This window comes from Saimiri boliviensis, chromosome 2 (genome assembly GCF_048565385.1).
Source record: "Saimiri boliviensis isolate mSaiBol1 chromosome 2, mSaiBol1.pri, whole genome shotgun sequence".
In the NCBI taxonomy this organism is placed as follows: domain Eukaryota; kingdom Metazoa; phylum Chordata; class Mammalia; order Primates; family Cebidae; genus Saimiri; species Saimiri boliviensis.
The window spans coordinates 123,075,711-123,334,641 of NC_133450.1; the positions used below are offsets into that span (position 1 = coordinate 123,075,711).

General features: G+C 40.3%; 2 protein-coding genes, 1 non-coding gene and 1 pseudogene across 4 annotated transcripts in view; 3 read left to right on the plus strand and 1 right to left on the minus strand.

Moving 5' to 3' along the window:
- NEDD4 (NEDD4 E3 ubiquitin protein ligase) overlaps positions 1–23,164 on the plus strand; it is a 153,635-nt gene extending 130,471 nt beyond the window's left edge. Inside the window, exons 19-29 of one of the 2 annotated variants that reach the window (XM_003935602.3) lie at positions 4,418–4,647; positions 5,693–5,814; positions 5,903–5,973; positions 7,439–7,534; positions 7,856–7,929; positions 8,173–8,233; positions 12,482–12,541; positions 12,632–12,739; positions 13,686–13,782; positions 17,223–17,295; positions 17,814–23,152. In XM_003935602.3, coding sequence (XP_003935651.1) covers positions 4,418–4,647; positions 5,693–5,814; positions 5,903–5,973; positions 7,439–7,534; positions 7,856–7,929; positions 8,173–8,233; positions 12,482–12,541; positions 12,632–12,739; positions 13,686–13,782; positions 17,223–17,295; positions 17,814–17,916 — 1,095 coding nt within the window. In that variant the 3' untranslated portion in view covers positions 17,917–23,152. Of the gene's footprint in view, positions 1–4,417; positions 4,648–5,692; positions 5,815–5,902; positions 5,974–7,438; positions 7,535–7,855; positions 7,930–8,172; positions 8,234–12,481; positions 12,542–12,631; positions 12,740–13,685; positions 13,783–17,222; positions 17,296–17,813 lie in introns of both variants that reach the window. The other variant, XM_010346122.3, reaches the window with a different exon arrangement.
- A 71,738-nt stretch (positions 23,165–94,902) lies between these two features.
- On the minus strand, positions 94,903–95,441 carry LOC120361337 (large ribosomal subunit protein eL19-like; annotated as a pseudogene).
- Positions 95,442–99,457: 4,016 nt separating this feature from the next.
- PRTG (protogenin) lies at positions 99,458–226,061 on the plus strand. The gene is made up of 20 exons (XM_039462893.2): positions 99,458–99,615; positions 101,728–102,030; positions 154,959–155,103; positions 156,394–156,527; positions 159,174–159,311; positions 159,578–159,736; positions 160,547–160,706; positions 162,553–162,800; positions 164,885–165,049; positions 167,541–167,846; positions 168,589–168,777; positions 203,949–204,044; positions 205,397–205,583; positions 207,007–207,134; positions 208,354–208,524; positions 216,543–216,725; positions 218,078–218,198; positions 220,095–220,257; positions 223,586–223,690; positions 224,088–226,061. The coding sequence occupies exons 1-20, from the start codon at positions 99,522–99,524 to the stop codon at positions 224,340–224,342; spliced, it is 3,450 nt and encodes a 1,149-aa protein (XP_039318827.1). The 5' UTR covers positions 99,458–99,521; the 3' UTR covers positions 224,343–226,061.
- LOC120361408 (U4atac minor spliceosomal RNA) lies at positions 102,894–103,019 on the plus strand. Its single transcript, XR_005577608.1, has one exon. It is a non-coding gene; the product is annotated as a U4atac minor spliceosomal RNA (small nuclear RNA).
- Positions 226,062–258,931: the final 32,870 nt, after the last annotated feature.

A 258,931-nucleotide genomic window follows, 5' to 3' on the forward strand; every position in this document is an offset into this window, starting at 1 on the left:
AAATTAGCTGGGCGTGGTGTCGCACGCCTGTAATCCCAGCTACTCAGGAGGCTGAGGCAGGAGAATCACTTGAACCCAGGAGGTGGAAGTTGCAGTGAGCTGAAATCACTTCACTGCACTCCAGCCTAGGTGAGAGTGAGACCCTGTCTCGAAAAAGATGAAAAAAGAAAGAAAGAAGAGTAAAAATTTCCCTGGAAAAATTTCTGCTTCTAGACTTTGGGATTTTAAATGTTTGTTGATTTATTGTTCTGGTAAATATTTTCATTCTTAATGAGAACATGCTGGGGAATAGAAGTACTAGCTTCTCCATTTTTTGCCACTCTGAATGCTTGACACATGTTATAGTATCTGATTGTTAATGTCTTCCAAGCAGCAGGCGATGGGAGGCAGTCCCATTACAGGCTACAAAATACAGAAATACAAAATACAAAAAAAAAAAAAAAAAACTTTAAAAAGCACTGATGGCCGGGCGCGGTGGCTCAAGCCTGTAATCCCAGCACTTTGGGAGGCCGAGGCGGGTGGATCACGAGGTCGAGAGATCGAGACCATCCTGGTCAACATGGTGAAACCCCGTTTCTACTAAAAATACAAAAAATTAGCTGGGCATGGTGGCACGTGCCTGTAGTCCCAGCTACTCAGGAGGCTGAGGCAGGAGAATTGCCTGAACCCAGGAGGCGGAGGTTGTGGTGAGCCGAGATCGCGCCATTGCACTCCAGCCTGGGTAACAAGAGCGAAACTCCATCTCAAAAAAAAAAAAAAAGAAAAAAAAAAGCAGTGATATTTATTCATCTCTCACTGCATGCCAGGCATTATTCTTAGAAGTTTACATGTTATTCATTTAATCTCTACAATAACTCTGTAAGGAAGGGAGTACTATCACATTTCACAGATGAAGAAACTGAGGCACAGAGAGACTAGGTAATGTGATCAAGTCCCATGCTTAAGTAGAAAAGCCAAGTGGTCTAGCCCCAGATCCCGTGTTCCTAACCAACATGACATATCATGTTAGTGATTAAGAAAATTAAGAGAGAAGTTAATTTTTGTGGAAATGACCCAGAATGCAACAAAGGTATGTAAGGGATAAACATACAAAAGAAAGGTTCAAAGACATGAAGTCATTCCAGAAGGAGGGGACCAAGATCATGAGGAGGAGAAGGCTAAGAATATGAATTCTCACATTAATAAAAGGGCCCAAGCAGGATTTTAAGAATCTGTATCTAGACACATCACAGCAAAAGAGCAGAACATTAAGAACACTTAGAATGTCACAAAGTGTGGCACCAAAACAGAGATAAAGAATATTAAAAACACCAGGTACAGTGGCTCATGCCTGTAATCCCAGCACTTTGGGAGGCTGAGGCAGGAGGATTACTGGACCTCACGAGTTCAAGGCTGCCCTGAGCTATAATCATGCCACTGCACTCCAGCCTGGATGACAGAGCAGTACTCTGTCTCAAAAATAATAATAATTAAAACCAGTGATTGAAAGCCATGCGCTGTCTTTAACCTTTTCATCTTCCTTATCCTCAACATTTCGTAGGAATAATGATAGCTAATAATTACCATGTGCCAGATACTGTGTAAGCATTTTTACATTTTAATGATGCGAGTAGCTATCATTATTATTCCTATTTTATAGTTGAGGAAATTAATCCTTAGAAAAGACATGTAACCTGCCCAAAGTCTCACACCTAGTGAATGGTGGAGTCAGAATTTGAACACAGGGCCAGATTCCAGAATGCATGCACTTGTCTATTACTCAGTTCAAACACGGAAGTTTCTCCTGTAGCCCTCTCTTCTACCGCCGTTGCTCCTTCACACATCCCTTTGTGTTCTCTCACTGAGCTGTTCCAGGGGTCTTTTTTTTTTTTTTTTTTTTTTTTTTGAGACAGAGTTTTGCTCTTGTTACCCAGGCTAGAGTGCAATGGCACGATCTCGGCTCACCGCAACCTCCGCCTCCTGGGCTCAGGCAATTCTCCTGCCTCAGCCTCCTGAGTAGCTGGGATTACAGGCACGCACCACCATGCCCAGCTAATTTTTTGTATTTTTAGTAGAGACGGGGTTTCACCATGTTGACCAGGATGGTCTCGATCTCTCGACCTCGTGATCCACCCGCCTCGGCCTCCCAAAGTGCTGGGATTACAGGCGTGAGCCACCGCGCCCGGCCCCAGGGGTCTTTAACTGACCAGTGTGCCTGTTGTTTCTCCTTAAAACTGTTCTTTATACCCTGTCCCATCAGCTTATGAGAACCCAGCGATCTGAACGTGTGGCTCCCCTGCTCAGAAACTCTCTTCTCGACTGCATTCACACTGTCCACCCTCTCCCGTAGACTACTTTTTCACATTTTTTTCGCTATAATCCCTGCTTTCTTTCCCTTCCTTTCCCTTCTCCTTCTGTACTCTCTAGGTATTAAATATATCAGACCCCTCATGTATGCTGTTCATCCTTCCCTCTTTTTCTCTCTGTCTAAAGACTTCCTCTCAAAGCCTTCTTGATTGCCTCATTTCAAGTCAATAGCTCAGTCTTTTATGCCCTGCAGAACACTGCTTACATCTCTATCATCAGCAATTATTCTCCTATTTTAAGTCTCAGAAATAGAAGCATTTACACTTGTTTTTCACATATGCACCAGATTAGAAACTCCTTGAGGAAGCAACATTTTACAGCCAGTTTGTATTCCCTTTATTCCCCATCCCTGGCTGCTACAATACCACCTGGCCCAGAGTGGGCCTTTGATAAATGCTTACCTGCTCCCGCTGCCTAGTATCCAGTCTAAAAGTGCTTTTCTGCAAGCTTACCATTTTTTAAATGACATAAGCAGTAGAGTAAACTGCTCATATCATGCTTATGTTGCTTATATCAACTGCTAACACTGTCATGTCTCTATAAGGCTTCTCATTTGCTCTGAATAAATTGAGAATAAAATTTTTTTTTTCCTTAGAGCTAACCTTCTTTTTCGGAGGTGACAGAATGTTGATGGCATGTTTTCTCTTACTAGTTTCCCCTGGAAATTTGGCCATGAAGTACAGAGGAATGAAATATTTAGACGTATCTTTTGTAAAATTTACAGTAAGGTCTGCCTAAAGCATAGTTACGTACATTTGTCATGTAAGCAAAGAATGTACGAAAGATTAGTGAGGCAATGTTGCTCCATTAATTAAGAGCACAGACCCAGGAGTTAAAACTTTTCTTAAGTTGTCTTCTTCAGTTTTATGTGTAAAATGAAGACAATAATAGTAGCTTTTGCATAGTGGTGTTGTAAGGTTAAAGGAGTTAACCGCCTCCCCGCCCGCCGCCCCGCGTGCCTGGCTGTATTCGTTTGTTTTCACGCTGCTGATAAAGACATACCCGAGACCGGGCAATGTACAAAAGAAAAAGGTTTATTGGACTTACAGTTCCACATGGCTGAGGAGGCCTCACAATCATGGCGGACGGCAAGGAGGAGCAAACCATATCTTAGGTAGAGGGCAGCAGGCAAAGAGAGCTTGTGTAAAGAACCCATCAGATCTCATGAGACTCATTCACTATCGCGAGAACAGTGCAGGAAAGACCCGCCCCCATAATTCATTCATCTCCCTCTGGGTTCTTCCTAAGACACATGGAAATTGTGGGAGTTACAATTCAAGATGAGATTTGGGTGGAGACCCAGCCAAGCCATATACGGCACAATCTGTGAGTGTCAGCATCTGTGAATGAGTGAAAGAGGATAGACTCCAGGGAGGAAAGGTAGAGATAGGGAAAACCCTGAACAGATGGGCAGGTGACAACTAGCAGCAGTGGCTATCCTACAGGCCACAGAATGGCGTTCACTGGAACTTAATATGAAAATGACTATTAATGAAATGGCTTCATGGGGGCATTACCATCACCATCAATAGCTTCTTTAGGCCGGGGACTGTGGCTCATCCTTGTAATCCCAGCACTTTGGAAGGCCAAGACAGGAAGATTGCTTCACCTTAGGAGTTTGAGACCAGCCTGGGCAAGATGGCAAAACCTCACCTGTACAAAAACGTTAAAAATTAGCCAGGCATGATGGCATGCTTCTATGGTCCAGTTACTTAGGAGGCTGAGGTAAGAGGATCACTTGAGCCCATGAGGTCGAGGCTGCAGTGAGCCATGTTCACACCACCGCACACCAGCCTAGGCAACAGAACTTTCTCCAAAAAAGAAAAAAGAAAAAGCTCCTTTAGATATAGAGAAGTCTATATTAGTAAGTAATTAGAGAAAATGCAAGAACTCTCTCATACCATCGAGGAAAGCAAGACAATATACCTAGTTGTGTTTGCCCTGAGTATATTACGTAAGGAAAAAGAGACTTAGACACAGGGTGTAGAGGCAATGTTATAATTTTATGAGAGACAGGTTTGTTACTATGTTGAACTGATTTAAACCATAAGTCTCTCCTCTGGGTTTTCAGAATGACATTCCAAACAAATTTGAAATGAAACTTCGCCGAGCAACTGTTCTCGAGGACTCTTACCGGAGAATTATGGGTGTCAAGAGAGCAGACTTCCTCAAGGCTCGACTGTGGATTGAGTTTGATGGTGAAAAGGGATTGGATTATGGAGGAGTTGCCAGAGAATGGTTCTTCCTGATCTCAAAGGAAATGTTTAACCCTTACTATGGGTTGTTTGAGTATTCTGCTACGTAAGTAACTTTAAAATGACTATATGCAGAAAAAGAAAAATCGTGGTTTTAGAAGTAAGAGTCATGCAATATGAGGAAAATGTATGTCATGCCAGAAAAGGGCAATTTTAACTGATGTTTCAGAAGTGACTTTAAAAAGTTGTGGTAAAATACACATTACATCAAATTTATCATTTTAACTATTTTAAATACACAATTTAGAGTCGTTAACATACATTCACATTGCTGTGTTGCCATCAGCACCATCCAACTCTAGAACGTTTTCTTTTTTCATCTTCCCAAAATGAAACTCTGTACCCAGAAAGCACTTGCTCCTCATTCCCTGACAGCCACCATTCTACTTTCTGTCCCTATGAATTTGACTTTTCTGGGTACCACACATAAGTGGAATCATTCACTATTTGTCGTTTTTTGACCAGCTCATTTCACTTAGCATGATGTCTTCAAGGTTCATCTATGTTGTAGCATGTATCAGAATGTCCTTCCTTTTTAAGGCTGAATAATATTCCATTATTTTTACATATAATACTTTGTTTAGGCCGGGCACGGTGGTCTCACACCTGTAATCCCAACACTTTGGGAGGCCGAGATGGGTGGATCATGAGGTCATGATTTTAAGACCAGCCTGGCCAACATAGGGAAACCCCGTCTTTACTAAAACTGTGCAAAAATTAGCTGGGGGTGGTGGCAGGTGCCTGTAGTCCCTGCTACTCGGAGGCTGAGGCAGGAGAATCGCTTGAAGCTGGGAGGTGGAAGTTTCAGTGAGCCGAGACCATGCCATTGCACTCCAGCCTGGGGGGACAGAGGAATACTCCATCTCAAAAAAAAAAAAAAAAAAAAAAATTGTGTAAACATTCATCTGCCAAAGGACATTTGGGTTGTTTCCACTTTTTGACAGAAATTACTATTTTTAAAACCATTAAATCCAGTGGAGGAATGTGGTTCTAACACTAGTAAACAATTCTTAAAAGAGGAAGATTTTTTATAATTATTTGTCATATTAAAGTTTTTCAAATGGAGTATTTAAATGGAATTGTCTTTACAGGGACAATTATACCCTGCAGATAAATCCAAACTCTGGGTTGTGTAATGAAGATCACCTCTCTTACTTCAAGTTTATTGGTCGGGTAGCTGGAATGGCAGTTTATCATGGCAAACTGTTGGATGGTTAGTATTAAGTCTAAACTTTTTACAGTGTAATTACCTGTTTTCTTTCACTTGGTAATCATCCTAAACGTATTTGGTTTTTTGCAAGGTTTTTTCATCCGCCCATTTTACAAGATGATGCTTCACAAACCAATAACCCTTCATGATATGGAATCTGTGGTATGTCTTTTTTGCTTATAGTATAGAGGAAGCATAATTTAACAAGCAACTTGAGCATTTTAAAGATTTTTATTTTAATGATATGGAAATTAATAAATTATCATGTTCCAAAATACAAATGAACTTTTTCCTCAACATTTTACTATGAAAATTTTCTAATGTATAATAAAGTTGGAAGAATTTTACACTGGACACTTCTATATCCACTACTCACAATTGCATTGTTTTCTAGATTTAGTTTATCACATACCTGTCTGTCTATCCATCAACCTATCTTAGTTTTTTCATGCATTTCAGAGTTACAGTTATCAAGTTATAGGTATCAGTAAACATAAATACTTCAACAGGTTATACAAGTTATGTATCTTTTGAATTAGTATTTGAAATATGATGTTTTAGGATGAATGGTGTGTATTTTTTAAATGGCAGTCGAAAGGCAAGGCATTATGGTTAGGCTCCTAGAAAGAAACAGAAGCCCAAGGATTCCCCCCCGACTATAGCCAGGTTGTTTCCTGTGCTGCTGAATAGCTTCACACAATGTGTGTTCCCATGAATTCTAAGGCATCTTCTTTAGTACCAAGTTCATTTTTTATTCTTCGCTTGTTACATATTTACAGCACAAACAATGTGATTCTTTATTATTCTTAAGATTGCACAGTTATTTGATTTGGTTCATTGAGCCTCTATATTTATTTAGAGATTTTTCTTTAACTCTGGCTGGGTATAAATAATGGCCTCCTCATAGCTACTTAAACATTTCACACACAGGGCTGGACACAGTAGTGCACGACTATAATCCCAGCACTTTGGGAGGCTGAGGTGGATGGATTACTTGAGGTCAAAAGTTTGAAACCAGCCTGGCCAACATGGTGATACTCTGTCTCTACAAAAAAATACAGAAATTTAGCCGGGCATGGTGGTGCACGCCTGTAGTCCCAGCTACTTGAGAGGCTGGGGTAGGAGGATCACTTGAGCCTAGGAGGTCGAGGCTGCAGTGAGTGATGATCACGCCACTGCACTCCAACCTAAGTGATAGAGTGAGATCCTGTCTCAAAACAAAATTAAATTAAAAAATAAGAATAAATAAAACATTTCACACACAGTCACATAGGCATGTGAGGAATGTGCTAAGTGCTCCTGGATATCTACAGAAGTTAGGTTTTATCTGAAAACTTTTTGATTCACTCCTTTAACTGGATAATAAATTCTGTGCCTCCACTGCTTCCACATAGACATAGATTCTGAACTTTTAAGTAGGCACCACTTGATTGATTGATAAATACATTTTTATTCTTGCCCTTACCTGTCATCCACTCTTTTTGTAATATGTGCATGTGTGTAAGGAAAGGATGTCCTTCTGACCTCTCATCTTTTACCCAATTATTCAGACCCTGTGCATACTGGTTTTTGCAATTTCAGGTGTGTTATATATATAAATTTTAAATTTGTAATTTTTTCTATCTAGGATAGTGAATATTACAATTCTCTAAGATGGATTCTTGAAAATGACCCAACAGAATTGGACCTCAGGTTTATCATAGATGAAGAACTTTTTGGACAGGTTTGTGAATTTTGATGAGTTAAAATGGCACATAAATTGTGAAACAAATGTTTAGATGTTAATACATATGCTTAATACTTTTCTGTGCTCTACTTTTACACTTAGTTTCCAGTAACAAAAGCTGTCTCTCAGCAAGAATTTGCGCTTTCTTTGACATTTGACTCATTCCATATTGTAAAATCAATATTTTAAGTTTTCTTAGCTTTTAGCTTTTGACTGGACTTAATTTAAAACACCAGGTTTCTTGTATAACTACAATATGTATACTTTAAAATTTTTTCTCACTAAAATAACATACTAAGGCATTGTGTTTAATTTTAGACACACCAACATGAGTTGAAAAATGGTGGATCAGAAATAGTTGTCACCAATAAGAACAAAAAGGAATATATTTAGTAAGTATTTTATTGGACATAATTTTATACTTTATTCCGAAAAGCCTCATCTTACCATCTTTCTCTGTCCCATTGGCCAGAATTCCAGTGTTCTTTTTCTCTCTCTATTCCAATTTGGTAGCAAGCACTCATATTCCGCTTTTGCCTTGGGCTCAGCTAGTCTTTGGTTTCTGTTTCTAACTGGAATAATTGTGCCTCCGAATTTTGTCTTGGTTCACATGAAAATGAAATGTTTCTTTTTAGTCTTGTAATACAGTGGCGATTTGTAAACCGAATCCAGAAGCAAATGGCTGCTTTTAAAGAGGTATTTATTTTCTTTTATTTGCTCTTCCATAATTTCACAGTATAACCCATAAGTTTCAAATATTAGGGCTCATCACAGCTGAGAAAAATAAGCATATGGCTTGTTTTGTGAAATCATTCTAAATTATATTTTTGTATTAACTAACTATTCCATTCATTCATTCAAGAAGTCTAGACAATAGACATTGAAAGGTCCCCTTCCTCCAGGCATTTTCCCAACTCCATTCCCTTCACTGTAGGACAGCAAAAGAACAAGAGTGCTGTAGGGATAGTGTAACATATTTGTTTTTCTAAATAGGATCACCTTATACATTTTGTTTTGTGAGTTACTTTGTTGTTTTTTGTTGTTGTTGTTGTTGTTGTTGTTGTTGAGACAGAGTCTTGTTCTGTTGCCAGGCTGGAGTGCAGCAGCCCGATCTTGGCCCACGGCACCCTCCACCTCCTGCATTCAAGCGATTCTCCTGCCTCAGCTTCCCCAGTAGCTGGGACAGGCATTCCCCACCATGCCCAGCTAACTTTTTTTTTTAATTAATTAATTAATTTTTTTTTTTTTTTTGAGACGGAGTTTCGCCCTTGTTACCCAGGCTGGAGTGCAATGGCGCAATCTCGGCTCACTGCAACCTCCACCTCCTGGGTTCAGGCAATTCTCCTGCCTCAGCCTCCTGAGTAGCTGGGACTACAGGCACGTGCCACCATGCCCAGCTAATTTTTTGTATTTTTAGTAGAGACAGGGTTTCACCACGTTGACCAGGATGGTCTCGATCTGTTGACCTCGTGATCCACCCGCCTCTGCCTCGCAAAGTGCTGGGATTACAGGCGTGAGCCACCACTCCCGGCCACTTTTTTTTTTATCTTTAGTAGAGATGGGGTTTCACCATGTTGGTCAGGATGGTCTCGATCTCTTGACCTTGTGATCCACCTGCCTCAGCCTCCCAAAGTGCTGGTATTACAGGCGTGAGCCACCGCGCCCTCTGCTTTTTTTGTTGTTGTTTTTTTGTTTTTGTTTTTTAGACTAAAAGGACTAGATTGATTGGCCACTCTGTCGCCCAGGCTGGAATGCAGTGGGGAAATCTCGGCTCACTGCAACCTGCACCTCTTAGGTTGAAGTGATTCTCCTGCTTCAGCCTTCCTGAGTAGCTGCAGTTAACAGGCACCCACCACCATGCCTGGCTAATTTTTGTATTTTTAGTAGAGACAGGGTTTCACTACGTTGATCAGGCTAGTCTCAACCTCCTAACCGCCTTGGCCTCCCAAAGTGCTGGGATTACAGGCATGAGCCACCGTGCCCAACCTACTTTCTTTTTTTAATCAGATATTTATTGGGGATATTTACATGTGGAGACATATAGCTGCCCTTTCTATATGAGGAGGCTGAGGCAGGAGGATCACTTGAACCCAGGAGTTCAAGACCAGCATGGACAACATAGGGAGACCTTATCTCTACCAAAAATTAAAGATTAGCCTTGTGTTGCGGTATGTGCCTATGGTCACAGCTACTTGGGAGGTTGAGGATGGAGGATCACTTGAACCTGGGAAGTTGAGGCTACAGTGAGCTATGAGCTATAATGGCACCACTGCACTCAAGCCTGCGTGACAAAGTGAAAACTTGTCTCTAAAAAAAGTGTGTGTGTGTGTGTGTGTGTATCACTTTTTCATAAATTCAGTATTGAATGCTGTGTGTATGGTGCTGTACCAGGCCAAAAGGCATAGGTCCTGCTATCAAGGGATGTATGCTGTAAAGAGTGAAATGGGGCCAGGCACAGTGGCTCACGTCTATAATCCCAGCACTTTGGGAGGCTGAGGCAGGCAGATTACAAGGTCAGGAGTTTGAGATCAGCCTGACCAAATGGTGAAACACCATCTCTACTAAAAGTACAAAAATTAGCTGGGCGTGGTGGCATGCATCTGTAATTGCAGCTACTCAGGAGGCTAAGGCAGGAGAATCTCTTGAACCCAGGTGGCAGAGGTTGCAGTGAGCTGAGATCGCGCCATTGCCTTCCAGCCTGGGCGACGGAGCAAAACTCTGTCTCAAAAAGAGAAAAGACAAAAAGAGTGAAATGAACAGAGGCAAGCATAAATGCTAGGAGAGCACAGAAGAAAAGTACAAATCAGGGAGGGGCAAAGGAAGGAACAAAGAAGGACTAGAGGGGTTGGCCAATCATGGAGAGGAGGGAAATGCAGTTCTAAGCAGCAGGAGCAGCGTGTGTGAAGTCTGGCAATAAGGTAGGCTATACCCACAGGCAGTTGAGTATGCTGGCTGAGAGAATGCAAGAGGGGATCAATAAGCCTGCAGAGCTAAGAGACCAGCTTATAAAAGGCCTGTGTGTGAATCAGTAGAGTTAGGAGTTTTCTCTGAATTTCCAAGGAAGGTAGCATTAAAGGCTATTAACCAATAAGACACCAGGATTCAATTTATGTTTTAGATCATTCTGAAAGTGCTATGTAGAGGGAGTTAGATGAAAGCAAGACTAGCAGCAGACTTCCCAGCAGAGTTGGGAAAGTGCTACAGTAATCTTGGTGAGAAATGGTAAGGAATTAAGGGAATGGTGGGGGAACTGTGATAGGAATGGTAAGGGAATGAAGATAGTGGTGCTGATAAGAGCTACCTGTGCATTTGACTGTCATTCAGGAAGGGAGACTTAGAGGGTAGAGATGTTTGGTTTTGGGGATTATCTGCCTATGCGTAGTGAAGCAGTGAACTCGGTAAGATGGAAAATGTGAAAGGGCAGTGAAAGTGGATGGCCTCACATGTGGAGAGAGACCTGGGAACACCAGCATCTTAACTCTTGTTTTGAAAGGAAGGTTTATGAATGGACAGTTTAGAGCATGGCAGGGGGGCGGGCCGGAAAGGAAACAGCAAAGGAAATTAACAAAGGCAGACAAGGGTATCAAGAGCAGACAGGGTTTCAATAGCAAAGATGTTCTTAATCATACTGCAAAGAAGTCAAATACGATAAGGAATTAAAAGTGTTTATCAGATATACCTACAAAGCTGTCCTTGACTTTTTCCAGAACAATTTCAAGGAAGCTGTAGTGTAAAGATCAGATGGCAGTAGGTTGAGGGTTAGGTGGGAGGTGAGTGAGTGGATTTGGTAACTGCATGGCATTGCGAAGAACTTGGCTGTGAAGGGAAAAAGAGTCATTAGGGTTTTTTGTTTGTTTGCTTGCTTTGTTTTAACAAATTTTAATGCATACAGAGTAAGCCAATAAAGAGAAAGAGATCTAGTAAGATGACCTCCCTGAGGAGCAGGTGAAACACAGGTGCAGGCCTAGCCCGAAAGAGGAGGTGGGACCTTTCTTTTCCAATGCAGTGGGAAGGAGGCCACGATGGGTGTTGGTGATGGTTGGGACGCAGGGATGGAGAAGCTTGAGGGAGTTCCATCATGCATACTTGCTTCTCTTTTCTTTTCTTTTTTTTTTTTTTTGAGACAGTCTCACTTCGTTGCCCAGGCTGGAGTGCAGTGGTGCGATCTCGACTCACGGCAATTTCCGCCTCCTGGGTTCAAACGATTCTCCTGCCTCAGCCTTCTGAGTAGCTGGGGTTACAGGTGCGTGCCACCACACCCGGCTAATTTTTCTTGTATTTTTAGTAGAGATGGGGTCTCATTCATGTTGATCAGGCTGGTCTTGAACTCCTGACCTCGTGATCCGCCCACCACAGCCTCCTAAAGTGCTGGGATTACAGGTGTGAGCCACCGCACCCAGCCACTTGCCTCTGTTTTCTCCCAAATAGAACTTATCTACTGTAAAGAAGGGGTGATATGGAGGCCTGAGAAGGATGAGAAATTTGTTTTTTGTTGTTGTTGTTTTGAGAAAGGGTCTCAGTTTGTCATCCAGGCTGGACTACCTCAACCTCCCCAGTAGCTGGGACTACAAGTGCACATCACCATGCCTGGCTAATTTTTGTATTTGTAGAGATGGGGTTTCACCATTTCCCAGGCTAGTCTCAAATTCCTTGACTCAAGCAATCTGCCCACCTGAGCCTCCCAAAGTGCTGGGATTACAGGCATGAGCTTCCGCGCCTGGCCATAGAGTTTGAAAACAGCCACTTTGAGGAATAAATGAGAGAGAACAGACTGTGCACATGTACATTGTCTGACCAATATTGAGATCTCAGGGAAGAGCCCGTGATTGTGTAGTGGTAGAAACTTGTGTGGATGTGTGATTCCTCCATTGGAACCCAGAAGCTGAAACACAGGAAAGGCCATTGGCCCTGCCCATCAGGTTTTTAAATACGTTTTTCTTCTAGGGATTCTTTGAACTAATACCACAGGATCTCATCAAAATTTTTGATGAAAATGAACTAGAGGTAAGATATAACATTCCTAACATTTTATGGTAAAAGAGAAATTTTGAACCCATTATTTTCCTTGTTTATGATTTGACATTCCTTACGTAGCTTCTGATGTGTGGACTGGGAGATGTGGATGTGAATGACTGGAGAGAACATACCAAGTATAAAAATGGCTACAGTGCAAATCATCAGGTTATACAATGGTTTTGGAAGGTAATTGGAAACTTCTATTTTTGTAAATTACTTTTTGATAGATTTAATTATATCTAAGTCAACTCTTGATTCACTGTACTGGTATATAACTGATACAGAAAAAATATATAGACCATCAAAAATTATCTTTCCTTTTGTACTGTATACATGCACCTGCTGGGACTATAACTATTACCAGGTAAGTAAAATGTTCAGAAGGTAGTAAGTAGAATGACAGGCAGAGACAGTTGCTTAGTTTCCTACTAAAGTAGGGACTCTGAAAGAACTTGTAATAACCTGCAGGATATTCCTAGGGACTCTTGGATGTCTCTTTTAAAATTTCTGATAGAAAAATATGCATGCCATTCAATAATATTAATATAATGTGGTTTTTGGGTTTTTTTTTCTTTCTGAGACAGAGTCTTCCTCTGTCTCCCATGCTAGAGTGCAATGGCACAGTCTCAGCTCACTGCCACCTCTGTTTCCCAGGTGCAAGCAATTCTTCTGCCTCAGCTTCCCAAGTAGCTGGAATTCCAGGCCTGCACCACCATGCCTGGCTAATTTTTGTATTTTTAGTAGAGATGGGGTTTCACCATGTTGGTCAGCCTGGCATCGAACTCCTGGCCTCAAGTGATCTCTCCGCCTCAGCCTCCCAAAATCCTGGGATTATAGGCATGAGCCACTGCACCTAGCATATAATTTTTAAAAGCCTTGAGTCACATCTGAAAATAAATGTTTTTAGTTCACTAGGTTATAATCCCATTCTAAGAAGTTGCCATATAGCCTTAGAAATAAAATTTTCAAGAACTTTGTAAGCCACCCATAAACAAAAATTTAATTAAAAGAAATATGCAAATCTAGTAAGGGATTATTAATATTCTAACTAAATTCCAATTGCTTATCCTAAAATTATTTGTTTACCCTTTTTTCAGTGCTGTTCCCTAAATTATGTTTTTATCTTATTCAGGCTGTTTTAATGATGGATTCAGAAAAAAGAATAAGATTACTTCAGTTCGTCACTGGCACATCTCGGGTGCCTATGAATGGATTTGCTGAACTATATGGTAAGGATTTTCCATAAATCATTAAAAAAGGGAGTGATGCCTATTGTCTTTTTCATGGCTGATGAATCCTCAAGCTTTTATCATTTACTAACATTTAGCTTAATTTTAAAAAGAATTAAGCTTTTAAAAGTGATATCATTAGAGACAGTGGAGTAGGCTAATATATAGTTACACCTTCTAGTCAGATAATAAAGGAGAAAACTGGAATCATCAGATGACTTGAGTCACTTTCTGTTCTTTAACTTCAAATTCTATGCCCAGTATGCTTCAGTTACAGAAAAAGCATTGCCTTGGCTGGGAGGCATGGCTCATGCCTGTAATCCCAGCACTTTGGGAGGCCAAGGCAGGCAGATTACTTGAGGCCAGGAGTTTAAGACCAGCCTGCCAACACAGTGAAACCCAATCTCTACCAAAACTACAAATATTAGCTGGGCTTGGTGGTATACACCTGTAGTCTCAGCTACTCAGGAAGCTGAAGCAGGAGAACTGCTTGAACCCAGGAGGCGCAGGTTGCAATGAGCCAAGATCGCACCACTGTACTCCAGCCTAGGCAACAGAGTGAGACTCTGTCTCAAAAAAAAGAAAAAGCATGACCTCTAATGTGGTAGTTCAGGATAGCATTTGAAGTTCCACAGAATGTTCATAAGTGTATTGAAAAAAAAAAAACAAGAGTCATAGTAGAATACCTTTGAGGAAATGCTGTACTAAACAAAGTTAAATGGATTTCTTCAGGACTATGATAAGCTTTACTGTCAGAAGAAAACAAAAGCAATGTTTTCCAAACTTATTTAATCATGAAATCTTTTTTTGTTTTTTTTCCTTTCAAGTTAGGGGTGGAGAATCTCATTAGGCAACAGTTTTTCATTTATTGGGAGAAGCAGCAAGACTGGGCATAAGACTGCACATATCTCTTGATTTTCAGAATAATTAATGTAGTTTTCTATAAAGTAAGCTTCTATGTATTCTGTCAAATTATTTTCCAGTTGATGTATAAAACTGTAGGTGTGTTTTGTTTAAAAGTGCCATTTCTGGTATAGATCACAGCAACTTTTCTCACATTGATTCATACTCTGTTTATATTGGAATGATACTTGTTTTTAAGGACACCAAGAATCGAAGAATAAATCTTTAGAAAAGATGTAGCTAAAGTGAGAGCCCTATTCAGAACAACGAGTAAGATTAGGATTGTCCTGGGGACTAGAAGTCGGGGACTGTTGCCTAGGAATTTGCTAAACTGAATTTTTTAATGTAAATAGAAGCTGGCCATCTGATTGCTAAACCCTGCCTTCTCCATGTCAAATCTGGTCAGCTTGCTAAGCTTCATTAATGTGTGTTTGCAGAACCAGTCAAGCAACTGCTCCTTGTCTACGCAGAGTAACGATGCAAAGTGGCTAGCTTTGCCACTAACCAATTCAGTCATTCCTTGCCTAATTGGACTTCATAGCCTCTTTCTTTTTCATGGTTTCACTGGCTCCCCTTCCTTTATCTTCTCTACCTTAACCAGTTAGTAGAGAATAAAGGCAGGGCAAACAAATGCTCTTTTCCATCTCTGGCCTCTTCCTTCTTTGATGTAACCCAGGCCCATAACCCTCCACTGATTTCATGCGCCGTTTCAAATTTGGGACAAATATCCCACACATAGTGCCAGAGTTGTTTGTGTTAAAATATAAAGTCAAATTCTTATATATTTATAGAAAGAAGTAGAAGTTATTTCAAACTGTTAAAATTACAATGCAATATTAGATAGCCAATAAAAAGTATTTTAAGTCGGCTAGGCGCAGTGGCTCACTCCTATAATCCCAACATTTTTTTTTTTTTTGAAACGGGTCTCACTCTGTCACCCAGGGTGGAGTGCAGTTGCACAATCTCAACTCACTGCAACCTCTGCCTCCTGGGTTCAAGTGGTTCTCCTGCCTCAGCCTCCCAGGTAGCTGGGATTACAGGCACCTCTCACTATGCCCACCTAATTTTTTGTAATTTTAGTAGAGACAAGGTTTCACCATGTCGGACAGGCTGGTCTTCAACTCCTGACCTCATTATTTGCCTGCCTCGGCCTTCCAAAGTGCTGGAATTACAGGCATGAGCCACTGCGCCCAGCCCTTGACATATTTTTATGCAGGCATGCAATGAGTAAAAATCTCATCAGGGTAGATGGGGTATCCATCCCCTCAAGCATTTATCCTCTGTTACAGCCAACCCAATTATACTCTTTTAGTTATTATTAAATGTACAATTAAATTATTTTCTACTGTAGTCACCCTGTTGTGCTAGCAAATAGTAGGTCGTATTCATTCTTCTTAACTATTTTTTTGTACCAATTAGTCATCCCCACTTTCTTCACTCCCTACCCACTACAACCTTCCCAGTCTCTGGTTTCCATCTTTCTATTCTCTGGGTTTTTGTTTTGTTTTGCTTTGCTTTTGAGACAGAGTCTCACTCTGTTGCCCAGGCTAGAGTGCAGTGGTGCAATCTCAGCTCTTTGCAACCTCCACAACCCGGGTTCAAGCAATTCTCATGCTTCAGCCTCCCAAGTAGCTGGGACCACAGGCATGTACTACCACACCTGGCTAATTTTTGTATTTTTAGTAGAGACAAGGTTTCGCCGCATTGGCCAGGCTGGTCTCGAACTCCCGGTCTCAAGTGATCCGCCTGCCTCAGCCTTCCAAAGTGCTGGGATTATGGTTTGCTTGTTTGTTTGTTTGTTTGTTTAATTAGCAGGGCTAACTCATAGGTAGTATGCCCAGAGTCGGCCAGATTATTTGTATAATTCAAAAAAAAAATTAAAGCTATTTTCAGTGGTACTCAAAAAAGAAAGAAAATGCTTATTTACTCTTTACCTATGAGGGAAATTGTATATGGAAATGTAGTGTGTATAGAGCTAGGATACAGCAAAAGCATTGTCAGACATGCCACTCCACGTGTGATATGAAAAATGAACTGATAGACAAGGAATCCTAATTTCATGGCTGAACAATGAAGCCATCCAGCACAAGACTTCATCTCTTGAGTTTAAAGAAACCACATTAGAAAGCTAGGTATGGTGGCTCATGCCCGTATTCCCAACACTTGGGAGGCTGAATTGAGAGAATCACTTGAGGCCAGGAGTTCAAGACCAGTCTGGGCAACATAGTGAGACCCCCCCCCCATCTCTATAAAATCAATTTTTTATAAGTTAGCCAGGCATGGTGGTACACCCCTGTAGTCCTGGCTACTCAGGAGGCTAAAACAAGAGGATCACTTGAGCCCAGGAGCTTGAGGCTACAGTGAGCTTGAATCATGCCACTGCACTCCAGCTTGGGTGACAGAGGGATACCCCATGTCTAAAATATAAATACACTGGATTAGTTCCTTGTATGTGTAAGTTCTACACCAGAAAACTTCTGATACGCCCGGACATTCCTGTAGAGAGTAAATGAAATCAAATAAATGTTTCTTTATAGGTTCAAACGGACCACAGTTGTTTACAGTTGAACAGTGGGGTACTCCTGAAAAGCTGCCAAGAGCTCATACCTGGTAAGCAGTTGTTTGGACCTTGATAGAACAAAGCCTCAGAGAGTGAGGTTCCTCTGATTGTTCATCTAGCTACAGCAGGGCTAGTCTCCTCTGTTACTGGTGGCAGGTATAGATTATGGATAAGGAGGAGGCGGTAACACTAACCCAACGAACAAGTGTTTTGTTACCAAGTTGGCCGGGGCTTGAAATCCAGGTAGCTGAAGATCCGAGAGGCCCATTTAAACTGAGTGATGAGTGATGGGCCGTCCCAAGGGGGTCTAGAACATTCCATTTTGGAGGTTGAAATGGTAGAGGAACTCAGCCATTTGGAAGACATGGTAGAGGCAGGACTCCACAAGGAGTCGTGTGGAGCATCCATGCCCAGAACCCAGTCCTACATCTTACTTCTAGCCCTGATGAAAAGACATCGTTTGGTGTTGTTGGAACGTACTCTTCATGAATAGCAGTAACTGCTGTTTGCTGTGGTGGTACTTGCTTTGTCAGTGTCTTTGATAACCAGTTCCTCTCTGTTCTTTCAGCTTTAATCGCCTGGACTTGCCACCTTATGAATCATTTGAAGAATTATGGGATAAACTTCAGATGGCAATTGAAAACACTCAGGGTTTTGATGGAGTTGATTAGATTACAAATAACAGTCTATGGTGTTTTTACTGCCATAGTTTTATAAGCCAAATCGTGACTTAAAAGTTTCCAGGGAACTACTAAAACCTGGCCACTGATTCTTCCCAGTTCTTGAAGAAAATCATATAAAAAGCATTTGAAGAAATAGTATGACAACTTTATTTTAATCACTTTTAAATAATGTGTCGCATTTACACAGTTGTTTCATTTTGTCTTTAGAGTTCACACAATAGGATATAAGTCCTATATGACTTAAATGGTGAATTTTGTCCGTAACATTTACCTCTTGTATAGTATCTGCCAGGCAGTTTTTTCTTAAACTACTGAGATTATAACTGTGAAATATTTGTGATAAGTGTCATGTGTGAAAATGTTGATGCATTTTGAGATGGAAAACTGAAATTTGGAAAAAAAAAATACTATTGCATAAACTACAATATATTTAGTGCTACTTGCAGCTGTTTATTATTTTATAGACCTGCCTTATGCACCTTACTGCCTAGATTTTGGAAAAACCTTGGAAAGTGTGTTATCTATTTTTCTAGTCAACTAACTCACAGAAAAACAGTTTACTTCTTCACTTTCAAAGTATTTGGCTTTTTGTGAATATGCAGTTTTTACTAAACAGGTGATTCATAAGACATGTGAAGCAAGTCATTTTTGCAATGGGCAAAAAGTATTAAGGCCTTTCTCTTGCCTGCATATCCTTATGATCACTGGTGTAGTCATCATTTTTTCATATTTTAGTGTAGTTAGAAGAATTCCTTCTTCAAACATTAAAGATCCATAAAGCAGTATTTCTAAATATACCTTGAAGAACTAAATGAAATGTATATCACTTGCCTTTACTAGTCATTCTTTACACTTGTACAATTATGTAGTAAATGTATGTTTACAGGGTTTATTATGTTTACAGATTAAGCTAATTTCTGTAGTCGCATTTTTATATTTTTAGTATCACTCTAGTAAAAAAAAAAACCACATGATTTGTTTAAAATAACCAAAGAGTTGATATAATGCATAATTTGTATTAAATTTATTACTATATTTCTTATGCCTTTTGAAAATACTGTTTACTATGATGACAATGTTTTATTACTAATCCAAAACTCTGTAGGCAAAATGCTATAGGTTGAATCCTCCTTTAACCAAACTGAAATACATAAAGACCATGTGCATGCATTCATCAAACGTTTACTGAATGCTATATGCATAGTGCTGTGCAATGCCCTGGGGTAATATTTGTCAGCTTCAGAGATATTTGGCTGAGTCCTGATCCTCAAGGAACTTACGGATGTGTCAGTGAATCTGTAAAACAATCAAAAGTAGGGGTGAGCAGAAGAAGGTAAAAGGGAAAGTGTTCTAGGTTCCAGCGCACCTGCAAAGATAAGTGTGCCAAGACTGTATTTATATTTCGTACTTATATTGTTTTATCCTTATATTGGCATGATCATATAGAAAATGAGTCTTAAAAAGATGAAGCCTATTTCTCAGTATGGTATCTCAGTGATTTAGGAATAATTGTAAATATATGTTATGAATCTTCTTAAATATATATATTATATATGTTTTATATATAATATACATATTTTATGTATTTTATATATATATATATATACACCCTGTGAGAACTGTAAAAATTACTTCAGTTTCTTGGTTTAAGTTTGTTGGGCTATAACATGATGAGCACTCATTAGCATCTGTTAGAAATCTGAAATGTGACAGTAGCAAAACCACTTTTGACTTTCCAAACACCACATCGTCAGCATGGTTTAGGGGAAGCAATTCACAGATTAATGCACCCTGTATTTTGTCTTCACCATTGTTAACCAGCGGTCAGGCAAGAGCACCAGGTATAGTCCTGGTTTGATCTCTCACCAGCTGTGTGAACTGAAGCAGCTTACTTAACCTCTCTGGATTCCTGTTTCTTTATCTGTCCAATGAGAATAATCATACCCACCCTCATTGTCATGCCAGACTGTCATAAGTTCTAGAAAGAGGAGAAAGCAAAAAGTACGTTGTAAATTGTCACACAATCAGAAGGTGCTTTGTGCTGACCATCAGATTGTGTTGTCAGGTGTGCAAACTGACCAGGCTCCCAAAGAATCATCTAAAAGTAAAGTGACTTCTAAGAGACAAGGAAGTAGGAACATAGCCGATAATAAATACATAAATATCCATGGATACACGTGTCTATATATGGATCTTACCATCATAATTCGTTTTCTTCATATCAGCAAAGTAATAGTATTGTGGGCCAATGCATTCTGGAAATGTCCTCATTATGTAGAATGGAATATGAAAATTATTTTTGTTAAAACAGGATATTGCCACAATTGTTTAACTATCATTTTTGTGAAATATCAGAGCATAAGATACAAAGCTTTCTTTTTATCTGGCTGATGTTCATTTGGATGATTAAGTGAGTCATAGAAGATGGTGTTAATGAGAGTCACTCCCACCCTTCCCCAGCTGCAGACCTTCATCCCCTTCCTCTCCCACTGGGGGCTCATGGTCTGGAAGGAATCTGTATCAAGCAACATAGCCCCCTATCCCACATAGAAAAGTGTCTCAAATGCGTTCTACTGCTGGACAGTCAGTAGGATCATTTTCATAAAGCAAGGACATTGTATGTTTCTAGAAATTCTAAGCATATAACTTTAGCCTACAATCTCTAATTTAAAAATTTTAACATAAGACTGTATTACAAACGCATTTCATCAGAACTCAAATTTAAATGGTATTTGTTTTAGTTTTTTATTTATAATGCTGAAGTTATTCCATATAAGTATCAAGTTAAACACAATTCATTTTGATTACAAACTATTTGACTTTTTACAATCTTCTGATATGGTAAATATATATCAAGATTTATTGCACACTTTAAAGTATAAAGTCATTTTTTAAAATCTTGAGTCCACAAATAAAATTCTATTCTGATTAAAAAACAACAACAATGTGGTTCATTTTTAAATAGAAATGTTCCCGAGTCAGTACGCTGGGGGATGTCTTCTGGTCTAGTTCTTTACAGCAACATGTTAAATTATCAAGATGATCCTAAACGTATTACCTGATGAACTAACATGATTATAAACTCTCAACTACAGATCATCAATTTCCACTGTATGAAAAGGTCATATTCCAAAAGTCTGGCTTTAGTGAAATATCCAGAAGATAAAAATGATAGTTATAAATGAACTAGATTTTGGGCATCTTGCTGCTCATCAAAGAATCAAAGAAGCCAGTCATGTAGCCAACCACTATTTATAACATCATTTATATGCGAAAAAGAGTTATCAAGTATTAAATCAGAGCAAAGTGTCTTTTCCTCTTTCCTCTCAGGCATGAGAACTAGTTTCCCAGTTAGAAGGGAATCCATGCCCACCCACTCAAGCCAGCCTAGGAAGGTGCTGTTCCAGCCCCTTCTTTCTGCCGCAGTCCAGACCATAGCTTTTAATATTGAGGGCTCAGGCCACAGCCCTCTCCTTCCACCCTTCCTGTTCTAGCCAGCTTGGGCAGCAGCTAACCCACACCATGCCCCACCTGTACAAGAAGTCCTCACTTTGCTGTTCATCACAGCAGACATTTATTTTATAAATAATATTAAACTAAGGCATTAGAATGTCAGGACCTCACTATGAAGAAAGAGCCTCTGGATATTTTTGTGTATTTTCTTTGAAAGTTAAAGCCTATTACTATATTAGCCTCCTGTTTGTGTTCCACTCATCTCCATCACAATCAGTGTTACCTTTTTAGCACACAGATTTGATCAGGTGACTCAACTGCCAAAAAAAAACCTAAGAGCGCCTCAGAGCCAAAAGCCGGAAGCACAAACCCATTAGCATGGAGGTTCGTGTGGAATGCAGTCTATCCTCAGCCTAAGGTCTCAGTTCCACCTTCCATCATCCCTCACTCAGGCACCCTTGGTTCCCCTCCAAATCGGAGTCCTTCCAGCCCCTAATCACTGCAGACTCTTCGGTGCCGCCTGAATGCTTTCACTTCTCATGTCTGCTTGATAAGTTGCTCCACTTTCTGGACACAGCAGAAAGGTGCTGTGGCCTCAGCGGCTGGTCTATACTAGTGCGGATGACATTGCATTACAATTCTTTGTTTACATAATTCTGTTCTACAAACTTCTGGGCAGTTTGAGGACAAAGACAATTTTGTATACATCTTTTTCATATGTTCATTTCCCAATGCAAATATTTGATGAATTTGAGCTTTAAAATACTGTTTGTGTGTAGACTCCATTTGCGAGCACATATCATGTGCCTGGAACAGCAATAATGTGCAGGAGCTCTGTACTTAGGTGGACATTGTGGACTACATCAATATTCAAGCAGAGGTAGAGCTTGATTGAGATCCTGCTGAGTGCTGGGTTCTGCAGTAAACACTTTATGTGGATCTCATTTAATCTTCATAAAAACTCAGTGAGGCACGTTTTATAGGCTCAAGGACAAGTAATACAACTAAGGCCACACAGCTTGTAAACTCAGTGGATTTATGAACCACAACAAAGAAAAGCTATGGAATCCAACAAATTACCAAGATGTATCCGTTTTCTTGGGCTGCGCAACAAATTGCCATAAACTTAGCAGCTAAAAACAATACCTGTTTATTATCTCAGAGTTCTGTAGGTTAGAAGTCCACATGGTCTTAGCTTAGGGTTCTCTGCTCAGGATCTCACAAAGCCAAAATCAAGGTGTCTGGGCTGTTACCTGTGTTCAAGATCTTTCGGATTATTGACAGAATCCAATTCCTAGTAGCTGCAGGTCTGAAGTCCTTGTTTTCTCGCTGGATGGCAGCTGGGGGGCAATCTTAACTTTCGGATGTCACCCACATTCCTCATGGATTGGCCCTCTAACTCTTCAAGACAACAATGCCTCTCATGCTTCTTCGGCTGCCCTCTTCTGCCACCAGACAAAGGAAGTGCTCTGCATTTCAAGATTTATTTGAATAGATCAGGCCCACCTGAATGGTCTTCCTTTTCAAAAATTGACTGTATCAGCTGGGAGCAGTGGTTCACGCCTGTAATCCCAGCACTTTGGGAAGGTGAGGCGGGTGAATCACCTGAGGTCACGAGTTCGAGACCAGCCTGGCCAACATGGCGAAACCCCATCTCTACTAAAAATACAAAAATTAGCTGTGCATGGTGATGTGTGCCTGTAACCACAGCTACTTAGGAGGCTGAAGCAGAAAGTCTCTTGAACCAGGGAGGTGGAGGTTGCAGTGAGCCAAGATCGTGCCACTGCACTGCAGCCTGGGTGACAAAAGCAAAACTCAGTCTCAAAAAAGAAAATTGTAGCTGGGCGCGGTGGCTCAAGCCTGTAATCCCAGCACTTTGGGAGGCCGAGGCGGGTGGATCACGAGGTCGAGAGTTTGAGACCATCCTGGTCGACATGGTGAAACCCCGTCTCTACTAAAAATACAAAAAATTAGCTGGGCATGGTGGCTTGTGCCTGTAATCCCAGCTACTCAGGAGGCTGAGGCAGGAGAATTGCCTGAACCCAGGAGGCGGAGGTTGCGGTGAGCCGAGATCACGCCATTGCACTCCAGCCTGGGTAACAAGAGCGAAACTCCGTCTCAAAAAAAAAAAAAGAAAGAAAATTGTACCATAGGCAGAACACAGTCATGGGACCAAGATCTTATCATGTTCATAACCATCATAGATTAGGAGGATGAGGTATTTCCTAGATCATTTCCGGAAAATCCTGCCTTTCACACAAGGTAAAGGTTAAGGATAGAAAAGTTAAGGATTATGGAGATGTGCCTTGAAAAACACTTAAAAATATCTCATTTTATAATGCGCACTTCCATTTTCCACTCTTTGTTAGTGAAAGGTCTGCTAGATAAATTAATGCTAACCACAGCCAGTAGGATTCCACTTCAGCAGCTATAAATTCACAAGTCACTGCTCTCAATATTTTTCTCTTCATGGTATTTTTCTCAATACATCAAGGTTGCATTGGCCTGAAATTATATTCAACTTATCCTTATAATCTTGCTTCTTATATAAAGAGAAATGAAAAGCCATACTTGCTCCTTTTATTGGGAAGATTGGTGTCTTTCCAGTGAAACCACGGTCAGGATTATGAAGTGGGTTCAAATCAGACTAGAGCCGTGAAGGGAAGAAAGCTGTCCACAGCTTAGAGCTAGTGATCATTCTCTGCAGATGTGTTTAGACCTACTCTAAATCTCTGGAGAGAAGTGCAAGGGAGGGCCTCCAGATGCCCACGTAAGTGAAAGTTTCTGTGCAATCACACAACACTGAAACTAAGTTTTTTCTCCTGGTGAAATTAACCAAAGATTAAAGCTATAACTATAGATTCATGAGTTATACTCTATTCATTATTATTATTATTTTTTTTTTTTTTTTTGAGTTTCGCTCTTGTTACCCAGGCTGGAGTGCAATGGCGCGATCTCGGCTCACCGCAACCTCCGCCTCCTGGGCTCAGGCAATTCTCCTGCCTCAGCCTCCTGAGTAGCTGGGATTACAGGCATGTGCCACCATGCCCAGCTAGTTTTTTGTATTTTTAGTAGAGACGGGGTTTCACCATGTTGACCAGGATGGTCTCGATCTCTCGACCTCGTGATCCACCCGCCTCAGCCTCCCAAAGTGCTGGGATTACAGGCTTGAGCCACTGCGCCCGGCCCCTCTATTCATTATTAAGATCCTGACTGAAGTTCTCTTCTGAAAAATAATCAGTTATTATCAAGGTAAACATCAAGTCTTCCTGAAAGTTGTTTTTCTGTAACAAGAATATTTTATAAATGAGAAATTCAAGCGTATTTTCTCAAACTAATAAGAGGTAATGAGCACAGTGAACTAAGATAATCTCAGTTTAAACAAACAGGATTTTCACTGATGCTAGACTTGAAAACACTATCCAGATTAATGACCTTGTTAATACCCAGTCACTGGGCATAAGTCCAAGTGTAGCATAAATATTCTTCTAGACTTGATGACAGTGAAATATCCTATGTTTGGCCCTCTGAAGGGATAACCAAGTTCTCAGTGATTAATGGATAGCAGCCAACTGGGTTTGCTTTTTTAGTATTGCTGTTTGTTGGAACGGGATCTTGCTTGTGAATAGATGATGATGGTGTGTGGTTTTATGAGGAATTCTGTAGTGGTTTATTCCTGACTACCCCTTGAAAAGAAGTGTGAGAAGAGAAAAAAGAAAGCTCTCTTAACTCAGTCACTACCGGGACTCTGGAATATCTGTGCTTCCCCCAGGGCCTCAATCTATATACTTGCCCATCTCCGTCTGGGGACATTGTGAAATGGAATTTGGGATTTACTGTCAAGAACTCTAATTACTAATATAGGCATTGACAAGGTAGGGGAAGGGAGTTATATGTAGCACATACTGCAAGCCTTTGGAAGATACATTAAGACACAGTTGAGGCTTCAACTGTATCTTAGGACTAGGCCAGCACTATCTAATAGAGATATAAAGCAGGCAACATAATTTTAAATTTTCTAGTAGCCATGTTTTAAAATATAAAAAAATAAAATTAATTGTAATAATCTATTTTATTTAACTCAGTGTATTCAAAATATTATTTCAGACCAGGCATGGTGGCTCAAACGCCTATAATCCCAGCACTTTGGGAGGCTGAGGCAGGTGGATCATCTGAGGTCAGGAGTTCGAGACCAGCCTGGCCAAATGATGAAATCCTGTCTCAACTAAAAATACAAAAAATTAGCCAAGCATGGTGGTGGGCACCTGTAATCCTAACTATTCAGGAGGCTGAGGCAGGAGAATCACTTGAACCCAGAAGGCCGAGCTTGCACTGAGCCGAGATTGTGCCATTGCACTCCAGCCTGGGCAACGAGCAAAAAGCTGTCTTTAAAAAAAAATCATTTCAACATGTGATTAATATAAAATTATTAATGAGATATTTTCAATTTTTGGTACTGTCTTCAAAACCCATATGTACCTTATGCTTATAGCACATCTTAATTCAGACTAGCCACATTTCAAATAGCCACATATTGCTGGTGCTACCATACTGGACAGCATTGGAATCCGTGGGCCTAAGGCCAAACTTCCACACAACATAAAGGAATTGAGATGCAGCTACAAGTGGCTCACCTGGTGGTATTGCTAAATTATTTTGCTTCCTCCAGGGAACCCCAGAGATTAGGAAGAAGTTCTTCCAGGAAAGCCAAATGTTGAAATTCAAACACCATTCTAACTTAGTCACTTCTTGAAATTTAAAATTTACCCTTAGAAATCATTTCAACCATTGTGGAAGATAGTGTAGTGACTCCTCAGAGACCCAGAAGCAGACATACCATTTGACCCAGTAATCCCATTATTGGATATATACCAAAAGGAATATAAATCATTCTATTACAAAGATACATTCCAGCGTATGTTCACTGCAGCATTATTCACAATAACAAAGACATGGAATCAACCCAAATGCCCATCAATGATAGACTGAATAAGGAAAATGTGGTCCATATACACCATGGAATACTATGCAGCCATAAAAAGAACAAGATCATGTCCTTTGCAGGGACCTGGATGGAGCTGGAAGCCATAATCCTCAGAAAACTTACGCAGGAACAGAAAACCAAACACCATGTTTTCACTTATAAGTAGAAGCTAAATGATGAGAACACATGGACACATGTCGGGGAAACACACACTGAGGCCTCTCAGTAGGGGCCGGGGGTAGGGAGAGCATCAAGAACAGCTAATGGATGCTGGGCTTAATACCTAGGTGACAGGTTGATCTGTGCAACAAACCACATGGCACACAGTTACCTATGTAACACACCTACACTTCTTCCTGCACACGTACCATGGAACCTAAAGGCTGAAGCAAAAAAAAAAAACAAGAAAATACACAAATGACCAACAAACATATGAAGCAATGCTCAGACTTAATTTACTTATTCGGTGTTGAAGATTGGAACTACTTTCACAGGTCTTCTGTTCCCCAAAGGTTTGTGCAGTACTCTGGCATGTATTTAATTGTTAACTCTTTTATAAAATCAATGTCTTCTTTTGAAACCACCTCATTTTTTTTTTTTTTTTTTGAGATGGAGTCTCACTCTGTCACCCAGGTGGGAGTGCAGTGGGGTGATCTCAGCTCACTGCAACCTCTGCCCCTCCAGGTTCAAGCGATTCTCATGTCTCAGCCTCCCAAGTAGCTGAGATTACAGGTGCCTACCACCATGCCTGGCTAACTTTTGTATTTTTAGTAGAGATGGGGTTTTGCCGTCTTGGCCAAGTGGGTCTCCAACTCCTGACCACAAGCTATCTGCCCACCTCTATCTCCCAGAATGCTAGGATTATAGGTGTAAGCCACCATGCCCGGCTGAAACCACCTCATTTAAAGCCTCTGTTTTCTTATAGTTTCTTTTACCTCTTTAAATTTTAAAAATCACTTATTCTGTTTTATTTGAAATGGAACATGTACAAATTGTAGAATATTTCAAAATTACATGTGAACAGCAAGATTAAAATGCCTACACCAAAAATAATATTTACACGCAGAAGCTTAAGGATAGTGGTCTGGTTGGAGGAGGAGCTGTGTTTCCACTGTAAGCACATGACTTTCACTTAGGATATATGTTTACTAGGGGTGGCTCGGGTAAGAGGTTGATGTGGATTATGTAGAGGTGGGCTAAGCCCCCAAGTCACACCTGAGTGTGCCACTGTATCTCCTACAGAGGCAGGAAGTCTGCTGAGAGTCACCCCCCATGCTGAGGTGGTCCCCACAATACTGAGGTGTTCCATACTGAAGGTCATGGAAGCTGTGGGCAGAAGCAAACGTTGGGAAGAGCTGGGAAGCAGCATCCAGTATGAAGTGCTGGATCTAGGACCTTAAAAGATCATCACCAGAACAGAGGAGGCAGACAGGCACTGGGGTGGTTTATCAGAGGGTAACAGCTGGTAGCTGGGCATGGTGGGGCAGGCCAAGAAGTCTCAGCTACTCCAGAGGCTGAGGCTTGAGGACTGCTTGAGCCCAGGGATTCGAGGTCAGTCTGGGCAACACAGTGGGACCTTGTCTCAAAAATTTAAAAAAGGGAAAAAAAAAAAAGAAAGAAAGAAATGGCCAGAAATCACGAGCAGTGTTGAGACAGGACAATCGACAGGGTAAGGCCACTGCAGAGGAGGTCCTAGGGGGTCACCTGGGAGCCAACCTCTGACACTGAGGGGAAGGCACAGACTGTGGGAGACGCATCTGTTTGTTTTTTCTGGTGCAAGGAGAATAACAAAATGCGATCAGAAGGGCTAATAGACTGCAGATGGAGCTCAGCCCAGCTGAAGGCTTTGAACTGGAACCAGCCCTCTAATTTTCAGCAGTGCGTGTGGCCCAAGAGAAAGAAAGAGTAAAATTAAACAAGGGATCATCAGAGACCATTGTGAGTTACTCTCAATGGGTGAAACAGCAGATTATTTTGAGAGAAGTAGGGATTTGACCGCAAAAGGAATCTGATCTGTATCCTATCAACAATGGGAGAACTATTCAAAAATTACAAGTCAAAGGGTGGTATGATGGGATGTGCGCTTTAGAAAGCTCATTCTCTCTCTCCAGCTGCAGCAAGACCGGGTTCAGACATTTGTTTGGCAAGCATTCCAATGACACGGGGTAGAGACGGTGGTGGTCTGAAGTCAGCATGAAGCTGGGATGCCGAGATGCAGGGAGGCCGAACTACCCTTGTTTTTGCAGAGGGAAGGGCAGGAAGGGCACAGACATGAGTGTAGACCCACACCTCTAACTGGGGCGGCTGGATGAGAGCTGGTGCCGCCCCTGAAACAGCAACAGGATCATGGAGACGTCAGAGGGGAGGCTGCCAGCAGGCGGCTGTGGAGCTAAAGGTGGGTAGAGATATGGAGGTTATCAGCAAATGATCATTCGCCAGTGGGGAGACCCTATATATGTGCAGCACGCTAAGAAAGCTGATCAAATTACCAAACATTATTTCTGATAAGCAAATTCGAATATATTTTATATTTAATAGAATAAGTGGTAAGTGGGGGAAGACTGTAAACGGTGTCATGGGAAGTGTTTTTTTAGCCATAAGGAAGCTTTTAGGTTTTTCTTTTGCCTCTGTTAGGTATTCCGAGGTCTAGAGTTATTGCCAGCAGCGTACTCTGGCGTCCTGTTCCCCTCGGGTGAACTCCTGCCCACACCCACACACGGGTATACACAGCTGTAGCCTGACGCCTGCTGATGACCTGGCTCCCATTCCCAATCTCCGTGGTGCGAGGCCCAATTTCTCTGCAATCAGTCTCACCTGAGACCCTGCCTGTGCCTTGCGCTGTAAAGTGTTCCTCTTGCTGCTCTTCAGTTTGGCATCTAGATGCTAGAAGGTTGAAAGCTGTGGGAGCTCTGGCCCCCGTGTCTGTGGATAACATCGCTGCTGGGTAACAGCCCTACGACCTCCATAAGGAAGTTTGGGTGAGTGGGGAGTGGGGAGACTGCGGCCGACCAGGTGGCCCTGGGGAGGGAGAAGAAAAATGGGGATGGGCTCTGAGGCCCTTTAGGGAGTCTTGGAGAAAAGGAAAGAGAGACTAGAGATGAGCTAGGGAGGCCTAGAAGAGCTCGAAGGACGTGGGATGCAGGCTCCTTGGCGGGGATTGGACCAGAGTCTGTGTGGTCTCAAGGACTACCTGGAATTAGCCCCAGGTAGCCCCAGGATGGCCGACCAGATAAGGCAGCAGACCCTGGAGGAAGGTGAGAGAGCCCCTCCTCTCTGCCTTTGTATCCCAAATAACAAGTGACCCTAAAGTCTCCTAAATGACTAAATGTTGTTCCCTCTCGGGGCTGGTCCCCATAGCAGGAATGGTGAGGTTCAAGAGGAACGGATTATGTCCCCACCTGTTTTCTGATGACTGAACTTACCTTAATAGCAAATAAGGCCTTTCACTTCCATACTTAAAAGACTGAAATTTTAATACAAAGGAAAAGACTTCTGACCCCAAATGTATTCATAGTAAAAGATAAGAGCAGGCCAGTGAGGGGGCTCATGCCTGCAATTCCAGCACTTTAGGAGGCCTAGGAGGGCAGAGTACAAGATCAGGAGTTAGAGACCAGTCTGCCCAATATGGTGAAACCCCTACTAAAAATACAAAAATTAGCCCGGCGTGGTAGCGTGCGCTTGTAGCCCCAGCTACTAGGGAAGCCGAGGCAGAAGAATCGCTTGAACCCAGGAGGCGGAGGTTGCAGTGAGCCAAGATCGCACCACTGCACTTCAACTTGGGTTAAAGAACAAGACTCCGTCTCAAAAAAAAAAAAAAAAAAGCTGTTCCAGTATTGATAGAGGTTAGAAAAAGGGACACTTCTCCTAAGTTGGTAAAGCTGCCTGAAATAGCAGACCAAGGGCCTAGACCAGTATTTCCAGCATTGCCATTTTATCTTAGGCTCTGTCTACCTGGAGCCAATTCAGACCAAGAGAAACAGCTGGAACAGTTTCCAGTGTGGGCAGTGATGGTTTTTGTCACAGCATAGATCATTGTTTGAATTATTTTATCTGCATAAGATTTCACTTGGGGTTTTGTGTAAGAGAATTATTTCACAAATCTCTATGTCATGAAATACTTCCAAGTGTCAAATTATCCAAACGATGCTTACTATCCATGGGCATGAACTCAGAGAACAAATATGCTTACAGCAAGAGGGACAGATGAAAATGTGAGGTTTTCCTTAATTATATTGGTTCCCTAGTTATATATAACAGATTCTACTTCTCTGAGTCTACAAAATCTTTTCCAAAGGGACAATAACTTTTCTCCTTTGACTCATCCTTAGCCCACTCTACCAGCCACGTGGGACAGCCACAATCTGAAGCCTGTCTGCCAAGTTATGGGAGCTTGGAAGTCTTTTCAGCTTGTGCAACAGAGGGTTTCCCGGCTCTTTTAAAATGATCTAACTTGCATACAACAGAGGTTGGAAGAGTGACTCAGCCACGAAGTGAGTGGATACTTTTTAAATCTGTGACAAATATGTTTGAAAGCTATGTCATCGTTCATTTTTTTCCTAATTAGAACATTGAAGAATGCTGGAACACAATTCACTGAATCCCTCTTACATTTAGATAGCACTTTTAATTCAGTTTAATGCATTTTCACATTTATTGTCTCCTCTTCCTAAATGCCAGAAATGTAGGTAGGACACACATCATCATTCTCATCTGAGAGCTCTGAAAGGGAAAACAAGACACAGCAAGGGTTTGCCTTTGGTTGCACTGCAAATTAGGAGCAGATCTAGAAGTGGGAGTCAGCCTCTTTGGGTGGTCTTTTGATCCTACAGCTTCAGAGCTTGTGTCTAGGATTAATGAGCTCACCTAAATCTTACTCTGCCTGAACTGCAGGTGAGGTTTGGAGGCAAACCCTCTATTTGGAGCATCAGTCATATAGTCAGTGTTCCTTTCTCTCTTCCAGACACAATGAGTGCAGATAAACGAAATGCAAACTGTCCATCCCTGCCAGGGACTCATGGGCAGCAGGACCTAGCCAGATTTGCATTTTTCATATAGCCCTCTCAGATCTTTAAACTAGGACTCGCAGTAAACAGTATTCTCAAAATAATTTGAATATCAGCAATAGATAAAATTTCCTAAATAGTTAAATGTTACAACTACTTAGAAATCTAATGTACTGAGATGCTTTTGGCTCAGAACACCAGACTTGATTTGAAGAGGAGGCCTTGGCAAAGATTCTCTAGCTAGGGTGGCTTACTGAGGGTCTTTGTTCTATATCGCTCAGTTCTTTGTTCTCTATGGCTTGCTAAGGTTTTTTTTCTGTCATCCCCTCACTTGTGTGTATGTGTATGAGGGCAGAAAGGGTGGGTGTGTATGTGTAAATTCTCTGTAATATAGCCAACGCCTGATCTATTCCAAGGGCTTTCTGTCCTGGCTATAAACACTTAACATGCTTACTTCTTCTCCTTCACTTTATTCTGACAGTTTTTATCTCAGATCACTGACACCACTGGTTATATCAGCCTCCCTTTCCCTCTCTTCAAGAAGAGAGAAACTGTTTATCTTAAGAAGTTTTATGGTTTAGGTGGGAAAGATCTGGCTTCCTGCAGAGCACTGTGAGGAAGATCCAAAAAAGAAAATAATCCTGTATCTCTGGCATTTCCTGGCTGCCCAAAGCATCCTTCTACAGCTGAGATTGATAAAAACTTCATCAAAGGCACTGGTCAATCAGGATACAGGCTTTTAAAACATTACTTACTATGCAAGTCAGATTAGCATTTAAGATATTGGTCTTTTTTCTGCAGACAATGTGACATACATTTTATCCAGTTTGTATAGTATCATGTTCCAAAAAACTCAGTACAGTCCCTAAGTAGTTAAAAAACAAGCACATTTAAAAATGCAATTTGACATTTCTGAAAGACACAAAAACTTTCTTGAATAAATGGAAGGGACAGCTCCTATTCTTGCATAGGGTGACTCAACAATATAAAGATGTCATTTTTGCTAACTTAATTTAAAACCTAATGTCATACTAATAAGCTTTTTTTTTTTTTTGAGACAGAGTCTGGCTCTTGTTACCCAGGCTGGAGTGCAATGGCGTGATCTCAGCTCACTATAAGCTCCACCTCCCAGGTTCAAGCAATTCTCATGCCTCAGCCTCCCAAGTAACCGAGATTACAGGAACGTGACATGACGCCTAGCTAATTCTGCATTTTTATTAGAGACAGTTTCTCCACATTGGTCATGATGGCCCCATCTCAGCCTCTCAAAGTGCTGGGATTAGAGCAACAAAGCCCCACCCACTAATAAACTTTTTTAGATGAGTTGATGTCAAAGTTTACATGGAAAAACAGATATCCAAGAATAGCTGGGAAAACAATGAAGAAAAGCGTAAGAGCTGGGTAGCTCTAGAGGACATTAAAATGTATCGTACTGGCTGGGCGCGTGGCTCAAGTCTATAATCTCAGCACTTTGGGAGGCCAAGGCAGGCAGATTATGAGGTCGAGAGAGCGAGAGCATCCTGGCCAACATGGTGAAACCCTATCTCTACTAAAAATACAAAAATTAGTTGGGCTTGGTGGCGCGTGCCTGTAGTACCAGCTACTCAGGAGGCTGAGGCAGGAGAATCAGAGCTGAGATTGCACCACTGCACTCCAGCCTGGTGACAGAGCGAGACTTGGTCTCAAATGAAAAATATATTGTACTATAAATCTTCTATGTTTAAAAGTGTGATAGTACCACATAAATAGACCAGTAAAACAGAATAGAAAGCCCCAAAATAGGCCTGAGTACATATCTAAAATTTAGTAGATTTTAAAACTGGCATCTAAATCAGAGAGCAAAAAATGACATTTTTCTAAATGGTGCTTTTAGCAATAGGCAAAAATTGGAAATTGCCCACTTGTCTATTGCCTAATGAACAGATAAACAAAATGTGTCTATTCATACAATGGAATATTCAGCAATAAAAAGAATGAAATACTGGTACATAGTACAGCATGGATGAACCTTGAAAATGTTATGATAAGTGAAAGAAGTCAGTCACAAAAGAGCATATGTTGTATGACTTCATTTATATGTTATGTCTAAAATAGATAAATCCACAGAGACAGAAAGTGGGTTAGTAAATGCATAAAGCTGAAGGATGAGGGGTAACAGGGAGTGAGTTCAGGGTTCCTTTTTGGGGTAACAAATATGTTCTAAACTCAGATTGTGTTTGGAATCTGAATTCTGTGAATACACTAAAACCATTACGCTTGAAAGGAGTGAATTTCATGGTATATTATGACACTGATAAAGATGTTTAAAAAGTAATGAAGGGGCCGGGCGCGGTGGCTCAAGCCTGTAATCCCAGCACTTTGGGAGGCCGAGGCGGGTGGATCACGAGGTCAAGAGATCGAGACCATCCTGGTCAACATGGTGAAACCCCGTCTCTACTAAAGGTGCAAAAAATTAGCTGGGCATGGTGGCGCGTGCCTGTAATCCCAGCTACTCCGGAGGCTGAGGCAGGAGAATTGCCTGAACCCAGGAGGCGGAGTTTGCGGTGAGCCGAGATCGCGCCATTGCACTCCAGCCTGGGTAACAAGAGTGAAACTCCGTCTCAAAAAAAAAAAAAGAAAAAAAGAAAAGTAAGTAAATATACTGTTAATATTGAAAGCCACATTTCTCAAGGTTCCAGAAGGAAGTTACCAATAAAAAAAAAGGGGGGGAAAGTTTAGAAGGATCGCTATGGTGTTGGATTAGATTTGCCGGAATAACAGTGAACTTATGGTTTGTAACATATATAAAGATAGCCAGAGAGATAGATAGATAAATCTATTATTCTCTAATAAAAGGAACGAGGTATCTTTGGAAAATAATAGTTGAATCCAGGGCTGAGGCAGGAAAAATGAAAGATGAACCTGGAACATCTTCTGATTACAGAAAGTAAGCAAGTACTCAGAAACTGATAAAGGAACATCAAAAGGATGCAGGCACAAACCTGAAGGAGCTCCTGATAGAGAAAGCTAGAACAAATTGAGCAAGAAAATAAATAATGACAGTATTAAGTTGTGACCATAGAATAAAATAAATATGCATGAGTCCATACTGGTACAAACAAATAATTGAATAAATACCTGGAATCACAGCACTTTGAGAGGTTAAAGCAGGAGGATCCCTTGAGCACATGAATTCCATGCTGCAGTAAGGTATGATAATAACACTGCACTCTAGCCTGGGCAACGGAGCAAGACTCTGTCTCTATAAAAAGTTAAAAATTAAAAATACCATATATGGGATGGGCATGGTGGCTCACACCTGTAATCCCAGCACTTTGGGAGGATGAGGGGGTCAGATTACGTGGTCAAGAGATCAAGACCATTCTTGCCTACATGTTGAAACCACACTCTACTAAAAATACAAAAATTAGCCGGGCATGGCGGTACATGCCCTGTAGTCCCAGCTACTCAGGAGGCTGAGGCAGGAGAATCACTTGAACCTGGGAGGCAGAGGTTGCAGTGAGCTGAGATTGTGCCATTGCACTCCATCGTGGTGACACAGCGAGACTCTGTCTCAAACAAACAAACAAACAAAAAAACACATATTGGGTAGACTACTCTTCCTTACAGAAGAATTCCAATTAATGTGAGAGGAACAAGGAATTGAAAATGCATGATTAGGCAAAGACTCACTGATGGATGCTAAAGGTGGCAAAAGTGAGGAGAAAATAGGACATGAGCATATTCTCAATGCATCTCTCCGAAGATATTAATTATCAAGGAAAAGTAACTTTATGGTGAAGGGACACTGCAGACACCATCTTAACCAAGGGATCAAGGTTAACTTGAACAGTAATAAGCCATTTTGACATCATACACGGCCCAACCTGATATGGGGCACTGAGAAGGACATGGCATCCCTTGCGGTCTTGTTGCAAAAATGCATAACCTCACTCTAATAAGGAGAAAACATCAGAAAAACCCAACTGAGACACAGTCTGCAAAATAACTTACTCTTCAAAAGTGTCAAAGTTACGGAAGACCAGAAAAGACTGAATAATTGTCTCAGATGGGTGCTGACTAAAGATATATGACTGCTAAATGAGCTATGGGTTCCTGGGTTGAATCCTAGCAAAGAAAAAGCATGAGAGGGGAAAAAAAAAAAAAAAAAAAAAAAAAACTAGTGAAACTCAGAGAGGGTCTGAAGGTTTAGTTAATAGTAGTGTTTTGATGTTAATTTCCTGGTTTCCATCATTGAGGTATGGTTATGTAAAATGGTAACATGAAGGAAATCTGAATGAAAGGCATATGGGAAATCTCTGTACTATTTTTTGCAACTTTTCTTTCAATCTAAGATTATTGCAAAATATAAAGAAAATAATGTAGTTCGAAATTTTTATCAAAACAACTATTCTACCCTCAAAGTTTTATTTTCCTTATTAATAACTATAGACGGGCCGGGCATGGTGGCTCACGCCTGTAATCCAAGCATTTTGGAGGCCAAGGCGGGCGGATCACCTGAGGTCGGGAGTTCAAGACCAGCCTGACTAATATGGTGAAACCCCATCTTTATAAAAAATATTTAAAAATTTTAAAAAAATAAATAAAATAAAAAAATATAGACAATATTTTTGCCTCTAATTTTTTTTTTTTTTTTTTTTTTTTTTTGAGATGAGTCTTGCTCTGTTGCCCAGGCTACAGTGCAGTGGCTTCATCTGGACTCACTGCAACCTCCCTTTCCCGGGTTCAAGCAATTCTCCTGCCTTAGCCTCCTGAGTAGCTGGGATTACAGATGCCCACCACCATGCACAGCAAATTTTTGTATTTTCAGTAAAGATGGGGTTTCACAACATTGGCCAAGCTGGTCTCGAACTCCTGACCTCAAGTGATCCTCCCACCTCAACTTCTCAAACTGCTGGGATTACAGGCGTGAGCCACCCTGCCTGGCCTCTGTTGACCATTTTTATCACTGTAAAGACAATCCCTTTATCTCTTCTTCCATTTACTATAGATAACATTTCTTGGTTTCTTATCAGTACCTCTGTTTTTATTCCTCTAGCTGGTCTCCTCTCATTTCTTCCCCTATAATACTGTTCATCCAAATTTACTTTTATATTTTGAAGAAGTATAATGGTTACATTTTGCTCTGAAAACATAACTTAGTCTTCTTTGTATTGCTTATTGGTTAAGCTCAACAGCTAAATATCAGTAAGCCACAATCATTTTTATGACCAGGCAATATTGTTCTCTACTGATTCAAATAGCATATGCACTATAATTGAAGTTTTTGGGTTTTGGTTTTATTGTTTTTAGATGGAATTTTGCTCTTGTTGCCCAGGCTGGAGTGTAATGGCGTGATCTTGGTTCACTGCAACCTCCACCTCCCAGGTTCAAGTGATGCTCCTGCCTCAGCCTCCCAAGTAGCTGGGATTACAGGTATGAGCCACCATGCCTGGCTAATTTTGTATTTTTAGTAGAGATGGGGTTTCACCTTGTTGGTCTGGTTGGTCTCGAATGCCTGACCTTAGATGATCCACCTGCCTCAGCCTCCCAAAGTGCTATTATTACAGGTGTGAGTCACCACACCTGGCCAATAATTGAAGTTTTACCTTTGTTAAGCTTTCTGTTTTTTTCTGGAATTTCTCATTAGCTTTCCTTTATGTTTATTCTGTCAATTGCCTTTTTTATATTCCCAATTATTTCTAAATTCTTCATAACAAATATTAGGTGTCCATTTTCCCTGGAGATCTCTTTCTTGGGATTCCTGTCTTCCTGCTCCAGTTTGGACTACTTGCTGAAGGAATCTCTGGGATCCCTTAACTATTCTCCTACATTGAATCCACTATTGCTTAGATCTTATCTTTTTCCTGATTTTGCTCTTCATGTTTCTAGAGCATATCTGAAAGTAAATTCCTAAGAAATGGTTTGCATGAAATCCTTTTGAGTCTTGAAAATATTTTGGCTTTACTCTCATGTTCAAATGATCGTTTTGTTGGGTATTGATCTCTTGATAATCATTCTCACAGAATTTTGAGGTCTTTTCCACTAACTTCTAGCACTTACAGTTGCTATTGTTATTCTGATTCTTGCTTCTTTGTAGATGTCCTGTTTTTTTCTCCTTTGGAATATTTAGGATCTTCCTCATTTTCAGTATTGTGAACTTTCATGCTATATGTAGGAATAAATCTATGTTCTTGACTTATTGTGCTAAGCACTCAGTACCTCATTTTAATTACAATGTCATTCATTGCCATTGTAATGTTATTCAGCTTCAGAAAATTTTCTTATATTCGTACCTTTATTATTTTCTTTCTTCCATGTTCATGGTTCTTTCTTTCTGAAATGTAGGAGACTGAAGACTGAATCTAGAGTTCCTTGATTTGTCTTCTTTTTTTGTAGACAGAATCTCACTCTGTCACCCAGGCTGGAGTACAGCGGCTCGATCTCTGCTCACTGCAATCTCTGCCTCCTGGATTCAAGCCTTTTCCTGCCTCAGCCTCCCAAGTTGCTAGGATTACAGGCATGTGCCACCACATCCAGCTAACCTTTGTATTTTTAGAAGGGACAGGGTTTCACGATGTTAGCCAGCCTGGTCTTGAACTCCTGACCTCAAGTGATCCACCTACCTCAGCCTCCCAAAGTGCTGGAATTACAGGTGTAAGACACTGTACCCTACCAGCGTCTTCTATGTCTTTACTTTTTCCTGTCTTTGCCTTTTTTTTATTTTCTGAGAGGTTTCCTTGTCTTTATTTTCTAATATCTCAGTTTAGTTTCTATTTCAGCAATCATATTTTAATTTCTAATTCTTCTGGATTTTTTCCTCTTTTATAACATCCTGTTCTTATTTTATGAACATGATACCTTCTGAGCATACTATGTACAGATTGGTGTTTTTGTTTTAAGTTCTTCTCTTTAACTTACCTTTGTTTTCTAGAAGTCAATTTTTCTTTTTGTTTAACCTTTTCATTTACTTTAACCAACTGTCTGGTAATCCTTGTGCTTCTGTTTATGTTTAAGAATAAAGAGTTGTGGCCAGGCATGGTGGCTCACACCTGTAATCCCAGCACTTTAGGAGGCCAAGGCAGGTGGATCACCTGAGGTCAGGAGTTCGAGACCAGCCTGGCCAATGTGGCAAAAACTCATCTCCACTAAAAATCCAAATATTAGCTGAGTGTGGTAGTATAGGCCTGTAATCCCAGCTACTCAGGAGGCTGAGGCAGGAGAATCACTTGAACCTGGGAGGCCAAGATTGCAATGAGCTGAGATTGCACCATTGCACTCCAGCCTGAGTAACAGAGGAAGACTCCATCTCAAAAAAAAAAAAAAAAAAGAATGAAGAGTTGCTGGGTGTACTGGCTCATACCTGTAATTCCAGCACCTTGGAAGGCCGAGGCAGGTAGATCACTTGAAGCCACAAGTTTGAGACCAATCTGGTCAACATGGCAAAACCTCATCTCTACCAAAAAAAAAAAAAAAAATACAAAAATTAGCTGAGCTTGGTGGTGCATGCCTGTAGTCCTGGCTACTTGGGAGGCTGAGATGGGAGGATCTCTTAAGCCTGGGAAGTCGAGGCTGCAGTGAGCCAAGATCACACCAGTGCACACTGCATGCCAGTCTGGGCAACAGAGGGAGACCCTATCCCAAAAAAAAAATAATGAGGAGCTAAGGAATATGAGTAGGAAAGAGACCTGTCAGCCAGCAGATGATAGAGGAGGAAGCCAGCTGTACTGAGCAGACCCTAAATGCTAGAATCCAGAGAATTCTAGAGCTGCTCAATTTCATTAGGAGAGAACTTCTAAGTATTTTACTCTGAGTGAATAAATCCTGGCTTCCAAGTTTTGTGTATGAGAGAGAGAGAGAAGAGATTATGGGCTCAACCAGTCTGCTCACCTTCCTCCCACACAGCCTGGCACAGTGGAAGGCTCCAGGCTGGACTCAAGCCCTGGTCTCTTCCTGGGACACTTTGAGTGACTGCAGCATCACAGGCCCGAGTTTCCTCCAACTGCAGGTTCCACGGGGACCTCTACCCCAGCCTGAGCAAGGTCAGCTGGTAAAGGCAGCTGCTGAGAAGTGTTCCCTTTGCAGCCATAAGCCTGTAGAGCTGGGCAAGCTCTATAAATAGCAGTGGTGATTACAGAGTGGTGCTCCTTTTAGATGCTTGCACTTTATAGCTTTCCATTCAAAACAGTCCCGGCCCAGTGTTTAGTCTCTCTGGGGGGCAGCTGTAAAGGCCACCTTGTTTCACAGCTAAGGAGAGGTTACAAGGCAATTAAAATATTTTTGTCTCTTCTCTCTTTTGATGATTATTCCCATGCAGTGGTGGCCGCTAGAGAAGTTGCTGCCTTCCATTACCCACAGGGGAACACGAGAACACTCAGTGGCAGCCTCCAGCCCTGACGCTGGGCTGGAATTAGGGTTTCAACCTTAATCCTTGCCTTGCTTTTCAGAGATTTACAAGTTAAGGTCAGAAATAATGGGGTCTTTGAATAGCCATAACCAAGCAACTGTAATTTACTTTAAAAGAGCGCATTTCTCCTTTAGGAAGATATAATCGTACATGCTTCTTGTGCCAGAATACTTACATGCTCTAAATTCTCTGTATTCTCTATCACAATAAATGCAGTAGTTGCACAAATTATATTTTGTGAAGATACACATGGAAATAGGTAGATAAAGACAACATTCCACATTTACAGAATTGTAATAATAATGATAGTCTTGATCACAAAAATTATAATCATATGGAAAGGGTGGTTACCATAATCTTAAAATTGATCCTGATATGCATAGCCTCGTCACAGTGTTAAACCTCAGTGCAACCTCACAGGGTGGGCTAGGCAGGGCAGGGGGTATCATGACCACCCGCATCATACAGGTGAAGACATACAAACCTGAGATGTCCTGACACTAGTCAGTAGCCTCTGCTGGGTTGGGCTCATCTTGGTGTGGCCCCTCCCCCAAGCTTGGTGGACAGTGGGCAATAGCCCACACCACAACTCTTGCCCACCTCCCACTCTCTCTCTGGGCACCCAAGCGATGGAAGCTGGTGTCTGGGAGTACTTGTTTTTGCAGTGACTGGCCTGAAGAACGGCTGACAAGTGGGAGTACAGGGAGGAAAAGACAGATGACCTGGAATAATAAGGATTCTCCAAGTCAGCTGGAATATATTCTGCAAAAACCCCTCTCCTCCAAAATTACCTCGAGCAATTATGAAAAGTATTTTCAGGAGGAAAAATATTAAAATGCAAACGATGTGCAGTTGTGACTGTAAATCACTGAAGAAGAATGCCATTGCTGTTTCTTAGAGTCCAGTGTAGGCACTCAGCACTTATGTGGTGATGCCAATAGGTCTTACCTCAGACACTGAAAGGACCACAGAGGTAATCAGGTCCAGATTACATATGAGAGCCTGTTTTACATATGAGAGCCTGAGAGGAGAACAGCTCATCATTTTCGCTAGAATTAAGATGGCATTAGTAAACAATATTCACAGAGCCAGGTACAAAGCAGGTACCTGTATCCATTGGGAAAGTGTTCAGCTGCAAGTAACAGAAATCTGGCTCTACAGGTTTATGTGTCTTACCTGATCATCCAGAGGTAGGCAGTGCTGGGACTGGATGTTCCTGGGCCTAAACAGAAGCCAAGCTTCTCAGTAAGCAGGGTAGGGTTCTGGGGACACAGTGTAACCATTAATAGAGGCTCTATGGTGAGAAGGGAAAACTTGTTGAGGACCTATGGAAGAAACCAAGGAGACTCAGTTTAAAGAAGAGAAGTATAGTAAAAACTTGACCACTATGACGTAAAAGACAAACAATATAGGTCCTGTGTTGCCTAAGAGGTCATAGTTAGGACAAGGAAGTGCAATTGTTGGGTGACAAACTGACTCAACAACAGGAACAAATTTAATAATAGGCACTTAATAAAAATAGGTCACCTCTAAAACTGGTGAGTTTCCTGGAGGTATTCAAGCTGGACTACAGATCAAGAATTGGAAGTGAGCTGAGTGCAATGGCTCACGCCTGTAATCCCAGCACTTTGGGAGGCCAAGACAGATGGATCACCTGAGGTCAAGAGTTTGAGAAAAGCCTGGCCAACATGGTGAAACCTCATCTCTAATAAAAATACAAAAATTGCCGGGCGCGGTGGCTCAAGCCTGTAATCCCAGCACTTTGGGAGGCCGACACGGGTGGATCACGAGGTCGAGAGATCGAGACCATCCTGGTCAACATGGTGAAACCCCGTCTCTACTAAAAATACAAAAAAAATTAGCTGGGCATGGTGGCATGTGCCTGTAATCCCAGCTAGTCAGGAGGCTGAGGCAGGAGAATTGCCTGAACCCACGAGGCGGAGGTTGCGGTGAGCCGAGATCGTGCCATTGCACTCCAGCCTGGGTAACAAGAGCGAAAACTCCGCCTAAAAAAAAAAAAAAAAAAAAAAAAATTAGCCAGGCATGGTGGCTGGTGCCTGTAATCACAGCTACTCGGGAAGCTGAGGCAGAAGAAACTCTTGAACCTGGGAGCTGGAAGTTGCAGTGAGCCGAGACAGTGCTATTGCACTCCAGCCCACTGCACAAGAGCAAGTCTTCATCTAAAATAAATAAATAAATAAATAAATAAAAAATAAATAAAAAAATTGGAAGTGTGTGTGTGTGCATGCATATTAAAGAAAGAAGTTTACAGCATTGAGTAAAGAAACGAGGCCAGGTGCGGTGGCTCACACCTGTAATCCCAACACTTTGAGATGCCAAGGCAGGTGGATCACGAGGTCAAGAGAGCGAGACCATCCTGGCCAATATGGTGAAACCCTGTCTCTACTAAAAAAAATACAAAAATTAGCTGGGCATGGTGGTGTGCAGCTGTAGTCCCAGCTACTCAGGAGGCTGAGGCAGGAGAATTGCTTAAACCAGGGAGGTGGAGGTTGCAATGAGCCGAGATTGCTCCACTGCACTCCAGCCTAGTGCCCTGCAACAAAGCAAGACTCTGTCTCAAAAAAAAAAAAAGATCTCCAAATTCCCTTCTGCAACCGTTTATTTAAAATAAAACTATCTGTTGAGTTTCTGCTGTGTTCTGCATAAGGACCCTATTTTCCAAATAAGAAGCTGGTCTGACATTTATGAAAAAACGAATGGAGAGAACAGGGTGTGGGATGTTATTTACTGATTGACTTCTCAGGAACCACCTGCCTTCTCAGGATGCCATTCCATTGCTCCCTGGGGAACCCCAACTCCACAGAACAGGGCCTGTTTTCATGCAGGCTCCAAGGACTCCGGAGAAGGGCAGTATGGCAGCATTTTTTCCAGACACATTCCAGCCTGAGTTAATATCTGTTGCATGTGACATCGTGTGTCTTAAAGGTAGAGATACCTCTGTTACTTATTAACCATCGCCTGCACCTCTCTGGTCCTTACTTTTCTTACCTGGAAAAAGGGGCAATATATGTCTTCCTCGTAGAGTTGTCGTGAGGATGTAGTTATGCTTTGCACAGTTTTCAGCCTTTAGTAAGGATTCAGCAGATGTTGGCTCATTTCGTTCCCCCGTCTCAGCTCACAGATTTTGTCGTGTCCCGTTTCCCGGCCTCATTTCCCTTCCTGTAAAACGACGAGGTCGAACTGGAACCAGCCCTGTGATTTCTCCCAGCGTTGAACTTTCTGGCACCCAAAACAAAATGGCTCCCATGTTTTTCCCAGCCTTGGTCTGAAAGTCGTTTCTGCCAGGAGGTGGCACCGCTGATTCATGTTTCCAGCAGGGAGGTGGGCTGGCCATTAGTTAATCTCCCCTTAGCTTTGAAAAGGAGCCCAAAAACTCACTTGCTTAGCTGCCGCCTCTAAACTACCCTTTTAAATCCTGTTGATGTTGTGTTGATGTTTCTCGAATGTGACTGAATTTTTCGCTTTTTTGCTTGCTCCAAGCATATCAAAATTGTCTTCCTCAGTTCTCAGTATTTAGTCCTCAATATTTAGGAAAGAGGTAAGGAGAGAAATGGGATTGGTGAGGGGCACTTCCCTACTGTGGTTTTTTTCCCCTTTGCTCAGAAGCAAAACTGCAGATATCCAAGAGCATGTGCTGCTGAACTGCACCCACAGTCAGCCATTTGCATGCTATTCAGAAGGCACAAATGGCCGCTTAGGCTGGGAAATTGCCTAATTGCCACACAGAGGATCACAGATACAATTTTGCAGCCTCAGATCTCTGGCAGCAGCCAGGCTGGAGAGGCCCAGAAAATGTGGTTTTCTAGTCTCCTCGAGTTACTGTGAGCAGAGCAGGAAAAGGACTTAAGGCCAAGAGGGCCAAATTCTTCACTTTACCCAACGCCAGTCCTGGGGATGGAAAGTGAATTTAAGATGGAAATTCCCTAACTGTAACCTACCCTTTGAATTTTCATGAGAGTTTAGGAAACAGAAGATGTAGGGAGCAAGAGAGGAAGAGAGAGAGAGGAGGAAGATAAAGGAAGGGAAAGGGGAAGGAGAGAGGAAGGAGAAAAAGGGAAGAGGAGAGGGAGAGGAAAGGAAAGAGGTAGATTACTTGTTGGAAATAGTTAAGAATCAAATCAATTATTCTGCCTTTTCTCTCCTCAGAAGCAAATTTTAAGATTTAAGTAGGAAATATAAATGTATTATTTGGTCTTTGCTTCTTGCTTGCTCTATCTCCTTTACACATGTAAGCTCACTAAACATGTATTAGCTGTCAGCCTGGATTTTTTTTTTTTTTTTTTTTTTGCCTGGATAATTACGGAGCTAAATCAAATCATCCTATGGACTGGTTCTGACCTTTTGAATGTTAGGTTGTCAAAACTTTCTTCTCTAATACTAGCCTCAGCAAAATGATTTAAATATTTCCCTTCCGAAGAGGAAAAATACTACTTTGAGACACCATGCAAAATTTTTTTACTGTCCAAAAAAGCCACGGTGATTCCTTGCCAATGGTGAAGGAGGCAGAGCAGGCAGAACAGAATTTCCTCTCTGGTCCCTTCTGTTAGAGCTAACCTGATTATTTTAAGTTGCTAGAGAAATCACATCACATACCGTCAAGTCCCATTGATGATGGTGTAGATCTTATTAAGTAAAATCATTTTTCTTCATTACTAACTAACCAAGGGTTTGTATGTGGCTGTGAAACTTACATTTAAAAACCCCTGTCTTTTAAGTCTTTCAAGGTTCACAAGGTGGAATGGGCCAAGGGGATTGTCAAAATGCTGGGTCTGCAGTTTCACTGCACTGTCTCACTGGAGGCTTGTCTTTTGGCTGGGTGGGGAGGTCAGAGGTTGCTACATCCCAGAACATTCCCTCCTCTTCTTGCCCCTACTTCATCTGCACAATGGGAGCAGATGACTGTGGGCAAGAGCATTATCAGGGCTTCATCTGTTGTTGCTTATGGAAAGACGACAGCCCTGTGGCGGGATTGGCTTTCCCCTGGTCTAGTGAATAAGATCTACTCTAAAGTCAACCAAGCATCTCAGGACATCAACAACAAATGAACTCTAACAGGGAATTCTGTAGCAGCTTTAAAAAAATTCTATCAGTACCATGCACAGTCCTTACAAAAGGCAGTTCCTTTCTCCTGCTTCCTTTCTCTTCAGCCTTCTGGTGTACAGTGCCTTTTGTGGCAGTACGGGAAAGGCAGAGCCCTTTCAGTTTTGAAAAACAAACTCAGTTGAATTGGTAAGAAACTGGAAGGTGCTTTAGGTCCTGTTTCCTTTTTTGATACTTTCCCCACAGAGTGGAATGAGGATCAGGAAACCAATTCAACAGACTCTTTTAAGTGGTAGTGTTTTATTAATGCCTTTGGGCCAGGCAAGGTGGTGCATGCCTATCATCCCAGCACTTTGTGAGGCAGAGGCGGGTAGATCACCTGAGGTCAGGAGTTCGAGACCAGCCCGGCCAACATGACAAAAGCCTGTCTCTACTAAAAATGCAAAAACTAGCCAGGGGTGGTGGCATACACCTGTAGTCCCAGCTAAAGCCTGGGTGACAGAGGGAGACTCCATCTCAAAGAACTTAAAAATAACATAAAATACAATGCATTTGGTCCGGGTGCAGTGACTTATGCCTACAGTACCAGCACTTTGGGAGGCTGAGGCAGGCAGATCACCTGAGATTGGGAATTTGAGACCAGCCTGACCAACATGGAGAAACCCCATCTCTACTAAAAATACAAAATTAGCCGGGCATGGTGGTGCATGCCTGTAATCCCAGCTACTCAGGAGGCTGAGGCAGAAGTATCACTTGAACCTGGGAGGTGGAGGTTGCGGTGAGCCAAGATCGTGCCATTGCACTCCAACCTGGGCAACAGGAGCGACACTCCATCTCAAAAAAAAGAAAAAAAAGAAAAAAATGCATTTGAAGAGACAGAAATCAAATCAACATTTGATTCCATTTATTGAAAATATACTCTAGAGGTGACATTTAACAATGATGTCAACTGCCTCACTTAATCCTCACTACAGTGTATGAAATAGGTTTTGTTAACCCATTTCTTAGATGAGGATACAGGTTCAGAATACCTTGTCACACTGCTTCTAGGTAATGGAAAGATAACTGAAATCTAGGTCTGTCTGGTCCAAACCCTGTGCTTTTTGTTTTGTTTTTTTATTAATTCCATATGAGTTGAAGTTGAGTGCTGCAGAAATATCAAATGTTGTTAATCATTTCTACAACATTTTATATGCGCTAGACACTGTTTTAAGTTGGAGGTGGGGGTGTTGAACTGGGGTCCTTGGGGAGTGACTGCCCACACCTAGAGAAATGAATTAGGAAAACAGGTGCTGGGGATTTACCAAAGGAAGCAACAGTGGCATCCAAGGATGATTCACAATGCGGAGCGTTAGCTGAGGAAGGAGCAGGCAGTGTGGTCCCTAGGGTTGGCTCTATGCCAGAGGATTATTGCAGATGAGACTCAGAGAAGCCTGAAGTAGGGGAAGATAATTCCCTCTCTCTCATGCTGCACTGCTCAAAACTTTGTGAAAATTTCAGGTAAACATTGGCTGAGAAGATTGCAAAACATTGTGATGTGGACCAGCTGGAGTGAGTTTTACACCCAGTGAGTGTTTTTCTGGCCACATTCCCTCTAAGCAGTGGAGTTCTCAAGAGCGTGTCTTCAGCAGTGGGACCTGGCTTCACAACTCAGTTTCCACCCACCTGCTATGTGAACTTGCACCTCCGTGTCCATCCCTAACAATAACCACTGCATAGGGTTATAGTAAGGATGGAATACGATCGTTTACAAGATGTGCGGAGCACAGTGCTGGCAATGATTTCAGCATTATGCACATATCTCCTCTAGGATTTGACATTCTTAGTTAACCATCTCCCCCTGGCATTTTCAAACTATCTCTAACTTCCTCCCTTCAGTCTGAAACCATGTCCTAGTCTCTCTTACTTTATTTTTATTTTTTTATTTTTTTGAGACAGAGTTTCATTCTTGTCCTAGCTTGAGTGCAATGACACAATCTCAGCTCACTGCAACCTTCGCCTCCTGGGTTCAAGAGATTCTCTTACCTCAATGTCTCAAGTAGCTGAGATTACAGGCATGCACCACCACACCTGGATAATTTTGTATTTTTAGTAGAGACGGGGTTTCACCATGTTGGCCAGGTGAGACCGGGTTTCACCATGATCTCGAACTCCCGCTGGTCTCTCTTACTTTAAAAAAACAAAACAAAACAAAACTTCCCTCAACCTGTTGTGGAGCTACCTTCCCAATTCTCCTCATGGAACCTCCAGTCCTCTTGAAAGAGGATTCATAGGCTGCCAATTCCAAAGAGTAGGGGCCATGTCTGATTCGTATATTGTAGTATGTCCAGTGCATAGCCCAGTGCCAGGCATAAACATAGTTGGCATTCAGTTATTGGTTAAATAAATGACTATCTCCATTTCCTCATCATACTTTCCCAATTTATGTCCTTGCAGTCTGGCTTCTGCTCTTACCACTCTTTCAAAATTTCATTCCCAGACAACCTCTAACTTGATCACAAAAGCTTGAGGTTATTTCTCTATCCTCTTCTCTCAGAATTCTATATAGTCAATGCAATTCTTTAAAACAGGATTCCACTGTGCACTATTAGGTAAATCCAAATCTACTTCAAGAGACATACACAAGGCTAGGTTCTCCAGCTGCTTAGTTATCTACTTAGTTAGCAATATCCTTTGAAGTCTTTCGGGGTCACCTCTCTTTGATGGGGGTGAGTGGCATAAGACAGTGAACATCCTGCAAGGCACCTTCCCTGATCTCGACAGCTGGAAACAATCTCTCCCTCCTCTGACATGCTTTACTAAGCTTTGTCTGTGCTTCTCTGATGGAACTATTCCTTCCCACTTCAAGTAATGGTTATTTATAACCCTGTCTGTGTCACACCTAACCCACCTTGTGTATGCCTTTTGAGGGCAGGAAGCAGGCTTTTCCTCATCCTCTCCTTCTAGCTCAGCCTGTGGCACATACAAAAGGCCTTATAAAAGGACCAACTGAAAGAACTAATAGTGGAAAGAAGAAAAGACCTTGAGCTGTTACGGAGTTCCTGTCCACAGTGAGTTTTACAAGAACCTCTCTCCTTCATGTTAAAATTGGTAAAGCCCTGCAGTAGGCTAGCCCTGGCCTGGATAGAGTGGGAAGGATCAAATAGAGAATAATCCTGGGAGCACAGTTCTTACTTACAGTCCAACTGGGACAATCAGGTGTGCATGCAAAAAATGTAAACAGCAATTCAAAAATGCTAGAAAAAATGAAGAAATATGAGCAACATGTAAGGAACAAACACCTGTTCAAATTAATGTTCATTAGGTAGTATTATAATTATGTGCCAGCAGTGCATTATAGGATTGAAAGGAGCTAAGAGGAAAATCCCTGAGGTAGGCAGGGGTGAGGGGTGGTTTCAAGAAGGGGCTAAAATGTATGCTGAGTACTGTTCATTATTTGGTTTAATTTGCCAAAGAACTAGGTAGGTAGGTATGTCCTTGCACTAAGTCCAGTCTATAGACTGCAGGCACTGAGGACAGCCCTCTCTAAAGTCCAGATGTTTCCAATCAAATAGAGTGATTAAGAGTCTTGCTCCAGGTCATTAAGACCTAGGTTTGAGTCCTGACTGTATGACTTTGGCAGAGCACCCTGATGCAAGAGGTGGGTCTCCATGGTCTTGGGTAGCTCCACCCCTGTGGCTCTACAGGGTACAGCCTACCTCCCACCTGCTTTCACAGGCTGGCATTGAGTGTCTGTGGCTTTTCCAGGCACATGATGCAAGCTGTCAGTGGATCTTCCATTCTGGGGTCTGCTGGATGGTGGTCATCTTCTCATGACTCCACTAGATGGTGGCCCTGGAGGGACTCTGTGTGGTGGCTGTGACCACACATTTCCTTTCCACACTGCCATAGCAGAAGTTCTCCATGAGGGCCCCACCCCTGCAGCAAGCTTCTGCCTGGGCATCCAGGCATTTCCATACATCTTCTGAAATCTAATGGAGGTTTTCAAACCCCAGTTCTTGACTTCTGTACACCCATAGGCTCAACACCATGTGGAAGCTGCCAAGGCTTGGGGCTTGCACACTCTGAAGCCACAGGCTGAGCTCTAAGTTGACCCCTTTCAACCATGGCTGGAGCAGCTAGAGCACAGGGCACCAAGTCCCTAGACTGTACACAGCACAGGGACCCTGGACCCAGCCCACAAAACCATTTTATCCTAGTGTTCTGGGCCTGTGATGGGACGGGCTGCTGTGAAGACCTCTGACACGGCCTGGAGACGTTTTCCTCATTGTCTTGAGGATTGACATTTGGCTCCTTGTTACTTATGCAAATTTCTGCAGCCAGCTTGAATTTCTCGTCAAAAAATGAGATTTTCTTTTCTATCACATTATCAGGCTGCCCATTTTCCGAACTTTTATGCTCTGCTTCCCTTATAAAACTGAATGCCTTTAACAGCACCCAAGTCACCTCTTGAATCCTTTGCTGCTTAGAAATTTCTTCTGTCAGATACCCTAAATCATCTCTCTCTCAAATTCAGAGTTCTACAAATCTGATATCAGCCTTATTGTCAATATTACTATCAGGCTTTTGGTCAAAGCCATTCAACAAGTCTCTAGGAAGTTCCAAACTTTCCCACATTTTACTGTCTTCTTCTGAGTCCTCTAAACTGTTCCAACCTTTGCCTCTTATCCAGTTCCAAAGGTGCTACCACATTTTCAGGTATCTTTTCAACAGTGCCCCACTGTACTGGTACCAATTTACTGTACTAGTCCATTTTCAATCTGCTGAAAAAGACATACCTAAGAATGGGCAATTTACAAAAGAAAGAGGTTCCACATGGCTGGGGAGGCCTCATAATCGTGGTGAAAGGTGAAAGGCACATCTCACATGGTGGCAAGAGAGAGAAAGAGAGCCGAGTGAAAGGGCTTTCCCCTTATCAGACCATCAGATCTCACGAGACTCATTCTCTATCACGAGAACAGTGCAGGAAAGACCCACCCCCATAATTAAATCACCTCCCATGGGGTTCCTCACACCACACATGGGAATTGTGAGAGTTACGATTCAAGATGAGATTTGGATGGGGATACAGCCGAACCATATCACACCCCAAATCTAAATTTCAGCACTGTGAAAGAGAAATTATGGCCTGGCATGATGGCTCATGTCTATAATCCCAACACTTTGGGAGGATCACTTGAGGCCAGGAGTTTGAGACCCAACTGGACAACATAATGAGACCCTCTCTATAGAAAAAAAAATTATCTGGGCATGGTGGCACGTGCCTGTAATCCCAGCTACTCAGGAGGCTGAGGCAGGAGGACAACTTAAGCTCAGGAATTCAAGGTTGCAGTAAACTATGACCACACCACTGCACTCCAGCCTGGGCAACAGAGTGAGACCCTGTCCCTAATTAATAAATAAATAAGAAATAGAAGAAAAAAATCATAATCCTATCTCTCAGGTATTGTACAAATCTTTATTAAGTACCTACTACATGCAAGAAACTGCTCTGTATATTAGAGGTACAGCAGTGAACACAGCAGTCATGTTAACTGCCTTCGTGGAACATGAAGAATGAGATACATGCAAACTGCTAAGCATAGTGCTTGCCACACAGCAATTACTCCAAAAATAGTCATGATGGTTATTCCAGACATCTGATGAGGCTGAGTTCTCACTAACCAGGCTCCATTTAATTTCCAGTTACTCTGGGGTGCCTTCCCTACCCTCACTGCAGTTACTGCATCCTTTGGGATAGTCAGGAAACTATTCTTTATACCCACGATAGGTGCCTAATCACAAGTTGTCTTATTATTTTATTGCCTCACAGCTTAATTTGGCCTGAGTGAGCCTGGGAAGTGGAGCCCTTTTGAAAAGGGAGGAGGAAGGTGGTCTAGTTCATCACTGCCTGGGAAAGTCTAGGAAGATGGCCAGATCTCAGCTGGCCCCAGAATGAATGGGACACTGGGGCTCCGTTCTAAATAAACCCAAACTGTAAACTCAACTCGGCCTGGGTTTGCCCCCAATAGCCCTAGTAGTGGTCTGACCCCACACCAGGCTTTGGGAGGGGGATGAGGGACACCCAGCAGTGTTGGGCTAGCCAGTAGTCTGTGGACACGTGGTCTTTGGTCTGACAGGTGCTATCCTGGAGTTAGATGAGTTCAGTCCATTTCCTAATATTTTCTCAATGTCTTAATACCGTGGTGCTGCTTTACCACAAAAAATATTTTCAAAATGTAATCAGAACCAATGCTAATTGTAGTTAAAGCCTCTCCAGCAGTGTGACTCTACAGCTGGGCTCAGAAGGAGACAAGGGTGCCCCACACACCCACCACTTCCTGGGCCCACACTTGGCTAATTTAAATACTCATCACTCACTAAGGGTGGGGTTTGTGCTGCTGTGTCTCTCCAGGCTGCTCTTCCCAAGACTCCGCTCCCTCTGCTTCCTGCAATGGGGCTGGGTGACCAGAAGAACACACCGGGATTGCTATGCTCCTTTGTCATCTGATTTCCTTTTGGATCACTCCACATGTATCTAAGGCAAAGTTCTCACACATTTCAGCAGCCAGGTGATCTGACCCGTTATCCCACTACTTTCAAGTTGGGAGTGCTTCATTCTGTACTCCATTGCTTGGCTTTCAAATCTTGGTCTGGTTTTTCACAATAGGCCATGCTTTGTTGTGGCCCAATAGGGTGCTGTGGTCTGAATGTGTCCCCAAAAGTGTATGTGTTGAAACTTAATACCAACGTAAGAGTGTTGAGAGGTGGGATGTTTAGGGGGTAATTAAGTCGTGAGGGAGGAGCCCTCCTGAATGAGATTAGGGTCCTTATAAAAGGGCTTCGGAGAGTGGGTTTGCTTCCTTCCGCCTCTTCTGCCATGTGAGGATACAGCAACAAGGTACCACCTTGAAAGTGGGGAACAGGCCCTCACCAGACACTAAACCTGCTGGTGCCTTAATTTTGGACTTCCAGCCTCCAGAACTGTAAGAAAATAAATTTCTGTTCTTTATGAATTATCCAGTCTGTGGTATTTTGTTAAGATATAGGGCATTCTTGGTTATACATATTTTAAAAGTTCAGGTTGATTAAAATTTGGCCCAAACCTGTGGTTCAGGGTATTCCAGGACGTTAATACAAGCATGTTGAAAAGTGCCTTAAATCAAGAATGTCCCTACCTGTCATGAGATCTTGAACTCATCATGTTACCTCTCAAGATCCTATAGAAAAAAGGGGTTTTTTCCCCTAAAAAAGGAAGAGTTCATGTCTCTCCTATTATTAGTATTGATTCCCCTTTCAAAACAAATATTTTATCAGCTCTTTTCACTCCAGGCTCACTGCTCCAGTTTAATCTTAGTATGACTTTGTGCCTTTTATGCTAACACAAGAGTCTAACATCCTAGACTCCAACCTCCTCTGCTCCCCTTCTGCCTGGCCTCCCACTCCCAACTCATCCTGGACATGACATTCCCTTATAGTCTCATCTATAAGAACCTAAGCTCCATGGGGGGCAGGGACCTTGTCTCTTTATTTCACTGCTCTGCATCCAGTATCTAGAGCCATGTTTAGTGCCTCCTAGGTATTCATAATGGTGAATTTTAGGTGTCAAGTTGGCCAGGCTGTGGTGCTCAGTTGCTTGCACTAACACTAAGTTGTTGCTGTGAAGGTATTTTTTAGATGAGATTAAGATCTAAACCAGTAAACTTTGAGTAATAAAGATTGCCCGCCATAATGTGGGTGGACCTCATCCAATTAGGGGAAGGCCCTAAGAGAAAAGCCTGAGGTTCCCGGAAAAGAAAGAAATGCTGCTTCTAAACTTTGTCTTCAGACTCAAGACTGTGCCGACTCCTGCTAGAATTTCTAGCCTGCTGGTTAGCTCACATAAATCTCCATATCTTTCTGCCTTTTTCTCTGTTCTCTCTCTCTCTCTCTCTCTCTCTCTGTGTGTGTGTGTGTGCGTGTGAATGTGTGTGTGTACGCGCGCGCTCATGTGTGCACGCACATGCATATTTTGTTTCTCTGGTGAACCCTGGCTAATATAGTGCTAAAGGTTTGTTGAATCATACAAAAATGCTTTTATCCTATATAATAAAACAGCATGTTCCATGCTAAAAACAAAACAAAACAAAACAAAAAGCATCTCAGAGTATATTAGACTGAAAATTCATGGGGCAGGTGGTTGGTGGGGAGTATTAGTTTGTTCTCAAATTCCTGTAAGGAAGTACTGGAGACTGGGTAATTTATAAAGACAAGAGGTTTAATTAAAGTCTTTAATTAATATAAAGACTCACAGATCTGCAGGGTGTACAGGAAGCATGGCCGGGAACCCTCAGGAAACTTACAATCGTGGCAGAAAGGGAAGGGGAAGCAGGCAGATCTTCACATGGCAGAGCGGGAGAGAGAGCACAAACAGGGAGGTGCTACATGCTTTTAACCAGATCTCACACTATCACGAGAACAGCAGAGTGGAAATTCATCCCCATGATCCAGTAACCTCCCACCAGCTCCCTCCTCCAAAACTGCGAATTACAATTTGACATGAGATTTGGGTGGGGCCACACAGAGCTGAACCACATGACGGGGGAATCTATCTAACTTGTCTATCCCAAAGATTATTAAACTTAGTAAACCATAGGACCCCTTCAATCTGGAGCATGTCGTAACATCCTGAGGGGCACTGGTGTGCCTTGAAAAAGCACTGAGAGAAAGGCTGTGATTAGGGACTGATCCTGCTACAGGGAGGCAAGACCCTTCACCAAGACCCTTCACACTTTTTAAAAAATCACCGTGGTTTCTCTTCCTTCACCCCTCTCCTCCTCAGATATCCCATATCACAACCCCAACAGCCTGACATTCCTTAATGGTGCTTTGCTATTTCCTACATCTCCCACACTGGGCCTTGGCTCTTCCTCTCTCCCATTCTCTGTCTTTTTCTTGGGTGTCCTCTGTCATCCAGGTGGGAGTGCAGCAAACATGACTCACTGGACCGTCAGCCTCCCAGGCTTAAGCAATCCTCCCACCTCAGCCTCCTAAGTAGCTAAGACTATAGGCACGTGCCACCATGTCTCGCTAATTTCTGTATTTTTTTTTTTTTTTGTAGACGTGGGGTTTTACCACGTTGCACAGGCTCAAGCAATCCTCCCACGTTGGCCTCCCAAAATGCTGGGATTTAGGTATGAGCACACCTGGCCTGGCTAATGCTTTTCCTTCTACCTGGAGTTTCCTTTACTGATCTGCCACTTTCATCTGCTTTCATATTTATAATTCAGTCTCTACTCAGTGAACACCTACTCATCTCTTAAGACCTACTTAAGATGTCTTTCTCTGGAAGCCTCCTGGAGGCCCAGCCCACCCTCTCCCCAGAGTGAGCTCTCCAGCCTATAATTGCACAGCTCTGTGAACATTCATTTATTATCACACTTGTCCAGCTGTGTGGTACCTATTTGCTATACACCTATCTCTTCTACCAGTCTAAGAGTTCACACAGGGCTAGAATTGGCTAACTCTTCATGGTAACACTTGTGGCTACACTTTTGCAAACTAAATAAGTGAACAGATATTCCTTAGTTCAAAACTTCCATTACCCAGGTGTGATCATGCGCCTGTACTCCCAGCTACTCAGAAGGCTGAGGTGGAGCCCAGTTCAAGGTTGCAATGAACTGTGATCACACTGCTGCACTCCAGCCTCGGCAAGAGTGAGACCCTGTCTCTTAACAATAACAACAGTTTCCAAAGTTCTCCTAACTTGTTTAAATGTTCAACAGAGCATTTAAACTTCTCCAGCTATTAAGATTCTCCATAAAGGCTGGGTGCAGTGGCTCACTGTAATCCCAGTACTTTGGCAGGTCGAGACGGGTAGATCACCTGAGATCAGGAGTTCAAGAGCAGCCTGACCAACATGGTGAAGCCCCATCGCTACTAAAAACACAAAATTAGGCCAGGCATGGTGACTCACACCTATAATCCTAGCACTTTGGGAGGCCGAGAGAGGTGGATCTCCTGAGGTCAGGGGTTTGAAACCAGCCTGGCCAACATGGCAAAACCCTGTCTCTACTAAAAATACAAAACATTAGCTGGGCGTGGTGGCGCATGCCTATAATCCCAGCTTCTCGGGAGGCTGAGGCAGGAGAGTTACTCAAACCCAGAAGGCGGAGGTTGCGATGAGCCAAGATCATGTTATTGCACTGACAAAAGTGAAATTCTGTCTAAAAAAAAGATTCTCCACAAAATAGCACCCCCTACTTTTCGCTGCCCACTGCTGCCCAGCATGCAACATCCACTCCCATCAGCATCTCAAGAATAGTGCATGATCACATTGGGGCCATCCATTTGTTAGTACAATTTTCCAAAAGGAAAACATCTCCTGTCACTTTTTTCATAACCCTTACCAGGTTGATGGTGAGGATTCCACAGAAGAATAAATGTGAATACTGTATAGAAAGCATAAAGCATCAGGCCTTGTTAGGGAATCCACTTGGAAGGGGGGAATCTGTGAACTGGGTCCTTTTGGTAACAGACTGTGAGGTCATCTGAGGATCCTGGGAGAGGAAACTCTCTGCCACCCACTCCCACTCCAGGTGCTCTTCCCGTAGCCCCAGGAAACCATCTCTCATCCCAACAAGAGATCCTACAACCTGCTGAATTACCTCTTCAGAGGTCATTTGGCATCAACAAGCTCCTTTCCAAAAGTTAGAAGAGTAAATTAAGATATTTGCTCTTTACATCTTAATGTGAGTTCTCATAAACCTCGCCTTTCTATCAATATTAAAGTTGGAGGGAAAGGGATTTTTGAAGGGGGCTAATCAAGCTTTTTGCCATTCTAACTTATGATATGATGGCTAACCAAAAAGAGGTAGGAACCAGCCCTTCCAAGCAATATTTATTTTTACTTAAAATTTCCTTGATGGTCTTTTAATGCAGCTACTGGAGCCCTTCAACAGCTTCTGAACACAACATTTATAGAGGACACCCTCATTTGCTGCTATAGGTTGATTAGCCAGATAACTGGGGTGTGATATAAATATGGGCTTTGCAACTAATTTTTTCTTTTTTTGGAGACAGAGTCTTGCTTTGTTGCCCAGGCTGGAGTGCAGTGGTGCAGTCTCAGCTCACTGTAACTTCTGCCTTCCAGGCTCAAGCCATCCTCCCACCTCAAGCCTCCGGAGTAGCAGGGACTACAGTCACGTGCCACCACACCTGGCTAATTTTTATATTTTTTGTAGAAATAGGGTTTTGCCATGTTGCCCAGGCTGGTCTCAAATTTCTGAGCTCAAGCAATCCTTCCACCTTGGCTTCTCATGGTGCCTGGCCAATTTTTTTTTTTTTTTTAAATTTTTGTAGTGACAAGGTACTACTCTCTTGCCCAGGCTGGCCTTGAACTTCTGGGTTCCAATGATCCTCCCGCCTTGGCATCCCGAAGTGCTGAGATTACAGGAGTAAGCCACCATAACAGGCCACCACTTCTTACTGGCTGTGTGATCTCAGGAAAGCCACATAAACCCAATTTCCTTATCCATATAACGGGGATTACAAGAATCATTCTACTTCACGGAGTTGTGAGGTCAAGATCAGTAGATGAAATGTAGTGCTTAGTATGCTGCCTGGCACATGGTGACCATTATATGTGTTAGCTTATTCTCTTTGTGCCCCCTAGAATGCCAGATACCTGGGAGATCCTCTATGTGTCTACTGTCTATTGGGGGTGTGTGGGTGTGTGTGTTTGGTTTCGTTTTGTTTTTTTTAGACAGAGTTTTGCTCTTATTGTCCAGGCTGGAATGCAGTGATGTGATCTCGGCTCACCGCAACCTCCACCTCCCAGGTTCAAGCGATTCTCCTGCCTCAGCCTCCTGAGTAGCTGGAATTACAGGCATGTGCCACCATGCCCAGCTAATTTTTTGTATTTTTAGTAGAGACGGGGTTTCTCCATGTTGGTCAGGCTGGTCTCAAACTCCCAACCTCAGGTGATCCGCCCACTTAGGCCTCCCAAAGTACTGGGATTACAGGTGTGAGCTATTGCCCTCTGCCTGCTGTCAAAGACATTTTGGAACAGTGGAGGACGCTTTGGAGAGACAGCATGGGAGTGATCAATCCATTCATTTCTTCATTAATTCAGCATTCACCAAGAGAGAGGCTGCTATGTACCAACCAAGCCAGCCAGGTAGACATCATCTTGGCCTCGAGGGTCCTCAGGTCTAAAGGGAGACAAGTATACAAACAAGTCCCACATCTCACTGAGCTCGCTTATGAGGGAGTAAAGAACCAGAAAAGGAGATGCGAGAGGGAGGGGAGTGACTTCATGTGGATGCCTTAGAAAGGGGGTGAATTCAAGCTGAGACCCAGGAGAATGAGTACAAGTGGGAGTGCCAGGTGTCAAAGAGTTGGTAGGAAGGAGAGGAGACAAAAATGGATGCCAAAGCAGAAGTTTCCTTTTTCTTTTCTTTCTTTTTTTCTTTTTGAGATGGAGTCTTGGTCTGTTGCCCAGGCTGGAGTGCAGTGGTGAGATCTGGGCTCATTGCAACCTCTGCCTCCCAGGTTCAAGCAATTCTTCTGCTTCACCTTTCTGAGTAGCTGGGATTATAGGTACCTACCATCATCCCCAACTAATTTTTCTATTTTTGGTAGAGATGGAGTTTTACCATGTTGGCCAGGCTGATCTTGAACTCCTGATCTCAAGTTATCCAACCACCTCTGCCTCCCCAGGTGCTGGGATTACAGGCCTAGCCACCGCACCAGGCCCCAAAGTTAAAGTTTATACCTCTAACTTTTGCCTCACCTCTCTTCTCTTGCCAGAGATCAGATGGAAAGTGGCTCTTTCCTTAGGAGGCCCAAGGAGAAAAGGGGTTACCAGTCCCCCAAGCCCACTATCCTGCCTGCCCTGGTGAGCTCAGGTAGGAGTACTAAAACTTCTCTGCCATCTTTGGGGTCATCAGTTTGCCCACTGCTGAGGGACCCAACTCCCAAAACTGGAAGCTGAAGAAAGAGTCGGCCACACCCCCTTCCCCCTGCTCATCGGCCCTCCTTTCTGCAGAAGGCTGTCCTGCCAGGGAAGAAGAAAGCCCCACTCTTCTCTCTGTTTCCCTCCCTCCCTTCCCTTACCTGCCTGGGGAGCTGGCGCCAGAAGGGAACCCATAGAGCCTGGAGAGGTTTTTCTAGGACAAAAGCATGAGGACAACAGGGAATGTACTTCTGACCATTAGGGGCCTCTGGCAGGGAGCCCTGTCTGCAGCTCGTCAAGCAGCCTTTTGTTACCTGCTGCTGGGGGATTATTGACCCAATTGGCTATTCTGAGAAGGTTATCGGTTTAAAATTCCTACCTGGCCTGGGGGCTGTGCTCTTCTCTGCTTTAGCTGTACCACCAGACATGAGGTTTACATGCATGAGTCCATTAGGGGACAGTGTTTATTCCTTCGATTTTTGTGAGGCCTTCACTTTGAAAAGCTAAATCTAGGCTTGCAAATCATACCAGTAGGAAACTGTCATTGTCTTGACAACAAAGCCCATTTGCTTTTGCCATGAAAAGGAATAATTTTGAGAGCAGGCCGGTGGCTTCTGGTAATGAAAATGCAACTCAGAATTTTCACTGAATTTCCTTCCTTTCCTTCCCTCCCTCCCTCCCTCCCTTCCTTCTTTTCTTACTTCTCTCCCTCCCTCCCTTCCTTCCTTCCTTACTTCTCTCTCTCCCTCCCTCCCTCCTTCCTCCCCCCTCTTTCTTTCTCCCCCTCTCTTTCTTTCTTTCTTCTTTCCATAGTCTGTCTCTGTCAGCCACATTGGAGTGCAGCAGTACAATCTTGGCTTACTGCAGTCTTGACCTCCTGGGCTCAAAGAATCTTCCCACCTCAGCGCCCTAAATAGCTGGGACCACAGGCATGCACCAAAACACCCAACTAATTTTTTTTTTTTTTTTGAGATAGAGTCTTGCTCCTCACCCAGGCTGGAGTGCAGGCTCATCGCAACTTCCGCCTCCCAGGTTCAATCAATTCTCCTGCCTCAGCCTCCCAAGTAGCTGGGATTACAGATGCATACCACCACACCCAGCAAATTGTTGTATTTTTAGTAGAGACGGGGTTTCATCATGGTGGCCAGTCTGTTCTCAAACTCCTGACCTCGTGATCCACCCGCCTTGGCATCACAAAGTGCTGGGATTACAGGCGTGAGCCACTGTGCCTGGCCAGTTTTTTTTTTTCTTCGTAGCAATGAAGTTTTGCCATGTTGCCCACACTGGTCTGGAAATCCTGGGCTCAAGCGATCCACCCGCTTCAGCCTCCCAAAGTGCTGGGATTACAGGCATGAGCCACCATGCTTGGCCTGACCTACTGTAACAGTAGAATATATGAGAAATTAGTTCTTTCCAGATATTTACTCTCCATTTCTACCCCCACCCATTGCTGAATCACAGACAGCAAAAAAAAAAAAAACCAAAGAAGATGTCTCTGGGGCTTCAGAGATGCTCCTCTTCTGGTGGAGGCAGACTGGGCCACCATGACGAACTGAGTGCCCAACCAGGATAAGAAGGATAGTGGTTCCCAGATTTTGGCAAGATCCCTGTAGATCATTGGAAAGAAATTTGCACAACAGTGGCAATGTTTGTTCAAACCAGTATGTGTTAATACCCCTTTCTTCTCTGTTTTGCTGTTTGTTCACTTTTTTTCCCCCAGGATGGAGTCTTGCTCTGTCACCTAGGCTGGAGTGCGATGGCATGATCTCGGCTCACGGCAACCTCCACCTCCTGGGTTCAAGCAGTTCTCCTGCCTCAGCCTCCCAAGTAGCTGAGATCATAGGCACACCACCACGCCTGGCTGATTTTTGTATTTTTAGTAGAGATGAGGTTTCACCATCTTGGCCAGGCTGGTCTCAAACTCCTGACTTCAGGTGATCTGCCCACCTCAGCCTCCCAAAGTGCTGAGATTACAGGCATGAGCCACAGCGCCTGGCCTGTTCACCTATTTTTGAACCAGTTTGTCTTGACCTTGCCTCCTCCTGAAAGCCTGAGTTGTGCTAACCACTCCTATCCCCAAGGATCCTGAGATGACAATTACATGAGACTGTAGAAAGAATCTGAGGGCAGAGTTGTCATATTTTGGGGTTGTTTTTAAAGCACAGGATGGCCAAGAGGGTGCTTCCAGAGCAGGGGTGGGTAGGTGGTGCTGGGAACAAGCTTTGCAGACAGAGAAATCTGTTTATCTTCACACTCCGGAGAGGCAATCACTCTTCCTGTGACAGCAGAGAGTACTGTAGCGAGCACATTCCAGGAGCAGAGATGTGTGGGCTTCTGGACCAAGTGGCCTTCTCCTAATCAGCAGTGGGTCTCAATGAGATAAAATGGGGCAAGAGCAGCAGGAAGCCTGCTCCATCTTTCCCCCTAGGTCTTCAGAAGAAACTTTGATCAAAGGAGAAGTGGTATTTGTGAAGAGCTGAGAAAACTTGAAAGAAAATCGCAGTGGGCATGGATATTTGTTTATATTTGTCTGGGTTTCTGCGGCAGTCTGGCCTACAGCTATTCAGCCGCTCTGCCATTTCTCCACCCCATCCCTGATCTATTCTCCTCACATGGATCACTTTTCCAAAGTTAAAATGTATATTATAATTCAATAACATTTCCAAGAACCAGATCCATTCGTGATTTATGGGCCAAGGAAGAGGTGGTTCGTCTGATTTTGCAATTTTTAATATTTACAAAAGTCGAAACTTTCAGCAATGTTCTTATCTTTGTCTCTGAGGCCTCGTAAAAGATACAGGCCTCCTGGATACAGACTGGATAGAACAAAACCGTGTGTGTGTGTGTGTGCATGTGTGTTGAGGAGGGAATTTTTTTAGATCAAAGAGTTTCATTTGGTGTCCTTCCTTCCCGCCTCCTCCCCCCATCCCAGATCTGCTTGAAAAGAACTCAGATCTCTTTTCCCACACACAGACTAACCTGATAGTAGAGGAATGAGTGGGGGAGGGGTCTGCTCTGGTGTAGGGTATAGCCAGTTCAGCGCCCTTCATCTGTGATCTAAAGAAAAGTCTAATAAGAGGAAACTAAATGTTTGCCATGCAGTGTGGAGGTATAACACGTAAAAACAATGCCCTGCTTTGATTTTTAAGGATAAAACAATAGTAGCATGGCTTTTACTGCTTGGCCCAAGACTGCAGTACAATAGTTACCATGTACTGAGTATTTACATATTTCAGGCATTGAGTAAAGCACTGTACATAGCTTAGCTCATTTCATCCTATGGACGGTGCTCTGTGATGGATATGATTCCTGATTTCCAGGTGAGGAAACGGAGGTTAGAGGATATTATATGAAGTGGCCCAATGCTGCGCTGGCTGTTAGAGCCAATGTTCACACCAGGTCTTTCTGTCTTCAGAAACTGAGCTCTTCATGACTACGCAATAAATATTGCTGCACAGTAATGTAGACATAAATCTATGGCAGGGACTTCTCTGACAAGCGTTAGGCAATATACTGTCCAGTACAATGCAAATAAAATTAATAACATGTGCTAGTAAACATGGCCATCTTTGTGAGAGAAGGAATATACTCAGCTGACAGATGGAGATGTTATTGTATTCATCACTGGTGACTGCACATCTGGAAACAGAATCTAGCCTTGAGATCAGATGTATTCCAGACATGCACAGGTCCCCTTGCCTCCCCCTTGGAAAAACCTTTGCTGGGTCCTGCTGTGCCCTCCAGCTACAGTCCTGTTCTCTCTTCCTTTTCCCTGCCAAACTTTCCGAATGAAAAATGGAGCCACTCATCATCCCATTTCCTCAACCCCACCCCCTGCACTCCGGTTTCCTCCCACTGTTCTCCTGAAACCTTAAAGAGGTCATCGGTGAACTACTCATTCCCAAATCCCGTGAAATGTTCTCCATCTTTATTCTCCTTGGCCTTCCCCAAGCATTTCATGTTGCTTAACCGTATAGCTTTCTCCCTCAATTCTGTGCTTCTGCTGAGTGCATCCGTTTGCTCCTCTAATTGTCTCTTTCATGGCTCTTTAGAACGTGGACTTTGAGGCCCAGGCTTTGCCCTATGCTCTTTTTTCTCTAATCTGTCCTCTCTTTCCGTGATGTATCCTAATTCTCACTGATTCAGTTATCATCTCTCTGGAGAAGGTGCCTAAGGTGATTCAGGAGAAAGAGACTAGAATTAGAACCCTGACCATTCCTCTCCACACCAGCTGGAAGGTCCTGGGTAAGTCGTTTCCTTTCTGAGCCTTACTTTCCTGTGGGTAAATTAAGGCTGGCAATAGGTACTGCACAGGGACACTTGAGTAATATAATGAATGTGAACATCCTGTAGAAACAGTAAAGTACTATAGAAGCATTGACTATTGCTCTCACATTTGTCTTTATTTCTTTGAACTTGGGCTCTTTGTACTCATCAGCTTTCCTCCCAAAATTTGCCATTACCATCCTAAGGTTCAGAAATATTGAAAGTTATCATTAAAGTATATCAATTGACATCCAATTTAGCAGACCTGACATAAGAATCGTATGTCCTCCAGCTCAGTCCTGGCCATCTGCCAAATAGTCCTCCCGCTGCTTTTCAAGGTCATTGCCCACATCGACTGCTGCTAACCTCTCTCTTCACCAGTCCTCAGTTCAGAAGAGATAAGAGCATCTTGGTCTTAAAGCAATATGGGGGCCGGGCGCGGTGGCTCAAATCTGTAATCCCAGCACTTTGGGAGGCCGAGGCAGGTGGATCACGAGGTCGAGAGATCGAGACCATCCTGGTCAACATGGTGAAACCCCGTCTCTACTAAAAATACAAAAAACTAGCTGGGCGTGGTGGCGCGTGCCTGTAATCCCAGCTACTCAGGAGGCTAAGGCAGGAGAATTGCCTGAGCCCAGGAGGCGGAGGTTGCGGTGAGCCGAGATCGCGCCATTGCACTCCAGCCTGGGTAACGAGCGAAACTCCGTCTCAAAAAAAAAAAAAAAAAAGCAATATGGGTTCAAATCCTGGCTCTGATAGTCGCTAGCTGGATGACCTTGGGCATTGATTTAACCTCTCTGAGCCTCAGTCTGCTTATTTGTAAAATGAGAACTGATATGGGTTGAATTGTGTTCTCCCAAAATGAGATATTTTGAAGTCTTAACCCCCAGTAAACCAGAATGTGACCTTATTTGAAAACAGGGTAATTGTAGATGTAATTAATTAAGATGAGGTCACACTAGGGTAGGATGGACCCCTAATCCAATGTGATTATTATCCTTATTGTATGTCCTCCAGCTCCGTGGAGCCCTTGTGGAGAAAGCCTTGTGGGCTGGGTGCAGTGTCTCACACCTGTAATCCCAGCACTTTGGGAAGCCGAGGCGGGTGGATCACGAGGTCAAGAGATCGAGACTATCCTGGCCAACATGGTGAAACTCCGTCTCTACTAAAAATACAAAAATTAGCTGGGCATGGTGTCACATGACTGTAGTCCCAGCTACTCGGGAGATTGAGGCAGGAGAGTCACTGGAACGCAGGAGGCAGAGGTTGCAGTGAACCGAGATCACGCCACTGTACTCCAGCCTAGGGACAGAGTGAGACTCTGTCTCAAAAAAAAAAAGAAAGAAAGAAAGAAAGAAAGAAAGAAAGAAAGAAAGAAAGAAAGAAAGAAAGGAGGGAAGCCTTGTGAAGACACTGGAAGAACAGCATGTGAAGATGAAGGCAGACATTGGAATGCTGTGCCTACAAGCCAAGGAATGCAAAGGATTATCTGCAAACAGAAGCCAGGAGAGAGGCATGGGACAGATTCTCCCTCACAGCCCTGAGAAGGAACCAACCCTGCTGGCACTTTGACTTTGGACCTCTAGCCTCCAGAACGGTGAGACAGTAATTTTCTATAGTTTAAGCCACCCAGTCTGTGATACTTTGTTACAGCAACACTGGGAAGTGAACACAGGAACAACATTCATCTTGAAATAAATAAAGTAGGCCAGGCACAGTGGTGGCTCACGCCTGTAATCCCATCACTTTGCGAGGCTGAGGCAGGCAGATCACAAGGTCAGGAGTTTGAGACCAGCCTGGCCAACACGGTGAAACCCTGTCTCTACTAAAAATACAAAAATTGCCAGGCATGGTGGCACACACATGTAGTTACAGCTGCTTGGGAGACTGAGGCAGGAGAATTGCTTGAACCTGGGAGGCGGAGGTTGCAGTGAGCTGCGATTGTGCCACTGCACTCCAGCCTGGGCAACAGAGCAAGATTCCATCTCTAAATAAATAAATAAAGTAACCAGTTAAAGCGCCAGGCCTGCTTCTGTGTAATAAGCCCCACCAGACCCTTTAGGCTCCATATCGCCTTCCTTTGCAGCTGAACTCTTTGTCTTCCCTGTGGTCTGAAAGAGAGAATGATGACTTTCCTCTGCTAGAATACATAATAACCTGACCACCCAAGCTTTGGCCCTGACCCTCTGCCTCCTCTTCCTCCTCCCTTCCTCCTTGCTCTCCTTCTTTCTCCTCCTTCTTCTCCCTCATCTTTCTTTCTTCTTCTTCTTTCTTCCTTTTCCCCCTTCCTTCTTCCTTCTGCCCCCTCCTCCCTCCTCTTCCCTGCTTCTCCCTCCTTCTTCTTCTCTTCTTTCCCCTCTCTTCTTCCTTTCTTTCTTCCTCCTCCTTCCTCCACTTTCTCTTTCTCTTCTCCTTCTTCTTCCTCCTCCTCTTTCCTCTTCCTCCTTCTGTTTCCTCTTTCTTCTTTTTCCTTCTTCTTTCCCTCATTTCTTTCTTCTTTTTCTTCTTCTTCTTTTTTTTTTTTTTGGCTCCCCATCAGGGAACTTATCTTGATAACCTTCTTTACTCCTTAAAATCCTGCTAGCAGCCACTTCTGCTTTTGGAAGCTACCTGGGCTGCCAGAGACATCTCCCAGCCTGCCAAGGACACACATGTGTCCTCTACCTATGCCTCACCTCTGCTTACTTGACCCCTCTTCTCGCCTTCCTATCCTCCTGACCCAACCAGTCACACCCTCAAGGTTTCCACCAACATGAACAGAGAACAGTTCCTGGAATTCATGGCCTCCTTCCAATTGCTACCTTATTTTCTCTTTCTATTAACAGCAGATTCTTCAAATATATGATCTAAATCATCAGTAGATCATATATATTTAATTTTGAATTAATTTTTGCATTATATATACCTTTTGGCCCATCCATCTGCCACTTTGCCAGTCTTTAAAACATTAAGCATAATAGTAGCTTTTAAAAACACAGATATGTCTCTACATGGTGCCTAGGCTGGTCTTGAACTCCTGGACTCAAGCAATTCTCTTACCTCAGCCTCCCAAAGTGCTGGGATTATAGGCACGAGCCACCATGGTGGGACATGGGACAATTCCCCATCATCCAGTAATAACTCTTTTTCTCTTTTTTTTTTTTTGAGACAGAGTCTCACTCTGTCACCCAAGCTGGAGTGTAGTGGTGCAACCTCGGCTCACTACGATCTCCACTCACCAGATTAAAGTAATTCTTGTGCCTCAGCCTCCTGAGTAGCCAGGATTACAGGCACCTGCCACCACACTCAGCCAATTTTTATATTGTTAGTAGAGACAGGGTTTTGCCATGTTGGTCAGGCTGGTCTTGAACTCCTGACCTTAGGCGATCCACCCATCTTGGCCTCCCAAAGTGCGGAGATTACAGGCATGAGCCATCGTGCCCGGCCTGTAACTCTTTTCTTACCCAACATTTGCCTCCTCTAGAAGTTAACATATTTTTCCCCCATGGTGTTCTTTCTTCTGCTGCCAAACTTTTCAAACAGGGACCTCTGACAGCGAGGTAGGTGCTTCTTGTGATTCCGCACACCTCACAAAGATCCCTTCTCTGAAGGGTGGCCCTAATTCACAGGGGTGGCCCCCAAAGGCCACATCCATACTTTGTGGCCAGGTAACCTTGGCCATAGCTGATTGACCCAGGAGTAGATAATCCCCCCTCAGGTCCCTCCCTAGAATGTAAAGTATGGAGGGGAGAGATGGAGAGCTTGGGCCTTGTCAGTGCTAAACCATACCAATGGCAGGATTCCAGAGAGAGGATTAGCTTCTCTGCACAAGTGCCCAGAACTGCTCTGGGTGCATTTCTTCCTGAATCTGAGTTGTCTTAGTCTTTCTTAATCCGTAATAGACCCTATAGAGACCTGCTTTCTGGTCTTGCTTGGAAGTCATCACTCCCATCTGTACAGAAAGAAAAATGCTGAGCAAAGTGAACATCAATAACTCTTCTTAGATCCATCAGAGAACTGAGGCCACCGGACAAAGCATTGCCCAGAAAATCGAGGAGATGGACAGAGAAACACAACTTACTAGAGTGGAGGCCCAGGGGCAGAAAACCCTATGGGAACTAGTAGCGTGTCCTTTTATCCAGCACATTATATCCAACTTTCAGCAAAATAGAGGTGCTATGAGAAATTAAATTTGAGTGTGGATATTCCAGAAGGCTTTATAAAAACCATAACATAGGCCAGGCAATGTGGCTCATGCCTGTAATCCCAACAATTTTGAAGGCTGAGGCAGAAGGATCGCTTGAGCCTAGGAGTTCAAGGCTAGCCTGGGAACAAAGTGAGATCCTTTCTCTACAAAAAATGATTTTAAAAATTAGCAGGGCATAGTGGCTTTTGCCTCTAGTCCCAACTACTTGGGAGGCTGAAATGGAAATATGTCTTGAATCCAGCATGTTGGGACAGACAGAATGAACGAATGAATGAATGAACGAAAGAAAGAAAGAAAAGAAAGAAAGGGAAGGAGGGAGAGAAGGAGAGAAGAAAGAAAGAGAAAAAAAAGAAAGAAAGAGAAGGAAGGGAGGAAGGTAAGGAGGGAAGGAGGAAAGAAAGAAGAAAGAAGGAAAGAAAGGAAAAGGGAAAAACTCAAACCCGTATCATTTGAACTGGTTCTAATAGGACTTCGGCAGACACAGAGCCTAAGCCCAAATGTGGAGAGAGAGGGCAAGGCCATATTGGAAGAGTAGCCGGTCATCTGGATTCCCTATACATACTAGGAAATGACAATCTGAGAATACAAAGAATTGGAACATGAAGAATATGAAGGACGGAGAATGGAAAGGGAGGAAAGTCTGGTGGCCCTGGTGTTGCAGGATCAGAGCAGTGATTAAAACAAACAGGTCAGCCAGGCACGGTGGCTCACGCGTGTAATCCCAGCACTTTGGGATCTCGGCACATTTCCTCACCCCCGCACTCTGCCTAGCCCTGGCAATCCACCATCCTTTGCCATCTCAGAAGGACCTCTTTCCATCCTAATACTCACCACTTCTCTGAGTCTCTATGACTAGCTGGCCTGGGCTGTGCCCAGGAAGATGTGGGGCCTGAAAACATCGTAGGGGATGTGTCCCAGGCAAATCCCACTGGGGAATCTACCTGCTTCCCCAGCACCATTCCACAGGAGAGGCAGTGCAAGTGAACATCAGGCAGTGCGGAGTTAAACAAAAAACAAACCGCACACTACCTTTCTGAAGGAATCGTATAGAAGGCAGGCAGAAGGAGAGGACAGGTGTAGCCCAGATGCCACTTCCTTTGTGAGAGGGAATGGTGTGCACTGACTCTTTGAAAGGATATGAGCTAGTTAGTTAGACCTTTTACTTTTCTTCAGCGCCTGCTTTTGCTTTCTGTCTCTCTCTCTCTCTCTCTCTCTCTCTCGCTCGCTCGCTCGCTCTCGCTGTCGCGCTCTCTCTCTCTCTCTCTCTCTCTCTCTCTCTCTCTCTCTCTCTCTCTCTCTCTCAGATGTCCAGGCTGGAGCACAGTGGCATGATCATAGCTCACTTTAGCTTTGAACTCCTGGACCCAAAGGATCCTCCTGCATCAGCCTCCTGAGTAACTGGAACTATGGCTGTGCACCACCACACCGGGCTAACACACTATATCGTTCTACGTCTTCCAAGCCCTGCTGTTGTCACCAGTGTTCCACCATTCACATACGCTGCATTTTAGTCACATCCTTGACTGCTTAGTAAGAGATTTTCAAGATTGAAAGTGATCTTTTAAATCACAGGGTCCAATCCCCTCTCTTTGGTAGGAGGGAACTAGAGTCTCAAAAAATTGAGAACATTGTCCAACTGTTCTTTAAATTATTACTAAATTTCAGTAACCCAAATTTAGAAACTAAGTCACCATACTAAATTGTTACATGGACAAGTAACTGTAAGCAGGTAACTTGAACTCTCTAGCCGTCAGTGATCTTTATCTGTAAATGGAAATAAAAACTGTGCTTATTTCATAAGGTTGTAGCCAGGACTAAATAAACCAAGGTAAGTGCTAAAACAGTATGTGGTGGCTCATGTTTGTAATCCCAGCACTATGCGAGGCTGAGGCAGGCAGATCACTTGAGGTCAGAAGTTTGAGACCAGCCTGGCCAACATGGTGAAACCCCATCTCTACAAAAAATATGAAAATTAGCCAGGTAAGGACGGGTGCAGTGACTCATGCCTGTAATCCCAGCACTTTGGGAAGTGGAGGCAGGTGGATCACTTGAGGTCAGGAGTTCTAGACCAGCCTGCCCAACATGGTGAAACCCCATCTCTACTAAAAATACAAAAATTAGCCAGGCATGGTGGCAGGTTCCTGTAATCGCAGCTACTCAGGAGGCTGAGGCAGGAGAATCACTTGAACCCGGGAGGCAGAGGTTGCAGTGAGCTGAGATCATGCCACTGCACTCCAGCCTGGGCAACAGAGCAAGACTCCAGCTCAAAAAAAGAAAAGAAAATTAGCCAGGTGAGATGGTGGCGGGCACCTGTAATCCCAGCTACTCGGGAGGCTAAGGAAGGAGGATCGTTTGAACCTGGGAGGCAGAGGTTACAGTGAGCCGAGATCCCACCACTGCACTCCAGCCTGGGTGACAGAGAGAGACTCAATCTCAAAACAAAAGAAAACAAAACAAAAAACAGTATCTGGACCATATGAAAAATGTTCACTAGTTACTGTTTACTGTTACTATTGTGTCAGGTATAATTGTTCTATCACTTATAGCTTTGAGTGTATATTTTATTCCCTCATGCAGTCAATATATATTTACTGAGTATTTACTGGGTACCAAGCTGTATGTACTAGGTGCTGGGGATAGATTCAGTCCTTGCCCTCAGATTCTTCAGAGGACAGTGATGGCCATGTAATGTGGGCCTAGAGGGAGAGCTTCAAAACTGCTGCAGGCATCAGGAAAGCTTTCAAGGGAAGAAGATGTTTGATCTCTTTTAAGGATGGGTTTGCAGGCTGGGGAAGACAGGGGAGAGAGCATTACAGGCATTCTAGCCTCAGGGAGCAGGCTGGCAAAGGCAGAGCTGAGAAGAGCACTGTCAAGGAAGGCAGTGGCGAGAAGAGACTAGGGAGGGAGCCTGGGGCCAGATTGCAAAAGGTTCTTATAACTAAATTGCAAGCTTCCTGTCTGTCCCCTGGGGGTAATTAGCACAGTGCTTAATTCCAAAAATTACTTGATTGATTTCTTTTTCCCCTTTGACATGCATGGAGGTTCATTCTTAGCTTTGGTTATTGAGAGGATAAGTTTTTGATTCCCAAATTTACATTTACAATTCTCTATCCTGAGTTCCCCATCACCAGATGCCTGCATGGTGGAAATATTAAAGATTCTTCCTCCCCGGTGTTTCATGTTACTCTCTCCACTCTTCCTTTAATTGGGCAGCTACACTCGAGGAGATTCAGTACCTTAATAAGTGGGAGAAAGGCTTTTGACATTTAAAAGTGCAGGCCTTGGAGGAAACCCTGGGGCACAGAAAAAAAAACTTGACATATGCATCAGAGCAAGTTTTCCCACCCTTGGGCCAGTTTGAAGGTTTTCTGCTTTGAAAGGAAGAGGAGCCGGGCGCGGTGGCTCAAGCCTGTAATTCTAGCACTTTGGGAGGCCGAGGCGGGTGGATCACGAGGTCAAGAGATCGAGACCATCCCGGTCAACATGGTGAAACCCCGTCTCTACTAAAGATACAAAAAATTAGCTGGGCATGGTGGCGTGTGCCTGTAATCCCAGCTACTCAGGAGGCTGAGGCAAGAGAATTGCCTGAACCCAGGAGGCGGAGGTTGCGGTGAGCCGAGATCGTGCCATTGCACTCCAGCCTGGGTAACCAGTGAAACTCTGTCTCAAAAAAAAAATAAAATAAAATAAATGAAAGGAAGAGGAAAGTCCAGACTAGGGAGGGAGGCAGTGATAAAAATCATTAGCAGGTAACTAACTCCCTGAGAAAAGAAGCCTAGATTCTGTCTCCCTTTTCTATTTCTTTCTTTCTTTCTTTCTTTTTTTTTTTTTTGATACAGAGTCTCACTCTGTCACCCAGGCTGGAGTACAGTGACACAATCTCACCTCACTGCAACCTGTCTCCTGGGTTCAAGCAATTCTCCTTTCTTAGTCTCCCAAATAGCTGGAATTACAGGTGGCCACCACCATGCCCGGCTAATTTTTGTATTTGTGGTAGAGACAGGGTTTCACCATGTTGGCCAGGCTGGTTTCGAACTCCTGACCTCAAGTGATCTTCCTGCCTCGGCCTCCCAAAGTGCTGGGATTACAAGCATGAGCCACTCGCTGGACCTGTTTTTTCTGACTTGGCCTGGGGGACAGTGGTGGGAAATGACAACAGAAACCACTGATGGATTTGGGGAAGCTGAGGGAAGAGGAGGCCCCTGTCCTCTTGTAGGCCCCAAAGAAAACACAGCCCAGACCAGGTAAGTCTGTGTGCGTGCCTGAGCAGTTGAGTCCAAACAGCACTGGGGCAGTAGAATGAGTTCCCTTGAGCCTGAGAGGCATAGAGAAGTCTCACGGAACAGGGACAACTCAGCCATGAGCTGTGTAAATTGAAGACAGTACAAGAAGACTCTAGTGAGCCCTCTTGCACTTATAGGCAGCATGGGGGAAAGCAGGAGATACCCCTAACTGCTACTAATTCTCTGTCGCCCTGAGAGAGATGAATGGGACTTTCAGAAAAGTAAATTTACTTGTTTGCACATCTGGGGCTTGAGGCTACCCCTAACATCTATGAAAAAAAATTATGTATAGTAAACTTTAAACTCACTGATTCACATTTTATCTCAATAACTGCTTCTTGAGCACTCAGTAAGTATGAGGCACTCAAAATAATCCAGCAAGGGAGACAGACACACAAAGATTTGCCTGGTAAAAACGCAAGCAGCGTGTTCTGAGAACACACAGGAAACACTCATGCATTCTGATGAATGAGAGGAAAAAGCCTCTAGGAGTGGGGTGGCATTTGACTTGGGCTTAGAGAGATGGGTAGGAAATTGTTGGGGAAACAAGTGATTTCTGGCTGTTGAAGAAGCTGGACAGGCTTAGAGCACAAGGCTGGAGGGAAGGATCTGCAGGGGATGAAAGTGTCCCACATCTCAGCGTATTCTCTATGCAATGGCACGTCCATCTCCAAATCCTTAGGGTCTTGTTTTTGGTTTTGTGTTTTTGTTTGTTTGTTTGTTTTTTCAGAGAAGGGGTCTTATTCTGTCATCCATGCTGCCAAGTACAGTGGTGCAACCATAGCTCACTGCAGCCTCAAACTCTTGGGCACAAGCAGTCCTCACACCTTAGCCTCTTGAATAGCTAGGACCACAGGTATATCTATCAACACTGGCTAATGTTTTTTATTTTCATTTTTGTAGACACAGGGTTGCTATCTTATCCAGGCTGGTCTCAAACTCCTAGCTGCAAGCAATCTTCTTGCCTTGGCCTCCCAAAGCATTGAAATTAGAGGTGTGAGTCACTGAGCTGGCTCTAGGGTCTTGTTTTGATAGTTTCTGCCTCTCTCTTTTCGTAGACAAGCACTTTTCAAGTCTTGCTTTTTTATACTTAAGTTTCATATGGCTATAACAATAGCAATAAACATAAACAATTTAAAAATGATGGCAATAGCAACTACCATTTTTGGAGTTAGTATTATGCTTTTTACCTAAACGACCATCTTTATCCTTACAGTAATCTTAACTACAAGAATTTTTGTCCCATATAGGAATATTATTCCTTTTTCCAACCCCTACCCTAATCCTAATGATATCTGAATAACCATTTCCCAAGATGTTCTATATCATCCAAGGTACTTTTGTCATACATTCTTCACAAAAATTATTTTATTTTTATTATTTTTATTTTTGAGACACAGTCTCACTCTGTCATCCAGGCTGGAGTGCAGTGGCACGATCTTAGCTCACTGCAACCTCCACCTCCCAGGTTCAAGTGATTCTCCTGCCTCAGCTTCCCGAATAGCTGGGATTACAGGCACACACCACCATGCCCAGGTAATTTTTGTATTTTTGGTAGAGACAGGGTTTCACCATGTTGGTCAGGCTGGTCTTGAACTCCTGATCTCATAATCCACCTGCCTTGGCCTCCCAAAATGCTGAGATTACAGGCGTGAGCCACCATGCCTGGCTAACAAAGTTTATTTTAAATCAAACCTCCAAGTTACCTTGTCTTTACATTTTTCCCCTGTGCTCCATGTAGCCATTATAATTTCATATTTCTCTTCCTCAATATGACTTTTGGTTTTTGTCTGTTTATTTTTTGATACATAGTCTCACTGTGAGCTGTAGTGCAGTGGCATCCACATGGCTCACTGCAGCCTTGACCTCCCCGGCTTAAGTGCTCCTTCCACCTCAGCCTCCCAACTAGCTGGGTCTATAGATACATACTATCATACCTGGCTAATTTTTGTATTAGCTGGTCCCAAACTCCTGGGTTCAAGTGATCCTCTTAACTCAGCCTCCCAAAGTGTTGCGATTACAGGCATGAACCATCACATTTGGTCTGCATATAGTTTTTAAACTAAAATTGTTCAAGAACTTATTGATTCCTACCTGTCCTCTGCCTCTCAATAGGTGCTGTCTCTTCTAAGGGATTTTATTCAAGCTTTTTTCTCTCTCCCAGGAAAATCCCTCCTGACCTCTGCCCCAATTCCAAGAAAAATCCATTTATTAAATCATCCTCATTCTTCAAGACTGGGCTAACATGCTACCTCCCACATGAAGCCTTCTGAGAGTCTTCCCATTGAAATACTTTTTTCCTCTTCTCTTCCCCCAGAGCATTGCTTCTGGGTTTTTAATAGGGATATATTTAAATTCTGTCTGTATTTTCCTTCCTCCTCCACTAGATTGTGGATCTGCATTTTGTACCTCTTGTGTTTCTGACGCATCTCCATCGTTCACATTACAGAATTTTACTCATAAAAATATTAAAGTGAATCAGATGGAAAGAAATTCAAATTACTTAATCAGGTGCTCAGGGCCCTCCTTGCCCACATTCTGTTCCTCCAGCATATACACTAGATTTTTCTGGGGCCCTGATCATTAACACAATCATTTCCTCTTCTTTCCCTGGTTATTTTCGCCTAAAACGGAGGCGGAAGGAACTAGATGACTCGATGAGCATCTGGCAGCCAGAACTCCCCTTACGTCTGCCAGAGTCTCCGACAGATGAACACCACAGAGTGGGGGTGGGCAGGGAGGAGCCTCTGGACTTCCAGCCATTGGAGCAGCCTCCTATGGGGAGCCCTGAAGCTGAGGACCCCTATCGTCTTAGGGAGCTGAGATCAGTGTGGCTGGAAGCCTGGAAAATACTGAAACATCAGACCCAGATTTCAGCAGATTTTTCAAAGAGAGGAAAAGAGGAAATATGAGGCAAAAGGATTCATGGTCAGGTCTTACTTATTTCCTCTTCAAATTGATGGAGAGCAGTTAATGAGGAAATAGCCCCAAGTCAGTTAAGCTATATATGAGCATCGCAATTTCTCTGTTTAAAAGATATGAGTTCAAATGTGCTTTACATGTTTAGGAGGGGGAAGACCAAAGTCTTTTTAACGAGAAATCATTGTCCAAAGCACTGTTGTAAAGTGATGAAGCTTGTATAAGTAATATACAAGTTACATGCCAGAGAAACCAAGTACAATCATATGCTGAACATACAACATGTGCAAGAGCTTAGAAGAGTTTATTAAATTTCAAAAGTCATTTGGGGCTAAAAGCAAAGGGTTAGTACTTGGGGCAGGGCTGCAAATGTCTTATTCCACCTTCTACAAAGCCATTAACTATACAGAGAAAATTGTTCGCAGGAACAAGACAACTACAGTGTCTTCATTCCTAGAGAGATATAGTTTTTGCTTTTTTTTTTTTTCGAGAAGGAGTTTCTTGTTGCCCAGGCTGGAGTACAATGGTACAGGTCTCTGCTTACTGCAACCTCTGCCTCCCAGGTTCAAGCGATTCTCCTGCTTCTGCCTCCCAAGTAGCTGGGATTACAGGTGCCCACTACCATGCCTGGCTGATTTTTTTGTATTTTTAGTAGAGATAGGGTTTCACTATGTTGGCCAAGCTGATCTTGAACACCTGACCTCAGGTGATCTGCCCACCTTGGCCTCCCAAAGTGCTGGGATTACAGGACTGAGCCACCATGGTGGGCCAAGAGATACACATATCATAGAAAAGAGAATGAGGCTTCTCTAATTTTTACCAATCCAGAACAAAAAATTATAGATATTTTAGCTACTCATATGAGCATGAAGCAAAAATAGCTCATGCAGTCTTTCTCATTTTGTTGATGAGAAAAAAATCAGTCCCCAAAAGGTTTAATGATTTGCTCAACTTCATCAAAGATACAAACTCAAACATTTATAAACACAGAGAAGCCAAAGGGAAATAATATGAAGAACTGATGACCAAGCCGGGTGTGGTGGAGAGATCCTGTATTCCCAGATACTAGGAGGCTAAGGCAGGAGGATTGCCTGAGCCCAGGAGTTAGATGGTACAATGTGTGGTGATTGTGCTTATGAGTAGCCACTGTACTTTAGCCTGGCAGCACAGAAAGACAAAACAAAACAAAATAAGAACAGAACTGGCCGGGCGCGGTGGCTCAAGCCTGTAATCCCAGCACTTTGGGAGGCTGAGGCGGGTGGATCACGAGGTCGAGAGATCGAGACCATCCTGGTCAACATGGTGAAACCTCGTCTCTACTAAAAATACAAAAAATTAGCTGGGCATGGTGGCTTGTGCCTGTAATCCCAGCTACTCAGGAGGCTGAGGCAGGAGAATTGCCTGAACCCAGGAGGCGGAGGTTGCGGTGAGCCGAGATCGCGCCATTGCACTCCAGCCTAGGTAACAAGAGCGAAACTCCGTCTCAAAAAAAAAAAAACAAAACTGAAGGTCAGATCTTTGTGAAACAATTTTCTCTCTCTCTCTTTGCTTTTTTTTTTTTTTTTGGCTGTTGTTGTTGTTGATTTTGAGACCAAGTCTCACCCTGTTGCCCAGGCTGGAATGCAGTGGCACAATCTTGGCTCACTGCAACCTCTGCCTCCCGGACTCAAGCAATTCTCTTGCCTCAGCCTCCCAAGTAGCTGGGACTATAGGCGCCTGCCACCACGCCTGGCTATTTTTTTTTTTTTTTTTTTTTTTTTTTTTTTTTAGTAAAGAAAGGGTTTCACCATGCTGGCTGGGCTGATCTCAAACTCCTGACCTCAAGTGATATGCCCGCCTCAGCCTCGCAAAGTGCTAGGATTACAGGCATGAGCCTCCACACTCAGCCTTCATTAGACATTTCTTACAGATTGCAAAGGAGGATGAGGAGAGTCCCCATCTCCGGGCTTCCTGGCTTCTGCCACCCTGCCAAACAGAAATAGGTTTGAACTACAGCATCTGGTTGTCCATGTGCCCTCAAGCTGGGGAGGTCAGCCCATGAATCAGTTTTCAAATCATGGTGGCTTTTAGAAAACAGCCAGGCAGGGAGAGACCAGAAAGAAGAGAGGGAGGGACGGGAAGTTGAAGCCTTTTAAAGCTCTCCACAAAAGGCAAAGAGTTCTCCTCGACCAATCCTGACCCCTACCGACCTCATGACCTTGTCACCTAAGGTCAGTTTAACACTTTAGAAATGGTCCTGGCTGACTCTGTAACCTCTGTCACTCACAACTAACAAATATGTCTTCAAAAGGGTCACCTTTCGGCTAGAAACTGGCAGATTCTTTCCTTTCAATTCACATATTACCCAAAAGTCTCTTTGGTTTCTATTAAGAAATTCAAGGTGTCTAATTTGAAACCGTTTCACTAACACAGGATGCTACACTACTTTTCACTAACAGAGGTCTCTAGAAAGTCTAGGTTAATACTCGGTTTGGGAAAACTGCATACATTTCGTATGGAGACACACAGAACAAACAGAATATATGGCCCTGGAATCTTTCACACTGCCATTCAAGGAGAGAACACAGAATAGCTAGAAACTTAGATTTTAAGGGTCCACATAAGTCCTGCCTTTGGAGGAATTCTCAACAGTCTGTCTGGTGTATGGAAAGATGCTTAGAAAGAGTAGGGGCCTAAATATGGCAGAAAAGTCATCCTCACTTATTAGTTGTCATCACATAGTTAAATCTTAAAAGATCAAGAATGACTTGGCCTGGCATTCATGCCTGTAATCTCAGCACTTTGGGAGGCTGAGGTGGGTGGACTGCTTGAGACCAGGAGTTCCAGCCCAGCCTGGCAAACACAGTGAAACCTCTACAAAAAATACAAAAGTTACCTAGGCGTGGTGGTGGATGCCTGTAGTCCCAACTATTCAGGAAGCTGAGGCAGGAGAATCGTTTGAACCTGGGAGGTAGAGGTTGCAATGAGTAGATATCATGCCTCTATACTCCAGCCTAGGTGACAGAGTGATACTCTGTCCCAAAAAAAAAAGAAGAACTTATTTACAGTGAATAGCCTCTATGTAAAACTAGACAGAAAAGAGCTGGGCACAGTGGCTCATGCCTGTAATTCCAGCACTTCGGGAGGCTGAGACAGGTGGAACACCTGAGGTCAGGGGTTCGACGTGGCCGCCATAGCCAAACTCCATCTCTACTAAAAATACAAAAATTATCCCTGCGTGGTGGCACATGCCTATAGCCCTAGCTGCTTGGGAAGCTAGGGCAGGAGAATTGCTAGAACCCATGTGGCGGAGGTTGCAGTGAGCCAAGATTTCACCATTGCACTCCAGCCTGGGCAACAAGAGAGAAACTCTAAAGAAAAAAAAAAAAAGACCTCAGATATTCAGCATGGTTAACAAGTTTCAATTTTACTCAATGCAGGAAAAGAATAAAAAGAAAGTATTATATATAGTTCTCAGCCCTCAAGTTTCTTATATTTATTGCAAAAAAAATTTTTTTTTTTTAAGAAAGCAAGTTTATTAGGGCAACAGTGTAAGAAAAATGGCTGCTTCATAGGCAGAGTTGCCTGCTGTAAAGATATCTTATTTCTCAAGGGATTTACCAGATGAAGACTCTCTCTGGGTAATCTTAAAATCCAAATAATCTATCATCTACATTCAGCAAGGCTCCCATAAAAGACTGAGGTTTGCTTTCAAGCTGCGGTCATCTGACCTCTTTCCTTAATTCAATTCGGTTCAATCAAATTATGTTGAATGTTAGGAATTCAGAAGTAAATAAAGCATTATCCCTAACCTCAATGTGCTCTGAATGAGGAAAAGGGAAACTGATCGTAAACAATGAGTGAAATAAAGGGTAGTATTAGTTAGAAGAGGGCAGAGAGTGTTATGGGAGTAAGGAAGTGGTTGGAACCGATTTCGTAGGTAGGGTGTAGCCATGTGGTAGCCTGCCTCTAATATGCTCCTATTAGCCTCAACCTCTGATATTCACACTTTGGATGGTCCCCTCCCACATTGTATGATTAAGTTTTTGACCGATAGAATATAGTGGCCGTGTTGGTGTGTGACTTCTGAGACTAGATTAGAAAAGACAATGCTGCTGCTGCTTCGCTCTCTTGAATTACTTGTGCTGGGGGAAGCCAATAGCCACACCTTGAGGACATGCAAGCAGCAGAAGAGAGGTTCGTATGGTGAGAAACTGATGTCTTTCACCAACAACCAGGACCAACTTGGTAAGTCCCCTGGAAAAGGCACCCTCCAGGCCCAGTCAGGCCTCCAAATGACCAAAGACCTAGCTGACATCTTGACTGCACCCTCATGAGAAACTGAGTTAAGATGCTCCTGAGTTTGTCACCCACTGTGACAGGCAGAATAGCACCCCATCCCCAAGACGTCCATGTTGTAATCCCCAGAACCTGTGACTATGTTACCTGACATGGCAAGGGGAATCAAGGTAGTAGATAGAATCAAAGTTGTTAATCAGCTGACCTTAAAATAGGGAGATTATCCTGGATCATCTAGGCGGACCCAGTGTAATCACAAATGTCCTTTTAAATGTGAGAGAGGGAAGCAGAAGAGGCAGTCGGAGTAAAGTGAGGTGAGAACCTGAGCAGCCACGGCTGGATTTGAAGATGGAAAAAAAAGTACGTGACACAGGAATGCGGGCAGCTTCTAGAAGCTGGAAACTGGCTGGGTGTAGTGGCTCATGCCTGTAATAACAACACTTTGGGAGGCCGAGGCAGGTGCATCACTTGAGGTTGGGAATTCAAGATCGGCCCGGCCAACCTGGTGAAACCCCGTCTCTACTAAAAATACAAAAATTAGCCATGTGTGGCTGAGGCAGGAGAATCACTTGAACCGGAGAGGTTGCAGTGAGTTGAGATTAATCCACTGTGCTCCAGCCTGGGCAACAGAGGAAAACTCTGTCTCAAAAAAAAAAAAAAAAAAGAGGCTGGAAACTTAATAAAACAGATTCTCTCTAGAGCCTCCAGAAAGGAAGGCAGCCCTGCTCACCCCTTGATTTTTAGGCTGGTGAGACTCATGTCAGACTTCTAAACTACAGATAAATCTGTGTTGTTTCAAGCCACTCTGTTTGTGTCATTTGTTGAAGCAGCAGCAGAAAACAGATATTCACAGAAACTGTAAGGATAGAAAATGTTTACTGTTAGGATCCTAATGGGGAGGTGGGGCAGCAGTGATTTGTTATGCATCAGTAGATGACCTGTACAGTTTTGATGCCTGGAAGTGGGCTGCTGCCGACGTAAAACATTAACATATGAGAGAACTTTGGAACCAGAGAGTAGGAAGAAACCAGGACTTCAAGGAGAGTGTAAGTAAAAGCCTGCAAGGCTCTGAAGAGACTGACAGTAGAAGCCACGTGTCCTTTGAGGAAGGTGCCAGTGAGATCTAAAAGGTAAATTAGGAAAATTTTATTGGAAACAGGAGAAAAGGTGATCTTTTTCTATAGGGGCAATTTTTTTTTCTTTTTCTTTTTCTTTCTTTTTTTTTTTTTTCTTTTTGCGATGGAGAGGCTCTGTTGCCCAGGCTGGAATGCAGTGGCACAGTCTCAGCTAATTGTAACCTCCAAGGGGCAGAAATTTTAAGCAGCAGTGATGCTTGTAGTAACAGAAAAGTAATAAATGCATCAAATGAACTAACCTAAATGGTGAACTACCTGAGGAGATTTCCAGGCAGAATAGTGAAGATACCACCTAGTTTTTCCTTGCTACTTATAGTAAAATGTGTGCTACTTGTAGTAAAATGTGAGAGGAGAAAGATAAGCAAAAAGAGGAATGTTAAATTAGAAAGTCTCAGAAATTACTGGATTTAAAATCTCCCAGCCTCCCCAGATGATAAATGATATTAAGATTAAGAAATGGCTTTTGGGCAAAGACAAAGTCCAAGGCATTCACAGGAGAACATTATCTATCTATCTATCTATCCATCTATCTATCTATCTATCTATCTATATGAAACTCATTATAGAATCCTTTTTTAAGATCTCATAAAGATTCAAGGTGGCTGGCTTTGAAGACGGAGAAAGAGACGTGGCACAGGAATGTGGGCAGCTTCTTGAAGCTGGAAACTGGCTGGGCACAGTGGTTCATGCCTGTAATCCCGGCACTTTGGGAGGTCAAAGCGGGCAAATCACCTGAGGTCAGGAGTTCCAGACCAGCCTGGCCAACATGGAGAAATCCCATATCTACTAAAAACACAAAAAATTAGCTGGACATGGTGGCACACCTCTGTAATGCCAGCTACTCGGGAGGCTGAGGCAGGAGAATTGCTTGAGCCCAGGAGGCAGAGGCTGCAGTGAGCCAAGACCATGCTGCTGTACTCCAGCCTGGGCAATAAAGTGAGACTCTTTCCCCCCTCCAAAAAAAAAGAAAGAAAAAAATTCAAGGAAGTGCATCGGTGAAACTTTCGGTTTAAAAAGGCAGCTTCTGGCCAGGCGCGGTGGCTCAAGCCTGTAATCCCAGCACTTTGGGAGGCCGAGGCGGGTGGATCACGAGGTCAAGAGATCAAGACCATCCTGGTCAACATGGTGAAACCCCGTCTCTACTAAAAATTCAAAAAAAATTAGCTGGGCATGGTGGCACATGCCTGTAATCCCAGCTACTCAGGAGGCTGAGGCAGGAGAATTGCCTGAGCCCAGGAGGCGGAGGTTGCAGTGAGCTGAGATGGCGCCATTGTACTCCAGCCTGGGTAACAAGTGCGAAACTCCATCTCAAAAAAAAAAAAAAAAAAAAAAAAAAAAAGCAGCTTCTTTTGAAATCTTAGGAAGGGATAATAATGTATTTTGCACTTGGGAGGGATATAAAACACTGGGGCCCAGAAGGCAGTCTGTGGGTTGCCATCTTCCAAGATGATCTCCCAATGACCCTTGCTTCCTTATATTCACATCTTTGTATAGCATCTTCTCAGGGTATCGGGATTAGTTCATATGACAAACAGAACATGGCAGAAGTAATGGTGCATGGTGTTTTTAGCTAGGTCATTAAAGACATTGTTACTTTCACCTTGCTTTTTTGGATCATTTTGTTCTTTTTTTTTTTTGAGACGGAGTTTCGCTCTTGTTACCCAGGCTAGAGTGCAATGGCGCGTTCTCAGCTCACCGCAACCTCTGCCTCCTGGGCTCAGGCAATTCTCCTGCCTCAGCCTCCTAAGTAGCTGGGATTACAGGCATGCACCACCACGCCCAGCTAGTTTTTTGTATTTTTAGTAGAGACGGGGTTTCACCATGTTGACCAGGATGGTCTCGATCTTTCGACCTCGTGATCCACCCGCCTCGGCCTCCCAAAGTGCTGGGATTACAGGCTTGAGCCACCGCGCCCGGCCGGATCATTTTGTTCTTAAATCAAAAAGTAAATAAGACCCATCAGCATGAGACAATTGTTACCCACCTAAGAAACAGGGAAAAAAGAATGTATAGGCACTAGGAAATTGGTTACAAAAAGAGCAAATACTGGCTGGGTTCAGTGGCTTACACCTGTAATCCCAGCCTTTTGGAAGGCTGAGGTGGGTGGATTGCTTGAGTCCAAGAGTTCAAGACCAGCCTGGGCAACATGGCAAAACCCCATCTCTATAAAAAATACAAAAATTAGCTGGGTGTGGTGGCACATGCCTGTGGTCCCAGCTACTCAAGGGGCTGAGGCAGGAGGATTATTTTATCCCAGGAGGTTGAAGCTGCAGTGAGCCATGATTCACCACTGTACTCCAGCTTGGGTGACAAAGAGAGACCTAGTCTCAAAAAAAAAAAAAAAAAAAAAAAAGGGGAACAAATACTGTAAATGGAAACAAAAGTATGTTTTAACTATGAGGCAATTTTTCCCTAGGACTTAAAAATAACATAACACAGTAGTCCCTGCTTATCCACAGTTTTACTCTCCACAAATTCAGTTATTTGGAGTCAACTATGGTCTAAAAATATTAAATGAAAAATTCCAGAAGTAGGTCAGGTGTGCGGGCTCACATCTGTAATCCCAGCACTTTGGGAGGCCGAGGCAGGTGGATCACCGGAGGTCAGGAGTTTGAGACCAGCCTGGCCAACATGCCAAAACCCCATCTCTCCTACAAATACAAAAATTAACTGGGTGTGGTGGCGGGCGTATGTAAGCCCAGCTACTCAGCAGGCTGAGGCAGGAGAGTCACTTGAATGTGGAGGCAGAGGTTGCTGTGAGTGAGATTGGGCCACTACACTCTATCTTGAATGACAGAGTGAGACTCTGTCTCAAAAAAAAAAAAAAAAAAAAAAAAAAAAAAAAAAAGAAGAAGAAAGAAAGGGAAAAAAGAAAAAGAAAAAATTCCAGAAATAATAGTTTTAAATTGTGTACCATTCTGAATAACACGATGAAATCTTATGCTGACTGACCAGGCTGACACCTGTAATCCCAGCACTTTGGGAGGCCAAGGCAGGGGGATCACCTGAGGTCAGGAGTTCGAGACCAGCCTGGCCAACATGGTGAGAATTGCTTGAACCCGGAAGGCAGAGGTTGCAGTGAGCTGAGATTGCACCACTGAACTCCAGCCTGGGCGACAGAGCGAGACTCCATCTCAAAAAAAAAAAAAAAAAAAAAAAAAAGAGAGAAATCTTGTGCCATCCCACTCTGTCCCCACCAGGACAGGAATCATCCCTTTGTCCAGTATATTAACATTTGTTAGGTGTTTATTATGTTCTAGTGACTTTATATACATTTTAATCCTTATACCCCTGAGAGAGAGATACTATTATATACTATTCCTTTTTTACTGAGGAAGATAACTCAGCTTCAGAAAGATCAAGAAACTTAGCAATGTCACTCAGCTGGTGAGCATACTGCTTCCAAAAACCATTCTTCCTGTGTCACTTTGCCATGGATACCAAAACTTATTCTCTAACTGGACATTGAAGGCTTGTCAGCTCTCTGACAGCTTCGAAGAATATTTGTTGGCTTGCTTTCTGTACTGGGGTATGGTAGAGACTATACATTCACTAAAACCCATGATTCTTTCTCTCCTTCCTTCCTTCCTTCCTTCCTTCTCTCTCTCTCTCTCTCTCTCTCTCTCTCTCTCTCTCTCTCTCTCTCTCTCTCTTTCTCTTTCCTTCTTTCCTTCCCTTTTCGGTCACCCATGCTGGAGTGCAGTGGCATGATCTCAACTCACTGCAACCTGAGATGGAGTTTTGTTCTTGTGGCCCAAGCTGGAGTGCAATGGTGCAATTTTCACCACAAACTCTGCCTCCTGGATTCAAGTGATTCTCCTGTGTTAGCATCCTGTGTAGCTGGGATTACAGGTGCCTGCCACTATGCCTGGCTAATTTCTGTTATTTTTAGTAGAGACTGGGTTTCATCATGTGAAACCAGCTGGTTGGCCAGGCTGGTCTTGAACTCCTGACCTCAGGTGATCTGCCTGCCTCAGCCTTCCAAAGTGCTGGGATTACAGGTGTGAGCCACCAAATCCGGACTTGTGTGTTTTTTGTTTTTTGTTTTTTGAGATAAGAGTCTCACTCTGTTGCACAGGTGCAGTGCAGTGGTGTCATCTCCGCTTATTGCAACCTCCACCTACCGGGTTCAAGCAATTCTTCTGCCTCAGCCTCCCGAGTAGCTGGGACTACAGGCACGTGACACCACGCCTGGCTAATTTTTATATTCTTAGTAGAGATGTGATTTCACCATATTGGCCAGGCTGGTTTCAAACTCCTGATCTCAGGTGATCCACTCACATCAGCCTTCCAAAGTGTTGGGTTACAGGTGTGAGCTGCTGCACTCAGCCATGTTTTTTTTCTTTTTTCTTTTTGAGACGGAGTTTTGTTCTTGTTGCCCAGGCTGGAGTGCAGTGTGCGATCTCGGCTCACTTGAACCTTCAACTCCCGGGTTCAAACAATTCTCCTGCCTCAGCCTCCCGAGTAGCTGGGATTACAGGCATGCGCCACCACTCTCGACTAATTTTGTATTTTTAGTAGAAACAGGGTTTCTCCATGCTGGTCAGGCTGGTCTCGAACTCCTGGCCTCGAGTGATATGCCCGCCTTGGCCTTCCAAAGTGCTGGGATTACAGTTGTGAGACACCATGACTGGCCCATTTCTTTTATTCCTGGAACTCATCTAACTACGTTTCCCAGCTTCCAGGCTCCAAGAGTGGATCATGTGGTTGTGTTCTGGCCATTAGAAGATGGGTTGAAATGATGTACTGCATTTTTAGAACTGACCCATAAAAACTTCTTTCATGGCTGGGCATGGTGGCTCACGCCTGTAATACCAGCACTTTGGGAGGCTGAGGTGGGCAGATCACCTAAGGTTGGGAGTTCAAGACCAACCGGCCTGACTAACATGGAGAAACTCTGTCTCTACTAGAAATACAAAATTAGCCAGGTGTGGTGGTGCATGCCTGTAATCCCAGCTACCAGGGAGGCTGAGGCAGGAGAATCACTTGAACCCAGGAGGTAGAGGTTGTGGTGAGCTGAACTCGTGCCGTTGAACTGTAGCCTAGTTTCAATGGCATTCTATCATGCCATTGAAACAACATCTCAAATACAAACAAACAAAACTTCCTTCATGGTCCTCTACTCTCTGGGTCCCTGAATGACCATGCGGCTCTTCAGAAATTTTACACTGGATACAGCACAAGCATGAAATATCCTTTTATTGTGTTAAACCACAGAATTTCAGCAGCTATCATTATTTATCATAAGTAATACATGGACCTAACAAAACAGCATGCAGAAACAAAACTTGATAAATTCATTTCATAAATTTCTCAGCACCTTCCTGTACTAAACACCTTTATATCTGCTCATAGTTGCTTCAAATATCTAAAAAAAGTTTAAAGTCAAACTAGTCCATTCTTATAATCTAAGATGATCATTACACGTAACATAGCTTTGTGGAAAAGATGTGTGTAAGTACACTCTATAAGTACATCTGTAATCCTGCTTGGTAGCACAGATTGATTTGAAGTTTCTTTAACAGACATGAAATTGGGTACCTGTACATTGATTTTGACAGTTCACACATAGGAAAGGATGCATCAGATATTTTTTGACTTTTTATAAGCCAAGAATCTTCATTATATTAACTGAAAACAAAATCTGAGCATTTATGGAGCATTAAATGCTTAACTGACTGTGGAATTCAACTGTGCATTATATATGCAGATGTTACATGGTTCACATTTGTTGAGGATTTACTATGTGTACTCCAGCCTGGTGACAGAGCAAGAGTCTGTCTCGAAAAGAAAAGAAAAGAAAAAAAGCAGTCAGGGCCATATAAGTTCGTGTTGATTTTCTCAGCATCCAGCAGAGAGCCTCAGTGGACAGTATGTGTTTGACAAATTAAATTGAATATGAATTAAGATAGCCACCTGAAAGAAATTCCTCAGAAAATAAAAAGAATTCAAGGAGATTTTATTTTATTTTATTTTTTCTTAAGACAGAGTCTCACTCTGTTGCCCAGGCCGGAGTATAATGGTGCGATCTCGGCTCACTCCAAATTCTGCCTCCTGGGTTCAAGTGATTCTCTTGCCTCAGTCTCCCCAAGTAGTTGGGACCAGAGGCACACACCACCACACCCAGCTGATTTTTGTGTGTTTAGTAGAGACAGGCTTTTACCATGTTGGCCAGATGGTCTTGATCTCTGGACCTCACGAGCCACCCGACTCAGCCTCCTAAAGTGCTGGGATTATAGGTATGAGCCACCACACCTGGCCAGGTCCCAGCCCTCTTAAAGCTTACATCCTAAATGTGGAGACAGACAAACAAATGCTGATGAGGCCCTGTGACAAAACAGCAGTTTGTACACAGTGCTGGGAAGACTTGCTTGGGTAGGAATGCATCTAGGTGATGGTGAGGACAATTCAAGACAGGATATAAATGTAAATATTAATGTAAATGTTATTAAAGCAACACATGTGTATAGAGCAAAAAGTCATGATGAAAGCGGGAAGTTCTGTACACTGCTTGTCTCCTGGCCAGAGGCCTCCATCTCCTTTCTGCAGCCTGGGCTGGTTGCTTTACTGACCTGCAGTAGCTGTTGTCCTGGGACTTCCCATTCCAGGTCTCCAGAGTTGGAGCTGTGTTTCCTGGATTCCATGTCTCCTTCTTTCTTGCTTATTTCTTTATTTTGCTAAAGCATTCCTTGTAGTGTAGCTCCAAGAAAAGGTGCCTGGGATGTATCATTTGTAATTATATATCTAAAAATGTTTTTATTCCACTCTCATGCTTGATCAATAGTATAGCAAGATACAGAATTCTAAATTGAAAACTCGTCGTCCTTCCAAATGTTAAAGACATCCACTGTCTTCTGGCATCAGTTTGCACTGAGGAATCCCAAAGCCAGAGCAATGGGATTATAATTTATTTTAATAGTTACTTATGCCCTTATATTTATTACCTTTTCATCTGTCTTTTCTAAGTCTCATAGTTCAGAGATCTAGAAAATACCTTGCAGTGGTCAAAAAATCTTTGAAAATTTTATATAACCTTTAAACAATTCTATGTATCTGATTATAATTATAACAACTACTCTCCCCAAACCTCCTTTACATAATATCCCTTGCCAATGATAGCCATCAACCTACACACTAGAGAAATACATATACGTGTTTGTTAGTAGGAAGCATGTGTGCTTAGTGAGAGAAATCTGCAGGTTTCTGGGTTCCTAGATGGTGGCCGGTATGGATACAGCCACCCAGCAGACAGTAAACAGCAACAACTAAATACCACTAATGCTATGGATCATGGCAGATAGGAACAGGAATAATAGTAGACCAGTGTAGAGTGACAGGCTTGAAATCTTCCAATGATATAAAACCCATTTTCAATGAGACATTAAATACTTAACAATTTATAGAAGTCCTTGAGGAGCTGATTGGGAAAATGATTGGTTTGTAAAATTGACCTCAGTGAATTACAGGGTAGAAGTTACCATGATACCTCTCTCCATGTGCATCATCAACATTTCCCATGGCAGAAAGTGGAGAGAGACTGGTGGTCCTTAAACGCTTGGCACTTGAGATGCTGGCCAGGCAAGTTTGGGGATCAGGAGGACACAGTTCAGAGGCTTCTAATTGTGAAGTATCTTTCCTTTCCTACTGCCACATCACCCTACCACACACACGTACCAACCCTGGACTACAGACTATCGGTACCTCTCCACTCATCGGGAGAAAAAATGAAAAGCAGTTTATTCCTCGCCTCAAAAATCTGGGGATCTTCTCATCCGCTGTGTGCAAAGCACTTTGCTAGGTGCTATGTAAAGGTGTTGAGGCATGGTGCGCTATTTGAGGACGGTCATAAAAGATTTATGAAAGTACTAAATAAAAGCTTAGCATGGGTATGTCTGGACATGGAGTGCTGAAGTCCCTTTAAACCCCCGGAGTGCCTCTAATGAAGCATGAAGGTGTTGGGGCCAATATCTTAGTCCACAGCATTTTCTCCCCTGTCCACCACTGTTTTCTTTTCTCATCCACCAGCACGAAGTAGGAACCTGTACCTCTTCAGGAGATCTGCAGCAGGATGGGTGGGCAGATGGAGACTCTTTCTGTTTTTGTTTTTGTCGAGACAGTGTTTCATTTTTGTTGCCTAGGCTGGAGTGCAATGGCATGATCTTGGCTCACTGCAACCTCTGTCTCTTGGGTTCAAGCAATTCTGCTGTCTCAGCCTCCCAGGTAGCTGGGATTACAGGCACCTGCCTTTACACCTGGCTAACTTTTTGTATTTTTAGTAAAGTCAGGGTTTCACCATGTTGGCCAGGTGGGTCTCGAACTCCTGACCTCAAGTAATCCACCTGTCTCGGCCTCCCAAAGTTCTGGGATTGTAGGTGTGAGCCACAGCACCTGTCCCAGGTGGAGACCTTCTAAAACCCACAGTTATTTTGATGTTATTGTGATTTTTTCCACTACTTTTACTTTAGTCTGTACATTTTTTTCACCTCTCCTCATTATCACTCTTTTCTTCAGCCTCCTCAAACTTTTTATTTCCTAATTTTCTTTCTTTCTCCTCTTTAAGTTATATGAAACAGCTGGAAATAGAGCCCTTACAGGAAGATAAGACCATTGCTGAAGAGGAGGGGATGATTCCCTTTTAGATCCTAGAAGTTATATTCAGGCACCCCATATTTTCATACATGTGTGTATTTTGCTTGCCATTTGCATCATGGTTGAATCCCTGAAATAAAAATTAAATTGATATTAAATCCTGTCTACTAGGGACCTGTGAACCCTACACAAATAGGGGCCCAGGGATAAAGTGGCTCTTGGGGCTGTTAAGGAAACAATACACATGAAGCAATAAAGCACGGATCAGAGGAGTCCAAATTTGAATTTTCCATTATCACCTACTGGTTATATGACCTTGGAAAAATTTATTTTCTTTTTCTTTCTTTCTTTCTTTTTTTTTTTTTTGAGACAGTCTTGCCCTGTTGCCCAGGCTGAAGTGCAATGGTGCAATCTGGGCTCACTGCAACCTCTGCCTCCCAGGTTTAAGTGATTCTCCTGCCTCATCCACCTAAATAGCTAGGATTACAGGCACCCACCATCATGCCCGGCTAATTTTTTTTTTATTGTATTTTTGGAGAGACTGAGTTTCACCGTGTTGGCCAGGCTGATCCTGAATTCCTGACCTCAGGTGATCCACCCGCCTCAGCCTCCCAAAGTGCTGAGATTATAGCCATGAGCCACCGCGCCCAGATGAGAAAATTTCTTAACTCCTCCAAGCCTGTGTCCTCCTCTGTAAAATGGATTAGCTATTGCAGTTGCTGATGTTAGTATCACAAATGCTCTTCGACTTACAATGTGGTTGTAACTCCCATAAACCCATCGTATATTGAAAATATTCTAAGTCAAAAATGCATTTTGGCCAGGTGCGGGTAGCTCACACCTGTAATCCCAGCACTTTGTGAGGCTGAGGTGGGCACATCACTTGAGGTCAGGATTTCGAGGCCAGCCTTGCCAACATGGTGAAAACCCGTCTCTACTAAAAATACAAAAGTTAACTGGATGTGGTGGTGCAAGCCTGTAATCCCACCTACTCAGGAGGCTGAGACAGGAGAATCACTTGAACCCAGGAGGTAGAGGTTGAGTTGAGCTGAGATCGTACCACTGCACATGAGCCAGAGCGACAGAATGAGACTCCATCTCAAAAAGAAAAAAAAAAGAAATTTATTTAATACATTGAACCTACCAAACATCACCATTTAACCTAGCCTACATTAAACATGCTTAGAACACTTACATTCACCTACAGTTGGGCAAAATCATCTAACACAGAGCCTATTTTATAATAAAGTGCTAACTATCTGTGGTTGTTTCCCCTCCTGATCACATGGCTGACTGGGAAGTGTGGCTCGTTACGGCTGCACAGCACTGTGAGAGAGCAACACATTGCATTTCACTAGTCTGGGAAAAGGTCAAAATTCAAAATCTAAAGTACAGTTTCTACTGAATGTGTATTGCCTTTGCGCTATTGTAATGTTAAAAAATTGTTAGTCAAACCATTGTAAGTTGGAGACCTTCTGTATTTTGGTTTCCAAACATTTTACCTTCTTAGTTGTTCTCTGTTTGCATTCTAGGCGGTCTTCACCTCTTAAAATGTAGACTTCAGAGATGGCTATAATATGCCAGACCTAGTATGACCTAAGTGGTATATATGAAACTAAGCCTTCCTTGTCCTGGACAGTACACATCTATGAGCACAGCATGGGTTTGCATTAGTGAGATTGACAATCACCTAGATTGTTGGTTCAGTTGTAATCAATACCTGCAGATCTTTTCACCAACTGCACCAATAGTCAGGTTTCCCCATGCCCAACCCTGACTCTTATCCATCAAATGCAACTGAATTAACCAAAGAGTAGGAGTTCATGTCTATCTCAGTGAAATTCCATGCTATATGAAGAGCAAGGGAGTTATTTCACATCCCCTCTCTCCCAGTTGTCTGTGGTTTACTAGTCCGTGCAAAGCAGAAAAAAGGGGGCAGTCTCAGGTAGACTGTGAGGAGAATAGAGAGTGTGATAGAAACAACCAGTGAGAAGTGTCATTTCAGAGCACAGGAAATAGAGAAACAACTCTCAGCTAATAAAAATTACCTTGTTAGTCTGTCAGTAGTTCTATCTGTGTACTGTGATGTGGACTATATCTTCAAGAATGTTTGTCCAGCTATCATGCCTCTATCTCTTCTAGTTTTCACAGTATACTCAGAATTCTAAGGACAAAAACTGAGTCAGGTAGACTTGGGGGAGGATCATGCCTCTGTCATGTATCTGCTGTGTGATCTAGACTAAGCGACTTGACCCCTCTGAGCTTCTGCTCATCTGTAAAATGAGAATAGTTATACCAAGCTTCTCTGGTTATGAGTGAGATAAAACTGCTAAAGCACCTGAACAGGACACCTGTTCACCTGGTAGTAACTATAAAAATGGATGGGCATATGAAAAGACTGGAAGGTTTATCAGAAGTGTATTGAGAGCTGATTCTAATGCAATGGCTCAGGTAAGAGGTACTGAGAGCTGAAACATTGCAACTATTCCAAAGGGTGGCCTTTGGGAAGTCAAGGCTTCCAGGACAAGGTTCAAGCTCTTGTGTATGGCATGTCTCTTTTCTCTCCAATGTGGTCTGCATTCCAGCTGACTGAAGTACCTGTAGTTTCCTGAATATGCCTTCGTGTTTCATACTTCAATGCCTTATTCCTATTGTTCTCTTTGGAAGGCCAATCCAGTCCAACTAGAAAATTTCAACTCACCCTCCAGATTCACCACAGATATGAGCTCCCTGTGCAGCACATGTTAGGTGATATTTCTCCATGAGTCTCTTGCACAACTTGCAAGAAAGACACTGAATACACTCTGATGTGGACTGTATCTTTAAGAATGTCTGAACAGCCTTGGAAGACAAAGATAGTGTTTCTCTCCAAAGCAAGGCAGTCATGCTTACTGCCTGTTATAAAAGATTTGGGTTCTCTAAGTTTTGGGTTCCTCTCCTGTATCACAATTCACTGCATGTACAGGTGACATCTGGATCCCTTTGTAGTTGCTCTGTGGGATTTGACACAAAATTGCTGATACCCTGATTAGTACTATTGCCAAGAGCAAAATAATGTCCTTCGTCTCTGATGCCACATCCATGACACAGTGGCAGACTAACTTGCTGGCTTGCAAGCAAGGTAAAATTTGAGACTCCTCACATTTTTTGGTAGCATGTGCTCTCCTTTTCCATCTCACTCATTCCACCATAGGAATACGAATTACTCCTTAATCTCTGTTTTTATGTTATCCTGAACATTAAAGACTTCATCATAATATTCAGTGTTTATGTAATTTTCTTATAGCTGTATTTCTAACATCTATCCATTCCTGAAACACATTTGATGCTCAGAACTTTGTTGAATAAGTGACTGTGGCCAGCTCTCAGCTGTTTTTCTAAGACTCTTCCCAGTGCTGGCATATGTCCAAGGTGATGCCCAGTGCTGTTGGCCTTAGTTCTAAATGTCCTGCACTCCCCTCTGCTGTTACACATCCTTCATCACCTCTTCTTTCCTGCCCCTTCAGTTCTGGTGCCTGAGTTACTTCTGGTTCCTGTTTCCTCCTCTCTTCCTCTCTGTTGGAAATTGTTGTACTCCTCATCTTCACTTGAGGAGTCTCTCAGGACGTCTTTTCTTAGTCTTCAACTTCCTAGACAATTACCAGGAGTGGAGAAAACTCTTATTCTATCATGTAACCTATTTTTTTTTTTTTTTTTGAGATGGAGTATTGCTCTGTCTCCCAGACTGGAGTGCAGTGGCATGATCTCGGCTCATTGCAATCTCCATCTCCTGGTTCAAGCGATTCTTCTGCCTCAGCCTCCCGAGTAGCTAGGATTACAGGCACGTGCCACCACACCAGCTAATTTTTGTACTTTTAGTAGAGACGGGTTTTCACCATATTGGTCAGGCTGGTCTCGAACTCCTGACCTTGTAATACACCCACCTCGGCCTCCCAAAGTGCTGGGGTTACAGGCGTGAGCCACTGTGCCCCGCTGCTCTCTATCTATTTAATCAGAATTTTGGTATAGTAATTCATTATTTCCTCAGTCGACAAAGATCTGTTCAATTCTTTTCTTTTCTTTTCTTTTTTTTGAGATAGAGTCTTGCTCTGTTGCCAGGTGCCAGGCTGGAGTGCAGTGGCTCTATATCAGCTCACTGCAACCTCCGCCCCCCAGGTTCAAGCAATTCTCCTGCCTCAGCCTCCCGAGTAGCTGGGACTACAGGCGCGTGCCACCATGCCCAGCTAAATTTTGTATTTTTTTAGTAGAGACGGGTTTCACCATGTTGGCCAGGATGGTCTTGATCTTTTGATCTCGTGATCCACCCGCCGCGGTCTCCCAAAGTGCTGGGATTACAGTATTCACTTCTTAATAATTGCAAGGCAGTGTCGTTCACATTGTAAAGAACACAAAGGTGAATTAAGTATGATTTGTAACCTTAAGATGCTTACTGGCTTATGATAAAATATGTACAAGTTATGTGCCACAAAAGTACTATAAGATTTCAGACAAAATAATATCTGCACTGTCCCTGAAAATATATTAATAGTTTGAAAAGGTCTCAATTACAGTATGGGTGTGAAAGGTAAGGGGAGTACTTAGGTTTAGGGAAGAGATCCTGCAAAGGCTCAGAGTCAGGACAATTCAAGTGCTGTTGGGAAAACATCAGATCACTCATCCTGGCCTGAATGTTTAACACATATAAGGAAAAATTGACTGTACAGTTGCAATGGTAGTTTGGGGCCAGATCAGAGGGCCGTTAGAATTAAGAATTTTGAGCCGGGCGCGGTGGCTCAAGCCTGTAATCCCAGCACTTTGGGAGGCCACGGCGGGTGGATCACGAGGTCAAGAGATCGAGACCATCCTGGTCAACATGGTGAAACCCCGTCTCTACTAAAAATACAAAAAAATTAGCTGGGCATGGCAGCGCGTGCCTGTAATCCCAGCTACTCAGGAGGCTGAGGCAGGAGAATTGCCTGAACCCAGGAGGCGGAGGTTGCGGTGAGCCGAGATCGCGCCATTGCACTCCAGCCTGGGTAACAAGAGCGAAACTCCGTCTCAAAAAAAAAAAAAAAATTAAGAATTTTGTAATGAGCGCTTTGTCATTTTATAGGCAAAGAGGACATTATACAAGTAATGAGGCTGTGAAAGATTTTGATCAGCAGAAACGCTGTATCACAGGAAAATTAACCTGGTATCCACTATAAACATAGATGTGCATATAAAAAGATTGGAAGGTTTGTTGGAAGTCTATTGAGAGCCCATTCTAATGCAATGACTCAGACAGAGTCACTGAGAGCAGAAACATGGGCAGCAGCAAGAGAAACTTAATGGAGAGTGGGTTTTTTTTGAAGGTTCCAGGGAGGTACTTGGCAACAGAGAGTTTTTGAGTGGGAGTGGATAGAAGCTTCCATCCAACGTTATGTTACATAATTCCTTTAATATCCAATCAGCATTTCTTCATCTAATGCATAAGAATATCATAAGATTCGAGTAGTCAAATGTCTTACCGAAATAAAACTATCTGCTTCCTTCCTTCCTTTTTTCCTTTTCCTTCCTTTCTCTCCTTACCTCCCTCCCTCCCCACCTCCCTCCTCTCTCTCTCTCTCTCTCTCTCTCTCTCTCTCTGTCATTCTTTCTCCCTCTTTCTTGAGATGGAGTTTCTCTGTTGTTGCCCAGGCTGGAGTGCAATGGCATAATATTGGCTCACTGCAACCTCCACCTCCTGGGTTCAAGCCATTCTCTTGCCTCAACCTCCTGAGTAGCTGGGATTAAAGGCACGAGCCACCATAACTGGCTAATTTTTTTTTTTTTTTTTTTTTTGAGACAGAGTCTCACTCTCGCCCAGGCTGGAGTGCAGTGGTGCGGTCTCTGCTGACAGCAACCTCCGCCTCCTGGGTTCAAGCAATTCTCTTACTCAGCCTCCCAAGTAGCTGGGACTACAGGCTCAAGCCACCATGCTCAGCTAATTTTTGTATTTTTAGTAGAGATGGGAATTCACCATGTCGGCCAGGCTAGTTTCAAACTCCTGGCCTCAAGTAATCCGTCCACCTCAGCCTCCCAAAGTGCTGGGATTACAAGCGTGATCCACCATGCCCAGCTGCTTTTCTATTTTCTTTGACCTACACCCATCCACAATTATTGGCAAATATAGGCTTCTACCTCATCATCATCACTGCATTTCCTTTTTTTTTTTTTTTTTTTTTTTTTGAGACGGAGTTTCGCTCTTGTTGCCCAGGCTGGAGTGCAATGGCGCGATCTCGGCTCACCGCAACCTCCGCCTCCTAGGTTCAGGCAATTCTCCTGCCTCAGCCTCCTGAGTAGCTGGGATTACAGGCACAAGCCACCATGCCCAGCTAATTTTTTGTATTTTTAGTAGAGACGGGGTTTCACCATGTTGACCAGGATGGCCTCGATCTCTTGACCTCGTGATCCACCTGCCTCAGCCTCCCAAAGTGCTGGGATTACAGGCTTGAGCCACCGCGCCCGGCCTTTTTTTTTTTTTTTTTTTTTTTTTTTTGAGATGGAGTCTTGTTCTGTTGCCCAGGCTGGAGTGCAGTAGTGCGATCTCAGCTCACTGCAACCTCCGCCTCCTGGGTTCAAGTGATTCTCCTGCCTCAGCCTTTCGATAGTTGGGAATATAGGCATGTGCCACCATATCCAGCTAATTTTTCTATCTTCAGTAGAGATGGGGTTTCACTGTGTTGGCCAAGCTGGTCTTGAACTCCTGACCTCAGGCAATATGCCCACCTCGGCCTCCCAAAGTGCTGGGATTACAGGCGTGAGCCATCATGCCTAGCCTTTATCACTGCATTTCCTATGCATTTATGTGCAATTATTTTTATTGTGGTAAAAAACACATAACAAATTTACCATCAGTAATTTTTATTTTATTTATTCATTTTTAGAGATAGGGTCTCACTATATTGCCCAGGCTAGCCTCAAACTCTTGGCTTCAGGTGATCCTCCTTCTTCAGCCTCCTCAGCAGCTGGGACTACAGGCACGTGCCACTGCACCCAGCCTCTCTTAACAATATATATGTATATTTTTTGAGATGGGGTCTTGCTTCATCACCTATGCTGGAGTGCAGTGGTGTGATCTCAGCTCACTGCAACCTTTACTCCTGGATTCAAGCAATTCTTGTGCCTCAGCCTCTTGAGTAGCTGGGACTACAGGCATTTGCCACCACGCCCACCTGATTTTTATTATTATTACTATTTTTAGTAGAGAGGGGGTTTCACCATGTTGGTCAGGCTGGTCTCAGACTCTTGACCTCAAATGATGTGCCACCTTGGACTCCCAATGTGTTGGAATTACAGGTGTGACACACCACACCTGGTCTATTTTTAATTATTTTTAGTAACTCCATGCTGTTTTCCATAGCAGTTGCACCATTTTACAATCTCAATAGTTACAACTCACTTTTGTTTTTATTTAGTTTTCTTTTTACTTTTTGCAGATAAAGGCTTATTTTAATGGCTGATCTATGTAATCAGCGAGGCAATTATGTACAGACAAAGGGGGAGCTTTTATTTCTTGGTCTCTTCCTCCTTAGACCGGATGATCTTCTTGGCCTGGAGGTGTTAGACCTGCAGGCCTCAGCCAGTCAGCCAGGAGCTTCTTGCGGTCCTTGTCTGCCTTCAGCTTGTGGATGTGTTCCATGAGAATCTGCCTGTTTTTGAACACATCCCCCTTCACCTTCAGGTACAGACTGTGATACATGTGGCGATCAATCTTCTTAGATTCATGTTATCTTCTGAGCAGCAGGTGCAGAACCCTCATTCACCTTATCCATGTGACCTTCTCTGGCATTTGGGCAGTGGCTGTAACCTCTTGCTTACCTATGCCCATGTGCCTGCCCTTTTGGTGGGTCAAGGTGGTGTTTGGGCATCAAGCCCAGAAATGGACAGTCACAGACTTGTGGATGATGAGCCCATCTTTGATCAGCTTCTGGATCTGCTGATGGGAGTTGGCATTGGTGATTTCACTGGTGCCACTGGGGTCCAACCAGACCTTCTTCTTGCCACAGCGGAGGACCCTAGAAGGGAGCCTCTTCTGAAGCCTGAGCATACTCATGGTTGTGGTGGCGGTAGCGAAAGGAAAGAGCTCCTGTAGTTTTCTTTACTCATTTTTGAGATAGGATCTTACTCTGTTGCCCAGGCTAGAGCATAGTGGCATGATCATGCCTCACTGTAGCCTCGTCCTCCCAGGCTAAGGGAGTTCTCCCACCTCAGGCTCCTGCGTAGCTGGGACTATAGGCATGTACCACTACACCCAACGAATTTTTTTTGTTTGTTTTTGTTGTAGAGATGGGGTTTCCCCATGTTGCCCAGGCTGGTCTCAACCCCCTGGACACAATCCATCTGTCCACCTCAGCCTCCCAAAGTGTTGGGATTACAGGCCTGAGCCACTATGCCCAGCCACAACTCACTTTAAAAATAAGAGGCAGGAGAATTGCCTGAACCCAGGAGGCGGAGGTTGCGGTGAGCCGAGATCGCGCCATTGCATTCCAGCCTGGGTAACAAGAGCGAAACTCCGTCTCAAAATAAATAAATAAATAAATAAATAACCAATTTCAAAATATTTCTGATGATAAATATTAAACTCATCAGGAGTGATTACTGAAATGTTAGTATCATGGCAGGTGATCCACATCAGGGCTTAGTCTTCTAATCATCATAGTAGGAGCCAAGTAATTATTTGTTAAATGAAAACAACTCACTAGACTTTTACTGTCTTTTGCCACTATGGTTCAAACACTTCTGCAAATGGCCCTATGATTTTATAGACCTAGATAATGATGAGAGGTCAGAGGGCTTGAAGATATTTGCTACAACTCTATAACTTGATGGGTGAAGTTATATGATTTTTCCCCCCTCAGAATTAGGACATAAGACTTGAATTTGTTAAAGAAATAATCTGTATTTTTTTTAAACCTACCCTCAGGTTTCAATTCTCTTTAACTATATCGACTCTACTCTTTCTGGTCTAAAAACAATTGTTTTAGAATACAAAAGCAAATAGGGCTTAGGTAGCTGTTTATCTCCATGACATTTATTCTCCAAGGAGGTAGCTTTGGGAAGTTAGACACCCAGGCACTTCTAACCTCTTTCAGGACCAGCTTAGAAACTACCGAAAGAAGTCATTAGAGTCACTATCAGCATAACCACCAAACAAATTAATCAGCTTTGACTCCTAAAATTTTTTCAATATCAAGCCCACTCTGAAAAAACAAAGATTTGCCACTATTGAGAGTATTTACTTATTAAATAAAAATAATTGCAAGGATTTATAGAGCTTTGCACTGGTATTTTCCATGCATCATTTTATATCACAGCAGCCCATTAGTGTTGTTTTTTTTTTTTTTTTTTTTTTTTTTTTTAGATGGAGTCTCTCACTCTGTCGCCGAGGCTGGAGTACAATGGCACGATCTCCACTCACTGCAACTTCTGCTTCCTGGGTTCATATGATTCTCTTGCCTCAGCTTCCTGAGCTACTTTTTTGTATTTTTAGTAGGGACGGGGTTTCGCCATGTTGGCCAGGCTGGTCTCGAACTCCTGACCTCAAGTGATCCACCTAGGTTGGCCTCCCAAAGTGCTGGGATCACAGGCGTGAGCCACCTTGGCCAGCCCCTATCAGTATTATTCTTAGTCTCATTAAATGAATTAGGTCTGAGCGCATGAGTGACTTGTCTGTATAACTCAAATTTGAATGCTAGTCTGTTAGACACCCAAACCAGGCTTTTAACAAATGCAGTGTTACACACTATATGCTGTGCTGGATGGAAATTGTGGAGAATCCCAGAACTAGGTAACAAGTCCTTAATTAGCTTATGTAGCCTAGCACATGATATAAGACAAGTATTATACATGAGAGAAAATGTAAGTGTCCAAGACATGTACTGTGTTATTCAGGAAAATGAGCACTTGGGATCGATGGAAAGGGAACAGGGAGAATGTCCTACAATTAAAAAAAAAAATAGGCTGGGTGGAGGCCAAGGCAAGCAGATCACAAGGTCAGGAGTTCAAGACCAGCCTGGCCAACATAGTGAAATCCCATCTGTATTAAAAATACAAAAATTAGCTGGACATGGTGGCATGTGCCTGTAGTTCCAGCTACTCAGGAGGCTGAGGCAGGAGAATCTCTTGAACTTGGGAGGTGGAGGTTGCAGTGAGCCGAGATTGTGTCACTGCACTCCACCTTCGGCAACAGAGACTTCATCTCAAAAGAAAAAAAAAAAAAAGGTGTAATGGCAAACAGGAATATCATTTTGTGTAAATTTGAATTATCAGATATTTAAAACATCCTTGCAAATGTTTCATTTTATTACCTCTAAAGGTTTTCCCTTCCAATGCACCTTTATTCTGATGTTTAGAAATAGTCCAGTTTCATTTAAGTTTCAAATACAGTTTTGGAAGCAATATACCAGGGATATTACTGTTTTACATGCAGTTAAGTTGAAATTGCTAAATATTCTGTTCCTTACTATAACGAGCTTAAGCCGGGAAGGCAGTGCTAAAGTTCGAAACTTTTTTTTTTTCTTCACTACTTCATCAGGAGAGTTTATTTATTTATTTGTTGGAAACTGGTTGGAGTGCAGTGGCCCGATGATAGCTCACCCCAGCCTCGACTTCGAGTCTCAACTGATCCTCCCACCCCAGCCTCATAAGTAGCTGAGACTACCAGAGCAGGTAAGTTCTGGGGGGACGGGGGTCTCCTTATGTTGCCCAGGCTGGTCTCAAACTCCTGACCTCAAGTGATCCGCCTGCCTCGGCCTCCCAAAGTGCTGGGATTACAAACATGAGCCACCACGCCGGGCCAGGAGAATTTCTGGAACATGCTAAAGGCAGTGTGTTGATGTTTTGGTGACCAAAACTAGTTTTCTGTTAGCAGTCTTCATGAAGGGTAGCTTTTAGCCTGTGCCCTCATCATGTGCCACAGATTTAGTTTTGGATTAGCAAATGTTAATCCATACGTAAACGCTGTGATCCACACGTTTAGCAATCTGATTATATTCTTTAAATGTACATTTCAACTCCTGTTATCCTTAATTAAATTTAGATGTGAACAAATTCACAACATTTGTGTCTTAGTTTAATTTATAACCAAGTAATCTATCAAAGCCCGCTTCTCGTAGCAAACCCACAGAATCTAGAAATCCCCTGGTCTCGCTTCTGCTCTCAGGACAGAGCCTTTTGTGTGCACAGTTCTCACAAATTAAAGAACTTGACTAACTTGAAGAAGAGATAATAAACCCTCTCCCCTAAAGGCGACTGTTCATTTGAGAACACTCTTCGGGGATATTTTTAAGCCCGCGCCGCATCTAATGGGGGCAGGGAGAAGAGCCGTGCCCAAATGCACCGGGGCATCTCCGGGGGCTTATCAGCCGGAGATGCCTCCAGTGCAGCTGACAAATCTCTGAAGTGGGAAAGAGTGAGATTTCCCTGCACAGGGCCTCTGCGTGTAAGGGAAGGAGGGGGTGGGCGAGGGCCATCAGGGGAGAAGCCTCCGGCCTTTCCCCGTCTCTCAACACCAGCCCTCCCCGGCCTCCCCCTTCCCCAATCCTCAGCTAGCCGCAGGAGAGGGGCCCCGGAGGCTGGCTGGGCCAGGAGGCTCGGCCTTTGTGGCTCTGTCCCCGACGGTGGCGCGGAGGCAGAAGGGGCGGGGACGCGGGCCGGAGACCCTCAGTCGAGGCTTGACCCCCAGGTGCATTGTCCGGCGGGGCTCATCCCCTCCCCCGCAGAGCCCCGACCCGGCCGCCCCCGGCCCCCTCCCAGCGTCTCCCTCCGCCGGCCGCGCCAACCTCCTGGTCCCAGACCAGGGGCCAGATGTAGAAAGTAGTCCCAGGCCGGCGGCCGCGGCGCTGTCCACTCCGCCGCCCCCACCCCCGCCCTCTGCAGCCGCCGCCTCACTCCGCCCCCAGCCGGACTCTCAGGCCCCCAGCCGGACTCTCAGGCCCCCAGCTTCTCGCGAGCGGCCACCCGAGCACCGGCCTCGCAGCCGCAGAGACCCGCGTCGCGCCGCGCCGGAGCCGGAGCCGAAGCAGGGAGCCGGGCTGCGTGCGTCCAGTCGCCGAGCGGCGAGCGCCCGGGGCTGGGGCGGCAGGCCGACAGAGGCTCGGGGCGGCAGGGGAGCATGCCCGCGCGGCTCCGCTGAATGGCGCCTCCTCTGCGACCCCTCGCTCGGCTGCGGCCGCCGGGGATGCTGCACCGCGCGTTCCTGCTCCTGCTGCTGCTCAGCCCCGTGCCAGGTGGGCGCGCTTTCTTCCGCTTTCTCTTGCCTCTGTGGGGCGGGAGCAGGCGCGAGTGGGATGGGGAAAGAGGAGACGGTGGGGCGGGGGGAGCGTGCGGCGGGGTCCTCCGTGGTGGCGCTGACCACCGGCTCGTGTTCTCGCCCCGTGGCCTGTCCCGAGCCGCCGGCTGCAGACACTAGTTGCCCGCGAGCTCTGCGGCGGCGCGGGCAGGGCTACGGGAGCCTCTCCGGGCGCACGCGCCTCCCTGCCGCGCGCCCTGGGCTGCGGAGTTCTGGCGGCCGCTGTCCACTCTGGTCTCTTACTTCTCGCGCCATTGTCCCGGCTCCGGCCGCGTCCCCGCCTCCGCGACCAGCCGGGCTCCGGGCAGCCCGCCCGCCCGCCGGGGCTGCCGTGGCCGCACGTGGCTTTATTTATATTGTTTCCTTAGTGGCTGCCTCGCCGCGCAGGGGGCGCCGCGGCTCCGCGAGGCTTCCCGTGTCTGCAGTGGGAGTTCCCCTACTTTTTAGGGCTGCGAGAGGGAATAGGTGAACTCATAGCCGAAGTCGGCACCAGCTTTCTGGGTCCGGATCGAGCCAGGAGGAGATGGGAGGGTGGAATTGGCAGAGTCGGGAGTGAAGTGGCCGATTTGTGCCCCGGCGAGGGAAGGAGAAAGGTCTTCGAAGCTAGAAAATGAATAAATAGGATGTATTTTCCACAGCTAGGTATTTATGGTCAGGGCCTGAGGTGTGTATGGATCTGAAGATTTTTCCGTATTCTAGGTTCGTCTTACACAAACTTGGATATACTCATTTTTCCTAAAAGATAAAAGTGTAAAGTACCTGGGGAGAGGGTAGGAGAGGTGTTCAGGAGACAGGGTTATTTATTTGCAAGTTACAAACGCCAGAGTTTTTCTCGAGTGGTTAGTTTCTGTTAGGCTTGAAAAGAGGATCAAAGTCAGATGTGGCTCAGGAACACAATGGGCGTCTTCTCGAGTGGTCCGCGCGCAGCACTGGGCGTTAGGGTGGCTCGCGTCTCTCTGGTAGTACCTTATGGGAGCCCTGAGGAGTGAGGATTCCGAGGATCTGCCTTGAGGAGAAACAAATCGTTCCTGGGGATTTGTAGTCAAGGATCCAAAACGATCCGGAGGAAGATGAAACAACGCTTCCCCCACACACCCCCATACTCCATTCGCTCCCAGTCAATATGCAAGCCTTTAAGGCCAGTGCACTAAATGCAGGAGGTGACAGAGTATTAGTTGGTCATCGAATGCTTTATCCTGGCAGGGGCCAGGGGCAACGTGTATATGCTTAGGATAAAGCCTTTCCTCTGCTCTGATAAAAGTGTGTATTGGTTGATTAAGCAATCTCCTATCCCTATTAGACAGTAAGGACCAATTAGTCACACATTTTTTCCAACAGTTGGTAGTTCTAAAAAAGTGAAATAAAAGTTTCCTAATCCGATCACCCACTGAGTACAAGCCGCAAGAGTTACCAACTTTGTTCAAAGTCTATTGTTTGTCTTTTAAATACCTAGCTTGCTCTGCAGAAATTAAGTAAATGGATTTCTTTCAAGGAGAGAAGACAGAGTCCCTGCTGTAAAAGGGCAGATAGAAAAATGCAAACTTGTAATTTGTCACAAAAGATAAACTCAGTTCCCAAAGGAGTAGGTGCCAAGGGTTCCAAAAACACTTCAAGGGACAAGGAAATAAACTTGCTTGTTCACGGAGTTGGAGTTTTGCTAATGATTTCTTGTAAAATTAGACTTTTACGACTTACTCTGTTCAAGATCTTTTTGACAAGCTTGTAAAAGTAGCAAACAGCTTGTGCTCATGAGTTTTCCTGATGATTCTGAAACTCTAGCGAGGAACTTGAGAACAGAATTCGTACAAGGAATAGAAGTTATTGAAATCTTCCTTGTGCTTTTAGTGAAGATGTAAAAAGTGATTTCTCTGACTTGTTGAAAGGGTTTGCGGAAATTTAGATTGGTTCATTAGGGTGTTTGTAAGTTAACTAATAAGATTTGTTAAACTTTGTCTTATTGTACCCTGAATACGTGTTTTACAGTCGTGTGTTAAGGAATCATTTTATTCCTATAATTCTGGATGTGCCATTCTCCCTTTTTTCCTCATAGGAGCGTGGTGCTTCAGCGAACTGTTTTTTATAAAAGAACCACAGGATGTAACTGTCACAAGAAAGGACCCAGTCGTTTTAGATTGCCAGGCTCACGGAGAAGTTCCTATTAAGGTCACATGGTTGAAAAACGGAGCAAAAGTGTCTGAAAATAAACGAATCGAGGTTCTTTCTAACGACTCGTTATACATCAGCGAGGTGGAAGGCAGACGAGGGGAGCAGTCCGATGAAGGATTTTATCAGTGCTTGGCAGTGAACAAATATGGAGCCATTCTTAGTCAAAAAGCTCATCTTACCTTATCAAGTAAGTGTTGAAGTTTTTGGTTATTGACAATTTTCATTGCTACATTTTGATGATTTCTTGCTTGATTAATATAATACCCCTTAAGTCATGCTTATATTAAGAATTTTACCGGAGATAATAGTTGATGCTGAGGCATATAGAGAAGTCCGAAAAAAATGTAAATTCAAATGAGTAATTGAGAACAGAACTTAGGTTTAGAACATCAAGTAAAATAAAACTTTATAAAAATTTTAAGTGTTTCACGCAATGAAGAGTTGGATGTAGAAGTTTGACCAACGCAACAAAAGTTGTTCTAAAATTTAGTCTTATGGAAATTTGTGATTAATGAAAACAATTGCAAGCAAATTTTTCTGCTTTGCAGATGGCTCTTGAGTGCTAAATCTTTCTTATAGCACAACCTTCCATTTCTCTGACTGCTTTTGGATCACCCATGTTGCCTTTTAATTGTAGGAGAGGGCATTGGTCACTCTCTTTTAAGCCTTTGAAGTATTCCTAGTCTTTTCCTGCTGGGAGGGAAAGAGATTAAGACCATTTCCATATTATGGCTAATGGACTTAAACCCAGATCTCCTCACTTTTCCCCTTTGCCATAAAGTTTGCTATCTAATGATTTCTTTTCTGTTAACAACCCCATCAGATCAACCATTTGCCCAAGTGATCCATTGCTTGGTGGTTGACCTGTAACTGTTGAGTGCAAAGATGGGCCTAGGACAGGTACTGAACTCCTTGTTCCCACTGAGGCATTACACCTTTTTCAGGTGATGAAACACAAAGGTCTCAAGATTAATAGACTAAAAATCTCGAAAGCAAAAGACTAAAAATCTCAAAAGCAAAATCGAATCCTAAAACATTTTAAGGCCTTTAATCATCCTTTTCTTGGGGTTGTGCTGCTGTCCAATGAGCACATAGTGAGGGCAGTACTGCTATTGCCTAACCAACACACCTGCATCAGCTAGAGCTTTGCTTTACCTTGGTGCAATTTTTGGAAAAATGAAAACCCACTTACAAAAATAAAAAAAAGGTTTAAGGCATTCTACCCGCATGCTTTGGTTAATCCACAACAGGTAGATTTTGCACTATACTTACAAATCGATCATTTACAAGTTGAGTAATAGGTAGATGGAGTTCTTGAGATAAAAGCATAATCTTAGCTGGGCTGGTGGTTAGCCTGTAATCCCAGCTATTTAGGAGGCTGAAGCAGGAAGATTCCTTGAGCCCTGGAATTTGAGTCCAACCTGGAGTGAGACTCCCATCTCTTTAAGAAGAAAAGAAAGCATAATTTTTAGGAAATAGTTGTCTCAAGTTCTATACAATTGAAGTTTAGGAAGCTGTTGGCGGGAATTTCCTAGGTGTCTTTACTGTTAACAGTTCATGGTCACATTTATGCCACCCTTATATTAGTAATTAATTTTATTCTGCAGTAATGATTAATTGTAGAAAATAAATTGCAAACAAAGACATTTCTATATTGATATATCAGAAAAATCAGAGCTTTGCAGTTCTAGCCATACTCCCACCCTTGCCAAAGAATAGCATAAACCTGAGAGGATTTCTGATTTTTCCTTCCGTTTTCTTTCCTTCCCTCCCTCCCTCTCTCCTTTCCTTCCTTCCTCCCTTCCCCCTCCCATTCTCCTTCCTTACCTTCCTCCCTTCTTTCTTTTCCACCTGCCTTCCTCCCCCTCCCTCCTCTTGTTCCTGTCCCTTTCCTCCCCTCCCTCTGCCTGCCTGCCTGCCTGCCCCCCTCCCTCCCTCCGTGTTATCATTGGCCAGTAATTATTTTTTTCATGGAGTAATGGTTTTTCTGTATAGTACAGCTTTAAAGATAGTGTGCTTTTTATGCTTATATTCTGTTGATTCAATTTTTGTCCATTGTAAACTTGTTCTATAGAGTTGTAATTTTTCCACCTTTGGGGTTTGTACAGTCTTGTGGTTTCATATCCAGGAACTGTAACGTATCTTCCCGGGATAGGGAGTTGGTAGTGGAGGTGTCCAGATAGCCCATGAGAAGATGAAGCATTTGTCATGACCGTACATTGTTTCCGGGACCTTCTGAGAAGCCTGACGGAATTCTAGGGCTTCCAGAAATACTTTTGGAAAAAAATACAGGGCTTTCTAACTTCATAAATAAAATCTGAATGGTGTGTGATAGGTGTAACAAACAAAATGTCGGAACTGGCTTTTTAAATATCTTAGATGTTTGTATCTTTATTGAAATAATCACTAACGATAAAAGATTACATGTGAATCATTTTGCAGGCTGTTATGGTGAAGTAGTCTTTACATTTTATGTATTTTTAAAATTAAAGTTGTGATATCTAAGAAATAAGTTTAGATGATGGAGGTTCAAATCCCTTTGGTCTGTGTTCAGAGAGATATATGTATCTTAAACAGGAAGATAATAGGCATTAAGTGGACATTCTGGTTTTCTTTCCCCCCTTGTTTTTAAAGCTAGTTCTTTTTTAGGTATTGATAGCAGCAGGGTACAAGTGTGTTCTTTTTCTTAGTCAAGGATTTCGTCAGTAAGCATATTTTTTTGTTGTACAGAAGCACAATACTACAGCACCTGGAAATCTAAAACTTTAATCTGTGCAAGTTTTAGATTTTTAACACACAGGCAATCAAGTCTTGGTTTCTAAACTTAGGAACTAGAAGCTGAAAGTTGCACTCTAGGCAAGAATTCCATTATTCATGTGTAAATTAGGAATTCACAGGGTTAAAAGGTTAGAAACTGGCCAGGATGAGGTTTACCCTTGTGATAAAGAGCAGATGACCCTCATTCATTGGCCAAAGCTTTCATGTAGCTCTTCTGCAAAGTTAGTTATTGCCATGAATTGTTCTTGAGGAATGCAGAAATTCAAATGTGAACAGGCCTTTCCTTAAGTGTCACTATGGAGCCTTATCTCCCAAGCACATCAGAGCAGGGCTGCAGGGACAAGGTTCCTCCCCAAAGGCCTGGAGGCTTTGCTTTCCTGTTGTTCATTCAAGCACAAAAGAATTCATCTAGCTTAGTTTTGCTAAGGCATCCCATTTTTAAAAGAAAGTATAGGGTTAAAGTAATATTTAGCTTTAAAAAAAAGGTAATCCTTTTTATTGATAGCTGTGTTAGCTGTCTTAGGTTTTCATGTAATTGGAATAGAAAGAGGAGTGACGTCCTTTTTCTAGTTGTGTACAATAGCAAGAACAGAAGATTAAACCGTTGCCTATGAATTTCAATATTACTAAATTTTAGCTAATCAGATTTTCACTTTTATGGGTACTAAGTCTCCGTTATCTAAATTTAAATATTTTAGGAATAAGAAGTAATCTATGGGTATCTTGACTTTTCTTGTATTCTTAATGTTGAAATAAGTAAGATAAATTTCACAGGAAGGCATTAGTGTGGTAAAATGGTCTCATGTTTCAACAAGTTTAAATTAAGATAAGAGACATTTGAGAGAAGTAAAGGAGGAGGCGGGTTGTGTTCTGTGATGTGTAAAAGACTGGCTGTAAGCTAGTGATTGAACAGGAAGCTAGCTGTTTATTTCCTTTCAATAAAAGGCGGAAATAGAAGTCTTAGGATAGAGGGGGGAAAAGAACATAAAGCTACCTTATATTCCTTTGATTTTCCAGGACTGTTCATTTGGGTGAAAAATATGTTTTCATGTGACCCTTGGTAGCTGGAAGAGCATAGGAATTATTGTAACTTTCCGATTTTTTAACCAAAATTTTGAGGTTAGTTTTGCCATTGATAAAGTTGTTTGTGGGTGCATTTCTGTAACTTTTAGGTAGAAATAGGTGTTTCCATTAAAAGGATGTGGGGTTTTTTAAAAAAATTAATAAAACATTCATCAATTTAAATTAAGATGAAATATAAGGGTTTATACGTGATCAATGAAAAACTGTTCTTTGGGTGTGGCTTGTATATTAAAAAGTAATGCATAAAATATAATAATACCATTCTTGAAATGTGAAGTTAAAAACATATTAAAAACATTTAAAGAGTCATGTTTAAAAAAAAAAAGAGGAAGAAGTGGTATATTGAAAAGAGAACTGTATGAACTATGAGACTACATCTTAGATTTTGGATTTTATTAATGATCCTGGACCCCAAATAGCCAAGATTTTGCTACATTGTCACTGTTTTACTGAGAGCTGTAGGCGCTGGAAAGGACTGAATCTCGTACTTGTGTGCCTGTTCACTTGAAGTCAAGCCGTGAGCAGTTACCTGCCCTAATTCAAGATTACTAAAACATGAGTAAAAGTCATTTGATTTTGGAAAACTCAAACCGACAGAACTGAGGTATTTAGAGAAACCAGTCTGCCAACATTGTAGTAAGGTTCAGTTGATGCTTTCTGGGATTCCCCTCCGCCCAAAAAAACACCTTTAAAAAGAGGAGAACTGGTTCAGAAGTATATGTTTAACTTAAAATTGGCCATCTTAATATTGTATAAGTCAAGTGAAGGAAGTAAGAATTGCATGTATCGTTCTATAGGCTTTTAAAGAATGATGCTTGGTTCTTAAAGTCTTTCTGCTTTAAAGTCTGTTTATCAGGTGACTGACAATCTCTGGGTAATGGAACCAGTTTTTCTCACTTTGCACTTAATTAGTGAGGATCATTTCTCATTTTCAGAAACCTGTAACATCATCTCACTCTTTTTCAAAGTTGCTGGATTTTTATTTTTTAGCAAAGCCTGGTCCAGTGAGGGGTAGAATTAGAATTTTCTTTAAGATGTGTAAAAATGTACTTACTTTGTTTTACTTATGTCCAGATTCTTAATGGCATTTTGAAATGGTATTTGGTGTGGCTCCTTTTTGTCATCTATCTCTGATTGTTCTAAAGAGAGTATCTCACTCTCAGCAGTTCTTTGCCCTGGGATTTGTTGTCATTGCTCCTGAATTTAACAACTAGGTCTATTGATGAAGTCCAGAGCAATTTAAGATAATAGCAAGCAACAAATCTTTTAAGCAGGGTTTTAGTATAAGGGAGTATTTCAATTAATAAAATATATTTGAGGTTACCTTTTTGAAAACCATGATATTCTTGATTACAGTTTTGAGAGATGATTTTTATCTCATGAACATGGTTGCTGAATTAGAATTGATTACTTAAAGCATTTAAACTGGTAATTAGCATGTATATGAAAAATAATAATGCTGAGTCAGGCATTTTGTTGAGGGGTCCTATGTAGATTTAAGAAACAGCTATGATTATTGAGATGTTTTAAAAGAAATCATAAAAATTACTTCTAAATTAAGTTTTCCTTTGTCAGTCAAGACTATTTTAATACTTTTACGAGTTTACAGTGCCCAGACTGTTTATTAAATCTCTTTAAAAATTATCATTTTAATCTTGGTAAATAAGAAAGGACAAGGAAGATGCTGTTATAATCATTTAAGTAATATTTGCAGTTGCCCTAACATGGTACGCTGCACAGAGCAGAGCAAGCTCACAGTAAACAATTGATAATTGCAGTGTACAAAAAAAGGTAAAAACATACCAAATTATCTTCAGCAGTTCTAATTCTGCTGCCAAGTGTACTGCAATAAGGAAATGTATGCAGAGGATAAAGGCGTCATCCTCACAAAGATCTCTGACACTAATCTGACAAATACTTTCCTGACTTTTACATTTCTTGTTGTTGTTTTTTGTTAACCTCTGGTTCTCAGAATCTACTTCTGATGAGCATTTAAAAACCAAAATCTTATAGACTGAGCAGAAGGCATGAACTTAAAAATGTTTGTTTTTTCAGTTTCTGGAGGGTTTGCCCTTTCTTCATGTTGATGCGTATGTATATATGTCATATATATATATACACATACATACACAAATAATAGCTTTAGCATATATAGTGGCTAGATTAATGAATAACTCTTTGAGAATGTGATCATTGTTCAGGTCTCTGGTTTCAAATTTATGTCCTTATTGGGTTTAGTCCTTAAAACTTAGAGGAAAAAAAAAAATGACGAAGCTCACTTCTTGAAGCAATAGTAAGTCTCTAAGAGTTTATGAACAGCGTGACAGCTTTTTTTCCCCTTCAGGTTGCTGTTTTATGCAGACTACTGTAAATACATCATGTTGTTTTGGAATAATCCTCCAAAGTCACCCTTTTAAAGTTCTGTAGTCTTTTAATACTACTCAGAATGTGGTAGCTTATCTTCCATTCACTAATATTTACCAAAAAAAAAAAGAGATATTTCTGAATGTGGGTTAGGTATCTCAGCCTTGGCACAATTGACATTTTGGGCCAGATAATTTTCAGAGGTGGCAGTGAGCTGAGATCATGCCACTACACTCCAGCCTGGGCAACAGAGTAAGACTCCGTCTCAAAAAAACAAAAACAAACATAGTTGTGTGCAGCATAACAACATTCTGGTTAACAACAGACCATATATTATGACAGTGGTTCCATAAGATTATAAAACCATATTTTTACAGTGCCTTTTCTAGGCTTAGATATGTTTAAATACACAAATACTTGCCATTGTGTTGTAATTGCCGCACTTTTCAGTACAGTCACAAGCTGCACAGGTTTGTAGCCTAAGAGCAATATAGCTGAGGTGTGTAGTAGGGTATGCCATCTAGGTTTGTGTAAGTCTACTCTATGGCTGTTACATGGCAGAATCACCTAATGATGTGTTTCTCAGAATGTATCTCCACTGTTAGGTGATGCAAGACTGTATATGTCTGGTTTTGCTAATAATAGTGTATTTTGGTGTTTGTTGACTCAGTATTTAAAAAAGTGTAGCTCTGACTTTATCTTGAGAGAGTTTTGCTAATGTATTAGTCTTTTAATATCAATTGATTATACTGGTTTCTCATCCCCACCTATTGGTATTAAAAATGATAAGGTGTAATTTCTTCTCCTCCCTCAGCTTTCAGACTGGACTAACTTGAGTCCCCTGGTTGGATTTAAAGTAACTCATGTTAAAATACTGACCCCAAAGTGGACATATAACAGGAAAAAAGGTTTTGATGTTGGTATTATCACTTTTAAAAGAAAGGATCACATCACAGCTTTTGTTTTTCTCTGTTAATTATGTTTTCTGTTTTTTCTATAAAAAGAATTAATTTTTTGTATGTTCAAGAGAAGCCACATTTATGCTGTAACTTAGTAATGCTTTTAATGTAATTTAAATTGAGGAACCAACCTCAGTAAAGCAGTAAGATTACCAAAAGTTACCAAAAGGATTATTAGCAATTATCCCAGTGATGGAATATGATTTTTTGTTTTTTTTGAGACAGAGTCTCTCTCTGTCGCCCAGGCTGGAGTGCAGTGCTGCGATCTTGGCTCAGTTCAACTTCTGCCTCCTGGGTTCAAGCAATTCTCCTGCCTCAGCCTTCTGAGTAGCTGGGACTACAGGTGTACACCACCACACCCAGCTAATTTTTGTATTTTTAATAGAGATGGGGCTTCACCATGTAGCTGGGACTAAAGGTGTGTGCCTCCACGCCTGGCTAATTTTTTGTATTTTTAATAGAGATGGGGTTTTACCGTGTTGGCCAGCATGGTCTCAAGCTCTTGACCTCATGATCCACCCGCCTTGGCCTCCCAAAGTGCTGGTATTACAGGCATGAGCCACAGCGCCCAGCGGAATATGATTTCTTGAAAGTCTGCAAGTATTCTTACCCAGATGATCTGCCACATTTTTCAGAAATCTGTGATAATTCATACATGAAAGGAAGCATACAGACAGGAGAAGCTTTGTGAAATTAAAGTTTTTCATTGATGTAAATTTCACCAAATGTGAGAAAATGTTAATCTTAGCAAACAGTACAATGAGAAATTATAAGTGGATCCAGATTTGGTCAGTAGAGATATAACCAGCTTAATATACTACAATTAAGGAACTAACTATTAGAAGTTTTTCCCTGTTAGGTAACTTTCAGAAGGGGATAAAATTGGACTAAAAATGAAATAAAAGAGAGATAAATAAAGTACATCATTGTTTTCCACTGATCCCCAAATATTTAGACTTGTTAAGAGACTGGCAATGAACATTTTGAGGAGAGAAACTTAACATTCCTTAAAATTTACACTGTAGTCAATAGAGAATCCTTGCCTACTTTTACTTGCAGTATCGTTATGCCTTCCTCTACCATAAGTAAAGATTACAAATTCTGTAGTCTTAGAAACTTTTATTTCGCAAATAAGGAACAAGAAGCTGGGAGGGGGTGAGTGCCTTTCTCAAGGGCACAGCTCCTATCCAGGACGAAAGCTCAGGTTTTCTTATTATAGTCGTGAATCTGTAGTGCTTAAATAAAGCTTTTCCCTGTATGTTGTTTGGAGATGTATCTTTCTGTATTCAAATATATATAATCAAATCTAGAATATAAAAAAGACTGGTAACAGCCGGGTGTGGTGGCACATGCCTGTAATCCCAGCACTTTGGGAAGCCAAGGTGGGTGGATAACTTGCTGTGAGTAGTTCGAGACCAGCCTGGCCAACATGGTGAAACCCTGTCTCTACTAAAAATATAAAAATTAGTTGGGCATGGTGGCGAATGCCTGTAATGCCAGCTGCTTGGGAGGCTGAGGCAAGAAAATCACTTGAACATGGGAGGTAGAGGCTGCAGTGAGCCAAGATCATGCCACTGCACTCCAGCCTGGGCAACAGAGGGAAAACCCCATCTCAACAACAACAAAAACAACGAAAGTAACAGAACTAACACTGCATTCCTTAATTTCTTAATTTAAAAAGATGACTTTCATTTTTGTGCAGCTCACCCTTTATTCCTATACTTGTATAAGATGTCTTGTTGTTGATACAGTAAATAGGTGATTTTTAAAATAAATCACTAATGCGTTTCTATTTTCATCTTTCCTGTAACACTCCATGGAATTTCTTTTCTCGTGTATATCCTCTGTGCATGGAGGTTGAGCTCCTGTCCTTTCAGGGGTTCAGCATTTGTCGATTTATCTGTCCAAATGGAAGTTTGATCTAAAGTAGTGATTTTCAGCATGGCTTTGAAGAACTACTAGTGAAGTGAGACTCTTTTGTAGTCAAAAGATTGTTTTAAATAAATGGTCAACTACATATCATTATTATTGCATGGAAAGAAGGCATACTGACAGCCTATGTCTGTCATGGAATTAAAATAACAGTTTTATTAAGATATAAAGTTCACCCTTTTCGGTTTATTTTTATTTTTATTTTTTTGGCAGAATCTTGCTGTGCCCAAGCTGGTCTGGAACTCTAGTTCCCCTGGCTCAAGTTTCCTGAATAGCTGGGATTATAGGCATGCACCACTGCACCTGGAACACCCTTATAAGTTCAGTGGGTTTTGTGCATCTCTCTTACCACTGTCGAAAGCTGTGTACATTAGCAATTCACTCCCTATTTCCCCCTTCTTTTAGCTACTGTGAATTTTCTTCCCGTCTCAATGGATTTGCCTGTTTAGGGTATGTCATGTCAATGAGATTATATAATATGGGATCTTTGTGATTGTCTTCTTTCACTTAGCATGTTTTCAGGGTTTATCCATGTTGTGGCATATATCAGTACTTCATTCCTTTTTGTGGCCAAATAAGATTACATTGTGTGGATAAACTATATTTTGTTTATCCTTTCATCTGTTGAACACTTGAATTGTTTAGATCTGTACTGAACATTGGCATACGAATATTTGAGTCCCTGTTTTCATTATTTTGGGTATGTACCTAGGATTGGGATTTCTGGGTCATGTGGTAATTCTACATTTCAATTTTTGATGAGCTACCAAACTACTTTCCATAATGTTTATACCACCAGTAATGCCATAGGGTCCCAGTATTTCTGCCTCTTCATCAGCATTTATTTTCCTTTAAAAAAAAATTATATCAACCTAGTAGATGTGAAGTGGTATCTCCTTGTGGTTTTGCATTTCCATAATGACTAATGATGTTGACATCTTTTTCCTGTGCTTTTTGGCTATTTGTAGATCTTCTTAGGAGAAATGTCAGTTCAAATACTTTGCTTATTTTTTAATTGGGCTGTTGAGCTATAGGAAATCTTTCTATATCCTGAGTATTAAACCCTTATGAGATACATGATTTTTAGATGTTTTTTCCATTCTGTATATTGCCTTTTTACTTTCTTGATACTGTTAGTAGTTTTCAGTGTACAGTCTTTCACCTTTTTGCTGAAATTTATATCTGGGCATTTTACTTTTTTAGATGCTATTGTAAGTGGAATTGTTTAATTTCCTTTTCAATTACTTTATTGTATTGTGTATGTAAACACAACTGCTTTATGCATGTGGATCTCATACCCTAAAACTCTTCTGAATTCATGTATTAGCTCTAGTAGCTTTCATGTGGGCTCTTTGTAATTTTCTATGAATAGGATCATGTCATCTATAAGTGATATAACTTTACTTCTCTGTCTCCAATTTGGATGCCTTTTGTTTCATTTTTTTAGACTAGTTGCTCTGTCTAGAATTTTTAGTATGATGTTAAATTACAGTGGTGAAAGCAGACATCATTGTCTTGTTCTTGATCAGAGGCGAAAATCTTTGAGTATGATATTGCCAGGTTTTTCTTTTCATGCATGCCCTTTATCATGTTGAGGAATTTTTTTTCTGTTCCTAGTTTCTTAGAGTTTATATTATGAAAGTGTATTGGATTTTTTCAAATGCCTTTTTTGTATCAACTGTGCTAATCTTTTTTCTTTGTTCGGTCAATTATTTGATTAATTTGCCTAATGTTGAACAACTTTTACATTCCTGGGATAAAACTGAGATAAATCCTATTTGGCCAATGTAATTCTTTTAGTATATTTTTGGACTTGGTTTGCTAGCAGTTTGCTGAGACTTTGCATCCATATTCATAGAAGTTAATTTTCTTTTCTTGTGTTACCTGTCTGGCTTTGATCTCAAGAAGGTGTCCTAGAACATGCTAAGAAATATTTCCTATATAATATTCCCTATAAAAATATTCTATTGTTTAGAAGAGTTTGAGAAGAATTGGTATTAATTCTTACTTAAATCTTTTGGCGAAGGCTGGATGCAGTGGCTCATTCCTGTAATTCTAGCACTTTGGGAGGCCGAGGTGGGCAGATTACCTGAGCTCAGACGTTCGTGACCAGTCTGGGCAACATGGTGTGACCCCATCTCTACTAAAAATACAAAAATTTAGCTGGACATGGTGGGACATACTTGTAGTCCCAGCTACTCAGGAGGCTGAGACACGAGGATCACTTGAACCTGGGAGGCGGAAGTTACAATGAGCTGAGATTGCACCACTTCACTCCAGCCTTGGTGACAGAGAGAGACTCTGTCAACATATAAGTAAGTACGTAAATATATAAATAAATAAATTTTGGGAATTCACTTGTGAAGTCACCTGGTTCCACCTTTTTCTTTGTTGGGAGTCGCCCAGGTTGGAGTGCAGTAGCGCAGATTCAGCTCACTGGAACCTCTAGGGCTCCCTGCAACCTCTGCCCCCTGGGTTTAAGTGATTTTTTTTGCCTCAGCCTCCTGAGTAGTTGGGACTACAGGTGTACACCACCATGCCCAGCTAATTTTTCTATTTTTAGTAGAGATGGGGTTTCAGCATGTTAGCTGGGCTGGTCTCGAACTCCTGACCTCAGCCAGTCTGCCTACCTTGGCCTCCCAGAGTGCTAGGATTATAGGCATGAGCCACCGTGTCAGGCCTATTGTTGGGATATTTTTGATTCAGTGTCTTCACTTTAAGTCTGTTGTAATTTTATATTTCTTCAGTCAGTTTAGGTAATTTGCGCTTTCTTTGGAATTTGTCCATTTCATCTAAGCTATCTAATTTGTCAGTTGATAGTATTTTATTATCATCATTTTAATTTTTTTAAGGCAGTAGTAAAAAATTTATGTCTGATTTTAGTTATATCTTCTGTCTTTTTTCCTTGATCAGTCTATGTAATGTTTGGTTGGTTTTGTTTATCTATTCAAAGATGAACAAATTTTTCGTTTTCCTGATTCTTCTTTTCTTTGTTTTTTTTTATTTCATTTATCTCTACTGAATCTTAATTATTTTTTTCCTGATGCTAGCTTTGGGTTTAGTTTTCGCTTCTTTTTTCTCAAGGTGTAAAATTAGATTATCGATTTGAGATTATTCTTCTTTTTAAATATACTTTTAACCACCAGTTTCCCTCTGAGCACTGCTTCCTCTGCATTCCGTAAGTTTTGGTGTGTTACAGATTTTCTTTTTCCTTTTTTTTTTTTTTTTTGGAGATGGGCTCTGTTGTTGCCTGGGCTGGAGTACAGTGGCGTGATCTTGGCTCACTGCAAACTCTGCCTCCCAGGCCCAGGCAATACTCCTGCCTCAGCCTCCTGTACATTGTCATTTTCATTTGTTCCAAAGTATTTTTCTAATTTTCTTTATATTTTCTTCCTTGACCCATTCATTAAGAGTATATTGTTTAATTTTCATATGTGTGTGTTTTCCAGTTGTACTTCTGTTTTTAGTTTTATTCTTCATTATGATTGAAGAAAGTACTTTTTATGGTTTTAATTATTATTATTTTTTTAAGAGACTGAGTTTCACTTGTTACCCAGGCTGGAGTGCAGTGGCGCAACTTTGGCTTACTGCAACCTCTGCCTCCTGGGTTCAGGCAGTTCTCCTCCACAGTAGCTGGGATTACAGGTGCCCACTGCCACGCCCAGCTAATTTTTTGCATTTTTATTAGAGATGGGGTTTCACCATGTTGGCCAGGCTGTTCTCAAACTCCTGACCTCAAGTGATCCACCTGTCTTGGCCTCCCAAAGTGCTGGGATTACAGGTGTGAGCCACCATCCCAGATGACTTTAATCTTTTAAAATGTATTTATACTTGTTTTGTGGCCCAACATAGGTTCTGTTCTGGAAAATGTTTTATGTGCACTAGGGGACAATGTGTATTCTATTGGTGGAATGCTTGTATGTGTCTGCTAGATCTAGTTATTGCTTATATGTCTGTTAGTTCTGTTATTTCACTACTGATCTTTTGTATAGTTGTTCTATCCATTTTTTGAGTGTAATGTGTTGAGTTCTCCAGCTTTTATTGTAAAACTATTTCTCTCTTACGTCAGTATCAATGTTTGATTCATATATTTTAGGACTCTCTTGTTTGGTGAATATATGTATATATTGTTTTTTTGATGAACTGATCCTTTTATTAGTGTATAATATCCTCCTTTGTCTCTCATGACAGTTTTTGCTTAAAGTCTGTTTTTTTCTGATACTAGTACAGCCTCCCCAGCTTTCTTGGTTACCATTTGCATGGGATACCTTTTTGCACTCCACTTATTTGTGTCTTGAATCTCAAGTTAATCTCTTGGCTGGGCATGGTAGCTCACGCTTGTAATCCCAGCACTTTGGGAGACCAAGGTAGGTGGATCACCTGAGGTCAGGAGTTCGAGACCAGCCTGGCTAACATGGTAAAACCCCATCTCTACTAAAAATACAAAAATTAGGGCCAGGGGCAGTGGCTCACTCCTGTTATCACAGCACTTTGGGAGGCCAAGGTGGTTGAATCACGGGGTCAGGAGATCGAGACCATTCTGGCCAACGTGGTGAAACCCCATCTCTACTAAAAATGCAAAAATTAGCTGGGCATGGTGGCATGCACCTGTAGTCCCAGATACTTGGGAGGCTGAGGCAGGAGAATCACTTGAACCTGGGAGGTGGAGGTTGCAGTGAGCTGAGATTGTGCCACTGCACTCTAGCCTGGTGACACTCCATCTCAGAAAAAGAAAAAAAAAAACAACAGCAAAAATTAGCTGAGTGTGGTGGTGGGTGCCAGTAACCCCACCTCCTGGGGAGGCTGAGGCAGAAGAATTACTTGAACCTGGGAAGCAGAGGTTGCAGTTAGCTGAGATGGCATTACTGCACTCCAGCCTGGGTGACAGAGTGAGAGACTCTGTCTCAAAAAAAAGAAAGAGAGGGAAGGAAGAAGGAAGGAAGGAAAAGAAAAGAGAGAGAGAGAGAGAGAGATGGAGGGAAGGAAGGAGGGAGAAAAAAGAGAAAGTCTCTTGTAGATAGCTCATGGTTCAATCATGAGTTTTTAAAAATCCATTTTTCCTTTTTGATGGAGAGTTTAATCCACTTACATTTATTGTAATTACTGATAAGAAAGGACTTCTGCCATTTTGCTGTTTGTTTTCTGTATGTCTTACACCTGTATGTCTTTTTTTTTTTTTTTTTTTTTTTTTTTTTTTTTTTTTTTTTTTTTTTTTCTGAGGCAGTGTCTCACTGTCTACTTGGCCTGGCCTGAGGGGCAGTGGCATGATTATGGCTCACGGCATCTTCAGCCTCCTCAGGCTCAGGTAGTCCTCCCACCTCAATCTCCCAAGTAGCTAAGTACCTAGGCTATACATTCCACCATGCCCAGCTAATTTTTTTGTATTTTTTATAAAGATAAGTTCTTATTTTTTTGCCCAGGCTTACCTTGTACCTTTTTTTGTCTATCATTTTCAACATTCTTATCTTTTTTGTGTGTTTAGTTATTTTTGTAGTGAAGCATCTTGTCTTCCGTCTTATTTCCTTTTGTGCGTACTTTATAGTTTTTGTGTGTGTGTGTGTGTGTGTGTGGTTACCGTAGGAATTATACTTAGCATCCTAAATTTATAACAAGCTAGTTTGAATTTGCAATAGTGTGTGAATCTTTGCACCAATACAGCTTCACCCCCCCTTTTATATTACTGTTACACAGTACGTCTTCATACATTGTGTGTAGATAGATATGGATGTATGTGCTTTTTATGTATTTGTCTTTTAAATTATGTAGGCAATAAAAAGTGGAGATACAAACCAAAAATACAATATTGCTGGCTTTTCTAATTGCCTACTTAGTTACATTTACCAGTGGTCTTTATTTCTTTATATGGCTTTGAGTAGCTGTTCAGTGTCCTTTAATTTCAGCTTCCAGCACTCTCTTTAGCATCTGTTGTAAAGTAAGTCAGTGATAATGAGTTGCCTCACCTGTTTTTCTGAGAATATCTTAATTTCTGCCTTATTTTTGAAGGACAATTTTACTAGATACAGACTTCTTGCTTTATAGTCAGTTTTCTTTTTCTTTCTTTCTTTTTTTTTTTTTTTTTGAGATAGCGTCTTGCTCTGTTGCCCAGGCTGTGGTGCCATGGTATGATCTTGGTTCACCACAACCTCTGGCTTCTTGGTTCAAGTGATTCTCATGCCTCAGCCACTGAGTATCTGGGGTTATAGGCATACACCATCACGCCTGGCTATTTTTTGTATATATTTTTTAAGTAGAGACAGGGTTTCGTGATGCTGGCCAAGCTGGTCTCAAACTCTAGGCCTCAAGAGATATGTCCACGTTGGCCTCCCAGAGTGCTGAGGTTACTGGGGTTACAGGTGTGAGCCATAGCACCCAGCCTATTTTCATACTTAATGTATGTCATCTCACTGTCTTCTAACCTCCATGATTTCTGATGAGAAATTGGCTGTTAATCTTTTTGAGGAAGAATGAGTACGTGATAAGGCTTTTCTGTTTTGCTGCTTTCAAGATTTTCTCCTTTTGTCTGTTAGCAGTTTGATTATAAATGTATTTCAATGTGGATCTCTTTTAGTTTATCCTACTTGGAATCCATCAAGTTTTTTAGGTTTATCCTACTTGGAATCCATCAAGTTTTTTAGGTGTATAGCTCTATTTCTTTCCTCATATTTAGAAAATTTTCAGCCATTATTTTTTCAAATACTCTTTCTGCCTCTCTTTCTTTTTTCCTTCTGGCTTACCATAATGCATATGTTGGTCTGCTTAATGGTGCTCCAATATCTCTTAGAATCTATTCACCTATGTTTTTTTAGATCATTATAGTCTTCCCTTACGGTTTCTGTTTGTATCTTTTGTTTCATGTTTTAAAACATTTAAAATTTTTACCTTACAATCTCCATTAGTTGTACTGTTATCTTAGGTTCTTTAGGTGCTAACTTCCCCCTTTTCCATTTCTGATGATTTTCCTTTGTGGCAGATTGTTTCCATATGTGATTTGTAATTTTTTATTATAACCTCGTCTGTGGTAAGACATCACGTTCTATATTGTGCAAGTTATGCTTTTTTGGCATGCCCCAAGGTTTCCCTGGTCATGGACCAGTTTTGGGGTTAATTGCTGGCTGCACTACATTGGTTGTAAAATGTAACATCCTCACAAGTGTGTCGTATAGGCCAGTGGTTTTTGTTTGTCATGGGAAACATTTTTTTCTCATCCAAAAGGAAGCCTCCTGTTGTTAATCTTGCTGGTGGGCTGGGTTTTTCTACTGACTCTTTCTCTGTGTACTTACAGGATCCTGGCTTCAGGTCTCAGTTAACTATGTTGTTAGGGAACAAAATCACCACTTCTTTTTAGAGGCTTTTAATTCCTGTAGCCACTCTGGACCACCATAGCTTCAAGCTCTGACCTTGTCCAAATTTTGTTAGTGGTGGTGTTTTAAATATGTTCCGTATGGCATTTCTGTGTGTTTTTAGTGGGAAAGAGCATCTATGTTTATTCATGCCACCATTTTGCAGGAATGGAAATAAGGATGGTGTCTTTGAGAATCTCTTTCTACTCTGGAAACTACAAGCCTAATCTTGAAGATTGAGTTATTAACTTCACCTCTGTTTATTTCTGATTTTCTTCATTTTAGTTTTCAGCATGGGATTGTTTAGGATCTTTGGCTGATTATTCCCGTTTGGTTCTGGAAGACCCAGGAAAATGCTTGGCACATTGTAGATACCAAATCCTTACTGGCTGATTGAGAATTCTGTGTTGAGGCTTACTTTTAGTCTCATAGTTACTCATTTCCCCAGCAATTATTTATTGAAAACCTACTCTTGCTGGATTTTGAGAATGACATGACTAATAAAATATAGTACCTGACCTCAATGATAGGAAAGGAGTATATAAATAATTATTAAAACAGTATAGATGTGTAATGATACAGTTGATTCCTAGTGGGATTACAGGTGTGACCCACTGTGCCTGGCCCACAGTTTTTTCTTTTCTCTCTGTCTCTCTCTCTTTTTTTTTTTTTTTGAGATGATTCACTCTTATTGCCCAGGCTGGAATGATATGCCACAATCTTGGCTCACTGCAGCCTCTGCCTCCCAGGTTAAAGCCATTCTGATGGTTTTATAAGGGCTTCCCCCTTTGCTGAGCTCTCATTCTTCTTCCTGCTGCCCTGTGAACGGCATGTTTGATTTTCCTTCTAAGTTTCCTGAGGCCTCCCCAGCCATGCTTAACTGTGAGTCAATTAAACCTCTTTCCTTTATGAATTACCCAATCTCGGGCATGTCCTTACAGCAGTGTGAGAACCAACTAATAAAGGGAGAGATTCTGATGGAGCTGATTTGTAAGCTAAATTTTAAAAGAAAACTAATTTTTTAGTTAGATGAAGGAGATGAGTAATCTAAGAAAGTATAATAGAAAGAAACAACATGGCACATGTGGAATAGTAGACTATTTTGATGTTGTTGGAGAATAAATTTCAAGGAAATGGCACCCAGACGTGGAATTGGAGACATAGACAGGATCCACTCAAGGAAAGACTATTGCCTCGTCCTTCAGAGTAGCTGGGACTACAGGCACCAGCCACCATGCCTGGCTAATCTTTGTATTTTTAGTAGTGACTGGGTTTCGCCAGCTTAGTCTCAAACTCCTCAGGTAACTGGCCCGCCTTGGCCTCCCAAAGTGTTGTGATTATAGGCATGAGCCACTGCACCCAGTGGAACCCATGGTTTTTAAGACAGGAATTTTGCCTAAAACTTAAGTCAGACAATTTCTTATTTTTTTAATCTTGCCCAAATATATTTGATTTTTAAGTTAGAAATAATACTACTGATATGATTTAGTAAAATAATACCTTTTTACATTTTCCTGAAACTTTGAACAAAGTCCTGGTTATTATCAGAAAACTTTTGTTTAACTTAGTGTAATTAGTTAAATTGCCATTGTATTTTATCTGCAGTGACTGCTACACATACATTTCTGCATTGGAGCACGTGTTCTTTAACGTTGGTTGAGTATATGAAGTCTTTAATATACGTTCATTGTTTTCTCATTAAAGTTTTCCATGTCTTTTGTTAAATTGGTATTTCCTCAAAATATGCATTTCTAGAATTTTAACCTTTCATATTTTCAACTTGAGTAGGAAAGCTTGATATAAGACAAACTCACTCTGTTCTTTGTTTTGTCTTCTAGTACCAACTTTGCTGATGTGTTGACATGATATACCATATGCAACAATTTCTCATTAACTTGTAAATATCTGAAATATTTTAGTAAAATCAGTTGGGACAATGAAAACAGTCAATTTCCCAACTCCAGTTTTTGGTACTATGGCTTTTCTAAGCAATTCAGTTATTCAATTTTAATAATTAATACAAGTAAGACAGTGGTTTAAGAGAATGCATATTTATAAAACCAGTTATATATGTATGTGAAATTCTTTTCAAAAAGTAATTTGAACCTTAAGAGGCTTATCATTATAAACTGACATCCATAATACTGGAGAAGCTCAAGTGAAGATATTGTATTGAAAACTTGGATAATTTTTACAAAGTGTTTTTATTTAACTTTAAAATTCTGGATATTTTTTATATGTGATAGTGAAATTATGATTAAAAATACGTAAAGCAAGGAAAACAAAACTTTTAATGAAAAAGCAACGTAGATGTCATTAAGTAATAGACATTTGGCTTTTCAAATATATTGTGTCCCACTACATAATAGTTCACTAGATTAAATGTAATTATTGATTTCTGCTTCATTACTGACATACATTTATGAGCAGTTTCTTCAGCACTATAGCACAATGTCAAAGGTCATAACTTTCTTTCTTTGGAAGAATAAAAGCTTTCAGATGGCAAATCCCAGAAACCTTCACTGTGGCTTTTGCTTTTTCTCTCTTGCGTAGAATTACTGAAGAGGCATGGTTGAATGAAACATCTCATAAATTATCAAGAAGAAACCTTTTTCTCCTAAGGTTTCTTAAAATCATTGACAACGAATAGAATTCCTCTGCAGATGATAATTGGTTTTCCCAGATTGTGAAAAATTTTAGTAGAAAATGGTTCATTGTAACATACTTCCCTGTGTCTACTATTTAATGTGAAATTTTATTTATATTTTTAGTTAAATCGTTCTGTTTGAAATAAGTTAGAATATTTCACTTGTGTTAAGTATGTACATGTTCTATTCTCCAATAAAAGCCAGATCTCTTATGATATCAGGATGTAACAGTAAACAGTTAGGGAACTGGATCTTTCTGTCACTCAGCTGTGTCATGTAACCTAAGCCTTTGTATCAGTAGCTCAAATGTTTTAATTTTGAGTAAAGCCAAAGTTTACTATAGCTGCGATATCACTTTGTACCTGATGATGTTCCCAGACATGAATTCCATTTGAGAATGAAAACCTCTTTTAATTTTGTAATGGCATTTTGAATTTGAGGCATTATCAAGCTTGGTGAAGATATATATATGTGTATGTATACATATGTACATACAGGCAAATGTGTGATACATAGTTTGGTTGTGTATATATTGCTGTAAAGTTGCTTTTTCCACTCTCTGGTCATCTCAGCAGTTAAAATTTTAAAAATTCTTCATATCTTTAAAATGTATGTTTTAATAAGGTGGTTATGAAAAGGCGAAGAAGATTGTTTTTTCCTCCTAGTGGTGTGATGATTTAGGGGGAGAAAAAGGAAAATACTGTGTTCTTACAGGTTGGATCCTCCCAGCCGTTGACTTTAAGATGTTTTTCACATTGTGGTGATGTTGCAGCATCCTGTTGAAATCCTCTTGACATTCCAAAACCTTTCCAGTGACTTCTTCCCTCCCATACAAGTAAGGGTTAACCACGGGTTATCACAGGGATTAGGGAGGTAAGGAAGTGGTTCTGTAGTGGGCAGAGGAACTCCCATTATTCTTCAGCCCATGGATTGTTTATCCTGGAAAAAGCTCAGTCTTGGTTAATAAAAAGTGAAATTATTGTGATTAATAAAAATTTTATTTGGAGAACCAGTTGATTGTTTTTTGTTGGTAGTGGTGGTTGTTTTGTTTTGTTTTGTTTTTAGACAGTTTCATTCTTGTCGCCCAGGCTGGAGTGCAGTGGCACGATCTTGGCTCACTGCAACCTCTGCCTCTGGTTCAAACAATTCTCCTGTGTCACCCTCCTCAGTAGCTGGGAGTATAGGCACATGCCACAACACCTGGCTAACAGTTGATTGTTAATCCGAATTTATTTATAATTTGGTGGCAAATAATTTTTCTTTTCAAAGAGAATACTATACTGTGTCTGTATGATAGCTTTTGGATGGTATCTATAAAAATGAGCTAATGTAAACAAGTCTTGGGCTTTTTAATAGCTTTACACTTATTGAATAGTCTACCTTTGCCTCATTCTCCATCTGGTGCCAATTCAGAAGGGGATGAATTGTTTATCTCAATGTTTTATCACAAAGTTTCCCTCTTAGGTTTCTCTCACTTGGAGTTTATGTTTGTTGATAGAACAAGTCAAGTCAAAAGGAGTTGTATTCCTTTTTCAGTTTCTTTTACTGCCTTTTTTGCTCAAAGGTTAACTTTTTTGGATCTTAAAAGTGGTATATTATTTTCCTTACAGAACTCTAGTTTGGACTTTTCAATACTCAGGGTTGTTTTTTGGATATATAATTCCAGGGGACTTTGAATGTTGTGATCCCAAATCAAAGACATTTATCTCTTCTTTTAAGGAAGAGGAGATTAGGAACTTCCTGCTGCTTTTGCAAACACTAAAGTATCCGTTAGGGCTTGGAGTTGCCCTGAGGTCATTTTTACAAATGCTTCGCATACTCTCAAGGCCCCATGTCTGCTCAGGGCTTCACGCTCCTGCTTTTAAGGATAAGGATTCCTGATTCTCCATTAAGAGAATTCCTAATAGTCTAATACCTCTGTTTATAAAATCAATGAATCAATCAAATGAAAAACACAGTTGGGATTATCTAAAGAGAGTATTTATATCCCTGGAGGCAAGTGGAAAATATCCTGATTAGCCTGAAAATTCAGATTTACTTTTTAAGTGTTTTGTCATAGGCATGGTGAAAACTAATTCATTAGGCGAGGACACAAATGAGAAAGCTTTGGCACTGAAATCTTTGGATAATACTGTTTTGTTTCAATCTATAGACTGTCGTTGTGGCCTTAATTAAATAGATTCATTACTTTTAGCAGTTCCTTTTTGAATAATACAAATAATGTAACAGTTGATATTTTATTAAATGATATTGGTGTTGGAGAGTATGAAAAATACTTTTATTTAAATAAAGAAGAAGTTTATATTTTCTGATTGTATTCAGTATCATTATTAGAGTATTTTATGTTTATTTGTAAAGTTCTATAAAGAGCTATAATAAAGCTCTGCTAAGAAGTTAAATAACTCTATTAAAGTCCTCCTTGTTTTTTGTTGGTAGTGGTGGTGGTTTTGTTTTGTTTTGTTTTTAGACAGTTTCATTCTTGTCGCCCAGGCTGGAGTGCAGTGGCACGATCTTGGCTCACTGCAACCTCTGCCTCTGGTTCAAATGACTCTCCTGTGTCACCCTCCTCAGTAGCTGGGAGAGTATAGGCACATGCCACGACACCTGGCTAACAGTTGATTGTTAATCCAAATTTATTTATAATTTGATGGCAAATAACTTTTCTTTTCAAAGAGAGTACTGTACTGTGTCTATATGATACCTTTTGGGATTACCATTTGACTTCATTAAACACAGATTTTTAAGGATTGTTCTCAGATTTTAACTTTAGCATCATCAGAAGATGTTGCTATTTCTTTAAGAAGCTGCTCAATTTTGATGCAAAAATAGCATTTTTAGGTAGAAAAAGTAAGTGTATTATCTTTTACAGCATTTTGTATATGTTTATTTCTTAGGTGTAAGTGGTTAAGAGAGTTGCGTAGGCACAGTCTGTACTAGATCATGACACCTGAAATAATTAAAAGTACTTTGAGCTTATTTGATGCATAAGGAGGGGAGTGAGTGTTCAGTTAGAAATTTAACCTCACCTAAAGCCCTTTCTCTACTTAAAAAAAAAAAGGGAAAAGGATGCCAGGGATGGTGGCTCCCACTTGTAATCCCAACACTTTGGGAGTCTGTGGCAGAAGGATTCCTTGAGGTCAGGAGTTTAAGATCAGCCTACACAACATAGTGACACCTCCTCTCTGCAAAAAAACGTTTTATAGGCAAGATGAGATTCTCTCATCTCAGTTTCCTGAGTAACTGGGACTACAGATGAGAGACTCACTTAACTCCAGAGATTCCAGGCTGCAGCTGAGCTATGGTTTCACCACTGCACTCTGGCCTGGGCAACAGAGCAAGACCCTGTCATAGACAGACAGACAGACAGACAGACAGACAGACAGACGGATAAAAAGGAATAAAAAAGGACGACTACTTCTCAGGGTGTTACAGTGAATTCATGCTTTTGTATAATCTGTCCGCAATACATAGCGATAATAGGTAAAATATTAAAACAGAAAGCTAAACCTAGCTTGAAAACAAGAGAAACATCTATGAGGACCAAAAGAGAAATGCTTTTATAGGCCTAGGCCTACTTCTGGATGGGGAAATATTTTAAAATATTTTACAGAAAGTCTAAGCCATGAAGAAAAAAATGAATAAATTTTATTAAGTTAAATTTTTAAACTTAGAATTTCAGACAGTAGAAATCAGCAATGTAACAATAAGACAAGCTGGAGTAAGAGATGTGTTGAACCAGAGTGACAAAGGATTAGTAATCAAAAGCTAGAACTCACACAAATCAATAAAAAAGAGGCAAACATCCTAGTAAAGAAACAGTGCATAGAAGACAAAATCTAAAAAGCTTATAAACATATGAAACTATGCTTAGTTCACTTGTAATTAGGGAAATGAAATTTTTAAAAAGATACTATTTTTACATCCAGTAGATTGACAAAAATTATAACATCTGTTATTTCCAAATGATGGCGAAGAAAACCGATGGGAATCTAAACTGGTAGAACTGTTTTAGAGAGTAATTTGGCAATATCGGGAAAAATTGAAAATATGTGTAGCCTTTGACCCACCAATTTCATGTCTAGGCATATAGCATAGAAAAATTCTTGCCCATGCACATAAGCAGATGCATGTAAGAATGGTCCTTGAAGTACCTTTTGCAATAAAGGGAAATTGAAAACAACTTACATGTCTGTCAGTAAGAAAGTGGCTAATTGTGGGATGCTCTGTATAGTTAAATGAACTAATTAAAATTATTAACTTGATTTATATGCATTGTGGATAAGTGACAAAAAAGGCTGGGCACTTTTCAGAACAAATAGAATATGATACCATTTGTGTATAGATAGAAACTATGCAGAACAGTATTTTGTGAATACATCACTATTACTGAAAGTATAAAATAGTCCTTGTTACAAGTTCAGAGTAGTGGTTGTTTCTGGAGAGGGAAGGAAGAAGATCACATCAGAGAGAGGTATACAAGGGACTTTAACCAAATCTATAATGTTTTATATTCTTTTTAAAAATTGTGGAACAAATATTGCAAAGTCCTATTTATTATTTGACAAAGCTGAGTGGAATATATACAAGTGTTATACTACTCATACTTCTGCATGTTTGAAATAATGTGGTTAAACAGTTTTTACAGGAGTGGTCTAAAATACATTTCCCTATTTTGTCAGACATAAAATGTGTAATTAGTGGCCTTCTGAAATTCAGTTATCTTGTATGTTGTAAATTTTTTTGTTTGCTTCAGTTATTTGATGGCTTTAAATTTTATCTTAACTGTGTTTTTACTAGTTTTCTTCCAAGTCTTGAAAATAACTGAATTTGCATGAAGTTGGTGATCAAAAAGGATACTAGTAATCTGCAATAACATTTGCCTGGGCATATGTTGAAAAAATTAAAGCTATATCTGTACTTGGCACTAAATTGTTTTAGTTGATTCATCATGGCCTTTGAGTTATCAGTCAGATTACCACATGGTTAATTCAGTTTGGGAGGTAGCACAGTTATAATAACCAGATCATGCACCATTATTTTGGTTGTCTTAGTGATCAAATTGGATGAGCAATTAGGGATTGAATCAGCTGCTTTTCAGTTTGCTGTTGTAATACCCAAAGAAAGCAAATCCACCTGAGATTTGTGGGTTTGGTTGAAACACATAGGCAAAACAGCTTTCAGGAAAACTTTTGCTCGCACAGAAAACAAGCCCCTCTCTCCACAGATTAAAGCTATTATTTGAGACAGGGGTCTTTGTCTGTCTGACCAGTGGTCACTGAACTCTGACCAAGCATTTCATTTCACCATCTTGACCATAGTACTGGCAATTGATTCATTAACCCTCTAGAGTTCACATTCTTGTGTCAAAGAGTTATCAGTGTAGAAGAAAAAAAAAATTTTATGTGAGCCTATTCACTTTATTTAAAAGGCTAGGACGCAGTTGTGTGATTGAAGAGGTTACTTTGAGGCCTGGGGATGCCTTCATTGCTGCATTTTAATTTGACCGAATTCAAGCCCTGGATCCAGAATCAGTTGGCCTCTGCTTAACCATTTCAGTTCCTTCGTTGATTGTTTCCTTCTCTAAACTTCACTTGTATTAACAGTCACCAGAGGGTTGTTATCTACTTGTATAACTTTTTTCTTATTTACATCCACATTTGTTAAGCATTTTTTTTTTTTTTTTTTGAGACAGAGTTTCGCTCTTTACCCACACTGGAGTGCAATGGCGCGATCCCGGCTCACCGCAACTTCTGTCTCCTGGGTTCAGGCAATTCTCCTGCCTCAGCCTCCCGAGTAGCTGGGACTACAGGCGTGCGCCACCATGCCCAGCTAGTTTTTGTATTTTTAGTAGAGATGGGGTTTCACCATGTTGACCAGGATGGTCTCGATCTCTTGACCTCATGATCCACCCGTCTCGACCTCCCAAAGTGCTGGGATTATAGGCGTGAGCCACCACACCTGGCCTTCGTTGAGCATTTTTTTAAAAAAATTGGGGCAGTATCCTGAGAACAGAAGAGAAATTGTTATTATTTAGCTACCACTGCATAACAAATTACTTCTAAATGTGGAGGCCTAAAACTGTAAGTATATATTATTGCCTGCAAATCTGTGGATCTGATGGTTGGTTCTGCTCATAAGGCCCAGGATTGGCTGATGTCAGTTGCACTTACTAATGTGTATATAATCAGAGATAGGCTTGCTGGGGAAGGAGGGTGCTGGCTGGATGATCTCACTCACGTAGTCGGTTGTTGGTTTGAAAGGAGAGATTGGACCATGTGTTTCCTCATCCAGCAGGCCATCCTGAGTCTGTTCATGTCTTTGGCAAGTTCTAGCAGAGTGGATGGAATAACACAAGGCTTTTTGAGGTCCTGGCATGGAATTAGCGTGATCTTCTGTTTTATTCTGCTGGCAAGGTCAAGGTCAGCCCAGATTCAAGAAGTAGGGAGAAACTGCAAAATGACATTAGTTTTCCAATGCTCTCCACCCTTCGAAACAGCAGCTTGAGACAGAGGCAAAGTCAAGGACCAGCTGTGTAGGATGGAGAAGAACATTTATAAACTATGGTTTCCAGTGAAAAGATTTGGAAGAGGTTATAATTACTAAATCACGATTACAGAAGAATAGGAAAGGATTAATAAGATTAAGTCCTTTAGGCTGGGCATGGTGGCTGAAGCCTGTAATCTCAGCACTTTGGGAAGACAAAGCCGGCAGATCACTTGAGGTCAGGAGTTCTAGACCAGCCTGGCCAACATGGCAAAACCTCGTCTCTACTAAAAAGCTAAAAAAAATTAGCAGGTCATGGTGGCAGGTGCCTGTAATCCCAGCTACTCTGGAGGCTGAGGCAGAATCACTTGAAACCAGGAGGCAGAGTTTGCAGTGAGCCGATATCAAACCATTGCACTCTATCTAGCCTGGGCGACAAGAGCAGAACTCTCTCAAGAAAAACAAAAACAAAAAAGCCACATCTGTTATAAGGCCTTTTAGAGAACTAGAGGCAAGTCCTTTCAGGGTAATTACAAGATTTCACTTTTTATATTATCTCTTACCATGTTTTGGTTAAAACTTGGGGAGTTCATATATTTTTTATTGATAATTTTGATTATATTGGATAATCTCTGTATTTAAGTTGATCAGGAATCAAGTGAATGCAGTAAAAGAAGCATAACTGTTTCGCTTACAGAGAAGACTTTTAGAGGTGTTAAAAAATAGGAGAATGATTTAAAGACAAAAGTATATAAATTCTTGTGGTAAATACCCTAGAGCAGGAAAACATTAGATTCTACAATAATATAGTGTACTAACAGCCTAAAATTTCAGAAAGTGAGGCTTTTAAAAACAACTCCAGATCCACATCTTTCAGGCATTTGAGTATAAGAGAAAGCCATAAACCGAAGTAGAGTAATTTAGTGGTTTGGGATTAAGAGAACACTTTCCCCTGGGGGAAAAAAAGTGCTGCAAATAACAGTTTGCAAATAGACCTATTTAATTCACATAGTAGCCAATAAATTGTGTAAAATAAAAAATGTAGAACAACATTGCTGTAATTAAGTAGATTATGTAAAAATGAATAGTATTTTAATATTTGGGAGTGAAGAAACTGATGAGAATATTTGTGATTTTTCAGGAGGGCTTTCTGAAACTCTTTTTTAAAGGCTTTTGAAATTAAGTGATTTTTATTTTTGAAGTTAGAGAAGCAAAATAGTTGCCATAAATATTGCAATAATAGAGAAAATATTAAGGGCTTAGTTCCTGTAGTCGTTTTTAATGGTTGTGTATATTCTTCAGGGGCTTTTTTTGTACATTCACAAACATGTATATGCCCGCATATGCAGGGTTTTTTGTTTTTTTTTTTTCAGTTTAAAAAAATGTCATTGAAGCATAATTGAGGCACAGTAAACTGCACGTATTTGAAGTACACAATTTGGTGGGTTTGACCTATATGTGTACCAATGAAACCGTCACCACAATGAGAACATACTCATCTCTCCCCAAAGTTTCTTCCTGCTTTTTGGAGTCCATCCCTCCTCCCCATCCCCAGGCAACCACTGATGGACTTTTTGTCACTGTAGATTTGTTTGCCTCTTTAGAATGTTCAAATAATATGTACTCTTTTGTTTGCGTGGGTTCACTCATTCAGCATAAACATTTTGAGATTCATGGATGTTGATTCATTTTTGGTTGTTGAGTAGTATTCCACCGAATGGTAATATCACAGTTTGTTTATTCACTCACTTAAATTTATATTTGGGCTGTTTCCAAACACTTTGAGGCCATTACAAATAAAGCTGTTAGGAATATTTGTGTATAAGTCATTGTGTAAACTATGAACTAATTTCTCTTGAGTAGATACCTAAGAATGAAATGACTGGTTTTGATAGTAAATATATGTTTAACTATTTAAGTTTTTAGGAAACTGCCAAACTGTTTTCCATAGTAGTTGCAATCCCATTAAAATGATTGAACATTCTCTCTCTCTCTCTCTCTCTCTCTCTCCCTCCCCCCCCCTCCGTCCCTCTCTCCCTCTCTCCCCCTCCCCCCATATATATATAAACTTTTTTCTCTTTTTTTTTTTTTTTTTTTTTTTTTTTGAGACGGAGTTTCGCTCTTGTTACCCAGGCTGGAGTGCAATGGCGCGAACTTGGCTCACCGCAACCTCCGCCTCCCGGGTTCAGGCAATTCTCCTGCCTCAGCCTCCTGAGTAGCTGGGATTACAGGCACGCGCCACCATGCCCAGCTAATTTTTTGTATTTTTAGTAGAGACGGGGTTTCACCAAGTTGACCAGGATGGTCTCGATCTCTTGACCTCGTGATCCACCCGCCTCGGCCTCCCAAAGTGCTGGGATTACAGGCTTGAGCCACCGCGCCCGGCTTAAACTTTTTTCTCTTAACTCATCAGCACTTAATTATATCACAGCCTCAGCAGGAATCACTTTGAAATAACCCTGGCTAAACCTATTTAGTAGTATAGTCAGCTTCAGTACTCTGTCACCAAATTAAAATGTACTAGAAGGTAGTTGTCATAATAGTTAGCAATGATGAGTAGAGCAGTGAATTGTTCCTTTTTTATTAAGTTTGGTTTCACTTGACTTGCACCATTCGTTCCCGATCTGTCCTCTCTGTCTTTTCCCTTGTTTCATTTCTTGTGATATATTCCCTTTTATTTTTTCCTTTCTGCCTTTTCTCTTTCCGCAACTTTCTCATTAACTCCTCTGCCTCTTTTTTTCCCCCTACCTTACTCCACCTTTCCACGGGCATGCACAGACTGTCCTGTCCGTCAGCAAATTCTGATTGTTGGAAATGAAACTTCAGTCCTGTAAAGGAGTGTCCATCACAGAATGGAGAGGGTTGAAAAACACTGCCTTAGTTGCTTCTGAGTGTTTGTGTATTTCCAAATATTTTTCAAAATGCCAGATCCCACTGGTGATCATTTCCATGAAAGAAACTCAGGGTCTCTAGTAAGCCATGTGAAAAATTTGCATAAGGCGGTGAATAGAACTCTGCACGAAGTTGGGAAATCTAGCTTTACAATTGGTCCTGAATGCTGTTTTAGTCATCTTTTGTATGACCTTTGTTATATATCATCAAAGGAAAAGTAAGATTGGCTCTCCACTACCAAAAACAGGCATTAAAAAGCAGATTCTATCAGTTAACCTTTCTGTGCTTGAATGAATGTGACATTCGACAGCTGATGAAATATGAGCTGCAAGTTTCTTTTACCCTGCTCCTATAAACTACGCATTGTTTTGATTTGGCTTATTGATCACATTATGGAGTATTTCTGTGACTGTTGTCCAGAATTCTATGCTTTTATTCTTTTGAGTTAAAGGTTGCGTATAGTTTGGTAAAAATTTCTGAAAGTATGCATTCTTTATTTAATATATGGTTTGTGTACAGCTAATATAGCCTATTTCTCACCTACGGAGGCAACTCAGAGACCTTCAGCAGGCATAGAGTATGTCATAAGAGTAAGCCATTTATGCAGCAGCTTTGGGTTGATGAAACCCTTTAGAGAACTTGATGTTATAATTTTTATTTAAATCTCTAGTTGGATATAGTTTAGACATGATTTTGACCTATAGAATGTATATTCTTGGTGTTGAGATAACTTAAATGTTGTTCTTATCATTAGGTGACTTTGTATAGGCAGGGAAGTACTTTTGTAAAACACAGTTTTTCTCAATCATAAGAATCCACTAGCAAGTGAACCATTTAAAAACTCACATTTGGTTTGATATTCCACATCACCCTTAAATCTGACCGTGTATCTCTTTTACTTAAAATATTTCAGTGGCTCCCCACTGCCTTCAGAATACAACCCAAATGCTTTGAGTAGTACTTCTTAAATTTTAAAGTCCATGTAAGTCACCTGGGCATCTTTGCTGACTTGCACTTGGTAGTTCAGGGGTGGGATCTGATAGTCTGCATTTCAAACAAGTTCTAAGATTGGTCTAAGGATGGCACTTAGAGTAGCAAAGCATTAATAGGCAAAGCTCTTCATCATCTTTGCCCTGCAGTTGCATCTTTTGCCACCCTGTCTCTCTCTGTCTCCACCTTGCCTCATTCTCCCTCTCTTTTCTCTCTCTCTTTTTTAAAGAGACGGTGTTTCACTCTGTCACCCAGGCTGGAGTGCAGTGGCATACTCATGGCTCACTGTAACCTCAAACCCCTGGGGTCAAGTAATTCTTACACCTCAGCCTCCTAAGTAGCTAGTAATACTGATGTGAGCCACCATGTCCAACTAATTAAAACTGGAGAATGGTGTGGAATGTTGGATAAATAACAGTACAATTGATGTTGATCAAAAATAGATAGAAAGGAGGCTGGGCACAGTGGCTCACGCCTGTAATCCCAGCATTTTGGAAGGTTGAGGTGGGAGGATCGCTTGAGGTCAGGCGTTTGAGACCAGTCTGGCCAATATGGTATAATCCTAACTCTACTAAAAAAAAAAAAAAAAAAAATTAGCTGGGGGTGTGGTGTCGTACACTTGTAATTCCAGCTACTTGGGAGGCTAAGGCAGGAGAATCGCTTAAACCTGGGAAGTGGAGGCTGCATTGAGCTGAGATCACACCACTGTACTCCAGCAACAGAGCAAGACTCTGTCTCAAACACACACACACACACACACACACACACACACACACAACAAAGGCTGGGTGTTGGTGGCTCACGCCTGTAATCCCAGCACTTTGGGGGCCCCAAGGCGGGCAGATCACAAGGTCAGGAGATCGAGAACATCCTGGGCAATATGGTGAAACCCCATCTCTACTAAAATACAAAATATTAGACTTGGTGGCACGCACCTGTAATCCAAGCTACTCAGGAGGCTGAGGCAGGGGAATCACTTGAACCGGTTGTAGTGAGCCAGTATTGCACTGCTGCACGCCAGCCTGGCGAAAGAGCAAGACTCCATCTCAAAAAGATAAAAAGGAGAAGAAAAAACACTTGCTAGGAAATCATAAAGCCCTCACTATGAACTTTGGGGATGATGTAATATTCAGTCAAGTGGAAGATTGGGGAAATATTTTTGCTGCTACTTCTAGGAAAGTTTAAAGGAGAGAAAACTGGAGAGAAGGTAATTACCTGCTCTTTTGGTATGAATGTATGTGTCCTACTGGGAGAATAGACTCACAAGGCTAGATTAGCATTACTACCGTGAAGTGCTATATCCTTGAGTGGATATTTTTTCTCTAGGGCTGCAGCTTGAAGCTAAGTTTTTAAAGCACCGTGTTGACTTCTAGTTCTGTTATTTACTAATTCTATGGCCCTGAGCAAGTGGAACATATTTCCTTAACTATAAATAAAAGTAATCTTATTTACCTGGTAAGGTTTTTGAGAGTATTAAATGAGTTAATGTATATACAATATATAGTAGGTTAATTCTCTCTTCTTTAAGGCTGTGTTGTCAAGCTTAATTAAAAAAATGTTAGTTACAATATTAAAAGACATCATGTTGTGGACACGTAGTTCAGAAGTCAGCATCTATGAATTTGCCTTAACAGGTCATCTGATATCTGTCTATCTGTTTCTCTCTATATATCCTGTTGTCAATTAAATTGGCTTGCTTTTTAATTTAACAGCTATGAGAAGATGAAAGAGATACTTAGGCATTTGACGGTGATTGATTCCCAGTTTGTGACTTGAATGTCTTAAGTAGACTATTTAATTGATGTTATAAATTATGATCGTACAAACTTTAATGAATTTTATTGCATAACAGGCATTTACTAGGTACTACTGAATGGTTATTATGTGGAAGAGAAAGGAGAACCAGGCATTCTATAATCTGATAAAGCAATATATATATATAAAACAATGGAGAACAATGCTATAATGTTTATTAACAAAACAAATAATTTAATATACTGCAGCTCTTGAATTGGTTTAAAATATCCTTGAGATAACCATTTGAAAGCAAAAGTAATTCTAGTAGAAATACTTCTGCTGTGATTTTAATGGGTTTGGCGATTTTTCTCATAAATTTCTACACAAATGAAGTTGCTAAGTGACATGAATTTTGTTACAAAAAACCTCACTCTTCTTAATGCTTTATTGATCCTCTGTTTCTGTGACTGATGCAAAGTGTAAAATTGCTTGGAATGTTCTTCCTGCACAGTTGAGCTATTAAGCAGAACTAATTATTTATGGAATGACAACAAGGCCTAAGAAAGGCATCTCTTGGATTAGGCAATATAAGGCAATCACTTGGCAAAAAGCTGAAGGGAAAGTGGTCTTGGTAAAGACAAAGCTGTGACACTTCCCCCCCGCCCCCCCCCACCCCCCGGCGCCTTGAATTCATAGGAGCCACACAAGTTGAACAGCTTTGAAGCTGGTTAATGTGGCTTACTATGCATGTTTTTCTGTACCGTTTCCTGCTTGTTTTTGCCAGCAGAGGGGCCAAGAATAATCACTTGATAAATGCATTAGCATGTCTCATATACTTCTGTGACCACACACTGTTGCTGGGAAGACAGATAATTTGAGAAGAAGAAAATCCCAGTTGGGGATGTCTTTCAAAGTGAGATCAGATTTTACTCCTAAACTAGCACAAGTCTGTCTAGATTATGAGAGTACCATATGGAGACTGATTATTTTTTTAAAATTTAAACTCAAGTTTAAATTGAGAAGTTGAGAAAGATATAATAGGCAAAGTGAATAGTGATTTATTTTCATTTTATCAGCTCTGGAGAGGAAGACAAAGAATGTTCTTGGTAATTTTTTGACAATTTAATGATTATCTAAAACTTATTTCCCTGGGCTTTTCTTTTTCTTTTCTTTTCTTTTTCTTTTTTTTTTTTTTTTTTTTTTTTTTTGAGATGGAGTGGCACTCTGTCACCCAGGCTGGAGTGCAGTGGTGCAATCTTGGCTCACTGCAACCTCTGCCTCCAAGCGATTCTCCTGCCTCAGTCTCCTGAGTAGCTGGGACTGCAGGCACCCACCACCATGCCTGGCTAATTTTTTTGTATTTTTAGTAGAGACGGGGTTTCACCATATTGGCCAGGCTGATCTCAAACTCCTGACCTTGTGATCCGCCTGCCTTGGCCTTCCAAAGTGGTGGGATTACAGGCGTGAGCCACCGTGCTTGGCATTCCCTGGACTTTTCTTATTGACCACCTGCTCCTATTTATTTTGCTGAGGTCTGTGATTTTCCTTGTTTTTAACCTCTTCCTTAAATTCCTACCAAGATAGACTCTTCCTCTTATAACATCACATTTCCACATCTGCCTCTGGTGTTCTTTGTGATCTGGTCCTGGGAACCCACCCTAGTTGTCTGTCAAGCTCTAGTTACTACTGATCTCGTTAGGGAAGACTCCATCAGTCCAGCAGAACATAAGCCAAGGGGGTAGCTGAAGAGTGCTGTACTTAGCTGTAGATGAGGACATTAGGAGAAGTGGTTTTGAGTTCAGTATTGTAAATCTTCATTTGCTGTAACTATTTTCTCCTCTGCTTTAGAAGAGTAGAAATAACAGTGTGGCACAGATGCATGTACAAAACAGTGTGCTTTTATTTTAGCACTCAATAGCGTAGTTTAATCCTGAAGAAGTACTCAAATGTTCAGCAGTCTTGGTCAAACATGAACTCTTAAGAGCCTGCAGCTACTCTGGAAAATCCATTTCTCACTTGAGATTCCTAGGAGCAGACCAATTGGTTCTAGGACCAAATTCTAAATAATTTCAAGCCTAGCCTAGTGGAATCTGTGCCAGGTTGATTATTATGAGGCTCCCCAAGATAGGTTTAGAATGTCAGGGGGCCCCGGAACTGACATGTGTCTGCAGGACGTGCTGGGTCAGGAGCCTGTAAAAGGTCTGTCCGCGAATTGCAATCCTGTGTATGCTACTGGCATCAAGAGGCAGAGGGTTAGGCTGGGCTTTTCAGGTTTGTGTGTTTGTATATGTGTGTTTGTTTGCACATGTGCATGTAATGCTTGCTGATAGCAACTCTCCTAGCTTCTCAGCAGGGATGTTACTGCTCTTTGACCATTTTCAAGGGTTGAAAAATAGGAATAGGAGGGCTCTAGGTTTCTGGCTCCTCCTGTTCCTCTAATAATTAAAACTGTAACATAGATCCATTTCTAGTTATTAGGATAAATATTTTTGTGTGCACTTTTCATGTATAGTATTATAAATATAATTTAAACTTACTTTCAGCACCTTAATGGTTCTTCAGATTATTGCTATGTACATATTATACTGTATGCTCTAGATGAAGAAAGTGGAGCCTAAACTGAATCCATATTTGCCCTAGGACATATTTTTTTTTTTTTTTTTTTTTTTTTTTTTTTTTTTTGAGACGGAGTTTCGCTCTTGTTAACCCAGGCTGGAGTGCAATGGCACGATCTCGGCTCACCGCAACCTCCGCCTCCTGGGTTCAGGCAATTCTCTTGCCTCAGCCTCCTGAGTAGCTGGGATTACAGGCACACGCCACCATGCCCAGCTAATTTTTTTTTTTTTTTGTATTTTTTTTTTAGTAGAGACGGGGTTTCACCATGTTGACCAGGCTGGTCTTGATCTCTTGACCTCGTGATCCACCCGCCTCGGCCTCCCAAAGTGCTGGGATTACAGGCTTGAGCCACCGCGCCCGGCCTGCCCTAGGACATATTTAATTGGCGTGTTTATCAGATAGCTATTGACTGCCTTTTTATCTGTGGTGTTGTGTCAGAAATAAAAAGATAAAAAGATACAAGACTATCCTGTGAGTGGGAGCAGAAAGTAAAGCTGATGAAACAAACAGTGAAGCAAACAAAATATTCTAAGTTCCTAGGAGTATTAAAGGGGTCTCTAGCTCTACTTGGGAAAGTCAGGGCTAACTTTATAGAAGAGGTGAAGATAGTCTCTAGGGGTCTGCTTTTTAAATCTCTGTGTGCTGTCTTCCTGCTTAATTTATAATTTTTCTTCTTTAACTGGCTAGAAAATTAAACAGAAGCTTTTGGTATTTTTTTAAGAAGCATTGCCTTCTTGAAATTTGTTTTTAAAGTTTACGTATAGTAAATTCTGTCTTTTATGTCTATAGTTCTATGGGTTTTAACATATGTAGAGAGTTATTTAACCATCACTACAATCAGGATACAACATACTTTAACCATCCCAAAATATTCTCTCAGACTGTACTATATAGTCATACCTTCTCTCTCCCCTGACTCCTAGCAGCGCCTATATTTTGCATTTTCCACTATAGAGTCATACCCTCTCTCTCCTGATTCCTAGCAGTCCCTATATTTTGCATTTTCTGGAATACCATATAAGTGAAATTATATATTATGTAATCTTCTGTGTTTTGCTTCTTTGACTCAGCATAATGCATTTGAGATTTATCTGTATCGTTAAATCTTATCTATGTTGTTTTATCAGTAGTTTGCTACTTTTTGTTGCTGAATAGTAGTACTTCATTGTATGAATTTAACACAGTTTATTCATTGACCACGTTTGAAGGACATTTAGGTTGTTTCCAGTTTTGGATGATTAGGAAGAAAGCTTTCCTGAACTGTTTCATATAGACTTTTGTGATTGTAAGTTTTTATTTATGTTGAGTAAATTCTTAGAGATGAGAATGCAGGATCTTATGGCAAGTATGTGTTTATGAAAAACTGCCAGATTATTTTCCAAAGTGATGGTATGGATTTGCATCCCACCAACAATGTATCAGAGTTCCAGGTACTACATATCCCCACCAGAACCTGATATTGGTAGTGTTTTGGATTTGAGTCATTCTAATAGGTGTATAGTGACATCTCATTGGATATCTTTTTGTGTTTAGTTGCCTTTCATATATCTGCCTTGTTAAGGTATCTGTTCAACTCATTTGCCTACTTTTTATTGAATCGTTTTCTAATTATTGAGTTTTGAGTGTTATTTATACATTCTGGATACAGAACTTTTGTTAAATATGTGATTTTAAAATTTTCTCTCCCAATCTGTGGGAGAGTCTGTCATTTCATTCTCTTACCAGTATTTTTCTAAGAGGAGAAGTTTATTTTAGTTATTTTTGGAGACAGCATCTCTCTTCCCTAGGCTGGATAGCAGTGGCATGATCAGGGCTCAGTATAACCTCGAACTCCCAGGCTCCGGTGATCCTCCTCCCCCAGCCGCCCACATAGCTGTGAGCACAGGCACACACTATCATACCCAGCTAATTGTTTACTTTTTATGGAGATGGGGTCTCCCTGTGTTGGCTATGCTGGTGTCCAACTCTTAGGCTCAAGTGATCCTCCCACTTCTGTCTCCCAAAGTGCTGGGATTATAGGCATGAGCCACCTTTCCAGCCAGAATTTTATTATTATTTTTTTAATTTTGATGAAGTCTAGTTTATCAGTCTTTTACGGATTGTGCTTTCTATATGTCATATGTAAGAACTCTTTGCCTAACCCCAAGACACAAAGAATTTTCTGTTTTCTTCTAAATGTTGTCACATTTAGTGTTTTTGACCCAATTTTTTTTCTTTTTCTTTTTCTTTTCTTTTCTTTTTTTTTTTTTTTTTTTTTTTTTTTTTTTTTTTTTGAGATGGAGTCTGGCTCTGTTACCAGGCAGGAGTGCAGTGGCACAATCTCGGCTTACTGCAACCTCCGTCTCCTGGGTTCAAGCAATTCTTCCACCTCAACCTCCCAAGTACCTGGGACCACAGGCGTGTGCCACCACTCCCGGCTAATTTTTTTGTATTTTTAGTAGAGACAGGGTTTCACCATGTTGACAGGGATGGTCTCGATCTCTTGACGTCGTGATCCACCCGCCTCGGCCTCCCAAAGTGCTGGAATTACAGGCATGAGCCACTGCGCCTGGCCTTTTGACCCAATTTAATTAATTTTTGCATAAGATGTATAAATCAAGGTTAATTTTTTTCAAATATGGATGTTTACTTGTTCAAACACAATTTGTTGAACAGACTATCCCTTCTATATGGAATTAATTTTACAACTTTATAAAAATCAGTTGACATGTTTTATTGGTTAATTTCTGTACTTTCTTTTCTGTACGTATACAGACACATACAGAGAATATGTCTAACCTTTTGCCAGTGTCATCCTTCCTTTATCAGTAAGTTTTGAAGTCATTATAATTCTTGAAATCAGACAGTATGAGCCCTTTAATTTTGTTTCTTCTTTTTCAAAATTGTTTTGGCTATTCTAGGTCCTTTGCCTTTCCATAAAAGAAACTTAATAGTACTACTTTGTAGTTGCTTTTTATTATTATTATTATAGTAGCTTTTCATTACTACTTTGTAGTAGCTTTTTATTATACACATAAGGACAGGGCTAATCTGGGCAAAATTGCCTGTCTTTAGTTTTCTACCGCTTCTGTATTCATGTATTTTGCGCCCAGCCTTTTTATATCTGGTGAATATATAATATAATCATGCTAGTTCATGAATATGTAATATAATCATGCTGTCTCCTGGATGAAGATTTTTCCAAGGCCTTTTATACCAATGAAAGTCTAGCTGTCCTTATCCTTTGTCATAGACATTGTGTCTGCTGGCTAATCTAGTCTCTTAAGTCCCAGCACATCTCTGTGCTTTATGATACATATATTTATGTACAGATATAAATATGTCATTACCTTCTTATGTGCTAGAACTGAAGCATACAAGATAATGATGCTGAAAATACTTAATATAAGGAAGTTTGAAGTGATTTTAAGTTATTTGTGGTCTCATTGTAAATCTTTATTTCCCACTAAGCATATTGCCATCATAACCAATTGTGAGTTAGTTTTATTTTGGTGAACATTTAATGATAAGTAGATATATATAAAGCACTATGACTTTTAGGTCCATTGAAATCATCACTAGTTCCTTACCCTTGGGCTTTGGGAGACAGATACTAAGTTCATGAAACTTGTTCTTTTGTTGAGTATTCATTGGAAAGGGTGCCAGAAGGTGGAAAGGTAGGGGAAAATACCAAAAAAGCCCATGGTTTAACAGTTAAGCCCAGGCTTTAGAAAACATGCCATTGAAAATTATTTGATGTATAGTTTGAATATATCATTGAGTATTAAGATATCCAAGTTGGGTCATTTTTTAAAATGGCTGCAATGGCTGTAAGGACAGAAAATAATATTTATTAGCTCCCCAAATCCTATAATATCAAGTTAGAAGGTGGATGGGGGTATGTTGAACTGTGGCTCTGGGAAGACTGGTTAGAACTGGAAGGAATGGCAGCAGCTGCTGTGAAGAACACTACCATTTTTGCTTTGTTTTGTTTTGTTTTTTAGACTAGTCATGTGCAGTTGTGAGAAGAAGAAGAACAGAACTATATTTTCTGTGCTCTCTTCCAGTTTGTGCCCCCAAATTGGGCATACCTGTGTCCACTATCCCTATTTCTCTCCCTTGAAGTAGTCTTGTGACAGCTTTCAAAAGTTTTAGCCGATAGCCCAAATGAATCTCCCCCAACCCAGCACTCTCTTCCCTCTCCCCCTCCCCATCCCTCTCTGTACTCTTTTTTTTTTTTTTTTTTTTTTTTTTTTGAGGCGGAGTTTCACTCTTGTTACCCAGGCTGGAGTGCAATGGCACGATCTCGGCTCACCGCAACCTCTGCCTCCTGGGTTCAGGCAATTCTCCTGTCTCAACCTCCTGAGTAGCTGGGATTACAGGCATGCACCACCATGCCCAGCTAATTTTTTGTATTTTTAGTAGAGATGGGGTTTCACCTTGTTGACCAAGGTTGGTCTCGATCTCTTGACCTTGTGATCCACCCGCCTCGGCCTCCCAAAGTGCTGGGATTACAGGCTTGAGCCACCGCGCCCGGCTTTTTTTTTTTTAATATAGGCATGATTCACGAGTCCTGATGACTGCCCTAATTTGAGAGTCAGGCAGTCACAAATTCTGACACTGTACCGCACCTAAAGTGACATGTCGTTTTTGAATTAAACTGAGGAGTGAGCATCATGTCTTCTCTAAAGGTAAAATCCATTCCCAGGAGGCTACTCAATCCTGCATATAAGCTACACCTGTAGCTCCCCTCCCTCCCTCTTCTCCAGAAGAAGTAATGAATGGAGCTAGGCACATGGGGCTGGGCACAGTGGCTCATGCTTGTAATCCCAGCATGTTGGGAGGCTGAGGTAGGAGGATTGCTTATCTCATAAGTTGGAGACCAACCAGGGCAACATGATGAAACCCCATCTCTATCAAAAACACAAAAATTAGCCAGATATGGTGGTGCATGTCTGTGGTCCCAGCCACAGGGAAGGCTGAAATGGTAGGATTGCTGGAGCCTGGGAAGTTGAGGCTGCAGTGAGCTGAGATCATGCCACTGCACTTCAGCCTGGGTGACAGAGAGAGAGAGACCCTGTCCAAGAATGGAGTGGGTAGACTCATTCAAGAAAAACTAAAGTGATAGAAGAGAGCCTGACTGGATTTTAGCTTGGCCTGAGATCTAGATGATACTTTTTAGGACAGGGAAGATAAATGTATATTTAAAGCACTGATAAAGAAACTAGTAATGAGAGAGTGATAAAAAAGAATGGGAATAATAAATGGAATAAGGGCACAGAGCTGGTAGGAGGGATGGGATTGAGAGCATCAGGAGAAGATAAACCTTCATACAAGTTGGAATGGTTACTTCTTCCTCAGAACCAGGAGTGAAGGAAGAGAAGCTAGGTGAAGGAGGAGAGATTTTGAGGTGGTAAGGAGAATGAGTGGTGTTTTATGTCCAGCAAGATAATAGAAATAGCTAAAATTTATGAGTACTTTAATATTACAGGATATAAAGTACTTTTCATTGTATTACCTTATGTAATCCATAATAACCCTTTTAAGAACCTTGCTTTATGGAACAAAACATGTTTAGGATGGTTAAGAAATTTGAGGTTGGGGGCGGTAGCTCACACCTGTAATCCCTGTACTTTGGGAGGCCAAGGTGGGTGGATCACCTGAGGTCAGGAGTTGGAGACCAGCTTGGCCAACATGGTAAAAACGCTGCCTCTACTAAAAATACAAAGTAGCTGGGTGTGGTGGCGCGCATCTATAATCCCAGCTACTCAGGAGGCCAACGCATGAGAATCATTTGAACCCAGAGACAGAGGTTGTAGTGACGGAGATCATGCCACTGCACTTCCAGCCTGGGCGATGGGGCAAGACTCCGTCTCCAGCACACAGACAAAAAAAGAAATTTGCTTAGGGCTGTACAGCAAAGAGGGATACAGACAAAATCCCTTCTGTTACTCTTCTCAGTGAGATAAGAAGTAAGTTTTCTAATGTGAGTAGTAGGGAGGCAATGATGTGGTTTGTCGAGTTCATTTAAGTAAACCTTTATTGAATGCCTCTTGTATGCAGGGCACTGTTCAGGCTGTTAGCAACACAGACAAATAAGACATGTTTTCTCAACTCAAGGAATTTACAATCCGGGGTAAAAGTGACTGGAGACCTGAATAATTGTAAAGTTAGGGAATGATTAAAGCCAGTTATTAATGAGATTAATAAGTGAGTTGCTGAACAGCAATAAGTGGCGCAGCAGGCAGGAGGGACTTGAACAGCTTTGTGTCACACTCTTTCTGGCCAAATAAATTGAACATGGGGAGTGCAAGGTCTAGCATTCGTCAGAGAGCAAAGCTAATGAAATATTAAAGAAGGAACAAATTCTCAGGTGTTATTAAAGGTGAGTTTTAAAATACCGATACACTGTGGGAATATACTGGAAGATAATCTGGTCTGTAGAAACTTTGCATGTAGGGCACATTTCTTAGAGACCCTGGTTCCCAACTTTGTTACAAAGTTTCTAGCCTTTGTTTTATTTATATTTATTTATTTATCTAAATATTTTCTTTGAAAAGCAACATGTATTTCAGAGTACCTGGTTGCTGAAGTTGTTAGATTCAAGCAGGATAACATGTTCACTAAAAATTAGGTAATAAGCTACTTAAAGAATGGCTGCTGTATATTTAGTATAGCTGTACAAAGGAGTTGACACCCAAGATATAGTGATTACGTTTCACTTGTTGTTACATTTTTTTATTAAGCAGATGAATTTTTTTCTGTTAAATAATTTTAAGAAAAAATACCAACAGCTTCTTGCCTAGTCTTAAGGATATAAATTTTCCTTCTGTTTGAAACTCATTCCTTGGTTAACTTTTACCTATTGGTATCATGATGCTTTGATGAAATGATGGGAGCAGATCTCTTAGTTTTACTTATTGTACATTTGCATGTCAGTCTTCAAGTTGGAAGCCTCTAAGTGAATCAGACTTGATGAGGCAAGAAGTTACCACTATATTTTGATTAGTAGAGCTTGAAGTATACAAATGCATGGTTGATTTGAAAGACCAGTGTCATAGAAACAAGCTTTACGTTAATATATATCAAACTCAATAATGAATTCTGAAATTGTGGACGCTTGAGAGTTGTGTTAGAAATTTTCCCGTGTTCTTTTTTTAAGAGACAGGATCTCTCTCTTGTCGGCCAGGCTGGAGTGCAGTGGCATCATTATGGCTCGCTGCAACTTCCACCTCCCAGGCTCAAATGATCCGCTTATCTGAGCCTTCCAAATAGCTGGGACTACTGTCACATGCTACCATACCCAACAATTTTTTGTAGAAATGAAGTCTCCCTGTGTTGCCCAGGCTGGTCTCAAATTCCTCAAGCAAACTTCCCACCTTGACCTCCTAAAGTGCTGAGATGACATGCGTGAACCACCACATCCAGCCTCCCTGTATTTTGTTTTGTTTGAGATGAGGTCTCACCATCACCCAGGTTGGAGTGCAGTGGCACAATCTTGGCTCCTTGTAACTTCCGTCTCCCAGACTCAAGTGATCCTCCCACCTCAGCCTCCAGAGTAGCTGAGACTACAGGCATGTACCACTATGCCCGGCTAATGTTTTGTATTTTTGGTAGAGAAAGGGTTTTACTCTGTTGCCCAGGCAACTCCTGAGCCCAAATGATCTGCCTGCCTTGGCCTTCCAAACTACTGGGATTATAGGCATGAGCCGCTGCACCTAGCTCTCCCTGTGTTCTTGATGAGCTGCTTATAGATTTCCCAGAGCTACTGATTGGTGGCTTAGAAATGTGGAAATAGCACTGAGGCCTGTGGAACGTGCTTCTGCCCACGTTCCCCTGCCATTTAGGATTCCCCAAGGAGGGGGTGTGGCAGTCTTTGAGGCCTTGGGATCCCCTGGCTGAACTGCAGCATTAGGACCACCATTTTAAACCCTGCATTAGGATTCCGACTTACTTCATTACTTTCTGTTTAGTTAAATAATATTTTATCTGCAGTTTTAAAAAGAATGTGATGTTTTTCTTACATGAGGAAACAGTTGTGAACTTAAATTGCTAGATGGTACGTAATTTCAGACTGTATTCATCATTTTTAGTTGGTTTTTAAATCATGTATTAAGCATTTTATTCATTGTAACCTTTTAGAAGCATGCATAGCATAGTACTTAAATATTTATTAAATTAGTAGTCATATATTTCCAGTGAAAAATCATATATATGTTGCTTTCTGGTCAAATAAAAGTTTGGAAAACATTTTCATCTTGGCATTTTTTATGCTTTTTTTCTGACTATAAATCATAGAAGCAAATGATTAAATAGACAGGTGAAGAGGAGGAAGTCACAAATAAAATAGGCACTTACATTTATTGTGTTTGCAAGGTTGTTTTTTGAGGACAGCGCATGTTTCTCAAGACCTTGTTTCTTGCCTATTTTATAGAGCTCTGGCCTCTTAACAGCACTGCTTTAATGACTTCTTGTGGGGCTCTTGGTTTATGTTAGCACTGACTGTGCAGGGAAGAGAGAGGTCAGATTTCACAAGGAGGCTGTAGGCTTGTAAAATCATACCTAACTGGCAGAAACAAAGTCTGTCTAAGGAAGTAACCTGAGATTTGCATAGGACATGAGGTGTTTTGCCATTTAAATTAATGCAAAATATTTTGATAATACTGAAGATAGTTTGCAGACTAAAGTTTTAAAAGGCTCTAACGTATTGTGAAAGACAGTGTCATTTACTCAGTTTAATGCTTTACTTTAAAAAATCACAATAGAAAAATCAAATACTTTCTAGGAAATAACATTTAAAACTATCATGATACAGATGTTTTATATTTGCGTGCTTTTCTAAAGTTTCTAAGTTTTGATACAAAATTTTTATGTAATTCGTTTTTTTAATTGCACAGTGGTTTTATTCAAGTGTTTGTCTTGTAATTTCCAGGTTTAGGGCACCAGTTAGGGAGAGAATCAAGCATCTATTGATCATAAGTGATGTTTACCCAAAGAGTGAGAAGTTAAAAGAACTTAAAAGGCAGATAAAAATTAAGAGATTTTATCAAGCAGTGGAGTAACAGTAGAAAATTTATGCATTCAGTTTCACTTCAGTCCATGCCCCATAGCAACATACATAATTTATAAAAAGATAATTTCCTAATTACATAATTTTATAGGAAAAAATGTAAGTAAAGTAAAAAAAAATCACTATATATAATCCTACCACTAGAGATCTGAACTAGTTACTTATCTCTTTTTATCTCTCATTATTTAAAATTATCTCACATTCAAAATGAAAAATTACTTTTGTTTCTCTGTAGTTTATGTACCTTTATGCAAAGGCTACCTAAGTCTGGCTTAGTAGAAAATAACAGAAAAAAAATTTAATTTTAGAATACCTTTGCCCTTTATTCAGGCTTTAAAGTTTATTTTTCTTGTATATAAGGATCACTGGCATCCTTTGTTTGACATTCTTTGAGTCACTCTTCTGAAAGTAGAACCAGTGTATTCATAGTAAGGCCTTCTATCACTAGTCCCATCTGCACCACTGCTAGGACTTTACTGGGTAACAAGCAGTGACTGGGTACATATATGTATAGGTATATAGAATTTAATGTTATTCTTATGCTTAGAATGCATTTTTAATATCCCATTTTACCAAGGGATACTGAGGCTTGAGATTGAGTAACTTCTCCAGGACACACAGCTCATGAACGCAAACTGATTCTGAGTCAAATGTATGGATTTTAATATCTGCACTCTTACCTGCAAGACTGTTCTGCTGTAACACTTCCCTATATACATATAAATCATGCTGGTTTGTACTGGATTTTAGTCCTGATTTTCTTTGTGCTAGGTAGGGCCAAGATTTTACTTAGTCTTTTTTTTTTTTTTGAGACGTAGTTTTGCTTTTGTTGTCCAGGCTAGAGTGCAATGGCATGATCTCTGCTTGCCACAACCTCTGCCTTCTGGGTTCATGCAGTTCTCCTGCTTCAGCCTTCCGAATAGCTAGGATTACAGGCATGTGCCACCACGCCAAGCTAATTTTGTATTTTTAGTAGAGACGGGGTTTCACCATTTTGGCCAGGCTGGTCTCAAACTCCTGACCTTAGGTGATCTGCCTGCCTCACCCTCCTAACTTGTTGGGATTACAGGCGTAAAGCACTGAGCCCAGCCATTTAATCTTTCTTAAATTATCCTTTTTCTCAGTTTTCTAGTGTCCTTTACTTCTGTCATCAAGAAATGAGAATGGGGCTTGGTGCAGTGGCTCACGCCTGTAATCCCAGCACTTTGGGAGGCCGAGGCAACAGATCACTTGAAGCCAGGAGTTCAGGACCAGCCTGGCCAACAGGGTGAAACCCCATCTCTACTAACAATAACAAAAAAATTAGCTGGGCATGGTGGCACATGCCTGTAGTTCCACCTACTTGGTCGGCTGAGGCAAGAGAAATGCTTGAAACCTGGAGGCATAGGTTGCAGTGAGCTGAGATTGTGCTGCTGCACTCCAGCCTGGACAACAGAGTAAAACTCCAGCTAAAAAAAAAAAAAATAAGAGAATGCATTAAAACTGGAAAAACAGTAAACACTGTTTTTTTAGGCTGCTATTAGAAAAACCCAAGGATGTCTTTCTATAAATCTGAATGATAGCCTTACATATGAGCTGTTAGTCAAAAAATCAAGACTTAGCATTATAGAACGGGTGGAAATCAAAAATTAAAAAAAATTTAAATCAGATGAACATATACTTTGTTTCTGTTATTAGCCCATTACCTAATTGTACAGTTTCCCTGTTTGCCATTAACATGTCCAGTGTCTTCTCATTCTGATCAAATGAGAGTTTGAAATGCTTATTCACCACCAGCCCATCTGATCTCTCTTCCTATGTTCTGTTTCAGGCACCATTGTATCCCCCAGCCTTTACAGGCCAGAAACTTCAGAACCATATAGATCCTTTCCTCTCTCTCCCCTGAACACCTCTGGGCCAAATGATGTTTGGTGTACAGTGTCTCTTGTATATGCCCTCCCTTCCTTCCTGTTACTTCTGCCATCATTCAAACTCATAGCAGATCTCTCTTCTGCTCTTCTGATAGCCTCTTAACTAGTTAGTCTCCCTACCTCTACACACTCTCCCTCTAAGTACTTGGCTTTTTTATGGTCAACATATATGTGGGCTTAGAACCAGGAGAATAACAACAAAGGAAAAACTGGTATTCCTATTAGGTAAACTGTTTTTAAAAGATACATTCTTTTTTAAAAAAATATTTGTACTAAGTTTTAGCCTGAGATAGTATAACTCAATTTCCATACTTTCCTATTTGTGTGTGTGTGTGTGTGTGTATGAGGCAAGGTCTCACTCTGCTGCCCAGGCTAGAGTGCAGTGGTGTGATCATGGGTCACTGCAAACTCAACCTCCTGGGCTCAAGCAATTCACCCACCTCAGCCTCCTGAGTAGCTGGGACTACAGGCTCACACCACCACACCTGGCTAATCAGAAAAAAATTTTTTTTTTTTTTAGAGACAGAGTCTGTCCCTATTGCCCAGGCTGGTCACTTTCCTATCTTTAATAGGTTCCTAAAAGTAGACATACTCTAGTTTGAGATGAGAGCCATAGTTCTGAAATTTTAATACAGCAAGTTTTAAAGGTATTGTTCTGTTTTGGAAATGTAGAAATTTAACACATACTTTTTTTTTCCTGAGATGGAATCTCACTCTGTCACCCAAGCTGAAGTACGGTGCCATCTCTGCTCATTGCAATCTCCGCCTCCTGGGTTCAAGCAGTTCTCCTGCCTCAGCCTCCTGAGTAGCTGGGACTACAGGTGCACACTACCATGACTAGCTAATTTTTGTTTTGTTTTTTTTTTGAGGCAGAGTTTCGCTCTTGTTACCCAGGCTGGAGTGCAATGGCGTGATCTCGGCTCACCGCAACCTCCGCCTCCTGGGTGCAGGCAATTCTCCTGCCTCAGCCTCCTGAGTAGCTGGGATTACAGGCACACGCCACCACGCCCAGCTAATTTTTTGTATTTTTAGTAGAGACGGGGTTTCACCATGTTGACCAGGATGGTCTTGATCTCTTGACCTCGTGATCCACCCGCCTTGGCCTCCCAAAGTGCTGGGATTACAGGCTTGAGCCACCGTGCCCAGCCAATTTTTGTATTTTTAGTAGGGACGAGGTTTCACTATGTTGGTCAAGATGGTCTTGATCTCGTAACCTTGTGATCCACCCCCTTGGTCTCCCAAAGTGCTGGGATTTGAGCCACCACACCCAGCCATGCCTGACTAATTTTTGTATTTTTAGTAGAGAGAGGGTTTACCATATTGGCCAGGCTGGTCTCAAACTCCTGACCTTGTGATCTGCCCGCCTTGGCCTTCCAATGTGCTTGGGTTACAGGTGTGAGCCACCACACCTGGCCTTAACACATATTCATACCCAGCTAGAAAGCCAGTGCATTTCGGCTTATACTGAGCAGCAGAATTGCTTGGTAGTAGAACTTGTAATGTTTATCTTCCACAGAAAGTTTGGAGAACTCAAAATTTTACTCATAAGACAATTCATATAGGGTCTTGGAAGTTGATTACCTGAATTCCGTTCCCAGTGTCCCAGTATCACCACTTACTGGCTGCGAAACTTTGGGCAGCTTGCTTACTTTTCCTGCGTCTCAGTTTCCGTAACTGAAAATTGGGTGAATAAAAGTTTTGAGAACAAATAAGCTGGAATATGTAATGTACTTAATGCAGTGCCTGGCAATAAGATGTGTGTTAAGCTATTCTATCTTTATTAAATTGCTTCAAGCCTCTGATACTGCTTTAATAATTTATGTTGAGTATTTCTTATCTGAAATGCTTGGAACCAGAAGTGTTTTAGATTTCAGGTTTTGAAAAAATTTTGTAATATTTGCATTATGCCAGTGAACATCCCAAATCCAGAAGTCTGAAATGTTCCAATGACCATTTCCTCTGAGCATCATGTCGGTGCTTAGAAAGTTCCAGATTTTGTAACATTTGTTGAATTTGGGATGCTCTGTACTTTTGGGATGCTCAACTTTTAGGGTGCTCTGTACTTTTTCTTCATAGCATTATTCACAGTTCGAATTTATTACACTTGCATAGTTTGAATTTATTATACTTGCATAGTAATTTAGTTAAATGCTTTTCTCCACTGTTAGAGATCCCTGAGAATAAACTTCTGTTAATTTTTTCCATCACTGGATCCTTGGCACCTAGAATATACTAGACACTGAATAAATATTCATTGAATGAATTAATAAATTTAGAAGAGATTTTCCTAAAAGTGATTAAAATTGTTTTCTAAATTGGGGAGACAATCTGGTCCATTATTTTATGAAGAATTTTATGACTCAGAATCTGTTAGTATGATTAACTACAAACTAAATGAATGGTGTTATTGTGAGGACAGTAAGATCTATATTAATATGTGAGTCATGGAAATTAACTTCTTTGTGTCAGTTATACTGTATGTCTTTAATAGCAGAGATACTGTTTTTATATAACTATTTAAGATTGGTTGTTTAAATACTATTGTGTGTGCCATGAAAACAGTTTGGTTTTGAAATAATTGATGCCTAACTACTTTCTCTCTCTCTCTCTCTTTCTTTCTTTCCTTTTTTTTTTTTTTTGTGACAAAACCTCACTAACAAGTCTGTTTTTTGGGACTATACCCGGCCAAAAAGAGTTAAAAATATGTATTTGGCATAAAGGAAGATTTTGTTGTTGTTGTTCACTATGGAAGGATATGTGCATTCCTTTTTTTTTTTTTTTTTTAGTAATTAGGCTAAGCAGTTTAAATATTTAGATGGGTGGGTGCTAAGACATGAAGCTTTTTGACAGCATTTACAATTAGAATCACATTTTTGTGAGATTATTTCTTTGTTGGTTTTAGAAGTAGTGGATTAACCTATAGAAGCCTTTCAATGGATAGATGAAAGCTGCTTGAGTCTAACGCAGCCTGTCAAACACTGGTGTTTATCTAAAGTGTTTTGAAGAGGGGAAGAGAAGAATGAAAGCAGAGACAAGAGGCTGATAGTGGTTCAGGTGAGAGATGTTGGGACTGGAACAGAAGGGAACGGATTTGACACGTTTAGTAGTTAAAATGAGTGGGAACAGATGATTGAGAATTCAGAAAGAGTAAGTAGTCTCTAGCTCAAGTGAATAATTTGATAGTGGTGTGACAAAGATGAAGCAGAGATACAGGCTTGGAAGAAAGAAGATGACTTCATTTTGGACGTAATGAGTTTGGAGTGTCTTTCATAAATTCCAGGTGAACATACGCAGTGCATAGTTGGAGCCCTAAGTACGAAGGTCTGAGGATGGTGATCTAAGTTGGAGAGGTATTTAGGAGAATCAGCAGCTACAGCTGGCTGTGGTTGAAAACTGTTAAGAGGATATAATCACCAAAAAAGACTATGGAGAGAGAAAAGAACAGATACTCTCTGGAAGGAAGTGCAGAAGAAGAAGGAGAGTGAGCCTTTAAAAAGGGGAGACAGGAATGAGCAGCCGGCGAAATGGAGAATGAGGAGCATGTAGTATCATAGACCCTAGTTCAATAGCATAAAAGGGAAGAAGACAAATTAGATGTTTGAGGCATGGAGTCAGAAAGGAAGAAGTGGGGACAGCCAGTATAATACTCTTTAGAGAAGTTTCGATCTTATGAGTAGGAGAGTGGAGAGCTGCTAGATGGATATGTAAAGTGTTGTAAAGAAATGTTTGGAGTTTTCTTCCTTTTGTTTTTTGAGGTTGGGAGAGAGTAGAATAGTTTTATTTGTGTCGGGGAAGGAAGTAGGAGAAGAGTTCGAATATACAGGGGAGATAGATATCCCAGAGGTGAGAGAAGAGATTGGGATTGGTGTCCAGATGGAGGGATTAGAAACAAAGGAGGAAGTTTACTTTCATTATAGATTAATGGTTGCCTCTTTTTTGTTAGTCTCAGAGGTAACCAATGATAGTCCTGAGCAATATCTGGCTTGGTATTTTTCTCGATGAAACTGTTTTGCCAGTGGATTGAATTTTCAAAAGATGAAAAAGTTAGATATTTTAAATATAAAGGTAAGGATTTAAAAATATGTATCTTTCCTTTTTTTTTTTTGAGATGGAGTTTCACTCTTGTTACCCAGGCTGGAGTGCAATGGCGCGATCTCGGCTCACGGCAACTTCCGCCTCCTGGGTTCAAGCAATTCTCCTGCCTCAGCCTAGCTGCGATTACAGGCACATGCCACCATGCCCAGCTAATTTTTTGTATTTTTAGTAGAGACGGGGTTTCACCATGTTGACCAGGATGGTCTCGATCTCGACCTCGTGATCCACCCGCCTCAGCCTCCCAAAGTGCTGGGATTACAGGCTTGAGCCACCGCGCCCGGCTCTAAAAATATGTATCTTTAAGGAGCTGCAGTGGCTCAGGCCAGTTGTCCTGGTGCTTGAGGCGAGGCTATGTGTTTGAGGCTATGCTGGGCAACTTAAGAACCTGTCATTCATTTAAAAAATAAATAAATAAAAATATGTATCTTTAAACTTGCTTTCAAACCTTGCTGAAAACCAGAGTGGGATCCAGAAATGTCCTTAAATGAATTAAAGAATAAAGCCAATTTTCTTTCAGTTCTCAGAATTTTGTGACTCTTGAGTTGCAGCACATTAGGCCTAAGGTACAAGATTAGCTCACTTGTTACAATAAAAAAATCTTAGGGATTTCATAGATTTATCCATCCGAGAAAAAAGGGGAACTGCTTAAAGAAAAGGCAGTGGTGCCAAGGCATATCGTTTGATTGGTTAGATTCAGAGTAAAAAGCAACACTCAGTTGCCTGTGTGGTTAGCATGAAATAAGGCAGCAAAGTGTCACTTTTATTTTCAATAATCACACTTGCAAGTTTTCAGTAAAGGACCCTCACTATATTGGCGTATTTCATCTTTATAAAATCCTTTGATATCGGAGGGACAGATTTTTGTCTCTAAAAATAATGCCAGTAAGTTATTGCACATTTTTTGGAATTGTAGCAAAAATAAATAAATAAATAAATAAATAAATAATAAAAAGCACCATTTTCATTTTCTTCTCACCCCCATCTTGGTATTTGTACCCAAGAAACTCCCCACAATTCTAGTTACTGTGCTTAAAGAGCTAATAGAATTGGAGAAAATTCAAAATAATATTAGTTCAATTCCAAAAGTGTATTTTTTAGTGCCAAATCTGTACCATTCACTGTCTTACAGGATTCTGCAAAGAATATGACCCCCTACTGCACCTCAGTGAGCTTATAACATAGAAGGGGAGGAAGATTTGTAAATAGTGATTATAATACTGGGAGATAAAGGTAGCAGTGAAGGTCTGCAGTATACAGAGGTAGCAGAGAAAAGGGTCAGAAACCACTTCCCAAAGGATGGGATAAGTCAACTAGGCTTTAAAGAATGATAGGATTTCTCAGGTGGGCAAAGGAACCAATGATACTAGCAACAGAAGGGAATGTTCATATAAACCTTAGAGATATGAAATATCATGGTATATTTAGTAAATTACAAGTAGCTCAGTGTTAGTGAAACATCATCATAAGTGGTTGAATATGAGGCTGGAGTTTTACAGGGACAGATTCATGGTTTTTGATGATCACTCTGGAGGGTGATGCTGCTGGCAGGGAAGATACCAGCTAAGAGGCTCCAGAAAGACTTCCAGACAGGATATGATAAGGGCCTGAATTGAAAAGAGGACTGTTAGGGATGAAGAGAAGTCAGATATGAGGGAGGAATAAATGAGATAAAGCATCTTGAATTGAATGCTTGATTCATTGTGGGATAACGGAAGAAGAAATTGTTGAAGTGGACAGGCCTGGGGAGCTCCTGCTTCATAAGGAAAAGTTAAACTAAATAAGATATTTTGATCTGGAGAGGTAGAGGCTGAGAAGCAATAAAGTAAAATTCCCATTTTGAAGTCTGTCAATTGAATATTGACTGGATTATCGGTGACAACTAGAACTAATGGTCACCCCTCACACATGGCAAAGGTAAATATGGGATAGACAAGAATGCTTAGTATTTTATAAAGCAAGCATTAAATTTATGGCAATATAGGCCCTAATTCCCCCCAAAATAAATGTATTCAACATAGTTTATTACAAGCTTACATCTTTACTGAGAAATCAGGTTGTTCTCTCTGAATGTGAAGCTGATATTGTGAAGGCGAATCTAGCTATCTGTTTCCTGATTCTTCAGTAGGTAAACAGCAGTGGATGGTCCATAGGTTTAGATCCAAAATTAAAATGTTTGCAGATAAATATCCTAGCCAGTGATTATAAAAGCAATTAAAAGTAGCTCAATATTAGTGGAATACCATTTTAAGTAGTTGAATATGATGCCAGAGTTTTACAGGGACTAATGAATTGATCAGCAATTTAGATTCATGGTATCCATTTTTAGAGTTTGATATTCTGGAAGAGTAGTTCTCCAACTAAAAAGTCTCACTCTTTATACTCTTAAAACTCAAATAACTTTTATTTATGTAGCTTACATCTGTTGACACTATTAGAAATTAAAACTGAGAAACATATTCATTAATTCATTTTAGAATGAAAACATTTATTCATCACATATTAATATAACTATTTTCCAAAGGAAAAAAATAGCAATAGGAGAATTGCTTTATATTTGTGCAGATCTCTTTAGTTAGCTTAATAGAAGACAGCTGGGTTCTCATATGTATCTGCTTCCACATTTGGTCTATTGCAATATCATACATTACATAACTCCTGGAAAATACCATATATTCAAGAGAAAAGAGAGTGAAAAAGGTAGGTGATGGTTATTATGCAAATGTTTCTGACTTTGTGGATCCACTAACAATAGCAGTTTGAAATAGAAATCTTTGTTTCATATACAAGGTATTCTTTACTTCCATTCCATCCTTTGTGGAAGTCAATCCTCCTAAGAATATTTCACTGTTATTCACTGCCCTTGTCCTGTACCTGTAAAGGCCTGTGATCTATCTACAGATAAATGAATTCAAGTGCAAAGCAGAATTGGTTAGCCTTCTGTGACCTTTTATCCTTTCCAGTCTAATGAAGCATTAAGTTCATCTAGCCCTGTTATCTCTATTCTTCTTCATAACTTCTCATTTTATTGATTAAGTTCAAACAAATTTTTCTTTGAACTAGAGTCTGGGGAAGGGAAAAGTAAGACTATAGTTGTGACCCTTTCTTTCTTCTTGGAAGATTTAGTAGAGGGAAGGGAAACCTGGAGTTTACCCTCCTTCAAAAAAGGAAATAATGTATACCAAAGACCACTTCTTGGAGGCATATCTAGAATTATAAAGAATAATTAACTCTAGACAGCACTTCAAGATTGATCTCTGCTTTGGAAATACATGAGCCTACAAATAGTCTCTTGAGTTTCTCTCTGCCTTTTGTTTCAGATGCATCCTTGGCCTTCTCTTTCCTTTCTCATTCTGCTCCATCAATACCAACTTCATCTGATTCCAAACACAGAGTGATATGGCTGTGGCATAAGAACTAAGTCTTTGTTTTCTTTAAGATATCTCTAGACTCTCCGTTCCCACTGCTACCACCCAGTTCTCTGATCCCTGTTTAGTAGTCTGGTGGACTTTTGACTTGAGACTCTTTTTTCAGTCCATCCTGATTAATTTTTTCCATACATTGTTATTATCAGGATATGCCTTTACTCAGAAATCTTCAGTGGTGCCTTAATTTGTACCATGATACAAATCTTTTTTATCTGTGTTCTCCATCAGCTTTCCTGTAAACTCTTAATCTGAAATATTTTGCAGTAGTCTTGGCTGTTTTCTTCACAATCCTATGAATGCAAGCTTCACATTTCTTACCTCTGTGCTTGTCTTCATGTTACTCTTTTCACTTTTAATGTTCTGTTCCCTCCCACCACCACCCCCATCTAAATCCAATGGATTCTTCAAAAGCGAATTCAAGACTAATTCCTGTAAATGGTTTTTACCTGACTAGTTTGTCTTTATTTCTTTCTCCTCTAAAATACAATAGTATTTGACATTTGTACCGCACAGTTTAGTATGTAATTACATACCATTGTTTATGTTTGTTTCATATGTTCATTTTTTATCTCCAAATAGATAAGTTTCTTGTGAACCTATTTAGAATTTAATTTTGGGAAAGACCAGACTCCTTAAATTGAGCAACTGCCTAGTGGTTTTTCCAAAATCATTCACCAAATTATCTTCGTGCTAGGTATGTTAGGTTGGTCTTACATCTCAGTAAGGGTTCAACGCTAATAAGTAGTATCTAGCATAATGTTACTTCTGGTATTTTTGTGCACTTATTCTGAATTTCTCAAACTTTATCTTATAGCGATTTCTGCATTTGAAGTTCAGCCAGTTTCTACTGAGGTCCATGAAGGTGGAGTTGCTCGATTTGCATGCAAGATTTCGTCCAACCCTCCTGCAGTCATAACATGGGAGTTCAATCGGACAACTCTGCCTATGACTCTGGACAGGTAGATGTAGATTTTGTCTTTGAAGATGATATGGGAGTAATCCAGACTTCATGTGAGATTATATAGGGAGATAAACCATTACGGGCCTCATTTTTATTTAGGGCAGTAATAACTGATTGCTTAAGACATTTCAAACTTAGCCAAAGAATTAGATCATCAGTCTCTGGCATATGGGGCATGATTCTTGATTCACATCAGCATTTAAATAGATTCTCCTACTGAGCCTTTCCTCAACCATCTGTTCTGACCACGAGTATCTGGACTGCAGCCCAAAGTTTTAGGAAACCAAATTACATTCTCATTGCTAGGAAGGGCAGTGGTGGTGTAGCTACCCACTCCTGTCTCTGCCTTCCACTTCCCAACCCCCTCTTTATGCAAATGAACACACATACACATGTGCACATGCACACATCGAGTATTCTGAGGTGATTGGAATTTAGGGATCAAGAACTTGATAGCAACTCCAAAATATTTGATTCCTGTCCTGCTCCTGAGTAGGCAAGCATCATTTGCTAACGTGGTAAAGTACTAAAATGGAATAAGTTATTCATGGAAGTCCTTTATTTAAAAAAACAACAACAAACTACATATGTCTTAGACAATATATGGATATTAATAGGTAAAAAATCAGGAATTAAAAAAAATATATACTAAACTCTGGGCCACCAGCTAGCTAAATCAAAGCTGGAATGTCAAATGTGACTCTGTAAAATTCGACTCATAGATTGCACAAACCAAATCATGTTGGATTGTTTATGTTATAGAGAGCTTTAGTGACCCAAATGAGAACAGTAGAATCAAGCTAGTATTTTTAAAGGTCTTTAAAGTATTGCTTCTAGCACTGTAAAAAGATTGAGTGTATTAATTCCTATCATTGAATATGATAAATAAAATATAAAATCTAGGCCAGGTGCAGTGGCTCACACCTGTAATTCCAGCACTTTGGGAGGCCAAGATGGGCAGATCACCTGAGATTAGGAGTTCGAGACCAGTCTGGCCAACATGGTGAAACCCCATTTCTCCTAAAAATGCAAAAATTAGCCAAACATGGTGGCGTATGCCTGTAATCCCAGCTACTTGGTAGGCTGAGGTAAGAGAATCGCTTGAACCTGGGAGATAGAGGTTGCAGTGAACAAAAAAAGATCATGCCATTGTACTCCAGCCTAGGCAACGAGCAAAACTCTGTCTTAAAAATAAATAAATAAATAAATAAATAAATAAATAAATAAATAAATACAGTAAAATATAAAATCTCCTACAAAAAGTTTAGTTATCTTTCTCTTATAACAGGATAACTACCCTACCAACAGGAGTATTGCAGATCTATGATGTCGACCAGATGGATTCTGGGAATTATCGCTGTGTTGCTGCCACTGTAGCTCACCGACGTAAAAGTATGGAGGCCTCACTAACTGTGATTCCAGGTACCATTCAGAGTGGCTTTTTCCATTTTTATGACATTGTATTGGTGCAGTTATTACTTTTTCTCCTCTGCTGTAGTAGTGTACCATAAAGTAGAATTTCATTTAAATTATTATCTATTTGAAAAATGGTCATTTTCACTTACTAAGCAACTCCTCTTTTATAGGCTAATTTTCTATGTCATATCAACATCTTTAAGAAATATTCAATCTTAAGAAAGATTAACAAATATTCAGTCTTGGCTGGGCATGGTGGCTCATGCCTGTAATCCCAGTGCTTTGGAGGCTGAGGTGGGCAGATTACCTGTGATCAGGCGTTTGAGACCAGCCTGACAAATGTGGAGAAACTCCATCTCTACTAAAAATACAAAATTGGCCAGGTGTGGTGGCACATGCCTATAATTCCAACTACTTGGGAGGCAGAGGCAGGGGCATTACTTGAACCTGAGAGGCGGAGGTTGTGGTGAGCCGAGATCACACCATTGCACTCCAGCCTGGGCAACAAGAGTGAAACTCGGTCTCAAAAATAAATATTCAATCTTTGATAGTCAAGTCAACACCAAAATTCACCGATGCTCAGGTCCCTTATTTAAAATGGCATGGTATTTTAATTCACCTATGCACACCCTCCCGTATACTTTAAGTCATCTGTACATTACTTACAATACCTAATGATGTAAATTCTATATAAATCATTGTATTTTAAAATTTCTATTATTTTTATTTTTTTATTTTTTATTTTTATTTTTTGAGACGGAGTTTCGCTCTTGTTACCCAGGCTGGAGTGCAATGGCGCGATATCGACTCACCGCAACCTCCGCCTCCTGGGTTCAGGCAATTCTCCTGCCTCAGCCTCCTGAGTAGCTGGGATTACAGGCACGCGCCACCATGCCCAGCTAATTTTTTGTATTTTTAGTAGAGATGAGGTTTCACCATGTTGACCAGGTTGGTCTCGATCTCTCCACCTTGTGATCCACCCGCCTCAGCCTCCCAAAGTGCTGGGATTACAGGCTTGAGCCACCGTGCCCGGCTTATTTTTATTTTTTATTATTTTTTAAAATATTTTAAAACTGCAGTTGGTTGAATTTACAGATGTGCAGCCCACAGATACTGAGGGCTGGCTGTATTTCACTTTTATTTTTAAAAGGGTAAAATATAGAAAGCACAAAAAAGAGAATAACAATCATCCATTTCTACCAGAATTGTCTAATGTGGAAAAATACATATTTGTTTCCAGTCTTACATTCTTTTGCTTGTTGTTTAAAGAAATACCATAATTTGTATTTGTAAAAATGATACATGCCTTTTATAAAAAGTAATGTTTATAGAATAAAAAATACAAAACTTTTATATAAAACAATTTTTTAAAACACAAAAATAAAAGTTAAAAAAATCCCAGTCTCAATTCAAAAATTATCATTGTAAATATTAAGTGAACACAATTTTATATATTTTACCATACATTAATATAGGCAGAAGGGAAACTAGAGAGATGAATATAAAGAAATAGATATTTCATTAAAATGAAATGGATGCTAGTTTTTATCCTAAAGGTTAAGGTTATTTATATGTAGTGAAAGAAAACATGTATTGAAGACATTGTTGAACTTAACATAAATGTTTATTCTTCACAAGAGATACTGCTTTCTAACAGATCCTTTTAGGCTGAAAAATAAAAAGAAATTTGAAAAACATGAAGAGGCTGAAGTTACATATTTAATGCTATGCTTTAATTTTAGATAAATTAAATAAATTTTAGATAATTTAATTACATAAATACATGAGTGCTTGAACCTCAGTGAAAAGTAATGATAAGGAAACAACCTAAATGTTCATCAACTGATGGATGGATAAATAAAATGAGTTAATCTATACAATGGTATATATTGCTCAATAAAAAGGAATGAAGTATTTATACCTGTAACAACAGGGGTGAACCTTGAAAACATTATGCTAAGTGAAAAGAAGCCAGTCACAAAAGACCACATAATATGTGGCTCTGTTTACATGAAATATTTAGAATAGGCAAATTCAGAGAGACTGAAAGTAGATTAGTGGTTACTAGGCTGTGGAGGGAGGAATAGATTGGGAGTGACATGCATATGGGATTGTTTTGGGGAGTGATAAAAATGTTCTGAAATTAATTGTGGTAATAATTGTACAACTCTGAAAACTCTAAAAACCACTGAATTATATACTTAACTGGGTGAATTGTATGGTATGTGAGTTACATCTCAATAAAGTTGTTTTAGAAAAAAGAAAAGTGGGCGGGTGTGGTGGCTCAGGCCTGTAATCCCAGCACTTTGGGACGCCAAAGCCGATCACTTGAGGTCAGGAGTTCGAAACCAGCCTGTCCAACATGGCGAAACCCTATCTCTACTAAAAATACAAAATTAGCCAGGCATGTTGGTGCACGCCTGTAATCCCAGCTACTCCGGAGGCTGAGGCAGGAGAATCGCTTGAACCTGGGAGGCGGAAGTTGTAGTGAGCCAAGATCTCGCCACTGCACTCCAGCCTGGGCAGCAAGAGCAAAACTCCATCTCAAAAAAAAAAAGAGAAAAGTGAATGACAAGATTAAATGTCTTACTAATTTCATTTATTATATCTTATTTATAATTATTTTTATATTCTGTCTTTTCCTCCCCAAAGCTAAGGAGTCTAAATCCTTCCACACACCAACCATTATAGCAGGTCCACAAAACATAACAACGTCTCTTCATCAGACTGTAGTTTTGGAATGCATGGCCACAGGAAATCCCAAACCAATCATTTCTTGGAGCCGTCTTGGTAAGTCTTCTCAAGGAAAAAAACAAAAAAAGCCTTTTCCTTAAATTATTTTTTTAATGAAATTTATAAAGTATTTATTTTATATACAAAAACACAGGTTTGGCTACTCAATGTCTTAACTTTTTTGGCATTTCATTGTGTAGAGAAAAGGTCTTAATATGGAGAATTTTATACTTTTCATGATTGATTGCTTGGATAGTGGTCCTTTGATATAATTTCAGATTATATGTTACATTGTTTTAACTGAAGTATTCTCTTTGAAATAGATCACAAATCCATTGATGTCTTTAATACTCGGGTACTTGGAAATAGTAATCTTATGATATCTGATATCAAGCTACAACATGCTGGAGTTTATGTTTGTCGGGCCACTACCCCTGGAACACGTAACTTTACAGTTGCTATGGCAACTTTAACTGTATTAGGTATGTCCCTCTTATTCTGCGATCAGGGAAATCTTACATTTTAACATTTGCTGTTTTATCTCATTCGTAGATTACTTCTGCCTTTCCTGAGCTTTGTAGCATTGTAAAGATTGATATGAAGTGTTGTAATCCAATGATGAATTTCAGGAAAAAAAAATACTTACATTAAAATATAACTGTAGAGTCTTTCTGACGTCACCATCCTGTTTACATGCATGCCATTATGTTCCTTCTTATTTAAGCTTCCCTTCTAGCTCCTTCACACTTACCCACATATCCATATACCTATTTCCCAATTTAAAAATTTAATCTGTTGATTGTCTAACTACATTTGCAAGTGGCTGTATGTTGAGCTTAGTTAAGAAGGATGATAGGTACATATATTTTAAGTGTGTCTATATCAGGCGTCCCCAAACTTTTTACACAGGGGGCCAGTTCACTGTCCCTCAGACCGTTGGAGGGCTGCCACATACTGTGCTCCTCTCACTGACCACCAATGAAAGAGGTGCCCCTTTGCGGTGGGGTGGGGGAGGGGGCGGATAAATGGCCTCAGGGGACCGCATGCGGCCCGAAGGCCGTAGTTTGGGGATGCCTGGGATAGATGGTCTGAACAGGGAAATCATAGAGGAAGTGACCACTGAACAATGAGGAGAAAAGGCACCTGGAGAGTTGTATGGAGATGTAGATAGGATCTCAGCATGTCAGACATCTTCAGTAATGGGACTTGTTTCATTTGCTATATTCTTCCTTAACTATTTATATCATTCCTGTTAGGATCACAGAAACATTTTCTTTTTTCTTTAAAAATAGCTCCTCCTTCATTTGTTGAATGGCCAGAAAGTTTAACAAGACCTCGAGCTGGCACTGCTCGATTTGTGTGTCAGGCAGAAGGAATCCCGTCTCCCAAGATGTCATGGCTGAAAAATGGAAGGAAGATACATTCAAATGGTAGAATTAAAATGTACAACAGGTAGACTGTGTCACTTTGCTACCATTTTATATATGATATAATAGCGTTAGTAATTTTTATGTGAAATGGTTATATTAATACCAAATACCTAACTTGATAGTTAATAACAAAATGAAACTAAACTAAAATAAGTTAAGGTTTATAATATTAGCATGTCATACATGCGCTATGCTAGATACTCATGGATATTTTATATATGTACATGGGTCATGAAAGTGGTAGATGGTAATAAAATGAATGTTAGACAGTTCCCCAAACTCCAGGGTTCTAGTCCTGTTAAGCCACTAGTTATCACAAGAAAGCAATATTAGCTTTTTGGAGTCTTAGTTCCTTCTTCGTAAAATAAGGAAATTAGAAGAAATAATTCCCTAATGATTTCTCTACTGTTAATGATTTTAAGAATTCATTTTTAAAGGCCGGGCGCGGTGGCTCAAGCCTGTAATCCCAGCACTTTGGGAGGCCGAGGCGGGTGGATCACAAGGTCGAGAGATCGAGACCAACCTGGTCAACATGGTGAAACCCCGTCTCTACTAAAAATACAAAAAATTAGCTGGGCATGGTGGTGCGTGCCTGTAATCCCAGCTACTCAGGAGGCTGAGGCAGGAGAATTGCCTGAACCCAGGAGGCGGAGGTTGCGGTGAGCCGAGATCGCGCCATTGCACTCCAGCCTGGGTAACAAGAGCGAAACTCCGTCTCAAAAAAAAAAAAAAAAAAAAAAAAAGAATTCATTTTTGTTAGCATAAATACAAATTATTGTAACATTCTCATTTATGTTGAACAAAACTTAAAAATTTTTGTTGACCTGAATTTTATGTACACATCATAATAGTCTATAAATTAGTTGCTGTTCAAGTAATACAAATTTTTAATAAGAGCCAAATTGGCCGGGCGCGGTGGCTCAAGCCTGTAATCCCAGCACTTTGGGAGGCCGAGGCGGGTGGATCACGAGGTCAAGAGATGGAGACCATCCTGGTCAACATGGTGAACCCCCGTCCCTACTAAAAATACTAAAAATTAGCTGGGCATGGTGGTGCGTGCCTGTAATCCCAGCTACTCAGGAGGCTGAGGCAGGAGAATTGCCTGAACCCGGGAGGCGGAGGTTGCGGTGAGCCGAGATCGCGCCATTGCACTCCAGCCTGGGTAACAAGAGCGAAACTCCGTCTCAAAAAAAAAAAAAAAAAAACAAATTAAAACATAAGTTGTTAACTAAAGCGAAAGACATTTGAATATCACAAATTCTATTGCAGCCTCAAAAAAATAAATGGGTGGTTTTAAGTAATTAATGTAGACTGTTTTTCACTAGGACAGATTACAATTTTTTTTCTCAGTAATTTTTATTATCTAAAATGAGACTGTAAGCCAGTCATAGTGCCACTTGCCCGTAATCCCAGAGCTTTGGGAGGCCACGGTGGGAGCCCAGGAGTTGGAGACCAACCTGGGCAACATAGTGAGACCCTGTCTCTACAGAAGATTACAAAAAAAATTTTTTAATTACACACGCCTAGAGTCCCAGCTACTCAGGAGGATGAGGCAAGAGGCAGAGAGGATTGTTCGAGCCTAGGAGTTTGAGGCTGCGGTGAGCTGTGATTGTGACACTGCACTTCAGCCTGGTTACGGAGTGAGACCCTGTCTCTTTAAAACAGCATCAACAACCAGAACGACAAAAACAAAAACCCACCAAAAAATCCTCAGGATTCCACAGAGTTGCTACAGGGTTCTACAAATGCTTGATTTTAATTTTAATTTTAAAATAAAATAAAATGAGAGTATATTTAGCAATAGCCAAACTTTATTTTTCATTCATTCTTAGAAGTTTTCATGGAAATAAATTTTTTTCTTTCCTCAGCAAATTGGTAATCAACCAGATTATTCCTGAAGATGATGGTATTTATCAGTGCATGGCTGAGAATAGCCAAGGATCTATTTTATCTAGAGCCAGACTGACTGTAGTGATGTCAGAAGACAGACCCAGTGCTCCCTATAATGTACATGCTGAAACCATGTCAAGCTCAGCCATCCTTTTAGCTTGGGAGAGGCCACTTTATAATTCAGACAAAGTCATCGCCTATTCTGTACACTACATGAAAGCAGAAGGTAAGCAATTTGAGGAATGCTCATTTTTAAGTACTCCTTGTTATCAAGGACTTGTTTTTAGTATGAATAATGCCTTACATAATTCATCTGTGGCAGTTATCTTCTTTAATAAAATAATCTATCACCTATGTATCGTTTTCTAAATTTCATGTTGTTGTGTACTTTGTATATGTCAGTATAGTTTAAGATTTTTCTGTTTAGAAACAATTACTAGCTAATACAAAGCATCACTGCCTGCTTAGAAATTACAAAGTAGTATACTTATGAATTTTATGCCAGACAAGGTATAAATTCCTTAACTGAGACTTAATATGCCAGCTTAAGTATGCAGTTACTTCAGAATAGTGGTGTGACTGTTAATAAACTATGTACACTACAGCATATTATTTTTAAGGGAGAAAGTAAACATTGTCAAATTCCCCATATTTTTGATTTTGCATATTTTGGATGTTTTCTGAAATCCTATAGAACCCTCTGAAAATTGCACAGGACATTGTTTACTACTATCTCATTATGTAAAAGTAGAAATCAAATGTGTCTTAAAATTTTTATTCAGAATTATTGGTTCTATTTTTGGGATTTAAAAGAATTCCTTATATTTTACTTTTAGCAAATATCTTAAAGGGAAAAGAGAAACTATTTATAAATCCTAGAAATTTCTCTGGTGATTTTTCACAGAAACCGTGGCTTGGAAATTTCAGTTCTATATTTAAACAGCCTAGCTTTTGTGGAATATACATTAAAAACAAATTCAAACACCTAACTATGGGGATATAATAAAATTATCCATAGAAACAGGTGGTTTGTTGTTGCTGCTGCTATTTGTTTTTTGTACTTTGAAGTAGTGTTTTGAAAAGGAATATTTTGAATGTAAATCAGGGGTCATGGAAGCAAGAAGAATGAAAGTCTGATAACTGAGCATGCTGGAGTATGTTAATTCCCTTTTTAGTGATTTATGAAGGTAAAAGGAATGCTGGTTTTGGTGGGGACCACTCTTGTTCCCTATTATGGTTGTTTCATTAGAGCCTCCACATGCAGCTCAGTGGTCTATTCAGGAATGAACAAGGCTTTTTAATTCAAACTCAAGGACCTTGTTTGGTAGGTCAGAAATTGTACTATGCAGCTCCTAATTAACAAGCCATTAGCCAGTCTGTTGTGAAATGCCTGTAATCTTGTCTAATTAAAATGCTATCAAGTTAATTCAGAAATGTGGGAAAACTTAACACTGGAATTTGCCTTCTGTTTTGTTTATAAATCCAGTGTGGGGAGCAGGGACTCCGTCTTTAGAGAGATTTGATTAAGTTGACATGCGTTTACTGTGAATTGTTAGCAGAGCACAGTGGCTGCCAATGCTCTTGTTCCACTTTACAGGTTTGCTCTGTAGGAATTAAATCCTACAAAGACAAATCCTCTTCTATACCTTGCCATGCATATTTGATTAAGAATTGCTGAGATTTTTTTTTTTTCTCTTAAAAAAAGACTCACTGTGGGACAAAGCATTTGGAGGCTCATTCTGTGACTCCCAGTTTTTTGTTTTGTTTTGTTTTGTTTTTTGCCTTCAATATAAATAAAAGAACAACTTATGTCAGTCAAATTTAATAGAATCTCTAGCGGCAAAATGAGATCTTTGGCAGGACAACTTTTGGTTTGTTTTGTTTTTATAAAGCATGGAGCCATTGCATTCCCTACTGTCTCTTCATTTATGTTTAAAAGAAAAAAACCCCATGACCAAGTAAAGTTTATGCACTGTTATGAATTACAGTATTCTGTTGTATTAAGCTCTGTTATGTTACTACTGTACATTGTCTGCTTTGAGTTTTGACTAGATGGTAAGTGAACTTTTTAGAGAAGATGAATTTTTTTTTCAGTTTGATTTATTCAGGAAAAATGTCCTCTAGTAATTTGTAGCAAAATATGGTGACTTTTAGAAAATAAAGATCTTCCTTTCCACATTTTGTGAAACGGCACAGAAGATAACAGATTGAGATTAGACCCAACGACCAGTGTTTCACAGTTCAGGAAAATGGTCTTGTTAATTTTATTTTGAATATTTGTCATTTTAAAACATGGGTTTTTTAATTTAGGTTTAAATAATGAAGAGTATCAAGTAGTCCTTGGAAATGACACAACTCATTATATTATTGATGACTTAGAGCCTGCCAGCAATTATACTTTCTACATTGTGGCATATATGCCATTGGGAGCCAGCCAGATGTCTGACCATGTGACACAGAATACTCTAGAGGATGGTAAGAAAACATGATTCTAGATCATTTTAGTATGAACATTCATATGTTTTGTCAATTTCAATGAATAAATGTGTTTTAAAGAAAATAACCTCTTTTTGGTTAAAAAACAGGTATGTTAAATTTGCCATTTAAACTTAAGGATAAAGAGCACTTTTATAATACAAAATTTAATAATAAAATTCTTATATTCTCATTGTATTTCTTCAAAGATTCCTAGTTTAAATTGTAAATTTGTTGCAAAGAACAAAATGTGGGTTTTTCTAGACATGAATAACTGTAATGACCATTGCATATTGAGTGTATGTAGTGACCGAGGGTCAGAGTTATTGGACTTCTGAAACCTGGAGTTCATGTAATTTATCACCTGTCAAAAAATCCTTAGCACTTAGTAACTGTTGATTAAATACAGTATGCCTATACTCCTTAAGGGGGGAAATATTACTTGTTTAGTTTGTTTCCTAACCATTGGTTGAAAATTGAATTGTTCTTTTTGGGGAGGGCAGATGTTTATATTATTCTTATAATGGTGGGAAGATTCATCCATTAAGATAGCCCTAGAGAACTGATTCTCCTTCTCTGACTCTTCATATCATATTGTAAAAGAAGGGATTTCTCTTTCCAGAATCTCTAGAAGACCTTTTTTAGTACCCTTCAATGCGAAAGGGAATTATTTAATATATGCTTAATCATACTGTTCTCCCTTAGCAAATGTTTTATCAACCTCAAGCAATGATCTGCTCTTAGTTTTTAAAACGTTTTTATATAAATAATCCCTAAATCTCCTTTTTTGTTCATTTGGTCCCAGATCTCCTATTTTATCTTTATAATGCCACTTACTTAGGTCTTTATAAAATCAAAGTTAGACTAAATGAAAAAATGTTCACTGATCTGGATATGGAATTCCAAATTTTAGTTTTCATTTAAGAGCCTGTTCCACTTTAGAGTGAGCTACAGTATATATGACATCTCTAGTTAACTCATTAAAATTAACAACCTCTGTTACGCATGTCTAAGGTGAAAAGCAGGCTGATAAAGATAAGAGGTTTTTGTTTGTTTGTTTGTTTGTTTGTTTGTTTTGATATGTGAGATCTCTTCTCCCTCTCTATCCTTAAAGAAAGTGAGTCTCAGCATAGCAGGGAAAGACAGTAAAAGGAGTTATTATTGTTATCCTCATTTTGTGTCTTGAGAAACCTACATACAGAGAAGTTAATATACCCAAGATCATATAGTTGTATGTGGTAGAACAAGGATTCAAACACAGAGAAGCTAACTCTAGAATCCAAGTCTTAACTCTTAGTATTAGACCGCCTGTCAGTGTATTTGACTTATTTTCCTGAAATACCAGTTTTATTAAAATTTTTTGAGGAAAAACTGTTTTCATATTAAACACCATTTGTTTTAATTAAGAATACAAAATTCACGTTAATTGTTAAGATGTAATTCTTTTTTTTTTTTTTTTTTTTTTGAGATGGAGTTTCGCTCTTGTTGCCCAGGCTGGAGTGCAATGGCGCAATCTCGGCTCACCACAACCTCGGCCTCCTGGGTTCAGGCAATTCTCCTGCCTCAGCCTCCTGAGTAGCTGGGATTACAGGCACACGCCACCATGCCCAGCTAATTTTTAGTATTTTTTTTTTTTTTTTTTTTTGAGACGGAGTTTCGCTCTTGTTACCCAGGCTGGAGTGCAATGGCGCGATCTCGGCTCACCGCAACCTCCGCCTCCTGGGCTCAGGCAATTCTCCTGCCTCAGCCTCCTAAGTAGCTGGATTACAGGCACGCGCCACCACGCCCAGCTAGTTTTTTTTTTTTTTTTGTATTTTTAGTAGAGACGGGGTTTCACATGTTGACCAGGATGGTCTCGATCTCTCGACCTCATGATCCACCCGCCTCGGCCTCCCAAAGTGCTGGGATTACAGGCTTGAGCCACCACGCCTGGCATTTTTAGTATTTTTAGTAGAGACGGGGTTTCACCATGTTGACCAGGATGGTCTCGATCTCTTGACCTCGTGATCCACCCGCCTCGGCCTCCCAAAGTGCTGGGATTACAGACTTGAGCCACCGCGCCCGGCCAAGATGTAATTCTTACAGTCAAAAATATTATTTCCTTGGTTATATAACTCTAGAATCCTAGGCTTCCCCACCATTGTGTAATTCACTCTTCCTTGTTTCAAAGTCCCTTTAGTGGAATTATTTGAGAAGTAGTCTCATATTTTGTATAAATATCAAGTATTGTCATTTTCATTCCAAACAACAGCAAAGCAATCACAACCACAGTGAAGTATATCTTACATTCTTTGTTCCACACACTTAGCCCTCCCTCATTGTTTTTTTCTTCTGTTTTCTGGTTTGCACTGTTACACTGAAAACCTCTGCTAGGGCTGCAAGTATCTTTTCTTTATTACATGTTGCTAATTAAAAGAATTCAGTTACTGGTGTGCTAAGTGGCAATTCAGTTCTAAATATTTATAAACAACCTGTTTTCTTCTATGACTAGTTCCCCTGAGACCGCCTGAAATTAGCTTGACAAGTCGAAGTCCCACTGATATTCTCATCTCCTGGCTGCCAATCCCAGCCAAATATCGGCGGGGCCAAGTGGTCCTGTATCGTTTGTCTTTCCGCCTAAGTACTGAGAATTCCATCCAAGTTCTGGAGCTCCCAGGGACCACGCATGAGTACCTTTTGGAAGGCCTGAAACCTGACAGTGTCTACCTGGTTCGGATTACTGCTGCCACCAGAGTGGGGTTGGGAGAGTCATCAGTATGGACTTCACATAAGACGCCTAAAGCTACAAGTGTGAAAGGTGAATTTCTGAAGACTGTTGAGAAAGGATAATACAGTATTTTCACTCTTGAATCAAGTTTTCTTCTCTAAGTTATGTTTATATTTTTAAATTTTGTTTTACAGACAAAAATATTTCATAGGTGATAGACTTAATTGAAAAAATTAAACTTTTTATTAAGTAGTCATCTTGCATAGAGTTTATTTATGTGTAAACTTTTTAGTTACATTCTTACTTTGCTTAGCACATCCCTCGTGGACACATCAGTCCAAATCAAACTGATTTCCCAGGTAAGATATTCGTAGAGGCCTAATTAATATTATCGCCATATATTTTTAAAATCCTTAGTTCAATAGGAAGACTGTAGGACTGTGAATCTAGATAGATCCTTCTGTTTTACTAATGTGAAATGTAACATTTCTGGTTTGCTTGTTAATTAATTGACTGACAATTGTACCTGTTTTCTAAATCACAGAGGGGTATTGGATGGCCAAAATTAGAAAACGCTGATTGCCTCTTTGAGAAAAAACTTAAATATCCAGATACTATTTATGTATCTTGGTCTTTTTAAGGTGGTATATATTTTACATTTTCATCTCAAAGTTGAATATTATTGTGAAATTTGGAAAGTTAGATTACAGTACAATTATTGGATTGAACTTTTTGGTAACCATTTGCTGAAAACTGAGAGAACTACCCTATTCTGTGTCTTTATGTGGATGATTGGTTGTTTATACATATATTTTCTGATGAATTTTACTAGCCCCTAAGTCTCCAGAGTTGCATTTGGAGCCTCTGAACTGTACCACCATTTCTGTGACGTGGCAGCAAGATGTGGAGGACACGGCCGCCATTCTGGGCTACAAACTGTACTACAAGGAAGAAGGGCAGCAGGAGAATGGGCCCATTTTCTTGGATACCAGGGACCTACTCTATACTCTCAGTGGTTTAGGTGAGTGAGTTTATACTGTGGTTTTCCTTTTTCCTTCCTCTTTGACCAACTGGGAAAAAAGTTATTGGATATAAGACAGGAGAACTGACTTAATGGTACAAAGAAAATAATTGATTTTACTGTATCAGTGTGTTTTTTTTTTTTGTTTTTGTTTTTTGTTTTTTGTTTTTTTTTTGAGACGGAGTTTCGCTCTCAGGCTGAAGTGCAATGGCGCGATCTCGGCTCACCACAACCTCCGCCTCCTGGGTTCAGGCAATTCTCCTGCCTCAGCCTCCTGAGTAGCTGGGATTACAGGCACGCGCCACCATGCCCAGCTAATTTTTTGTATTTTTAGTAGAGACAGGGTTTCACCATGTCAACCAGGATGGTCTCAAACTCTCGACCTCGTGATCCACCTGCCTCGGCCTCCCAAAGTGCTGGGATTACAGGCTTGAGCCACCGCGCCCGGCCTGTATCAGTGTGTATACACAACTGCTGAAGCCGATGATTGGTCTTTGACTTACCGTTGTGAGTCCAGTGGAAAATATCAGGTAGCCATTGTTAACTTTCTCTCTTTGTCCAGGTCTGCAAATCTGTATTTCTTTGTGGAGTTCACTTCTGGTAGATTACAATCCTGATCAATTATTGTGAGTCTGTGGTGGATGTAGAATAGGAATTAAAAGAGGGATATCACCAAATAATACTCAGTGGTTAAGTTTAACTTATAATTTGCCTGAGAGTGCTATATAATTGCTACATAATTATGAATTAGGTATAAAATAATGTCCTTAGATACGACCCATGTAACTGTGAATATTTATGTAGCTCTAACCCAGGAACACTGGAGAAAAAGCACTTAACTTTGTGTTTGAGTTCATCAGTGTTTTGAAAGACACTGTTTTATTCCCTAGTCTTCCTATCTATCTTTGTGGAGTGAATTACATATCTTCCAGGTTGACCTTCCTTAAGCCATTGATACTGAGATGACATTAGCCCAACCGACTGCCACTGGAGCCAGCAACATTTACTCCTAGTCATGGCTTCTTAGTATTCGCATATACTTCGCCCTGCATATTACTAATTCGAAAAATTTTGCTTAGTTATTATATAAGAAACATGATTTGGGACAATTGTTACTGAAGAATCATAGATCAAGCTTAGTACTTCTAATTTACTCACTCCTAAAGAAAACATGAATATACAGAATATACAAAAAATACATTCTTAGTATGCTCTTATACATTACAGGGAGCTTGTTCTAAATAGGTGACTAATTTTTTAGAACAAAAATACTTGGGTTGTGAAAAGTTTAGAGAGACATTTTATTAAAACTTTGGCAAATAAAAGCAGTTCTTCAAAATTTTCTACAGATATATACATATATACATACATACACACACGCATATGTGTGTAAGACCCACTAATCTTTATTGAACTTTTAAAATCATCTCTCAACTATAGTCAACTTTTTTTTTTTTTTTTTTTTTTTGTCCGAGATGGAGTCTCACTGTGTCACCCAGGCTAGAGTGCAGTGGTGTGATCTCAGTTTACTGCAACCTCTGCCTTCCACGTTCAAGTGATTCTCTTGCCTTACCCTCCCAAGTATCTAGGACTACAGACACACACCACCATGTCCAGCTAATTTTTTGTGCTTTCAGTAGAGATGGGATTTCACCGTGTTAGCTAGAATGGTCTCAATCTCCTGAGCTTGTGATTCTCCCACCTCTGCCTCCCAAAGTGTTGGGATTACAGGCATGAGCCACTGCACCTGGGCTATAATCAACTTTTGAAACCATAAACCTTTATTTTCTCTTATGTTTTAAAAATAAATCCTGTATTACTGCCCTTGTTTTTATGTTGTAACATCCACTGTGTATGCTATTTGAGGTAACTCCATTTAAAATTACTTCTAATGCATAAACTGGAAAATTATTTTTTGGATATATTATGTCTATTAACATAGGTGCGTGTTTCCGGACTGTGGAATTAGATTGAGTGTTTGAACTGCTTGCAGTTCAGAATAACAGACACCTCTTGGAGCTGTAGAGACTTTCTTGTTAGACAGCAGGTTCCACACCTCTGCAGCTGCCGAGTCACGGCTGGAATGGCTGACGAGCAGAGATGCAGTTGTGTGGATTCAAGCATTGTGCAGCTGTTGACTGGATCACCTTTAGGTGCCTTTTAATCTTGAGACCCCTATGGTCTAGTCTTCCTTTCCTAGAAAGTCCGTGTTGGGGCCTTGCCAAACTTATAGCAGTCAAATATGTTTAACTCACTAAGCAGGCAAGTCTTAGCACCTATCTTTTCCTTCTTACTTTTGATTATTGGGAGGGGAGTATGTTCTGTTAACTGGACAACTGGCCATCTGTGACCATTTTTAGTGAGAGCATCTGGCAGTAGCTGCCTGTTTAACAGAGAATGATGTGTCTAGAGGGCAGTAGGTTAAGGGAATCCTATCTGTGTCTTGCATGGTGAATAGTTGCTTTCACTGAGCCTTTGCACATTAAAGATACTCTAACTGGAAGTAGATTTGCTAAGTAGCCTTGGAAATGAAATTTAAATGCGTCTGTTTGCTGATTAAATGTCAATTTGAGTAACAAACTAGTGTCTCGAAATTTCGTTTTCATACTAATCCCCTTTCTGATGCCTTTATACACATCTTTTTGTTTTCACTTCCAATAATTAAGTTTTCAGTTTAAAAAGTATGTTATTGTGACATAGTCTCCTTGGTAATACACACAGTTTTTTGTTTCTAGAAGACAGAAAAAGATGAATGAACTTACATATTTCAATTAATTGAATAAGCATTTTCAAATATTTTTCTGAGACATTGTAGTACTACATAAAAAGATGTAACATCTGCTTAAAACAAGAATTATTAAGCCAAAAGACATCTAATTGATGTTTTCCAATATCTGCACAAATTTCTAATGAATTAAATTTAATTATATTTAATAATGAAAGTTATTTTAGAACTTTTTACTCTCAAACCTCAAAGCTCAGTTTGAGATGTAGAGTTGTTTTTTTTTTTTTAAGTAGCTAAAAACATTATTGTGTCTTTCACAGTATAATATAAATTTTAGTAAAGTGATGGAAATATTTTGATGTTAACTTGTTTGATTTTAATGACTTTAAAATATAGCTTGATTAGGCAACACAACATATCTACAACCATCCGATCTTTGACAAACCTGACAAAAACAAGCAATGGGGAAAGGATTCCCTGTTTAATAAATGGTGTTGGGAAAACTGGCTAGCCATGTGCAGAAAGCAGAAACTGGACCCCTTCCTGACACCTTAAAATTAAAATTAACTCCAGATGGATTAAAGACTTAAACATAAGACCTAACACTATAAAAACCCTAGAAGAAAATCTAGGCAAAACCATTCAAGACATAGGCATAGGCAAGGACTTCATGACCAAAACACCAAGGGCATTGGCAACAAAAGCCAAAATAGATAAATGAGACCTAATCAAACTCCACAGCTTCTGCATGGCAAAAGAAACGTCATTAGAGTGAATTGGCAACCAACAGAATGGGAAAAAATTTTTGCAGTTTACCTATCTGACAAAGGGCTGATACCCAGAATTTACAAAGAGCTAAAAGAGATTTACAAGAAAAAAATAACAATCCCATTCAAAAGTGGGCAAAGGATATGAACAGACACTTTACAAAAGAAGACATACATGAGGCCAACAAACATGAAAAGATGCTCATCATCACTGGTCATTAGAGAAATGCAAATCAAAACCACATTGAGATACCATCTCACGCCAGTTAGAACGGCGATCATCAAAAAATCTGAAGACAACAGATGCTGGAGAGGATATGGAGAAATAGGAACACTTTTATACGGTTGCTGGGAGAGTAAATTAGTTCAACCATTGTTGAAGACAGTGTAGCAATTCCTCAAGGACCTAGAAATAGAAATTCCATTTGAGGCCAGGCGCGGTGGCTCACGCCTGTAATCCCAGCACTTTGGGAGGCCGAGGCGGGTAGATCACGAGGTCAAGAGATGGAGACAACATGGTGAAACCCCGTCTCTACTAAAAATACAAAAAATTAGCTGGGCATGGAGGCATGTGCCTGTAATCCCAGCTACTCAGGAGGCTGAGGCAGGAGAATTGCCTGAACCCAGGAGGCGGAGGTTGCGGTGAGCCGAGATCGCGCCATTGCACTCCAGCCTGGGTAACAAGAGCAAAACTTCGTCTCAAAAAAAAAAGAAATTCCATTTGACCCAGCAATCCCATTACTGGGTATATATTCAAAGGATTATAAATCGTTCTACTATAAGGACACATGCACACAAATGTTCATTGCAGCACCGTTTACAATAGCAAAGACCTGGAAGCAACACAATTGATGATAGACTGGACAGGGAAAATGTGTCACATATACACCATGGAATATTATGCAGCCATCAAAAACAATGAATTTGTGTCCTTTGTAGGGATGTGGATGAACCTGGAAACCATCATTCTCGGCAAACTGACACAAGAGCAGAAAATCAAACACTGCATGTTCTCACTCATAGGCGGGTGTTGAACAATGAGAACATAGGGAGGGGAGCACTACACACTGGGATCTGTTGGGGGTAAATGGGGGAGGGACAGTTGGGGGTAGGGAGTTGAGGAGAGATAGCATGGAGAGAAATGCCAGATATAGGTGATGGTGAAGAAGGCAGCAAATCACACTGCCACATGTGTACCTATGCAACAATCTTTTTTTTTTTTTTTTTTTTTGAGACGGAGTTTCACTCTCGTTGCCCAGGCTGGAGTGCAATGGCACGATCTCGGCTCACTGCAACCTCCGCCTCCTGGGTTCAGGCAATTCTCCCGCCTCTGCCTCCTGAGTAGCTGGGATTACAGGCATGGGCCACCATGCCCAGCTAATTTTTTATATTTTTAGTAGAGACGGGGTTTCACCTTGTTGGCCAGGATGGTCTCGATCTCTCGACCTCGTGATCCACCCGCCTCAGCCTCCCAAAGTGCTGGGATTACAGGCGTGAGCCACTGCGCCCGGCCCCATATGCAATAATCTTGCATGTTCTTCACATGTACCCGAAAACCTAAAATGCAATAAAAAATAAAATATAAAATTAAAAAATAAAATAAAATACAGCTTGATTTTAGTTAGAACTGGTTTACTTTGGGATGTGATTGGAAAAAATCATTAGACTTGTGATTTAATACATTTGTGTGATTTGTTTTCAGTGGTGGTTTGAGACTTTATTTCTTTGCGGTAATAAATTTCAGTTAGATTTTGTTCCCCAAGGCACTTTCAGTGTTTAACTCAGTTGTAAGATTTTTAAATGCATGTTATATTCATCACACAATAAACTGAAGCAAAATTAGTAACATCCTTGTGTTCCTTGATAATTTATTAAAATAATTTGTTCTTCTTTTTTCATGCTTATTTCAGAAGTTGGCTTTAAATTCTGAAGTTAGTTTATAATTACAAAGGAACTGTTTTCCCAAGCTGTCAAAAACTGTTCTGAATTATTAAATCTTTATATGAAAGAATGAAAGTGGGGAGATTTTTAGATAGTGCTGTTTGTTAGTTTAACACTTAGGACGCTGATGTTAGATCATCTTTAGTTTTATTTTGCCAAACATCTTTAGCTTGTTTATTTAATTTTACAGTAAGCCTGGTTAGTGTGAGCAAGAGATTTCACATCAATAATAAATGAATAATTAAATAATAAACTATACACTACAGCATTTTACTTCATTTATTTTATTTTATTTATTTATTTATTTGAGAGGTAATCTCACTGTCACCCAGCCTGGAGTGCAATGCTGCCATCTTGGCTCACTGCAACCTTCGCCTCCCAGGCTCAGGCAGTCCTCCTGCTTCAGCCGGGTCCTGAGTGGCTGGGACCACAGGCATGTGCCACCACACCTGGCTAATTTTTGGTATTTTTGGTAGAGATGGGGTTTCATTCTGTTGCTCAGGTTGGTCTTGAACTCCTGGGCTCAAGCCATCTACCTTTCTCAGCCTCCCAAAGTGCTGGGATTATAGGTGTGAGCCACCACGCCCAGCCTGATTCATTCTTAGAAACAGTCACAAAATAAACTCATTTAACTGAAGTCAGTAAACTTCTTTAAAGGAATACTTTTGGAAACTACCTGCATTGTAGGCTAAAAAACAGACAAAAGTGTGAGTACAAATTAAAGCAAAGAGAACATTTATAAACTATTGTGTTTCATTTTCTTCACTATTAAATATGTTTAAGTTACCTTTCATTTGTTGTGTTTAATATATCAAGACAGCAAAATATGTTGAAACTTCAACAGCTGAATTTTTTCTTAATTTGCCAGTACATCAGAAATTTTTGAATATCACATTCTCTGCAGTACCTAAAAATGCCAAATACGATTGACACTCAACTCAAATTTTAGAACTTAATACTTGAAAAATTTAGAAACCAATACTTCAAATTAAATGAAGCATTTACTTCTAAAAAAAAAATCCTGCTACTAAAAAAATACTATTAAGACAGTAAAAAAAGGCCGGGCGCAGTGGCTCACACCTATAATCCCAGCACTTTGGGAGGTCGAGGCGGTTGGATCACGAGGTCAAGAGATCAAGACCATCCTGGTCAGCAAGGTGAAACCCTGTCTCTACTAAAAATACAAAAATTAGCTGGGCATGGTGGTGCGCGCCTGTAGTCCCAACTACTCGGGAGGTGGATGCAGGAGAATTGCTTGAACCCAGGAGGCGGAGGTTGCAGTGAGCCGAGATTGCACCATTGCACTCCAACCTGGGTAATAAGAGCGAAACTACGTCTCAAAAAAAAAAAAGGTAGTAAAAAAAAAACAACACAACATTTTTCATTTGCCAATTGCAACTACCTCTATTTAAAAATAAAATGTTGGTCAGGTGCCATGGCTCACACCTGTAATTCCGGCACTTTGGGAGGCTGAGGTGAGTGAATCACGAGGTTAAGAGACCAAGAGCATCCTGGCCAACATGGTAAAACCACGTCTCTACAAAAAATACAAAAATTAGCTGGACATGGTGGCGTGCGCCTGTAGTACCAGTTACTTGGGAGGCTGAGGCAGCAGAATCACTTGAACCCAGGAGGCGGAGGTTGCAGTCAGCTGAGATCTCACCACTGCACCCCACCGTGGCGACAGAGCGAGACTCCATCTGAAAAAAATAAAAAAGCCATAGATAATAAAATGTTTACAGATTGATAAAACTGTAAGAGCTATATAAGATTTACAGGGCATTATCTGTTTTTTTTTTTCCCCCTTAATTTACTTGTATTAGATGAAAGGTCACTTGCCGTTGTCAAATACTTTGGGTATTCTCTTGGTGAATTAGAGATATATAATCTCCTCTTTACATTTGGAAAAATATTGCCCAGATTTTAAGTCTTGACTCTTCTGGGAAACCTCTCGTGACTCTAAATGGTGTCAGTCATCCCATGGGACATCATTTGCAATGTTCTATTATAGAAATTGCATGGCACTGACAGTTAAAAATATCAGCTAAATAAGTTTCTTGTCTGCTGCCTGGATTTGATTTCAAATTTCACAACTTATTAGCAAATTAAATTCTAACTGTTCACCTAATCTTTTATGTAGGTATAATGATAGTGATTTTCGAATGTTAGGGAGATTAAATGAAATAATGCATGTAAAAGTTAGCATAGTGCCTGGGAAAATTGCATTATAAATCCTCAACAAATGTTAGTTGTTGCTGTTGTTAAAATTGTTCTCCTCCTAGGGTAGAGCCTGTATTTAAAAATTGTATATGTATGTTTTTAAAATATTTTTTCAAGTAATTGACCATGATCACTAGATTTGAAAGCTAATGCTTCTTGACTTTTAAAATGTGTATGGATTACCCACAGATCTTGTTAAAACACAGATTCTAATATTCAGTAGGTTTGGGTGGGGCCTGAAACTTTTGCATTTCTGCCCACTTTGAGAAGCAAAGATCGAGAACAGGAGTAGGCAAACTTTTTCTGTAATGGGACAGATCATAAATATTTTAGGCTTTGTGGGTGTTACGGACTCAATGTTTGTGTCTCTCCAAAATTTAAATGTTAAAGCCTTCACCCTAAAGTGACTGTGTTTGGAGGTAGAGCCTGTGAAAAGATGATGAAGGTTAAATGAGGTCATAAGAGTGAGGTCCCAATCCAGTAAGGCTGAAAGGCTGATACCCTTATAAGAAGAGGAAGGGATGCTGGAGCACATCTCTACCATGTGAGGATGTAGCAGAAGTGTAGTCATCTGTGAGCCAGGAGGAAAGCCCTCACCAGAAATCAAACCCTGCCGGATAGAACTGTGAGAAAACAAATTTCTGTTGTTTAAACTACTCAGTCTGTGGTATTTTGTTATGACGTCATGAGCAAGACTGATACAGTGGGCCATATTGTCTCTTTCACAAGTATTCAACTCTGCTACTGCAGCACAGAAAGCAGCTTTGGAAAATGCATAAATGTATGCCTGTGGTTATGCTCCAATAAAACTTCATTTGTGGACACTGAAGTATGAATTTCATATAATTTTGACATGTCACAAAATAGTATTCTTTAAAAATTTTTTTTTCAGGCTGGGTACAGTGAAATATAATCTCATGTCTATAATCCCAGCACTCTGGGAGGCCAGTGTGGGTGGATCACTTGAAGTCAGGAGTTTGAGAGCAGCCTGGCCAACGTGGCAAAACCATGTTCCTACTAAAAATACAAAAATTAGCCAGGTGTGGTGGTGCGTGACTGTAATTCCAGCTACTCAGGAGGCTGAAGCAGGAGAATTGCTTCAACCTGGGAGCCAGAGGTTGCAGTGAACCAAGATTGCCCCACTGCACTCCAGCCTGGGTGACAGAGCAAGACTGTCTCTAAAAAAAAGAAAAAAAAAATTGAAACCACTTAAAAATTTTAAAAGTCCATTTTTAACTGACAGGCTACATCAAGGGCACCAGGCCACATCACTAAAATCTGGTAGTTCTAGATTTAGACTGTATATAGTTATTGCTTCTTAAAGTACAGTCCCAGGACCAACAGCATAATCTAGGAATTGATTGAAATGCCGAATTTCAGGGTTTCCCTCCACCTAGTGTTTTAACACATAAGGGTAAGAAATTTGGACATTTGGTTTTTGCCTTTCTTCTTAAGCCAGTTCTGAAACTGTGTTAAAGTATTTTAATTTATCTATTCTTTTATGTGAGTTAGCTCTCAGGAGGCATCCAGTCACAAATCTAACAGCATGTTCTGTTCCTTGAGAAAGCCTAATTATTCTTGATTTGGGGCATCTCATTTTAGGCAACTGTGATTTTACTAAATTAATTAGGTTTTATGTTTTTAGATGAACAAGAAAATAAATATAGCCATGAATTCCATAAATCCATAACATAAACTGTTACTTGAATCCACAGGGTAAAGCCAGGAGTGTTTAGTAGTCATTCAAAAAGAGAGTATTTTCTAACCCATTCAGCTACCGTCATTGAGATTCTCCATGTGCTTTTTTTTTTTTTTTTTTTTTTTTTTTTTTTTTTCCAGGCAGAGGCTCACTCTGTCACCCAGGCTGGAGTTCAGTGGTGCCATCTCTGCCTCAGAGGGTGCAACCTTCATCTCACAGGGTTCAAAGGATTCTTGTTCCTCAGCCTCCCGAGTAGCTGGTGTTAGAAGCGCCTGCCACCACACCCTGTTAATTTGTTATATTTTTAGTAGAGATGCTATTTTACCGTGTTGCCCAGGCAGGTCTTGAACTCCTGTGCTCAGGCAATATGCCCACCTCAGCCTCACAAAGTGCTAAGATCACAGGTGTGAGCCACCACACCCGGCCTTACTATACTGTTTATAAAGCCCTCCATAGCACTGCGTTGAGTACAGTGTTTTATGGAACTCGGTAGATCTGAGATAAAGAAGCTCCTGTGCTTTCTTGGTGCTTCTCTTGCTAGGTGGCTTCTGACATAGTAGCTCCTGGGTCTTGAAAATCAAGAGGATTAACTAAATTTAGAAATTTCTCATAATAAGCTCCAGTTACCACTAAATTAATTGCAAAATTGAAACCGTCCTCCCAACATACAATTTTAACTTCTGTGATACCTCACCTAACTCCTCATGAAGACATTGTCTAGGAGATAGTGTCAGGTAGAAATGTAAAATTTCTGCCAGGTACGGTGGCTCATACCTATAATCCCAGCATTTTGAGAGGCTGGGGCAAGAGAATTGCCTAAATCAAGGAGTTTAAGACCAGCCTGGGCGATGGTGAGATTCCATCTCTACATAAAATTAGCTGGGTGTGGTGGCACATGCCTATGATCCCAGCTACACAGGAGGCTGAGGTGGAAAAATCACTTGAGTCCAGGAGGTCGAGGTAGCAGTGAGCCATTTGCACCACCGCACTCCAGCGAAGGTGAGGTAGGGCCTGTGAGACCCTGTCTCAAAAAACAGAGAGCAATGTTTCTAAATTTAAGTTAGAACTTTACATATATATGACTACTTAGTTTAATAATGTAAGGTTGTTATCTATACCAATTTAATTGCCACATATTATAAATTTTTATGTTAAAATTTATTCATCTTAAGTATTATGGATTGTAGCCTATTTTCTATTATTTTGAAAGTTAAAAAATTTGTGTATGTTTATTGAATGCACACACTCTGCACCAAACACTGTATTGGGCACAAAGAATATGAATATAAGATGGCCTGCCTGTCTCCAAAGTATTTAAGTTTAGCATGTAGGACTTACTAGTGTTCATAGGAAAATATGCTAGTAGATGCAATTGAGGTATAGTCCAAGTGTTCTGGAAGCAAAAAGGATAAATGACTAATTTTACTGCATGGTGAAGACTAGTTTGCCAGATTTAAAAAAAGGATGAAAGTTATTTAGTCAGAGGAGCTTAAAATGTACAAAAACAAAAAGATACATAAGGTAGCCTCATTGAATTGCTATAGTTAAACATAGGTTGCTTAAGAAATAACTGTGAAGACTAAAGTCATAGAGTTAATAGGGCCTGTGTTTTAAAAGGTCCTGTGTATCCTGATAAATGATTTGTCTTTATCTTGTAACATAAACAATGCAGAGTCATCAGAAGTTTTCAAGTGGGAAGGCGACACAGCTTATTTTAGAAAGATAACTAGTAGTGATATTTCACATGATAGATTTAGGGAGGGCAGTGAATGTGGGGCCAGGGAGGGGGCTGCTGAAGACAAGAAATCATTCTGATGGTTATTGAAATAATCTAAGATGATGAGAGTGTAAACTGAGATCATAATTCATTGGGGGAGAAGGCAGATGTAAAGTTGTTTCAGGCTTAGAACAAGTAGGACTTAACTGATTACACGTGGATCTGATTGGAGATCTTGGGATATAGCATTACAGTTGAGGGGTTTATGAAAAGATTCTCAACATTAGCCATAAGGGAAATGCAAATTTAAAAATTTAAACTACAATAAAATACCACTACCTACCTATTAGAATGACTAAAAAATTTTAAAACACTAAAACTGTCAATAATAAATGTGTGCATGGATACAAAACACCTGAAACTCATGCATCATTTTAAGAATGTAAAATAGTAAAGCTACTCTGAAAACAGTTTAGTGCTTTTTTATAAGGTTAAAAATGCCCTTACCACATGACCCAGCAATCCCATCCTAAGTGTCTATCCTAGAAAAATAAAAATTTAGCTTCACATGAAAAACTGTACACAAATGTACAGCTCTGTTCACCATTGCCAAAACCTGAAAAAAACCTAAATGTCCTTCAACAGATGAACAGATAAACAAACTGCAGTATATCTGTACAATTGGAATACTCCTTAGCAGTAAAAAGTATCGAACTATATTGCTGCTTGCAACAATTAATGGATGAATCTCAGTGTCATTATGCTGAGTAAAAGAGGCCGTTCTTAAAGGGTTACATTCTGTATGACTTCATTCATATGACACTCTTGAAAACTGAAGACCGGGGCAGGTGCAGTGGCTCACACCTGTAATCCCAGTGCTTTGGGAGGCCGAGGCAGTTGGATCACCTGAGGTCAGGAGTTCGAGACCAGCCTGGCCAACATGGAGAAACCCCATCTCTACTAAAAATACAAAAATTGGCTGGGTGTGGTAGCAGGCACCTGTAATCCCAGCTGCTTGGGAAGCTGAGGCAGGAGAATCACTTGACTCCAGGAGGCAGAGGTTGCAGAGAGCCAAGATTGTACCATTGCATTCCAGCCTGGACAACAAGAGCGAAACTTCGTCCCCAAAATAAAGAAAAGTAAAAACTATATGGATGGAAAACAGACCAGTGATTGCTGTGATTAGAGATGGGGGCAAGACATAACTATGCGAAGGCAGCACTGGGAGCTTCTGGATATAATGGATTTGTTCTTATTTTGGTTGTGGTGGTGGTTGCACAAATCTGTACATGTGTTAAATAAGACCATACAACAAAGAAAGTTCATTTCAGTATATGTAAATTTTAAAATTAAATCAGAAGACTGAGGGTTTTGAAATCAGATGCGGAGGATTTGGTTCCAGCTCTCCAGCCCACTAAGAGTGTGATCTTGGTTAAGTCACTTGACCTCCATGAACCTCAGTTTCCCCTAAACATTTACATTGCTCCGGATTAAATGTGGAACTCGCAGGACAGTGGATTGGCACATAGTAAGTGCTAGATAACTGTTATCTGTTTGTAAATATGAGTAAGGAGAGGAAGAAATTAGAGTGATGCTCAGGTGTTCTAAGGGATGGTACTTTTATTGGAGTAGGGCTTTCAGAAGTAAGAACAGGATTGGGAAAGTAGGACTGAGTTCACTTTTTAATCATGTTCGGTTGGAAAGGTTGGTGTCCCATTGGAAATGCCTATAGCAGCTTAATATATGGGTTTCAGAACTGAGATGGTGAATCATTGTTAAGCAGTTGGAAGTTAAGGCTGTGCACTCTACCCTAGGGGAGCAGCATTTCTCTGGTTTAGCTACTTTGAAAGAAATTGGCAAAGACTTTAGCAGAAGAAACTAGTCAGCATAATTATAAAACAAAGGAAGTTAGGCCACCTTTAAGAAAGAGAGGCACATCCAGCAAATCTCATTGCAATTTCTCTTACTGTGAGAAACTTGAAACTCTCATATTCTAAGATACATCTTTCAGTGGAATCCCTTTTGAAAAAACCATTCAAAGACTTTCAGAAGCTGCAATTTTTCAGTATAGATAAGGTGATATTTATATGTGTTCTTAGTTGGGTACAATTCTAAACATCTATCAGTTGCTCTTTCTTGCCACAAAAGATCAAGGAATTTTTAATAAGAAAGAAGCAAAGGAGATGAGGCTGCCATATTATGGGAGAAATACAGATGACATTCCAAGTGGAATCTCCTGGCAAGTTACAGAAGATATTTTGCTTTCTCAAATATTTGAAAACCTTTTTAAAACTTTTTTTGTAATCTAGTTGAATGCAGAAGTACAAACTCTCATGGTTTGTATTTCTGCCTCTTAAATTCAGAGGATTGCCAACATTAAGGTGACAGTGTTGCCTGAGAGAAGAAATACCTTTTACTTGCATGCTGTATGTAGTACTGTATCGGAGTTGTATTAATGCCACCCTATGTGATGTTATAGATCATTTTATTTCATACTTAAATCATTTTGGAGAAAGAAGACAGTGGTATATGCCTATATTTCTTGAACATTTTTTTACCATCTTTAAGAAGTAAAGTTCAACTTTCCAAAAAATTTCAAACACAAAAAAATAATTAGGAAAATAATTTTGATATTTTTTTCCTGGACCTTTATATCCTTAGCCTTGAATAGTCATCACCTTTCAGAATGCTCTAAAACATGAAGAGCTCTGTGAAAAACATCTGTCTTGTTATTGAGGTGAAAAATGTGAACAAAATGATACACAGCTACTCCTCTTTTTTTTTTTTTTTTTTTTGGTATTAAGCAAGGTTTCTTTTCCTCCCAAGAATGAAACTGATGCATTTGCCTAAATGGTCATCAGTTTTGTAGGTTTGAAGTTGTTTTACTGCTTTAGCAGCTGTGTGGCAAGTTTTCTAGCAGACAATGGTGATGGGGAGTGGGGGGCTCAGTTGCATCTGGTTTCTCTTTGTAGATTGAAAAGTTGATATTTAGTGGTTCTCTTGAGAAAGCAGTTCATGTTGAGAAGGGTAACTTTTTTTCAGTACTTAAATTAGCTTGCTGTGATTCATATGCATCTGTTTTGTCTTCTAGCTTAAAAAAGAAAGAAAGTAAAGAAAATCGCCTACCCTGAAACTACATAGCACAGATAACCCTTTGACCTTTGGCACTGGGTAAAGATTTACAGTACTTGTGGAGCCTCACTCCACATGCCTGACTGAAAAGAACCCTAAATAAAGTAAGGCCCCTGTGGAGATGGAGAAAATAAGCAGGATATGAGGAAGTTCCATTATTTCATGTGGCTGTGTGGCTGTTATTGTTGTTTTTAATCAGTCTGTAAGGTGAAATACCAATTGTGATGCTTTTCCAGTTTAGGGGTCTGATGTCAGACAGGTTTGTGTTCTGATATTAGAAGAGTTGGAGTCAAGGATACCCTGGGCATAGTGTCCTCTTTTGTCTCTTGCACTCAGTGAGTATCCCCTCCTGCTGGCTCGCTCAAATTAAATTTCCATTTACAATATCTAGATATTTGTTTGTTTGTTTGTTTTAGGAAAAGCAAGACAATAAAAATCTGTTTTTTTTTTTAAGAAATGAACGTGATCAAAAGATAGAGGAAAGTGGAATCCCGTATCACTTCATATGTTAAGAAATTAAGTTTTTCTTCAGATTTAAAATATAAAAAACACATGAGAACAAAATTACTTTCCTATTGTCTCCAGAAAAATTTAACTCTGCTCCAAATGGCACATCAAATTGAGACCTTTGAAGAAATTTTTATAATTTACTCTTTAATGATACTCAGATCTATTTAATACTTTATTAATAGCTTTCTACTGACTCTTTAAGTATCTCTTTTAAAATAACTCAATATTTTTAAAGCACTTTGTATTTATGTCTTGAGGTTTACTTACTTAATTGATTTTGCTGCTTTATTTTCTGTTTCCTTTTTATATATGCTGATGAAACCTCAAATAAAAGTTCCCTTGGTCTTGGGAAGATGTACCTAGGTATAGACAGGCTGTTGATTGTCGTACAGGCCTAAACTTTCAAGTGGTATTTTTACAAATGAAGGAAAAGCTTCAGTAAACTTTTCATTCTCCTATTTTTAAGAGTCTGTAAGCATGGTGAAATGCTTGACGGGAATTGCCAAGAGCATCTCCTTAGAGAAGGAACAACTCTTGTAGAAAATTAAATCAATACTGTCCATTAATCATACTGCACGTCAGCTCTCAGACCACTCTGGAAGTTTCTGGTGAATGTAAAGAATCTTTAGATGTGTGAGGTCCTTAAAGATCTAACTAAGTTAAACGAGAGGGTTTTTTTTTTTTTTTTTAAAGAAACCATTAGCACATGAAAGAAACTTCAGCATGGATAGAAAAAAAAAACATTTGCTGCAGAGCAGTAATTAGACTTGTGGTTTTTGTTTTGTTTTTGGTTTAAACTTTCTTCCTAAAAAAATTTAATGCACTTGAAATCTTAAGCCTTGTAGTAATTATGCAATCAGTGGACTGGAGGGGAGCTGCAAGACAACTCTTCCTGGAGGAAAATATTTTATCTTACTCTTTAAAAATATTTTTGTATGTTTATCTGATAACGTACATACTCTATTAGGGCAGTCAAACATATTTATATTATAAATAAATGAAGATATCTGCGTATGCATTTGGAAACCACTGTTCTGAAATATTGAATCTGGTCCTTTGTTTTGTTTTTGAGGCTCTTTTTTTTTGGAGTCTCTCTGTCACCCAGGCTAGAGTGCAATGACAGCATCTTGGCTCACTGCAATCTCCACCTTCTGGGTTCATGCAATTCTCCTGCCTCAGCCTCCCGAGTAGCTGGAATTACAGGTGTGCACCACTATGCCCAGCTAATTTTGTATTTTTAGTAGAGACGGGATTTCGCCGTGTTACCCAGACTGGTCTCCTGAGGTCAGGCAGTCTGTCCTTCCCTGCCTCCCAAAGTACTAGGATTACAGGTGTGCACCACTGCACCTGGCTTCAGTCAGGTGTTTTTCAGTGATTAACCATTAGGAAGCTTTATAGTCTAGAGAAGGAAATAGACATTAATCAAATCACTGCATAGTTTGTAATTACAAATCTTAGTGTTCTAAGGTAAAAACATTTGGAGTATAGGGGCTGTGTAATAATGGACGTTATAGTTTGAGGGTGGGGGCCTGGGTAGGTTTTCCTAAGAGTCTGGTAACGAATTTGAGATTTAAAAGATAATAGGAGTTAACTAGGCAAAGGACCCTAATGGGAGATTGAAAGAAGGGATGGTGTAAACTGTAGACATAGAATGATCATCAAAGCAGGCTAAATACAGGTACTTATTTCTGTCTAAACAACCTGATTTATCAGTTGGTTTGGATAAGCTAGTGTGATCCCATGAGGGTTCTCTAACATCATCCTGACATAGTTTATTCGAATTGTACATATTTTCCTATTCCATGTTGAGATTTTTAGAAGCTTGAAAGCCTTGAAATCCCAGCAAATGTGGGTTGCCGTAAGAGGAGGCCCCTTGGATTAGCCGTGATAGCTGAAACTCTAGTTTCTTGATTTATCATAGAAACTAGAGCAGTTGCCTCACCCAAGTATTACAGTGGCATCTTAGCTTTCCCAGCATACCAGGATGTTAATAGCTTATGAAACCTGTGTACGCAGTAGGTGGCACATTTTGCTTGATTATCACAATTGATTCATCTTCCTTGGTAGGTTGTGTAAATACATCTAGCTGAGGTCATTATTTCAAATTTATATATCTCCTGTTTCCTTCTAAGAAAGATTGAATTGACTCCATACAGAAACAAAAAACTTAGGAAAATTTAAAAAAAAAAAACCACAGATGAGACAAGGCCCAGTATTAGGAATTTAGGGTTAAACACCCTCATACTAAAAGCAAGAATGTAAATTAATGTACAGTGTTTCTAGGGATGATTGGGCAATACCAAAAACGGGAGGGCACTTATAACATGCATCCACTTTTACCAGGAATTCCATCATAAGAAAATAATAATAAGGGCCTGGTGCAGCAACTCTCGCCTGTAATCCCAGCACTTTGGGAGGCTGAGGCTGGCAAATCATGAGGTCAGGAGTTCGAGACCAGCCTGGCCAACATAGTGAAACCCTGTCTCTACTAAAAATACAAAAAACAGCTGGACATTGTGGCGTGTGCCTTTAGTCGCAGCTACTCAGTAGGCTAAGGCAGGAGAATCACTTGAACCCGGGAGGCAGAGGTTACTGTGGGCCAAGATGGCACCACTGCACTCCACCTGGGGCAACAGAGCAAGACTTCATCTCAAATAATAATAATGAGCATGCACAAGCATTGAACCCCAAGAGTGTTTAATATATAGGATCATTTATAATTGGAAAAGCTGGAGAAAAGTAAATACTTGGCTACTGAGGGTTAATAAATTAAGCTGTGGTACATTCATACAATTTGAGTAAATGCAGTCTACAGCCATACCACCCCGAATACTCCTGATGTCATCTAAATAAATATGGACATTGAAAGGAATGTTTTAGAAGAGAAACAACAGAAATAGTTCACAGTATACTAAATTTAGAAATTGGGCTATAAAATATATTAATATTGAATATGTGTATGTATAGATAGTAAAGGGAATGAAAAAATAGCAACTTAATGTTCCTAGTGTTTATCTCCATGGGCTGGTGTTAAGAACCTTTTATTTTTATGTCGTTTTATTTTTACTTGTCTGAATTTTATAAATTTTTCATAACAAATGTATTTGATCATAATTTTTAAAAAATATTTTTAAATTAAATATACCTAGATTAAGAGATTGGGGTAAAAAGACTGGAAAATCAATGAACCTAGTATTGTATTCTTTATTGCATGCCATATGCTCTTGTACTATTGCTATAAATGGCCTATAAGTTTATTTTATGAACTTTCTTGCAGTCAAAACAAACTACAGTTAGCTAGTATACTAATTAAGCTACAGTTTAATTATACAAAATAAACTACACTTAGTATACTAATTAAATTCTCAAGATACATTACTTCCAGAAAAACTGTATCTTGAAATGGTTGAAAAGTCTCTATGAATCATGTATTGAAATCATTTTAACTTATGCTTGGTAATAATATAATAAGGAAAGAAGATTTCGATGGTATTTAGGATCATTTAACAAGTTACAAAATTTTGGTTGACCTAAAGATATTAATGGATGAAACAAAAAAATTTTCTTAACTTTCCCATTTCTCCATCTGAATGGCCAAGTATGATGATTTTTAGTGGGTTCCGCTTTCTTGAATAGCTACATGTCCACTCTTCTCATAAAATGACCTTTAATTTCAGAAGAAAAATCATGGCAGTGGGCCTCAACTCTGACCCCACCAAGCAACAGAAACTATGTTTAAAGCCTCCAGTAACTTTAAGAAGTAAGCAGACACGCTTTTAAAAGACCTATTTTTCTGTGCATATCTCTATTCTGAGAAATTAGTGATTGTTTTAATCATAGTAATTCTGTGTCCCAGGTGGGCTCAATTGCATACTTATATGGCCTCATTCTTGGTATTCCCATGCTATGTACATTTTACAAATTGGCATTCTAGTGTGATTCACTGGGAATTTAAAAAGAAATCTACATTTGCATACTTTATAGTCAAAGTCCCAGATAGTTCTAGAAATCTTACTCGAAGTCTGAAAATATGCTAGTATCTCCCCTTTTTATTGTTCTTAGTGACAAACAAGTGATCAGTATAGACATTTGTATATAGATAGACGTATATAACTTGGTATAGATAAAAAGAAATAAAATTGGCCATTAAGAAAAGTATGCTGCTCTGGGTTAGGAAAGCTTTTGAAGTCATGTCTGTCTTCAGCAAGCAACCTAACAGATTATAGATTACAGATTTTTTGTTTTCTTTCATAAAATACCCTAAAGTCATAATTTAACCTATGTAGTATTCTTGCCAAAAATGTTTAGCCTGAATCTAATAATGAAACCATCAGATAAGTCCAGATTGTGAGACATTCCACAAAACAGCTCAACTGGAAATGCCATCCTTGGGGAGGGCAGGAAAAGGGCAGGAGACAGTTCTTGATGGAGACATGACGTGGAGTGTGTAATCCTGGATTCTTGTAGGGGAAAGCATTTACAAAGAATATGATTGGACAGTTTTAGAAATTTAAATATAGACTATATATTAGATAAATGTTGCCGTTGTTAAATTGATTGGGTATAGTAATGATACTGTGTTTATGTTGGAGAACATCCCTTTTTAGGGGAAAACTTCACAGTATTCAGGTGCAATGTGAAGGGTCATGATCATTCAATAAAAGAAAAGATGAATATAAGTACACACACACAGACAAAATAATAAGAAAGTAAATACATTAAAATGTCTAAAAAATAATTGTAAAGGTTTAAGAATGCCCTGTACTGTTGTATTGACCAATTATTAGTCTATAATGTCTCCAAATTAGAGGATGGTTTTACAGTGATTAGGCACTTAGTATGATTAAAACAACAGCACTTCTGGAGTAATTAATTATAAAAAAAATTATCTAGGAATGTGGGGCATTTAAAAGTTGTATCATTCAGTATATACTGTAATATAAATTTGCCTCCTAAGAGATTAAAGCACAGAAAATCAGTTTCTTTTTCATACTGTCCAGTTATAGCCCACTTGAGGAATTAAAGATTGTGGCTGTAGCTGAGTGGATAATACAAAACTATTCTCAACTGAAATTATTTCCTTAACTGAATAACTATTTTATTCATGAAATGTTTATAAACTGATATTTATAATAATATATTTCAGATTGAATATAAGAAACCTAGATCTGTTGAATGGAGTTTTATTTATCAGAAAATCTTTTTGGTTTGATTCTGTATGCTTAAATTGTCTGAGGTTCTTTGTCATATGTGTTGAAAACCATTTTAAGATATGTTGAATACCTTTTAGAACTCCTAAGTATCTTCAGTGTCTTTTAATATCTAAAAAATTTCAGGTTGAATAGACTGTTCATAGCCAATTAACACGTTAATAATATGCAGCTGCTTGTATCAAAGAACTCCCAGAATTCTCTTATTTGCTAACATTGAAATCTGTTTCAGAGTGATAGATTCAGTGAAGTTTATATAAGTTGTTGTAACATACTGTTTCTTGTGAGTTATGACGGAGGCATAAATAAATAAACAATTACGGTTTTTATCACTGTGATTGATGAAGCTGATATTTTACCAGTTTACATTTCCCACTTGAGGAGAAATTTAAGATTGGTTTCAAGCTGTCTATCTGCATTGTCTCATTTTGTAAGCATGCTTTTCACTGCTGAGGGTTGAGATTTGAAGGGATGGTTATCAAACTACAGATGTTTTTGCAATGGAACTGTGCACCTCTGACCAAGTCACTGTGGTTCAGGAGATGATAGATGGTATTTTCATGTTGCTTCACAAAAGGGTCAAAATGGCATGGCAAGCCCACAACAGTGAAACGGAAAAATATTAGTCCTGGAAGGAAATTTATTTCATAGCTTCAGGGGAAGTTTGGTTGTCATGAATAGGCTCTCTCTGTCAGTCTATAAAAATATTGTTTGTAAGGCAATGATGTATGTGAGACAGACCGTGTATGTGTGTTGGCAGACAGAGCAGCTACTTAAACAAATGCTAAGCCAAGTACAGTAGCATGAGTCAAGTGTTGTCCTTTGGATGCTTTTAGTTGGTAAGGATTGTTTTTGATAGAAATGTCAACATAATCAAAGAAATTTATTTCATTTTCTTAGGTAACAACTTTAAACTTCCTTTGTAAATTTTATACCTTCTTAATTATCCTAGGATATGGCACACACACACCACTATTCTAACACAGTTTTTTGTATTAGAATTATAAGTTTTTTAGTTATAATCAACCATCATTCCATTTTACTCACTTTTAAATTATTTGTGTATGTATATGTGGACGTAGCCTTAATAGTATGGTTCATATACGGCTACTATAAATTCTGTGAAAGTTAAGCCACTGCCCTTTTGAAGTCTTCTTTTCTTTTTCTCTTTCCTAACCAAAGGAGATATCAACCTTCACCAGATTTCCGTTAATTGGTAATGTAGTGGGAGAGACTCATCTTACAAAATTGGACCAGTGAGGTTTCTTTCTCCCACAGTGATTCACAAAGGGAAAGCCTTCCATTAGAGAAGTACATGGAAGATCAAAAACCATGTTTGTGGAGCCCTCCAATCTCACTTTCATATTAGTTTGTCAGTGTTTGAATGGAAATTAGAATCACTTATATATAGCAAAGTTCAAGTAGAAATCTTCAACTCAAAATATTTCTTATCTAGACATCCTAAAGTAATACATTTGTCAAAAAATAAAAATTTTAAAGAATTCTTGAAAGCCTACTGGACAATTAAAAATGAAATTACACTGGGCGCGGTGGCTCACGCCTGTAATCCCAGCACTTTGGGAGGCTGAGGCGGGTGGATCACAAGGTCAAGAGATCGAGACCATCCTGGTCAACATGGTGAAACCCCGTCTCTACTAAAAATACAAAAAATCAGCTGGGCATGGTGGCACGTGCCTGTAATCCCAGCTACTCAGGAGGCTGAGACAGGAGAATTGCCTGACCCCAGGAGGCGGAGGTTGCGGTGAGCCGAGATCACACTATTGCACTCTAGCCTGGGTAACAAGAGTGAAACTCCGCCTCAAAAAAAAAAAAAAAAAATGAAATTACATGATCAAAAAAGAAATAAAAGGATCAAAACATTGGTGAGCACAATGTAATTGGGAAAGGAAAGCCTTATGCTTCTGGAATTTACAAAACAATCCCAGTCACTTGGGGAAGGTTTTAAAAATAGAGATTATCTGGCTGGGCACCATGGCTCATGCTTGTAATCCCAGCAATTTGGGAGGCTGAGGCAGGCAGATCACCTGAGTTCAGGAGTTCTAGACCAGCCTGCCCAACAATGTGAAACCCCATCTCTACTAAAAATACAAATATTAGCTGTGTGTGGTGGCACTTGCCTGTAATCCCAGCTACTCAGGAGGCTGAGGCAGGAGAATCGCTTGAACCTGGGATGCAAAGGCTGCCAAGTGAGCCGAAATCGAGCCATTAAACTCCAGCCTGGGCAGCAAGAGCAAAACTCTGTCTCAGGAAAGAAAAAAAAAATAGAGATTATCAATAGGATATACTTATTTTGGAAAACTGATTTTCAGATGTCACATACAAAGAACTTTCTTCTAAATTATTCTAAACTCAGTAGGAAAGAGATTGTTTTTACTGAGAGTGAGAGGTGTTATTTGTCTTAAGACCTTTCAGGGGTTTGGGGGAGCAAAACAAAAGAGTGTGTCATTTCAGGTTTAGAAAAATACTCTACTGGTCAGCTTTCGAGAAAGCTATATATAGAATACACAGGGAAGGTTTGAGAAGTGAAGGATTGACCACTCTATCTGCCATTCTGTTTTATACTCAAATATTCTATATATTATCATACAACAACTTTATAACATTTTGGCATAGTCGTCATTAAAGAGAACTCCTTTAAATGTATAATGCAGGCAAAATAAAAAATGTTTCTGATTAACAATCCCTTTTGGAAATTAAGTTTAAAAATAAAAGGAGAATGAATTTTTAATCTAGGCTTGAAGTTAACATCCTTTTAGCTAAAAATATGTTTTTAAATCAACATACTAGTACGTTTATGTAAGTTATTATTTTGATCATCTTGAATTAGCTTTTTCCATTCCAATAGAAGTTGAATGATACGAGACAAAGAATTCCCTCTTAGAGATCTGCTCCCCTCATCTCAGTGTGATTTCAAGTGGAGAAACACTGTAGTCTTACATTTGGAAAACCTGAAGGCAGATCGTATTGTTAAATGTGATTTGTGTTTTTGTTACTGTGCTTACACATAGCTTTTTAGCGTAATGTTTCCCTCAGCTTCCCTTTCCCACCCATCCCCCTTAGCATTTTTTCCTGCTTCTCTGCTGCTGAGCCAGACTTGAGCTGGCCCCAGATTCTATGTCAGAGGCCATGACCCAGGTGTCAGAGCAGTCTGTACCGCTGGCCTCCTCTCTGAATAATTATATAGAGGGTATTGTGTCAAAGGGAGACTTGGGGGCAGTGCAGTCACCCTGGCTAGCCAGACCAAGGAGCTCTCCTGTCGGACTGTAGCGGAACAATGGGCCTGAAAAGGCTTGCACAAAACCTTGTAGCACAAAAGATTAAATTAAAAATGGACATTTGGCCAGACATTAGGTTTCATCCTTCAGACTTTCATCTTACTTACTTATTCTGATCACTTCCTACCTAAACATCTTCAGACTTCCCATATGCTGACCTTGTATCCGCATGTTTTCTGATTGCTACCTACCTTTGCATATATACTCTAATTCGATGATTTTCAATGCTTTGAAGCTATCTTAATTGCGAAACTTTGTTGCTAATAAAGTTTTTCTACAGCAGCATTTAAAGTAAACAATTTAAAGTTATACCTAGTCATTTTTCAAATAATGCTTTTTAATTTTCTTTATGCATTTTATTAGTTCACTCCAGTGTGCCCGTCTGTAAATTGAACAAGTGGCAGAGGGCAGTCCTGAAGTAGATGTGATTGCTTTATCTTCCTTTAGTCATAGGAGGATTTTTTCCCCCAGTTGAGGATTTCCACAGAAGGATGGGGGGAAAAACTCTCTTAAGTCTTCACCAGAGCTGAATTTTAGAAATAGTGTTGGAGTTGGACTCACTCCTGTGGGAAAGAAGTTTTCTCATGTTCTTGACCTCAGGTTTTCTCTTAATTTTATCTAACCCCTACCTGCTTGCTCTGACCTGGTTCTTTTCAAGGCTTCTGGAGCCTCACAAACAAACATCAGCTGAGAGCAACAAAGACCTCGTTTTCATGACCCAAATATTATCTCTTATTGTTGGTCCACAGCCCAGTACTTTGCACATAATTGTGTTTTTTTACGCATTTTCCAGGAAACAAAACGTCTGTTAGTATTACCACAAAGAGCCCATGAAGTTTGAATTTGATGTCCGTCGGTTTTACTGTCTTAGTTCCTCTTCAGTCAGGCAACAGTTAGTCCTCATGGTATTGGGGGGACGGTATGGTGTAGAAGCTTCCTACTCAGTGAGCTTGTTAGTTTTTGCCTTGTATCTTAAAGAAGTATAAGAATAAAGCAAAGATCAAAAGCCAGCAGGATTGGAATTCTTGAATGTGTTCTCCTTGAAGTAAAAGTAATTTACTACCTAATGTTTATGTATCTGATTATTCTGCTTTTGTTCTACTGGGTATTTGAGTAGCTTGAATGTATGTGTTAATATCTCCCACTTACTCAGGGCCGGTAACCTAGCCTGTTTCAGAGATAACTTAACCAAGAAGTAGTGGGGGTGGGGGAAGGGCTTTAATCACAAAGCCACTGTATAAGAGTGGATGCCATTCTTTAGCATGTACTCTCTTATACATATGCTTACTATTTTGCTATCTGATTTCTCAAACGTTAGTGATACAGGCCCCCTGCTTTATAAAAATAGGTCCAGAAGCACAGACGGAACTGAAGGACAACCCTCTGCCAAGCATGTTCTCTTCCATTTCTGTTGATTGACCTGGGCTGGAAACTTTGACACTTTCTTTTCTTCTCTTTTTGTTGAGTTTGAGTCTCACTCTGTCACCCAGACTGGAGTGCAATGGTGCGATCACCGCTCACTACGATTTCTGCCTCCTGGGCTCAAGCAACCCTCCTACCTAAGCATACCAAGTAGCTGGGACTACAGGAGTGCACTACCATGACTAGCTAATTTCTGTATTTTTTGTAAAGACAGGAGTTTGCTGTGTTGCCCAGGCTGGTCTCAAACTCCTGAGCTCAAGCCATCTGCCACCTTTGGCCTCCCAAAGTGCTGGGATTACAGGCGTGAGCCACCAAGTTTAGCCACCTGGTACTTTCTTACTCCTTAGTCTCTTCTGTCAACCATTCCATTTAGTCACCTGCCTTCCATGTATATTTAATAAAATTCACAAGGCCTGGCTGGGCTCTCAAAGCTCTCTGTGATCTGTCCCCAGCCCCTTTTCTGTATAACCCTCCCCCATCTTTAGTTTACTGTTGAAAATCTGAACTCCCTGTGACTTCTCTCAGGGAGTATATGCCCCTGTCTCCTCAGCTTTGCTCATACTCTTCCCTTGGCCTAGATCTCTTCTTCCCCATGCTTATTGTAGGGTCAGGTTCTGCTCAAATGTCACCTCCTCTGTGAAGCCCTGCCCACTCTCCAAGTAAGTGGTGATCGTTCTCTCTGGTGAATGCCGTTGGAGTTTAACACATCTCTTTTGCAGCAGTTATTCCTATCAGGCGTGGTACTTATGTTTATTTTTGTCTTAGCTCCCCTAATAGATTGTTATCTAAACCAGTTTGAAAGCACTGATAAATGTCACCTTTCTCATCATACAGATGAGAAAACTGAACTATACCAGACTGAGCAACTTTCTTAGGCACACGGCTTGGTAATCTAAGATTTATATCCAAATCTCCAAATTCCCAAACCAGCTTTCTCCCCTAAATTTAGTCAGTTAGCACTAAAAGACCCCAATCAAGTACCTGTTGTTTTTCTAAACATTTTACTTTACAGATATAAACTCATCTGATTCACATTTTATAGATGACGAAACTTGATTCAAACCCAAAACCCAAGTAGTGTAGTTATAGAGTTTGTTGTTTAATTACTTCACCATGCTGCCCTTGTACCTGAGAGGGAATAGGGATTAGGAATCATAGGATGCTAATAGCAATTGTATTATTACTATTTGTGTGTTTATTTAGGGAGGTGGAGTCTTACTCTTTCACCAGGCTGGAGTGCAGTGGCGTGATCTGAGCTCACTGCAACCTCCACCTCCCGGGTTCAAGCGATTCTCCTGCCTCAGCCTCCCAAGTAGCTAGGACTACAGGCATGTGCCACCACACCCAGCCAATTTTTGTGTTTTTAATAGAGACAGGGTTTCACCATGTTGACAAGGATGGTCTCGATCTCTTGACCTTGTGATCCACCTGCCTTGGCCTCCCAAAGTTCTGGGATTACAGGCATGAGCTACCACACCCAGCCAATTTTTTTTTTTTTTTTTTTTTTTTTTTTTGAGACCGAGTCTCGCTCTGTCTCCCAGGCTCTCAGCTCACTTCAGCCTCCGCCTTCCAGGTTCTTGTGTCTCAGCCACCAAGTAGCTGGGATTACAGGTGCCCACCAACTCGTTTGGCTAAATTTTGCATTTTTAATAGAGATGGGGTTTCACTGTGTTGGCCAGGCTGGTCTCTAACTCCTGGCCTCAAGTGATCCACCTGCCTTGGCCCCCTAAAGTGCTGGGATTGCAGGTGTGAGCCGCCTTACCTGGCCACTGTTGATATTTTTATTAGTATATTGTTGTTGTTGTTCTTATACTCAAGCCCTCTTTTAAAGCACCCAACAGCTTCATGAGATGGATGCTGTTATCACTTTCATACTCATTTTACAGGTGATGGTAACCAGCATACAGAGAGAAAAAGTAACTTCCCCAAGTTTCATAGTAATGACTAAGCTAGTGTTGGAATTCCAGTCAGCCTGAGTTTAATATCCCAGCTCTTAACAACTCTGCAGGCCGTCTCTTAGCTTCTTAGTAGCACTGAGTCATTAGGAAAGTTGTCTTCTGTTTGGCTCAGCAGCCATTATAGAAGACTTGGAAGCAAAATGGATACAGAGGTTTTTGAAGTTTATATGAAATATTTATTGGTATGGCAAATACTTACCCAAGATAGCCCTTCCGTTTTACTGCTGTTTCATCAGGCCCTTCATTTGGTGAAACTTAAGCAATTATCTTGCATAACTATTTTGATTTGCACATTCATCAGATATTCAGATACCAGATTTCAGCAGGTATCTGAATGTCTCCCACCTATTTAATGCCTGGATGAATGGGTCATCACTCTCCTAACAGGTACACAGATGCCATCTAGTGATGGAGAACAGAAATGCAAGTTTTTCAAGTAAAATGCCGGACGAAGGCTTGGGGTTTTTTGTTGTGTGGTGTTTAGAAACATGTTTTCATTGTAGGTTACTTAAGGTATTGCACAGAGATGCTGTTAATGCACTATTATTGTTAAATCATATGCATTTATAATGGAATTAGGCAGGTTGTTGACAAGTACAACTTTAAAACAATTTGGCATTAGAGAGTCTCATTTTATACTTTTGTATTGTTCCCAGCCTGGTCATTGAGGGTAAGAACATCGAATTGTAAAAATGGGATATAATTATTAATAACAGATTGAATTAATTTTTGTGTCCGTATGCTTGCTGTTTCTAATATTTGTCCTCAGACTTCCAGATTTTTCCTTAATGAAATGATTTACTGTTCTTCCACTAGGAAAGAAATCTATTAAGTTGTTTTGCAAAGTATTTTATCGTCATTAGGGCTGTTTCTTTGTTGGCAGATGAGAGATTATTAGATTAGATATGGGTGAAGATAGATACACCACTGAGAGGAATATGTACCATGTGACATGGTTGCCAAAGCAGCAGCAAGCATTATTAGTGGCCACACACACAAAACATAGTTGTTTCAATAGTATATACAAGCCAGACACACCTGCTCTATACATCAGAGATTACCAGTGAGGACAGAGAGCAGCTAAATTCAGCTTCAGTATTTGCCAATTGCTAATTTGCAGATATTCTGATCTCTAGATCTTGTTTATATGAATGAACAGAGATCTTTGATACTCATAAGCTCTCACAAAGTTGATTCCAAAATGTGTTAAGTTTGCCATATTTTTGATACTACCTTTTCTCCCAGGCACCTTTACTCACAGAACAACAACAATGTAGTGTTTTGTGTTTACTAATTATAGGAACTCTACAGAGTACTTTATATGCATGATTTCATTTAATATTCTTAAAATCCCTATCAGAGAGATGCTGTTATATTTCCACAAAATAAACAAGTCTTAAAAAAGTAAGAAACTTGCTCAAGTCTGTGCAACTGTTAGGGTAAATAGTACTTAGGATATTCATTTATCAGCCTGTTTTCTTTGGTTGAGGAAGAGTTGTATCTTTCTAGTCCTTGAGTCTCTCATGCAATACCTGACTTTTTGTAGGCTCTTGATAAATGTTTGTTGATACCTGTGAACCCTTCCTTAGCTAGCCAGACTTCTGGTTCTGACTCTTCCTTTTTTATTTGAGGCAGAATTTCACTCTTGTCACCCAGGCTGTAATGCAATAGCACAATCTCAGCTCACTGCAACCATTGCCTCCCAGGTTTGAGCGATTCTCCTGCCTCAGCCTCCCAAGTAGCTGGGATTGCAGTCACCTACCACCATGCCTAGCTGTTCTTTGTCTTTTTAGTAGACGGTGTTTTGTCAGGTTGGCCAAGTTGGTCTTGAACTCGTGACCACAGGCCTCCCCAAGTGCTGTGATTATAGGTGTGAGCCACCTTGCCCAGCCTGACTCTTTCTTTATATGACTGTTAATCCAAGTAGAAGAGCTGGTGGTGAGAATGAATCATGTCAGAAGGAGGCTGTGACCAGTCCTAGAATCAGCAGGGAAAAGGTGAAGAATACAGCCATAGCAATGTGTCAGGAAGATGATCATTTTGGGGCCAAAGGGTGTCTCCCTAATAAAAGAAAAGTACATTTGGCTAGGGACAAAATGTAAATGTAAGCTGACAGTCTGGAGCTATACTGTTATGAATCAAAACCTTTAAGGTCAAATTTGTGTTAGCGTAATTTGAGCTTTCTTTCCTAACCCTTTGTCTTTATACATTGCTAAATCTTTTCAGCAAGTTTAGTCTTAAATTAAAATATTACCTATTTGAGCCATCACCCTGGGATCATTAAGAATTGAGGAGTGGGGCCAGGTGCAGTGGCTCAAGCCTGTAATCCCAGCACTTTGGGAGGCCAAGGTGAGGAGATCACAAGGTGAGGAGATAGAGACCGTCGTGGCCAACATGGTGAAACCCTGTTCCTACTAAAATACAAAAAAAAAGAAAAAATTACTTGGGAGTGGTGGCATGTGCCTGTAGTCCCAGCTACTTGCTGGAACCCAGGAGGCGGAGGTTGCAGTGAGCCAGGATCATGCCACTATACTCTAGCCTGGCGACAGAGCAAGACTCCATCTCAAAAATAAAAAAGGAGTGATTTTCTTCCGCCCCCCCCCCACCCCTTGTGTTGAGTTTTGAAGAAACTAGAGCAAGCTTCTCCCTGTCTTCCCTTTCTCATCCTTCCTTTGCTGGACTTCGAGGAGGTCCGCACTGTTCCTTGTGGCTGTTTTTCCTAACTCTGTTGTTTTTCCCCCAAAACCACATAGCCTAAGTCTGCTGAGTCTCATGTAACCAAGCACCACATACGTGGCAGTGCTTAACACAAGAAGAGCTGTAACAGGCCTTGGGACTGGTTCCCTGTGGCATTTCACAGTGTTGGCACTGGTCTCTGCTTTGTCCCTTAGGCATAGGAGGGTCTTTGCAGAACTATGAGGTTTTAGGATTTGACTTTTGCTACTTATGCTGAGGTTCATTCTTTGTGTATTTCACATATTGGTCCTAAACTCTGTTTTTGACCCCGTGTCCTTAATTCTGTTAATTCTGTAGCTGTTGTCTTTTCTTTTTTAGCTGATGATTCTTACTGCCTGGTAATGCTCATCTTAACACTATTTGAGGGCTCTGGTCTCTGCTTTCACTCCTAAGTTTACAAACATGAAGTCAAATTTCTGACAAATTAATAAACAGGAATTAACCAGGGTATTCCAGGGTCTCTGGAATAACAAACTGAAATAATATCATGACTAGATTTTGAGATTAGAGGCAAATTTTTTTACAGCTAAAGAGGACCACAGCCGGGCGCGGTGGCTCAAGCCTGTAATCCCAGCACTTTGGGAGGCCGAGGCGGGTGGATCACAAGGTCGAGAGATCGAGACCATCCTGGTCAACACGGTGAAACCCTGTCTCTACTAAAAATACAAAAAATTAGCTGGGCATGGTAGCACGTGCCTGTAATCCCAGCTACTCAGGAGGCTGAGGCAGGAGAATTGCTTGAACCCAGGAGGCGGAGGTTGCGGTGAGCCGAGATCGCGCCATCGCACTCCAGCCTGGGTAACAAGAGTGAAACTCTGTCTCAAAAAACATAAAAAATAAAAAATAAAGAGGACCGTGTGGTAAATCCATGTTATCCGCTGCTCAGCTTTGTCCCTAACTGGTACTTTTTAGTTTTAAAAATGGTTCAGAGGACGTAAGGAGTAGATCACTTATGAAAAATATAAGTGGGGTTTCTCATTCTTTTAAACTAGTTTTTCCATACAGTATACCCTATAATTTTTTTCTAGTAAAATAATTTCCAGAATTTATTGTTTTGTTTTTTACCTTTTCTGTTTGGATAGAAAAGATCTTGTATGCCTAATACAACATGGGAAGGAATCTGGTCCTTGAGACGGTTGCTCCCTGATGATTTCCAAATAGGAGTGAAAGAGCTGCTCCTCCTCTCATGGGACTTTTGTGAGTCTGTCCTGAGGAGGCAGTAGCCAAGTGTTTGGGGTATTAAAGGAGCAACTTGGTTCTCTTATCTTTTTGGGAGACATAAGCCATTTCTGTCTTAGCAAGAAGAAAGGTTAATTCTGAGTTTAAAATTTAGTATAAGAAGTTTATTTTTTAAAATGAACTTTTAAAGAAGGGAAAAGTTGAAGAATCCATTTTAGGGCTAACAAATGGAACCATTCTGGAGATGTATTCATGCAGTGTTGATTGAAATTGTTTGCACAGTAGAAAAAATATTAATCTCTCCACCTGTACTCATAACCTTCATCAAAATGAGCTTTCTTTGAGAAATAGCTATATTCATGTTTGGACCCCTCTGGAGAACATGAGCTACTTTTAGGGCAAATCTCTCCTATCCTTCCTTTTCTGTATCTCTCATATTCTTGCATAATACCTTTATATTCTGGAGGCTTTCTTAAAGACAGTCTTCTAATTGAGTAGAGACAGAATAAAGAAGTATTTTTCAGCTCGGTGTGTTGGCTCACTCCTGTAATCTTAGCACTTTGTGAGGCCAAGGTGTGTGGATTGCTTGAGGCTAGAAGTTCAAGACCAGCCTCGCCAACATGGCAAAACCCCAACTCTAATAAAAATACAAAAATTGGCCGGGTGTGGTGGCATGTGCCTGCAATCCCACCTGCTTGGGAGGCTTAGGCAATAAGAATTGCTTGAACTGGGAGGCGGAGATCATGCCACTACACTCCAGCCATATCAAAAACAAAGTGTAATATATATTATACATACATGTTTTTTCAAAGTTGCACTACTAATTTATAAAGAACTAGCAAGCAAAGATCCAATTGAATTTTGAATTCTGTTTTTACCCATTCAGAGGTCTTTTTTTTTTTTTTGAGATGGAGTTTCACTTTTGTTGCCCAGGCTGGAGTGCAATGGCGTGATCTTGGCCTACTGCAGCCTCTGCCTCCCAGGTTCAAGCAGTTCTGTCTCAGCCTCCATGCGTAGCTGGGATTACAGGCATGCACTACCAAACCCAGTTAATATTTGTATTTTTAGTAGAATTGGGGTTTCTCCATGTTGGTCAGACTGATCTCAAACTCCCAACCTAAGGTTATCCTCCCGCCTTGACATGCCAAAGTGCTGGGATTACAGGCCTGAGCCACTGCACCTGGCCCAGAGGTCTTATTTGTAATACTCAACTCAAGATTCATTTGACTAATGTGTTTAGCAATGTTAGGAGGAATAAAGAAGACAAGGTTCCAATTAAATAGCCGTTAATCTCAACCAGAACTTTTTGGATATAAATTTTCAGTGCTTTGTGTTCTAAATCATTTGAAAAGTGTGTCTGTGTTCTCTGATAATTGTTTTATAAAATGTTTTTTAAAATCTCTTTTAAAATTCATTATAAGAAGCTGGGCGTGGTGGCTTACATCTATAGTCCCAGCACTTTGGGAGGCAGAAACGAGAAGACTGCTTAAACACAGGAGTTTGAGATCAGCCTGGGCAACATGAGAAAACGCTGTATCCAAAGAAAATACAAAAATTAGCCAGGTGTGGTGTTGTGTGCCTGTAGTCTCAACTACTTGGGGGACTGAGGTAGGAGGATCACCCAAGCCCAGAGAGGAGAGGTCAAAGCTGCAGTGAGCCATGAACGCACCACTGTACTCCAGCCTGGGCAGCAGAGTGAAACCCAGTCGCAAAAAAAAAAAAAAAATCAAAATATTATAAGCAGACAAACTTCTTTTGACAGAGGCACATGTGTTTGTGTAAATTTAGAGGCCTTGTCATGGAAATAACAAGTTCTTGGTTCAGCTGTTCAATTTCATGTATATTGGACATTCTCCTTAACAGCTTTGAAGGATTGCTGCAGTAGCTTAGTCCTGTAATCCCACCACTTTGGGAGGCCAAGATGGGCAGATTGCTTGAGTGTAGGAGTTAGAGACCAGCCTGGGCAATATGGTGAGTCCTCAAGTCCACAGAAAATACAAAAATTAGCCAGGTGTGGTAGTGTGTGCCTGTAGTCTCATATACTTGGGAGGCTGAGGTGGGAGGATCATCTGAGCCCAGGAGGTTGAGGATGCAGTGAGCTGTAATCGTACTTTTGCAGTCCAGCCTGGGCAAAGATTGAGACCCTTTTTCAGAAGACAAACCAAAGAAACCTCTGTATCACAGGTTACACATAAAATGGGTGTAACATCTACCTTATGGTATTTTCTGATAGTCAAATAAGATGATGTATCCAAAAGACATTTTATACAGGGTAGTCAAATGCTAGATTAGTCTTCCTACCTTTCCCTCTAGAAAGGTTAGAAATTTTCCAAGTCACAGAAAATTTTCATCTTGTTTTTTTTTTTTGAAAAAAACAAATGGAAATGAAAATATTATATTTTAGAACATCCTTTCAATGAATTTTAATATTAAATATTAGAAAATATCAGTTTCTAAAATATTTATGTAAACATATTACTTTAGAGAGTTTTATAAACTTAAATTTTATTTTGGGATTTTATTTACTTAGTTTATTTTAGAGATGGAGCTTTGCCCTGTTGCCCAGGCTGAAGTGCAGTAGCGCAATCATAACTTACCACAGCCTCCAACTCCGGGGCTCAATTGGTCCCCCTGCTTCAAACTCCTGAGCATCTGGAGCTATGGCATGCACCACCACACCAAGCTAATTTTTATTTTATTTTTTATAAAGATGGGATCTTGCTGTATTGCTCAGGTTAGTCTTAAACTCCTGGCCTCGACTTCCCAAAGCGCTGTGGTTACAGGTGTGAATTACTGCTCCCAGCCTCTATTTTTAGCTTTTTGTATGTTTGGATTCTCTCTAGAATTATTTTTAACCTTTAATTTCACATCATTTTCTGCATTGGTTATATCTATTAAGGATAATTGTTTTCTCTTATGGAATTTTGAATTTATTTGTGTTTTTGTTTTCTTTAGAGAAGTATAATAGAGAAATATATTATTTTTGATAAATTACTGGTAGATAGACACAGTAGCAATGTCATATGAAGGCGGATTGCTGAGTCATTGAGCTGACCTCAGTACTTCAGGATGCATGTATAAACGAAAGCCGTGACAGTTTGTTTTACTGTGGCTCACACTTCTTTCTTCTCCTCCTCCATAAGTTACAGGCTTACTACTACTTGGAAGCCATAGTGGCTTAATGACTTTATATCCTCTGTGCTACATAGCATAGTATCTTTTTTTAAAAACAGAGTCTGAGGGCGGGCGCGGTGGCTCAAGCCTGTAATCCCAGCACTTCGGGAGGCCGAGGCGGGTGGATCACGAGGTCAAGAGATCGAGACCATCCTGGTCAACATGGTAAAACCCCATCTCTACTAAAAATACAAAAAATTAGCTGGGCATGGTGGTACGCACCTGTAATCCCAGCTATTCAGGAGGCTGAGGCAGGAGAATTGCCTGAACCCAGGAGGCAGAGGTTGCAGTGAGCCGAGATCGTGCCACTGCACTTCAGCCTGGGTAACAAGAGCGAAACTCCGTCTCAAAAAAAAAAGAAGCAGAGTCTGACTCTGTCGCCCAGTTGTATCCTTTTTTTTGTTTTTGAGATAGAGTTTCATTCTGTCACCCAGGCTGGAGTGCAGTGGCACAATCTTGGCTCACCATAGCCTTTGCCTACTGCATTCAAGTGATTCTCTTGTGTTAGCTTCCTCAATTAGATGGGATTACAGGCATGTGCCACCACACCCAGCTAATTTTATATTTTTAGGGAGACGGGGTCTCACCATGTTGGCAAGGCTGGTCTCGAACTCCTGGCCTCAGGTAATCCGCCTACCTCAGCCTCCCAAAGTGCTGGGATTGCAGGCCTGAGCCACCGTGCCTGGCCTGAGTTGTATCTTTTTGCCCTGAGCAAGTATTCTGTATTTAAATGTCATCATAAACAGTTAACTTAAATGTATTTTTATAATTAAACTTCTTATTTCTAAAATTATGTAAGTTAAAATGTGTACCTGTTTTCTCAAAGCCCTGAAAAATGTTGTAATGTGCATTGGGATGGACTTTAGTTTTAGTATTGTGCTAGTTAACAAACGCCAGTAGAGGGAGCTCCAACTCATTTTTGTTGGTGAAGTTCGCACTTCAGGATGTAGTTTTGTAGAAAGGGCACACATTTAAATGTAAAACTTAAACAAAACATGGTTATATAAATTTTTAAAGGTACTACAGGATGACAATTGTAATTTTCTTTAACTTTATGGAATAAAACAACCTCACTTTGATTTCCATAGTTTGAAGTAAACTGCCCTCTAACTTCTGCATAGTATATAACCTCTTGCAAATGAACCATCAAGCCATCCAAGGCTTTTAAAATCAAGAATCTATCTGGCCAGTTAAGGAAGAGGAGGAGGAAGAGGAGAGAAGGGAGAAGGAGTGGTTGTCGTAGGGTTATTGTTTGAAATTAGATTAAGTAAAGTAAAATTGTTAATTATTGGTAGTCACAATAGCAGTGTCGTACAAAGGTGGATTGTTGAGTTATTGAGCAGTAAAGGAAAGAAAATTTTGTATTACTGAGAACTTTTATGCACGCAGAAGCTTTTTCAACCAAAATCTATAAAGGCTCCATTCAGCACCTTTGCTCAGATCTAGAGAGTTTGTCCTAATTATTTTCTATTGGTTACTTTATAGACCCCAGAAGAAAATATCATGTGAGGCTCCTGGCTTACAACAACATAGAAGATGGCTATCAGGCAGATCAGACCGTCAGCACTCCAGGATGTGTGTGTAAGTGAAAGCTGTGGCAGTTTGTTTTACAACGGCTCACACTGTTCTTTCTCTTCCTCCTCCTTTAAGTTACAGTCTCACTACTACTTGGAAGCTATGGTGGCTTAATTACTTTATGTCCTCTGCGCTGCATAGCATAGTGTCTTTTGAGACAGAGTCTGACTCTGTCACCCAGGCTGGAGTGCAGTGGCCCAGTCTTGGCTCACAGCAACCTCTGCCTCCCAGGTTCAAGCAATTCTCCTGCCTCAGCCTCCCAAGTAGCTGGGACTATAGGCATGTGCCACCATGCTAATTTTTTTTTTTTTTTTTTTTTTTTTTTTTTGCAAATACTGTATAGTAGAGATTGGATTTCACCATGTTGGCCAGGCTGGTCTCAAACTCTTGGCCTCAAGTGATCCACCCGCCTTGACCCCAAAGTGCTGTGATTATAGGTGTGAGCCACCATACCCAGCTAAAGTATCTTAAGTGAAATAGGTGCTCAGTAAATTCTTAAGTGAGTTGTATTGAATTATTAGTCCTGTTTTCATTTTGCCTGCAGAAGACAGTAAGACATTTAACTGAGGAAAATAACTACTGAATAGCTACAAACTGAGTTTTTTTTAAATCTGTTTTTACCTCTAGGCTAATTGTTTCTCTCCAATTGCTGTTCACTTGTACTGCTCCTAAGAAGGATATTCTAGTCTTAAGTCTCCCACTGGTTTTCTCAGTGTCTTTGGCTGGTAGCCTGACTTCTCTGTGCTTCTGCTTTCCAATCTTTTAAGTATCAGTAATATAATCATGCATAGCAGAATGACATTTCCGTCAACAGTGGACCGCATATGTGACCATATGTCCCATAAGATTATAACGGAGGTGAAAACATTCCTATCACCTATGACATTGCTGTTATCGTATATAGCAACCTGTTACCGTTTTCTGTTTGGATATGTTTGGACACACAAATACCATTGTGTTACAGTTGCCTACAGTGTTTAGTACAGCAGCATGCTATACAGTTTTGTAGCCTATGGGTAATAGTCTATAACATAAAGCCCAGTTGTGCCGTAGGCTATATCATTTAGGTTTATGTAAGTGCACTCTGTGATGTTCACACAATGGTGAAATCACTTAATGACACGTTTCTTAGAATGTATCCCTGTTGTTAAGTGATGCATGACTGTTTTTGACCCCCTGTTCATCTCATGGAAGAGTTGTTTAGGTTTGGATGATCTATCTCTAGATCACTATGAATCTCTGTTGGAAGAAAGACCTAAAATCATCTTACAGACTGAGATATTATTATTTTACCATTTTACCACTTTCTGTGCTATATGTTATGTCGTATTGTAAATTAACATTGTTTTTCTCAATAGCTGTTCGTGATCGCATGGTCCCTCCTCCACCGCCACCCCACAATCTCTATGCAAAGGCTAACACCTCGTCTTCCATCTTCCTGCACTGGAGGAGGCCTGCATTCACCACTGCACAAATCATTAACTACACCGTCCGCTGTAATCCCGTTGGCCTGCAGAATGCTTCTTTGGTTCTGTACCTTCAAACGTATGTAGCTCCTATTAATGCTTATCTTCTTTGCTTACCTCCCCACACCCTACCTGCAACTCATAGTTTTTACCTTCTTGGGCCCAGCTTGATCTTCACCTGTAAACATTTGTTTCAGAACTTAAGTTACTCGTAAAGTGGCTGGGAGTTTTGCATCCTTACCATTTTCTGAAAACCATACTTTTTGACATTAATTTATGTAGGTGATTTTTAAATTTTCCTTGCCTCATGCAATAAGATTAGGCAAGAAGCTATTATTACTCTCAAGTGACTAAACTTAGCATGTTTAAAGAAAGAAGACTATTTTCATGCTGGCAGTCAAAAAGTAGGGACAGTTGTCATTCTGTTTCTTGGTTAGAGTTGGAAAGATGCCCATCACGGTGCTCTAAAAGAATGATTTTTGGGAGGCTGAGGTGGGAGATTGCTTAAAGCCAGAAGTTTAAGATCAGCCTTGGCAGCATAGCCAGACCCCATCTCTACAAATATATATATATATATATATATATATATATATATATATATATTTTATGAGATGGAGTTTTGCTCTGTTGCCCAGGCTGGAGTGCAGTGGCATGATCACGGCTCACCGCAACCTCCACCTCCTGGGTTTAAGCGATTCTCCTGCCTCAGCCTCCTGAGTAACTGGGATTATAGGCAACTGCCACCATGCCTGGCTAATTTTTGTATTCATAGTAGAGATGGGGTTTCTCTCCATGTTGGTCAGGTTGTTCTCAAACTCCCGACCTCAGGTGATCTTACCACCTCGGCCTCCCAAAGTGCTGGGTTTACAGGTGTGACCCACCGTGCACAGCCAAAAGTAAAATTTGTTTCATCATCCAGGCATGGTGGTTTATGCCTATAGATAGTCGTAGCTCCTTGGGAAGCTAATACAGGAGGGTTGCTTGCCCTCAGGAGATAAAGGCTACAGTGAGCTGTGATCCCACTACTGCACTGCAGCCTGAACAACACCTTGTCTTGAATGAATGAATGATTTGGTTTCTGGTATTTCAGAGGAAATCTTTTTTTATTGGGACATTTTAAGTTTGCTCTCAGAGAGGCAACTGATAGGCTCATTTCCATATGATAACACCAAATGTGATATTTTAAAAGTCCTATTAAATTGTTCTTTTAGTGTAAACATTTTTTTCAAATAAAGTAAGGAGGTAAAGAAAAGTATGCCCTTACCTATTTGGAAATGCTGACATTCTTTTAGAAACAGTATGCTACTGCGTGCCTCTAGACCCAGCTACTCGGGAGGCTGAGGCAGGAGAATTGCCTGAAACCGGAAAACGGAAGTTGCAGTGAGCCGGGATCGCGCCATTGCACTCCAGCCTAGTGATAGAGTGAGACTCTGTCTCAAAAAAAAAGGAAAAAAGAAACAATATGCTACCAGCGGTAACAACTTCATCACTCATTATTATAGATCAGAAACTCACATGTTGGTTCAAGGTCTAGAACCAAACACCAAATATGAATTTGCTGTTCGATTACATGTGGATCAGCTTTCCAGTCCCTGGAGCCCTGTAGTCTACCGTTCTACTCTTCTAGAAGGTAAAGAAAACAGCTCCCTATAGATTTTATCTTTTAAAAAAAATTAAGGAAATGTTTAAGAAATATGTATTTACTCTGAGTAGGATATTACCCTAGTTGCCACCTACCAGTTGATTTATGTATTTGTTTTGTTTTGTTTCTTTTTTTTCACTGTTGAAATTTCTTTTTCCTTATTATAATTACATTTTTTCTTCTCAGCATTTGTATTGTACAAGCAGATAGGCTTAAATTTAGTGTCCTTTTAGAGACAAAAGAAAAAAGAAAAAATCGGGCCTGTTCTTCAAATCTGCAGCCAAATAATTTCAAATGGCAGTTAGTGAATAATATGTTTGTTAATGATCTTAGGAGCCAACGTTATAATGAAGTTATTTCTGTACGAATGGCAGCTTGGTAGTGTGCACAGAGCAACGTATATATCGGATTGAGCACCAATTCTGTAGCTTACCTATGACTCTAAGATGTTTTATGTCCCTAGACCTACATTTTCTTATCTCTAGAATGAGGATGAAGGACTAGATAATCTATTATATAGGCATCATTTCTACTCTATTTTAATTATACAGAGAGAAAGTAAGGGACATTTATGACATAGGACTTTGTTGCTGTGGTTTTGGCAATATCCCATTTGAGATGTGTTAAAAACCAACTCTTCACACTTTCAGCTCATGTTAAACATGGAGTCAACTTAAATTCCAAGATTTTACTGTTTTTCACAGATATATTATTAGATTTAAGTCTGCCCTGTAAGTTCACTGATTAACAACTTTTCTAGGAATAACTAAATGTTTTAATCTCAGAAGCATTTTCTTCACTGGTCTCTTAAATCAGGTTAAGTTGATGCCCTATACATGTTAGTAAGAACTATCAGCACTAATGGGGTGAAACTCAGTATCTAATGGACAGGTTCTGTTGGTGGAAGTAAACATTTCTAGTTAGCAGTTTAGCAAAACGTTTCAGGAACTTTAAAAATGCTATCTCTTTAACTTAGATTCTCCACCTAGGAATGTACTATCTTCTTTATGTTTTTTAGTGTTTAAATATTATGAAAATAAAAGAAGAAAATAGTACTTTATTATGCTCACTAATGATCTTTGAAAGCTGTGATTTTTTTTGGTGGTTTCTAATGTTTTGAACTTTTTTCTAAGCCCATCAGCCAGGTATTTGAGTGTTTATGAACCATTTTGTTCTACTCATACAATTTGTTGTTGTGCGTGCACAGCACCGGCAGGCCCACCAGTTGGAGTAAAAGTGACATTGATAGAGGATGACACCGCCCTGGTTTCTTGGAAACCCCCTGATGGCCCAGAGACAGTTGTGACTCGCTATACTATCTTGTATGCATCCAGGAAGGCCTGGATTGCAGGAGAGTGGCAGGTCCTACACCGTGAAGGTAAATATGATCATAAATTGCCACGAAAGGTGAAAAGTAAGATTATGAATGTTAAAGAAATGAAAGGGGCATCTAGAGTTTATTTTGAATTTACATTTTTATGTATGAAGTAATAATTTAGTAAAGATTTTGGCTTTGTTCCAAGAGCCTTGGGAAGCCATCCACCGATTTTTAAGAACGATTTGTGTTTCAAAAAGGTTATTGTTACCTTGTTAATAAAAGAGGTTTGGCCAGGCACAGTGGCTCACGTCTGTAATCCTAGCACTTTGAGAGGCCAAGGTGGGTGGATCACCTGAGGTCAGGAGTTCGAGACCAGCCTGGCTAACATGGCAAAACCCTATCTTTATTAAAAATACAAAAATTACCTGGGTGTGGTGACGGGCACCTGTAATCCCAGCTACTTGGGAGGCTGAGACAGGAGAATGGCTTGAACCCAGGAGGCAGAGTTGCAGTGAGCCAAGATCGCACCATTGCACTCCAGCCTGGGCAACAAGAGTGAAATGCTGTCTCCAAAAAAAAAAAAAAAAAAAAAGGTTTGGTTGAGGCCAACTGGAGATTAGAGTAATGCAAAGGGACTAGTAAGTAAGTTATTGTAGCTGTCCAGGAAAGAGATGCTAAGCCTGGACTAGGATAGTGAGGATTAAGATGGAAAGGAGAGGATGGTTGGCAGATATTAAGGAGTTAATTAAGGATAGCTTGGACGATAGGAGGAAGAGAAGATTAAGGAAGGGAAGATTTCTAATGGATAAGTCTTAGATTTCTGGTGGTGTGTCTTGCACAGGAGAGGGAAACACTGGAAGAAGATCGGATATAAGGAAGAAGACCTTTGTTGTACTAAATGGACTAAAATGGTCCACATACCAAAAAAATTGACCCTTATGATTATTAGAGTCCTCTTAAATACAGGGAAAAGCTAATTAGGGCTTAAGAACACTGACTTTAATTTTTTAGAGTAATTTCTTTTTACCTGAGAAAAACTGATTATAGTTTGTAGGATTCTTACTGCATACTTTTATCATTATATCCTTTTCTAAATCTTGCAATTTTTTTTTTTTTTTTTTGAGACAGCATCTCAGCCTCCTGACTAGCTAGGACTGCAGGCACACATGCCACCACACCCAGACTGAATCTTGAATCTTTAATTTGGGCAAGTCCTGTTTGCCAGTTTTTAGATGGTCCATCACATAAATTGTGAAACTTTATTATTTGGGCACTTCCTTAATTCAGACATGCATTCTGAGAAGAGAGTAGTTTGCCAACCAATAAAAAGCTGAAGAAGAAATTCAAGCAGGAAACGTAGTGGCCACCCTTACACTGTATAGTACTAGATACTCCCATATACATTGTACCTTTCAAGAGGAATATTTATCCAATTAAGAAGATAAACTTAAAAGATATTTATGTGCATGTAATATAAAATAATGAGTTTTAAAATAAGCAGATGATAACTTTAGCTGGAGTTTGATCATTGCATGTTCCTATTTTTTTATTAAGCAGAAGCCCCACTGGTAATGATTTCCTGGTCACTGAAGAGACTTGAAAGTACTAAGCATTTGGCAGCAATGATTTTATGTTTATATTAGTTATCTATTGCTGTCTAACAAACTAATCTACAACTTAAAATAACCATTTTGTTTTGTCACAGTTCTTTGAGTCAACAATTTGTACTAAAATCAGCTTGGCAGTTTTGTTGGTCTTTCACAAGACTGCAGCCATATTACAGGTTTAATAGTCTCTGAGTAGCCTCCTAAAAACATCAAGAGAAAGGCCGGGCGCGGTGGCTCACACCTGTAATCCCAGCACTTTGGGAGGCTGAGGCAGGCAGATCACGAGGTCTGGAGTTCAAGAGCAGCCTGACCAATATGGTAAACGTACAAAAATTAGCCGGGCATGGTGGGGCGCATGTACAGTCAGAGCTACTCAGGAGGCTGAAACAGGTGAATCACTTGAACCCTGGAGACAGAGGTTGTAGTGAGCCGAGATCGCGAGACTGCATTCCAGCCTGGGCGACAGAGCAATACTCCCATCTCAAAAAAAAAATCAAAAAACAGAAAAAAAAACCACACACACACACAAACAGCAAGGGAGGGCTTCAAAGTCAGAAAGAGAAAAGAGGAAGCCTCACATACACAACTTTCACAAGCCTCTGCTTGCATCACATTCAGTAATGTCTAATTGGGCAGAGTAAGCTACATGGGCAAGTCTGGAGCCAGTGTCAGGAGGGCTACAAGGGTATGTGAATCGATGGGAGTATAATTTGCTAGAGGCCCTTAGTGTTTCAGTCTACCACAGTATTTTTTTTGGAGATGGAGTCTCACTCTCTCGCTCAGGCTGGAGTACAGTAGCACAATCTTGGCACACTGCAACCTCCACCTCCAAGGTTCAAGCGATTCTCCTGCCTCAGCATCCCAAGTAGCTGGGACTACAGGTGCATGCCACCACGCCCGGCTAATTTTTTGTATTTTAGTAGAGACGGGTTTCACTGTATTGCCCAGCCTGGTTTCAAACTCCTGAGCTTAGGCAATCCACCCGCCTTGGCCTCCCAAAGTGCTAGGATTACAGGCGTGAGCCACTGCTCCTGGCCTCACAGTATTCTTAAAATACATAATTTGGCTTCAGTTATTCAATTCCATAATGATTTATTGACACAGCACTTAAGCAAATAACTAACTCAATTTCATTAGGTGTTATAAGTATTAATAAAGAATTTTGATAGCATGAACACATATTTCTTTGAGTTCTTCATTTGTACCTGCCGAAAAAGAAACAATATAGAGCTGAGCACAGTGACTTACACCTGTAATCCCAGCACTTTGGGAGGCTGAGTCAGGTGGATCGACTGAGGTCAGGAGTTTTGAGACCAGCCTGACCAACGTAGTGAAACCTCGTCTCTACTAAAAATACAAAAAAGTAGCTGGGCATGGTGGCATGCACCTGTAATCCCAGCTACTAGGGAGGCTGAGGCAGGAGAATCGCTTGAACTCAGAAGGCGGAGGTTCCAGTGAGCCGAGATCATGCCATTGCACTCCAGCCTGGGCAACAGGGGTAAAATACCGTCTCAAAAAAGAAAAGGAAGCAATATATATTTTATTCTGGCTTCTTTTAAATGTATCCATTTGTAATTTTGGAACAGGGCTCAGAAAATAGCATTTTGCTTCATTGATGTCTCAGTTGTGAAATGAATTACAGTCCAGATTTTTACATTTATATAAGCCCGTCTAGCTATATAATAGTGCACAGGAAAAAATAATCTGTTAGTTGCTGTGGTTCTAAGAAACATTATTTGTGAAAAGCTTTTGTCATTTGTTAAATGTAGAGAAATTTTTTCATAGCTAAGGCCAATGATTCATAGAAAACAAGTCAGTAAAAAGTAATTTAGTTTACTTTTCAGAGAGAGAAAGACATAAGAGTTTGACTCATATTTAAACAAAAAGCAAGGACTATAGCATGGCATTTAAAGAAAAAATGTCTTTTATGTATAATTATGGCAACTTTTGGAAAAGTTCTGGTATAGAAAAAGATAAAGGAAAAAATGTCCATTTTTTTCCCAAATACCTATTAATCTATACATACCAGGTTTATATATATTTACATATATATTTAATGCACATATTTTAATACAAATGAAATGATATTTTTCATGAATCAAAATATTTAAAAATGTTTCTGGTGAGCATGTAATATTTGTGGCTGAAATGGTATGTGGTAGTACAGTGGTTGAGCAGAAATATGACATGAAATTAACTCATGTGTAATTTAAAATGGATCAAAAATTATAGGGCATAAGCATGAGCCTGTAGTCCCAGCTACTCAGGAGACTGAGGCAGGAGAATCACTTGAACCGAGGAGGCAGAGGTTGCAGTGAGCTGAGATTGCACCACTACAGTCAGTCTAAAAAGAAAGAGATTCCAAGAAAGCCTTTACCTTCCTGGTATGCAGTAAATCAGCACAAAGTATGCAATTCTTTTTAAGTCTAAAAGGCACTGGAGGAAATAATGTTCTATATCAGCAATTCATGAATTCTGTCCTTTATGAATAGTTTCCTGTTATCACAAAGATCTCTGTCTTTCAAAAAAGTTTTTTTATGATTTAATAAGTTTGAGGAATACCATATACCTTTCCTCTTATTAGAGATTGATACTGGAAATTAGAAATCCTGTGATAAAGGAATCCATTTAACCCAACATTTACCAAATGAATTGGACCACCAATAGTAGGAACATTTTCATTTATTAAACTAATTATTATTGAGTGATGACTATGTGCCAGGCCCTATTCTAGGAACCGGCAGTACTGCAGTGAACAAAACAAAATCCCTACCACCACTGAAACTTATATCCCAGGTAACAAACCAACAAGTATTTACGATTTTAACTAGTGTCATAAATGCTATAAAAACAGTTACATCCGGCGTGGTGGCACATGCCTGTAGGCCCAGCTACTCGGGAGGCTGAGGAAGGAAAGTCATTTGAACCTGGGAGGCGGAGGTTGTAGTGAGCCGAGATTGCGCCATTGCACTTCAGCCTGGGCAACAAGAGTAAAACTCTGTCTCAAAAAAAAAAGACGGTTTCAGTAGGAAAAAAAAAAACAAAGCGATGGAGGCAGCAAAAGAGTTCTGTGGAGGAAATGACATCCAGATATAACCCTGTGGATATTTCAGGGAGGTGTAAAGGCCCAGAGGCAGAAGTGTACATTGGCATGTTAGAAAAACATCAAGAAGGCCAGAGAGGCTGGAGTGAGAGGAAGAGCAGGCAGTAAGGAATGAATTAGGGAGGTAACCAAGTGCACATGTAGACCAGACTTCATGAGCCATAGATTTTATTCTAAGAGAGGAAGATATTGGAGACCTCTGATCAGGTTTACATTTTGAAAGGATTGCTCTGGCAGCCACCTGTGAAATGGATTGTAAGGAGGTAAGAGTGGAAGCTAGGACACCATTTCATAGGCAGGTGTCCATGTGAGAGTTGATGAGGGCTTGGACAGGCATGGTAATGGTGATGGTAATAAGCTGTTGGAACATAATTTGAAAGAAAGGCCAGTCAGATATGCTTCTGTATTGATGTGGGGCATAAGAAAAAACAGTAGCGAAATAAGTGGGAGAAATCAAGGGTTTGGTTTTGAAAGCGTGAAATTTGAGATGTATCTTAGATGTCTGTGCAGAGAGGCCAATTAAGCAGTGGGAAAATTAAGTTTATCGGAGGGTTTTGGACTAGAGGTATATCTAGTCATCAATGTATAGGTGATATTTAAGGCTGTGGATCGGGAAAAAAATTACATAACCATGTGGACAGAGGAGATAAAGATCTGAGACTGTATTCTGGGTCACTGGTCCAACCCCAAAATCTTAACCTTTTGCTTTTATAATTTAAATGGACATTGTGGTCCAAATATGAAAAAAAAAAAAGTTTTCTGTTCTCCAAAAGAGAAAGAAGAGGAGTCAGAAGTAAAGGAAGAAAACTTGCTTTTACTGAATATTTACACTTGTGTCAGATACTTGCCAATGGTAGTTTATTTAAACCTTATAATAATTACATGAAGTGGGAACTATTGTCTCCACGAGGAAAGTACAGTTCAGTAACATGCCCCAAGTCAGAAATTCCTCACTTGGTTACAGGACAAGATTTGACCAGCTTTGATGTGAATTAGCCTGTTACACTGTCTTGCTTATAAGATTCCTAGTCTGACTAAAGATTCAGGCACATACAAAAGACAGGAGATGGAAATAATCATACTAATTAAGATTGAGAAGTCTGTTGAGAGAATATAGACAGATCACTTGAGCATTTGTGAAATGCTTTGAGTGTCCTCATAGGGGAACCAAAATGTTAGAATTTCCCTTTTATCTAAATGAAGATACTTTTGGGGGGAAAAGGGAGTGCATGCATACACGTACTGCTGGTTTGCATATAAAACTTAAATTAAGTGAAAAGATTTAGTTTCTGATAGTGATTAGTTTTTGCCAAGTACTTTTTAAAATTAAATACATTTTACCATAAAACAGAAATTCAGATTATTTATATCTCTATGAATACATGGAAATGTTCTTCCTTTTATCTAAGTGTAACATTCATAATACATCTTTGTTTTTTAATTTATCTGCCTAAAACATAGTAACAGTAGAAAGAGTCTTCCTGATTCTAAATAGGGGTCACTTTGTTTATTTAACAGTTGTGTACTCAAGTAGCTCACACTCTCTTCAGGCCAAGCTGAAACCAGAGAACATGAAAACAAGTTGTGTTCTGGCTCCTGGCATCGCTGCTGGAGGTTTGGCTGCCTCACACCGTGTGATCTGCAGAGGTGGCCTCTGTCTCATGACCTTAGCTCTTAGATCACCCCATGTTTTGCTTGCATAATGAAATATACTCTAGCAAGTGCACTGGGATAGCTAACTCTGGCCAGGAGGCAACTGTCACAAACTATTCTAAGGTGTTTGAAGCTATTGTTAAGGTTGCACTGAGTCAGGAAGAAATGAGATGAAGTCAGCGAAGAAAAGCTAGATTTCCCTGTGCATATCCACCCACAAACATAGTGCTGAAACAAGTTTCTGGTTGAATTTCTATTACACCTTTAGCACTAGAATCAATTCCTAGGGTAGGAGTGTTTTTGTAAGAAAAATACTTTGGTGCAGTGTGGCAGAACAAGACACCTCAAGAAATGGCATTGTCCAAATAGGAATCTTTCTTAGCAGTCATGCAACAGAGAAAATACCTTTAGATAACAAATATCATATATAAATTCAAATGATAATTAGGAAGAGAATTAGATCTTACATAGATTGCTGGTGGTGATTTTGATAGTTTAATCTGAGACATGTCTTCAGTACTCTGAGGTTCTTACATAATTGTGCATTTTCTTCCATTTATCTTAAACCTGTGATAAAAATTAGGCATACCGGGTGCAGTGACTCACACCAGTAATCCTAGAACTTTGGGAGGCCAAGGCAGGTGGATGACTTGAGGTCAGGAGTTTGAAATCAGCCTGGCCAACATGGTGAAACCCCATCTCTATTAAAAATACAAAAAAAATTAGGCAGATGTGATGGCAGGTGCCTGTAATCTCAGCTACTCAGGAGGCTGAGGCAGGAGAATCGCTTGAACCCAGGAGGTAGAGGTTACAGCGAGCCCAGATTGTGCCACTGCACTCCAGCCTGGGGGTCAGAGCGAGACTCCATCAGCAAAAAAATAAATAAATAAATAATAAGGCCAATAAAAAGATATTCCTGCTTTCAAAAGTAATCATGTTGTTCTAATTTAGGAAGGAAGAACAAGTTTACCTATCACAGCTGTTATCATAAGTGGTTTAAGCACCTCCAATTAAAAAAATGATTATCACACTGGATTTTTAAAAATCCAATTATAATCATTGAAAGCTAGGCACAGTAGAGTCTGCCCATAGTCCCAACTACTGGAGAGCCCAGGAGTTCCAGTCCAGCCTGGGCCATGTAGCAAGACCCTGTCTCTAAAAAATAAGAATATAATTATTCAATCTGGGTTGATTGTACCATTATCTCTGTGTGCATGTTTGAAATGTTCCATGGTAAAATGTCCTAAGTTCTATTTGTATTCATATCTATGCAAAGAGTAAAACATTACACACATACAAAAATAGATGTGTGTGTGTGTGTGTGTGTGTGTGTGTGTGTGTGTGTGTTTACCCAAACAAAAATGTGTACTAGTTTTAAGAACTCCTAAAATAGAATTACAGAGAAGGATTATATTGGGAATATGTACCTACCACAATGTTCAGTGAAAATTCTAATACTTAAAAATGTATGGAGTAAATATGTATTATGTATTCACAAATATTCACATATGCACACACAAAAAAATATACTGAAATGTTAACAATGGAAGACTGTAATTTTATTTATATTTCTCTTTATTTTCTAAATGGTCTACAATAAATATGTGGCATCTTTATAATCAGAAAAATATTTTAAAAAATAAAGGACAGTGTATAATATGAGTGAAAGAATGAAAGATAAACATTCACTTAATTTGTAATTGATGTATTTATAGGAGCAATAACCATGGCTTTGCTAGAAAACTTGGTAGCAGGAAATGTGTACATTGTCAAGATATCAGCATCCAATGAGGTGGGAGAAGGACCCTTTTCAAATTCTGTGGAGCTGGCAGTACTTCCAAAGGAAACCTCTGAATCAAATCAGAGGCCCAAGCGTTTAGATGCTGCAGATGCCAAAGGTCTGTATACTGCCATAATCACTGTGATTTAAAAAAAAAAAAAAAAAAAAAATATATTCTCCCTTACACTTTATTTCCACTCCTAACAATTGTCATATCCCTAAAGTGGCTTTCAGTTCCTTAAGTTGTTGTTGATGAGGTTCTGATGTTTTGGAGCTGCGTGGCTTTTCCCCGTAGTCCTAGAAAGAGGCAAAATTGCCTTAGAATTAACTGCAGTTTTAAAACCACTGTGTTTCCAGTTAATTCTTCTTCCGGCTTTGCATTCACAAAGACAGAGGAGCCACATCAGCCGTGAGCTAGTGGGAGTGGGCTTCCTGGGAGGTTTCACAGAAATAAACAGCAGTGGTGGTTGCGGTGTTCAAGTTAAGAAGGGAGCATGGTTTTCATGAACAGTTTTCACCACAGAAGAACAACCTTTCTGGAGAAAAAGATGGGTTTTTTTTTTTTCCCCCTCTCTTCAGAAAAGCAAATGGAAAAAATATCTTTAGAGAGCCATCCTTGCTGTGGTCATTACAGTTGTCCATGTGTTCTCAAGAAGGCCAGCGCCCCCTGTAGCACAGGAGTGACACTGCCTTTGCCTCCTCTCTGGGGAGTAGGCTTGTGGAGAAGAGGGGCCGCTCTAAATGGAGGAAATGCCAGCTGAACTCAGGGCAGGATTAAGGGCTCTTAGCTCCGCAGAGAGTGGTTATTCGGTGCCAGGGATGTGTGTGTGTTAGAATGAGAGAGGAAAAGAACAGGATGGGGCAGCCAGATTTAAGAACAGGAAAGAGCCACGGTAGCTACCGTATTATCAGGGAAATGGAAAGCAAGACTCATACTGACTTCTCAAATACCTTGCCACTCAGAGTAGTCTAGAACCCAGCGGCATGACGTCACCTGAGAGCTTTGTAGACACACAGAATCACATGCCCCATGCCAGACTTAGTGAATCAGAGCCTGCATTTTCACATTATCCCTAGTGACTCACAGGTAGTTATGAGAGCCCTGCTTTAGTGTATGTAAATGGAAAACTAATCTTCAACATACAGATCTGCTTTTAAGGCAGCATGACATAAAATCTGTTATTGGGTCTATCAAAGAACATCTTTGTGCCTGTTAATTTTATAAATTATGAATTGGTGTTGATGACTGCTATAATACGATATCTAAAATTCATATTTAAAATCTTTAATATTGGAAGATAAATGTCTCTGAAACCACTGATTAAAGATTACTGTGTGTCTTTTCTGCTTTGATATTGATAATGTCAAAACTTTTCCAATGAGCTGAAGAAAAATTTTGGAAAAGCAAGTATCTGAGAATTATAATAAATTGAATAGATTGATTCTGAGTAAATGTGTTTTCCCCTCTAGTTTATTCAGGATATTACCATCTGGACCAAAAATCAATGACTGGCATTGCTGTAGGTGTTGGCATAGCCTTGACCTGCATCCTCATCTGTGTTCTCATCTTAATATACCGAAGTAAAGCCAGGTGTGTTTCCATTGCTAGAGATGTTGAGGTAAAAAACATTTAAATTACAGTAGCCACAGGAAACAAATGGAAATCAAGTGTCTTTTAGAGTAACTGGGATTTCCTACTTTAAAATAAATGTGCATTATTGTTCCCTGAGTTCTTATAGCTATAGAAAATTGCTCATTTTAAGAGATTATTTTCTTGCTATTTGAAAATGTTACTATGACAATAAAACATTCTTAAATGAGGACCTAGTGTCCTTATGTGTTCTTTGTTTGTTTGTTTTATTTTGTTTTGTGTTTGAGACAGAATCTCACTCTGACGCCCAGGCTGGAGTGCAGTAGCACAATCTCAGCTTGCTGCAGACTTCACCTTCCAGGTTCAAACGATTCTCCTGCCGCAGCCTTCCAAGTAGCTGGGATTATAGGTGCCTGCCAACATGCCTGGCTAATTTTTGTATTTTTAGTAGAGGTCGAGTTTCACCATGTTGGCCAGGCTGGTCTTGAACTTCTGACCTCAAATGATCTGCCTACCTTGGCCTCCCAAAGTGCTGGAATTACAGACATGAGCCACTGCTCCTGGCCTAGTGTCCTCATTTTCTTAGTATTTTGAGAAATAGAATATCCTTTGGTTACAAAAGTAATAATAATGGCACACTTGTGCGGCCATGGTGGTAATCAGACCTTGGTAATCCCAGAGCTTTGGGAGGACAGCAGTTTGAGACCTGCCTAAGCAACATAGTGAGATCTTATTGCTACAAAAAATGTTAAAATTAGCTGATCATGGTGGTCATATGCCTGTAGTCCTAGCTACTTAGGAGGCTCAGGTAGGAAGATGATTTGAGCCCAGGAGTTGGAGGTTACAGTGAGCTATGATCATAATACTGAACTCCAGCATGGGCAGCAGAGGGAGAAACCCTGTCTATTAAAAAAAAAGAAAAGAAAAGAAAAGAAAAGGCACAATTAATCATGTTTATGAAAGAAATTCTTTTTCTTACTATCTGAAATATTTTATATTTCGATAACAGTACCTGAAGTGCCTAAGTCACTTCACTAGAGAACCTAAGAGTTCTCTAGACGTATGGTGGGATTCTCTAGGCAAGGGTTAAGACAAATGTAATAACCAAGGATTGAGTATCTGTAAACTCTGTCAGGAATTCTCATCTGTGGATTGACTTTGGCTAACTTTTCATTAGTAACTTGCATTCAGTAAACTTGTCTATTTTTAACCTTTATATTTTGGGTTTTGTTTTCATTTATTTTCTTAATGCTATTTTTTTGAATTAAAAAAAAGTTAACGTCAAATACAAGTTGTTTTAGGTAATCCCCATCATTAGACACCCTCCGTTAGCATAGATTTTTCAGTTTACTCTATATGTTTCCTATTTCTCCATAGAAACATACTACTCAAAAACTTTATGTTAATTAATTAAAGAGTTTTAACATCTTTGTGTATATAGAACTGCCTTGGATTGTCAAAGTTTCTCACTTAAAGAATTTTTAAATAAAGTATTTATGCACATTGTTTAGTAATGCCTAAATCTTGAAGTACAATTGTAAATTTACCATCATTAATTGGAAAGTGAATTGTTATGCTAGTGTAATAATCTTCAGACCTTACGGGGAGAATATAAGTTAAAAATTATAATTTCCACACAAATTACGAATAAGCAATAACAGTTGTTTGTAGAGAGTAATTTTATATTAAGTAGACATTGAGACAAAAAGAAATAAAGATGCCTTTTTAAATAATAAAAGTTTGCAGCAGTAAGTTAACATGCATTTCTAAAAATATTTGAGAAATGGGTATTAAAAGAACGTCATTGTTTGCGAAGTTTTGTTGATAGGCCAGGTGGTTCATCTGCCTGTATCTTCTGTGAAGTTAGAAGACTTCCTCTTCTTCCCAATATTTTAGGAAATCATCTGCTTCCAAGACGGCACAGAATGGAGCTCAGCAGTTACCTCGTACCAGTGCCTCCTTAGCTAGTGGAAATGTAGGAAAGAATCTGGAAGGAACTGGAGGAAATGAAGAATCTTTAATGCCAATGATCATGCCAAATAGCTTCATTGATGCAAAGGTACTGAGCAGCGAGATTCGCTGCATACGCCTTTCTTCCATTCCTCTTTCCTTTATGTGTAAAAATGTACTTACCAGAAAATTATAAAAATTTGGTTATATGTTTTATATGTAAGACCTATAATTAAAAGTTATATATCTTATATAATAAGAGTATTATATCAATATTCTTATTAATGAAACATTGAAATTTTACCCAGATCATTCTTTACATAAAATATTTAAGGGGGAAAAGGTAAGGAGAGATAAAAGGTGAGAAAGAGTTACAGAAAAACGTGAGGAGGTAACAAAAGTTCAATTAGGTGAGATTATATGGAATGAGGTTGCCTTACCAAGGGTACCATGGTCATTAGTCTATATTTACCATAATTTGGACTGACCTGTATTTACTGGGTGGTCACCTTTTTGTTAATCCATTTTACTTAGTTTGGTCAATTGTTGAACTTAATTGCTCATCAGAACATCCCAAGTATGAATGACGTTTTTTCAAATATGGAACATCTAAATAGGTGCCTCAAGATCCTTCATTTTATGGATAAAGAAAGTTGGATATACTAGAGAAACACTATTGGAGGAAGTTACGTCGCGTCCTCTCCAGTATATATATAGTAATAATGATAGTGCCATCATAGGCATTGTAAACACCAATTTTTAAAATGATTTTAGTCACATTACAACTTTAGATATTGTGTATTATTGCAATGGCTCCTGTAACCAATGTGCTATAATTCAGTTGTCAGTAAACAGTCCAACCAGGCCGGCCTGTGGCCTGTTTTTGTGTAGCTACGTTCTGAGCTAAGAATGTTTTTTCCTTTTTTTTGAGACCAAGTCTGGTTCTTGTTGCCAAGGCTGGAGTGCAGTGATGCAGTCTCAGCCCACTGCAACCTCTGTCTCCCAGGTTCAGGCAATTCTCCTGCCTCAATCTCCCGAGTAGCTGGGATTACAGGTGTGTGCCACCATGCCCAGCTAATTTTATATTTTTAGTAGAGACAGGGTTACACCATGTTGGTCAGGCTGGTCTTGAACTCCTGACCTCAGATGATCTGTTCCCCACCAACCGCACCCTGGCCGCTCGGCTTCCCAAAGTTCTGAGATTACAGGCTCCGCACCTGGCTGTGTTTTACATTTTTAAAGGTTGTTTACCAAAAATAAAACCCAAGGTCATGATGATGTGACACAGGCTGTATGTGGCCTGCAAAGCCTAAAATCATTATGGTCTGGCTCTTTAAAGGAAAAGTTTGCCAAAACCTGTTATAAATTAGTTTTCCGACCGGGCGTGGTGGCTCAAGCTTGTAATCCCAGCACTTTGGGAGGCCGAGGCGGGTGGATCACGAGGTCGACAGATCGAGACCATCCTGGTCAACATGGTGAAACCCCGTCTCTACTAAAAATACAAAAATTAGCTGGGCATGGTGGTGCGTGCCTGTAATCCCAGATACTCAGGAGGCTGAGGCAGGAGAATTGCCTGAACCCAGGAGGCGGAGGTTGCGGTGAGCCGAGATCACGCCATTGCACTCCAGCCTGGGTAACAAGAGCGAAACTCCGCCTAAAAAAAAAAAAAAAAAATTAGTTTTCCTTTATCCCTTCCTAAAATTTAGAATAACAGAAGTATAACAAAATTTTGATATTAAATTTTATGCAATTATATTCAACAGATATAATTTACTTGTATCTAGCACAGTATTACATACAATACGTATTATAGGTAACTAGGAATAAATGGGTATTTGCTATTTCTCTTGTCTTTTGTTTGCAACCTAATTCAGCATTTACTTTCTAATACAAATTAAGCCATTCAACTTATTTCAAATCAATCTAAAACATAGAACCTAAAACTTTTAAATGAGCTTAAAAAGTACTAATACATGTACTGTGATTATATTATTACTAGTTTGGAAGTAGACCTGAGAGAGGTGAGGAGAGAAGCAGAGTGGTGAGGGAGGATGATGTTGGGGAAAAAAGAAACAAATGAAAGGAGCAGAGAGGTGTAGAGGCCTGAAGTGAAGGAGAGAAACTCGTTTGGAGAACCTCTCTCTTAATTCCTTTGGGTTAGCCCTAGAGTTCATACTCCACCTAATGTCATTTTGTTGCACATATGTGAGTTCATTATGGTTTTTTTTATCCCCATCTGCTTTTTAAAATTTTCAAACATACAGAAAGGTTGAGAGAATAATGTATTGAACATAGAAATTAGTAATTGTTAACATCTTATAATTCCATATCTTTCTCTGTATATTTTTTGCTTGCTATACCATTTGAAAATAAGTTTTGGAAGATAGAGCATATTTATCTTAATATGTTTTGGCATATATATTTTATGTATAATCTTTTTTTTTTTTTGAGACAGAGTCTTGCTCTGTTGCCAGGTGCCAGGCTGGAGTGCAGTGGTGCGAGCTCAGCTCACTGCAACCCCTGCCTCCTGGGTTCAGGCAATGCTCCTCCCTCAGCCTTTCAAGTAGCTAGGACTACAGGCGTGCACCACCATGCCCAGCTAATTTTTTTTTTTTTTTTTTTTTTTTTTTTTTTAGTAGAAATGGGATTTCACCGTGTTGGCCAGGATGGTCTCAATCTCTTGATCTCATGATCCACCCGCCTTGGTCTCCCAAAGTGCCAAGGGATTACAGGCATGAGCCACCGCGCCCGGCCTATGTATAATCTTAAAAATAAACCTATTATAAGGCCGGGCGCGGTGGCTCAAGCCTGTAATCCCAGCACTTTGGGAGGCCGAGGCGGGTGGATCACGAGGTCAAGGGATCGAGACCATCCTGGTCAACATGGTGAAACCCCGTCTCTACTAAAATACAAAAAAATTAGCTGGGCATGGTGGCACGTGCCTGTAATCCCGGCTACTCAGGAGGCTGAGGCAGGAGAATTGCCTGAACCCAGGAGGCGGAGGTTGCGGTGAGCCGAGATCGCGCCATTGCACTCCAGCCTGGGTAACAAGAGCAAAACTCCGTCTCCAAAAAAATAAATAAATAAATAAATAAACCTATTATATCATTTTGACCACTAACAAATACCTTGACTATGTTGTACTGCTTGTTTTAAAGAAGAATTTATGACATCTATGATCTTTTTTTTAAACATTTAAACATTTTGTGTACTAATGTTCACTATTTGGGTAATGGGTACACTAGAAGCCCAGTCCCCACCACTACGCAATATACTCATGTAGCAAACATGTATGTGTACTCCCTGAATGTTAAATACAATAAAAATAAAAAGGGAAATGCAAAGCAAATAGTAAAAGTTAAAGCATGCACTGCTTGTGATAAACTGAAATCTGTGATACCAAGATATTTTATGTTTCCCCTCTTTTATTTCCCCAGGGAGGAACTGACCTGATAATTAATAGCTATGGTCCTATAATTAAAAACAACTCTAAGAAAAAATGGTTTTTCTTCCAAGACTCAAAGAAGATACAAGCTCAGCAGGTAGCCTGTCTAAATGAGAAAAATCTTTGGCAATGCATGGTATATGAAATGATCATTAAAAAAGAGGAAAATGTGAATTCATGCTTTAATTTTATGTGTTCTTTACGGCTTTGATTTTATTAATTTGGGGCATGGCTCTGTAGATAGCTGAGCTGAGTGATAACTGAACGGGAGTTGGGACAGTCATCAGAGCTGCGGTTTTCAGTGAGGATTGGGGTCAGTGGAGAAAGGAATAGGAGCAGGAGCATGCATCAAAAGCACTGAAGAAGCTTTTGACACTTTGCTTGCCATAGATAATTCTGATGTGCTCCCAACCTTCTGTAGGGACCTGATGAGCTTTTGCTCACAGATTTGATCAGCCTGCTATTTCATTGCCGTCTTATCTTTTTTGGCCTAGCCTCAAAGAAGATTTACTCCAGCCGTCTGCTTTTACCAGCCAGGCACTACTGTACTAATCAGTGATGAAGATTCCCCCAACTCCCCAGGGCAGACAACCAACTTCTCAAGACCCTTTGGTGTCGCACCTGATACAGAACATTCAGCAAATAGTGAAGGCAGCCACGAGACTGGGGATTCTGGACGATTCTCTCATGAGTCCAACGATGAGATACATCTGTCCTCGGTTATAAGTACCACTCCCCCCGGCCTTTGATTCTTTCACTGGCAGTGATTCAGGTGGAGATTCCACCATGAGGAAGTGTGACGACCCGGCTGTGTCATCCGTTACTGAGCAGACTTCCTCTTCAGTTCTGCAGTCACCATCTGCCATGCTATGCTTTGATAAAAACAATTTTCCAATCTAGACGGCCACACTCAGGTATTCTCACCAGTAAGTCTGTTCGAAGGACAATGAACAGGGAGCCAAAGCCTTTTGTGAAAATCTGGATATCTTTATGGGGTATTTCAGCTTTTTTGAATGTGTTTTTTTGTTTTTAAACTTGTGTAATTTGAATGTTTCATTGTCAGCAATGTGAAAGAACAGTCAAGATGTTTGACTGGATTATAGAATATATCACTGGAGCAAAGGGAAGACTTTTGAAAGCCCCTTTGCTGACTATCTACCTCAGTTTGCCCCCCGGCAAACTCTGAAGACAACTTTGTTACCTCATTTGTTGTTATAGTTTATCTCAGCTACATAACCAATGATACTTCCTAGTAGTATTGTGTTTTCATTGCTGTATGTGTAATGTGTGTGATCAAAGGAGTCATATAGGTAGATGAGTAAGAATGTTTATCTGAAGCTCTGATTTTAAAAAAAAATGTGACATCCGCATGGTTTGGATAAGTTCATACCTCTGGCTGTGAGGACTGTTAAAACACTGAGAAGAGGAAAAGTGGGACTATTTATTTTAATGAATGATCAAAGCAAGAAGGTATATCTCTTTTAAGAACAGAACTATTCAGTAGCAGATAGGGATCTTTTTGCTTAAAAGGCCTTTATGTTTTGGACATTGGAGTCTGAATGCTTTATCTCCTATATTCCAAACCTCAACCTGCCTGGAACCGTGCCTTTCCTGTCTTCCTTTGCCTGACAGTTGGCCAAAGGCTGCACTGTCTGGTTTGCAAAGCATCCTCAACTTTGCCAGTGTTAGTTGCAAAACCCCACGCAGAAAATGGATTTTTAAAGAAAATGGGTTAAGGTGTTTTTTTCCTTTTCTTTTTTTTAATCCCAGTTTGGCTTAAAGGAATGAGGAAATTTCATAAACTGTTATGAATGAAGATGAATGCAACAGTAGACTGTGAAATGACCTTGAAGTTATTATGGTAACAGTGCCTTTCAGTATATATTATGAAATTCTTTGCCTTACCCCTTTTTAATATTCATGAAATTGTTTAGTACAGAAGTACAAAAAGTTGCCTTAAGAATTTCTTGGATTTTATCAGTAACTACTTTGATGTATAGTATCTTAACGAGGCTTTTTTTTAAAGTGCAGGTTTTGTCTAGGGATAAATATTCAGAGCTTTACCACCTTACTTGCGTTTTCTTGAATTCTTAAGAGAATTTGTTATCTACTTAATCTTCCTTCAGTGTCAATGCTGTGAATGAGGAATGCTAACTCCAGGAGGGAGTTAATCCTCTTGCTGGTTTGAAATCAGCAAATTGTTTACTCAGCTACATAACATAGGCCTTTTCTCAGTCCTGAGAAGGTTACCTAGGTGCCCAGCAGTGAGAGAGGATAAATAACTAAACAGGGGTAGGGAAGGGGTCCCATATCCTTTTAAAAGTATTTTTTCAAATTTTCTAGAAGTGACTTTTGAGTCTCATTTTAAGAGGAGTCTTGGCCGGGCACGGTGGCTCAAGCCTGTAATCCCAGCACTTTGGGAGGCCGAGGCGGGTGGATCACAAGGTCGAGAGATCGAGACCAACCTGGTCAACATGGTGAAACCCTGTCTCTACTAAAAATACAAAAAATTAGCTGGGCATGGTGGCGCGTGCCTATAATCCCAGCTACTCAGGAGGCTGAGGCAGGAGAATTGCCTGAACCCAGGAGGCGGAGGTTGCGGTGAGCCGAGATCGCGCCATTGCACTCCAGCCTGGGTAACAAGAGCGAAACTCCGTCTCAAAAAAAAAAAAAGAGGAGTCTTAATGGGTTTACACTTGAAATGCTTTGTTCATAGAGAGGGCAGGGTCATGTTAACTGATGGATGTTCTAAAATCAAAAGAAAATTAGCAGATAATAGTCCCAGCATCATCTGCTAGTCCAATGACTGTACATACAGCATTTTAAAATATGTAATTGTGTGCCAAACTGGATGTGATCAGTACTAAAGTTCAATGCCAGCAGCCACTTCTGGACTAAATTCAGAGTCTCCCAGTGAGTTATCTAAGGACGGAATTCATCGCAAAACAAAAAAGCAGAGCTTTAGGTGAACAGTCTGCAGCAAGGAAAATGCTGCTCCTGCCTTTATAGCTCCTGTTTTATACTACCTCCTTTAAAATTATTCTAGTGTTATTTTTTTTCCTGTACTCAGGGAACATTTTGTTACTTTTGAGCTGCCTCATGGAAGCATGGGCACAATGACAGGGTATGGCGCTTTTTGGTTCGTAAGTAGAAGTATATAGGGCCAACTTTTATCAGTATCTAAAATTAAGAAGTACAATGAGATCATTTTATTTTTAAGCTTTCATTAAAAGATAAACAAAATCTAAAGCTGAAACATCTTTCATCATGATTATGGAAGATGTGTCTAGGACTACATGAATTTAAATAGTTTTAAATGGCTAACAAGATGAGCCAAAGTCCTTGAGAAAAGTATTTTGTTTGTTTGGTTTTTGATGAATAGGCTCGTAGTTATATTAGAATTTTAGGCTATAACTATTTGATAATTATTTACCAGTACATTTTTTACCTTTTCATTTTCTTCTTATACGGACTTTTTCATAATAATCCTGTTACCAAAGAATTTTCAGTAGAAAGTAAAATTTTGATTATAATTCTCTCCAAATTGAATTAACTAGAAACATTTATAGATGTGAAGCTTACACAAGTAGTTACTAATCCAAAACAATAGGGTTTATATTGATTGTTGTAGTAAAATAGATAGTAATGTTAACTACCTTATTGTTACAAGAGCATTTAAAGTAAGTTATAATACTTATCTTTACCAGCAGATCGTTCCAAAGAATTTCAGGCATAATTTTTTCTTCAGCGAGTAAATCTTCAATTTTACAGTATTAAAGTATTTTTATATTGTTGAAACTACTTGTTGGAGAGAAAAAAAAATTTTCAACGAAAGTAAATACTTTGATCTCATTGACTAAGATATTTAGTGATACAGCAAAGACTTCTTTTTACTTGACCAAAGCAAGCTTCTTTGAAGTCTTAAGTACAAAATTGTAATTAAAATGTGAAGGTTTTCACTCATCTTTCATAGTGGTATTACTTCATGGTATTTTACTTTAAAGGGGCTGTTATGCAAATGGTAACTATTTTCTTTTCCAAAGATTTATTTGCTGTGAGTACTGATACATGCATGTCATTTTTATGCCAAATATTACAAGACACTGCTCATCAGTATTTTCATACCAAAGACCATTAAAATATATAGGTTAGCCTGTAAGTAAGTAAGATGAGCAGATTTGAAATAAATTTATTTAGAGGCTAATAGAGAAGCTAGCTTTAGTAGCAAAAGATATCAAAGGGCTAAGTTTACATAATTAAAAGCAATACAATTATATTGGTATTTATCAGTGTTTTTATTCAACTGCTTTTTCTCAGCAAATTAAAAAGAAAAAACCAAAGATATTTAAGGTTACCTCCGCATATAGGCAAATTTAGTTATACATTAAACTGTTGTTTCTTGTTTTTATGTTAAACCAAACATGTCTCTTTAGAACCCAGTCTGTATACAAATAGCATGCATGGGGACTTTCCCTTGAATCTGCTGATTCAGCCATATGATGTTTTTGCAAAATGATGTGATACTTTCCTAAGCACCATGAGTGTGAAATGTCAACAGAAATACCAGCAAGCTTTTCTGTTGGAGAGTGTTATGGTGCCTCTGAATTAGCCTGTAGTGTTCTCTTGCTGCTTTAAGCATTACCTGGTTAGCTCAGACAGCTTGAGGCAGTCCCTTAATAACAGGGATGCTTTTCATCTCTAAGGATGTAACAGGCAAACAAATCATGTCACTCCTTAAGTGCTCTATGCTTTGATAGATGTGCTCTTTAAAGTTGTTAGATTGGAATTTAGAGTCGTTAAATGGAAATGTTTCATTGCATCAAGGAGCTCGGTTTTCAAACTTTAGTGGAACCTTGGGTGAAGGGAAAAAAATTTTAATAAAATCTGGGGTTTTATATTTTAATTAGCCTAAAAGTAAAAATACGGCTATACAGCTTTTTTCCATTAAGTGACTTTTAAAAAGAAGTTTTGCCACACCAAAGAAATTAGATTTTTAGTGTAAAATGCTATACTTTGGTCTGTGCTTCAAACAAGAGCAGTGCCAACATTGGGAACAGTGACAGATATTTGCTTCAGTGTGTCTTGGCTTTGTAAAGGACTGCTGTCAGAAGTGTGCTCATGGTCGACAACCCAGAATCATTGTTCAAGTCCTTTTGAAGCCATCTTTGAAAACAATTCAGACTGTGTTACAAAAAGATGGAATTGAAAGTATCATTTATTTTTTAATACAAGAATACACAGATGTGGTTCCACTTCAGCAGTGGCTATAGCGGTTCACTTATACACATTTCTGTTTCACTGAGTGTACATGTTGAATACTGAATGTAAAGAAAAGTTCCAGTTATATTGAAACAGTCGTTATCTAAGACTAAATACGTATTTTGCGAACTTTGTTCCTGACCATTTGCCACATGGTTCTCTGATAAATTTCTATTGGTTTCATAGTGAAAATATTTTTTACAGTTTGTGAGCACAGAGTAGCGGATTGGGTTCTGGAGATCACCATATACAACCAGTTGTCTAATTGTGATTTTCATTGATTATTAAAAGAATGTAACCATAGAATTCTGTGTTAAGTTGATTTATGCTCAGGACGTAAGATCACAGGCTAATGCAATGTGTATGTTTCAGGCTTTAATCTTCTCAGTTTCCCTTTTTAAGCCACTGGTGGTGTTTAAGATTAACATGACAGTCTTGTATTTTTACCAGATACTGTATTATTTTTCCTATTGCTGCTGTAACACATTACCATGAAGGTAGTGGCTTAAAATAACACGTTTGTCTTAAGTTGTGGAGATCAGAAGTCTAACACAAGTATCACTGGGATGAAAACCAAGGCGCTTACAGGGCAGTTTCTTTTTGAGGCTTTAGGGAAAAATCCATTTCCTTTTCCAGCTTTTTAAGGCTGGGAACCCCTCCCTCCATCTTCAAAGCCAGCCATGTAGCATCTCTTTGATGCTACTTCCATTATCATTCTCTTTCTCCCACCCCAGCTGATAGGGTTCTCCAGGTTCAAGGATTCCAGTGATCACATTGAGCCCACCTAAATAATCCAAGATAATCTCCCCATCTGAAGTCCCTCAACTTAATCAGGTCTATGAAGTTTCTTTTGCTATGTTTGGTAACATATTCACTGGTTCCAGGGATTTGAGCATGGACTTCTGTAGGTGGCCACTATTTTGCCTACAACAGATATATTGTTTCTATGCAATTCTGATCCCTATAAAATGTCTGTAGCTTTAAAGAGATTGGAAATCTGAGGTCGTGTGCCCTTTGGGGATCTTTAAAGTTTAAAAGCATGAAAACTTTGACTTGTAGACTACCAAAAGTATACATTTAACTTTCTCTCCAAAATACTTGTAAAACAAGTTAGTTTTAAACTTTCTGAAGATGTGCTTTGTAAAATAACATCTCATGTTTATCAGAAAGTGCCCTAAATATTTGCCTTTAACTTTATGGAATTTATTCAGAAAAAATTGGAAACTCTTTTTATAAAAGAGTTACCCTCTCTCCTTTTCTCTTCAGTGATTATGTTGCTGGGGAAGAGTTGGGGGAAGACCTCAGAACACAGGGACTCAGAATGATGAACAGGACCATGCTCAAGTTTATTTTTTATTTTTATTTATTTATTTTTTTGAGACGGAGTTTCGCTCTTGTTACCCAGGCTGGAGTGCAATGGCGTGATCTCGGCTCACTGCAACCTCCACCTCCTGGGTTCAAGCAATTCTCCTGCCTCAGCCTCCTGAGTAGCTGGGATTACAGGCACGCGCCACCATCCCCAGCTAATTTTTTGTATTTTTAGTAGAGACTGGGTTTCACCATGTTGACCAGGTTGGTCTCGATCTCTTAACCTCGAGATCCACCCGCCTCTGCCTCCCAAAGTGCTGGGATTACAGGCTTGAGCCACCACGCCCGGCTGTTTTCTTTTAAAAACATATTCACAACATGCAACCTTTCTGCCTTTAAATCTGGTTTATCTCTTCAGCTTCACTAAGCCACTAAATGCTTTTCAGTTTTGTTAACCCTCAGTTTGCCCAGCCTCCTCAGCAAGAGCCTCTGCTTACGCCATCAACATGTATGTACATCTCCTAGGATATTTGACCTTTCTTGTCATTTTTCTTTGGTTCCAATTCCTTTTCCTGATTCTCTTTCTCTTTATTTTTATTTTTAAAGATGGGGTTTCACCATATTGGTCAGGCTGGTCTTGAACTCCCGACCTCAGGTGATCCATCCGCCTTGGCCTCCAAAGTGGTTGGATTACAGGCATGAGCCACCATGCCCAGCCTTCTTTTTTTCTTACTTTTTCTTTTTTAGTTTTTGATTCTCAAAGCTCTGGTTTCTTCTAATTTCTGGATCATCGCAAGTCTGGCCCTCTTTCAACTTAGAAAATTAGAATAATGTCTAATTCTACACCAATTTTCAGCATTTCGTCAACTTAAATAGATAAAACTGTCTCCATTATGGAACAAAGGCCAGGATAATACTCTGAGTAAGCATAAGAGAGATGGTCATTTTACAACCTTTCCCTTCTTTCATTTCTTAGAAATAATGATGCCATTTGTTGAGCAGCTACAGTGTGCAAGCACATGGTTAATCTCTGCAAACTGCCGCTACGTTCTGCAAAGCAAATATCTCATATAAGGGATTAGGAAATAGAGGTTCTTGATCTCTTACCAAAAGTCACAACTAGTGAGTGGTTTAGCCAAAATATAAACCCTATTTAGTTAGTCCTATACTCCAAAGTGTATAAAACTATGATACACTGTCTCAGCTAAAAAAAAAAAAAAAAAAAAAAAAAAAAAAAAAAAAAAATATTTAATTACCCAGGGTCATAGTGCCTTCCATAATATGATCAGATACAACTTTTTTTTCCCCTTGTATCCACAAAGGTCAGGTTGTGTCAGAACAACTTTTCTACAGAGTATTAACCAATCAGAAAAGAGAAGATTGCCTTATTTAAATCCACTTATTCACAGGAGGAATTTAGGCAGCTGTAACTCATTCCTTATCATCTCCTAATTTCTCTCTTCAAAACTTTCAATTTCTCTCAGATAAAGTTGTGTCTGAAGGCTTATGTTTGTGCTTAGAGTTGCATTACAAATAAGGTAGACATGGTTTCTAGAATCCTTTTCTAATCAAGTGTTTCCTTATTCGACAAGGTCTTCAGAATTGGATTTTATCTTTTGTAATTTTCTGTGGCTCCCATATTCCAAACAGGAATTCATTAAGCTGAAAAAGCCAGGTGTGTAACCAGCAATCCTTTGTGTTAGGTCTGAAGAGTCCATGACTTTTTATGAATATAAACTAATTCATTATTTGAATTAATTTAGGAAAGAGCATAGTTGACAGAGTCATAAAACAGAACAGTTATAAAGTTAGGCTTTGTAGCACCTAAGTTCTAATCTTGACAATTTTGAGAATTGTGTGGTACAAAAATTGTTAACCTATTTCTGTTCCTTCTCTATCCCTGATATGAGGATAATTTGCTGTGCAGAATGAAACAGTAGTACTTTGAAAACTTAAGAGAAAATTCAAGTATAATCATAATCTGAAATTCATTTGTATGAGGCTGTGAAAGATCTTACAGACTTTTTCAATGCAAGTCAGCCATACCAATTATATTTTGCCTGTGTTGAAATGAAAAATGTTTGCATCTCCTGTACACGTATAAAAATCAATAGAAAAATGTGGTTGGTAAAAGATATAGCTGAAATTGAAACCGTTATCTGTTAGATGGATAAATTCATAAGAGAAGATGAGAAACGACTGTACTTTTGAAATACTAAATTTGAAGTCATCCTACCCCAATTTAAACATTCTTTTTTTGTTTTTAGGTATGTTGGCTTTTAAAGAGTTAGAGGGTCAGATATCCCAAGCAGGGTAGAGGGGTGAGGAGAAAAATGCATGTTTAGGATTCTTCTCTAAAAGACCTACTTTTTCAGGGTTATGGAGTATTTTAATATTTCTGCAAACTATTAGGAATGAATGGATTTTATATAGGGCAACACATACTGGCACCTAATTCTGGTTTATTTGAGTCCACATGTAGGGTTTGTTGGAAATATGATTGTCTTCTTGAGAAAGGAAATATTTTCCCTTTTTTCTTATCCATAAATGATTCTGAACTGCTTTGCAGATTTCCTTAAGTTCATAGCTTGTAAGTAGTTCATGGTATATACACATAGTCTTAAATTACAAGTTAAAAAAAATTGTTACAGAAGTTTATTTTTTCTATGGAACCGTCTTTAAAAGCAAGAAAAATATTACAGATCTTGACCTTAAAATATTCTGTTTCTTGTTATAACATTCTGGATATCTATTTTGTTTGCAAATGAAAATTATTACTGATGATTAGCAACTTGAGCCTGTTAAGAGGAAATTGCAAAGCCTGAATACACACACATTGCCTTAGCCCATCAGTAGGGGACATACATTAAGAAAATGTGTCTGTTTGTTGCTGTTGGACAAAATTTTATGTCTGTGTGTATGATTTTTTTTCTATTATGTGAATTAAATGAAAGTGTGGGAGCCAGTTAAATTATTTTATATTGTGGGTGTTCTGGATCCTTTCACTCCATATACCATTTTCTTGTAAGGGCAGCATTTGCAGACTTGCTAATGGACTATAGAGCTGAGCTATATTAATTTTATACTTGACTCAGGGGATCAGCTCTGTGAATGCCATTGCACAAAGAAAGCAAATGTTTGCCTTGATTTTGAATGTATCTTTTTAATGTCTTAAAACATATTTGTTTAATAATGTAGATTTGTTTTCTTTTTCTAGTATCATAGTAAATATTGCTTAGTACTTCCCTCCCCCACCCACCCTCACTGGGTAGTTTATATACTACCCTACAGGTCATGCCAAAAATGAATAAAAGTTTAAATGCCAAAATGTTTATGAAACTGCTGTCTAAATACTGATTGATTGCACAATTTAAATAAAACTTTTCCTTAGTTAAAAAAGACAAACCCTTGTTTTCTTTTATTCTTCAGTTTTCTTTGGGGGAATAGAGAATGAAAATTTTCCATCCTATGGCTTTCATATCATGGGATGGGGTGACTATAGAGTCCACTCCAAGAAGTAGGAATAGAACCTATTTAAGGTATCTAAGAATGTTTTCATCTGACATTTCCTTAATAGCAACAGGAAAATAACAATGTTTGCATTCCAGTAGATGGTTGCTCACCTCAGGAACTAAATAGTAGATAGCCTAAAAGTGATGGACTTGCCCAGATAATCACAGTTCTAAATAAGGATAAGTTTCTGTTTTTTAGTATTAAAATTTTTTAATGATAAGAAAATCCTGAAAATCTTCCCACTAAAACCATCTAGAAATAACAGGTAAAATATGACTGAAGTAAGTTTCTTTTTAACATACGTAGTTGAATTCTTACTATTTTCTTTTTTAATCTCTAGGATTGGGAATGAAATGGAGACTGAAAAACAGAACAATAACATTTTGAAAGGATACTCTGCTGACTGCGGAGAGCATAAAAGAAGGAATTGAAACATGAGGAGGAAAATTACAAAAAAAGTAAGTTAGAAAAATCAATTGAATTTCTAGAAATAAAAAAATATAATTTTTGAATTTTTGAAACTTAATTTATCAAACAGTGAAGGAATATTCTAAAACTGGAAGATAGCTATGAGGAAATTAGCTAGAATGTAGCACACAGAGAGAAACATGGAGAATATAAAACATAAAAAGATTTAACATGTATCTGACAGCTGTTTTAAAATGAAAGACTAAAGAGAATGAAGAACAAGTAATATTCAAAGGGAAAACTACTACATGATGAAAGCCATACATTCTCAGATTCAGGAAGCACAAACATCAATGTAGAAATACAAAAATAAGTCTATACCAAGCCACATTGTAGTGAAACTGTAGAACAACAAAGACAAGGAAGAACTTAAAGGTGGCTAGAGGGGGGGAAAGATTATGTAGATTGCACTAAGAAAATTTCATATTGGCAATAAAAGAAGCAAGAAAGTGGGCCAGGTGTGGTGGCTCAAGCCTGTAATTTCAGCACTTTGGGAGGCCGAGGCTGGTGGATCACCTGAGGTCAGGAGTTTGAAACCAGCCTGGCCAACATAGTGAAACCCTGTCTTTGTTAAAAATACAGAAATTAGCCAGACGGGGTGGTGCATAACTGTAATCCTAGGTACTGGGGAGGCTGAGGCACAAGAATCACTTGAACCCAGGAGGTGGAGATTGCAGCGGGCTGTGATCATGCCACTGCACTCCAGCCTGGGCAACAAATAGAGACTCTGTCTCAAAAGAAAAAAAAAGACTTTTAAAACAGACCCCCAAAAATTGAAAGAGGAGAGATAGAAAAAGGGATATTAAATGAAGAAAGTTATACATATATACCTAAACTGATACAAGACAAAATGGACTTTAAAAGAAGGGTTATTGGCCGGGCGCGGTGGCTCAAGCCTGTAATCCCAGCACTTTGGGAGGCCGAGGCGGGTGGATCACGAGGTCAAGAGATCGAGACCATCCTGGTCAACATGGTGAAACCCCGTCTCTACTAAAAATACTAAAAATTAGCTGGGCATGGTGGCGTGTGCCTGTAATCCCAGCTACTCAAGAGGCTGAGGCAGGAGAATTGCCTGAACCCAGGAGGCGGAGGTTGCGGTGAGCCGAGAGCGCGCCATTGCACTCCAGCCTGGGCAACAAGAGCGAAACTCCATCTCAAAAAAAAAAAAAAAAAAAAAAGAAGGGTTATTGTAAAAAATAAATAAATATTCACTGAGAACAAATGGAATTTTGCTCTTGAAATCACCTAATACCTTAGCATCAAAATATATTAAACAAAATTTAAAATGCACGATGTGATAGTGGGAGATTTTAACCCAACTTTCTCTAAGTTCATAGATGATAATACACACAAAAATAAGACTATGGAAGATTTGAACAGCATATTTAACAAGTTTGATCTAATAAACATATATAAAGCTCTGCACTCAAGAAGAGAATAACACATTTTTTAGAGCACACATGAAAGTTTTTTTAAATGTGTAGTGACTATCCTGAAAGTCTTAACAAATATCAAAAAAATAATATCCTAGAAGCCATGTTATAACAAAGATTAATTATGAAAAGAAAAAATGTCAGTTGGTGTGGTGGCTCACACCTGTAATGCTAGCAAAATAGGAGTCTCATGTAGGAGGATTGCTTGAGCCCAGGAGCTTAAGACCAGCCTGGGCAAAATAGGGAAATACTCTCTCTATAAAAAAATTAAAATTAAAAAATTAGCCAGGCATGGTGGCTCAGGCCTGTAACCCCAGCACTTTGGGAGGCTGAGGCAGGTGGATTATGAGGTCAGGAGTTTGACACCAGCCTGACCAATATGATGAAACCCTATCTCTACTGAAAAAAAAAAAAAAAAAATAGAAAAAATTAGCTGGGCGTGGTGGCATGCTCTTGTAGTCCCAGCTGCTTGGGAGGCTAAGGCAGGAGAATCGCTTGAACCCAGGAGGCAGAGGTTGCAGTGAGCTGAGATCGCACCACTGCACTCCAGCCTGAGCTACAGAGCAAGACTGCATCTCAAAAACAAAACAAAAACGAAAATTAAAAAATTAGCCTGGCGTGGCGACCTGTGCACGTAATCCCAGCTACTCAGAAGACTAAGGTGAGAGGATTGCTTGAGCTGGCAGGTCAAGGCTGAAATTAAGTGAATCATGATCATGTCACTGCATTCCAGCCTGAGTGATAGAGTAAGACCCTCTTGCAAAAAAAAAAAAAAAAAAAAAAAAAATAGAAGAAAGAAAGGAAAAAAAGTTATACATTGGAAACCTTCAAAATCAAAATGAAAATAAAGTATTTAGAACTGATTGAAAATTAAAATGTATGTCAAATGTGTGAGATACAATAAAATAGTGCATGGGAATGTAGTCTTAAATATGTATACCTATTAGATATATAGCAATATATTAGGAAAGAAATTAGAAAATGATTGAATGAGGTAAGCATCAAAATCAAGTTAGAAAAAAAGAGTGGCCAGGCACAGTGGCTCACACATGTAATCCCAGCATTTTGGGAGTCCTAGGCAGGCGGATCATTTGAGGTCAGAAGTTTGAGACCAGCCTGGCCAACATGGTGAAACCCCGTCTCTACTAAAAATATAAAATATAGCCGGGCATGGTGGTGCCCGCCTGTAATCCCAGCTACTCAGCAGGCCGAGGCAGGAGAATCGCTTGAACCTGGGAGGTGGAGGCTGCAGTGAGCCAAGATTGCGCCACTGCACTCTAGCCTGCGCAACAACGCAAGAGTCCACCTCAAAAAAAAAAAAAAAAAAAGAAAGAAAGAAAAGAAAAAGAAAAGATTAAGAACAACACTGTCTGAGAATGTGCCTTTCAGACTTAAAATTCCAAAAAGCTTAAATAAACAAGGACTCTAGCTGCTCTCTTCTGAAATCCACTGCTGCCTCTGTGCTGAGGCCACCCTTCCCAAGGGTTGCTGCTTCCCAGCAATACTGAGTAGGGCAGGATTACTAAAGCGGACTGTTCCTAGGAGACACAGGACTCCTTGGCTAACGTGGGCTTAAGGGTTTCCCAGCAATGATGCAGAATGGTCATAGACTGTACATCACTCTAGGACTCTTCCACCCAACCTTCCTTTTCTTCTTCCCTCAAGGTCGAATTTGTGTCACTGTGTGGGCTCTCCCAGTTTTCCCTGATCCTGCTTCATTTTCTCTCACAGGTGTTCACCCTAATAAAAATCTTCGCATTTTTAATCCCATCTTAGTGACTGCATCTCCAAAGAAAAATAAAGGAAATAGTAGCAAGTAATAAAATTGAGTAGAGATTAATAGCAATTCCAATAAAATTCAAAAATATCTGGCCAAATTAAGAAAAAAAAGAGAGAGAGAAGGTATGGCTAAGGAATATTAAGAAAAAAAGGACAAAAACAACAACAGAAAACAGAGTAGATATTTTAAAACCAGTATAATGTTCATTATTTTTAAATAGTCCATTCAGTGGACAGTTGTTCAAAGAAAAAAACCTTAATTCTGGCTGCCCGTTATTAAAAATATTTAAAAATTTATTCCTGGATACCGCTTCAGACAAGTCTAATTTTTCTGAAGTAAGATCCAGGCATTGACTTTTGGCTGGCAGGTAGGGGAAGGCTACGGTGAGGGAGACACTGCTGGTGATCCTGGCAGTGTAGAGTTCAGATACACTCCTCTAGCAAAAAAAACAAAATCTGAATGGGCTTATAATTTTTTTTTTTTGAGATGGAGTTTTGCTCTTGTTGCCCAGGCTGGAGTGCAATGGTGCAGTCTCTGCTCAATGCAACCTCTGCCTGCCGGGTTCAAGCTATTTTCCTGCCGCAGCCTCCCGAGTAGCTGGGATTACAGGCCACGCCACCACTCCTGGCTAATTTTTGTATTTTTGGTAGAGACAGCGTTTCACCATATTGGCCAGGCTCCTCTCAAACTACTGACCTCAGGTGATCCACCAGCCTTGGCCTCCCAAAGTGTTAGAATTATAGGCGTGAGCCACCATCCCTATCCCAGCTTATAAATTTTAAAGTAATTGTGTCATAAAAAAAATTTATAGGTGCTCACACCTGTAATCCCAGCACTTTGGGAGGCTGAGGCGAGTGGATCACAAGGTCAGGAGATCGAGACCATCCTGGCTAACACAGTGAAACCCCGTCTCTACTAAAAATACAAAAAATAAGCTTCGTGTGGAGGCACCTGCCTGTAGTCCCAGCTACTCCTGTGGCCAAGGTAGGAGAATCACTTGAACCTGGGAGGTGGAGGTTGCAGTGAGCTGAAATCGTGCCACTGCACTCCCACCTTGACAACAGAGTGAGGTCAAGAGTTTGAGGCTGGGAGCGGTGGCTCAAGCCTGTAATCCCAGCACTTTGGGAGGCCAAGGCGGGTGGATCACGAGGTCAAGAGATCGAGACCATCCTGGTCAACATGGTGAAACCCCGTCTCTACTAAAAATACAAAAAATTAGCTGGGCATGGTGGCGCATGCCTGTAATCCCAGCTACTCAGGAGGCTGAGGCAGGAGAATTGCCTGAACCCAGGAGGCGGAGGTTGCGGTGAGCTGAGATCGTGCCATTGCACTCTAGCCTGGGTAACAGGAGCACAACTCCGTCTCAAAAAAAAAAAAAAAAAGTTTGAGACCAGCCTGTCCAACATGATGAAACCCTCTCTCTAAAAAAAAAAAAAACAAAACAAAAAAAAAACAAACAAAAAAACATTTACAGCCTACATATGTGTGTTTACACACACACACACACACACACACACACACACACACACACACTGTGCTCCAGAAGATTTTACCAGAAACATTTTAAATTGTATTTTTAAGAAGAAATGAGTCTTAAAACCTTTTTTTCCCATTTTTTTCTTTTCTTTTTTAAATTTTCACTTATTTATATTTTTTAAATTTTATTTTAAGTTCCAGGATTCATGTGCAGACCATGCAGGTTAGTTACATAGGTATACATGTGCCATGGTAGTTTGCTGCACCCATCAACCCATCACCTATGTTTTAAGCCCTGCATGCATTACTTCTTTGTCCTGATGTTCTTCCCCCATCGCAGCCACCCCCCACAACAGGCCCCAGTGTGTATTGTTCCCCTCCCTGTGTCTATGTATTCTCATTGTTCAACTCTCATTTATGAGTAAGAATGTGCAGTGTTTGGTTTTCTGTTCCTGTGTTACTTTGCTGAGGATGATGGCTTCCAGCTCCATCCATGTCCCTGCAAAGGACATGATCTCATTCCTTTTCATGGCTGCATAGTATTCCATGGTATATATGTACCACATTTTCTTTATCTGGCCTGTCATTGATGGGTATTTCGGTTGGTTCCACGTCTTTGCTAGGGTGAATAGTGCTGCAGTAAACATACATGTGCATGTATCTTTTTTTTTTTTTTTTTTGACGGAGTTTTGCTCTTGTTACCCAGGCTGGAGTGCAATGGCGCGATCTCGGCTCACCGCAACCTCCGCCTCCTGGGTTCAGGCAATTCTCCTGCCTCAGCCTCCTAAGTAGCTGGGATTACAGGCACGCGCCACCACGCCCAGCTAGTTTTTTTTGTATTTTTAGTAGAGACGGGGTTTCACCATGTTGACCAGGATGGTCTCAATCTCTCGACCTTGTGATCCACCCGCCTCGGCCTCCCAAAGTGCTGGGATTACAGGCTTGAGCCACCGCGCCCGGCCTGCATGTATCTTTATAATAGAAAAATTTTCATTCTTTTGGGTATATACCCAGTAATGGGATTGCTCGATCAAATGGTATTTCTGGTTCTAGATCTTTAAGGAATTGCCACACTGTCTTATTCCCACCAACATTGTAAAAGCATTTATATTTCTCCACAGTCTTGCCAGCATTTGTTGTTTCTTGACTTTTCATCGTTCTGACTGGGGTGAGATAGTATGACACTGTGGTTTTGATTTGCATTTCTCTAATAATCAGTGACACTGAACTTTTGTTCTTGTTTGTTGGTTGCATAAATGTCTTCTTATGAGAAGTGTCGGTTCGTGTCCTTTGCCCAGTTTGTAATGAGGGTGTTTTTTTCTTGTAAATTTGTTTTAGTTCATTGTAAATTCTGGACATTAGACCTTTTTCAAATGGGTAAATTGCAGAAATTTTCTCCCATTCGGTATGGTGCCTGTTCACTCTGATGATAGGTTTTTTGGTTTTGTTTGTTTGTTTGTTTTTGCTGTGAAGAAGTTCTTTAGTTTAATTAGATCCCATTTGTCTATTTTAGCTTCTGTTGCCATTGCTTTTGGAGATTTCTTCGTAAAATCTTTGTCCATGCCTATGTCCTGAATGTTACTGCCTAGGTTTTCTTCTAGGATTTTTATGACTTTGGGTTTTACATTTAAATCTTTAATCCATGTTGAGTTAATTTGTGTATAAGGTATAATGAAAGGGTCCAGTTTCAGTTCTCTGCATATGGCTAGCCAGTTTTCCTGGCACCATTTTTAAAATAGGGAATCATTTCCACATTGCTTGTTCTCATCAAGCTTGCTGAAGATCAGATGGTTGTAAATGTGTGGTTTTATTTCTGAGGCCTCTGTTCTGTTCCATTGGTCTATATATTTATTTTGGTACCAGTACCATGCTATTTTGGTTACTGTAGCCTTGTGGTATAGTTTGAAGTCACGTAGTGTGATGCCTCCAGCTTTGTTCTTTTTCCTTAGGATTGTCCTGGCTATATGGGCTCCTTTTTGGTTCCATATGAATTTTAAAATAGTGTTTTCTAATTGTGTACAATGATAGTTTGATGGGAATAACATTGACTCTGAATTACTATGAACAGCATGACCATTTTCATGATATTGATTCTTCCTATCCATGATGATGGAATGTTTTTTCATTTGTTTGTGTCCTCTCTTATTTCCTTGAGCAGTGGTTTGTAGTTCTCCTTGAAGAGGTTCTTCACGTCCCTTGTTAGCTGTATTCCTGGGTGTTTTATTCTCTTTGTAGCAGTTGTGAATGGGAATTCATGCATGATTTGGCTCTCTGCTTGTCTATTGTTGGTATATAGGAATGCTTGTGATTTTTGTGCATTGATCTTATATCCTGAGACTTTGCTGAAGTTGCTTATCAGCTTAAGGAGTTTTGGGGCTGAGATGATGGGGTTTTCTAAACATATATCATCTGCAAAGAGACAATTTGACTCCCTCTCTTCATATTTGAATACCCTTTATTTCTTTATCTTTTCTGATTGCCATGGCCAGAACTTCCAATATTATATTGAATAGGAGTGGTGAGAGAGGGCATCCTTGTCTTGTGCCAGTTTTCAAAGGGAATGCTTCTGTAAAAAATCCTCAATACTTTGCCCATTCAGTATATATTGGCTGTGAGTTTGTCATAAACAGCTCTTATTATTTTGAGATGTGTTCCATCAATACCTAGTTTATTGAGAGTTTTTAACATGAAGGCATATTGAATTTTATCGAAGGCTTTTTCTCCATCTATTGAGATAATCATGTGGTTTTTGTCTTTGGTTCTGTTTATGTAATGGATTACGTTTATTGATTTGCATATGTTCAGCCAGCCTTGCATCCCAGGAATGAAGCCAACTTGATTGTGGTGGATAAGCATTTTGATGTGCTGCTGGGTTTGATTTGCCAGCATTTTATTGAGGATTTTTGCATTGATGTTCATCAGGGATATTGGCCTGAAGTTGTCCTTTTTTATTGTGTCTCTGCCAGGTTTTGGTTTCAGGATGATGCTGGCCTAATAAAATGAATTAGGGAAGAGTCCCTCCTTTTCAATAGTTTGGAATCGTTTTAGGAGGAATGGTACCAGCTCCTCTTTGTACCTCTGGTAGAATTCAGCTGTGAATTCATCTGGTCCTGGGCTTTTTTTGGTTGGTAGGCTATTTATTACTGCCTCAGTTTCAGAACTTGTTATTGTTAAGATCTTATTTTTTTAAGAAGAGACTAGCCCAGGCTAGTCTTGAGCTGCTGGCCTCAAAGGATCCTCCTACCTCGCCACCCAAAGTGCTGGGATTATAAGCAAGAATTGCAACACCTGACCATTTAACAGCAATTTCTAACAAATCACAAATCTTCAAAACACAAATATTCTGTATTTTATATAAACTGTTTCAAAAACTAGTAAAAGAAAGAAAAACTCTGCAAAAATTTTTAAGATGGTATACAGTTAATACTAACAATAGACAAAGAATAGTAAAGATTAATTATAGACTAATTTCACTTACCATCCTAAATACAAAAATCCTAGATATAATATTAGCATGTGGAAATAAAGTATTACCAAGTATTATTTATCCCAGGAATAAGAGGGTATTTTGACATCAGAAATTTCATTAACATAATCCAATAAATAAGAAAAACAGTATGAGTGTTTAAAAAGAAGTAAGGGCTGTGCACAGTGGCTCATGCCTGTAATCCCAACACTTTGGGAGGCCAAGGGTAGGGGGGTGGATTACTTGAGATCAGGAGTTTGAGACCAGCCTGGCCAACATGGTGAAATTCCATCTCTACCAAAAATATAAAAAATTAGCTGGGTGTGGTGGCAGGAGCCTGAAATCCCAACTACTTGGGAGGCTGAGGCAGGAGAATGGCTTGAATCCGGGAGACAAAGGTTGCAGTGAGCTAAGATCATGGCATTGCACTCTAGCCTGGGCAACAGGGCAAGACTCTGTCTCAAACAAATAAATAAATAGAAGTAGGATAGAATTTGATAAAATTCTACTAGTATTCATTATTATTATTATTATTATTATTATCATCATCATCATTATTAGGCAAGGTCTTGCTTTGTTGCCCAGACTTGAGTGCAATGGTGCGATCATGGCTCACTGCAACTTCTGCCTCCCAAGCTCCGGTGATCCTCCCATCTCAGCCTATGAGGTAGCTGGGACTACAGGGATGCACCACCATGTCCAGCTAATTTTTAATTTTTTTTTTTAAAGACAGGGTCTCACCTTGTTGCCCAGATTGATCTCTACCTCATTGACTCAAGCCATCCTCCCACCTTGGCCTTCCAAAATATTGGGATTATAGTCTTGAACCACTGCACCTGGCCAGTATCCATTATTACTATTATTATTTTATTTTTATTTATATTTTTTAGAGATGGGGTTTCACCAGCACGGTGGCTCATGCCTGTAATCCCAGCACTTTGGGAGGCTGAGGCAGGCGGATCATGAGGTCAGGGGATCAAGACCATCCTGGCCAACATGGTGAAACCCCGTCTCTACTAAAAATAGAAAAATTAGCTAGGCGTGGTGGCAGGTGCCTGTAATCCCAGCAATTTGGGAGGCTGAGGGAGGAGAATCGCTTGAACCCAGGAGACGAAGGTGGCAGTGAGCTGAGATTGTAACACTGCACTCCAGCCTAGTAACAGAGCAAGGCTTTGTCTAAAAAAAAAAAAAAAAAATCTCTGAGCAAACTAAGCACATATTTTAAACTTGATAAACGCTCACCAAATACCTATAGTAAACATTCTTAAGTTAGGGAAAGTCTAAGATGCTTGCTGTTGCACTCCTATTTGGCAATGTACTGGATAAGCTAGAAAGCATCATATGGGTCTACAGGTAGGATTGCAAGGGACGAAACAAAATTGTCATTACATGCATATAGTGTGAGTGTCTACAATGGAAATCCAAGGAAATCTATAGATGAACTATTAAGATGTAATTTGCCATACCAACAACAATTAAGAATTAAGAATATGTCATATCAAATATGCAAGACTTTTATGGAGAAAAGTATAAAATTTTATCAAAGGGTATATTTGAGGAACTATTTAAAGAGGGAGATAGCCCATGTTGACATATCTATTCATATAGGTCGAGTATTGCTTATCCAAAATGCTTGGGACCAGAAGTGTTTCAAATTTGGAATTTTCTAAAATTTTAGAATGTTTGCGTCCACATAATGAGATATCTTAGAGATGGGACTTCTGATAATTGTATGGAGTTTTGTTTTTGTTGGTTGGTTGGTTGGTTGGTTTTTGTTTTGTTTTGTTTTTTAGATGGAGGCTTGCTCTGTCATCCAGGCTGGAGTGCAATAGGACAGTCTCGGCTCACTGAAACCTCTGCCTTCCAGGTTCAAGTGATTCTCCTGACTCAGTCTCCTAAGTAGCCAGGATTACAGGTGTGCACCACCATGCCCAGCTAATTTTTGTATTTTAGTAGACATAGGGTTTCACCATGTTAGCCAGACTGGTGTTGAACTCCGACCTCAGATGGTTTGCCTGCCTTGGCCTCTCAAAATACTGGGATTACAGGCATGAGCTACTGCACCTGGCCCGTGTATACAATACTTTTAACACATTCTCTACAGAAATAAACTGTTATGTACCTGAATTTTGAGTATAATCCATCATGAGTTGAGGTGTGAAATTTTCCACTTGTAGTGTCAGCACCCAAGAGGTTTCAAAGTTTTGAGCATTTGGATTTCAGATTTTTGGATTAGAGATGTTCAGCCTATATTCAGATCAATTTATGTATAGAATAAAATTTATGACTATGAAAAGTTAACATTTTTAGTAGTCAACCTCCCTAACTTCCTTCAGTCCTCACCTCTCTGTGTCAACCTTCTTCATCTTCAGTTCCCTCCAGCTCAGCCTCACAAAGCTCTCTACTAATTCCTTTCAAGATATTAACTGATTATTAAGCTGTTAGAGCTAAGTAATTTACATTTTAATAGATAACTCTTAAACACCAAAGCTATTTTACAATTCAAAAGAATGAAGCCACAATTGTGGAATGACACGGGATGAGGATGATATTTTTGTATAAGGGGCCTAGCTAGAATTCATTTAAATGAATAACCATATACTCTCAAATTGTCTGCATGCATACACATGCATGTAATTTGCATATAATGTTAATATAATTTTGAAAGTAGAAATGAAACCTGTCCTTTCGCATTTTGTTTATAACAAAAGCTGTAATAAAAATGGGAACTCTGGGAACCAAGGTTCTCACTGTGGGAGAAGAAAGATGAAAACGTGGAAGGATGAGAGGTGAGGAAGAACCATGTGAAACTGATTTGGAATTAGAGGCATCCACATGTATTGGATCATATGAATTCATTATATATGTATGCAAATATATACATATACACATATGTAGTTGAACCATAGGAAATTATCATTTTTCCCAGAAAAAGCCTATAATTAGTGACACTGCAATGGTAATGAGCACACCAAGTACCCAGAATTTGTGTTCTAAATATTAGTCCTCAGGACTCCTTAGGGGAAATTGCTTATTCCAGGGCTAGGACAGAGGAACGTAGTATTAGAACCTGGAATATTCTGTTGTGTCAGAAAGTAAGGAAGAGCTCAAGAAACTATAGTACATCTTCAAAAGATCATCAACATCAGCTGAAGGGGCTCCTTCCACCCAATTCTGGAACAAACTGATTATTAGAATGAATAACAAGTAATACATTATAACCCAGTGAATAAAATAATGAATGCATATGTCCATTCTGATAGAGAAAAAGAGAAAGTAGAATGCCGAATAAGAAGTGTAAAAGGAGGCCGGGCGCAGTGGCTCACGCCTGTAATCCCAGCACTTTGGGAAGCCGAGGTGGGTGGATCATGAGGTCAAGAGATCGAGACCATCCTAGTCAACATGGTGAAACCCTGTCTCTACTAAAAATACAAAAAATTAGCTGGGCATGGTGGCGCGTGCCTGTAATCCCAGCTACTCAGGAGGCTGAGGCAGGAGAATTGCCTGAACTCAGGAGGCGGAGGTTGCGGTGAGCCGAGATCGTGCCATTGCATTCCAGCCTGGGTAACAAGAGTGAAACTTCATCTCAAAAAAAAAAAAAAAAAAGAAATGTAAAAGGAATGCTAGAGTTAGAAATGGCTGTTTTGCAGCTATGATATTGATAACTAATTCAGGTAGAAATCATCAAAGGATGCAAAAAAGTAGTGGATCAAAGTTTAATGTGGAATGGGTATTACGTAGTTTTTAAGTCTTTTCCCAGAGAGCACTTACTAACTTAACAGTGATGATAACTTTACGGTAGAGAAACATAGAGGACACCACATTAACCGTGTGATCAAAGTTAACATCACCAATAACAAAACAAATGGATATGTGCCTCATGATGTGGTGCACTGGAGTAGGACAGAGCCTCATTATTATGCATTATTCCTGCCTGGAACGCATCAACCTTAATCTAATCCTGAGAAAACATCAGAAAAACTCAAGCTGAGTGTCACCCTATAACAACGACAGGCCTATATTCTAAAAATATCAGTGTCATGAATGACAAGACAAGATTGAGGGACTGTTCCAGATGAAAGAAAGAACATTACAGTTAAACACAATGTGGGTCTTTGATTGGCGGTGGGGGGAGGAACTGACTTCCAAGGACATTACTGGAACTATTAATGAATTTAAGTATGGTCTGCATGTTAGATAACAATGTTTTACTTGTGTTACATTTCCTTAATTTGATCACTGTTCTGTGATTATGTAAGAGACTATTTTGTTCTTAGGAAATAAACACTGGATTATTAGAAGTAGAATGGCATGAAGGTTCAGAAAATTGTTCAGAAAATAATAACAATGGCAATCATAATAATGTGTGAGCGTGTAGACAGGAAGGAAAACAGAGAAGGCAAACGAATAAGTAATTGAAGCAAAATGTTTATTTATCCAAATGAAGGATACACTTGAGTTCTTTTCATTTTTCCTGTACCTCTTCTGTGAGTTTTAAAATAAAATTTAAAAATTTAAGAAGTTAATGTATTGGTATATCTATCCAAGGGAATATTATTGACCTATAAAAGAAGTGCTAATACTTACAGAACACGGAGGAACCTTGAAAACATTATTCTAAGTGAAAGTAACCAGTCACAAAAGGCCATATATTATATTATTTTATTTATACTAAATGAAATGCCCAGATAGGCAAATTCATAGATGCAGAGAGTAGATTAGTAGTTGCCAGAAGCTAGGAAATGAAAAGAGAGGGAGTGCCTGCTAACTAGTATAGGGTTTCTTTTTGGGGTGATGAAGATAGCCTGGAATTAGCTAATGGTAATGCTTATGAGGGACTATGTTAGTTGTTAACTTCTCTTCCCGGGTCCACAAGGGGCATGGTTTCAAAGGCAAGAACTTCCCAGCGCCATACCTCTATCCATGCTCCCTATCTGGGAGTCTAGAGTTCTTTGCCTAACTTACCCATGTGCAGGAAGGTAGACTGCCTAGGTGAGCTTCCTTTGTTTAGAAAGCCAGAGAAAAGCTCAGGGAGGACTGTAGGCCAGGCAGCCAATCCGACATCAAAGTCAAAGATCAGTCCATCACTCAAGAGGCAGTTTGGAAAAGCTCCTCTCACTGGTCGAGAACCTGAATAGGGTGGGAGTAACTCCCAGATTAAAAATCCCCCTGCCCCTTACCTGTGCAGAGTCTATCTCTGGATCACCTCTCACAACAGCATGGGAGTCCCCTCCCCCTCCCCCCTCCTCCTCCCCTCTTTCCCCCCGCCCCCTCTCCCGCTCTCCCCCCTCCCCCTTTCCCCCTCTCCTTTCTCTTTCTCTCTCTCTCTACAAAGCTCTTTGGGTCCAATATTTACTTGAACAATATCACTGCAACACCTGTGTCTCCTCCCTATTCTTGGGTGAGTGAGAACCCAAGGACCTGGAAAAATACATCCGATTAGTGAACAGTGAGTGTCACTGAAACGCCCCCACAGCCCTACTCCTGTCCCTACAGTTACACAACTCTTGTGAATATTCTAAAATATACTAAAAAGTGAGAATACTAGATACAAAATGGTGAATTTTGTGGTATGAAAAACAAAAGTGTGCACAAAAAATGAAAGACCTAAAGGAATATTACTGTATAAAGTTGTCATTATTTTGCCTTCCTATTCCCACTTTCCCTCCAAACACATACAAACCAAAAAGACTTAAAATTGGCACATTTTCTGTTTCTCAAAAGAGATTTTATAGGCCAGGTGCAGTGACTCATGCCTGTAATCCCGGCACTTTGGGAGGCTGAGGTGGGAGGATCACTTGAGGTCAGAAGTTTGAGACCAGCCTGGCCAACATGGCAAACCCTGTCTCTACTAAAAGTACAAAAATTATCTGGGCATGGTGGGCACCTGTAATCCTAGCTATTCAGGAGGCTGAGGCAGGAGAATAGCTTGATTGCACCACTGCACTCCAGCCTGAGCAACCAGAGCGAGACTCCATCTCAAAAAAAAAAAAATGAGATTTTATGAAATGCCAATTTTTCTATATTTACAGTTTGTTGTTTTAACACCAAGACTTGTCATGTTTCTTAGGTAGTCCTGCCTTGCTGTGTTTCATTCACAAATATGCACATATCTTGCTCATTCCCACATTCTTAAAAAATTTCTCAGGCAACCCACAGTGTTGCAGTCTGCCTATGTTGGCAGTATTCATACCCTGAAAAAAATCTCCCTTTTTTCCCATTGCTGTAATAAAACAGAGCAAAACAAGGCAAAAACCCCACATTCTTTGCCATATTGATCTCATCAGCTATCACGTAAGAAGTATGTGACTCACTAAGCCTTTAGGATCAAAGATTAAAGACAGATGCCTAAGTAGAGATATGTCCCTTATAATATGATGTTGCAACCATAAATATTTTAAACCATACTGTCCAAGAAAAATACCAGGGACCTTCTTATGATGTTAATATTAAACTCAAGTCTTTGGCTATTGGCTGCAGAAGGTTACATCAAGTCCATCTGACAAACAGTGACCAAGATGGAGAGCTATGTTTCTCCCTTTCTTGAATTGCAAACTTCCTCAATTTTTATTTTATTTACATTTATATTTATATTTCATTTTATTTTATTTGTTAAGACAGGGTCTGTCACTCTTACCCAGGCTGGAGTGCAGGGGTGCAATCACAGCTTACTGCAAACTCAACCTCCTGGTTCAAGCGGTCCTCCCACCTCAGTCTCCCAAGCAGCTGAGACTAAAGGTGCACACCACCACACTCAGCTAATTAATTTTTTTTTTTTTTTAGGCCAGGCTCAGCAGCTCATGCCTGTAATCCCAGCACTTTGGGAGGCTGAGGTAGGCAGATTTCCAGAGCTCAGGAGTTTGAGACCAGCCTGGGGAACATGGTGAAACTCCGGATCTATTAAAACTACAAAAAATTAGCTGGGTGTGCTGGTAGGTGCCTTCAGTCCCGGCTGCTGTGGGGGCTGAGGCAGAAGTATTGCTTGAACCCAGGAGGTGGAGGTTGCAGTGAGCCGAGATGGTGCCACTTCACTCCAGTCTGAGTGACAGAGTGAGACTCTGTCTCCAAAAATAAATAAATAAAATATAATTTTTGTAGCGACAGGGTCTCACCATGTTGCCCAGGCTAAACTTCCTTAATAATTTAAAAGAATTACAGCTATCCTATTAATTTTTTTATTTTTCAGTATTCATCCAGTAAAACTATTTAGAAAGTCTTTGTCTGAAATAACATATATTTCAGAATTAATATAAATTATATGTGAATCTGAAATTTGTGTATAGTAATCTATTGCTTAGCAAACTACCTTGAACATGATTACTAGTTATATTAAATAATGGATAAATAAAATTATAGAGTATTAATGCTTTGGCACTGAAATCTTTGCCAGTATATAATTCATTCATTCATTCACTCAAAAAATATTTTTGAGCACCTGCTACATGCCAGACATTAATGAGCAAAAAATTAAAACAATCCTTGCTTATATGAATTTTAAGCTGGAGATGAAGACAGGATTTAGTCAGATATCCTCAGAAATTATAATTTCAAACTAAGAGACATGAAGAAAAAAAGATGAAAAAAGGAACCTGACTTAGACTGGAGAGGATTCCCTGAGGAAATAATGCTTGAGTTAAGAATGAAAGGTGGAGCTTGAGTTAATTAGACTGAGAGTAGGGAGAAGAGCATCCCAGGAAAACAAAACAGCATATGCAAAGCCGCTATGGCAGGAGACTAATGATGAATTGAGGACATGTTTAAAAGGCCAGTGAGCATCAAGAGCAAGTATTGTACTATATATTTTTAAAAATCAAGCCTTGTCTGGGCGCGGTGGCTCATGCCTGTAATCCCAGCACTTTGGGAGGCCAAGGAGATTGGATCACCTGAGGTCGGGAGTTCGAGACCAGCCTGACCAACATGGAGAAACCCCGTCTCCACTAAGAATACAAAAATACAGTATTAGCCGGGCATGGTGGTGTATGCCTGTAATCCCAGCTACTCGGGTGACTGAGGCAGGAGAATTGCTTGAACCTGGGAAACAGAGGTTGTGGTGAGCCCAGATCGTGCTGCCGTTGCACTCCAGCCTGGGCAATAAGAGCAAAACTCCATCTAAAAATAAAAAATAAATAAAAATAATAAAAATCAAGCATTAATTAAACTGCAATGGAGAGCCATTGAAGAGTTTTATGTAAAATAATGACATGATCAGATCTGTATATTTAAAAAAGCACCCTCCACTCCAGAAAATAGTTTGGAAGTTCCTTTCAAAACTAAAAATGGACTTACCATATGACCCAGCAACTGTATTATTGGTCATTTATCCTAGAAAAATGCAGACTTGGGCTGGACGCAGTGGCTCACACCTGTAATCCCAGCACTTTGGAAGGTCGAAGCAGGAAGATTGCTTGAGGCCAGGAGTTTCAGACCAACCTGGTCGAGTCTGTCTCCAAATTTTTTTTTAAAAAATCAGCTGGGCGTGGTGGTGCACACCTGTAGTACCAGCTACTTGGGAGGCTAGGGTGTGAGGAGCCCTTGAACCAAGGAGGTTAGAGCTGCTGTGAACCATGTTCACATCACTGGACTCCAGCCTGGGTGCCACTGCACTCTAGCCTAGGCAACAAGGAGGCCCTGTCTCAAAAAAAAGAAGAAGAAAAAGACAAATGCAAACTTATGTTCACACAGGAACTTGTATGTGAATGTTTGAAACAACTCTGTTTATAATAGCCAAAAAGTGAAACTTCCCAAATGTCCTTCAACGAAAGAAGTATTAAACAAACTGTGGTACCTCCATACGTGGAATATTACAAAGTAGTAAAAAAGAATGAAATTTTGACACATATGACTTGGATGAAACTCAAAGAAATTACTTGTGTGAAAAAAAAAAAGCCAATCTCAAAAAGATACATATTCTTGATTTCATTTTTATAACATTCATGAAATAAAATATACAGAATTGATTCGGAGTTGCTAGAGATTAAGGATGGGGGAGTGGATTAGTGTGGCTGTAAAGGGCTAACAAGGGAGTCTTGTCATGAGAGTCTTGTGGTGGTGATACACTTAAGTATCTTTATTGTGTGTTGCATAGACCCACACAAGTGCTTGTAAACTAGTGAAATCTGAATAGGTTCTATGAATTGCACTAATGTGAATTTCTTGGTTTTGATACTGTGCTATGGTTTTGTATGATGTTAAAATCAGGGGACCGGACATAGTGGCTCACGCCTGTAATCCCAGCACTTTGGGAGGCCGACACGGGAGGATTGTCTGAGGAGTTTGAGACCAGCCTGAGCAACATGGAGAAACCCTGTCTCTACTAAAAATACAAAAAAATTAACCAGGTATGGTGGTGTGTGCCTGTAGTCTCAGGTACTCAGGAGGTTGAGGCAGGAGAATTGCTTGAATCCAGGAGGTGGAGGTTGCAGTGAGCCAAGATCATACCACTGCACTATCTAGCCTGGGCAACAAAGCAAGACTCTGTCTCCAAATTAAAAAAAAAAAAAAAAAAAAAAATGCAGTAAGCTGGGGAAAGGATGCACAGGGCTACCCTGTACATTTCTTTGCAAAATCCTTTGAAGCCATAATAATTTCAAAATAAAAAGTTTTAAAAAGCACAGCAGCCTGGCTACTAAGTGAAAAATGAATTGAATAGAGAGTAAGAAAATGTGGAGAAAACTTGGGTGATTATTGCATAAGTCCAGAAAAGAAAGAAATGATTTTCACTAGACTTGGATGGTGGTAGCAGGGATAGAGAAAAATGGACACATCTGAAAATATGTAGGTGGTAAAATTTGTGGAATCTGGTGATGGGTGGGATATAAAAGGCTAAAGAGGGTGGCTAAAGAGGGCTGGGCATGGGGACTCACACCTGTAATCCCAGCACTTTGGGAGGCCAAGGCAGGTGGATCACATGAAGTCAGGAGTTTGAGACCAGCCTGGGCAATATGGCAATATCCCATCCCTACTAAAAATACTAAAATTAGCTGAGTGTGGTGGCGGGCACCTGTAATCCCAGCTACTCAGGATGCTGAGGCAGGAGAATCACTTAAACCTGGGATGTGAAGGTTACAGTGAGCCAAGATCATGCCATTGCATTCCAGCCTGGGCGACAAGAGCAAAACTCTGTCTCAAAAAAAGAAAGGCTAAGGCCGGGTGCAGTGGTTTGTGCCTGTAATCCCAGCACTTTGGGAGACCAAGGCAGGTGGATCACCTGAGGTCGGGAGTTCAAGACCAGCCTGACCAACATGGGGAAACCCCATCTCTACTAAAAATAAAAAATTGGCCAGGTGTGGTGGCACATACCTGTAATCCCAGCTACTTGGGAGGCTGAGGCAGGAGAATTGCTTGAACCTGGGAGGTAGAGGTTGCCGTTAGCCTAAATCATGCCATTGTACTCCAGCCTGGGCAACAAGAGTGAGACTCCATCAGAAAAAAATAAAATTAGCTAAAGAGAATAAGATCAAAAGTATTTTGAAGTAGCACTCTGTCCCATATTTCTGTATTATGATACAGAAAGTAAACATATATTTAGGACAAGACAACAAATATTTGGGAGCCACCATTTTATGACAGTGTATTCCAGAATCAAAGGTGCTTATTGATATGAGGTCACTTACAGAACTTTGCTAGGCTAAAGTACACACCATCATTGTGTCAATAATAAATGTATTGCCTCTCAACTCAAAATTTATCCTTCATTGCCTGCTCTGCAAAATGGAGCTGGACTCTAAATATTATTTTGCCTTTGCCAGCTGGAACGATGTTAAACTTTGTCAGTAGAGGGTGCTAGAGAGACATTATAAGAATAAGACATTTTGCTTTCCTTCCTGTTTCAGTTGTTCCTCTGAATGGGTTTCTGCAGCATGCATAGCCTCTAGCTTCCACGTCCTGCAGTGTTGGCAACAGTGCCAGGCTCTGCAATGGCAGCAGCACCCAGGGCATTTTCATCTGGCATACCCCTCAGAAGGTAGCACCACAGCAGCTTCTCTGGCGTCCAGTGAGCTGCAGCTGTGCACTCTCTAATAAGGTCAGGATCTTAGCCTGGAGAGGAAAGGAACCTCTTTTTTAGGTGCTTTATCTTAGCTTTAAGGATAGTGGCTGCTTCTTATATCTGTTTTTCCCAAACACTTTAGCATTCTCTTTACTTCATATTATCCCTCACTTTACTGCGTAGTAATCCCTTACTACTTCAATCCTTGCTATAGTTAATAATCCTTTATCTTAAACATTGTCCATTCAAACTGTGGGGCCCTTGTTTCCTGATTGAATCCCAATTCATACAAACCATCTTCCAAAGTTTGCTGTTGTGATTGCCCTCAACTTTGAGCTTTTGATAGCCCATCTGTATTTGCCATTGAAGGGCTCCTGGATATGATTGGCCAATGGTTAAAGGTTGTTAAACTGGCTGCAGTTTCATGAAAGAAGTCAAACCCATTTCCAAACACCTAGACTGGATTTGATTTTTATTTCTATTCAATTTAAAACAATCTGTGATTTCAAATCTTGGAAAACAGAACTTACAGAAATATTTTCCTTCTTTTTTTCTGGAAAAAAGTTTACATGTTAATCTAAACCAAGTTAGAGGCTGAGTGCTTAAACACTCCACCATACAACCATCCACAATAAAAACGTGCAAAATTTAAAATGAAAAATATTAAAAGCTGACTCTAAAATCAATACTGCAAGTATATACACATATATATGTGCCAGGCCAAGGATGGCTGGTGACACAGATGAGTGCTTCTTTCTGTAGTGTGTGATACTGCTCATCGTTTCTTCCTTTTCTTTATTGCCCTAACACTCCTGTTTTCTGTTTCATTCTTTCAAAATTTCCTTTACAGGTTCCTCTGTCTTTGTTAATCTTTTAAATTATCATCATTTCCCTGCGTTATGTTCTTGGCTCTTATTTTTCACTGGCCCTGGATGAGCTTATCCATCTTATGTAATGTCTCCTTCATATGTATCTGCAGCCTAGGCCTGTCATCTTGGCTCCAGAGTTCTTTATGTAGTACAAGCTCTAGCCCAGGGGTCAGCACACCGTCACCTCTAGGCCAAATCCGGCTCATTGCCTGTTTTTCTAAGTAAATTTTTACTGGAACACAAGCACACTGCTTGTTTGCATGTTATCTATGGTTGCCTTTATGCTACAGCATATGGTCTGCAAAGCTTATTCTAGCCCTCAGCAGAAAAAAACAAAAACAAAAAAAATGCTTTTCCTGCTCTAGCTTAAGCTATTCCTTCTAATGAGTCTTAGGCATGACTGAGTATGTATTCTAAATGGTAGAGGAGGCCCACCAGGTATGGGCTTCTCTGCAACCCTCCATATTAGAGATGGAGTAAAGGTCAATTCTGGAACTCATAATCAAGTTCCACAGACAAAGCTACAACAAGATGAAGGGATATTTTTGTTAGGAATTTTGTCGTATTAGGGACATGAGTGCAATGTACTGTAGTCAGCCTTCAACATAATGAAGGCCTCATGGGATGTAGCTTTACTTTTACACTTGAAGGTTTGTAGCCAGCCATGTTGTGTTGTATCTATGGCATGGGATATCAACAGCAGTGGTGAGGCATATTGACACATCTTCATGGGAATCTGACCTTTCCAAGATGAACAAGAGGGGAAGAACATGACAGATGCTGTGAGGAAGTGAAGAGCATTTATTTGTTTGATAGCACGATGTGCTCCTGTCTTCCTCTCCCATCCCCTGTCTCCACCCCCCCACCCCAGGACTCTTAAGAATAAAGACATATGTGATAGATTGTTGCAGTAATGACCCCAATTTGACCTCCCTTCCTTCTGTCCAAATCCTTGGGTAATCTACTCCCACAATGACTCTAGTTTTGGGCATATAAATTGCTTTAGCCAATGAGACACAAGCAAAGTCTTGAAAATGCTTACATGTCAGGGCTTGCGCTCTCTTGGGCTCTTAGAAACCCTATAACCACTACCGCAGGAAAGGGCCCAAACTAGCCTACTGGATGCGAACACATGGACTAGTTATCCTTACTGCGCATGCTGACAACCACCAACCACCTGATACGTAACTGAGGCCACTGGCCACAAATGTTTGAGTATGTCCAGTCATCAATATGTGATATGGAGAAAAGCCATTTTATATGATCCCAGCCCAGATTGCCTATCCACAGAATTATGAGCAAATAAGCCATTACATTGTGCAGTTTTGTGATGTAAATGATACTATTACAAGTTAACAATAATTGCTAATGTGACACCACATGCTGGTATATGTGTGGCCTAAGGAATAATGGATTGTATCAGTGTATCTGTCTGCTAGAGTGCCTCATTGCAGACTCAGGCATCCAAAACTAAGCTCATCATCATCCTGCCTCGCCAACTATTACCACCATCAAATCTCTCCCTGTATTGTGTCACCTAAAACAAATCTGGGAGCAAATTCCTGAGTCACCTTCCACATCCAAACAATTACCATGTTGTCAGTTTTTACCACCATTCCCTATGCTTCCCCTCCACTACTTGATTTGAATGTGTAAGGCCCTCATCCAGCTCTTACTTCATTTCTTTAAAGTTTCCTTTAAAATTTTTTTTAACTTTCATTTTTAACTTTAGGGGTACATGTGCGGTTTGTTATATAGGTAAACCCGTGTCATGGGGGTCTGCTGTACAGATTATTTCTTCACCCAGGTATTAAGCCTAGTACCCATTAGTTATTTTTCCTGATACTCTCCCTCCTCCCACCCTCCACCCTCCGATAGGCGGAGTCTGTTGATCTCCTCTATGTGTCTGTGTGTTGTCATCATTTAGTTCCTACTCAGAAAAAAGAACACGTGGTATTTGGTTCTCTGTTCCCGTGTTAGTTTTCTAAGGATAATGACCTCCAGCTCCATCTATGTCCCTGCAAAGGACACGATCTTGTTCTTTTTATGGCTGCATGTATATATGGACCACATTTTCTTTATCCAGTCTACCACTGATAAGCATTTAGGTTGATTCCATGTCTTTGCTATTGTGAATAGTGCTTCAGTGAACATGCGTACTTGTGTCTGCATGATAAAATGATTTCTGTCACTTTGGGTATATATGCCCAGTAAATGGATTGCTGGGTCAAATGGTAGTTCTGGGGTTGCAGAGAAAAAGCAATGCTTATACACTGTTGGTGGGAGTATAAATTTGACTTTTGAATAACAGCAGTTCTGACTGGTATGAGATGGTATCTCTGTGGTTCTGATTTTCGTTTCTCTAATGTTGAGTGATGCTGAGCATTTTTTTTCATATGCTTGTTGGCTGCATTATAATTTCTCATTGCTATGATTTGAATGTGTCTGCTCCAAAATTCAGGTGTTGACAATATGATAGCATTAGGAGGTGTTGCCTTTAAGAGGTGGTAAGACCATGTGGATTCTTCCCTCATGAATGAGATTAGGTGCCCATCCAGAGGGGCTCGATAAAGGGAATGTGCCCCTTTTTTCCTTTCTACCTTCTGGAGGACACGGTGTTCAAAGCACCATCTTGGAAGAGGAGAGCAGCCCTCACTAGATGCTAGCACCTTAAGGTTAAGAGTTTTTAATCCTCCAGAAATGTGAGGAATAAATTTCTGTTCTTTAAAAATTACCTAGTCTGTGGTGTTCCATTATAGCAGCACAAATAGACTACGATATTAATGTTTTGTGCCTCTCTAATCCACCTTTCACTTAGTAGCCAGAATGATCTTTCTAAAATTCAGACCTAAACCTGTCACTCACCTGCTTAAACTCTTCAATTTTTCTCCATTGCTTTCGGGATAAAATCCAAAATTCTTGGTGTGTCATGCTTCAGAGGTCTGACCTCTTGTCTACTTCCCCAAAATCAGTTCCTGTCGATTCTCAAAAGGTACCTTATGCTACAGCCAGTCCTAACTACTTACAGTCTCCAAAAGATTCATATGTTTTCACTCTTCTTGTCCTTTGGAAACTATTCCCTCTCATCATAAGACTCCATTTGCCCTTGCAATCTGTTTTATTTTCTACATGTTCTCACCTCAACCATTTTGTGATAAAATACAAATAACATAAAATTTACCATTTTAGCCATTTTCAAGTAGAATTTAGTGGCATTAATTACATTCACATGTTGTCTAAATATCACCACTGTCCATCTCCAGAAATTTTTTAATATCCCAAACTGAAATAGTGTAGTCAGTAAGCAATAACTCCTCATTACCTAACCTTATCCTCAGCCCCTGGAAACAACTCCCACATGTTCTTTTTAAGCCTCTCCTATAAACATCATCAGCTATCTGCCTCCCAAGCTGAGTTGAGGGTTTCTCTTCTCCACTGACATGGTAGTCTGTTGCAGTGTTGGCACTCTGCACTGTTCATGTTATTTTAAACCTCAATTTCCCTAAACTGTGAACTTCTTAAGGACAAGAACCATTGTCTCAATCTCTGTATATCTTTGGGTGACAATATCGTGTACCACATGTTTTACAAATGCAAGTCATCAAATCTGCTTATTGCTTTTGAATCACCTAGAAAGCCTTTAAAAACAGACTTCTAGAGAGTCTCACTCAAGTAAATCTGGGGAGGGAGTTAGGAATTTTGAATATTTTGGAATTATTATTTTGGAATAATTTTGAAAATTTTGAAATTTTGGAATACCTTCCAGGTAATTCTGATATGTGCAAGCAAGCCATCAAGATTTGGAAGTAAAATTGATCTAAAGGACTACACCCAAGTAAGATGGTCTTTTATTCTTGATGAATCATTAAAAAAGAAGCCAACTCATTTCTCTTGATTTTCATACTGAGCCTCTTGCTTTAGAGAATTACAATAAGGAACTCGGAATCGCTTAGCAATGATTTTTCTCAACCATTATCCTTGTACTAAGAGTTATAAAATAAAAATAGGTCATTTCCTTACTTTTTTTTGGTGGGGGACAGGGTCTTGCTCTGTTACCCAGGTTGAAGTGCAGTGGTGTGATCATAGCTCATTGCAACCTTGAACTCCTGGGCTTAAGGGATTTTCTTGCCTCAGCCTCCTGAGTAGTTGGGACTACAGGCCCGCACCACCTCGCCCGGGTAATTTTTGAAAAATTATTTTGTAGAGAAGGGTCTCACTTTGTTGCCCAGGCTGGTCTCAAATTCCTGGGCTAAAGTGATCCTCCCACCTCAGCCTCCCAAAGTGCTGGGATTACAGGAATGAGCCACCACACCTGGCCTTCATTTCTTTGTTGACTTACCAAAGTTCTTTTAAATTTTCCTCCGGCAATCCTATAAGGTAGACTATTAGATCCAATACGCTTTATTATCTTACCGTTTGTTTTGGCATTATTGCACTTACCAAAGCCCTGCCAACCTAGTCGTCCCAGGGCCACTTCAAGTCTGCTTATGCATACAGCAATAATATTTTCTCAAACATTTAAGTATCTGTTTGTCACTGTTAGGTACCAGAGGAAACAGCAGTGAACTAGTCAAAATCCTGCCTGCATGGAGCTTACATTTCTAGTTAGGAGCCTTCTCAGAGTGCCTCCAGTAAAAACATTTTCCCTAGCCTGTCCTGGTCTGACTCTCCTAATCAGGAATTCAAGGGTAACATTTGCCCCGGGCCACGCCATGTCTTTTCGACGATAATCAGCCGCTATGGCGCTTGTCTGGTATGCAGCTGTTGAGGCTGTACATT

What these genes read in the sequence shown, in the direction of transcription:
- PRTG (XM_039462893.2), top strand. Translation starts at nt 99,522, where the DNA reads ATGGCGCCTCCTCTGCGACCCCTCGCTCGGCTGCGGCCGCCGGGGATG. An exon ending in CAGCACTCCAGGATGTGTGT is followed by an intron (nt 204,045 to 205,396) that starts GTAAGTGAAAGC and finishes TTTTCTCAATAG; the next exon opens with CTGTTCGTGATCGCATGGTC. An exon ending in TTGGTTCTGTACCTTCAAAC is followed by an intron (nt 205,584 to 207,006) that starts GTATGTAGCTCC and finishes TCATTATTATAG; the next exon opens with ATCAGAAACTCACATGTTGG.